Genomic DNA, 288,358 nt, shown 5'->3' with positions numbered 1-288,358 from the left:
CCCACTCTCCTTCTGTTGCTACTGATAGCTCCCACTCTCCTGAACATGCACTTTCACGCAAATGCTGTTCCCTCTGCTTGGCATGTCCTTTCCCTCACTCCACTGCTCCTCCTGGAAAAAACCTACATCCCTCAGAATTCAGCTCCAATGTACATCATTTATGACACCTACCTAATTTCCCCAGATTCCAGGTCATTCACCATTGGTGCCCATGACATTACTACATTCCTCAACTACAGCCCCCATTGGACCATGGGTATTTATGTGTGTCTCAGCCCCTCCTGCTAGATAGGGAGGTGCTCCAAAGCTGCCTGGAACCAGATTGGAGTCTCCTTTGAATTCTCAATATCCCTAGTCTTGGATACAATAAATTGCTGGTTTCCTTATTTGTAAGTTGTGGATGAAAATAATAGTTGCTACCTTATGACATTAGAAAAATTAAATGAAGTAATTTATATAATATTCATGCAGATAATAATAATGAAGATGGTGATGATAAGAAAGAAGAATAATTCGCATCCATTTGGTGATTTCTAGGTGCCAGACACTGTCCTGAACTCTTTACATAGATGACAGTCAGCCAAATACACAAATTAATCCATATAAAGTGATTATGCATGCATGTGTTTGTGTGTGTGTTTACATATTACAAACATCATATAGATAGCATATGTATAACATATACTCCATACTATGCCTGGCATTTAGTGGAAACTCTGGTTTTTCCTTTCCTCCCTCATCTTTCCCTCCTCCCTCATTAGCCCTCCACACTCACCACCCTCCAGGGTTAGGGTAGGAGAAAGGTACATATGGAAGGGGTCACTGTTTCATTGTTCCTGGTACAGGCTGTTTAGCAGAAGAGAGCGAAGGTCTTGTTGCTGCCTTTGGACTTGTCTAAGTTTGTCTCCCCATTCAAGCTATTATTTCTTTGAGGACAGGGCCTAAGCTATATCCCTGCCTTTGGCCCCCATAAGTACCAGCATAGTGGTAAGCATCAGGCAGGCCCTAAGTAAAGTCTTAGGCTGTGCTCAGCTTCAGAGGTCCTAGTTTTCAGCAATTGCTGAAGCAGGTCTTGGATTCACAACTGACAGGTTCTCAGAAGCACAGAGAGCAGTAGCCAGAGCCACCCAGTAGCAGCCCTTTTTGGCAGTGCTCTGCTGGGGCAGGGCATCAGGCTAGGAGGTTGAGGACCTGCAACCCAGATTCGGCTCTGCCATCCACCAGCTGGGTGACCCTATGCAAATCTGTCTGCTTGCCCGGACTTCAGGGTACTCACCTGTAACATGCTGCCCCACAGGACTGTCTGAAGATGCATGGCATGAGAGCTGTGAAAATTCTTTGCCAAAAAGCTGAATAGAAGTGAAGTGTTACTAATTTCAAGGGCTGCGGCTTCACTCAGAGGGAAACGCTCAGGAAATGATGGTGGAGGGGGAGAGCAGGGGCTTGTGTAGCGAGGACATATGGGGGCCTATATTTGTTGTCCTCATGCTTACAGCATTAGTGATTAAAGCTGGTGCTGCCTGTGGAACACTCTGTCCTTTGGGATCCTCAGGGACAGGAGAGGTTTCAGAGCAACAAAGCTAAAGCCAGCACACAATACAGTGAAAAATAGAGTGATAGCAATGAGGAGCCACGCACACAGGTTCATACGCATGCATTCACACTCCTGACAGCCCCCAATGCTGCCGTGCAATAACAGCTGGAGCTAATTAGACAGACAGACAGCTCCTTCTCCAGCTCTTTTTCTTGAAACTGTCAGCCCCCCTCCCCTCACCGGAGCCCTTGGGAATTGCCTGAGCTGTTAGAAGGGGTGTTGCTGGCGCCAAAGTTAAGTGCCTAGAAAGAACATGGAGAGGGAGCAGGGGTGTAGGAAGCTGCCATAACATTCCCCTCTTGTGGGGGTGGGTAGAGAGGAGAGGATGAAGGGGGAGAGCTGGCTGGGATACAGATGCAGCTTTGTGTTAACAGATGTACTTTCCTGGCAAGAGCGGGCCCAGGAGCTCAGTCCTTCCCTTCTCCTTCATCTGAATCCATCCTGGGATCCCCTCTTAACCCTTCTCCCTCTTAAATCCCCAACTTCCTCTTCAAACTCTATTATTTGGCATAAAGCTCAATACATGTTGAAGGAATGGATAAATTAATGAATACATGACCCCCTCCTCAAACCCATACCACTCCCAAGCCCTGTTACCACCTCATAGACCATGATAAGTGCATAGGCATTTTCCTCTGCTTTCCTTTTATATGCTCCCTTTGAACAGTTTCAACTCTCACCTTTATGCTCCTCACTCCCATATCTCTCTTTCTAGCTCAGACCTCACCAGCTGCCTAAACATTCCTTGGACTCCTCAAATCCAACACACCTGATGTCTCCAGGGATTTTTTAGCAGGGAGCCCAGGGGGTAGAAAGGAAAGAACTTTCTGTATGCCTCCCAGCAGGACAGGGGCATGAACATATTAGCACAATCACTGGAACAAAATTCTAATCCCAGGGCCTCTTTTCACACCAGGATACCAATGTCCTTCTCTTCACCCTCTTAATCTTCAACCCTTACCCATAGGAAAGCCAAATTGAGAATCTTGGTTGCTAACTGCCCAATCCAGGCTTCTAAAATTGGAACCAAGCAAGTTGTTTCAGCAAAGAGAAGTCCTTGAAAAGGAACCAGTATGTTCTAGGGCAGTGATGGCGAACCTTTTGAGCTCGGTGTGTCAGCATTTTGAAAAACCCTAACTTAACTCTGGTGTCGTGTCACATATAGAAATTTTTTGATATTTGCAACCATAGTAAAACAAAGATTTATATTTTTGATATTTATTTTATATATTTAAATGCCATTTAACAAAGAAAAATCAACCCAAAATATGAGTTCGCATGTCACCTCTGACACGCATGTCATAGGTTCACCATCACTGTGCTAGGGAGTTATTTTTTCTCCAACACTCTCCCTCCCAACCCCACTGTGAGTGCTTTACAATTCTGGTACTCCTAACTCTCACCATTCCTTACCCAGTATACATACACACAGACCTCTCCTCATTCTCAACTCCATTCCTCTTTATTGTGGAACCCTGTCTCCAGCCTCACCTCAAACCTCCAGGTAAACATTGAACCAAGATTGGTGGAAACTTGGGATTTCATTCCATCAGAGAAGTGCCAGAGATAAGACCCAGACCCAGATCCAGACCCAGACTGTTTACTGAGAGTCTACACTCAAATTCTTTCCTGGCTTTGGCAAGAATATGAACAAAGAAAGTCCTCCTTTCCTCTAGGTCCTCCTAGATTTGGAAAGCAGTCAAAGGACAGGTAACAAACACAGCAGCCTTTGGTTCCTGACAGCCTCAGGACCTATGAAAGAAGTTTCTTCCTTCCTATTCCCAGGGGCTTCTGAGTACCATTTACCAGGACAAACATAAGGTGTGATTATACCCAAATGTGTTATGGCCACATCTAGGCATTTTCAGATTTTAAAGCAAACTGAAAGCTTTAACACCAATTTCAGTATGACACAAAAAGTGTGAAGCAATTTATTTAAAGTACTTGTGGTTAATTTAAAAACATTTGTTTGTTCATTCACCAAATATATATTAAGCATTTCAAAGAGCTGTAATCCATGGTTCCTGCCTTCAAACTGCTCATATTCTAGTTGGTGGGGGGAACCCCACATATGAGTGTTAACTGACAATATAAGACCATGCCAAGTCCCTTCTCATGCCTGGTGTGGCCTGTGTGGCAGTTGCAGTCCCTTAGACAGTAATTAAATTTTCCACTGTATTGCTACTGCCATTGCTGTTGTTATCTTCTCCAGTATAGAATGGTTGTTACATGTATCTCTAGGGTGCCAGCATTCATAGCCAAGTTCTGTCATTCACTAGCTATGTGACTCAGCCTGTCTGAGCCTAATGCCTGCTCTGTAAAATGAGACAATGATAGTGTCTACCTCACAGTTATAGTGAAAATTAAATGGGTTAAAACACATGGTACACTTAGAATGATACCAGGTGCATGATAAGTGCTCAATAATGTTATTAATTTTATTTTTCTGAAGCAACTACTATCCTTTGTTATCACCAGAGGGTACAATTTGTATTGGGCTTCCAAAATAAACTTGTAGATGCTTAGTTCATCTATCCAATCAATACATGCATATTGAGCATCTACAAGTTTCTTAGCTAAACTTGGGTCATATAGACAAATAAGACATGGTTCAAGTCTTTGAAACTAAACAATTCAAAGTAGTTGTGGGTTAATAGTGCCCTAAAGCACCTGGAATGAGCCAACACAAATCCTCCCTGAGGAACACACCTTCCATCCGGTTTTCATTGGATTACCACCATTAAAGTCTGGTTGAACATTAACTCATAATCCAAAATTACAAAGCATACAATAAAGCTAGAAACAAAAATAGAAATAATCAGACACTGCAATTATATGATATAAAATATTTTTAAAGTTTTAAGTGTATTAAGAAAGGAGATTTTTAAAACATTAGCAAAGAACAAGATGCTAGAGAAAATCATTATAAAAGGTATTATCTTTTCATAGATGGCAAAGCTAGAACTCAGAGAAGGAAGTGACTCCTTCATTGTTACACCACTCAAAATGAGAGACTCGAGTCAGATTCTCTGTGTCTGGTCTTCTTTTGGCAGACTCGGTTTCTGGGGCTGTGGCAATTTTTCTCTGAGTCAGTCAATGAATGAGATGAGCACAAAGTACTGTACTAGGTCTGTAGAAACTACCAAGATGACCACAATAGAGTCACTGCCATCAAGTAGATTAAAATTTAGTAGAGAGACATGACTACAAACAGAAAAATAACTATTGATACAGGCTCTGTGGTAGAAACCACTGTGATCTGGAATGGTATTAGTACTCATTAGCATCACTTGGAGGACTTCTTAAACAAAAATTGGGGGAGCACCCCTAGAGTTTCTGATTCAGTAGGCCTCCAATAAGTACCTAATCTAACAGACTTTTCAGAGATGCTGTTGCTGCTGGTCCCAGACCCACACCTTGAGGGCCTCTGGTCTCAGGTATTGTGAAGTCAGTTATACTTACTATGTGCCTGGTATCACTTAAGTGGAGGTAGAGTGTGAAGTGATCTGATTTACATCTTAGAAAGATCACTCAGGCCACTTTGGGGAGAAGTGTGGGGGGGGGAGTAAAGAGATGAGGAAACAGGAAGCTATCAAAGGAATCAAAGCAAGAGAAGACTTAGGAGAGTCCTAAACTAAAGCAATAGCAGGAGGAATGGAGAAAATGGGTCAAATTTGAGGAACACTTAGGAAGTAAACTTGGCAGGGCTTAGTAACTGGCTGAATGCAGGGCTGAGAAATAAAGATGTGGGAAAGACAACCCTGGGCTTTTTGCTATGGGCAATTGGTGACTCCTGGTTGTACTGAGCATGCTATTTACTATAATCAAAGTGTAATATGTTGCCACACTTGGAGTGTGAGCTTGGGGTGGGGACATTCCTTTCTTCAAATTTCATAGCAATAGTCCCAGGGAATTCAACAGGCACCCCTCAATGTCCACTCAATTTCTACTTTCAGCACCATGAGTCCTCACCTCAATGCTAATCTACTTGGGATTCTCTTCAAAGTACCTGGAAAAGAAAAGGAAGACTGTGATCACCCTGACTTGATAACTAGTCACCGGAGCCCAGGTACAAGGGTTGCCCCTCTGCTATTTCCCCAGATGTGTTTATTTCATTTATTCGTCATTTTAATATCTCTAGGGCTACTGCCTAGAGGATTTTTGAAATATTCACAGAGGCCATGTTACACATACAGGTAAGGAATTCATAACCTACTCTTATATAACCAGGAAAACAAATGCAGTTTAAAGGGCAGCCTGAAAAGACATTTATTCTGCATGGATTTAAAATGTGTAAAAATGAGCAATTTTCCAGTACATTATCAGTCGTGACTATTGTAAGTCTCCTCCGTGGGCAAATAGACTGCCAGCAATCAGCAGGGCTAGCAGGACTAGGGATAATTGTCCATTAGGGAATAGATAACTTTTGTACCGTGAGAGGGTTCGACAGGATACAAACATAATAGATGGAAGAAGAGTTAGCTAATGGGATAGGAGTTGCAGCTCCATTTCTGGTAGTAACCATTCTCTGGATGACTCAATAATTAATCAAAGACACATTCTCAGTTGAAACTGTTTTCTCCCCAGTGCACAACCCCCACTTTTGGTTAAATTTAATAGCATCATTAAAAACTGCTGTTCAAGAAACTCAAATTACTTTGCCCCAGAAGAAATCATGTCACATTAAAGACTGCTTTTGTGAGCTGATGGTCAGGAGCGATGTAGGGGGTGTACCTGTGTTTAAATGTTGAACATTTGAATCCTCAATGCCTACCACAGGGGCTGACACATACAGTGCAGTGCACTCAACAAATGTTTGTTAAAGAAAAGGAAAATGAATTAATACATTTGTCCATCCATTCATCTGTTTATTCCTTCAACAGAAATTCATTAAATATAGGAATTAACTCTGGCCTGGGAACCAGATGCTTCAGGCTTCAAATTGCAGTTCTAATCAGCAGTATGCACTTGGGGAAGTTACTTAGCTTCTCTGATCCTGATGCCTCCTGTGTAAAATGGGGAAACAACAGCATTTGCTCTCATAGGGCTGTGTGAGGGCTAAATGAGTTAGTGTATGTAACTGTTTAATACAGGGCTTACCCCATACTAAGTGCTCTCTAAAGGGCAACTGTAATTATTATCATTGTTGAATATATCCAGATAGCCCTTGCTCTAATAACTAAGTCCATAGAAGAAGCACGGAATCTCTTAAAAAATTATAAGTCTCTTGGCCAAAGCTGATATTCATTAAAGTGTTTATTTATGGTTCCCAGCCCAGAGCCCTATTGCCCTAAGCCTGCCATTCCTGGCCTGGTACCTACTTGTGGCAGGTCAGGCTGTCTTTAGGTATGTTATGCTCTCTAGAGAAGCTTGAGAAATTTCAGAGCAAGAAGGTGAAAGAAGAAGCTAAGGGCTGGCAGGGCTACAATTAAGCATCAACATGCAAACTTGTTGCACTCCCCCACCCCCATCTTCGTTAACTCCCTTGGATGTCTTTCTGTGCTGTTGTATAGCTCTTCCTGGCAACATTTCTACCTAATAATTGATATTTCTAATGTTTATCCTCCTTGGTTCAGTGGAATAAGATTGTTCTTGATTTTAATTTTAATTTTAAGGCAACATAGTGGGAAACATGTGACTTATGTTCAGTCAGGAGATAAGGGAGGGCTCATACAAATTAGTGGCTATAAGAGGATTCTAGAGCTAGAAACAACTGGCTATTGACGAGCTATGTGACCTAAGGCACATTACCTATTGTCTCTGAGCCTCTTCTGTAGAAAAGGGAAAGGGAGAATAATAGTTGTCAAGACTAAGTGGAAACCATCAAGTGCGATGTCTATAGCACAGTGAGTGTTAAATAAATGGTGTAAAGTACCTACCAGTACTGAAAAAAATGCAGTACTATATAAATACTAATAGTGCTAGTGACAGTAGCAGCAGTAGCAGCAATAGTAATAGTACCTGCATTAGTCCCCCCTCATCCACAGGGAGTACATTTCAATATCCCCAGTGGATGTCTGAAACCATGAATAGCACCAAAGCCTATATATACATACATATATATATACACACACACTGTGTTTTTTTCCTATACATACATACATGCTGCAGCTTCTCTTTGGCATATCCAAACTGCCAGCACCACTATTCTTGCACATTGGGGCCACTATTAAGTTAAAAAATGGTTACTTGAACACAAACCCAGCAATACCACAACAGTCAATTTGATTACCCAGAGGGCTACTAAGTGACTAAGGGGTGAGTAGTGTACAGGGATGGGAAAAAGTACATTTATAGTTGTGAGTACATGAAACACAGAATTTATACTTCTATTATTATTTATTAACTAGAGGCCTGATGCATGAAATTCGTGCATGGGTAGGGTCCCTAGGCCTGGTCAGCAATCAGGGCTAATCTTTGGGATGACCTGTGGGGCAATCAGGGGGCCCCTGCTGGCACCCGCCTTGACTGGCCTGGCGCCGCCTGCTCGCCAGCCCAGCCTCCTGTTGCCGCTGCCAGTCGCCTCCCTCTGCGGAGTGACCGGTGGGGCAATCGAGGGGGGGGGCGGGCACTGGCACCCACCTTGGCTGGCCTGGGACCTGCGGGCTGGGGGAAGCTCCTGCATTGAGCGTCTGCCCCCCTGGTGGTCAGTGCACATCATAGTGACCAGTCATTCCACCAGTCGTTCTGCCGTTTGGTCGATTTGCATATTAGTCTTTTATTGTATAGGATTATTGTATTATTTTCCATAAGAACAACTGTAAACTTACTTTTGCCCCATCCTGTATACAGCGTGGAGATGCTGGACTGAGGATTGATTCATGTCCCGGGAAGCACAGAGTGGGACTGTGCAAGATTTCATCACGCTACTCAGAACTGCGTGCAATTTAATACTTATGAATTGTTTATTTCTGGAATTTTTCATTTAATATTTTGAGGCCCTGGTTTACTGCAAGTAACTGAAACTGTGGAAAGCAAAACTGGATAAGGGGGCACTACTGTTCTAGCAAAAAGTAGAGTACGAAAATTTCCCTAAGGATTAATTTTGTTCTTAAAGACTGTGAGGGCCCAAAGTAAGCTATGTGGAGGAAGTAGAGTGTAGATGAATTAGATAAGCCTGGATTTGAGTCACAGCTCTCATATATTGATTGTGTGATTTGCATTAAGCTCCCTGAGCCTCAGTCTCCTCATACATAAAATTAAGAAAATGTTAGTACCTGTCTCACAGCTTTGTGGTGAGGATGAAATAAGATATGGTATGTTAAGCACACCATAGCACAGTACCTCACACATAATAAAGACTCAAAAAAGCTATTTTATGAATTAATAAATTGATATCATCAATAAAATGGCACGAAAGATGCTATGGACACCCTTTAGCACCTGCATGAGATTTCAAGAAAGAAGAGATAACTCCCAATAAGAGTTAGTTAAACTGTCTCTTACCATGTAATATCTAGTGTTGGAAACTAGAAAATTAATATTATCTGAAACCACTTTCAGTAAATGCATAGAAAGAAGCCACTGTTTCATAGCACAACCAAATAGTTGCTAGAGCTGAGAGAATCCTTCAGAATGTGATTAAATGTTGAAGAGGACAAGTCATATGGAATAATCAATCATGTCACCTCCTCCCAAATACAGGGTGTCCCAAAAAAATGTATACACACTTTGAATAACTATAAAGGCAGTGCTTATTAAAATACATTTCATTTTCAAAATGTAATAGAATCTACAGACAAAATGTATATACATTTTTGGGGACACCCTGTAGATCAGGGGTGGAGAGCCTTTTTTCTGCCAAGGTCCATTTGGATATTCACATCATTCACGGACCATACAAAATTATCAACATAAAAATTAGCCTGCTATATTTGTAAAATATTTAATTAACTCACCCCTAATGTCTTGGTAGGGCCAGACCAAATGATTTTGTGGGCCTTATATGGCCCACGGGCCAGATGTTCCCCACCCTGCTGTAGAAAGAAGCAAATGCACCAATAACCAATAAATCCAAAACAGAAAATCCAAGTCAAAACAGTTGAGAACTGATCATGGTGGTGACCTCACTGGACTGACCCTTGGCTCTTGGCCCTGACCCTGCTGGAAAATCTGCTGTCACAATGTCACCACATGTCCTCTCTCCTCTATATGAGTGGAGAGGAGACCAAACATGATGAGGTGAGATCTTCTCCCAGCCTAAAATGCAAAAACTGCCTTTTTTCCTCTTTCTGCTGCCCCCCCACACACACATACATACACACACACTCCTGGCCCCATTCTTGTTTGGACATGCACTGAAAATAGCATTCAGGATTCCTGCATTCTCTGACTCTTTTTTAGTGTTTGGATTGGCTGCTCGCCAAAGCAATTGAAGAACATTTTCAAAGAGCAGCTGAGTTTGGAGAAGATCTCTTATCTTCTCCAACATTTTAATTCCCTGCAAATTAAAGTAATCAGAGACCCCCTTGGAAAGAGCACATATGTGCTCTGAGGGCTTCCAAATTAAAATCCCTGTAAGACACCCAATAAGGTGGTTATTTTCAAGGGAACAGTACCCAGGTGTGGTAGCTGCTTTTAAGAAATTTGAGAAGTGGCACACAGGTTACATTTCTGATGTGAAAACCACTTTGTTCCTTGTAAGAAACTGTTTGATGTGTGGCATTACAGTCATGGGTGTAAAACATCTGGTTTTAACCAGAATGGGTGATTTGTTCACAATTAGGGAGGGCAAGTTAATATGGCTTTGCCTCCTGGTCTTGTATCTGGCCTAGACATGCAAATTCCTATCTATAAACTTTTTCTTCCCTGCCAGAATTCAATAGGTTAATGTCAGCAACTGGCAGAGGTCTACCTGTAGTTACAGAGAGCCACGTGGCAACAGGTAAGGACAACAGAGACTACCAGAGAAGGGAGTCCAGCTTGTCTGGGGGGCAGGTGATCTGGCTTGCCAGTCAGGGGAGGAAACAGGCCCTGGTCCAGGGCCAATATTGGAGGTGCAGAGAACAGAACCAGAAGAAACCTGGACAGGGAAAAGGAGACAACTACTACCATTTGGTAAGCACTTACTCTCTGCCAGACACTGTGCCAGGTCTGGATATGTTCTCTCATTTGGTCCCAGCAAGTTCCCCACATTACAGAAAAGGAACTGCAGCCATAAGGAAAAGACAGATCAAAAGCAGGAACCTGGAACAGCACAAATATCAAAGCACCCAGAAGGTAAAGGAGTTGGAATCAGTTGTCAAGAAAAATTCAGGAACCTGAGTTCTTTATAGTCATGGTAATTGGAGTTAGGAGATTTGCATCTAAACCACTCAACCTCTTTAGCTGACTTCCCTCATTGGGTCAGCTCTACCTGTCATACCTCGAGGTAGCTGGTAAAGGCTGCTTTGGCAGCGTCTGGAACCAGAAGAGGGATGGACAGGTGTCTGCAATAGATTCCTTAGAAGCTACATTAATGGCCATCCTCTATAATAAAAAGCTAATATGCAAATCAACTGAACAGCTGAACGGTCAGTTGCTATGATGCGCACTGACCACCAGGGGGCAGACGCTCAATGCAGGAGCTGCCCCCTGGTGGTCAGTGCGTTCCCACAGGGGGAGCACTGCTCAGTCAGAAGCCACCTCCATGGCAGCGCTAAGGACCCCTGGGGGGATGTCCAACTGCTGGCTTAGGTATGCTCCCCGTTGGACATCCCCTGAGGGGTCCCAGACTGCGAGAGGGTGCAGGCTGGGCTGAGGGGACGCCCCTCCACCGTGCATGAATGTCATGCACCGGGCCTCTAGTATACCATAAGACTCCAGTAAGCATGCTAAGTGGGAGAAGAGGATCAATGAGTTACAATTGAAAAACTGACGCATGAATTTGAGTTCTGCTTATACTTCTGTAATCAATGCCAATCATTTACTTGTTTGGAACTAAGATTTTCTGCCATCATTAATACCCGTTGAAAATGCAAACATGCTTAAATCTCATTAGTAAAGACCCATGCTTAAACATACTGGCAACTGCAATCAAAGCTCTAGTACTACTGAAACTAACACACAATAGAAGTCACAACAGAACTCTTATTCATAAATTGTCTAGTCTTCCCCCACAGACAACATTAGCCCTCATTTGTTCTTAAGTCCAGACTTTCCTTGGCTCCAATCAGCAATTAGTGAACAAATGTCAGTGTATTACAGCATCCTACCACTAGAGAGCACAACTCCCACACGCATGACAAGCAAGCATCTCTCACCTTCAGAGTTAGACCCTGCTTGGTCCTTTGAAGGGTTAGAAAACATTTCAAAGATGACATACATCAGACTTACACTGACTGTGAAACGAAGTCAGAGTTTGGATGAGAACCTGAAACAATGACAACACAGTTGCATTCCCAGCTGTGTCAAATGACCAGCATATCATGATTGCCTTTCCATGCAAATGTTAATGACATAATCCTAACAGGCTTGAAGCTCTGTCACTGGTATAATAAAACCATGACCCAATTATTTTGAAGGGCTGAAGCAGCAGATGTGATGAGTATGTTGTGCAGAACACTGTGTGTGATGGATGGGGCACAGTAGGGCAGCAAACTGTGTGCCGAGGATTTGAAACCTGCCTCCCAAGCCAAAACTCCTGCCATTCATCTGGTGGGGTGGGGGATGGGGAATAAAACCATTCAGTATGAAAGTTCCCACTTGTTCTTATGATGGAGGCCATTTGGGAAAATGTGGCGCAGCACTGATTGAAGCAAATTCTGTTTAAAAAACCAGCCGGTTTGTGGGTATTTGTTTATTTATAACTCCCCCTTCCTCCTACTCCATGCCCTGCCTTGTTCTGCAAAGGATTTAAGATGAGACTTGAACACCGAAAGTTTGTTTAAGTCCTAAACAGGTCCAGCTACTTTTTAGATTGATGATAAAATGAAACCCTTCAAATCAAGTGCCTTGCTCTATAGACACTGATTGGGCTATCCCAGTATCTTGTAACTCGTAGTGAGAGGGACCTCTTGCACCAAAACACCCTTGTCTCCAGTGCTACATTTTAATATAAACCATGGAAATAAACAAGAGCCCATAAGCCTAAAACCTGAAAAAACAAAAGAACATGTATTCACTCACTCCCACACGCAGTCATTCACTCAACAATTATCAATTGGTGCCTATTCTGGAACAAGCTCTATTATAGGCACAGGGAAAACAAAAATGAAGGCCCAGCCTTTGCACTTAAGAAACTCCTGATCTAATGGGAAGGGAGATGAGTACAAGCCCCATCTACTGCAGCATGGTTAGTGCTGCAGTAGAAGTATGCACAGGGGCTACAGGAGAGCATGGAGGCTGCAGGGGGGCAGAGATGATTTTGTTCACGGACTCAGATTCTGATTGTCGTGGTTCACTTTTGGTTCTGCCTCACACTAGCTATGTGACCTTGGGCACTTTGCTTAACATCTCAGAGCCTCAATCCTCTCATCTGTAAAATGGAGCTGGGTTGAATTGATGTCATTGGCTTATTATGAGGATTAAATGAGATAATCTGTGTAGAACATTTAGAACAGTTCTTGGCATGCAGTAAGCGCCCAGTAAGAAGTCAGCTTTTTATCTTTTCTATCCCTTTTGTTTGATTTTCGCAAGACTCTGTGTCTGGTGATGAGACTCCAAGGACGGGCTTCTAAAACAGAACTGCTTTCAACAAACTCCTCCCTTTAGCCTGATTTTTTTTCATTGGAATGACACAATTCTGTCATGAATTTTCCCCCAGCAACCATATGTCTGGCAAGAACCTCAGGGAGAAAATATTTCCCAGATGGTTTTGTTTATGTCAGCCTACTATGTGCCAAGCGCCCCTCTAGATGAGAGGGACACATTGCCAAGCAATAAAGACAAGGTCCCTGTCCTCTTGGAGTTTACATTCCAGTGGGAGAGACAGATGAAAACAGACAAATATAAACAGACATAATTACCCAGAGAGGTAAGTGTGATTAGGAAAGTATTGCCACTCTGGCCATTATTGCTCATTGGTTAGAACATTGGTCTTTGAATCAAAGGGTAATGGGTTCAATTCCTGGTCAATGGTATGTACCTGGGTTTTGGGTTTGTTCCCCAACCCCAGTCTGGACATACAGGAGGCAACTAATCAATGTGGGTCTCTCACATCGATGTTTCTCTCCCTCCCTCCTTTACTCTCTCTAAAAAAATCAAGGGGAAAAAATATCCTCAGGTGAGGATTAACAACAAAAAGTATTGCCAATAAAAGCAGAGAACTACCTGTAGGTGGTCAGAGAAGGCTTTTCTCAGGAGGTAACATTTAAGATGAGACTGAAAGATTAAGGAAAAAGCCTCCTGTGTCAAAAGCAACAGCCATAGGAATCCAGGCAGAAGGAACAGCAGGCATAAAGGCCCTGGGGCAAGGAAAGACTTTAGGAATGTTTCAGAAATCAAAAGAACAGCGTGGCTGAGACATATACCCCTAGTAGGGAGGTAAAGCAGGCAGGATTATTATATGCGTTTTGAAGATGAGAAAATGGAAAGCCAAGGGAGATTAATGGACTTACCCAAAATGCCTTGCACATAGTAGGTTCTCCATATGTTGTAGAATTCTGTCTGTAGGGCGGGGCTGAGGCCCTCTGCCTTCTGAATTCGGACTGAGGTTTCCCACCACAACTAGGGATCTGCTACCCAGGAAGACTGAAACATACAGTTTTTTTGTTGTTGGTGGTGAGTCATACGCAGCACGCATTAGAGTGTGGGGTCCAGTGGCCCCACCTGCTGCCTGATTGTAAGGGGCGGGGGTAGGCTCAGGCTGTGGCTGAAGCTTTTTAGCATGTTTATGATGAGCTGAAAGCACTCACTGCTTAATTTAAAATACTGCTCACACATACACATACAATTCAGCAGCTGGGGGAGCTGCCAGCAATTGAAGCTAAGTGTAGAAAATTGGAGGATCAGAAATATCAGGTACCTGGCCTTGTTTTCCCGCTCCCACACGCTGTATCTGACCCCATACAGTCCCATCTTTTCTATTAAACTTCCAAAGATGAATACATGAATGGGGGCAGCAGTAGTTGGGGAAACGGAGGCCTCTGCAGAACCCTTCGTGCCAGCCACATTAGTAGTTCTACCTGGTCTTAAGCTTGCCTGCCTTCCTCTCCATCCAAGCCTATTAAAATAGCCCTCAAAGCCCAAACCCACTCTCCTGGCGAATCCTCCCTTTGCAACCCGTCCCAAATGCCCCACCCCACCCACCCCCCATACTCGTGTTCCTGGATAGCTGACAGTTAGGAAAACTCATTTGGCTCAGATCACAAACTGTCTGGGCTGGCTGCTGCTTTTTTTGGTGTGTGTATCTTGTCTCCCCAACCACACGGGGGCCCTCAACACACACTGGAGGAACTGAGTTGCTTACTTTTGTATTCCCCACAGCTCACAGCACAGAAGTCTCTACACAGTGAGGGTTCCATGCGCATTTGCTCATGGGTTGCATGATAGAATCATTTGAAAAGCTTTTGGGTGGAGTACCTGCTCTTCATTGAAAAACAAGAACTTCTCTGACTGACTTATTTCACTTAGCATAATGCTCTCCAGCTCCATCCATGCTGTTGCAAATGGTAGGAGTTCCTTCCTTTTTACAGCAGCATAGTATTCCATCGTGTAGATGTGCCAAAGTTTTTTAATCCACTGAACAACATAAACCGATGAACAAAAATAGATCTAGAGACAGAGAAGCATCGGTCAGATGCTCAAACCTCAGAGGGAAGGCAGGGGAGGGTTGGGCCAAGGGGGAGAGATCAACCAATGGAGTTTATGCATGCAGATTAAGCATAACCAATGGACACAGACACCAGGGGGTGAGGGCATGAGTGGGGGGATGCGGGGACAATGGGGGGGGTGGGTAAGGACACATTTGTCATACCTTAATCAATAAAGGAAAAAAATTTAAAAAAGAAAAGAAAAACAAGAATTTCAACTTGAGAAAAATGTGAAAGCCCTCCAGTATATCCAGTTTCCTTCCCATTGCTCTTCTACATCCAGGGCACCCTGTCCACAAACTGGATGAACCTGTAGTCTCCACCAAAATGCCTCACAATGTATTATTCCTTGGCTGATAATATCCCTTCTGACTCGTGATCCTTTCTCCCAACTCTTCCTAGCAAAATACCAACTCACCCTTCAAGATCAAATCCAAATGCCGTCTCTGCCATGAAACCATCCAAGACACAATTCATTGCCTTGTCTCTGAACTTTCATGGTACCCTGTGTCTACTTCTTTCATGCTATAGGCTGATGAGATGGAATAACATGGGTTCAAAGCCAAACTCCATTACTTGCTAAGGCAACCTCAGTTTTCTATTCTGGAAAAGGGAATAACAACGTGCCTCAATGGAATACTGGAAGTTTCCAAAGAAATAATATCTGCATCCCACTCAACACAAGACTTGGCCTAAGGGTCTCAGTAAATGTTACCTGTCATCATTATCTCTGGGCAGCAGGATGAAGTAATGGTTAAGAATGTGGGCTTGGGAACTAGACACACCTAGGTTCTAGGTTCCAGGCCTGGTTCCGTCATGTCCTGACTTTGTGACCTTGGGCCAGTCATCTCCTCTCTGAGGCCCAGTTTCCTCATGTGTAAAATGAAGTAATATTAGTTTCACTGCCCCCATCCCAAAATCTGTTGGGAAGGTTCAAAGACATAAAGTATGAAAGGTAAACCACCTACCACAGAGCTCATTGCATAAAAATTGCTCACTCAGGTCTATGTATCCCTACCACCTATAAAACTCCTTTAAGGGCATAGACAACATTTTACTTATCTTTGCAGCTCTCCCTGTCTAGCCTAGCCCAGAACCTCTGCAGCTGGCAGGCCCACAATAAATCATTGTTGAATTGAATTGAAAACCCAAACCAGATGTGCCTCCTCCCCTGTCAAGTGAAGCTTTCAAGCTGGTGGGTTGAGCCTGCTGCTCCTTCAACTCCCCCTCCCTTTAAGCTAAGAGGCCACCATTGTCTCCTGGGCTCTGGGGAATGAGACAGGATGGTAGGGAGGCATAGGAATTTGGGAGGAATAGAAGGGACAAGTTGGGTAAGGAAGAACACTCAGTCTGCTCTTAATGACTCCTAGCAAACTGCCTTTCAAGGGTGCTATCCTGAAGTCTCTGTTGAATGAAAAAAGGTGGCTTTGATTCCTGAAGTGATGTGCCAAAAGCCTCTCACCCATCCAGTGCTCAGCTACAGAGGAAACCCTCCTTTTCCTAAAACATCAAAAATGGGAGTAAATAAAGGTGTCGGGAGAAAGTGCCCTTCTCCTTTAGCAGAGAGGGTAAAACTGAAGTTCAGAGATGTTCAGCTCCAAAATCATGAGGCAGGGTTTCAAACCAGAGTTCAGCTGGCACCACAAAAAGTTCTAACCACTGAGCACCCTGCCTCTAGGTTAGTCTTGCTACAGAGGAACAGAGGTATGTATATATACCCCCATCTCTTTGAGACAACTGGAAGTAGAAAACAAGGCTTCAATGGGGAAAAATACTCCAATAAGTACAAATCAGTTTTAAAACTACAAAAAGAAGCCCATGTCTTCTCATGTTTCTGAGCCAGACCGGCGTAGACAGAGCACGGGGAGTAAAGTGCTGTCCAGCACAGGGTCAAACTTAAGTCATACATCAGAACATGGCTGTCTGGACTGTAACTCTGGCTCTGTCACATGCTAGTCTGCTTGACTCCAAGCAAGTGACTTAACCTGCCTGTGCCTCTGTTTTATCATCTATCACAAGGTGCCATTAATAATACCTCCTCACATGGTTACCTATGAGAATTAAATGGCCTAATATTTGTAAAGCACTGACCATGCTAAACATTATATGACTGTTTGTTAAGTATAAATAATTACCTACCTCTGTCCCTCTGTAGCAAGACTAGCCTAGAGGCAGGGGTTCAGTGGTTAGAGCTAGCTGAACGAAGTCCAGCCTCATGATTTCAGAGCTGAATCTATCTGAACCTCAATCTTATCACCTCTAACATGGGGATTCTAACAGTCTCTACTCCAAAGGCTATTTCAAGTTTTATATGAGATAGATAGATCCAAAGTCCTGAGCTTAGTGCTTAACAGAGCAGTGAGTAAGCAGCCATTAAAGGCAGGGGTACTCATCATCTGAATCTTGGAGAGTGCTGCTTCCCATTTTTTGACTCTTCTGGGTTAACACATGATACGTAGTTTTGGAAATCCTCCCACAATGAAGAAACAATTTCATCATTTTGCCAATGAAATTCCTAAACATCTTATTCGAGAGTCAGAAGAGGGAAACATTTCTGATCATTTCTAAACCACAAAAGTATGGATTATCAGCTTCCCCACTAAGCAAACTTGACCCCCAAAGCTGAAGACATCACTTTGAAGGATAAAATTGAAGGAATGACTATTTCACTGCAAACAAAACCCATCTTTGTTTGCTACCCAGTTGTTGTTGTTGGGGTGTGTGTGTGTGTGTGTGTGTGTGTGTGTGTGTGTGTGTTTTGTTGTGGTTGTTTCTTTTGGGGGGGGGATACCTCAAACTAGGAGCTTGGGAAATTCTTGAAAGTTCTCATTTTATTCCAGCAAATCCAATCGAATTGGCAAGACTCCAGGCCATGTGAATCTGTGTCAGAATGAGTTGCCTCTGCCCACCACACTTCACACAGCACCCAGAACCCAGCAGAGTGCACTGGGCACCAATACTCATCGGTTATCGATTCCTCCATGGGAGCCCCAGATTCCATTTCCACAATGTCTGCTACATTGCCAGTACACTCAGAAAGCAGCACTAAAGAGCATTTTGAAAACAGGGAGAAAAAGCATCCATCAACTCACCACTCTAACAAAACTCTTAATTTTGTGTGGATAGTTCTCTTTCAGTCTTTATCCACGTGCAGACATATTTTTACAGCATGAGTCATAGGGGAAAACTGCAGTGGCTTCAGCCAAGAACCAGATACCATACAGCTCATGTCACTAAACTTTCCAAGTAAGGGCCTTTTCTTCCTTCATTCACTCCATTCATTGTCAGTCAGCCATTCAACAAACACGGATATAACCAGGCTTTGGTGCTATTCCCTAGGGAGTACAGAGATGGAGGTGACTAAATCACAGTCCCCAACCTCAAGCAGCTCCCAGTTTAATCGAGGAAACAGGAAACTCAGCAGGAAATTATAGCACATTGTGATCAATGCATAAATGCTGGGAAAGCACAAAAGAGAAAATATTAAAGGTGGATGGGGGTCAGGGGATGCAGAGATCAGGCAGAACTATACATAGGCATGAAGTTAGAGGAAAGCAAGGTGTCATCAGGTAGTCAAAAATAGTTCAGAATGGCTGGATCATAGGCAGACGGCAGTGAACACAGTGAGAAAGGAAGAAGAGGGCCAGTTGTTAAGATTAAAGGTTACAGTTTCATTCTGAAGATTGCAGGAGAGCTTCAGGTGAATTTTAAGCAGGGTAGTAGCACAATACATTTAAGTAAGATTGCCCCAGTAGCAGATTGGAGGGTAAATGGGAGGACATGGGTAACAGAGGGACCATTTTGCAGGCTGTCACAGTAATCTATCAAGATAAAGAGGGTCTAAACAAACGAAATGGCTTCTTCACCTACATGCTGTGTCACCTTAGTAGGTAACTTAACATCTCTGTGCCTTAGTCTCTTCTGTACAGCAAGAATAACAATAGCACCTCCCCGCAGAGCTGTTGGGAAGTTTAGATGAGATATTGCATGTAAAGCACCTGGCACCATGGACGGTGCCCAGAAGACACTGAAGACATGTCTTGTGGGCAGCGGGGGTGGGGAAGGAGTCAAGCAAAAAAGAAAAGAAAAAAGAAAGAGAACTCATGGACATGGACAACAGTGTGGTGATTGTGGTGGAAAGGGGGTTGGAGGTGGACAAGAGCATAGAGAGAATGAACACTGATGGAAAAAAATAAAATTCAAAAAGACATGTCATTTCCCCTTCCCCTCATTCTCTTTTCTTCCACCTCACCCTTCCTTAAAAGCTGGCACAGTATGGAACATGGAAGTGGCCGAGGCAGGATTCTAAACCAGACAATCTGACTCCAGAGGGCAGTGGAGAAACTTAAAAAGTGCTGTTGTCAGGACAGTTACTTAGCAGTATTGTTTAGCCGAGTCTAGGACCCAGCTGAGTTTGGAAACTATGACTTTCAAGTGGGACTAATCAACAAAGTGATGGGATTTTCTCCAGCAGTGTTCCTCCATCTGGGTATAAGCACAGAGGAGGAGGCTGTTAGTTAAATTTATCCAGGCTTGGGTTTTTGCCTAGCGGATTGTCAGAAAGACACAGGGCAAGGAAGTTGAGAAGATAGACAAGGTCCTGAAGTCTACATTATAGGATTTAGGCAAACAGATCTGGCTTCAAATCTCATCTGTCCTGGACTAGCTGTTGGACTTTGGGTAAGTCACTCAACCTCTCTGAGCCTCAGTTCCCCCATTAAAGAAAAAAAAAAGACAATAGTATCTGTCTTACAAAGTTATGGTGAGAATTACATGAGATTATTGAAATGATGCCTGGCACATACATAGCCATTGCTAATTTTATCATCACCATCATTTTCAAGAATGGAGAGGGAAGGAAGGTGGAAGGGGCTGACAAAGTGGGAAAATGAAGGGAGATCAAGAGCCTAGAGATCCTCCTGAGGTAGAAAGATGAGCTTTGAGGTCAGCGGGCAGAATGTGGATAGTGGAGGGTTCTGAGAGCAGTTTTAACCAGTGATGAAGCATGGTATGGCTAGAATGGGGGTGTGTCCTGCACATGGATCATGGATGTCGAACTCACCCAGAATGATGTCAGGACTTGGGGTGAAGACAGTGAGCCAGATGTCGAACTCTTCGTTGAATGGTTGAGGGGGGTGGTTTGACCAGGAAGGGGTGGTTAAAAAGAAGGGTCGATGATGAGTGCAGAGAAGAGGGTGCTGTAGCCAGATGGCATGAGAAGGAGGAGCTCTTGGCTGAAGGCGGAGAAGTAACAGTCTGGAAGCAAACAAGGAAAGCTAGAGCACAGACCCCACCTCCCAGTCCTAGAGTGCCTGTGGTGTGGAGTGTGCGCAGAGTCCACTAGGGGGCCCTGCAAGCAAAGCCGTGAGCTCCTCCTGTGGAGACTCAGGTTTCAGCGTTTCCAGGCGTGGAGGAAGAGAACCTTATTCTGTGAAGTTTATTTTCAGTGCAACAGGAATTGTTTCCTTTAAGGGGAAGGGGGCGACCAAAGGGTACAGAGAAGAGTGGGAGAGGGCACTAGTAGGGAGACGAGCCAGGGGTGACTGGGGAATGGGAGCACAGAGCAAAATGAAGATGGTAAGGGAGAGAACAGATGACGGTCAGAGAGACTCACGTTTGGGCTGTAGCCAAGGACTGGGGGATGTGAGACTTGGGAGGATTAACTGTCCTCAGATTTCCAAATGGAGCTTTTTTCCCTTTACATCTTTTGTTTATTATAAAAGTAACATATGCTTGTTTCAAACAATTCTAATCATTACTGAAGTGAATAATCTGCCTCCCTCATCCTGTTCCCCAGAGATAACCACTGTTAAATGTCTGTGCTTCCAGAATTTTTCCTATGTGTAACACATAATATCCTTAACAAAAATCAGATCCTACTGTACTAATTCTCCTGAAACTTGCTTTTAGCACAATACTATATTGGAAACATAATTGCATATCAGTATATAGACATCTAGCCTGGCATCGTCTTTGTCATTATTCTATGTAGTAGTAGTAACAGTAGTAGGAATAGTGATGAGTGGCAATTATTGAATATTCTGCACCAGGTACTTCCTAAGTACTTCATATTTCATATGGATTATCTTGTTTACTCTACATAACTTTATGAGGAAGGTGTTGTTATTTTCCCATTTTACAGATGAGAAAATTGAGGCACAGAAGTGTTTAGAAACTTGGGCAAGCACACACAGGTCCCAATGGCAGTCTAACATCAGAGTCCAAATTATTGATTATTAGCACAGTGAAGCTCACTCTGTCACTATTTAGATGTACTATATTCCTCCACTGAAGTCATTTGGGTTATTTCTATATTTTTTTTTTGCTCTTTACAATAATGAGCATCCTTATATATGAAGCATTTCAAAATAATAAACTCTAAAAGAAGACTTTTTTGGTCAAATGATTTTTTCAAGTTGCTTTTCAAAAGCTGTGCTAATTTATTCTTTTTGGGGGGCGTGGGGGGACTGTGCTAATTTAGACATGCATCAAAGGTGAATATGTGTGCCTAATTCACCACATCCTGACAAACACTGGGTTTTAGTAACCTTTTATATTTTTGCCAATCTGCGAGGTGAATGATGACACTTCAGTCAGCTCAATGCTGTTTTAATCTGCATTTTTATTAATTACTCAGGTTGTGAACCTTTTTATATGGCATAAGCTCTTTGTGTCTCCTCTGAGAGTTCCCTGTTAATTGTTTAAAAAATGTTTTTATTGATATTTTAGAGAGAGAGGAAGGGAGAGGGATAGAGTAGAAACATTGATGAAAAAGAAACATCATCGATCTGCTGCCTCTTGCAAACCTCCTACTGGGGATCAAGCCCTAAACCCGGGCATATGCCCTGACTGGGAATTGAACTGCAACCTCTTGGTTCTTAGATCAACACTTGAAGGCCGGTCCCTGTTCATTTTGCTTTGACGATTTTTCCAGTGCATTGCTCATCATGGTCTCATTGATCTAGAGAAGCCCATGCATTCATTCCTTCAACAACTATTTATTGAGCACCTACTGTGTGCCAAATACTACCTTAAGGCCAGGCATACAGTGGTGAATAAGCAAAGCCTCTTCTCTCATGAAGCTGACATATAAGTACATATAGGAAACAGATAATATGCAAATAACTGAATAATGTAATTGTAGATCATGGTGAGTACTATAAAGAAAATAATGGAGCTCTTAAAATATAAACATTTTAACGATTGCCTGCCTTCTATGTTGTGACTTTATCCTTGTTTGTCCTTTGTCTTTCAATTTTGCATGCTATCTTTTGCCATACTGAAGTTCTTCAATTTTTGCAGTCAAATCTGTAATTCTTTTTCTCTGCAACTCTTGGGGATTTTTTCTTGTTTTGCAAAGACTTCTTATTTCAATATTTATGAAATATTCTCCTATGCTTTCTTCCCATTTTTAATAGTTTCTCTTTTTAAAATATAAATCTCTGACCAAGCTTAAATATATTTTGGAATAGGAAGTAAAAGAGTCGGCTTTAGTTTACCTGATGGCAGGCCAGTCGACACAGTGAATGGCACCATGTATTAAATGGTATGCCCTTTTCCCCAGGGATGATGAAGTAAGGCCCACAGAAAGAAAGCTTTTCTCAGGGTCATGTAGCAAATTAGTAGTGGCAGAACTGAGCAGAAATATAAGGTCCCAGAGGTTGTTGACTCCACAGCAGCAACACACAACTGAGCTTGCCATGGCTCATCCTCTGATGCACTTGAGGCGCCCACCCTGACCTGCGCCAGGATTCACTGTCTGTGGCCAGGGAACATTCCCTTTTCAATAATCCCCCTAACCTCTTGCTCAGAAATAGAAGTACAGTGACCCGTGGTAGCTCTGCTCCTTATAAACAGGCAAACACCTGCTGATTTCTTCTGAGATACTTTGCATTGAGGCAGTTCTGGCTACAGAGTACTGGGGGGAGGGGACAGACAGATTTGCCATTTAGGAACCAAAATAGGAATTGTCTATTCTAAATAAAGAAATCTAGTGTTGTTTTCATTCAATTGATGATGGAGCAGCTGCTGTCCCAGAAGCCTTCCAAAGGGGCTGCTTTGAATTATGCCAAAGTGATAAGGTAGTGGTTTGAAACCTTCGGGAACTTGTACTGACTGTCCAGGTAGAAGAGGCCAAGAATCCAAAAGGTTATCTTGAAAGGATAAGTGTTTACAGAGCCTCCATTGCAGCTTGGCCAAATATTCCTTTTCATTTGGTGTTTCCTATACAGGCTTTCCCTTCTCACTCCACATTTCCCTTGGCTGTGGACATTTTTTTCCCTCTCATACACACACACACACACACACACACACACACACACACACACGACAGGCAGGTGGGAATGTATCTCTCCAGGGAAAAAGAAAAGCAAAGTAGTGGGTGTTGAAGTCACTCATGCTACTTGAGGTGACATTTTTTAAAGCTCATGTTTCCCTCAGTTACTAGGAGGTTTCCAAGTGCTCTAACAAAATAGGTGGATAATTGCCTTCATTATTTTACACGGCTTTGTCCATGAATAGACACGGCCAAACATACGGATGAGTTCGTGTCCTCCTAACCTTGACGGATATTTTGTTCCTTCTCTCCTAAACCCTGCAGTAAATTTACTGCTTGTAATAAGGTAAAACAACCCTTTGACATCCCATCTGTCCCTTACCTACAGGCAAAGTGGGTAGCCAGCTTCTGTGGTGAGATTTAAGGTCCTTCTTCCCATGCCAAGGATCTCACCAATCAGTCACAATGTCAGATATTCCCACAACCAATACAGTGGAGAGAAACATGAATTCCAGCCCCAACTCTGCCATGACTTGTGTGACCTGGGGCACGTCATTGCCCCTCTCTGGGACAAGTCACTGCCTGTCTCTGGGACTCAGCTAGCTTCCAGTAAAATGAGGTCAGTCTGTGTGAATTCCATATCCAGGCTTCTTGTCAAAATCACTCATGTTATTTATTTAAATGAATATTCCAAGCCACAATTCAGACCTACTGAATCAGATTGTCAGAGAGTTAGAAGCCGCTATATTTGCATTTCAACAAGACTCCCAGAGATTCCACTGTGCAGACAGGTTTGGGATCTAGTGAACCAGGTGACCTCAGGGTCACTTCCACCTCTGGCATTAGGTGGTTTGATACCTCCCTCAAGGTTTCTTTATTTTATCTCTAAAAGAAGTGCTTCTTTTCACTCCCACCCCACCCTCATGCAAAGGGGAAGCCCATTCTCTCATCAGGAGCCATGAAGGCTTTAGCCATTCATTTGTCAAATATTGAGCAGTCACCTCTGGGCACAGGACCCGGAAGTAAGGAGTATACTCATTATTGATAGGAAGGGAGATACAATAGTGAAAAACAACAGCAGCAACAATGGGAAAATGGGGAACTGCATCTAAAGGCCAAGACAGCCTGAGACCCTACTGGACATGGAAGGCATTGACATACTGTAGAGATAGCACCTAAGGCTTATTTTCCCTGGGGTCATCTATGCCTCAGCCAACGTAATACAATTTAAAAAGGTACAGCCAAGTTGGGAAACAGCCTTCCTTTTAGATGGTGAGGTCTTATGACTCCTGAGGTTGATACCATCAAGTGAGGACATGAACACATTTCTCTCTGCCACTGGGACCATCTGATTTCAGTCCCTTGCCCAAGCATAACTTAAGACAAGATTCCTATAAGAAGCACTGGGCCTCAACATCAGAACACTCTAGCTTTGGGGAAATCTTTGAACTAGGGCCCTTTTCTCAAAACTTGCATCCTGCCCTCTTTCAGCAATTAAGAGCCCCCATCTCCTGCCAGTTTTATCCCCTCACTCTGCTGACCCAGATCCATGACTCTCTGTCTCTGTGCTTAAGTACACATTCATTATTCACTCACCCGCTATTTTCTAAGCACCCACTCTGACCTAGCACTGGGTTAAATAGGCCAAATGGAAGCAAAACAGACATGGTTCTGGCCTCCAGGAAGCCAACAGGCTAGCAAAGAAGTTTACATTATCAGAATTAACACCTCTTCATTTATAATAAATCTTTTTTTGTTGTACTCCTTTACTATCCTGAAATGAAATTCATAGATACTATAACCTGCCTACACATATAAATTTAAAAAGATCCATGAATGCCCGGCCACATAAAGAGGAAATGAAAGTAATCCATAGTAAACTACTGTATATTTAAATATGTAAATGCTCACACAGGACAACATGGAAAGAGTAATTGAAGTAGGGAGAGGCAAGATCATGATGACTGCAACAGCTACAAATACAAACTGATAAAGGGGTGTTGCATTGACGACTCTAATTCCAAGAGTAATGTCACAACTGTTAAAATGATTTTCTGAAATGGTGAAAGACTCTGGGTAAACCTCAAAACAATATCCTGTCTTTTTACATAATACATAGTTTCATTAAAACTGTGGGGTTGCGGAAAGCAAACCCCTTTGTGTGTATATGTAAAATATGTACAGTATAAGTTTAGATAATTATAAATGCGGTTTTGCCTGGCTGGTGAGGCTCAGTGATTGAGCATGACCTATGAACCAGGAGGTCATGGTTCGATTCGTGGTTGGGCACATGCGGGTTTCAGGCTCAATGCCCGACCAGGAAGTATGCAGGAAGCAGCTGATCAATGATTCTCTCTCATCTTTGATGTTTCTATCTCTCTTTCTCCCTCTCCCTTCCTCTCTGAATTCAATAAAAATATATAATAAAAATAAATGGGATTTTCACCTCCATGGAACATTTGAAAATCAGGTGGGATGCTGGACTAGTCTTCATTTTGCAGGACTGTCCTGAGCATTGCAGGACATCTAGCATCCCCCATTTCCAGTCCACCAAGCAACCTCACAAATTTTCTAAAAGTCCCCTAGGGGGTAGTATTGCCTCAGTTGCAAGCCACTGGTCTAGTCTTTCAGTTCCCTCAGGACTGGGGCTTCCTCTAGTTCTACCCTTCATTCCTGCCCTGGAATGGAGTCCCATCCTTGCTACAGTCTCCAATAAAAATCATAGTCCCAACTCCGCTTGATCAGTTAGTTCAGTTAGGTTAGGTAGGACTGCTGCTTCCACTGAATCCAACTACTTGTTTAGATTTCAACCTGTTGTTGCCACACTGTAGGAGCCACCACTGAACTCAGTCCCTGAAGCTAAGTGTCCTACCCCATTCTAAGGGTGCCGTTACTTGCAGATACCAGCCTTTGCACTTTGCACCCCAGCCTCCATCCAGCCCCCACAAAATAGCCAGGTTGGAACTTGGCTCTCAGATCCATGTAACATTTTGCCCTCCATTAGATTCCCTTAGAATATTGAAAGAGGAAAGAATTCGTTCCTGCAAATAAGAAGACAAAGAGAGTAAGCCACCCTCGGGGCTTTCTTCTAATAGCCTTTAAACAGCTTTTTTCTTAACATCACATATAGGACCCCAAACCATTTGAGAAGCCAGCCCGGTTCCCCATAAAGCACTGTAGATAAGAGTATGAGCTCTGGAATCAGACAAACCTGAATTGAAGTCCAGGATCTTCCTCATACTGCTGAGGGACTTTAAGAGTTTCACTTAGAGTCTCCAATCTGTAGTTTACTCATTTAGAAAAATGGTTATAATAATAGTACCTACCTCCATAGTGTCCTTCAAAGGATGAAATGAATACTTGTAAGATGCTTAGCAGAGTGCCTGGCACATAGCAATCCCTCAGAAAATGATAGTATTGTTGCTATTCTGAGAATCACATGGTGTGCTGTGAAAACTGGCTTCAGCTAACTTTCTTATCCCATTCTGCATGTTTCTACTTTATCTTTTAAACAAGTTAGAAGTTTTTGTGAGACTGACCAGTGTGGGTCGGCATCCCGGGTTGAAGTTCCATCTGATGAGAAATACCAAGCTGATAAAATGTTAAGGACTCTATTCACCCAGCCAAAAAGAATGTATTTTTTTTCTATCCTGTCTTATTCTACAAAGAAAATCTGATATGTAGTAACTGAGCAGACCAGGATTGGGAAGCAGAATTAACTAGGAAGTATACTTAAATATGGCACAGCTTTCTTAGAAAATTCAAGAATTGTCTGAAAAGGTGTCTGGTGAAGTTGGCTGCATGGTTAATCACATCAAGAAATGTCTGTACCATGTCAGAGCTTTTGGGGGGGGGGGGGAAGGAAAAAGCACAATCAATCATCCAGGTGCCAAAGAGAGCATTTAGCTCCTATGCAGAGGGGATATTTAAAAAGTCATTTCCATGTAAGCAGCTAGACTAAAGCAACAGACATCTTGAAGATTCTAACCTGTCTGTTCAGTATTAAGAAAGGATCTTGAACAACCCAGAAACCACTTAAGGGACTGTCCAAACATTCATTAGTCAGTCAATATTTATTGAGTGCCTACTGTATGTGTGGCAGTATGTAGGTTATAGAAAGCAGAGGAGTATAAAATCAGTCTAGAACTTTCTCTTAAAGAACTTGTTATCCAATTGGGGAGTGAAGGTGGGGTGAGGAGAAAAACAACTCCCTAGACAAAGCAATAGAAAACCCTTCATGTAGGACTTTCAGAGTAAACAAACATCATTTTAGTTGCTATAATTATAGTCTCACAAAATCAAGCAGACCAGATATTCTGCTATTTAGTTTAAAAAATACAGTTGAGCTTATTAAGGTTGCTGTTTGACTTTACAAGAACTTACAAAGAGTGTTTCAGGACCAGTTTTTGTTGTTGGGTAGATCTGGATGTAAGTTCTAGCTCTGTCATTTTCTAGCTGTGTGACCCTGCCCAGGTTGCCTAACCTCTCTGAGCCAGTTTCTTCCTATAGAAATTGAAGGTAATAACAGTACCTTCTTTGAAGGATTGTTGTGAGGATCAAAAGAGATATATTAAGTGAAGGACTCAGCATAGAGCCTACCACATAGTTAATGTTCCTGAAAAATGTAGCTTACTAAATCATTAAAAGAGAAAAAAATTACTAGCATTGGCCAAAGACATCGATAATCTCTGAAAGAAATTTCCAACCTCTCTTACTAGCAATGACAAGTTCTATTCCTTGGAGCACTAGCATTCTCTGAGAAGAGCTGGCCAGACTTGGTAAGATGGTGAGGTAAAGACTGTGTTTATTCCTACAGCAGAACCTGCTCCCCCCAGGTTAATCTGGCTTTCATGCTGCCACCTATGCACCCAGAAGGGGCTCCTTCTACCATTGAGGCCCCTTTCTGGGATCTCTTGGTCATCCAATTTCAATAATCCTCTTTTTACAACCTTCCTTTGCAATTTGGCATCCTACATCTCCTTCCCTGTGGTACAAAATACAAGAAATGTTAGAGAAAAATTGTAATGTGACCTTTTCACAAGAATGACCAGTATGTAAAAACCCAACAACACCTCTTAGAAAATGTGTGTACACAAAACCCCACAAAAGGATCTGACTCATGCTTGGGAGAAACGACAGGCACACTTGAATAGATTTTTCTAATTTAACTGGCAAAAATGTATCTCTGAATCTCTGTCACAATACGTATAGTTTCCACCCCAAAAGGAAACATCGGGTTTTTATGAGAAATCATTATGGCAGTTACAACAGAATGTGGATGACAGAATTTGCTTCTGAAAATGCTACCATGTGTATTTTGTTGTTTCCTGGTTATTAATACAATACATTTTGCCTCTGAGTCAAATGTTTTTACTTATGCCCAGAAAAATCGTGAGTTACAGGAAGTCTAACAGGCTTAATTAGTGAGGAGTTTTAACTTAATCCAATGGTTTTTACAATAATCCAGACTAAGTCAGGTTCACTCCCCACATTTAATAAGTGGTCAGAAATGGCCTTTAACAACCTTGTTAGAGAAAAGGCACACGATGAGCATAAACAAGGCTGGTTCTCCTGAGGTAAAAATGACAGGCTGAGGTCACTAATTATCCACAGTGCTTTCTGTACGCAGTTTTCTATTACATGTGTTACCTGTTGCTTTCAACTTTCTGTAATTACAGTTTTGTATGGTCAGATAACGTTGTTTCCCCTTCATTTTACCAACCAGTGCACTCGGGAAAACGTCACCCCTGGCCTATTGAATTTGCTCTGTGAGTGTATTTTAAAAGGCAAAGCTTCTTAGCCCAGCCAAATGAAACTGATTGGAAAAGCTCACCATAGAAACGAAAGGCCTATTATGTGTAATAGCTGAGCTCTTTGCAGCCCGATCCTAAGCACTCGGTCACAATTTTGGAATGAAAGAACCTGTAAAGGCTTCAGAAGACAGCAATGAAGATGACTAAAAAGTATTTGAAAGAGGATCTAGAAGAAAACGTTAAAGGTATCCTATATAATAAAGAGGTAATATACAAATTGACCCTCACTCCATCACACTGTCACAAAATTGCTGCACCCACAGTAGAGGCAAGGTTCCCATAACACAAGATGGCTGTGCCCACAGTAGGGGTGGGGTTCCCGTAAGGAGCCATAACGAGCAATCAGCAGGGACCTGGGGCTGCGCCCCCCGCCTATGGGGCTTGATGGGGAACCTCAGGCCACGCCCCCTGCCCAGTGGGGCTTGACAGAGGACATCAGGCTGCAACCTCCACTCGGCGCTGGGCCAGGGGACCTGAGGCTGTGCCCCCTGCCCAGAATCAGGCTGGGGGACCTAAGACTGAACCCCCCACCCAGCAGGGCTTGACGGGGGACCTGAGGCTGTGTCTCCCACCCAGCGGTGCTTGACAGGGATTTGAGGCCGCCCTCCCCCACCTGGCAGGGCTTGATGGGGGTGGGGCCAGCCGGGTCTGGATCTAGCTCAATGGGGGTGAGGCTGGCTGGGTCTGGGTTTCACATGATTTTGAGGTACATGTGGGTGCGCAGGGACTTGACTCTGGGTCCCGTGGTGCACCCCAGACTCTGACAGGAGGAAGATTTTCATATACATTTTACTAATTTTTTTCATCTCTGACACTTCTATTATAGAAAAAGGGCAAATAGCAATATTAAAATATTTCCTCTAATTAATTGCTTTTTAATGTGCATGAATTTCATGCATCAGGCCACTAGTTAGGAGTATAAGGATGATTTAGCCCCCAGAGGAAAAAATAAATAAAGGAGGCTGGCTAGCTCTTCTTCCTCACTATTGATGACAGAATAAATTAATGGCAGCATGAGGCACTTTAGGTTAGATGTAAGAAAGAACTTTATAACAAATCGCTTAAATGCTAAAGACCATTCATTCTTCATTCCTAAAACATGGGTAGCATCCCTACCACATGATGGAATGTGTATTATGCACTGGAGAAGTTCACTGGTTAATGAGATACACCAAACAAATCATTACAAGACATCAGGATGCATTCTATAATAGAGAAATTGAGAATGCTTGGGAATTTAATTTTTTTTATTTTTAAGAGGAAGGGAGAGGGATAGAGAGTTAGAAACATTGGTGAGAGAAAAACATCGATCAGCTGCCCCCTGAACACCCCCTACTGGGTATGTGCCCGCAACCAAGGTACATGCCCTTGACCGGAATCGAACCTGGGACCCTTCAGTCCACAGACCGACGCTCTATCCACTGAGCCAAACCGGTTAGGGCAATGCTTGGGAATTTTAAAAGGCGATGGGGTACATATAGCATAATATTGTATATCATCTCCAGTGGGGTCTGAGGCAGTATCCAGTAATCAAGTACATTGATCTTGCTGGAGCAAAAACACATGAATATTCACACAGGCTGTGTTAAACACTGTAAATAATTTCATGCCAATTTGATTTTTGCTGCCAAATGAGTGTTAATAAACTTACAAAAGGCTCTCAGTTTTCAGAGATTTTTGGATTTTGGAATGATAGATATGGGACAATGGATCTGTGTAAGGGAATTCTGGCCCAGCACTAGGACTTGGGAATGACAGGGGACTTCTGGCCACAGGCAGTGCATGTGTCTCTAATATTTTCATGTGTCCCAACTCTGCTGTCTCTGTACCATAGACAAGTTTTGAGGAAGGTGTGTGTGTGTGTGTGTGTGTGTGTGTGTGTGTGTGTGTGTGTGTAAAGTGTGTAAAGCAAGGGGAACCTCCTCATTGCTTCTAAGGTCAAGCCCACTTTCGGGACCTATAAAGTGGACTCTGGCAATGCATCTCAGAGGAATTAACCAAATGGTCAATAAATGGTTTTTACTATTGTTGTAAAGATTTCACATATTTGGCAGCATGATCCCTATGAATACTCCCACAAATTTGCAAAATAAGCATACTCATGTGAGGTTTGCAAAGTGGGGTGGAATTACTGTGTAGGGTCCCATCTCTGGCCTTCCTTTTAAAACTGTTCTGTGAAGAGCAGCCATCCTGCTCCCTCTCTCTCACCTACTCCAGTGGATGGCAGAGCTTGGCAAGGGATAAAGAAAGCTGAACCAGCCCTAACCAGTTTGGCTCAGTGGATAGAGCGTCGGCCTGCAGACTGAAGGGTCCCAGGTTCGATTCCGGTCAAGGGCATGTACCTTGGTTGCGGGCACATCCCCAGTAGGGGACGTGCAGGAGGCGGCTGATTGATGTTTCTCTCTCATCAATGTTTCTCTCTCATCGATGTTTCTAACTCTCTATCCCTCTCCCTTCTTCTCTGTAAAAAATCAATAAAACATATTTTTAAAAATAAAAAAGAAGAAAGAAAGCTGAACCACCTACAAGGAGGGGCACCTGAGTGCCTAGCTATCTGGATTGGAGGAATGCCCAATTACCCTCAACCAGCCAAGAAGCTTCACTGAGAGCCTAACCTCCCTTGAGGGGGGTCACCCAGTGAACCCTGCCACACAACTTCAGAAGTTTTTTGCTTCCTGTAAAAAGGGGGCAATCTTTGAGCTTGTTCTCCTTCTGTTCACAATCAGAAAAAGGAGACACCCTTCAGGGCCCATGTTCTGCTATCAGCCACCTGCAAACATCACCTACATCTAAAGCTCAAAAAAATGAAAGCCCTCTTTTCAGCTTTAACACCCCCCCACCACCACCACCAAAGCATGTCCTCTGCACTAGTCCTCCTCTCTGACCTCCGAGACTCCAAGTCCACATTATTTCAGGATGAGCTCAGCCTACAACCACTCCCTTCAAGGCCTGGCTTCCCAACCTTGGTGATTCCAAAGCACACATCTGTTGCAACACACAGGGCCCACCCTAGGCAAAATGTAGTTGGGGCCACAACCTGCAGTCCCAGGATTTTCCACAACCCCATGTCCCACCCTGCTTTCAAGCCTTCTTCTTCCTGGGGAGTCAGTTCCCTGTAAACCTTCAGTCTCCACTCCACAACAGATATGCTCAGATAAAAGAAGATGCTCTCAGACATACTAGTAAATAATAACCCTGCCTTCCCGTGACATCCCTGCCAGACCCTTGCAATTGGACTCACAAAATCATGCATTGATGACAGTTTGTGGTATCACTCATAGGCATAAAGGAGATACCTGGGGGCAGGGGAGCCTTCTCAGTACCCATCAGATTATGATGTGGGGCCACCAAGTCAGTCCTCACCTTCCTTATGTAAGATGGACTGTGGCAACACTCCTCAGAGGAATGAGCTCTGTTTTCTGAATTCAAATCAGGTAGTGCACGTGGATGTCAGGAGAGACTATCTGAAATTAGGATTTATCTGGAAAATCTGAGATGTTGTTTTGCAAAAGCTGAGGGTACTGGGAAAGGATGAGGAGATTTTGAAAAAAGAGACCTATTGGTGAGAAGGAAGGAGAAATGAGGAAAGAAATAGTGGTGGAAGAGAAACCCGGATGGCAAGGGGAGGGGTTGAGCCAGAGAACTAGTAAAAACCAGACTTAAGAAAATAACATTTGGAGTGTTTATTTTGTACTGGACACTGTAGCTGTGCCATCTCATGGTATCCTTATGACTTCCATAGAAGATGAGAACTATTATTAGATCCATTTAACTATTATTAGATCCATTTTCTGAGGCTCACTGAGGTTAAGTAATTTATGACAAGTCACACAATCAGTGAATGATGGAACTGGGATTCAAACACCTGTTGGTCTGACTCCAAAGCCCTCAGCCATCTGAGGATGAAGCTAGGCACCTTATGATTGAAGATGTAGCCTCCCTGGTGTATGTTGGTAGAAGCCCCCAGACAACACATCCCTCTCATCATACACACAAGCACCCACAGGGACCATCTGCTCCTGGGTTAATGATTGAGTTAAAGGAAAGCACCATTAAAATGTAAATATGTGTTTTGGAGGTGAGCACAGCACAGAAGTCAGGAGGGAAAGCCTGCCGTGTTTCAAGGTCATAGAGGAGTTGGGAAGGATGGGGCACCCAGAAGAATGGGTGGCCTGTATGAGCCATAGCAGGGATGGCAGTGGGTATAACTATAACAATAAGTCCTGAGATACACTGGGAATCTGAAACATGGGAGACAAACTTGATTTACATCACCGTTTTACACAGAGCTGTCCATGCCCTCGGTACACACAAATGAAGGGAGAAACATATGGTACAGGCATTGGAGACCAACAGCCTAGGTTCAAATCCTGGCTTTGCAACCTCCAAACTATATAATTTTGGGCAAATAACTGTTACAGATGGACATAAGACCATTTACTTCATACATGAGATTGTTTGTGTCAAATGTTCATCACAATGCCTGGTACTTAGTAGAAACTCATTAAATATTAAATCACACCACCTCTTGGCAGAAAAGGGAAGGCAACTTTAAATATATTTTTTATTAATTTCAGAGAGGAAGAATCATTGATTGGCTGAAGGGAGGCCAAATTTAAAAGCCCTGGAAATAGACTCTGAGCATAAGTAAGGACTAGGACATTCATTGATTTATTCAAAACATAAGCCCTGAATTCCTCATTTATTCCCTAGAAAGTCAGACATAAATAACCCAGTCCTGTTCTCAAAGAACTCACACTCTAGTGGGCACAGGTCCAACACACTACTGCCATACAACTAAATAAGTCATATTATATAGGAGGGCTAGAGAGGCACTTGAAGGCAGTGAGAAAGTTCACAGAGAAGATATTGGAGATAGAACTTCAAGAATAAGTGGCAAGCATTAAGCCAACAAGGAAAGAAAATGTATTCCAGGTAAAGGGAATAGCATATGTTAAGGAACACAACATGTCAAGTTTAGGTGGAACAAAAATGGTGAGAATTGGTGAGATTACACCAAGAAGGGGTAGGGTATTATTAAGATGACTAGAGGCCTGTTGCATGAAAAGATTGGTGCAATAGGCCTTCTCTTCCCCTGGCTGCCGGCACCGGTTTTCCTCCGGCACCCGAAACCCAGGCCTTCGCTCTGGCCGGAGGCGCCTTCAAGCTTCTCGTGGCTCCGGTGGCCAGAGCCACCTTCAGTCTTCACTCCCCCGCTTTTCACCTACGTATTTTAATTAACCGTCATCTTTGTTGGTGTTAATTTGCATATCTTGCTGATTAGTCAGTGGGAGGCGTAGTGAAAACATGGTCAATTTCAATCTTTGTCAATTATTAGATAGGATATTCACAAAGTATGATAACCAGTGCAGCATGGACACTAAACACTAAGGACTCAGTGGTCATAAACAATAAGTAAGGCCACATTGGGTCCACTAAGAAAGGAATTTCCCCAGCAGCCAGGGGAAGAGAAGGCCTATTCCCATATTTAGAATAGTTTTGGTAACTGAAGTGAATATAGGTATATAATTAATACATTTGTTATTACCAAGGCTCCTATGCTATTGAACATTTAGCTTGATATAACAGTAATATCTGACACACAAGATATTAGTACATATCCAGTGGCATATAATACTATTTTTTACAGAAGCAATTTTATGAATTGCACCCATATCAGTACATAAGATATTTTTTTACTGTCCTGCCCAAACTTCAGTATCTATTCAGTAGATTGACAGGGTAGAAAATTATAGTCTCTTTATAGGTTTCCTAAGCACACAGACCACAGCCACACACATAATATGTTCCTAATCAATGTTGAATTTCTGTAATGAAGTCAGTCAAATTGAATGTTTTCCCTTTAAAATTCTATCCCTGTCAATTTCTTTAAAATGTTTTATCTAAAAATTCTAATTAACTCACCTCTTTCCCTTATCCAATTCATTACCTTTGCTAATAATGTCAGATATTCTTAGGTTAGAGAAGGAACATTTTTCAATTATCTTGGAATTCCATAGAGCTCCCTCTTAGTTAATTACCTTCTGATTTATCTCTGACTCATCTATGTTCATCCCACACTTCAGTCTTAGGCTAGCATGGATTTTATTGTCTGGCCTGTTGTTTTTCTGAGCCTCTCAAGTGAGAGAATCAGTAATTCAGACTAGCCACACAATGAGGTTATATTAATCATTTATTTGTAAGTGAACCAGGTCACCTTTCACATCAGCTCTCCTCACATGTCAATTTTTAACACATCTAACATGAATCAGTCCAATGAAATCAGCTCAATCTAGGTAAGAAACTGCAAACAAATCATTTTTAGAAAATCAGTGTAAGAACAAAAATAATTTTTCCTCCACACAGTTTACTCCTAACCAAATCAATAGGACAAGGGCCATCTCTGCCTGGTGCAGGCTGTGAGGGAAAATTCAACATCCTATTTGTAAGAAATGAGAGGTCCAGTTTAGGCCTTGGAACCAGATCAGCCTCTGTTTACATTCCAGCTTCACCACCTGTTTGCTGTGGGCTTTCAGGGAAGTTATTTTTAACTTCAATCTAGGTAATTTGGGGATAAACATACCTACCTTGCAGGGTTGTTGTGAGGATTAAAGGTAAATTATGGAAAGTGGAAGTGCTAAGCACGGTGCCTGGCAGTGAGCAGACACTCATTAAGTGGTAGTTATTCTTACTGTTACTATGAGTTCATTATAAAGCAGGAAGAATATGAGACCATGAGTGAGGAGGCCAGGTTCTGTTCTTAACTGTACCACTATTGGGCCAAAGACATTCTCCCCTTTCTGGACCTCAGTTACACTGTAAAATGAGCGTGATTTGCTGAGGGACAGGTAATGTTTCACATGGGTTACACCATTCTCTTCTTTGACATCCACAACAGGCATCAATAATCAGGACTCTTTCCTGATGAGCAAACATGTGGACTTCGAATCTTTCTCACCACTGGGTCCCAAATAGCCTCCACTGCTCAATTAAAGTTGGCAAATTAAATTAATCTTATTTGCCTTCTCTGATTAAATGGCCTCAGATGTACATTTCAGTGTAAAAATTCTATGGCTCTGTGGAAGAAAAGCTCTCTGATGATATTTGCAAGCCAACTACAAGTTGTAGTGAAGTATTTTAGATTCAGAGAGTGACTTCCCACCTAAATAGATGGAAACAAATAATTCAACCTATTGGTGTAACACAATAAGACCAGCCTGGATTTGTGTCTGTTTCTTCTGCTGAGTCTTAGCTCTGTGACTTCGGGCAACTCACTAAACTTCTCTGAGCCTGTTTTCTCATTTGTAAAAATGGACCTAATACGGTTGCATAGGATGTTAACATCAGGGGAAACCGGGTGAATACATAGAAGAAACCCTGTGCTGTTTTTATAATTGTTCTGTAAATCTAAAATTATTCCAAAACAAAAAAAAAAGTTTATTTTGACAAAGTGATCAGAAGGGCTACTACCTTGAGGGGCTGTGAAGATTAAATGAGATAAGGTGTGGAAAAGCATGGAGTTGGTGTTTTTCTTTTTTGCCCTCACAGGTATCTTCCTTCACCTACACATTCAAACTAGGTATGTTTTCTGAACATGATGCCAGCAGGTTCACCTGCCTGATGGCACTGCAGTTCAGAACCTTGATACCAAGCTCATGCCCTTCAGGCAAGAAAGTTTGTTTTACACTGTCCTGGGTGCCGATAGATGCATCACACATTGCCAGAAAGCAAATTGGCCCTTCTATTTTTGTTGGATTCTGAATGTATATGTGTGAGGGGGCAGGGGAGCATGCAAGAGAAGGTAAAATAAGAGAACTGGGTAAGAACTGGGTAGAATCTGTACAAGGCTTGCAGGTGGATAGTTAAAGATGCAGATAGATTCATGCTCCACCCCACCCTTATACTTAAAACTCTTTGTCTCGTCAGCTTTGGGTGAAAGCACTGTTTCGAGATAGACCCTGGTATATTCCAATAAGTTAGTGGAGGGGAGGGACAGAGGAGTATTCAGTCATGAGGTCCATGCTGGTCCCAGCCCTGTTTGCCTCCAAATTCATTCCTTTCTTTTCCCTTCTCTGCTCTATATTGCAGTAGGAGGGAAACGGAAAAAGCAGGGAGATAATTTGACCCTTGCAGGCTCAGAGGTTCCTAGACTTTGAATGGAAAGCACTGATAGGCCATTGGAAAAAGGAAGGAAGAGAAAACCCAAGGCATTTATTTCCCTATCTCTCTGCCTCTTGTGATATCCCCACCAGTGACTGTGTCTCTTGTGGCTCCAGCAGTGCTGACCAGGTTTACTGTGGCTCCAGTTTCCATCAAATGACCCAACCCCTAGGTTCTAGCATAGGTACATAGGAGCTCCCTGCCATGGCTAATCTCTGGATAGCCTCATTGTCCTCAGCTTGGCATTAAAGCTCATTCATCAATTCCCCACACTGGATTCTTTCTTCCTTAAATATTCAGTGGTTTCTGTTGTCCCAGTTGGACCAGACTGATCCACCCTCCACTAGTCAACAGCAAGGATTCCATCTTCCCACTAGCCAGTTTTCATTTTGGAAAGCAAGGATCTGAGAGACCTGGGAAATCTGAGTGTGGGGTTAGAAGAGTGAAAGATGTCTGGGGAATTAGATGGAGTTCAAACTCAGGAGAGCCCAGGAGCCTAAGAAGTATCTGAAACTAAAAAAGAGCAAGAACAGAAAAGCGGTGGAACTAGTTGTTGCTTCTGGACTTGCCCTGTCCTAGACTGTTCTGTGGGTGTTCTTGGAGTCTTTTGCACTGGCAGAGAGACTGTTTAAGCCTAGAAAGAGAGGAGAGATGAGCCTCTCCCACCCCTCACCCCCAAGTGGGCTCCAGGAACATGGGAAGAAGAGGAGAAAAGCTCCAGGATATGGCTGGCCTGCCTGTGGGTGGTAACTGTATTCTAATTAGATGGAGAAAAAAACCCAGGAATCACACTGATTCCATTGATAGGCCATGATCAAACTGTCCCCAGGAAAAGATTTGTTGAGGCAAGTACTTCAACAGCAACAGAAATCACACAGGACTGTCCCAAGGCAAGGAGTCCCTTCACTTATTTTCCTTGCAAACTGTGTTTAAGGATGTATAGGCCCAGCCATAGTGCTGGAGTCTCATTCATCAGCCAGTAATTGACTATGTTGCCTTGTGAAACAGGAAGAGGGAAGTCTGACCCCCTGCTTACCTCAAAGGACACATTGTGAGTTACCGATATACATCAAACTATAATTTCAGCTCAGAGGAGGTACAAGAACAGATGTCTGAGAAATACTTTCTACTGGGGGTTGGGAAAGAAAGCAGAGTGGAGGAAGTATTTTGTAGTGGTCAACAGCATGGTTTTAAAGAAATTGTTACTTTGGTGAAGGGCAATGATAATATTGTCTTTGAACATAAAAATATCACTAATTTTTTTAGGTGCATACTGCAGTTTGTAGAAGTAAATGATATAGTGCCTAGAATTTCCTTCAAAATATTAAGGCAAAGAAGAAAAGAAATGATAAAAGAACAAGGAGATGAATAAAGCTAACATGAAAAATCTTGATAGCTATTGAATCTGGGTTATAGGTACATAGGGAGTCATTATACTTATTCTACTTTCATGTATGTTCAAAATTTTGCATAATAAATATTTTAAAGCATGCATTTTAGAGCCAGGCCTAGATTCAACCCCATTCATTCAGGCAACAAATACATATGGAGTAATAGTGGCTGTTGGGTCCTGCATTTTGACTCAGCAGTGATGGGCAGACGGACACAAAATAGACCAGTCAGGATTACTAAATGTAGAAAATGCACTTAGATATTAGTGCCAGAACAAATTACAAAGGTCCACTTCTTCTGTCTATACTCTTTCTAATCTACCCATGTTCTTTCTAAAGCAACTATCTGCTTGAAAGGCCAGAGTGCTCTCTGATAAGTTCTCCATGTTCTCTGGAGGCAGGAACCACTCCAACCTAGGACACTGGAGTTCTCTTTTTGTGGCCTCTGCTGATGTAGCCAGTGGATAGGCAATTAGGAAACCCTCCACAGCAAGGACCACTGTACTCCAGTGTGGGCTGCTTTCTTGTGCCCTGAGCATCCCAGATAGGACCACCCAATCCTCATTTCCAGATTCCTGAGCCTCCTTAAGCCACTCTGGAGTCACAGGAAAATTGCCCTCTCCCTCCCTCACCTGTTTATCTCCCTCAAACCTGTGCAGGATTGTGTAATGAAAATTGGGTGAGAAACAAGAAGTCTCAGAATTGACTTGTGCTTGAATTCTGGCTCCACCGACTTACTACCAGTGTGACCCTGAGCAAGTCATCTCCCATGCTCTGAGCTTCCATTTCCTTATCTGTCAAATCATGACAACACAACACCTTCCTAACAGACTGGTATGAAGGTTCATGAGGAGATGCATGCAAAGTGCTTACACAGTGCTAGGTAAAAGGTAAACCCTCCCAAACCTGGGCACTGCCATTACTGAGTGAGAAGAGAGGGAAGAGTACATCCTCTGCCCTGGTGGAAGGGGTAGACAGAAGTTCAGATTTCTCTGAGTCACAGCCTGATAATCCAGCACACAGGGCTCCTGTTTAACATGAGCCCTGAGGCAAAAGACACAATGCATCTCCCCACTAGGCTGGGGAAAACAAAGAGGCCCCAAATGAAATGGAGACTCTCTGACCCTGGGGCACCGCAGGATTTTAGAGGAAACCCAGTTCTGAACTCACACCAAAGGTTTCAGGCTAATTCCAACCAAACACCCCTGAAGCCACCCACACACATTTCCCACTCTTCAGTCCAAATGCTTTGCCTAAATTCCAGCAGTTTTCTAGAAGTTTCCTTTGAATTGAGTAGGTTCTTTGGTCCTGCATTGTTCTAGATCCCAGCCACTAGTTTAGGATCTTGGAATATGAGCCTGAGAGTAGGAGCTGGGGTGGTGGGCTCGCACCAGCTGAATGGATCACACTCAGCCCTCAGCTTCTGTGTATATGCTGACTGGACTTACAAAGGGATGGCCTGCTCTCCCTGAAGTCCAAGTAAAATGTCACAAAAGAAACCTTGTGGTACAGTTTACAGATTCCATTTTCCAGGTGAAGGAACAGAAACTAGGAGAGGTTGAGTGGATCATCCACCATGTCCAATGCACACACCAGAGCTGTCAAGGGACTGCAGATCTCCTCATCCTCCCACCAGCATTCTTGCTCCTGGCTATCTGCTGTATTTAAGTGTAGCTTTGTAGGAAGCAGCTCTCAGGCCAGGGTAGGCTGTGGTGAGGGAAGATGAGGAGAGAAGAGGGATGACTTGACCATGGTTTGATTGTTTGTTTGTTTTTAAAAAACACATGTTGAAAATGCTTAAGTATAAGATATTAAAAATAGTGGCAGAGTAGGAGGATGCTGCATGAACATGCTCCCAGGAACAAGCTGAAATTACAACTGAAATATGGAAAGGCTTCCTGAATAATCAACAGAAAACTCACAGGAGAGAACCCTGATACCCAAGGACCAAAGGTGGAGACTGCATAGAGACTGGTAGGAGGGTCAGAAGCACGAAAGGGCTGGCTGGACATCCACAGATGGCAACTGAAGTCCCAGAGAGATAGCTCAGCTGTGGGGGTGGGGTGTTACTGAGAACTCTGGGGTCTAATCCCCAAGCTGGGCTCCCCAGTAGAGAGCATCAAACTGAGGAAAGTACCCACATAACATCTAGCTGTGAAAATTAGTGGGGTGCTGTCTGCCAGAGAGTGGCAGCTGAAAGCTCGGGCACCCTCTTAAAGGGCCAATGCACAAAAATTCCCTGTGGAGCCACCCACCTTGTGCTCTGGCAGAAGAAGGATAAAGTGGACTGGAGCTATGAGAACAGAGCCCAGGACTGGGGACTCAGGGGATAGAGCTCAGAAGGCAGACACACCAAGTTTCCTGGGCTGAGTCATTCCCTCACACAGTGGAGGACATCTTTCCCACATAGACATCTGCCTTGCCTCAGGGGAAGACAGTCGACAAACCCTATTGGAAAACACCTTGCCCTGAGGCCTCTTAAGAGATTAAAAGTAACAATTAGCTTCCAGGCAGAAGCAACTGCCCCATCCTGTTGAAAAAACGCTCTCCACACCTGAGGATGATTGCCTGGGGGCAATTCAAGTTGGGATCCTATTAGTCTGTAGATAGAGGCAGTCTCTGGAGGCTTTGAGTCTTTGCCTGATCCAATTAGTCAGAAACAGCCATTACCACAATCCTGCACTAGAGATTGAGAGGTGTAGAGGATCTACCTAATACATAGTCACAAACCCAAACAGAAAACCAAAATGAGGAAACAAAGAAACAACCCCCAAATGAAAGAACTAGAGGATTCTCCAGAAGAAGAGATAAATGAAGCAGAGATAAGAAATTTATCTGAAACAGAGTTCAGAGTAATGATGTTAAAAATGCTCAACAGTATGAAAAAAAGATATAGTAACTATGAAAAAAAGAACAGTCTGAGATAAAGAATGACATAACACAAATAAAGAATATGTTGAATGGAATACACGGCAGATTAGGAGAAGCTGAGGATCAAATCAGTGAATTAGAAGACAGAGTTGAAAATATCGCACAATTAGAGAACCAAAAAGAAAAACAATTAAAAACAGGAGGACAGCTTAAGGGAGCTGTGGGACAATGTGAAATGTAACAATATTAGAATAGTTAGTGTGCCTGAAGAGACAGAAAGGGAGAAAGGAATAGAGAAGATGTTTGAAGAAATAATGGCAGAAAACTTCCCAAACCTAGTAAAGCATCGGTTCTCAACCTGTAGGTCACGACCCCTTTGGGGGTCAAATGACCTTTTCACAGGGGTCGCCTAAGACCATCGGAAAACACATATATAATTACATATTGTTTACAGTAACAAAGTTACAGTTATGAAGTAGCAACCAAAATAATTTTATGGTTGGGGGTCACCACAACATAAGGAAGTGTATTAAAGGGTTGCAGCTTTATGAAGGTTGAGAACCACTGTAGTAAAGGAAAAAGTCACACAAGTTCAGGAGGCACAGAGAATTCCAAACAAGAAGAACCCAAACAGACCCAAGTCCAGACACATCATAATTAAAATGCCAAAAATTAAAGACAAAGAGAGAATCTTAAAGGCAGCAAGAGAAAAGAAAACTGTTACCTACAAAGGACTTCCCATAAGGCTGACACCTGATTTCTCATCAGAAACTCTACAGAACAAAAGGGAATGGCATGAAGTACTCAAGGTAATGGAAAGCAAGGATCTGAGAGCAAGATTAGTATATCCAGCAAAGCTATCATTCAGAATAGATGGTCAAATAAAGAGCTGCCCAGACAAAATCAAGGCTAAAGGAGTTCATCACCACCAAGCCAGCATTACAAGAAATGCTAAAGGAATTGCTGTAAGGCAGTGGTCGGCAAACTGCTGCTCGGCAAACCATGGCTCATGAGCTGCATGCGGCTCATTGGCCCCTTGAGTGTGGCTCTTCCACAAAATACTGGCTCTTCCACAAAATACCTACTTCTGCGCATGGGCCACGAAATTTCAATCGCACTTTACGTGCACCCCCGCACATAGTATTTTGTGGAAGAGCCACACTCAAGGGGCCAAAGAGCCACATGTGGCTTGCGAGCCTCAGTTTGCCGACCACGGCTGTAAGGGATTGCTGAGAAAAAGAAACAGAGAGAGAAACCTAGCCATACAGAATTAAAATGGCTATAAATAAGGACCTCTCAATAATTATCCGAAATGTAAATGGATTAAATGCTCCAATCAAAAGGTGTAGGGTAGCTGAATGGATACAAAAACATGACCCAATTATATGCTGTCTACAAGAGACCCACCTCAAAACAAAAGACACACACAGGATGAAAGTGAAGGGATGGAAAAAAATTTTCCATGCAAATGGAAAAGAAAAAAAAGCTGGAGTAGCAATACTCATATTCAACAAAATAGACTTTAAAAGTTTCATGCTAAGTGAAATAAGCCAGTTGGAGAAAGATAAATATCATATGATCTCAGTCATTTGTGGACTATAATGAACAACATAAACTGGTGAACAAAAATAAAGCCAGAGGGGGGGAAAATATTCTAGAATACAAGTAATGGAAGTAATTCTGTTATTTGCAGATCTTTAATATTTTCTACAACTTTTGTGATATCATACTATGTTTGTATAATTTTGGTAATATTATTATACTTAAAATCTTTTTATTCTTGAAATATTAATGTTTATTGCATGTAATATTATTATATGTAAGATCATTTTTTAATAATTGGTGTTTATTGCATGTAACATTATTATATTAAAAATAAATAAATAAATTATGTATATTATTCATTATAAGCCACAGATATCCGGTTCACAAAAGCATCCTCAAAACTAGCATGGCACAATACATATCAGTATGTATTGCTTCCTAAAATAATGTCTACACACTTTGTATGATGAATTTGACTCTTTGTAAACCTGTGAAATTAGTATAATGAAAAATATATTTTCTTTGAAAATCATTGTTCACAAATAAAACTACTTTAATAATGAAAGGAAAACAAACACATGTTGAGGGTTTTATTTAACTCATTTATGAGGAAATTAGTAAGATATCACAGGGGTGCAAAGGATAATTTAAAATAGCATGCTTTTGTAGTCAGTTAAGGAATGCTAATATGAATTTCCAAATGGATATAACGTAAGGAAAAAAAAGTCCTATGTTTACAACAATAATCAATAGTATTCCAACAGACATCAGGCCTATACAATCCCTTGAGCCTCCAGAGTTACAATGAAAGGATATCCAGTGATTTATTTGCTCATTTCATAATTTTCTAGAATTTTCCCTACACTTGGAAACTACAGACACAGAGGTTCTTGGCCTGGCAGAGGAAACTTAAGAAGCATGCGAGGAGTGACAATCGTAGGAGTAAGGGAGGGAGGGGGTTGAAGCCTGGTTTCTGCTCTTCCTAGTGGTGTGGCCTTGGGCAGGGTCATTTATCACACTGGACTTCAGACTCCTCATCTGTACAATTGAAATAAGGAATGGTAGTATCCATCTTATATGTTCCTTACGGGAATCAAGAATGAATATAATGCACCTACTAGTTGGTCAATAATCAAAATAGCCAACATTGAAAGGGGGCCTGCTCTATGCCAGGCACTGGGATAAGCAATTTGCATGCCTTAATTCATTTATTCTTCACATAAACTATGAGCTAAGTACTGTTATTAGCCCCTTTTATAGGTGAAAAAAGTGAGGTTCATGGATATCACCTGGTCCAAAATGGCCCCACTAATTAGTGGTGGTACTAGTGTTTTAACCCAGGCAGTGGATTTCACAGCCAGAGCTAGGTTCTCCACTGCTTTCCTATTTTCATGGGAGAGGTGGTCTCAGGTCAGAGGCAGTCCCAGGAATAGAGGGGCAATGTGCAAATGGTGCAACTGCAGTCTTAATCTAGGAAGCAAGTTTCCCACAAACACATACCTCATAAAGAAGTTTCAGAGGGGAGACCAAGGCCTAGGTTTTTTAAAGATTTTTTTCAATATATTTTATTGATTTCAGAGAGGAAGGGAGAGAGATAGAAACATCAATAATAAGAGAGAATCATTGATTGTCTGCATCCTGCAGGTCCCATGTTGGGGATAGAGCCTGCAACCTGGGCATGTGCCCCTGACCTGAATCAAACCCGGGACCCTTCAGTCCACAGGCTGACACTCTATCCACTGAGCCAAACAAGCTAGGGCCTTTGCATGTGTTATAAAAGTTTCCAGCCTCATGCTTCCTATTCTACCCACAACTCCTAACCCAACTCATACACTCACACTCACATACACACATACCATCAAACACTTTGATTGATGACGTCCTCAGTGCTTCCCAGACATTTTTATTTCATGGAATACATAGAAAAAGGCCCTTGATTCCCCAGCTCCCCTTCCAGCCCCTCTGAGGGTTAAAGTGATGATCAATAGCTTGGTATGTCAAGTGAGTCAATTTGCTGTAATTCATAAGTACCTTCAACACTGAGTGGCCAGCTTATTATTACCGGCCAGATTATTATGACCACCCCATCAGTACTTCATTGACACTTCCAAAAATACTGAATATTGAAAACTTCTTAAGCAAATACTCTCAAGGTTTTATTATTATTATTATTTGCATAACTAATTCACTTCATTGTACTGATGGGTTGGTCATAATAATCTGGCCACTCGGTGTATATACTTCAGGCACAATTATCTGAGTATAAGCTACAGACCAAACACAGACTAAAAAAAATTTGGAAAATTGAACACTTAAATCTTTCACTATGTTTTGGGCTTTGAACCCCATTTATTCCAATTATGTTTGAAGCTGATAGATGAATAATTGCCTGATATTTAATGTAAGGCCATGCATTTTTAAAACTATTATTTTAAATGTCTAATAATTATGAATTCATTTGTCATTCTTTCCTACAAGCATGTATCATCATAAACTTATCTGTTATTCATGAGTATGTGAAAAATACTCCCATAGGAATTTTATCTTAATTCGGTATTATCGGTCTTCTCAGTGAAACATTATATGTTTGCCCTTCTGAACAGAAAGTTCATTAATATTTGTTCATTGAATGAGAACTATATAATTTTTTTTGGATTTTTTAGTCTTTGACAAAATCATGCTTAAAAACTAGCCGTGTCTGCATGATTCTAAAAGATATAGATGAATAAAAAAGGAGGTGATATTGTTCAATGACTAGGCTGTTTGGTCCTTGCACTACTTGTCAACATCTGTGTGTTTGGTGTGAGAGGGTTAACAGTATATATTTTTCACCCGTGTATTATGGCTTTGTGTATATAGATAGCTTCTCACTGAAAAACTTGGATGCCTCTTTTTTGAGGGAATATATGGAAGCAGTGAGAAGTTAAAAAAGGAAAGGGTAGGACGAAGGGAAAATTGTGGCAGAAGACATTCCTAAAATGGTTCTAGCACTGCCATGGAGTTGTAGCCCAAACAAAAGAATTTGCAATTTTCTGGTGGGAATACAGACTGGTGCAGCTACTGTGGAGAACAGTATGGAGTTTCCTCAAAAAACTAAAAATGGAACTCCCATTTGACCCAGTGATCCCACTTCTAGGAATATACCCCAAGAAACTAGAAACACCAATCAGAACGGATATGTGTACCCCTATGTTCATAGAAGCACAATTTACAATAGCTAAGATTTGTAAATAGCCTAAGTGCTCATCAGCAGAAGAGTGGATTAAAAAACTGTGGTACATCTACACATGGAATACTACACTGCAGTAAAAAAGAAGTTCTTACCATTTGCAACAGCATGGATGGAACTGGAGAGCATTGTGCTAAGTGAAATAAGTCAGTCAGGTAAAGATAAATATCACATGATCTCACTCATTTATGGAATATAATGAACAACATAAACTGATGAACAATAAAAAGATCCAGAGACAGAGAATCATAGATCAGAACGTCAAAACTCAGAGGGAAGAAAGGGGAGGGTGGGGGTAACGGGAAGAGATCAACCAAAGGAATTGTATGCATGCATATAAGCCTAACCAATGGACACAGACAACAGGGAGGTGAGGGCATGGGGGGGGGGCGGGTAAGGACACATATGTAATACCTTAATCAATAAAGAATTAAAAGTCAATTAAAAAATAAGTGTAGGGCAAATAAACCTATTTTTTTCTTGTTCTCTGAAAAAAAAGAATTTGTAAGTTTCATACATCAAAGGAGAACAGAGAGGCTGTAATGATGATGTAGAAAATTGTGGTTACCATGAAAAACACATCTGAAGGTGAGGATAAATTATCAATATTATACTACTTATCAGAAAAATCCCTGAGCCTGATGGTTGGGGAAATAATGACCTGCCCATGAATTCAGGAGTCCACTGTCCATGTGGCAGTCACATGTAATCTTAATACACTATTCAATTGTAGTTACAAATTGAGCTAGTGGACATTCAGAGCTTCAGTGTGAATGTGCAAAAAACCAGACAAGAGGATTTCATTTAATAAAAGCAAACCCAGAAAAGCTCAGTAGAAACACTAAAAAGCAGCACAGAAGATCAGAGTTTGCAGAATACACTTAAAAACTGCAGATCAATAGAAAGTAATTTAAAACTGTAGAAGAGAATAGGCAAAGAGAAAGAGCTTTACAATGATTCTCTCCACTTCCAACTCCAGAGAGAACCAGTCTCATTCTGAAGTTCGGATTACTCTGAATAACCATGTTCTAGTTGACAAAAGAAGTGGAGAGAAGAGAGTGGCAGCCAGCTGCTGTTCACCACTGAGGTTGGCTCAAGAAATAAACAACTTTTAACAGTCATGGGAAAGAGGCATACTGCACAGAGTATACAAGGGCGACTCAGGAAGCTTTTTTTTCTTGAAAGACCTTATGGTCAAAAATCTAGATGAAAAATGAATTTCACCTTCTTGACTTGACTGATAAGGTTGTTTGCCTGAATTAACCAGCTACTTGGCTACAATAACCACACAATTTAGTCAATTCAACTCAACCCCTCCCAAAGCTAGGCATGATCCAAGAACTCAACAGAGCCATCTGTATTGTACTGAGTGATATAGCATGTGGGATTTCTATTTAGCTTTGTGCTTTTGGGGTCTGTAGCTGTGAAGAGTCCCCTAAGATCCTTTGAGCATGTTCAGTTCACCTCGCTTCAAGACATACAGGAGGAGATCCGATTTCAAGATAAAAGGTTAAGAAGCTACTTCTAGCCCTGGCCAGTGTGGCTCAGTTGATTGAGTGCCATCCCATGTACCAAAAGTCACTAGTTTGATGCCCAGTAAGGGCACATGCCTGGGTTGTGGGATCGATCCCCAGTAGGTGGTGTGCAGGAGGCAGCCAATAAATATTTCTCTCTCTTTCTAAAATCAATAAAAAATATATTTGTTTTTTTGAAAAGAAGCTACTTCTGAGTTTTTGCTTCTCAAATATTTTAGTAAAAAGCCTTGCTAATGTTCTCATCGTCACTCTGATATGCAATCAAATAGGTAATAAGAGTTATTAGAATATATATTTTTCCATGTCATTAAATATTAATTCCACTTTGAATTTAAAAAATAAGACAGCCCAGCCAGTATGGCTCAGTGGTTTAGCATCAACCTATGAACCAAGAGATCACAGTTCAATTCTCGGTCAGGGCACATGCCAAGGCTGCAGGCTCCATCCCCAGTGTGGGGTGTGCAGGAGGCAGGCAATCAATGATTCTCATCATTGATGTTTCTCTCTCTCTCTCCCTCTCTCTTCCTCTCAGAAATCAATAAAAATATTTTTTTAAAAGACAGAAAGTTTATTTCACTTAGCTTAATACTCCAGGTGCACTCATACTATCACAAAAAGTTAAGATTTTTTCCCCTTTTTATGGCTGAGTAATATTCCATTGTATAAATATACTACAGCTTTTTTATTCCCCTCATCTACTGATGGGCACTTGGGCTGCTTCGAAATCTTGGCAATTGTAAATAATGCTGCAATGAACATAGAGGTGGGGGGTTGTGGAGCTGAGTGAAAAGGGTAAAGGGATTAAGCAGGAAAAAAAACCCTCATAAATACAGGCTACACTATGGTGATTACCAGAGGGAAAGGTGAGGGCGGGGAGAGGTAGACAAATGTAAAGGGGGAAAGAGGGTAGTGAACACAAAACAATATACAGATGATGTATTATAGAATTGTACAGTTGAATCCTATATAATTTTATTAACCAATATAATCCCAACAAATTAATTAAAATATTTTTAAAGAACAGAAAGTTTATAAATACTTTATTTTTAAACTAGAATTGACCCTTGTATATATTTTTAAAAGATTTCATATGGATCATATAGGGATGCTATGTTGCATATATTTGTGTACCTTATAGAAATTCAGCCAGTATTAATTGAATTTTAAATCCTACCAACTACTTTTCTTTGTTTTTCCATTTTGAGGTTATTCTTTTTTTTCTTTTTCTTTATTGATTAAAGTATTACATATGTGTCCTTATCACCCCATTGACCCTTCCCCTATGCCCCCATTCATGCCTTCACCCCCCTGGTGTCTGTGTCCATTGGTTAGGCTTATATGCATGCATACAAGTCCTTTGGTTGATCTCTCCCCCTTACCCCTACCCTCCCCTACCTTCCCTCTGAGGTTTGACGGTCTGATCGATGCTTCTCTGTCTGTGGATCTGCTTTTGTTCATCAGTTTATGTTGTTCATTATAATCCACAAATGGGTGAGATCATGTGATATTTATCTTTCTCTGACTGGCTTATTTTTCAAATGATTGTTTAATGTGGGTATGTATTTTATCTATATAGCAATGTAGCTATGTTGTGGCATCCTGCCACATACAGTTTACAATGTTTCCACATTGGGTCAAGTTTGCATTTTGTCCAAGTGAAAATAAAACAACTAATGATTAATTGGGGAACAGATACTTTCAGTGCTCTGTGGTAAACAAAGCTGACTCAGTGTCCTTGGTAAAACAAAACTTCTTCTGAGAGCCAGGAATAGAATAAACATAGGATATGTCTATTCTTCTCAGCCTATTCTTTCTAGCTGGAATCATGGTTTGCAATCTTCCTCCCTCCCTCCCTTCCTTCCTTCCTTCCTTCCTTCCTTCCTTCCTTCCTTCCTTCCTTCCTTCTTTCCTTCCTTCCTTCTTTCCATCAAACTGTCATCATAATGCTTCTCACCTTTCTGGCTTTGAAAATTGAATAGTCCTGAGGGTATAGTAAATTCAAGATTTTAAAAAAGTGTGTGTGTGTGTGTGTGTGTGTGTGTGTGTGTGTGTGTGTGTGTGTTGACTGGGGCTACTAGCTGCCGCCATCTGCAAGGGAATGATAAATTTCAGCCACGCCCATCTTCATAGGAGCAAGTCAATTTGTGGCAGAGCAAAGTGACAAAAACAGGACAAAAGCCCAGACCTTTGACTCCTACTCCAGTGCTATTTCCTTTGTTACCAGTAGCCTCACTCACTGGTAAAATGTTTTTGCATTTTGATGTAAACCAATGAATGTTTTTCAAGCTATATTCTATAGAAAACTAGCCAGACATTAATAAAGGATCCTTAGTCAACTAAGTCTGAGAAATGCTGCATATTCTATCTTCCTTTGGAAATTTGCAGTGCACACTAGCATTTTAAAGGCAATAAGAAGACTTGCAGTAAAAAGAACCTTGTTTAATTTTATTTAACTCAAAAATTTCCAACCTTCTTTGAATATGGATCTTTTTTATCCCATTGCATGCCTATTAACATGTTGTAGGGTTCCATAGTGTATAATTTGTGAAACACTCATAAAATAAATCAGGAACATGTGGATTAAAGTTTACTTACTATGCTTTGGACACTGCTTAAGAAAATACCACTGGGCACTGGAATCCAGCCCTTATGGTTTCTTTGCCACATCATACTCTCCCCACTCATATATCACATTCATTTCCCATGGTCTTTGTTTGGTCTGTTAGCTAACTGTTGCTCAGATCTCTCTAATTAGCTACTCTCTTGAGAAAACTGCCTTGTTAATCAAAGGCAATAATTCTTAAAGTGTGGTCCCTGGATCAGTGAGTGGCATCAGCATTGCTTAAGAACTTGTCAGAAATGCAAATTCATGGGCCCCACTCACTTCAAACCTACTGAATCAGAAACTCTGGATCAAGGCACAGCAATCTGTATTTTTAAAATTTTCCACTGAATTCTGATGCACCCTCAGAGTTGAGAAACACTGATCTTCCTAAGGCAAGGCTTTAAACGACTTTTGCTACATCTGCTATTATTTCATCTTTCCTCTTATCAGTCAGAAAACAGCCAAGATAAAGAAAGTTACATCTCAGGGACATGTGCCTACATAATAACCCCCTCCCTGCCCTTCCCCTAGATCAAAAGATCAAAAGACTATTCCTTTGGCAAACAAATTACTCATTCCCTCCTTTTGATGGGATGAAAAGCTTTTTGTGAAATATGTAAAGATGATCCTTTAGCCACCCTATGCACAACAAGCAGCTTGCGCCACCAAGTCACTGTAAAGCTAAAACTTCCTTCTGTTTTAAAATCATCTTGGATTTTATTAACTAAAACTATAATGCTATACAATGAATTGTTCTCAATGAGAATACATTTGTAGGAGTGCATTTTGGGCACTTTCTGGTAAGCAAAACTTCAAAGAAAATATTGGGAAAAGTTTTTAGGTTGGTAAAATCTACAATATATAGTTTTGAAAACATAGCTTTCTCTTTTTTACAAATTTAATCTTCATTTTATTTTTATACTTTATTTTTTTAATTTTTCAATTACAGATTACATTCAATATTTTCTGTATTAGTTTTATATGCACAGCAAAGTGGTTAGAAAATCATGTATTTTAGAGTGGTCCACCTGATGTTTCAAGTACCTACCTGGCCCCATACATAGCTATCATGATATTATTAACTATATTTCCCATGCCATAATCTACATATCTATGACCATTCTATAACTACCAATTTGTACTGCTTAATCCCTTCACCTTTTCACCCAACCCTTTAACCTCCTTCTCTCTGACAGCTGTCAGTCTAAAAGCCTGTTTCTAAAAGCTTGTATCTAAAAGCCTATTTCTATTTTGTTTGTTTGTTTTGTTCTTTAGATGCCACATATAAGTAAAATCATGATATTTGTCTTTCTCTGTCTGGCTTATTTCACTTAGTATAATACCCTCTAGGTCCATCCAGGTTCACAAAAGTTAAGATTTCATTCTTTTTTATGACCAAGTAGTATTCCATTGTATATATATACCACAGTTTTTTTTATCCACTCATCTACTGATAGGCACTTGGGCTGCTTCGAAATCTTGGCAATTGTAAATAATGCTGCAATGAACATAGGGGTGAAATATTCTTTTGAATTAGTGTTTTGGTTTTCTTCAGATATATTACCAGAAATGGAATTGCTGGTTCATAAGGGAGTTCCTTTTTGAATTTTTTGAGGAATTTCCACACAGTTTTCCATAGTGTTTGCACCAATCTGCATTCCCACCAACAGTGGTTGTTTGTTGATTGATGATAGACATTCTGACATGTGTGAGGTGGTATTCCATTGTGGCTTTAATTTGCATTTCTCTAATGATTAGTGATATTGAGCAACTTTTCATGTCTATTGGCCATCCTTATGTCTTCTTTAGAGAAGTGTCTATTCAGGTCTTCTGCCCACTTTTTAATTGGGTTGTTTTTCTGGTATTAAGCTGCCTGAGTTCTTCATAAATTTTGGATATTAACCCCTTATCATGTGTATCATTGGTGAATATGTCCCATTCAGTGAGTTGTCTTTTAGTTTTGTTGATGGTTCCCTTTGCTGTACAACAACATTTTAGTTTGATGTAGTCCCATTTATTTTTTTTTCTTTTGTTTCCCTTGCCCAAGGAGATATAGCAGAAAAAAAAAACATTGCTAAGAGAAATGTCCAAGATTCTACTGCCTATGTTTTCTTCTAGGGTTTTTATGGTTTTGAGTATTATATTTAAATCTTTAATCTATTTTGAGTTTGTATATGGTGTAAGAATGTGGTCTAGTTTCCTTTTTTTTGCATGCTTATCCAATTTTCACAGCACCAGTTATTGAAGGGACTGTCTTTACCCCATTGTATGTTCTTGCCTCCTTTGTCTAATATCGATCGATCACAAAGGTGTGGGTTTATTTCTGGGCTCTCCATTCTGTTCTATTGATCTATATGTCTGTTTTTATACTGGTATCATGCTGTTTTAATTACAATGGCCTTGTAGTATAGTTTGATATCAGGTATAAAGCTGAAACCTCTTTAAAGGTACCAGATATATTTGTCTCTGAACAATAAGCACATTTTAACAAACCCAGGTTTTGAAGGAAGTTTAGACAGTGAGTTCTTCACGATCCTATTAATAAATAAGCCTACAAATATCTACTAAGTGCCCATTAAATGCAAAGCACTGTGCTCCATGGGCCCCTTGCACTCTGGAATGTTACAATGTAGTTTGAGTGAGACAACTATCATATCAAAAACTGTTCAACATCAAGTAGTGACCAGAAAGTGCCAGTAAAATGCTACTGTAAGCAGGGGTGCAATCAGCCATGGTCCTCGTGAGTACATGCTTCAACCCAGGGTTGCCAGGTTTTCTGATTTATCTATGGAAACAGAAATACATAGTTTATGTGAAATTTACCCGTTATAATTTTTGCAGCTAATTCTAATCTCTTTTTTCTGTTGTTGGGCCAAACAAAATGTGTCTGTGAGCCAGATGTGGCCTATCATATTGCTAATTGGTAACCTCAGGACTAAACAGAGGCCATAAGTCTTCCTAAAGAAGGTGGAACTGTGGGGATTTTTGCTGAGGTTGAAATGAAATGGTATTATCAGTTTAATCATTAAGTTGTCTAACTTCAAACAGAGTCAATATTTTTTATTTTCTCCCCAAGTCTTTGTTTAGTGTTACACAGGCATAGCTGCAGTCAATTATAGGCCACTTAGATCCCTCCTCCGTAAAGCTTTCCCTGACCACCCCAGTCCCAAGTGCTTTCACCATCCTTTGAGTTCCTATAGCAATTATTTTCCATGCAATTTATTTGGCAATTAATCACACAGTGCCTTGTGGCATCTTTTCCATTGTGGCCTTGAACTGCTATTTAAACATGTTATAATTATTTAAACTCCCAAATGTTTGCATCTTCTCTTCCCTCTAAATTAGTAAGCTCTTTGAGAATAGAGTCCAGATCTTATTTCTTACAGTGCCTGGCACAGAGTAGAAGATTAATCTGTTTTGAATTTAATTTCAAAGGAGAGTGGTAGAGAAGGGTAGTGTACATAAGGGTAACTTTTTTAGATCTCATCCTCTCCAACATAGTCTGAGCCCTTTATCATATGTGAGTTTGAAAAATTCTATTTGATAACAATAGCTTCAAGAAAGTGAAAAAATAATACAGAATGAGAAAAAAATCTGCAGACATATATGTGACAAGGGACTTGTATTCAGAATATATAAAGAACTAATACAGCTCAATAATAAAAAGAAAACCTAATTTTAAAATGGACAAAGTATTTTTTTCACAATGAATAAAATTTTTTAAACTATTTTTGTTGCACATAACTATGATAGTGTAATTAACAAAAATCCTAAAAGCATAGATAATGGGCAAAGTATTTAAACAGACATTTCCCCAAAGAAGACATAAGTATGGCCAACAAGCACATGAAAAGTGCTCAACATCATTAACCGCCAGGGAACTGTGAATCAAAATACCCATTTCATACCCTCTAGGATGGCTATAACAAAAAACACAGATAATGCCCAGATAAAGACCTGGAGACATTAGAATTCTCATTCCCACCAATGGTGGGAATGTAAAATCATGTGGCTGCTGTGGAAAACAGTTTGGCAGTTCCTCAAACCATGAAACATGGAGTTATCATATGATTTAGCAATTTCACTCATAGGTATATACCCAAGAGAATTTAAAACATATGTTCACACAAGAACTTGTAAATGAATGTTCGTAGCATGTTATTCATAATAGCCAAAAGGTGAAAAACAACCCAAATGTCAATTAACTGATTAATATATAAACAAAATGTGGTATATCCAGTCTATAGAATATTATTCAGCATTAAAAAGGAATAAAGCGCTGATACATACTACAACATGGATGAATCTTGAAAAAATTTATGCTAAGGGAGAGAAGATAGTCACAAAAGACCACCTATTGTATGAATCCATTTATATAAAATGTTCAGAAGAGGGAAATCTACAGAAAGTTGTTACTTGGGGCTTAGGAAGAGAGGCAGGATTGAGAAAGCTGCTAATGGGTGCAGGGTTCCTTTATGGGGTGATAAAAATGTTACAAAATTAGATTGTGGTGATGGCTGCACAACTATGTGGCTATATTAAAAACCACTAAACTTTACGCTTTAAATGGTTAAATTTTCACTTTAAATGGATAAATTTTGTGGTAATGATACATGAATTATGTCTCAATAAAGTTGTTAAAATAATAATAGCTAATATTTATATAGCACCTACTACGTGACACTTTTCTAAGTGTTCTGATGTATCAACTCATTTAATGCTCACAAAACCCCTAGGAGGAAGGTACTTTTATTGCTCCTGTTTGACCAATGGAGAAATGGCATTACACAAACATTAAGTGATTAGCCCAAGGTTTCACAGCAGTAAGTGGTGGAGGTGGGCTTCTAGTCCAGGCCATCTGCATCTAGACCAGTGATGGCGAACCTATAACACGCGTGTTAGAGGTGACACGCGAACTCATTTTTTTGGTTGATTTTCTTTGTTAAATGGCATTTAAATATATAAAATAAATATCAAAAATATAAGTCTTTGTTTTACTATGGTTGCAAATATCAAAAAATGTCTATATGTGACACGGCACCAGAGTTAAGTTAGGGTTTTTCAAAATGCTGACACGCCAAGCTCAAAAGGTTCGCCATCACTGATCTAGAGTGTTATAGTTACCAATGCAGTGCTATATTGAACGTAAATAGTCAGTGACCACCATTTCTCAGTAATTCTTTTGGAGCTATGATGGAGAGTCTGCACAGACTTGTCCTACACTAGAAGTGAGTGTAGGGAAAGTTAATCTACACTAATAAAAGAGAAAAATGGTAATTGGCGTACAGCAATACCTTTTTCATTGGCTAATCAGGGCTATATGCAAATTAACTGCCAACTAAGATTGGCAGTTAACTGCCAACAAGATGGCGGCTAATTTGCATATGTAGGCACAATGCAGGGAGGCAAAAGGGAAAGCAGGAAGAAGCCCCCTGCCACTGACAGTGATCGGAAACCCAGGGGGGAGCTAAGAGCTGGGGGGCAGGGCAAAGGTGGCCCTGGGGCCGCCTTTGCCCTGCCCCCCAGCCATGATCGGAGAATCAGGCGCCTTTGCCACCCTGGCCAGTGATAGCAGGAAGTAGGGGTGGAGCCAGCGATGGGAGCTGGGCATGGTAGAAGCTGGCAGTCCCAGGAGCTAGGGGTCCCTTGCCTGGGCCTAAAGCGAAGCCCACGATCGCGGCGCCCCCCCGCTGCCACTGCAGGTCCCCGTTTCCCGGGCCGGACGCCTAGGCCAGAGGCGTTAGGCCTGGGCAGGGGCGGAGCCTGCAACTGCGGGGAGCTGGGGGTCCCCTGCCCCGGCCTGACACCTCTGCCGGAGGCCTCAGGCCTGGTCAAGGGGCCGATCCGGTGATTGGTGACTGGAGGGTGATGAGGGTCAACTCCTCTGGCCGAGGCATCAGGCCTGGGTGGGGGGCAGAGCCAGGGATTGGGGGGATATGATGGTCCCCTTGCCCAGGCCTGAAGCCTGGGTCAGAGGCGTCAGGCTTGGGTGGGGGGTGGAGCAAGCGATCAGAGGGAGATGGGGGTCCCCTGCCCAGGCATGATTCCTGGGCCAGAGGCCTCAGGCCTGGGCGGGGGCCAGAGCCAGTGATCGGGGGGAGATGGGGGTCCCCTGTCCAAGCCTGACACCTCTGGCGGAGGCGTCAGGTCTGGGCAAGGGGCCGATCAGGCGATCGGAGGGTGATGGGGGTCAACGCCTGAGGGCTCCCAGTATGTGAGAGGGGGCAGGCTGGGCTGAGGGACACTCTCCCCCGCCCCACACCCAGTGCACGAATTTCGTGCACCAGGCCCCTAGTGAGCAAATAAAATGTAAAAGGCTACAGAAGAGCAAAAGGAATGGATTTATAGACATTCTGGCTTCATAGTAATTTTGCAACTCTTTCTTCTATACCACAAGAAGAGTATGCACACTGTACCTAGCATGTGTCTGATGTGGGATGAGTGGTGTAGGGTAATCCTTAAAGAAAGGATTTTACAGTGGCTCAGCTGGCCATGTCTGTTGCTTTCTGGAGGATGGTACTCCAGTTCAGAGTGAACTATGAAATAGAATGGAAATTACTCACATTTTCCTCTTGATTCCTAAGAGTAAATAGAGTTATCCTATCTGCCTGGATCCCCTAGATACCCAAGTTTTGCAAGATAGTTAGGTTCATTCACTTGACTGTAAGTATTTATTAAGCTAAAAGCAAGGAGATACAAAGTTGATAACACCAACCATTTAGTATATGTTGACCCTGTGCTATGCTTTTCATGTATTGATTTATTTAATTCTTAAAGCATCCTTATGTGGTAGGTACAATTATTATAATCCCCATTTTACCAGAAAGTGAGGCTCAGGGAGATTGAGATCATACAACAACTAAGAAGAGAATCAAGATTCAAATCCAAGTCTTTCAGATTCTAGTGCTTTTCCCTCTAAAGATAGTGCCTCCAGCAAATGTTTAATGTGCCTATACTTATACAAGGTACTATAGGGGAAAAGGTAATACAAGTGTCCTATCCTCAAAACACTTGTAAACCAGTTGGGGGGACAAGATGTAAACATAGTAAATGTTAAATAATGCTATAATAATAATACAATCATAATATAATAATACAGGTAGATATACATAAGTATACTGTATATAGTAACAACATCAGAAGAGATGATGATGTGTACTATTTATTAACATTTGCAATTTGACAGTCCCTGTTCTAAAAGCTTTACAACTATTACCTCATTTATTCCACTTTATAGGTGAGGAAACTGAGGCAGAAGGAAGTGAAGTAATTGGCCCAACACCATATACCTCATAAGTAGCAGTCAGGACTCAAATACAGGCACTATGCCTCCAGATATATCCTAGTTATTACATTGTATTTTCATGAGAAATATAGTACTTTAATAATAAGGATATTTAAAAAATGCTATGGAAATCCAAAGGAGAAGGCTATTAATTCTAGCTGAGGTGGTCAGGAGAAGTTTCCCACAGCATGTGATCATTGTGTAGCGTCTTAAAGGAGAGTAGGAATTTATTGGCAAGATAAGAGGAATAAGGGTGTTCTGAGCAGGGGGAACAGTATGTGTACACATTTCTGTAAAGGCTTAGTTTATCTGAGGAATGTTGAAAATTTCAGTATGACTGGAGTCTAGAGTATGTTGGGATTAAGAAAAAGTAGGGAGAAGTGGTGAAATTTGAAGATGAAACTGGAGGGGTAGCCTGTGCAATCAGAGAGTGAGGGGACTTAGTCACAGTAGAAGAATTCATAAAAATGAGCTCAAACATGTCTACTGTGACATTCTCCCCCTTTTTATTTACCCCTGATTTTTAAAAAGCGTCCCTTTTTTCTCTAAGTTTTGGTAATGCGTTTTGCTGAGCAAGGATAAGAGTTCTTGGGAGGAGAGGGTTTGAAGGGTGTTCTCTTTGGAAAGGAGATGGGCCATGGTGTGAAGGATGATTGTAATGACATTTCCTGGAAAGAAGAGTCTCATCTATTTAATTGAGAGGGAGACAGATACCCTTCTCCAATCTACCACTAGGTTGAGTGCAAGCATAAGTTACTAAACACCCACTCAGCCCCTATATACATATAGACACTGGGAAGAGGGATAGTCCTGAAATCAAGAGAAAGAAGCTACTACTTGGCTTGTTACAAGAGTTTCTCATTCTAGACAAAGCTCCTCCCTCATTAGTCCCTTCATCCATGTGTCTAGGGGAATTCTTTGGCTGGGTCTTTTGTAACTCCACTCTGAAAAACTAAGGGAATTGTACTGTGTCCTATAGGCAATGGACCACCATAAAGGTTTATAAGCAGGGAGGTATTAGGATACTCAGTCTTGAGGCAGATTGAAGTCTGAACTAAATGAAAGAAGAGACTAACTAGAAACAGGAAGTCTGGTCCAGGTGAGAGAGTGTATAGAAATTAACACAGTGGCCCTGTTAGTGGGTGTCAGGAGAAGGGCCTTGATTCAGAAGATCCTTCTGAGGTAGATTCATAGCAACTTGGTGACCAAAATGAATAGAGAGAAATACAGAGAGGGAAAGGGGACTCTTGGAGATAGCCAGCTAATTTGACAAATGAATTACCAGTAGGAAGATTGTTTACAACACGTACTTTTATTGTGGCCTTCTAATGCTAGTGAGTTTGGCTTGGTTTGCTAACGGGGTTGATACACCAAAACCAGCTATGAGTTATACCCTTCCTCCATATTTTTTTTCCTCATTTAGCCTAGCACTCAACTTCATGGTTCTCCCCTACCCCCTTGGTAGTTTATTTCTGCCCTTATAACAAAAGGAATCAAAAAGTCTGAAGGTGCTACTTCCATAACCCTCATCTATGTCCCCCAGATCCTGGCAACCTTTGTTTCTTCTTGTTGATGGTGGTGCTTTCATTGCTGTTTCTTTTTTTTACAATTGAGAAACTATTTACTCATACTCTGTTTAATAAATTCATCATGGACCACTGTGTTCTTTCTTCCTAGATTTGTACATAATTATCTTGCATTTGTCTGTGTGGTTTGTTTCTTCTTTCTATGGTAGGGGTCCTCAAACTACGGCCTGCGGGCCACATGCAAATACAAATATGGTATTTGTTCCCGTTTTGTTTTTTTACTTCAAAGTAAGATATGTGCAGTGTGCATAGGAATTTGTTCATAGTTTCTTTTAAAACTATAGTCCGGCCCTCCAACGGTCTGAGGGACAGTGAACTGGCCCCCTGTTTTAAAAATTTAAGGACCCCTGCTCTATAGCCTTCTGAATTTTCACTGCAGTATTTAAAAACAAAGAGAAAATTCTGACCAAAGCATAGGTTTGGAGTGTGAATAAATAATTCTTAGCAAAGATTTTTTTGAAAATACTATCAATAACTTAGAGTAACCATGAATTCAAACCTGAATGAGATTAATCCTGTTTCTAATATAATTTTGCAACCTTAATTCTTACTATTATCCTAAATGTAGCTACACTTTCCCACAACCTACACATGTGCCTCCACAGGGAATTGAACCGTGACCTTCTGGTTCATGGGTCGACACTCAACCAGAGGGGCCTCATTCCCATCTTTTGAAATGCCAATTGTTCCTTTGTGCTTGGAAGACCTGATGATGATAAAGAATCAAACCTGGCTTTTAAATTCAGATTTTCTACTTATTGATTGAGTGATCTTGGGCAAGTCATTTTCCCTCACTGAAACTCAAGTTCCACATCTGTAAATGTAGATCATAGTAGTCTATTTTCAGAGTTGGAGTGAGGGATAAATTATATGACATATGTGGAAACATCTGCCACATATGTGCCCATACATAGTAGATGCTCAATGAATAAAAAATACTTTTGCTTCCTCATTTACCACTACTTTCCTCATCCCTCAACAGTATGTTTGTGTGCATAAATGTGCACATGTATGTGTGTGAGAAAGAATATATGTATATGTGTGCGTGTGTGTGTGTGTGTGTGTGTTGTCGGGGGCATTTATTTAAACAAATATATTTCAGAGGGAGTTCAGAAAACAAGACTTGTTTTAAAAATAGTTAACATCAGATGCCAGGGATGTTGAGTCACTCTAAGGCCCTGAGTGCACCCAGAGTAGAAAATGAAGATTGTGAGGGCCAGGATAGGCTTCAGTGTTCTCTAGTTCTAAAGTTACAACTTGTCACTGAGGGAAAGTGTAGGGTCTCTTGAATTGAGGGTGGCAGCCTGACAGAAGTCTTCTGTGGCTTACAATTTTAAAGAACACCTGAAAACAGATCCATTTTTATCCCTCGTGGAGAATTAACAACAGATGAAAATCAGAATCTCACTAAACTATTTACTAAGAGTGTAGGTCATGTAAAGACTCTCCCAAAAAGTTACCATAGTAAGGGAGAGCAATCAAGAATGGAACAATGGCCCTACCTGGTTTGGCTCAGTGAGTAGAGCATTGGCCTGTGCACTGAAGGGTCCCTCCCTGGTTTGATTCCAGCCAAGGGCACATGCCTTGGTTGCAGGCTCAATCCCCAGTATGGGGCATGCAGGGGGCAGCCAATCAATGATTCTCTCCCATCAATGATGTTTCTATTTCTCTCTCCCTCTCCCTTCCTCTCTGAAATCAATCAATAAAAAAAAAATAGGGGGAGAAACCAAGATGGTGGCATAGGAGCAATTTCAGGTTGTCTCACACAACCACTTCAAAACTACAACTAAAAGACAAAATGGACATCATCCAGAACCACAGGAAGGCTGGCTGAGTGGAAATTCTACAACTAGAAGGAAAGAGAAAAGCACACTGAGACTCAGAGGAGGTGTGGAAGTAAAGTGCAGAGGTATGAAGGCGCACGCGGAAAGGGCTGGCAACTGAGGACACAGTTGTCTTTTTCAATCGAGAGGGAGATGGACGCTCCTGACTGCTCTGAACTCCAGTTACGGGTGAGTCTATGGGGACCCAGACTCATACAGGGAGAAAATGGACTGTCTGACATCAGTTGGAACTCGAGGGCGGCTTTCTTTCAGAGGTGCTTGCAGCAATTACCTCGGGGACACTGAGACCCAGGGCCTCTTAGAGCAGGGCTGAGGATCAGCCATAGCTGTTTGCTCCGCCCTGTTAATTCCCTGAGACCCCACCCCACTCAAGCTGTGTGCAGAGGCTTTTGCATATGAATGGCCTGGCCCTTTGCAATCTAAAATTACCTAACAAACTGAAGCTGGGTCAGAGAGACCCAGAATATCCAAAAGAAGGCCCAAGGCCCCACAGAAGCTTGCATTGTTTCACAGCTGGGCCTCATCTGGGCACCTCCAAACCCCAAACCAAGAAGAGGAATCTGCAGATCTCTCCATAACTCCTGCTGTGTAGTCTCAGGCAGAGGCTAAATTAGCACCTCTTTAGAGATCCAAGTGCCAGTGTACCCAGTGGTCAGAGTGGGACCATCCAGATTACAACTCCTCAGATCCATAAGGGACACAGGGGGCAAACTCAGTGAGCACCAAAGCCCCACTGAAGCAAGTCTTGCCCCATAAGGGTATCTCCAGCACAGAAGTTCTCCCACTGTAGACATAGCTGATTCTCACAGCCAATTGGCCTGGAGGTCAATTCCTCCCAGTGATACCAACAATAATCAAGGCTTAACTACCACAAGACTGTGCACAAAGCCCACAAAGGGGTGCACCAAGAGTGTCTACCTCAGGTAACTGGGGAGGCTGAGACACTGGGCCCTATAGGATACCTAGCACAGAAAGCCACTCTATCAACACAGGGAAGCAGCCAAAATGCAGAGACAAAGAAACAGGTCACAAATGACAGAAATGGAGGAAAGCAAACTACTGGATATAGAGTTTAAAACCACGGTTATAAGGTTTTTCAAGAATTTTCTAGAAACCTCCAATAAATTTAGCGAGATCCTCAATAAATCTAGTGAGACTCTCGAGGATATGGAAAAAGACCAACTAGAAATTAAGCATACACTGACTGAAATGAAGAATATTATACAGTGATCCAACAGCAGACTAGAGGATCACAAGTATCAAGTCAAAGATTTGAAATATGAAGAGGCAAAAAGCACCCAACCGGAAAAGCAAAAAGAAAAAAGAATCCAAAAATATGAAGATAATGTAAGGAGCCTCTGGGACAACCTCAAGCGTACCAACATCCGGATTATGGGGGTGCCAGAAGAAGAGAGAGATCAAGATATTGAAAACCTGTTTGAAGAAATAATGACAGAAAACTTCTCCTACCTGGTATAAGAAATAGACTTACAAGTCCAGGAAGCACAGAGAACCCCAAACAAAAGGAATCCAAAGAGGACCACACGGAGACACATCATAATTAAAATGCCAAGAGCAAAAAACAAAGAAAGAATATTAAAAGCAGCAAGAGAAAAACAGTTAGTTACCTACAAGGGAGTATCCATAGGACTGTCAGCTGACTTAACAGAAACTATGCAGGCCAGAAGGGAGTGGCAACCAAGCAAACCACATATTCAAAGTGATGAATAGCAAGAACCTACAATCAAGATTACTTTACCCAGAAAAGCTATCATTCAGAATTGAAGGTCAGATAAAGAGCTTCACAGATAAGAAAAAGCTAAAGGAGTTCATCACCACCAAACCAGTATTATATGAAATGCTGAAAGGTATTCTTTAAGAAGAGGAAGAAGAAAAAGGTAAAGATAAAAATTATGGACAACAAATACATATCTATCAACAAGTGAATCTAAAAATCAAGTGAATAAAAAATCTGATGAACAGAATAAACTGGTGAATATAATAGAATGAGGGGCATAGAAAAGGAGTAGACTGACAATTCTCGGGGGGAAAAGGGTGTGGGGGGTAAGAGACTGGACAAAAATTGTACACCTATGGATGAGACAGTGGGAGGGGCAAGGGCAGAGGGTGGGGTGGGAAACGGGTGGAGGGGAGCTATGTGGGGAAAAAGAGGAACATCTGCAATAATCTGAACAATAAAGATTTAATTTAAATATATATATATATATATATATATATATATATAAATTAAAAATAAATAAATAAATAAATAGAAAGAATGGAACAATGGAGAGCAATTCAAAGGTGCAGTGAAAAGGGGATGATACAAAATATCATGAAAGAGCAAAACTGTTGTTAAAGAGAAAATCAGGAGGGACCTCAAAACAACATGTGAATAGTGAGCACAGTGATAGGAATGGAGAGCCAAATTGAGCAAGGCATATGGTAAAAAAGCTGTGCTTGCTGTTAGGAGAGATCTACCCTTCACTAGACTAGCAGAGCCAGCAGTGGGGGACAGCAGCTGCCATTTCAATGTCTCTCAGGACTACTTACATGTGTCTTCCCAGAGAATGATTCACAGAAGGGAACTGGATAGCTCCCAGGGCACACCCAATTGACAGTTGATTGGCAGTTGTCGACATAATCATACCCACAATAGAGTCCTCATAAGTAGTTACTATTAATGGAAGTGGAATTGCCTGAGGAACTATAATTGCTCTAATCAGTACTACTATTCCATTCAATAAATTCAACATAATATTGAGCCACCTGGTATTTATTGTGTGCTGTGCTGGCTCATACAGGATCATTCATTTATTGAGCACCTGCTGTGTGTTAAGCACTGTTGTGGGCTCTGGGGATCTAGCAGTGATCAAAACACAAAAAATCCTGCCCTCTTGGAGTTTACATACTAATGATATCAAAGAAGATGAAAGCAAACTAACTGACACTGAGCAGTCTCTTACATATCAGGTACTTCACATACATAATCACATTTAATCCATACAACAACCTATGAGAGAGGTTATTGTCACCATTTTACAGAAGAGGAAACTAAGGCTCTGAAACAAATTAAAAACCAGACCAACATTATACAGCGAGGTGGTGGCAGAAATGACATATGAAGCCATACATTCGTGTCTGTCTCATTCCAAAATCCATGGATCTCTCTTCCAAAGGAAAATATTTTGACCTTCCACAGACCCTTACAGTTAATTTCATCACTCCCAAGATTTCACTTTGGAAGATTGTTGCCTAATGCCCAAGGGCCACTCATAAATGCCAGAATTACTCAAAGCTCAATGGGTCAGAGTTAGACCTTGGGGATGTAAAGATGATAAGATATAACCTTTACCCCCCTTTTTAAAAATTTAATTCTCTTTTTCCAACAGTTTTTTAAATAGGCTTTTATTTATTTTAGAGAGAAAGGGGGAGGGAGAGGGAAACAGAGAGAGAAACATCAATGTGAGAGGGAAGCGTGGATTGGCTGCCTCCTGCACAACCCCCACTGCGGATAAATCCAGCAACCCGGGCATGTGTTTCAACCAGGAATCCATCCAGTGACCTTTTGGTGCATGGGACAATGCTCAACCAAGCAAGCCACACCGGCCAGGGTTACCCTTAACTTCTTTACTGAGTAAGTAGAGAGGCAGTCTAGCAGAGTGCTTAAGAGTCCAGGTGCTGGGGAAAGACTCAACAACTTCAAATCCCAGATCTGCTTCTGCTTCTGCTATACTACCTGCATAACCTTGGGCAAGTTACTTAATTTCTCTATGCCTTAGTTTTTCCACCTGCAAAAATGGGGATAATAGCACTTGCCTCAGAGGACCTGAATAAATACTTCTCCAAGGAAGACATACAGATGGTAAGTAGACATATGAAAAGATGCTCAACATCACTAATCACCAGACAAATGCACATTAAACCACAATGAAATATTACCCCACACCTGTCAGTATGGCTATCATAAATAAGTCAACAAACAACAAGTGTTGATGAGGATGTAGAGAAAAGGGGCCCCTCATGCACTGCTAGTGGGAATGCAGATTGGTAGAGTCATTGTGGAAAGTAATATGGAGTTACCTCAAAAAATTAAAAGTGGAACTGCCTTATGACCTAGCGATTCTACCTCTGGGAATTCATCCAAAGAAACTGAGAACACTAAAGAATATGTGCACCTCTATATTTATTGCAGTGTTATTTACAATAGCCAAGATTTGGAAGCAGCCTAAGTGTCCATCAGTAGATGAAGGGATAAAAAAAAAAAAAAAGCTGTGGTACATGGAATAATACTCAGCCATAAAAAGGAGGAAATCTTACCATTTGCAACAGCATAGATGGACCTAGAGGGTATTATGCTAAGTGAAATAAGAGAAAAACAAATACCATGTGATTTCACGTACATGTGGAACCTAAAGAGCAAACTAAACAAACGAATTAAAAACAGACTCATAGTTACAGAAAACAGACTGATGATGGTTGCCAGAGGGAAGGTAGTTTGGGGTACTGGGTGAAAAAAGTGAAGGGATTGACCAATGTGGATTGGTAGTTATAAAATAGTCATAGGGATGTAAAGTGCAGCATAGGGAATATGGTCAATAAGATTGAAATAATTATGTACAGTGCCAGGTGGGTACTTGAAATAACAGGGATTGGTTTATAAAGTATATGACTGTCTAACCACTATGCTGTACACCTGAAACTAATACAAAAATAATATTGACTATAAACTGTGATGGAAAAAATTTTCAAAGGAAAATTGTGGGGATAAAATAGTACTTGCCTCATGTGGGGGGGGGGCGGTGGGAAGGATTGTGGGGATTGAGGAAGATAACAGCAAACACTTATATGCTGTTTATGTGCCAAGCACTCTTGTAAGCTCTTATCATATACACTGCACCCTCTCACAATCCAGACCGCTGGCTCCTAACCACTCTCCTGTCTGCCTACCTCATCACCCCTAAGCACCTCTACTTGCCTACCTGATCACCCCTAACCACTCGCTTGCTTGCCTGATTACCCCTAACTGCTTGCCTTGCCTGCCTGATCGCCCCTAACTGCTCACCTGCCTGCCTGATTCCCCCCTAACCACTTGCCTGCCTGCCTGATCACCCCTACCCACCTCTGCTGCCTGCTTCACCACCCCTAATCGCTCACCTGCCTGCCTGATCACCCCTAACCACTCTGCCTGCCTGCCTGATTGCCCCTAACTGCTCACCTGCCTGCCTTATCATCCCTACCCACCTCTGCCTCAGCCCCTGCTATGGCGGCTTCATCCAGAAGGACATCTAAATGACATCTGGAAGGTCGTTCTGCTGCCTGGTCTAATTAGCATATTATGCTTTTATTATTATAGACTAGAAGCCCAACGCGAGAAATCTTGCGGCCTCACTGTGCTCCCTGCCCCGCCCACCTATGCTGGTCTTTGGTCGTTACAATATTAGGGTCACTGGGTTTTTATAATATGGATTTGTTCTTTCATGTGGAACAGCAGTTCTCAAAGTGTGGCTCAGGAACCCCTGGAGATCTGGGAGGTCGAAACTATTTTCAGAGAAATACTAAGGCCTATTTTACTTTTTTCACTTTCATACCCTCATAAGTGTATGGTAGAGTTTGGGGAGGGGGCGCTGCATGATGTCTGATATTGCAACAGATTAAATGCAGAAGCAGATGTGAAAATCCCACTATTTTCTATTAATCTAGATAGTTAAAAGATCTGCAAAATTGGCAAACAATGCTATTCTTATTACTTTTTGGGGGTTTGCAAAATATAGCTATTTCTCATTTTAAAAATGTTATTTATATTAACATGTGATAGGTTTAATATTGTTATTTTAATAAATTGATAAATAAATGTAGTTTTTAAATTTCTCAATTTTAATTTCTAATGAGGTAAATATTGGCCAATAAGCAAAATAAATACTCTTTGGAGTCCTCAATCACTTTTAAGCATGTAAATATCCTGAGAACCTGTGACATACCTAATACCTCAAATGCACTTAGCAGAGTGTTTGGCCCATAGTAAGCACTCAATAAATGTTAAGTAATGATTATTATTACACATATAGGCATAATAGGAACCAATGGTGAGTGCCTTAAAAGAAGTGCTAAAAGGTAAGGAAATTCACAGGAAAGAAAGCGCACATCCAACTGGAAAATCCTGGAAAGGCTTCATGAAATGGGTAGCATTTGATATGGGCACTGAGGAATGAATAGAATGATGAACGAAGAACCCTGTGGAGGGGAATTGATGCCGGGTGGAAGAAACACTGAAGCAGAAAGCATAGGGTATGCTCTGGAAGTGGTCAAGTTTGGCTGAAGTTATGTGCAGGAGAGTAATGGGAGAGAATGCTGGAAAGTAAGATCAGTGAAGACTTAGTAGGATGAAATTTAGGGAAATTACTGGAAGCTAGGTTTAGGATTAGTTGGAGACAGAGAGGCTGGATATGGAGCAATTTATTAGTAGGTTATAGCAACAGTGCAGGAGATAGGAGATAAAGAACTGAGCTAGGATAATGGCAGAGGGGATGGAGGAGGGAGAGAGATGTGAAACAACATAAACATCTATTAAATAAGTAATCATTCAGTGAACTTCCATGACCTATTCTGTTTGTCTCTCCAACATTAATGACTCCCACCCAGAAAGATTAGTCATGATGGAGATATTTCATATTTATGGCCCCAAAGTTGTGCCACATTGTGGGCAAAGAAATTAGGCAGAATAAGTATGTAGGATTTCAAAATGAATGTCCACAAGAAAATTAGGGCCCTGAAGAAAAGGACAAAAGTGGAGAGGTATTGAAGGTGAGGATAGATGTTAAAATCCAGACTCCCTGTACCAATCAAAATGTGTGCAGGTACATGGCTTATGCAATCTAGTGGAAAGAGAAGTTATGAGATGAGCTGAAGGCCAAACGAAAATTATTATTTCAAACAAAAGCAAAAGAAATGTTCTGCTGTCCTGAGTAAGAAATGCTGTGCAGTACATAGACATAGGGGGAGGAGGGGTTAGTATATGGTAGTTCCAGCCTTTTGACCAGTTAATAAATGGTTTGGTTCGGGTGTTTTGTTTTGTTTTGTTTTGCTTTGTCTTTTAAGCCAAGCTATTCAGTGATTTACTGCAATGTTCCCCTAGTTCTCATACCATTCTTTCTGTACTGCGTAAAGGACAATGAAGTTCCTGGGAAACTGTTGGCATCTGTGCTCTGCTCTGCAGGCTGTATTACAGAATTGTGAAGAGGTAGGAAAGGGGTCTTGCTGACAAAGAGAAAGAGGTTAAGGTTCTTGTTATTTCAAGTGACTAATGCATATAGCTTTGCCAGGCAGGAGTGAATTTTATTCTTAGTTCTGATCCCGTGAAAAATCAGCGTAGGTAAATCATTCTCCTGGCAGGATTTCAAGACTGGATTTAAACAGTTCTCTTCTGTGAGCAAGTGTCTTCAGGGCTAGAAGAAAACCTTGTGAGTTCCATTCTTCTTGAATGTTCATTATCATTCTTGAAGGTTATCATCAACCTTCTTGAAGATTCCTATCATTATCATTATATTCACTGTCTACTAACGGCTCCACTTCACCTTCACCCATATCCCACCACCAGCATCGTGCTGTGATTCAGAAGACTAGAGTGGGAAGGGGTTTCTGTGTCCCTAGATGGGTCTGGGAGACTTTTCTACTGGGCTATTAAGTGTTTCAGGAGAAGCAAATGACCAAATGCCATACCTTCCCCACCCCAATAACAGAAAGAAAACAATGGCTAACATTTACTGAGGGCTCACAAAGTGCCAGATGCACTTGATGTGAAACATATCACTGAAACCACACCACAACTCTGCAAGGCAGAAACAATTATCATATTGTAGATGGGAGAACAGTCTCAAAGGGGTTTAAGTGACTTGTTCAAAGGCACACACTGACTAGCTAGTAAATGACAGTTAGGATTTGAACCCATATCTCTCTGACTCTCCATTATGCCTCACTACTATTAATATTTTCTTTTTTTTTCCTTATGAGTGCTTGTGATGCCTCACAGGGCAAAGCATGTTTTTGGTAACCCAGATGATCATAGCACCATGGATCTCCATGAGTCACCTGTAGAATTCTCCCTCATCTGAAGGACCTCATGAGTCACCTCAGGAAGCTACTCTAACCCATTGGGCAAATAGAATCTTGGATTAAGGTAATCTTGTCCAGTGCCTCAGTTCATATCAACTCCTCTCTCTAACATCCCTTTCTAGAGGCCAGCTAGCTTGTGCTAAAACATTTCCAGTCAGGGCTGGCTTGATGTGTTTACAATTTTATTTTGCACTAGGCTCTGCAAAGTATGTAGTGATCCTGCTCATTATCTCAGGAGGCAGGACATTCCATACTGCTCTGTCTCTGAGCAAAGGCATCCTTATGGTGTGAAGAAATCTGTTTATCTCCAATATCTTCCCACTGGCTCAGATACAGACTTCAGAAAAAAATTTCTAGCTCTGCAAATTCCTTACATGGCTGTAAGCAAGTCATTTAAATTCTTTGAACCTCAGTTTCCCCACCTCTAAAATAAGAATGCTATCACATTTTTGCAGGCTTTTTTTAAAAGAAAAGATGGAACATAGCACAGCATCTGTAGTCAATGAATGTTAACTGTAATTAACATTATTATTACCCTTAAAATGAACACATTGAGTGCAAATGACAAAATATGGTACAGAATACAGATCTTGCTGTGTCCCTTAAATAAATTTGGTAAATAATTTGAAGTATTATATATTTTCACTAGCCATCTTACTTTCCATACTAAGAAAACTTGATATCATTAGCCTGCTTATTTCACTTTTAAAATACTGAAACAAGCCTTCTAATTTAATTTGAAAAATACTTCTCAGTGGTAGCTGCAGTATTTTACCATAGGATTGCTTAGTGTTTTAATTCCACGTAATATTTTCACATCTCATTTGAATCTCACAATAACTCTGAGGCAGGCAAGGCAGGCATTGGAGCAGTGGTTCTCAACCTTCCTAATGCCACGATCCTTTAATACAGTTCCTCATGTTGTGGTGATCCCCAATTTCATTGTTACAAATTGAACATAATTAAAGCATAGTGATTAATCACAAAAACAATATGTAATTATATATGTGTTTTCTTCAAATTAAAAAGCTTCTACACAGCAAAAGAAACCATCAACAAAACAACAAGAAAACCCACTGCGTGGGAAAACATATTTGCCAATGTCATATCTGATAAGGGCCTAATCTCCAAAATTTATAGGGAACTCATACAACTTAACAAAAGGAAGATGAACAATCCAATAAAAAAATGAGCAAAGGACCTAAATAGACACCTTTCAAAAGAGGACATTCAGAAAACCAAGAGACATATGAAAACATGCTCAAAGTCACTAATCATCCGAGAGATGCAAATCAAAACAACAATGAGGTATCATCTCACACCTGTCAGACTGGCTATCATCAACAAATCAACAAACAACAAGTGCTGGAAAGGATGTGGAGAAAAAGGAACACTCGTGCACTGCTGGTGGGAATGCAGACTGGCGCAGCCACTATGGAAGACAGTATGGAGTTTCCTCAAAAAACTAAAAATGGAACTCCCATTTGACCCTGTGATCCCACTTCTTGGAATATATCCCAAGAAACCAGAAACACCAATCAGAAAGGATATATGCACCCCTATGTTCATAGCGGCACAATACACCATAGCTAAGATCTGGAAACAGCCTAAGTGCCCATCAGTAGATGAATGGATTAGAAAACTGTGGTACATCTACACAATGGAATACTATGCTGCTGTAAAAAAGAAGGAACTCTTACCATTTGCAACGGCATGGATGGAACTGGAGAGCATTATGCTAAGTGAAATAAGCCAGTCAATGAAGGAAAAATACCACATGATCTCACTCATTCATGGATAACAGAGACCATTATAAACTTTTGAACAATAATAGATACAGAGGCAGAGCTGCCTCAAACAGATTGTCAAACTGCAGCGGGAAGGCCGGGGAGGGTTGGGGGGCAGGAGGGAGGGGGGCAAGAGATCAACAGAAGGACTTGTATGCATGCATATAAGCATAACCAATGGACATAAGATACTGGGGGGTAGGGGAGGCCAGGGGATTGTCAAGGGCGGCGGGGGGTGGGGGGGGAAGGACACATATGTAATACCCTTTGTAATACTTTAAGCAAAAATAATAATAATAATAAAATAACAACTTTATTAAGATATAAAAAAAATTATATGGGTTTTCCGATGGTCTTAGGGGACCCCTGTGAATGGGTCGTTCGACCCCCAAAGGAGTCGCGACCCACAGGTTGAGAACCGCTGCATTAGAGCATTTAGTCATTCATTCATCTATTCAACCACTATTTACTGAGGCTCTACTATTTACTGCTGAATCCTATACTAGGAGCTAGGCATACCATGGTGAACAAAGTAGACCTAGTTACATCCTTTTAGAGTTTATATTCTAGCATATTTGAAGATGAGAAAACTAGTCTCAGTGTTTCTGCAATCTACACAAGGTCACATGGTTAATAGGAGGTATATCCAGAACTAGAACTAAGGATTTGGGGTTTTGTTTGTTTGTTTGTTTTGGTTTTGTTTTGTTTAATTTTTATTTTATTGTTTAAAGTATTGCACACTAGAGGCCTGGTGTACGGATTTGTGCACCGGCGGGGTCCCTCAGCCTGGCCTGCAGGGATCAGGCTGAAACTGGCTCTCCAACATCCCCTGAGGAGTTCTGGATTGTGAGAGGGTGCAGGTCAGGCTGAGGGACTGCATCGGTGCACGACAGGGGCCGGGGAGGGACTGCAGGAGGGTTCCAGGGCGTGTCTGGCCCATCTCCCCCAGTCCTGATAGACCAGACCCCAGCAGCAAGCTAGCTTACCAGTAGGAGCATCTTCCCCCTGGTGGTCAGTGTGTGTCATAGCAACTGGTCAAACAATTGAATGGTCAGACTCAGCATATTAGGCTTTTATTATATAGGATAGTATTACATATGTCTCCTTTTTCTCCCATTGACCTCTCCCCGGCCACCCTCACCCCCTGGCACATGCCCTCATCCCCCTAGTGTCTGTGTCCATTGGTTATGCTTATATGCATGCATACAAGTTTTTTGTTTATCTCTTACCCCCAACCCCACCCCTCCCCTGTCTTCCCACTGAATTTTGAGTTTGTTCAATGCTTCTTTGTCTCTGTATCTATTTTTGTTCATCAGTTTATAATGTTCATTATATTCCACAAATGAGTGAGATCATGTGATATTTACCTTTCTCTGACTGGATTATTTCGCTTTAGAACTAAGGTTTTTTAATGCTTATTCCAGTGTGCATTGCCTATTCCATTCTGTCTCTTGTTCCCCTGCATCCTTTGCCTTTCTTTCTTATACTTCCCCCCAAGCTCTAAAGCATCTTGAGTTTGCTATTAGACTACTCTTCCTAAACACCACTTTTAGTCTTGCCATTTCAATTTCCTTATACATGGTTCACACTAGTCAGACAGTTCAACATTAGGTCATCCCAGTGTCTCTGTGCTGTTTGCTGAACTTGACTACTTGTCTGGATAACATGTACACTAACTCAGAAGCAGGAGGACTAGGGACCTGCATTACTTCACTCCATCTCCCAGCTCCTTCCTGGGTTAGTTGACCTCTCTTTGGCTGGCCAGATAATGTAATCTCCTCTTTCAAAGGCTGAAGTGGCTCCCAGTTAACCATGTATGGTATCAAATCCCAACACTGCCTGCTTTTATAAACCCTCCATAATCTGGTCCCACCATGCTTTTGAACTTTATCTCTTTAATTCCCCACCCTTCACAGATACACCCCAAGCTCATTTACTAACCTATGACCTGTTCGTACATTTCATCACTCTTGTTACCTCCATCCTACAAACCTAGAAGCTCTCCTTTATTCCCTCCATCTAAAATAAATCCTAATCAGCCTAAGTACTATTTCCTTTATGGAACCTTCTTTAATGTTCTAGCTGTCAGTGATCTTGCCAATATCTGAGTAGTCCTGCATCTGAGTTTTAAAAATTAATTGCCCAAGTACACCTCATTTCACAGCCCTTCATTTGAAAAAGTCCTGGGATTTTAATCGGACTCATGCTTAATAGTAATGATGCAGTTTCAAATATATAAATAGATACTTGGTGTATGCAATCTCAGCCTGTACCAAAAGAAACATCATGCCGAAATTGAGAGAAATAATTCCTCTACTGGACTCATTAATTCACCCACTCATTCATTTAAAACACATTAATTTCTTTTCAATGTACATATCCTTTGTCTCAGAAATTCCACTTTTAGGATGCTACAGAAATACTTTGTAGCATTACTTGCCTTTAGTAAATTTTAAGATGTTTTCCTTTATCTTTGATGCCCTGAAGTTTCACCATGATGCATCTAGGAGTTATCAATTTGTCTTAATTTATTTTGCTTGAGACTAGATACAGGATTTCATATGTTTTATTAGTTCTGGAAAATTTTCAGCCATTTCTCTTCGAATATTACCTCTTTCCATTGTTCACTTTCTATTAGATGTATGTGAAGTTTTTTATTCTGTCATCCATATCTTCTAATTATTCTTTCATAATTAGCATTTTATAGCATTGTGCTATGTTCTATGATTATCTCAGCTCTATTTATCTTATGAATTCTCCCTTCACTCATGCCTTATTTGTAGTTTAACCAGTCAGTAGGCATTTTAATATATCCATGTGGCTAGAACTAAGGTCTTCCAAAGCTCATCACTTAATTTCTATTATTCATTTCTAGGATTATTCATATATATAAAGAAAAATGTATCTTTATTGTTGAAAGTATTACAGATGTCCCCTGTTTTTACCCCCATTGAACCCCTCTGCACTGCTCCTGTCCCATCCCCAGACCTTCCCCACACTATTATCTGTCAATGGGCTATGAATATATGCATATAAGTAATTGGTTAATCTCTTCTCCCTCTCCTCCCCCTTCTGAAATACGTCAGTCTGTTCCATGTATCTATGCCTCTGGATCTATTTTGTTCATCAGTTTATTTTGTTCATTAGATTCCACATATGAGTGAGATCATATGATACTTATCTTTCTCTGACTGGCTTATTTCGCTTAGCATAATACTCTCCAGGTCCATCCATGCTTTTGTAAATGGTGAGAGTTATTACTTTTTTACAGCTGTGTAGTATTCCATTGTGTAAATGGACCACAGCTTTTTTAATCCACTCATCTGCTGATGGGCACTTGAGCTGTTTCCAAATCTTAGCTATTGCAAATTGTACTGCTATGAACATACAGGTGTATATATTCTTTCAGATTGGTGTTTCAGGATTCTTAGGATATATTCCTAGAAGTGGGATCTCTGAGTCAAATGGCAGTTCCATTTTTAATTTTTTGAGGAAATTCCATACTGTTTTCCATTGAAGAGACTGTCTTTACTCTTTGTATGCTCTTACCTCCTTTGTAAAATATTAATTAAGCATAATGGCTTGAGTCTATTTCTGGGGTCTCTGTCTTGTTCCATTGAGCTATATGCCTGTTCTTGGACCAGGGTTTTCTACATACAATATCATGCTGTTTTGATAACAGTGGCTTTGTAGTATAGCTTGATATATGGTATTGTGATCTCTCCAACTTTGCTCTTCTTCCTCAAGATAGCAGCAGCTCTTCAGGATCTTGTTCAGTTGCATGTAAGTTTTTGGAGTATTTGTTCTAGATTTGTGAAATATGCCATTAGTATTTTAACAGGGATTGCACAGAACCTGTAGATTGCTTTGGGTATATGGACATTTTAATGATATTAATTCAACTAATCCATGAACACAATATTCTCCCATTTGTTTATATTTTCTTCTATTTCTTTTTTCAACATTCTGTAGTTTTCTCAGAACAAGTCTTTTGCTCCTTTGGTTAAGATTATTACCAGACATTTTTTGTTGTTGCAGTGGTAAATGGGATTGCTTTTTTAGTTTCTCTTTCTGAGAGTTCATTATTGGCACATAAAAATGCCTTTGATTTCTAGGTGTTAATTTTGTATCCTGCTACATTGTTCAACTCATTTTTAAAATTTATTTTAGAGAGGGGAAGACAGAGGGAGGGTTAGATAGAAACATCAATGATGAGAGAGAGAATCATTGATCGGCTGCCTTCTGCATGCCCCACACTGGGATGGAGCCAACAACCCGGGCATGTGTTCTGACCGGGAATTGAACTGTGACATCCTGGTTCATAGGTCGACGTTCAACCACTGAACCATGCCGGCTGGGCTAGTAGTTCTTTAATGGAGTCTTTAGGGTTTTCTACATACAATATCATGTTATCTACAAATAATTACAGCTTTAAGTCTTGCTTTCCAATTTAGATGTCTTTTATATTTTTCTCCTTGTCTGATCACTGTGTCTAGGACTTCTAGTACTATCCTATCTAATAAAAGAGAAACATGGTAATTAGTGTACAACCACTACCCTTCCCATTGGCTAGTCAGGGCGATATGCAAATTAACTGCCAACCAAGATGGCGGCAGGCAGCCAGGCAGCTTGAAACTAACATGAGGCTTGCTTGCTTCAGTGACGGAGGAAACCAACGTTCCCCGCCTGCCTTGCCGGCCTCTGAGCCTGCAGTTTGAAACATTGTAACAGATATAGAAGCTAAACAAAACCCCAGAAACCTGCTTTCAGCGAGCCGGGATCTCAGAGCTCGAGTTATACATTGTTTCAATTATAGAACACAAACAAACCAGATACCTGCTTTCAGCAGCAGAGGCCTCAGAGCTGGAGCCAGAGCTAAAGCTGGCCCAGAATTTTAAAAAAAGGAAAAAAAGAGCAGTTGGGAGCTTCAGTCACCCGCCAGCCTGAAAACAGCCCTCAGCCCCTCACCCAGACTGGCCAGGCACCCCAGTGGGGACCCCCACCCTGAAGGGTGTGTGACCAGCTGCAAACAGCCATCATCCCCTCATCCAGGCTGGCCAGGCACCCCAGTGGGGACCCCTACCCTGATCCAGGACGCCCTTCAGGGCAAACCAGCCAGCCCCACCCATGCACCAGGCCTCTATCCTATATAGTAAAAGGGTAATATGCCTCCAAGCACCGGAATCAGCGGAGCCGAGATGCCTCCCAGCACCGGGATCAGTGTGACAGGGGCAGCGCCCAAACCCCCTGATCGCCCTGCGGCTCTGTGTGTGACAGGGAAGGCACCCCAACCTCCTGATCAGCCCTGCTCTGTGCCTGATACGGGGGAGCTCCCCAACCCCCTGATTGCCCTGGAGCTCTGTGTGTGACAGGGTGCGGTGCCCCAACCCCCCCCCCCCACGGGCCCTGCTCTGTGTGTGATGGGGTAGAGCCATAACCTCCCCATGGCCCTGCCCTGAGTGTGACAGTGGCGGCACCCCAACCCCCTGATCCGCCCTGCTCTGTGTGTGACAGGGGGCAGTGCCCCAACTCCCTTATCGGCCCTACTCTGTGCGTGACAGGGGGGAACTCCCCAACCCCCTGATGGGTCCTGCTCTGTGTGTGACAGGGGGGAGCTCCCCAACCCCCTGATGGGCCCTGCTCTGTGTGTGACAGGGGGAAGCTCCCCAACCCCTTGATCGACCCTGCTCTGTGCGTGTCAGGGTAAGGAACCCCAACCCCCCTGATGGGCCCTGCTCTGTGCGTGACAGGGGGCAGCGCCCCAACCCCCTGATTGGCCCTGCTCTGTGCATGACAGGGGGTGGCGCAGCAACCTCCCCATTGACCCTGCCTTGAGTGTGACAGGTAGCGGTGCCCCAACCCCCCAATCGGCCCTACCCTGAGCATGACTGAGGGTGGCATCGCAACCTCCCAATCCGCCCTGCTCTGTGCGTGACAGGGGGCGGTGCCCCAACTCCCAAATCGGACCTGCTCTGAGCCTGACCAGGGGCTGCACCTAAGGATTGGGCCTGCCCTCTGCCACCTGGGAGCAGGCCTAAGCCAGCAGGGTGTTATCTCTCAAGGGGTCCCAGACTGTGAGAGGGCACAGGCCGGGCTGAGGGCCCCCCCCTTCCCCCCGAGTGCACAAATTTTTGTGCACCGGGCCTCTAGTCCTATATAATAAAAGGCTAATATGCAAATTGACCAAATGGTCACTATGACACACGCTGGCCACTAGGGGGCAGACGCTGAATGCAGGAGCTGCTTCCTGATGGTTAGTGCACTCCTACAGGGCCTCTAGTGTTGAATAAAGTGGTGAAAGCAGACAACCCTGTCTTGTTCCTGTTCTTATGGGAAATGGTTTTACTTTTTGCCCATTAACCCCTAGAGTGCTGGGGAGCGCGATTGCATTCCTCCTGCAGTGTCTCTATTAGATACTAGTAGTTCACTCTTTATTGAGAGATGGCACCTAAGTGCAGAAAACAAATGAAGTAAAGGTTTCCTTAAGTTTTTGAATATTTAACTTCATTTACTTGCGATTCATAATTTTTTCCCTAAACTGCTGTAAAATCAGCAAAAATGCCTTGGCAATTTTAGCATTATTCCTAGGATATTGGTTGGCACTCAAAGGGTTAAGTATGATGTTGGCTGTAGGTTTGTCATATATGGCCTTTATTATGTTGTTGTATGATCCCTCTATTCCCACTTTGCTGAGAGTTTTTATCAAAAAAGGGTGTTGGATTTTGTCAAATGCTTTTTATATATCAATTGATATGATCATGTGATTATTTTCTTCTAATCTGTTTATGTGATGTATCCTATTTATTGATCTGTGAATATTGAACCAGCCTTGCATCCCTGAAATAAATCCTGCTTGGTCATGGTGTATGATCTTTTTCATGTATTGCTGGATCTGATTTGATAATATTTTATTGAGGATTTTAGCATCTATGTTCATCAAGGATATTGCCCTGTAATTCTCTTTCTTTATAATGTCTTTAACGGGTTTTATATTAGGACTAGAGGCTCAGTGCATGTAATTCATGCATGGGTAGGGTCCTTAGTGGCTGCCGGCTGCCAGCCGGGGCCTCCCTCCCCCAGCTGCCTGCAGCGGGGCTAGCCACGGAGAGGGGCCATGGGTGGTTGGCTGGCTGGCCCTGCCCCCTGCTCGAACTCCAAGTCAAGGGGACAATTTGCACTTTCAGCTTTTATTATATACTAGAGGTCTGATGCACAAAAATTTGTGCACTGGACGAGGGCGGGTGGTCCCTCAGCCCAGCTTGCCCCCTATCACATACTGGGAGCCCTCTGGGGATGTCCTACTCCCTGCTCCCTGCTCCCCTTGGGGAGTGGGCCTAAGCCACAGTCTGGCCTCCCTTTTTGGGAGGCGACTGGGCTGGTGAGGGGAAGGCACCAGCCCCATCACCCCACTGCTGCAGCCACTGCCAGTCACCACAGCCAGCAAGGTGTTTTCATCAACATGGACTCCAGTCCCTTCACCATGAAAAAACGACAACTTTCTTTAGGCATTTTCAAGATGTGTCTTTCATAGGATATGAAATTTCGTCATTATATTTTTATCCTCACCTGAGGATATGTTTCCATTGATTTTTAGAGAATGTGGAAGAGAAAGTGAAAGACAGAGAGAAACATCAAAGTGAGAGGAACACTGATTGATTGCCACCTGCATGAGCCCTGACCTGGGCTCAGGCCAGGGAGGAGCCTGCAACCTAGGTACATGCCCTTAGTTAGAATTGAACCCAGACCCAGCAGTGGGCAGGCCAAGGCATTATCCACTGAGCCAAAGTGGCTAGGACAGGATATGACATTTCTTAACCCTCCAGCAGCGGACCTTCCTTTTTTTCTCCAGGAGTGTGGTAAAAAACCCAAGATCACCTATTTGGATTCTTATTACCCAAGTTACTAAGAATATTACCAGTGGCATACAGGGAGCTAAGCCAATGAGCGGTCAGAAAAGGTGTTTCCTCTGTAGTTCACACCAATTGCTGGCTTGGCCCCTGCCCAGGCCTAACGCCTCTGGCCGAGTCATTAGACCTGGGCAGGGGACCTCCTGCTCCCTCAATCATTGGCTCAGCCCCTGCTCCCCATGATCGCTGGCTCTGCCCCTCTCCCCACCATCACCATCCCTCCCTGCTCCCCGCAATCGCTGGCTCCACCCCTGCACAGGCCTAAGGCCTCTAGCCAAGGCCTTAGGCCTGGGCAGGGGACCCCCAGCTCCCACCATCGCTGGCTCCGCCCCTGCTACCCCCAATTGCTGGAACCGCCCCTGCCCAGACCTAACACCTCTGGCCAAGGAGTTAGGCCTGGGCAGGGGACCCCCAGCTCCCTATGATCACTGACTCCGCCCCTGCTCAGGATGGCTGGCTCCACCCATGCCCAGGCCTAAATCCTCTGGCCAAGGCATTAGGCCTGGGCAGACGACCCCCAGCTCCCGGCGATCTCCCGCTCGGACCCTGCCTAGGCCTAATGCCTCTGACCAAGGGAGGCATTAGGCCTGGGCAGGGGACCCCCAGCTGCCCACGATCGCTGACTCCACCCCTGCTCCCTGCAGTGGCTGGTCCCACCCCTGCCCAGGCCTAATGCCTCTGGCCAAGGTGTAAGGCCTGGGCAGGGGACCCCCAGCTCCCTATGATCACCAACTCCGCCCCTGCTCAGGATGGCTGGCTCCACCCATGACCAGGCCTAAAGCCTCTGGCCAAGGCATTAGACCTGGGCAGGGGACCCCTAGCTTCCCATGATCGCTGACTCCGCCCCTGCTCCCCTCGATTGCCAGCTCCGCACCTGCCCAGGCCTAATGCCTCTGACCAAGGCGTTAGGCCTGGGCAAGGGACCCCCAGCTCCCCACGATCTCCTGCTCTGCCCCTGCCTAGGCCTAATGCCTCTGGTGGAAGCATTAGGCATGGACAGCGGACCCCTAGCTCCCCACATCGCTGACTCCGCCCGTGCTCCCAGCGATGGCTGGTTCCGCCCCTGCCCCCCCAATGCCTCTGGCCAAGGTGTTAGGCCTGGGCAGGGGACCCCCAGCTGCCCACGATCGCTGACTCCACCCCTGCTCCCGTGATTGCTGGCTCCGCACCTGCCCAGGCTTAATGCCTCTGACCAAGGTGTTAGGCCTGGGCAGGGGACTCCCAGCCCCCCGCGATCTCCTGCTCTGCCCCTGCCTAGGCCTAATGCCTCCGACATAAGCATTAGGCCTGGGCAGGGGACCCCCAGCTCCCATTACCGGCTCCGGCCCTGCTTCCCACAATCACTGGCCAGGGGCGGGCAAAGGCACCCACTTCTCAGATCACAGGGCATGCCTTTGCCCTGCCCCCTGGCTCTTGACTGCCTCCTCGGTTTCCGATCACCAGCAGCGGCAGACGGCTTCTTCCGTCCTTCCCCTTTCGCCTCCCAGCATTGTGCCTATGCATGCAAATTAACCGCCATCTCTGCCAAGACTATTTCTCCTAGTAGGACCACATTTTCTCCTCTGACCATCTCTGTTGGCGGTTAACCACCATCTTAGTTGGCAGTTAATTTGCATATTGCTCTGATTAGCCAATGGGAAGGGTAGCAAAGTTACGGTTAATTACCATGTTTGTCTATTATTAGATAGGATGATAATCCTGGCCTCATAAGAAGATTTTGGAAGTGTTCCCTCCTCTTGGATTTTTTTGAATAGTTTGAGGAGGATAGATGTTAGTTCTTCTTTGAAGATTTGGTAAAACTCCCCTGTGAAGCCATCTGGACCAGGGCTTTTGTTTGGTAGGAATTTTTTTATTAGTGCTTCCATTTTATGGGTTGTTCATCAGCCTATTCAGTTTTTCTGCTTCTTCCTGATTCAGTTTTGCAAGATTGTATTTTTCTAGGAATTTTTCCATTTTGTCCAGGTTGTCCAACTTGTTGGCATATAGTTGTTCATAGTATTTTCTTAAAATCCTTTGTATTTCCATGGTGTCAGTTGTTACTTCACCTCTTTCATTTCTGATTTTATTTGGATCCTCTCTCTTTGTTTCTTGATGAATCTGGCTAAAGGTTCATCAATCTGGTTTATCTTTTCAAAGAACCAGCTCTAGGTTTCATTGCTCTTTGTATTTTTTTTGTCTCTATGTCATTTATTTCTGCTCTGATCTTTATTATTTCCTTCCTTATACTTACTCTAGGCTTCTTATTGTTTTCTTTCTAATTCTTTAAGTTATAGGGTTAGAGAGTTTTTAAAATTTATTAGAAATAGCTCTCTCTCTCTCTCTCTCTCTCTCTCTCTCAATCTCTCTTGCTTCACGCATTCTCTTCCATTTAAAAATCTCTTTAAATATACAATATTTTAAAGTCTGTTCAGAATTCTGTGTATTTTTTAAATAAATCTTTATTGTTCAGTTTATTACAGTTATTCCTTTTTTCCCCACATAGCTCCCCTCCACCTGTTTCCCACCCCACCCCATACCCTTACCCCCCACATTGTCCTCATCCATAGGTGTACGATTTTTGTCCAGTCTCTTCCCACACCCCCCTCACCCCCTTCCCCCTGAGAATTGTCAGTCCACTTCCTTTCTATGCCCCTGATTCTATTCTATTCACCAGTTTATTCTGTTCATCAGATTTTTTATTCACTTGATTTTTAGATTCACTTGTTGATAGATATGCATTTGTTGTCACTTTGTTGTTCATAATTTTTATCTTTACCTTTTTCTTCTTCCTCTTCTTAAAGAATACCCTTCATCATTTCATATAATACTGGTTTGGCAGTGATGAACTCCTTTAGCTTTTTCTTATCTGTGAAGCTCTTTATCTGACCTTCAATTCCAAATGATAGCTTTGCTGGGTAGACTAATCTTGGTTGTAGGTTCTTGCTATTCATCACTTTGAATATTTTTTGCCACTCCCTTCTGGCCTCCATAGTTTCTGTTAAGAAGTCAGCTGACAGTCATATGGGTACTCCCTTGTAGGTAACTAACTGTTCCATTTTTCTCTTGCTACTTTTAAGATTCTTTCTTTGTCTTTTGCTCTTGGCATTTTAATTATGATGTGTCTTGGTGTGGTCCTCTTTGGATTCCTTTTGTTTGGGGTTCTCTGCCCTTCCTGGACTTGAAAGTCTATTTCTTTCACCAGGTAGGGGAAGTTTTCTGTCATTATTTCTTCAAACAGGTTTTCAATATCTTGATCTCTCTCTTCTTCAGGTACCCCCATAATTCATATGTTGGTACGCTTGAAGTTGTCCCCAAGGCTCCTTAGATTATCTTCATATTTTTGTATTCTTTTTTCCTGTTGCTTTTCCAGTTGGGTGTTTTTTGCTTCTTTGTGTTTCAAATCTTTGACTTGATTCTTGTGATCCTCTAGTCTGCTGTTGGATCTCTGTATCTTATTTTTTTATTTCAGTCAGTGTATGTTTAATTTCTGATTGGTCCTTTTTCATATCCTTGAGGGTCTCACTAAATTTCTCAGAGGTTTCTAGAAGATTCTTGAGTAACATTATAACCGTGGTTTTGAACTCTATATCCAGTAGTTTGCTTTCCTCCATTTCTGTCATTTGTGACTTGTTTTATTGTCTCCACATTTTGTACTGCTTCCCTGTGTTGATAGAGTAGCTTTGTGTGCTAGGTGTCCTATAGGGCCCAGTGGCTCAGCCTCCCTAATTACCTGAGGTGGACACTCTTAGTGCACACCTTTTTGGGATGTGTGCACAGTCTTGTTGTAGTTAAGCCTTGATTGTTGTTGGTATCACTGGGAGGAATTGACCTCCAAGCCAATTGGCTATAAGGACAAGTTGTGTCAATAATGGAAGAACTTCTGTGCTGGAGACTTCCTTATGGGGCAGGACTTGCTTCATTGGGGCTTTTGCGCTCATTGAATATGCCCCCTGAGTGTGTCTCTTACGGATGTGAAGAGTTGCAATCTTGATGGTCACACTCTGACCACTGGGTACACTGGCTCTTGGATCTCCAAGGGGGTGCAAAGTCAGCCACTGCTTGAGGCCACCCAGCAGGAGCTACAGAGAGATCTGCAGATTCCTCTCTTTGTTTGGGGTTTGGAGGTGCCCAGATGAGGCGAGGCTGTGAAGCAATGCAGGCTGCTGACGAGTTTTAGGCCTTCTTTTGGAAGCTCTGGGGTTCTCTGACCCAGCTACAGTTTGACAGGTTTTTAGGCAGAGAAAAGCCAAGCCATTCATATGCAAAAGCCTCTGTGCACAGCTTGGGTAGGGTTGTAAATTGGGTAGGGTTGTAAATTGTGTGGGGTGTGGTCTCGGAATCACCAGGGTGGGGCAAACCGCAATGGCTGCCAGTCTGTTCTGCCTCCGAGAGGTCCTGGGGTCTGTGTCCCACGGCCCTGTGCAGAAACAATGAATGCTGCAAGCACCTCTGCAAGAAAGCCACCCTCACGTTCAGGCCTGATGCCAGACAGTCCAGTTTCTCTCCATATGAGTCTGGGTCCCCAAATTCTCACCCGGAACTAGAGTTCAGAGCAGTCAGGAGCTTGTATCTCCTTCCCCATTAAAAAAGACAACAGCATATCCAGGTGCTAGCCCTGTTCACGGGCACCTTCATACCTGCACACTTCTTCACCTCTGCACCTCCTACCAAACTCAATGCGCTTTTCTCTTTCCTTATAGTTGTAGAATTTCCACTCAGCCAGCCTTCCCATGGTTCTGGATGATATTCATTTTGTCTTTTAGTTGTAGTTTTAATGTGGTTGTGCGCGGCAGCAAGTTCAGGTGTTTACCTATGCCACCATCTTGGTTCTCCTGTATATTTCTATGCTGTGAGAATTTGACTCTAAGTTGTAGAGATGGCCCCATTGGCAGTTTTTATGTGCCCTACCAGAGTTCTATGGTGATCCAAGTTCTGGACCAGTTTTTAGGTTCAGTTATCAGCTCAGAGTTTCTGAACTATGTGGGTACTATAAATTTGAGCATTATACCAGTGTGTAGCTCACTTTTAGATTTTAAACTTCTTATTGGTGAGTTCACATCTACCTAATCCTAGAGAAGATGGCCTATAACTTCTTTTTAGAGATGCAGTATAGATAGCATAATAGTTGAGAGCATGGACACAGGAGTCAGATGTCTAGGTCTGAATCTTATATTTGTCACTTCCTAGCAATGTGATCTTAAGTAAGTTACTTAAACACTTTATTCCTTATTTGTAAAATGGGGGTTATAATAGTAACTAGTTTATAAGGTTTTGTGAATATTAAATAAATTAATATATGCAAAGTGTGTAGAACAGTACCTGGCATATTGTAAGTATTAAATAAGATTTTTTATTATTATTTCCTTGGTTCTTTGGCAAATCTAGTTTCAATTAATATATGAGGCAATTTTCTTCTACTTGTTATGTGCAGAAAGCACAATTTTAAATCAATTCCAAGCCCTTTAAATGACTCAAATCTCAGCCTCTAAAGTACATACCTGGTCCCATTTGCCCATGACTTTTGAAACTACAATTGGTGCTCATTGCTGTGATTTTGAATTTCCTTTTTGTTTCTGTAATCTGAAGGTTTTCCTTTATTTTTTTAAGTTAATTTTTTTTCAATTAAAGTTTACATTCAATATTATTTGGTATCAGTTTAAGGTGTATAGCATAGTGGTTAGACAATCATATATGTTACAGTGTTCCCCCTAATATTTACAGTACCCATCTGGCACCATAGACAGTTAGTACAATAATTTTCCTTTCTTGCTTCTTGAATTCAGTTTTATATTTTTTTGAGTTAAATTTTATCCAAAGTCTTTGTGTTGTGATTTGTTTTGCTTAAATGACGTAGGTGTCCAATAAATAAATTATGGTGCATTTTTCAAATAGAGATGCTCCCAAATTACAATGGCTTGATGTAAATTTTTTTCACTTCAAAATGGTTTGAGAGGTATTCTGGATTCCAAATTGGCAGCGGTGTAAGTGAAAGTAACACTGACACTCTCCCAAGATCAAACTGGAAATATAACTAAAATACAAAAACACTACCCTGAAAAATCAACTGAAGACTAGCTGTAGAGAACCCTGATAACCAAGTATGAAAAGTGGAGACTACATAAAGACCTGTGGGAAGTGTGGAAACGTGCAAAGTCTGGTCGGGCTCCCACAGACCGCAGCTGAAGTTCCGGAGAGATATCTCAGCTGTGGGGGATTGCCACTGAGAATTCTGGGGTCTAATTGCCAATCTGGGCTCCCCACCTCAGAGCACCAGAAATGAGAAAGGTACTCACATAATATTTGGCTGTGAAAAGCAGCAGGGTTTCTTTCTGCCAGCAAGAGATGGCTGGAAATGCAGGCACTCATTTAAAGGGTCAAAGTTTCATGTGCAGCCACTCATTTTGGGCTCCAGCAGAGGGAAGACAGGGTGGACTTGAGCTGTATGAGAAAAACCTAGGTTTTGGGGCTCTGGGTTAGAGCTCAGAGGGCACCCCGTCTCCTATCCTGAATCATTCCCTCACACTGCTGAGGACATATTTATCTGGCAGTGGAACTTTGCTATCTAGGGGATTATTGCCTGTGGAGAAGGGAGTTGACAGACCCTGTTGGAAGAACTCTGCCACACCCTGTGGTCGATAGCCTGAGGCTAATAAAGACTTAATATTAATTCAACTTCAGTCAGAGATGGGTCTCTGGAGGCTTTGAGTCTTTGCCTGATCTCCTTCTGGGCCCTGGGCTAGGAAATGCAGACCCCGGTGCACATTGTAGTCCTTTCCAAAGACACTCAGCTCCAGCAGAGGGAGCCACAGGATGGTGAGTGCTAATATCTCTAAACAGGGTACTCAGGGAAACACTGTATTCCTTAGTTGTAAAATAAGTGTTATAGTGTACTAACAAACAACTTCTGACATTGTTCTGCACTAGAAAATGTCAGATGTAGCAGATCTATAGGCACAAACCTGAACAGACAGACAAAATGGGGAGACAAAAAAAAAAAAGCCTGAAATGACAGAACAAGAGAATTCTCCAGAAGAAGAGTTAAATGAAATAGAGATAAGAAATTTATCAGACATAGATATCAGAATAATGATGGCAAAGATGCTCAAAAGCATGAGAAAAGATATACTAACTATAAAGAATGACATAGCACTAATAAAGAATACAATGGAAGGGATACACAGCTGATAAGGGAAATCTGAGGACTGGATCAGTGAATTAGAAGACAAGGTAGAAAAAAATCAGTCAATCAGAGAATAATCAAAAAACACACAATTCAAAAACAGGAAGACAGCTTAAGGGAACTGTGGGACAACATAAAACAATAATATTAACATAATAAATGTACCAGGAGGGGGAAAAAATGAGCTAGGTTTAGATAATGTGTTTGAAGAAATAATGGCAGAAAACTTCCCTAACCTGGTGAATGAAAAATTCACACAAGTTCAGGAGGCACAGAGAGTCCCAAACAAGAAGAACCCAAAAAGGCCCACACCCAGGCACATCATAATTAAAATGCCAAAAATTAAAGACAAAAAGAGAATCTTAAAGGCAGCAAGAGAAACGCAAATTGTTACCTACAAAGGAGCTCCCATAATGCTGTCATCTGATTTCTCATCAGAAACTCTACAGGAAAGAAGGGAATACATTAAATACTCAAGGTAATGGAAATCAAGGATCTGAAACCAAGATTACTATATCCAGCAAGGCTGTCATTCAAAATAGATGGTGAAATAAAGAACTTCCCAGACAGAAAAGGTTAACCCACCAAACCAGCACTGCAAGAAATGCTAAAGGGACTGTTGTAATAAGAAGAAATAGAGAAAGAGAGAGAAACATAGGCATAAAGGTATAAAATGGCAATAAATAAGTACCTATCAATAATAACCTTAAATGTAAATAGATGAAATGCTCCAATCAAATGACATGGGGTAGCTGAATGGATACAAAAACATGATCCAGGCCTGACTGGTTTGGCTCAGTGGATAGAGCGTCAGCCTGCAGACTGAAGGGTCCCAGGTTTGATTCCAGTCAAGGGCATGTATCTTGGTTGCAGGCACATCCCCAGTAGGGGATGTGCAGGAGGCAGCTGATCGATGTTTCTCTCTCATCAATGTTTCTAACTCTCTATCCCTCTCCCTTCCTCTCTGTAAAAAGTCAATAAAATATTTTTTTAAAAGAAAACATGATCCAAATATATGCTTGTCCACAAGAGATGCATATCAGAACAAAAGACTGACACAGAATGAGAGTGAAGGGATGGAAAAAATTTTCCATGCAAATGAAAAAAAAAAGGCTGGTATATCAATACTCATATCTGACAAGATAGACTTCAAAATGAAGGCAATCACAGGACATAATAAAGGTCACTACATAATATAAAGGGATCGATCCAACAAGAGGATATAACCCTGGTAAATATATATGCACCTAATATAGGAGCACCTATTATATAAAAAACTTCCAGAGGACTTTAAGGGAGAGATTGACAGCAATACAGCCATAATAGGGGACTTTAACACCTGCTAATTTCACTGGATAGATCTTCCAGACAAAAAAATTAACAGTGAAACCATGACTCTAAATGACACATTGGATCAGATAGATTAGATGGACATTTATAGAACACTAGAGACCCAGTGCACAAATTTGTGCATGGGTGGGGTCCAGCTGGCCCACCCTGATCAGGATGGGGGGGCCAATCATGGCCAGGCGAGGTGGGGGTAGGGGCTGTGGGAGGTTGGCCACCAGCCCTGCCTCTGATCAGGGGGAAGGGGAGGTGGATCAGTGCCAGGTCAGCCAGAGGGGTGGCCGCAGGAGTTTGGCTGGCCAGCTCCACCCCCATTGGGCCAGTTGGTCGGCCACAGTGCGCATCATAGTGACCGGTCATTCCAGTTGTTCTGATCATTCTGGTCATTCCAGTTGCTTGGCTTTTATATATATAGATTTCTCCCCAAAGCTGCAGAATATACATTCTTCTCAAGCGCACATAGGTCATTCTCAAAGATAGACCACATTTTAGGACATAAAACAAGTCTCAATAAGTTCAAGAAGACTGAAATTACATCAATCATCTTCTAAGATCACAATAGAATGAAATTAGAAATCAACTAAAATAAAAATACCCAAAAACATTAAAATACATGGAGGCGAAATAGCATGTTATTAAACAATGAATGGGTTGCCAATGATATCAAGAAATAAATTTTAAAAATGTATGGAAACAAATGAAAATGAACACACAACAATGCAAAATCTCTGGGACACAGCAAAAGTAGTCCTGAGAGGGAAGTTCATAGCACAACAAGCCTATCTCAAAAAAACAAGAAAAATTAATAATAAACGATTTAACCCTAAAACTTAAAGAGTTAGAAAGGGAACAACAAGAAAAGCCCAGAGGAAGTAGAACAAAGAAAATAATAAAGATTAGAGCAGGAATAAATGACATAGAGACTAAAACAATAACACAAAAAATTAATGAAACCAAGAGCTGGTTCTTCGAAAAGATAATCAAGATTGACGAACCATTAGCCAGACTCATCCTATCTAATAAAGAGGAAATATGCTAATTGACCCTCACACCGTCACAAAGATGGTGGTGCCCACAGCCAATAAGGTGGGAATATGCTAATTGACTGTCACAACCTCAAAGATGGCGGCACCCACAGCCACAAGATGGCTGGTAGGGGAGGGTAGTTGTGGGTGATCAGGCCAGCAGGGGAGGCAGTTAGAGGAGACTGGGCTAGCAGGGGAGGGCAGTTGGGGACAACTGGGCCAACAGGGGAGGGTAGTTGGAGGTAATCAGTCCAGCAGGGGAGCAGTTAAGCATCGATCAGGCTGGCAGGGGAGTGGTTAGGGGTTGATCAGGCTGGCAGGCAGAAGCAGTTAGGTGCAATCAGGCAGGCAGGCAGGTGAGAGGTTGGGAGCCAGCAGTCCCAGATTGTGAAAGGGATGTCCGACTGCTGGTCATCCCCTGAAGGGGTCCCAGATTGGAGAGGGTGCAGGCTGGGCTGAGGGACACCCACCAGTGCACAAATTTTATGCACCAAGCCTCTAGTCAAGTAATAAAGAGGACAAAAATAAATAAAATCAGAAACAAAAGCAGAGAAGTAACAACTGACACCACAGAAATCAGAAATACAAAGGATTAAGAAATTACTGTGAACAACTATATGACAACTACCCAGATAATGTGGATGAAATGGACAAATTTCTAGAAAATTACAATCTTCTAAACTGAATCAGGAAGAAGCAGAAAACCTGAATAGGCCACAGATAATTGATGAAATTGAAGCAGTAATAATAATTTAAAAAAAAACTCCCAGCAAATAAAAGCCCTGGTCAAGATGGCTTCACAGAGGAGTTTTACCAAATATTCAAAGAAGAGCTAACACCTATACTTCTCATACTATTCTAAAATATCCTAGAGTAAGGAATATTTCCAAACTCTTTTTATGACTCCAGCATTACCCAAATTCCAAAACAAGATAGTGACACTACAAAGAGAGAGAATTACAGGCTAATATCCCTGATGAACATAGATCCTAACATCCTTAACAAAGTATTAGCAAATTAGGTCCAGCAATATATTAATAAGATCATACACTATGATCAAGTAGGAATTATTCCAGGAATGCAAGGCTGATATAGTATTCACAAATCAATAAATGTGATATATAATATAAATAAATTGAAAGACAACAATCACATGATCACATCATATTCAATGGGTGAAAACTAAAACCATTTCCCCTAAGAATAGGAACGAGACATGGATGTCTGCTTTTACCACTCTTATTCAACACTAGAGGCCTGATGCATGAAATTCATGCACAGTGGGGAGATCCCTCAGCCTGGCCTGCACCCTCTCCAATCCGGGACCAGTCAGGGGATGTCCAACTGCTGGTTTTCACCCCTGTGGGATCAGGACTAAATTGGCAGTTGGACATCCCTCCCACAATCTGGGACTGCTGGGTCCTAACCACTCACCTTCCTGATTGCCCCTAATTGCCTCTGCCTGCCTGCCTGATCACCCCTAACCGCCTCTGCCTGCCTGCTTGATTGCCCCTAACTGTTCCCCTGCATGCTGCCCTGATTGCCCCTAACCTCTCTGCCTGCCTGCCTGAACACCTCTAACTGCTCCCCTGCCTGCCCTCCCCTGTCTGCTGGCCTGATCGCCCCTAACTGTACTCCCCTGCCTATTGGCCTGGTTGCCCCTAATTTCCCTCCCCTGCTGGCCTGATCACGCTCCTAACTGCCTCTGCCTCAGCCCCCACCACCATGGCTTTGTCAGGAAGGACGTCCAGAAGAATGTCCGGAAGATGTCTGGTCTAATTAGCATGTTACCTTTTTTTTTTAGTATAGATAGTACTGGAAGCCTAGCTTCACTGATCAGATAAGAAGAAAATATAAAATGCATCCAAATTGGAAAGGAAGAAGTAAAACCCTCCTTATTCACAGATGACATGATATTGTACATAGAAAACCAGAAAGACTGCACCAAAAAACTACTAGATTTAATAAATGAATTCAGAAACTTAGCAGGATACAAAATTAACACCCAAAAATCCATAGCATTTTTATATACCAAAAGTGAACTCTCAGAAAGAGAAACAAAAATAAAAACAATCCCATTTATCATTGCAATAAAAAAAGTAAGATATTTAGGAATAAATTTAACAAAGGAGGTTAAAAACCTGTACTCCCAAAACTACAGGATGTTGAAAAAAGAGATAGAGTAAGATATAAACAAGTGGAAGAGTATACCATGTTCATGAATTGTAGAACCAACATCATTAAAATGCCCATATTACCCAAAGCAATCTACAGATTCAATGCAATACCTATAAACATACCAACAGAATATTTACAGATCTAAAACAAATACTGCAAAAATATATATGGAACCAAAAAAGACCCTGAATAGCCACAGCAATCTTGAGAAAGAAGAAAAAAGTTGGAGGGATCACAACACCAGATATCAAGTTATACTACAAAGCCACTGTAATCAGAACAGCCTGGTAATGGCACAAGAACAGGCATATAGATCAGTGGAACAGACAGAGACCCCAGAAATCAACCCAAGCCATTGCACTCAATTAATATTTGACAAAGAAGGCAAGAGCATACAATGGAATCAAGACAGTCTCTTAATAAATGGCACTGGGAAAATTGGACAGATACATGAAAAAATGAAACTAGACCGCCAACTTACATTATACACAAGAATAAACTCAAAATGGAAAAAAGACCTAAATGTAAGTCGTGAAACCATAAAAATCCTAGAAGAAACCATAGGTTCAAAATCTCAGACATCTCACAGAGCAATATGTTTATAGATACATCTCCTAGAGCAAAGGAAACTAAGGAGAAACTAAACAAATGGGACTACATCAAAATAAAAAGCTTCTGCACAGCAAAAGAAACCATCAACAATATGAAAAGGTGGCCCTCTGTATGGGATAACATATTGGGCATTGATACATCTGATAAAAGGTTAGTATCCAAAATATATAAGGAACTCATACAACTTCATAAAGGGAAGACAAACAATCCAATTTAAAAAGGGGCAAAGGACCTAAATAGACACTTCTCCAAAGTGGACACACAAAAGGCCAAGGGACATATGAAAAATGCTCAGTCACTGATCATCAGAGAGATGCAAACTAAAATGACAATGAGGTATCATCTCACACCTGTCAGAATGGCTACCATCAACAAATCAACAAATGACAAGTGCTGATGAGGATGTGGAGAAAAGGGAACCGTAGTACACTGCTGGTGGGAATGCAGACTGGTACAACCATTATGGAAAGCAGTATGGAGTTTTCTTTTAAAAATTCAATATGAGCTTCCATTTGACCCAGTGATCCCACTTCTAGGAATATATCCTAAGATTCCCAAATCACCAATCAGAAAAAATATATGCATCCCTATGTTCATAGCAGTGCAATTTACAATAGCTAAGATTTGCAAACAGCCTAAGTGCCCATCAGTAGATAAGTGAATAAAAAAGTTGTTGTACATTTACACCATGGAATATTATAGAGCAGTAAGAAAGAAGGATCTCTCTTACCCTTTGAGATAGCATGGAGGGACTTGGAGTGTATTATGCTAAGCAAAATAAGCCAGTCAGAAAAAAGACATATTTCACATGATTTCACTCATATGTGGAATCTAATGAGCAATATAAACTGATAAACAAAATAGATCCAGAGACTTAGAAGCATGGAATAGAGTGCAGAATCTCAGATGGAAGGCGGAGGAGGGTGGATGGTTGGGAAGGGATCAACCTTGTATGCATATATGCATAACTCATTGACACAGACAATAGGGTGGCGAAGGCCTGGGATGGGGGCAGGAGTGGGCTACAAGAGGTCAATGGGCATATAAGGGGACATATGTAATACTTTCAATAATAAAGATTTTAAAAATAAATAAATAAACACAGGGTGCTGTAAGAAATGTTCTCAAGGAAGTGGGAAGACAGCTAACTTTCTCAGAGGGAAAGGCACTCTGAGAAGCCTCACAGAGTTGCTGGGACTTGAACAGAAGTTTTACCAAGTAGACAAGAGAGGGAAGGGCATGGTAACAGTCAAAGTTCCAGTAGGAACACAATGGCACACTCACACAGGGAACATGAGGAGTTTAATGAGGGACTGTTTAAAAACAGTGTGATCAGTTTTAAGGAAACCCAACAAAGGATGGTGAAGCACCCCGGGGAGCCTTTATAACCTTTAGACCTGAAGGGCCAAGTTACCAGAACCCTAAGGCAGCAGTTACCAGAATCCAGAGAGAGTAGGTGTAGGTGTTGAACATCACTGCCAAAAATGTATGTGGCCTGCAGTATATCCTTCGAGAAGGACTCAACCAAACTGCTGACACTACACAGAGAAGAAGCCAGAAGAATAAATATCCAGAATTTAATCTGCTTTTGATCTCCAATCCTTTGCTAGTGCCTCCCATTGGCCATACCCAATAAGAATCCAAAGGACAAGGAAGGTAGTTAATATAGTCCATAAAATGATCAGCCTCTGGGGATACAGAAAGAATGGAGAAGGGTGAAAAGTGGATTTGCAGGGAGTCTACAGGAACTCCCTGTACATTCCTCTCAATTTTTCTGTAAATCTAAAACTTCTCTAAAAATAAAGTCTATTTTTAAAAAAGTCGATCTCGATAGGAAAATAGCAAATATTCCACATAAGTGTTTTATGCAGAGAGAGTGACTTGGGTAAAGGAATAAGAGCAGGAAATTATAAGGGGTATGTGAGAAGTAGAGAATAGTTTAATGTGACTAAATTGTTGGGTTTATGGGGAGGACAAAGGTGAGGTGATAGAGTGTGGAAGATGTGAAAGGAGTATTGATAAACTGTATGAGTACCAAAATTTTAAGATTTTCAAGCTGCCAGCTCATGGTACAAAATTGATCTGCAAATGTCTTTTGTCTTGAGTTTGAATGTGAATATCTTTAGGCAACTAAGTGGACTACACAGGTCCCACCACTTGCCATTGTCTCCAACCTGGTCTACTTCAATTTTTTTATTGTCTACTTGCTCCTGAAGATATTTCAGGGGAAAGCCCGTATTAGAGCATGTCCAGGGGGAGAGCAAAGCATATGGGTTTAGAAACTATGTCAAATTCAGAGTTAAGGGAACTAATCCAGTAAGCCTTTGAAAAGAGATGACTTAGAAGGACTCAATGGTTTTCTTCAAGCCAACCAAAAGCTAACATAGAGAAGAGGGAATAGATTCACTTTGTGTTGTTCTTTCATTCATTTGACAAATATTTGCTGTATCTCCTCTGTGTACCAGGTTCTAACAAAACTGCTCTAAATAGCAGAATTAGGACTAAGGGTTATAAGTTTCAGGAAGGCAAATTTAGACTCATAATAGTGATTTTGAACTGTTTTGGTCCTCAGGCCCCTTTTAATCTGATAAAAGATAAGGGCCCTTGCTGCTGGAAGATGCACCTATACACATGCACAGAAATATCCACATGGAGTTTGGGTAGAGTCATAGTCCTGTATAACCCATACATGGAATCCAGGCTAAGAATCCCTGAGAACATAACTGCCATGAAATGGCTAACTATGCAGCCATAAAAGAGAATGACAGACATCAAGTGAGAAAAAAAGAGAGGTATAAAATATTTTTAAAAAATGATTATACACACAGATATGTATGTATAATGTATAGGCTACCTTTAGAAAAATACACAATAAACTAGTAAATGTGATTGCTTCAAGGAAGGGAACTTGGTGTCTGGGGGCAGAGGGAAAGTTTAGCTTTTATTTGAGAGAAATTAGATGCCTTGGTCTAGTTTTAGCAGAGGAGTGGCGTGATCTGACTTATGTTTCTAAAGGATTTGTGCAAAAATTTTAGTAAAAATAAAGGGTGACTTAGAATACGGTGGTAGCCCATGGACACAGACAATAAAGATAACATTTTTTAAAAAAAAGAATAGGGTGGTAGCAGGAGGAGGTGGTGGAATATATTTTTCTCTAATTGCCTTTTGAACATTTGGTATTTTGTATCATATATATCTAATTATTATGCAAAAAAATATTAGGTATCAGAAAAGGACCCTTAGCAAATATCTTTATAGGAATTAAATAGCTCCAATTATGGAGCATTTTGCTTCAGACTGTATGTAGCTTCCTGGAAGGCCCTATGCAAACACTAAATACATCACCAGGAATGTATTGAGGACTCCTGCACTTTTAGCAGGTTGCTTTAGATGATGAAGGTGATCTCTCCCACCTGAAGATGCCAGGAGTCTAAGAACACTTAGACTCATTGCATTTATAGTCATTCTTTATTTATTTAGAATGACTATACTTGAAAGATACTTATTGAGCACATATTATCTGTCAGGCTCTGTGTTAGGCACTGGGGATATAACAATGACAAAACAAAACCTCTGACCTCCTGAAGCTTACATTCTAGTGTGGAAATAAACAATGAACAAGTGAGAAAATATTAATATATCAGAGAATGAGAAGTGTTATGGAGAAAAACAACCTGGAAGCATGCAGAGAGTTGCAATTTTAAATAAGGTGGTTAAGGAAATATCACTGGTAAGATGTCATTACACAGAGATCCGAAGGAAGCAAGTGAGTAAGCCTGTCAGGAGAAAGAACATTCCAGTCAGAGGGAACAGCAAAGCCCCATTGGGAGCTATCTTGGCGTCTTTGAGAAATAGCAAGAAAGCCATTTGGCCAGAGCTGAGTAATCAAGGGGAAGAGTAAGAGTTGAGGTCAGAGAGTAGACAGTGAAGTAGGAGAACCAAGAATGTGTGGTGACCTAGAAGCCAAGTGAAAAAAGTATTTTAAGGAGGGAGTGATCAACTGTGTCAAATGCCACTATTAGGTCAAATAAAATGAAACATAAAAGTGAGCATAATATTTAACTGAGAAGATATTGTTGACCTTGACATGAACCATTTTGGTGGAGTGATGAGGGCAAAAGCCTAGTTGGAGAGAATTCAAGAGAGAATGGGAGGAGAGAAATTGGAGCTAATAAGGAGAGACAACCCTAGAATGTTTGCTCTGAGGAGAAAGAGAAATGGGACTATAACTCAGGTGAAGAGAACAGTTTGGGTTTTGCTTAACATTGGCGATGTTAGTATAGTGGGAGAAAAATTACTGATGTCACAGAGAGGAAGAAATGACTAGAGAGGTTACCTTGATTAAGCCAAAAGGAACAGGATCTAGTATACAGGCGAAAGGGTTTTCAGTGGAATTACACAGTTCGTTCATAGTGACAAGAGGAAAGGCAGGGTATGTGGATACAGATACAAGTAGGTTTGTAAATACAGTGGAGGGAGTCTGCACTTGTTCTCTTCTGACTGCTTCTATTCTCTCAGTGAAATAGGATGCAAAGTCAGCAGTTGAAAAGGAGTGTTGGAACTTTGAGGAGAGGGAAGATCTAAAACAGCCTTCCAGGAGAGCTTGAAAATAACTGGATGAAGGAAACATAGTGAAATTGAAGGGTAACACTAAGGCCCACTTGAGGTTAGTGGCCTTGAATCTAAGGTGAAACTAGTCAGCATACTGGGACAGGTTTGGAATAGACAGAGTAAGATTTAATCAAGATTAGATGTCTGTCACTCAAAAATGATGAGGGCAGAAAGGGGCAAAGGAGGCTAGGGTATATTCAATAGAGTGAAGATAATGATGGGAATAGAATCTAAGCTGTACGAAAAAGAAAGTGAGGACACATGGGGGCTGAGGGACAGTACTCTACAGTTAAGCACATAGTTTTTCTTGTGTTACTTTTGTCACATAAGGGCTAAAATATGTTTGTTCCTATTAGCAGGTAGGAGGGCACCAGTGACCTTGGAGCAGTGTTCTCATAATTGTATTCGTCAGAACCACTAGCCCATCACCACCATCCCTGTGAGTGAAGTCACAAAACTTAGAAAACCCTGTGTCCCCCATCCCTCTCTTGGAGATTTGCTTGCCTGTTAACATATTAAGGACTCTGAACATTCTTACAGTTGGGAAACCACATTTGACTAATACAGTGGTTTACAACTTGGCTTGTTCATGAGGTTTTTGTGTAATATTATCAACGTCCATCCTCAGGGACTAATACTTCCTGGAACATACTTTGAGAAATAGTAATTTAGGAAGCATTCTGGGGATTGAAAGGTGAGTTTTAAGCCAAAACCTCACTGTAACCTTCTCCAAGACAGGGTGCATGGCAGGAACCCACGCCCTCCCCAGACCATCTCACTGTGCTGCAGCTGAGCCAGCCTTTGGAGACTTGGGTTCTGTCCAGCTCCCCTACAGCCAAAAAAAACCCCCAATATTGTCAATATAGAAATACAGCTGATTCCCTAGTTTTCATTCAGCAGCAGCTCTCTGATGTTATATCTTCAATTATTCAAGAGATATTACTGTGAAAATGCACTGGAAGCAAATGAAAGTCTGTTGCCACCAGAAGTTGCCACCAGTAGTTTATTAACTACTTCCTTGAGTCAAGCACTGTGCTGGGCATTTCACATATATTTTCTCGCTATTTCACAACAATATGATGAGAAAGCATTCAGTATTTAAAAAAAAAAAAACAAACAGGAAAATTACAGGTAACCAGTCTTCTTCAAAAACTTGTTGCCTGGAAGAAGGTAAATAGGCTTATATTGTAACAAGCAATGTGTCTGTCACAAACAGATTTGAAGCCCTAGGAACATTCAGAATGTTGGAGCGGAAAGAAAACTTAGAGATCAAATTAAGATATTAGGGAGAGGTTATTGCATTCTCCTCAAAAGTTATTACATAAATTGTCTCAAGAGAGAGGGATTAAGAAATCTTGCCATAACTGCTTATAAGCCATATAAAATGATATTGTCACATGAACTAAAATCTACAAATCACGCTGTAAGAATGCAATATTGTAATTGGTTATTGGCTAGAACTGCAAATGAACATTTGGAGTTTAATCTGTATTTCAATGTTGAAGAAGCCTGATTTTACCAGAATGCAGTGGTTCTCAAACCTGACTATATATCAGAATTATTTCAGGTTTGTTTTAAAACTCACTTAGACCCCATCTTTAGAAATAGTAATTTAGGAAGCATGGTGTAACAGCCAGGAAATTGGCATTTTTAACAAGCTCCCTGGTGGCACTCAGTGGTCCACTGCTATGGGTGGTGGTCCACAGACTAACCACAATGTGAGAAACACATCCTTAAGAATATTCTCTTCCTAATACACTGTGAGCAGGCCAATGTCGACTAGTTAGGTGGGGCAGTTGCCCTGCAAAAAGGCCAGTTTAGAGACATTGGAAGTCTCTACTGTTTCTGGATCCCCATTTTTCTACAAAATCTCATCAGTGTGATAATGAACTCTTAGAGACACCTCCTTTTCTGTGACTTGATGATGGGGACTTTAGATTTCTCACCTCCAGAACTGTGAGAGTAGGTACTCAGAGGAATCTTTTTGAAATATAACATTGAGGTGGAAACAAAATTGTTCCTGTAAGCTCTTAAGTAAGTAGAAATTATTCTGTACACCCAGATGTTTGTGGCATTTCATTATGTTGTGATCACTTGAATAGTAAAGAAATAGGCATGGCTTGTAGACTATGGGATGTCTGTACCCTGAAGAGATCTTGTTCCTTAGCCAAGATCCAGTACTCAGTTTCACAGGTTTCAAAACTAAATGTTGTCAGTTTTAACCAGGTTGTGATTAGGCTCTGGGAGACAAATTTCATACAATTTAAACTCATAAGGCAATGCTTTAGAAACCAAAATGTCAATTTATTAGTTCATCTTCATAATTAACTACAAAGCAAACTTATGTCAATAAGTGCATCTTCTTCCCAATAGGAAATCTACTTAGGAAACTAAATGAAGACAGAAGGCTGTATGGTGGAAGGAGCCTGGTTTAGTAAAAAGAGCCAGAATTTTGGAGTCTGATAGATCTAGATTGGAATCCCAGCTAGGCTACTTGTAATGGGTTGAATACTGTTCTACCAAAAGATATGTCCACTAGAACTACAGAATAAATCACCTAAATTGAAATTAGGGTCTTCACAGGGATAATTAAGGTAAAGATCTCTATATGAGATTGTCCTGTATTAGGGTGAGCTCTAAATTCAATGGTGTATGTCCTTATAAGAGACAGAGAAGCTCAGTATGGCTCGAGGTTGAGTGTCAACCCATGAGCCAAGAGGTCAGGGTTCAATTCCCGGTCAGAGCATATGACCAAGTTGTGGGCTCAATCGCCAGTTTGGGGCATGCAGGAGGCAGACAATCAATGATTCTCTCTCATCATTGAGGTTTACCTCTCTCCCTTTCCCTTCCTCTCTCCAAAATCAATAAAAAATATTTTTTAAAAGAGAGGCAGAGAAGACTCAGACGTAGGGGAAAAGGCCATGTGAAAACAGAGGTGAGTTTGGAGTGACGTAGCCATAAGCCAAGCAAAGTCTGTTGCCACCAGAAGCTAAGAGAAGGCAAGGAACTGAATGCTCCCTAGAGCCTTCAGAGGGAGCATGGCCCTACCAACATCTTTATTTCAGATTTCTGGCCTCCAGAACTGTAAGAGAATACATTTCTATTGTTTAAAGCCACCAAGTTTGTGGTAATTTTAAAAAATATATATTTTTATTGATTCCAGAGAGGAAAGGAGAGGAAGAGAGAGATAGAAACATCAAAGATGAGAGAGAATCATTGATCAGCTGCCTCATGCACACCCCCTACTGGGAATTGAGCCCACAACCCGTGTATGTGCCCTCATGGGGAATTGAAACCATGACTTCCTGGTTCATAGGTTGCTGCTCAACCACTGAGTAACACCGCCTGGGCTAAAGTTGTTTGGGTTTTTTAATCCTCACCCAAGGATATTTTTCCATTGATTTTTAGAGAGAGTAGAAGGAAGGAAGGAAGAGGGGGGAGAGAGAGAGTGAGAGAGAGAGAGGTGAGAGAGACACATCAATTGGTTGTCTCCCACCTGCACCTTGACCAGGGCCAGAGATTGAGCTTACATCTGAGGTACATGCCCTTGACCAGGAATTAAACCTATAATCCTTTGGTTGGCAGGCCGACACTCTAATCACTGAGCAAAACCAGCCAGGGCAGTGTGTGGTACTTTTTATGGCAGCCATAGGAAACTAATGCCATTCATTTCATTTTATGGGCTTGGATATGCCACACAACCTCTCAGAGCCTCAATTCCTCCATCTAAAAATGGGTTTAATAATAGATCCCTGTGAGAACATAGGATTTGTGTGAGTATTAAAAAAGATAATTTATGTAAAGTGCTTGACTCAGAGCAGGTGTTTGTTATATGGTGGCTGCTGTTACTGGTGAGTGTAAAGGTTAGCAGAGCATGTGGGATGGCCTGAAAAGGTGGAGTCATATAGTTTATACCGCCTGATGCAACCATCAATCTCCCTATCAGAAAGAATAAATATATCAGCAGGTTAGGGTGGGCATGGAATGAGAAAAACAACTTCTCTTTCTAATAATTTCTACTTATGTTTCTATAATGACCGAAAGCTTGCTTACACATATCACTATATTGTGAATCCCTTCCTAGTTCTGATGAACTTTCCCAGCCATTGGATTTACATGACTACAGTAGAGTTTTCCACTGGTGACATATTAGAGCATCACTTCTTAGTGACATATAGGGAAATCCCTTATCTCATTAGTAAACACTTTTGTGTGTGTGTGTGTGTACAGCCAATTCCATTTCTACAGTGAGCAACTTTCATGTCAGTTTAAGTCCCTAAAGGTAGCATTTTTATATCCTATAGGTTGACCGGAACTCTGGAGTTGAGGGCCCTCTGCTCTTTCACTCTGTAGCCTTCTGTCTCCATTTGCCAGAACCCTTTGAATTTATAGAGCAGGGTTTTTTGTAAACAGAAAATTCTTTATTTTCTGCATCTGATAGCCTCCACTCCCACCTACACAGCCCCAACCAGTGTTACCTCTGGAAGGCCAGGGAGATTGTGTCCTATTATTCTATGTAGGTACTTCCTAGTGCACAAAACTGGTAAGGTGGGAAAAACCATGACTAAATCTTGTCCCTGGAGTCAGGCAAACCTGGGTTCAAACCCTAGTTCTCTTTTTTGTTAGCTGTAGGGCCTTGAGAAAATCACTTCAGCTTTTGTAACCTCAGCTCCCTCATCTGTAAAATAATGACAATAACAGTACCTACCTCCTGGATGTTTTATAAGAACTACATGAATAAATATATATAAAGCCCTAAGCACAATAGCACATATATAGTAAATGCTTGGTAAATGTTAGCAATGTGTCAAGAACTGTATGGAATAGTGAATGAGTGAGTGGGCATTTTCAACAGGAAGGCATATAACACCAGGAAACCATTAGTGCCTATAAGAGACCCAGGGAAGGATAACTGAATAGTCAGTAAGAGCTGGTGAATACTTCATTTTTCATATCTCTTACCATGTGATTCCTACTGTTGGGAGTACTTGAAAGCTGAAGTTTATCAGAGCACACCATTCATATAAAATGCATGGAAGGAAAATAACATTTCATATCATAACAGTAACAGTTGCTCAACTCCAGAAAGTACTTCAAAATATGATAAAGTGTTTTAAAGTATAGAGTTGTCAAAGAAGATATTGCTAGCAATTGCTTTAAATTAATTAAAAATACTGATTTTCTGGTTTAATGCAGAGTTTTTGAATTATTATTGTTATTAGAGAGTGTCTGAGTAGGAGGACAAATGACAACATTAAAGGAAGTCAAATGAAATTTCACTCATCAAGAGAGTTGCACAGGCAATGAAAGTAACTTTTACATCATGTGACACACTTTAGGCAATAGTGTAGGGATGATGGGGTAAGGGAGGGAGGAGAATTAACACACTGCAAACCTAGCCAAAATCAGCTATTGCTCAAGGTTCTGCACCATCAATGGCTGTGTTATAGTTCTCCTGATCCTTCACTCCTCTAGTCCTCCATTGATTCATCCCTTCAACAAAAATATATTAGATACCTACTATGTGCCAGGCACCGGTCTGGGTGTTAGAAACATAGCAGTCAACAAAAATTCTAGCCGTCCTGGAACTTACAATCTAGTAGGGATCATGGCTCACAGGTAAAATCTGCCCTCTCACCTGTTTTGGTAAATACGGTTATATTGGAACACAGCCATACTCATTATTTTATGTATCATTGGTGAATGCTTTTGTGTAACAACAATGGAGTTGAATAGTTGTGTCAGAAACTGAGATTTGAGTAGTTATGTCAGAAATTATCTGGCCCACAAAGCCTAAAATGTTTACTAACTAGCACTTACAGAAAAAGATTGCCAGCCCCCATTCTGGCAGGAGACATACAATTAAAAGTAGATAATATATAATGCCAAATAGTGTTCAAAGAACTAACAAAATAAGAGAGGGAAGGCAGGTGAGGAAGGGGGAGGAGGAACATACAACTTTAAACATGGCAGCCAGAGCAGATCTCTCGAATAGGGGGCATTTGATTCAACACTTGAAGGAGGTGAGTAAATTATTTTTATATTTGAGTTGTATACAGCATTGTGGGTCATTTAAAAAGATTTACTATTACTATGTGTGAGACTGGAAGTCATTGGAGGAGTTTTGAGCAGAGGAGTGACATGATCTGACTTTCATGTTAATAAGATTAGTCTGGACTTCAAATCAATAAGGGAATAATAGACTTGAGTGAGAATGGTAAGGACATAAGCAAGGAGAATAGCTGGAAGGCTAGTGCAATATACCAGGAGATAGGTCATTGTGATTTAAACCAGATGATAAGAAGTAGTCAGATTGGCCGGCCAGCATGGCTCATGGTTGAGTGTCAACCCATGAACCAGGAGATCATGATTTTGATACCTGGTTAGGGCACATGCCCAAGGTTTCAGGCTTGATCCCCAAGGTGGCATGCAGGAGGCAGCCAATCAATGATTCTCTCTTATCATCAATATTTCTATCTTTCCTCCCTTCTCTCCCTCTCCCTTCCTTTCTGAAATCAATAAAAATATCTTTTTTAAAAAATTAGTCAGATTATAGGTATATTTCAAACTAGATTTGCTAATAGACTAAATGTAGAATGTGAGAGAAAGAATATTCAAGGATGATTCCAAGGTCTTCTGTCTAAGCAACTGAAAGAACAAAGTTACCATTTAGTGAGATAGCAAAGACTGTTAGAAGCAGGTTTGACCAGTGGCACAGGCTTTAGTGGGGGTTTGTGCTGGAGTAGTGAATTAACAGTTCAGTTTTGGATGTGTTGTTAGAGAGGAGGGGGTTAAGGGACTCAGTTAAAAGGGTGAAAGGACTGCAAAGTACATATTGCTAGTTACAGAATAGTCATGGGGACGTAAAATACAGCATATAAATATAGTCAATAATATTGCAACAACTATGCATGGTGCCAGCTGTGTACTGAAAATAGCAGGGGGAACACTTCGTAAAGCATATGATTGTCTAACCACTAAGCTGTACTGGTACCAAGTACTATTGAATGTAAACTGCAATTGGAAAAAATTTTTAATATATAAATAAATAAAAATATTAAGATGCTTATTAGGTGTGTAAGTTGATATGTCAAGCTGGCAGTTAGATATAAAAGTATGGAGAGGCCCAGGCTGGAGATACACATTTGGAAGTCATCATAGATAGTATTTGAAGCCATGAGAATGGAAGCATACCAAGAAGATAGAGAACAGAAGAGATCTAAGTTTTCAAATCTTCCTCTACCTCTCAACTCCAGATTCAGTCCATGACAATAGCCTATCAATTCTTCCTTTATAATACAGCTCAATACAACATTTTATATCCAGTCACCCTGCTACAATCCTAGTCCAGGATCTCTTCTGTCTCAGATGGCTTTTTGCAATAGCTTCCCAACTGGTTTCCTTGCCTCTAAATGTCAACTTGAAACATCATCTCATCTGTCCCTCCTCTCCAAAAATTCTCTCGACTTCTCCTGGGCTCCCCATCTTAAATAATGGCACCCCATTCATACCTATTTGTTCAAGTTTGAAATATGAAAATCATCCTTATCTCCTTCATCTCTCCTGTATTCTGCATGCAATCCATTACCCAACCCCGTCATGTATACCTCCAAATTATAACTCAATTCTGCCCACTATAGTCCAAGATGCCACCATCTCTCACATGAAGAATTGTAGGAGCCTCCTAACTTGTCCTTCCTTCCAATCCACCCTTCATGCTGATATCAGTGGGATCTTTATAAAACAACTAGCAGCCCAGTGCACGAATTCATGCATGTTGAGAGGAACTGTCGGCCACAAGTCTGTGGTTGCCACAGGGGCAGGTCTTGGCCCATCCTCTGGCCCCTCCACCGTGGCCCCCAGTCCCCTGTCTGCCAGCAGCCCTGCTCCCGCCGTCACTCTCACATGCTGATGGTGCTGGCCCCGCTCACACCCACTGATGGCGCAGAGCAATTGGGGCTGGCACCAGCAGCGGATGTGAGCAGGGCTGGCACCATCAGTGGGTATGAGTGGCAGCTGCTGCCCCAATCGCCTCTCAGGAGCAGAGGGAGCTAGAGAAACCCTGAGGGGCTATCAGGGCCAGCAGCTGCTGCTCGCACCCACTAATGGCACTGAGCAATTGGGGCCAGCGCCGGACGCCAGCAGCAGGTGCTAGTGGTGGCTCTGGCATCAGCAGTGGGTGCAAGCAGGGCTGTTGCCAGCAGCAGGTGCGAGAGGCAGCTGCTGGCCCCAATCGCCCCTTAGGAGCAGGGGGAGGTGGAGAAGCCCTGAGGGGCGATTGGGGCCGGCAGCCACTGCTTACACTGGCTGATGGCACCAAGCGATCAGGGCTGGCACCAGGTGCCAGCAGCAGGTACAAGCAGTGGCTCCAGCTGCGGCAGCAGGTGTGAGCGGGGCTGGCGCCGGCAGCAGGTGCCAGCACCTGGCAGGACCACGGTGCGCAGGAGCAAAGAACTTTCAGTAACCACCAGAGGCTTGCCCTGATGACAGCAACCAGGTGCCCCTCCTTGGTCTGGCGCCCCCGCTCACCTGCCCCACCATCCCACCATGGCTGATGCCCGCCACATTCCGCGTGCGCCCCCTGGTGGTCAGGACATGTCATAGCGACCAGTTCAGTTATTTGGTTGTTCTGCCATTTGGTCTACTTGCATATCAGGGTATTATATATATATAGCTACTATGTGGACTTTGCCTACCTATTTTGTAGTTCCACAGAATAAGATTCAAAGCTTTTCATTATTTAGCCATAACTTTTCTCTCTATTGGTAGCTACCTTGGTTCTTTGGGAAATTTACTCAATTTCAGTCCTGTGATCTTGTCAATGGTGTTTAGATCCACCATCACCACAGTGTACCCCAGTACCTTACTGCAAACTTTCCTAAGGGTATTACAAGTATCTAAGGCTATGAACCCTGAGCCAAAGACAGTGCAGTTGAAACTCCTACGTCATTTGCCTCTGGGCTGAAGCTGCTTCCTCTGTTCACCCCAATGTGCTTTTCTCTGTGTGCCATGATATGATAATGGTTGGGAAGCACGGACTTACTGCACACAATTCCCAAAGCCTGGGAAGTGCTGCCCCATCCTCTTCTCTAACTTCTAAGTGCCCTTCCATGCCAAGGTCAACAACTGCCTTCTTAATAAAGCTGTCTTTGATGCTGCATACTCAGCCTCAAAATTCCTGTGTGACCTAAATAGACCTCTCTTTTGCCACTTGGTATTTGTAACTCTGTGTTATTCAGCTTTTTATAATGACACCTTATCTCAGTTGTGTTTTCAGCTCCTTAAAAGCAAGGATTTCTGTACCTACCTTCCTTCCCACACACTGCCTTATCATATACTAGGCATGTAATAAATTGTTATAATATGAATGGATGGAAAAATTGATAAGTGAATGTATGAATGGATCTGTAAAGTCCATCAAATAGTATAATGGAAAAGACCACTGAATTAAGAGTAAGGGAACCTGGATTCTAGTCCACTTTGCCACTAGATGATTGTATGAGACATTAGGCAAGTTGCTTGCCTTGGTTCCTTCATTCTCAAAATAAGAACAATACTTTCCATCCTCACTTCCAAGTTGAGATGGGATAATTCATGGAAAAATATTTGGCAGTTGAAAAGAGCATGTTGTTCATGAGTAATGCCAAAGGTGGAATTGTGAAAGATGAAGAAGGAAATTGTGAAGCAAACTGCAGAAAGTTGTGGGTGGAGGAAAAGACAATAATGGGGCAGGGGAAATTTGCAGGCAATGTAGACTTGCCCAGGAGTAATTGAAAATGAATGGCAAGTACAAGATACAGAAAAATAAAGGCTCTTTGTTGAGAGGCAATATAACATAGCCATTAGATACAGACTGCCTAGGTTCAAAGCCTGATTCTGGCACTTACCAGTTGTGTTACCTGGGACAAGTTACTTAGCATCTCTGAACTTTAGTTTACTCATCCATCATATGGGAATAATAATAGAACCTATTTCCAGGGACTTGTTGTGAGACTCAGATGAGTTAATGTTTGTAAAATGCTTAGAGGAGTATTGACCAATGCCTTGCATATAGAGCATGGCAGAAGGGTGTGTTAGATAAAGCAATGGCCTTGCTTCTCCTTGCCAAGCAGTACTTCAACACCCATAGCTGGGACATCCTCATGGGGCCTGGAAGCAGGGCCCACAGAAGCTTAGAGTTGTTCCCCAATGGGCATGTCTGCTTTCTGGGTTTCAGCACCCAGTCTTCTAAGCCTCGTCTGTTCCACTGTTTATAGGACCTGGAAACTTTTACTAGGTTTCCAACCTACAAAGTTTCTTCCCCATTCTTCAGCCTTTTTCAAAGCCCAATAAAATTTATTGTAAGGACAGGCTGGAATAAATTCCATGAGCTCCCAAAAGCAAATAGAGTCCGAAGAGCCTAATCTTTAAGAAAAAGGGCATTGCAAAAAGATAATGTGGTTTTGAATCAGAGCTCTGCAAATGACCAACTGGATCACCTTGGATAAATCAACCTCACTGAGCCTCAGTTTGCTCATCTGTCAAATGAGGCCTCACAGGTGGTTGTCAGGATCAAATGAGAAGATGGACATGAAGCATTCAGTACAGGGACTTCTACATAGTAAGCTCTTTAAAAAGTATTGACTCATAACCAATGGACATAAGACACTGGGGGGTAGGGGAGGCCACGGGATTGTCAAGGGTGGGGGGAAAAAGGAGACATATGTAATACCCTTTGTAATACTTTAAGCAATAAAACTAAAAAAATATATAAATAAATAATAAAATAAAAAAGTATTGACTCATAATAACTCCTAGAAGTATGGGTCTCAAATTTCCCAGCTCTAGAATGTAATTTAATAACACTATAGCTCCTATATATTATTGCTTTGCTATCCCAATTTGCCCCTTCCGAACTAAGACAGTGCAAAAAAATAATTTTGGTGCCAAATTGAGAAAACTCTCTCTGCATTTTATACTTCATTTGAGGTTTATGTCCAGTTCAAAAGAATTATGGAGGAAGAAACAGAAACTCTAAGTATGCCACATATTTCAACATGTCTGCAAATGCCTCAAATATAGTGGGGTACTCTCAGCCTAAGGTGGACATCAAAATTACCAATTTTAAATTTTGTTAAATATATTATTCTTGTAAAATGACAAATAATATATTTTTAAATGCTAATACTTTGATCTACCCTAGAAACAATTCTATTGAAACAAATCTCCAGTGGGGAGAGAAGTGGCCAGGCAAGTATGCTTTGCAAAAATTATCCAAGTGTCCCTGGTCTGTTTGGCTCAGGTTGTTGGATCATCGTTCCATGCACCGAAAGTTTGCTGGTTCAATTCCGGTCAGAGCAAATATCTAGGTTGTAGGCTTGATCCCCTGTGGGGGTGCATATTGGAGGCAATCAATTGATGGTTCTCTCATACATTTATATTTCTCTCTGTGTGTCTCTCTTCTCTCCCTTTCTCTCTCTAAAAATCAATAAAACATATCTTCAGGTGAGGATGAAAAAAAAAAGTTATCCATGTCACTCAGTCTGGTAAGCATCTCTGCTCAGAGAGAAGGACTAGAAAGTGAGTTTGGGGGAAGAGGTCTGGGCCTCTCTTTGAGAAAAAAAAAAATCCAAGCTGGGCAGGTATAACCATTCTTCCTCCCACACAAAGTGCATGTGTAGAAACATAGTCTGTACCCACTAGGAGAGAGCTTAGTGTGTTCTCCTCCATGCATTAATCACAGAGGACTTACCTCTTATACAAGCATCATCCTTGACACACCAATTAGAGAACTGTGCTCAGTGAGATTACAAGGTTTGTCCCATGCTCTCAAAATGCAACTATATTTCATGACTGGACTAATATATGTCATGTGTAAAGATTAAATACTATTTAATGTCTAAAACAAGGAACAATTATTACCAAATAATTCAATTAGTTTTTGTTTATACATCTGTTCCCAAATATAATTGTTTGCTTGCAAAAACTGTTTGGCCTTGATTATGATCATTAATGAGCGTGCTTGCATTTCAAATCAAGGAATCAATCTCCCAAATGGCTTTAACCAAATAAAATGTTAGTTTTCAAAACAAAAGGGTAAAACAAAAATATAAATATAAGAAAAAATCTATGAACTTCTTATGTTTTATTCCCTGACATATATGTATATCAACTTAGTACATTATGATTTTCAGTTTGAAATATTGTTCATTTTTTAAATGGACTTTATGCCCTAGCCAGTTTTGCTCAGTGGATAGAGCATCGGCCTGTATACTGAAGGGTCCCAGGTTCAATTACGGTCAAGGGCACATATCTTGGTTGCAGCTTGACCCTGGCCCTGGTTGGGGCGTGTGTGGAAAGCAGCCAATCGGTGTGTCTCTCTCACATTGATGTCTCTCTCTGTCTCTCCCCATCCCTTCCACTCTCTCTAAAAGTCAATAGGAAAATATTCTCTGGTGAGGAATAACATAACAAATAACAAATAAATGGACTTTATATTTTAGAACAGATTTAGTTCATGATCTTATATATTTTATATCAACTATTTTATATAATACATTTATATATTCTTTTTAATATTAATATGTAAATGTATAACATATTTTATATAAATGAATATATAATATATTATGTATGTATATATACATGTTATATATAAATATCTATAATTTATTTTATAATAATTTAAGAATATATAGCCGAACCGGTTTGGCTCAGTGGATAGAGCGTCGGCCTGCGGACTCAAGGATCCCAGGTTCGATTCTGGTCAGGGGCATGTGCCTTGGTTGCGGGCATGTCCCCAGTGGGGGGCGTGCAGGAGGCAGCTGATCGATCTTTCTCATCGATGTTTCTAACTCTCTATCCCTCTCCCTTCTTCTCTGTAAAAAATCAATAAAATATATTTAAAAAAAAGAATACATAAATATATGTGTTAGGTGCACTGACGTAAATTTCAATTTCACCCATTTAATATCTGAACATTTTAAAATAAATTTTCATTTAAATCTTTCAAAAATAAATAGAATATAATATTTCATATATGTACATGTGACCTATACTGACAGATCTATTATTAATATATAAATGGTCGGTTCTCATTTTTCTAGTAGCAAAATTTTAACTCCTACCATTTGCAACAGCATGGATGGAGCTGGAGAGCATTATGCTAAGCAAAATAAGTCAGTCAGAGAAAGATAAATATCACATGATCCCACTCATTTGTGGATTATAATGAGCAACATACTAATGAATTACAGACAAAGAAAGAAAGACTTTTGCAAAATAATATTTCAGGAAGAAATACTAAATTAATGGAGCTATTGGCTTCAGTATTTCAATACAAGGATGCAAAATTAATAATGCAATTAGGCATACATACTGAAAAATCAGGTAAAATTGATTCCAATTTTATTCCAAACGCTTGCTAAATATATGGCCTTAGGCAAGTTACTTCATTTCTCTGAGGTTCAATGTTAGAAATAAGGCAAACCCCCAAAATCAGGGGTCCTGGCAAAACCCAAGGCAGACAGCAAGGCAAATATCTTTACTTTGCTGAAGGGTGTGCATGCATATGGTCTGGGAGCGTATGCACACTGAGTGGGTGGTCTGCTCAGACTTTTATGGTTGCTGAACATCATCTGTCCCTCACTCTTGATTGGAAGAGCTTAGGCTCACACTCTTGCCCGAGTGGCTAATTTAAAGAAAGGGGTTGACTTTTGCCATTTCAAAATGGCTGCCCTCAGGGAAGCTGCAAGTCACAGGACCCAAAATGGTAGCTGCCTAAACTCCCTTCTTTGACAGAAAAGATTACCATCTAATTCTCACATTCAATTTGCTTATCTAGCAAAATATAGATAATAATACCACCTATGTTTTAGTCTTTATGGGAAGATTAAGTAATACATGTAACATTTTTAAAACACTGTGTGGCACATGGTAGGTGTTTAATGAATGTTATGAGATTTTGTTATAATTTCTACAAGAACGACACCTTCAGTTTCTTTCCCATCTTCTTCTCTGTTGGATTTCCAGTACCTAACATAGTGAGTGCTCCATAAATATTTGTTGGGCGAATTGATTTATTTGACAGATATCCAAAGGTGTAGTGGAGCAGTTTATTGATTTTGCCTCTGCTTCTAATCACACTTGACAGCTACACAAGTAACTCAAGGTGAATTTTAATAAGAACTTTATTGAGATATAATTCCCCAATTTAAAGTATACAATAAAATAGTTTTAGTACATTCAGAGTTGTGCAACCATCACAATAATCAATTTTAGAACATTATCTTCACTCCAAAAGGAAATTCCATACCTATTAATAGTCACTCCCCATTCACTTACAAACCTCCCCCACCCACCCAGCCATAGGGTACCACCAATCTACTTTCTGCCTTAATGTATTTGCCTATCTTGGAAATTTCTTATAAATAGACTCATAGAACAAGTGGTCCTTTGTGACTGTTTTCTCTCATTTAGCATAATGATTTCAAGTTTCATGAGTGTTGTAGCATGTATCAGCACTGCATTCATTTTCATGGCTGAATAACATTTAATTGTATGGATATAGCACATTTTGTTTATTCATTCATCAGCTGATGGACATTGGGGTTGTTTCCACTTTTGGAGTATTACAAATAATGCTGTTGTAAACAATCACATATAAGTTTTTATGTGAAAATATGTTTTCATTTATCCTGGGTATATACCTAGGAGTGGAATTGTGAGTCATATGATAATTTTATGTTTAAATTTTTGAGGAAATGCCAGGCTATTTTCCTGCTGTCTTAACAGCAGCTGTACCATTTTATATCCCACCAGCAGTGTATGAGTGTTTCAATATTTCCACATCCTTGATAACCCTTGTTATCTGTCTTTTTCATTATAGCCATCAGTGTGAAGTGGTATGTCATTGTGGTTTTGATTTGCATTTTCCTAATAACTAATTATATTGACCATCTTTTTGTGTTCTTATTGGCTGTTTGTATATCTTCTTTATAGAAATGTACATTCAGATTTTTGTCTTGCTCATTTTTTTAAAATATATTTTATTGATTTTTTACAGAGAGGAAGGGAGAGAGATAGAAAGTTAGAAACATTGATGAGAGAGACAAATAGATCAGCTGCCTCCTGCACATCTCCCACTGGGGATGTGCCCGCAACCAAGGTACATGCCCTTGACTGGAATCGAACCTGGGACCTTTCAGTCCGCAGGCCGACGCTCTATCCACTGAGCCAAACCGGTTTTGGCGCCTTGCTCATTTTTAAATGGGTTATTTGTCTTTTTATTATTGGGTAGTAAGAATTCTTTATATATTCTAGATACAAGTCCCTTATCAGACATATGGTTTGAAAGCATTTTCTCTTATCCAATTCTATTGCCTATTCATTTCTTTGATTCACAAAAGTTTTTCATTTTGACCCACTCAACTTACCAATTTTTTCTTTGGTTGTTTATGCTTTTCACATCACATTTAAGAAATATTGCTTAAATCAAGGCCATGAAGATTTACACCTATATTTCCTTTAAAGAGTTCTATGGATTATCTATTACAGTTGGGTCTTTGATCTATTTTGAGTTAATTTTGTATATAGTGTAAGGTAAGGGTCCAAACTCATTCTTTTACATGTGGATTTCCAATGTCTGAACACTATTTGTTGAAAATACCCTTCCTTCTTCATTGAAATGCCTTGACACCCTTGTTGAAAATCAATCAAATCCAAATGTAAGGGTTTATTCCTGCTCTCTCAATTATATCCCATTGATGTATATGTCTACCTTATGCCCATACTCCATTGGTTGCTGTAGCTTGGTATTAAGTTTTGAAATTGGGAAGTGTGCATCCTTCGACTATGTTTTGTTTGTTTGTTTGTTTGTTTGTTGTTTTTTAATATTAGTTTGGCTATTCTGGGTCCCTTGCATTTCCATATAAATTTTAGGCTCATCATTAAATTTCTGCAAAGAAGCCAGCTGGGATTTTATTGACTCTATAGATTAGTTAGGGTATTATTTCTACCTTAACAATATTTTCTCCTGAGTCATGAAGATGGGATTTCTTTCCATTTCATTTCATTCAACAATGTTTTGTAGTTTTCAGTGCACAAATCTTGTACAGTCTTGGATTAAATTTATACCCTAACCATTTCTTCTTTTTTTTTTTCAGTGTTAATCCTCACCTGAGGATATTTTTTCCATTGATTTTTAGAGAGAGTGGAAGGGAGGGGAAGAGACAGAGAGAGAGAGAAACATGGATGTGAGAGAGACGCGTTGATTGGTTGCCTCCCGCAAGTCCCAACAGTGGCCAGGTATCGAGCCTGCAACGGAGGTACATGCCCCTGACCTGAATTGAACCCGCGACCCTTCAGTCCACAGCTGACACTCTATCCACTAAACAAAACAAGCTGGGGCACCATTTATTATTTTTTATGCTATTGAAATCAATAGAATTGTTTTCTTCATTTCATTTTCACATTTCATTTTCACTGCTAGTACTGAAACACAACTATATTTTGTGTATTTGTCCTGCAACTTTGCTGAAGTCTTCTATTAGCTTTAATGGTTATTCTGTGAATTCTTTGGGGTTTTCTATGTATAACATCAAGCCATCTGCAAATATAGTTTTACTTCTTCCTTTCCAACCCTGATAGCGTATATTTTTGTTTGTTTTGTTTGTTGGTTGGTTGGTTTGTTTTCTTGCCCAATTTCCCTGGTGAGAACTTCTGGTACAATGTTGAATAGAAGTTATGAGAGAAGACATCCTTGTTTTGTTCCTTATCTAAGGGGGAAAGCTTTCAGTCTTCATCATTAAATATGATGTTATCTGTGGGGTTTTGTAGATGCCTTCTATCAGATTGAGGAATAAAGTGAAATTTATTTGAGACTGGAAGACTGCCACCAATGATAGACATCCCAGACGCAGTTGTATTTTCTCTTTTCTGTTATATACTTCTTCTGCTTCATATTCTCCAAACAAAAGAGAATGCCTGAAGAGGCAGATTTATAAGTTATTTTGGGTTTCAAACTGGAAGCATTTCACTTCAGCAGGAAATACAGCCCACTAAGAATTGTACAGATACTTAAAAATTAATGTGAAAACGTAAGACAATAAGCTTTCTTTGAGCCATGACTTTATTTGGTTTGCGGTTTGGGTTTTGATGATACATTTCATTTTTTTCTTGGTGGGAGAATGGGAGAATAGGAATGTGGGGAGAGTGTAGAGGATTATCTTATACATGATGCCTAGAGAAACAGAGGCATGAATGACAAGACTGACTGGGTTCAAATATTTGCTCTGCCACTTACACATTTTTCAAGTTATGTAATCTCCATGTACCACAGTTTCTTCATTTGAAAAATGGGGATGATGAAAATAATAATGAATATAATAGCAATAATAATAATACCTACCTTATAGGGCTGTTGTGAGGAATAAATGAAATTTATATATATATATATATATATATATATATATATATATATATATATATATAATAGTTCCTAGCACTAAAGTAAGCTCTATTTATGTGCTTGCAATTAAGCAGTGGTAACCAGTGCCAAAACATAGGTTCAAGAGCCACATAGATCCAAGTTGAAATCCTTGCTCAAGTGCTTTTACTAGCTGTGTGGCTTCTAACAGATTACTTCATCTCTCTGAGCCTTAGGTTTTGCATTCCAAATAGGAAACAGCCACTCAAATTATTACTAGCTTTTGAATTTTTGTTTTTCCTGACAGTTTCTAATATTGAGAAACTAAAAGACAAAGAAGACTCAAATGGATAAAAATCAGTAAATTCAACAAAGACCTTGGGAAGCTTAAAAGACCTTACAGGATTATTAGAAGCAACAAATTAGATAATTGAAGGTTAATGAGGTCCTATCTCAGAACTTCTGCTCATTTAATAGTTCAGGCCTGAGGCTACGAGAAAAATCTCATTGGAGGTTTTATTTTACTAAAAAAATATTTCTAAAATTATAAAAGTAATATGTGCTTATAAAAAATTAAAATTTACAAAAGCATGTAGTGAAAAGTAAATATCTCTTTTTATACCCATTCCTCTACCCATTTCAATTCTCTTCCAAGAGATAACTATAACAACAGTTCAGTCCAGACCTTCACCTATGTATATAAATACATATGAATATATACATAAGAACACATATAGACATATATATTTCTACATAAATTATACCTTACTATACATATTATGTGACTTTCTAATTTTACTCAACAGTATGTCTTTGACACCTTTCTATTTGAGTACATAAAGACTTACCACATTCTTCTTAATGGCTGTTCAGTAATCCATTGGATGGATATGTCAGTGGCTTACTTTTGAAAATCTTCAATCATTGTTCTCAGGATAGCATCATGAGTCTCCAATTGCAGTGTACTTCTTTCTTAAATCCTGTATTTAACAATATAGCATGCAAATATGTAGTTTAAGGCAACTTCATAGTTTGCATGGATAGGAGTTTTTTGTTGAATTCTCAGTTGTGTAGATAGAATGGAAAGCTAAACTTTCATGTAGAACAGAATTTATTTAGATAGGTCAAAAAGAAAAACAAGTTACTCAAATTATTACTAGTTTTTGAATTTTTGTTTTTCATGACGGTTTCTAATATTGAGAAACTAAAAAAAAAAAAAGACTGGAATGGATAAAAATCAGTAAATTCAACAAAGACCTTGGGAAGCTTAATAAATACAAAAGTAACTGTTGGTCTGGTGGGTAAAATACTGAAGTAATTATAATAATTAATCTTTTGGACTGAGAAATTATTATAATAATTACTCTTTGGGATAAGAAACTAGCCCAAATAATTGAGAAATGCCAAAAATGATAGCCATGTATTAAAAATGATTGCATTTATATAAATAAATCCATGAAGGAAAGCTAAAATTAATGCTTCCATAATAAATAAATATATTGTGTTAATTTCCAACAGTCCCAAAATGTCTATGTGCTACTGATGGCAATTTCAGAATTCTGGGCAAGCATACACAAAGTTCAAAAGTGTCATAATACTGAAGCAATGTGGTTATATGAGTAGAAATGTGTATGGATGGAATAATGGAAATGTCACTCACTGTAATATCTGAACAGGAGGTTGCAATCAAAGAAATTAGCAATTAGAAAGTACAGGGCCCTAACTCCCACAGAATTTTTGGTTCAAGGAGCTCTGACAGCACACAAACCTGTTGTAAGATACTTTGTGAGAAAGCTTTGTCAGTGGTGATGCCTGCTTTAATGACATCTGGAAACAGTTGTTTTTCTCAAAAAAAAAAACACAGCAATACTTCTAAGCCTGCCAAATGCAGATAATAAGGTGCTTACCTATCATTAACAAAATTATACTTTCCTTATTGACAGAAAAGATCTTTTCACATTGTGAGAAGATTACGTACATTGCAGAACTAGTGAAAAGCTATTGAAAAATATCATATGGATGGCTGCAAAGCAGTGATTTCCATCCCTAAATATGCCACTGTCTAGAGTGTCTTCAAATATACTGAGGATTATTATGAGCTTTTGAAAAATTCCCAAAACAAAATTAAATACACAGCACATTAATTTAAAATATTATGCCATACAGCATTTTTAGGAAAAGGGAGAGATGGCATAAAATCAAGCTAACAATAACAGTGTGTTATAAATTCCCACAAATTTGGGTGACAATGATAGAAAGATTAGTACATTATATAGATTCAGTGATAGTTTTTATGAATTCAGAAAATTGTACTGAGACTCACCATTCTAAACAGTTATAGTCAAGTGTATAAGTTTTCTATGTGCTTTTAAAGTGGCCCCTCACATAAATAATAATCTATGAATTCTGTCTCCAACTTTTGGTTAGTTTTTCTACTTGGGTTTCCTAGATGCTTAAAAATATATTCCGATGCCAGTAACAAAAAATCATTTATTCATTGAAAAAAATATTTATTGAGAGCATGCTATATGCCAGGCACTAATATACTCATGGCCAGATTGAAAGTTTTTATCAGCCATGTATAGGAGTGCCTGTTTTTCTGGGCCTTTCTAATAACATGTTCTAAAATATTTTTAGCCTCATAGAGGCCCACACCAAGACACATCATAGTTAAACTGCTAAAGGTTAAAGGCAAAGAGAAAATCTTAACAGCAGTAACAGAAAAGCAGTTTGTTACCTACAAAGGATCTCCCATAAGAATGTTAGCTGTTTCTCAACAGACATGTTGCAGGCCAAAAGGAATTGACACAAAACATTCAAAGTGGTGCAAAGCAAGAATTTGTAATCAGATTATTCTACCCAGCACAGCTATCATTTAGAATTGAAGGATAAAGAACTTCCCAGACAAGAAAAAAATTAAAGTTCATCACCACCAAACCAGTACCACAAGAAATGTCAGTTAAAGGGTCTAGTCTAAGGAAAAAAAAAACAAAACACAACATCAAAATATGAATAATAAAATGGCAATAAATACATGGTGAGACAAAAGTAGGTTTACAGTTGTATGTGAAGCACAGAGTTTATTCTTGTATTATTATTTATTAATTACTGCATTATTTTCCACACAAACAGCTATGTACCTACTTTTGCCCCACTCTGTATATACCAATGAAAAATTACTTTAAATACAACTGGATTAAATGCTCCAATCACAAAATACAGATGGCTGAATGGATAAGAAATGAAGACCCATACATATGCTGTCCACTGTCCACAAGAGATCAACAGCATGAAAGCACAGGAATGAAAAATATACTTTTTATGTAAATGGAAACAAATTAAAAAATCTGGTAGCAATACTTTTGCCAGACAAAATAGACTTTAAAACGAAGGCTATAGCAAGAGATAAAGAAGGACCAAGCAATTCCAATTCTGGGTATTTATCCAAAAAAACCCAAAACACTAAATTGAAACAACATCTGCATCCATATGTTTTTTGCAGCATTATTTATAAATAGAGGCCTGTTGCACCAGATTCATGCATGAGTAAGGTCCTAGGCCTGTCCAGTGATCAGGGCCAATCTGTGGGGCAACGGTGGGGTGATTGGGGGGGGCCCCCTCTGGCACCCTCCTTGGCTGGTCTGGGGCCTGTGGGCTGGGGGCAGCTCCTGCATTGAGTGTCTGCCCTCTGGTGGTCAGTGTGCATCTAGCAACCAGTCATCCCAGTGGTCGTTCCACCATTTGGTCAATTTGCATATTAGGCTTTTATTATATAGGATTGCCAATATATGGAAGCAACTTAACTGTTTATAGATGAATAGATAAAAAAGAAGTGGTGCACATATACAATGGAATATGATTCAGCCATTAAAAAAAAAGAATGAAATCTTGCCATCTGCAACAACATGAATGGACCTAGAGGATATTATGCTAAATGAAATAAGTCAGCCATATGATTTTACTTTATATGTGGAAACACCAAAAAAATGAAAAAAAAAAACATATAAGAACAAAAACAGACATAAATACAGAGAACATTTTGATGGTTGTAGATGGGAGGGGTATTGGGGAAATGGGTGAAAAAGGTGAAGGGATTAAAATGTACAAATTGGTAGTTATGGAATAGTCAAGGGGATATAAAGCTCAGCACAAGGAATATATATATATGAAAGCCTAAGTGACTGGACGAACAAACGACTGACTGACAAGTTGCTATGATGTGCACTGACAACCAGGGGGCAGATGCTCAATGCAGGAGCTGCCCCCTGGTGGTCAGTGTGCTCCCACCACCAACTTTCCATGGTCCCTCCCCTTGGCCAGCCATCCCTAATCGGCCCCAATCAGGACTGAGTGAGATGGCCCCAATCAGCCCTGATCGCCGGCCAGGCTGAGGGACACCACCCATGCACAAATTTGTGCACCGGGCCTCTAGTATAGTCAGTAATATTGTAATAACTATGTATATATTAGATGGGTGCTAGATTTCTCAGGGTAATCAATTTGTAATTTATATAAATGTCTAATAAATGTGTTGTACACCTGAAACTAATATGTCAACTGTATTTGAAAAATAAAAATTATTTTAATAAAGAATATATCTTTAGCACTATCATCATATTAGTGAAAATAGTATATTATTGTAGTTTATCATTTCTTTAAATATTAGTGAGATTGGATACTTTTTCATATGCTTATTGATCATATGACCATTTTTAGTTCTCTTTTGAATACGCTGCTCATATCTTTTGTATGCTTTTCTACTGGTCTTTTTAATACTGATTTATAAAGGCTCCTTACATATTGCTGTAACATCTATCTGACATTAGTATCTTTAAGTAGGAACTTCTAGAAACAGCCAAATTTTCTCAGTAACTATTAGAGTTGAAGTCAGCTAATGTTGTCAAATACTTTTTAAAGGTCTACTGGTATGAGTATCCTGGAATCATTCTGATGCTATTCTCCTGTTTCTGCATTAAATCTAATTTTGTGTACACTAAAGCAAGTTATACCATAGCCAAACAGATTCTAGGAGCATCCCACAAGCAATATTGTTCGGTAGTAAACAGAGAAAAAAAAATGGACTATAATCTTGTTAGCATTTTAAAACAAAACCTAACAAAAAAACTAAAATATGTTACTGTAGTCACCATCATCTACTTCCTCATTATTCTTTAAGTTGGTATTAACAGTAGAATCTTTGGAATATTTCAGCACATTTTTAGTACTGCATATGTTTAGAAAGGACTTTGATGGCATCTATTATCCTGCTTTAAAAAACCTCAGCAGCCATACATAATCAGGTACTGGGGATATGTGGATTTGAGAGTAATACCGACCTTTTCACCAGAAATAGAAGAAGCTGATTTGAGGCAATACCAGTGCTGCTCAGTAACTTGAGCCATCATCCTGGATAGTAGGTACATATTGAAATTTCCATAGAATTCTTTTAACTCTGATTCAGAGCCAACAAATATTTGCTGAGTACTTAATAGGTGCCAAGTATTTTTATATACAAGTTTTCCTCTAATCTTCACCACTGATCTATTATATTGGTGCTAGAGGCCCAGTGCAAGAAATTCGTGCATGGGAGGGTGGGCTGTGTGTCCCTCAGCCCAGCCTGCACCCTCTCCAATCTGGGACCCCTCTCACAATCCAGGACTGCTGGCTCCCAACCACTCGCCTGCCTGCCTGCCTGCCTGATCACCCCTAACTGCCCTCCCCTGCCAGCCTGGCCCCCCAAACTGCCCTCCCTTGCAGGCCTGGTCCCCCCAAACTGCCCTCCCCTACAGGCCTGGTCCCCACCAACTGCCCTCCCCTGCAGGTCTGGTCCCCCCAACCGCCCTCCCCTGAAGGTCTAGTCCCTCCCAACTGCCCTCCCCTGCAGGCCTGGTCCCCCCCCAACTGCCCTCCCCTGCAGGCCTAGTCCCCCACAACTGCCCTCCCCTGTAGGTGTCTATTTAGATCCTTTGCTCATTTTTTTATTGGATTGTTCATCTTACTTTTCTTAAGTTGTATGAGTTCCCTATAAATTTTGGAGATTAGGCCCTTATCAGATATGACATTGGCAAATACGTTTTCCCACACAGTGGGCTTTCTTGTTGTTTTGTTGATTGTTTCTTTTGCTGTGCAGAAGCTTTTTATTTTGATGGCCCTCCCCTGCAGGCCATTTTGTGGTGGCCATCTTGTGTCCACATGGGGTCGGCCATCTTTGATCACATGGGGGCGGCCATCGTTGTGTTGGAGTGATGGTAAATTTGCATATTACCTCTTTATTAGATAGCATTTCCATTTTCTTATGAGGAAATTGTAACTCAGAGAGGTTACGTGATTTGTTCATAGTCATACTAGTAGCTACTACGTGGCAGAGATGGGACTTGATGCCAGATTTTCCAACTCTAAATCTAGGGGTCTTTTGACTGTGACATAATTGCCCTCCTCAGCAAGTCTTAATGAAAACTGTGAATACCCCAGGAGGGCTTTATATTCTCGTGTATCTTCAATATTTTTAAATATTTGCTCAACATTTACTTAATGAAGGTAGGAAGAGACTGCGTTTTTATTAATAAAAATAACTTTTTTCACCATGTTCAAAATAAAGAATTTACAACAAAGCCTATCATAGTAACAGCTACTACAGTATTTATTGAGAACTTACCATTTGTCAGGCACTGTGCTAACCACTTTACATGCATTATCTCATTTATTTTTTTTTATTTATTTTAGTTTTATTGCTTAAAGTATTACAAAGGGTATTACATATGTTTCCTTTTTTCCCCCTCCCTTGACAATCCCCTGGCCTCCCCTACCCCCCAGTGTCTTATGTCCATTGGTTATGCTTATATGCATGCATATAAATCCTTCGGTTGATCTCTTACCAACCCCCTTTCTGCCCCCCTCCCCTCCCCGGCTTTCCCACTGCTGTTTGACAGTCTGTTTGAGGCAGCTTTGCCTCTGTATCTATTTTTGTTCATAAGTTTATAATGGTCTTTATTATCCATGAATGAGTGAGATCATGTGGTATTTTTCCTTCATTGACTGGTTTATTTCACTTAGCATAATGCTCTCCAGTTCCATCCATGCCGTTCCAAATGGTAAGAGTTCCTTCCTTTTTAGAGCAGCATAGTATTCCATCATGTAGATGTACCACAGTATTCTAATCCATTCATCTACTGATGGGCACTTAGGCTGTTTCCAGATCTTAGCTATGGTGAATTGTGCTGCTATGAACATAGGAGTGCATATATCCTTTCTGATTGGTGTTTCTGGTTTCCTGGGATATATTCCTAGCAGTGGGATCACAGGATCAAATGGGAGTTCCATTTTTAGTTTTTTGAGGAAGCTCCATACTGTCTTCCATAGTGGCTGTACCAGTCTGCATTCCCACCAGCAGTGCACAAGTGTTCCTTTTTCTCCACATCCTCTCCAGCACTTGTCGTTTGTTGATTTGTTGATGATAGCCAGTCTGACAGGTGTGAGATGGTACCTCATTGTTGTTTTGATTTGCATCTCTCAGATGACTAGTGACTTTGAGCATGTTTTCATGTCTCCTGGCTTTCTGAATGTCCTCTTTTGAAAGGTGTCTATTTAGGTCCTTTGCCCATTTTTTGATTGGATTGTTTATCTTCCTTTTGTTAAGTTGTATGAGTTCCCTATAAATTTTGGAGATTAGGCCCTTATCAGATATGACATTGGCAAATATGTTTTCCCACACAGTGGGTTTTCTTGTTGTTTTGTTGATTGTTTCTTTTGCTGTGCAGAAGCTTTTGATTTGATGTAGTACCATTTGTTCACTTTCTCTTTAGTTTCAAGTGCCCTAGGAGCTGTATCAGTGAAGAAATTGCTTCGGCATATGTCTGAGATTTTGCTGCCTTTGGATTCTTCTAGAATTTTTATGGTTTCCCGACATACATTTAAGTCCTTTATCCATTTTGAGTTTATTTTTGTGTATGGTGTAAGTTGGTGGTCTAGTTTCATTTTCTTGCATGTATCTGTCCAATTTTCCCAACACCATTTACTGAAGAGACTATCTTGACTCCATTGCATGTTCTTGCCTCCTTTGACAAATATTAATTGAGCATATTGGTTTGGGCCACATTATCTCATTTAATACTAGGAGTTTGGCATCATCATCATCGTCGTCGTCATCATCACATCTCTGTTTAATATATGGGGACCAAACAGATTAAGTTACTTAGGCAAGATCACACAGTAAGTGGTAGAGCCAGGATTTAAGCTCAGGCAGGCTGAAACCTTAGCCTGTAAGCTTAACCACTATGTTTTATTGCCTTCAACTATAGCAAAATTCCTATATTGGCATTTTAACCTACTAATTTCTTACTTTCATTTATTTTCATTTTTGTCACCCAAAACTGAATAAAATGGAAGTAATTTACAAGAATATAATTATGAAGTCACATTTAAAAGATTTTAGATTTTCCCATTGTTTTTTTGTTTGTTTGTTTGTTTATTTGTTTTTGTTTTTGTGTGGTTTTTTTTTTTTTTTGGTATTTCTTGATAACAAACCATATCCTACTCTTCTGTAGTTCTTGTTTTGTCTTTAGTTCCCTTTTGCAACTTTTCAAACCAGACAACTTTCATGGAGTAGTATTAGAGGATTTAAAATTTAGATAAGAGTATAAACTCCTCATTCCTGGTAAATAGCACTGTGGCATGTACTATTTTGTTTCACAATCTCAGCTGATTGTCGAGAGTCACTTTAAGCAACTCCAAGTTTGTTGATTCCACAGTTGGTGGCACACCCTATAACTTGCACGTGTTCTTCACAAAAATGCAATGGCTGACACCAGTGAGGACTGATTTATTTTTGCTTTTAATTTTTTATTCAAGGGCCCGCGCCTCTTTAGCAAGAGAAGGGACCAATTTCCATCTTAACAATTGCTTTGGGAAGCACTGGCAGAAACCCAAATTAGTCGACACCATGTTTATAATTAATCCCAGGGATTTCTTAACACCCATTGTAAATTGGCACCCCAGGCTCTTGCCTGGCTGTCCCATTGCTTAATCTTCCATCTCACAAATCTGTGGAGGCATCAATGACTCTAATGCATTTTTCTCAATGTAATGCAGAACTCAGGAGTTGATCAAGAAGGAGAGTATAGTTTTGATATATCCATATTGATTCAAACATGAAGTAATAATTTTCTATGAGTTTTGGCTGACACTAGAGGGCATATAGATCCCAGAGCAAAAGCCATTTGGTGGGTTTCCTCAACCTGCTATCTGTAAACAAGTAGAATCTGATTATAATGAATGTGAGAGGGCAGCTGTACCCTATAGGTTGAATACTGATGTTGACAGTTGTGTAATGACAATGCTGTTTCATTACAAGACATTTCAAATGTATAATTATACTGTAGTTTGGATAATTTAGAAAAAACAACTGATTGTGAGCAATGCCAGGCCATCTACAATCTGAACTTCACCTTTGCATTATTAAAGCAAAACCTTCAAACAGAACTGGAAATTAAGGTCACACCTGGTGAAAGGATTTCTCATCCCTGGGTTCTGGTTTGTCCACTCATTGTGTGTACTTCTGTGGAAAACTGAAAACTTTATTGACTAAGTACTTCTGAGTTCAAGATCAGGCTTCTTCCCCCACCTCACCCCACCCTGGCCTGCCAATTCTTCATGGGCACAAGTCTGCTTTGGGTCTTATAAAATGTCTCTGACTAGGATTGAGGGTTTCAAATCAAGTGTGGGGAGGGGAGGCAATTTTATGTTCTGATGCCTAAAAAAACAAAGCCTCCTTAAAAGGCAGAAGAGAAATGCACAGTGATCACATTTTGGAATTTCAAACAGGAAAACATAGTCTGAAAATGGAACAAAATATTTGAAATCAGGACTGCCCCAGAAAACTTGTATAATCATAGCTATTATGTATTTTGAGCACTTATTATGTGCCAGGCACTGGGAAAAGTTCTTCCCATGTATCTTATCTCATTTCATCCTTTCAACAACCCTAAGAAGTAGGCTCTAGAATCCACACCTCTGAAGATGAGGAATCTAAGGCATAGTAAGGGTTAGACTACTTGTTTGAGATCATATAGCAATTACATGGCAGAGCTAAGATTCAAATTAAGTTCTGATTAACTCTGAAGGCCTTTTTCTTAACCACCAAAGGGCCCTGCCATTCTCATAGATATTTAGGCTTTAAATAATTTTTTTCCAGAAGGGATTCAAAGGTAGGAGCCAAATCAGTTTTTCCATCTTTGTATGACCTGCACAATTTTTGCCATATCCAAAGACAACATGAATTACAGACAGGGTGTTCAGGCCTGCTCTCTCATTCCCTGGGGGTGAAGGTGGCAGCCTTCTTCACCTTCACCTCATCCCAATAGGGTCTTGGCCAGCCAAGTTGGTCTCAGAAAGCCAAGTGCTATGGTTCTAACTACTTTAACCTCCTCCTAAACAATAATAATTATAAAACAATGGGTTGGATGTTAGTTGTATTTTAAAATGCACACCAAAATAAATAATGTTCATTGGCAATCACCTACAATTATCTTGTACACCACCAGGGGGACATATACCACATATATGAAAGCACTCATCTGGATGATCTGTAAAGGACCTCTAACACTTAACCTCTAAAAATAGTTTTGAAAGATTGAGATGGGATTGAGCAGCATGTCAACTTGCCAATCTTTGCTTCCTTTCCTCTCTTGCAGTCTCCAGTCTCTGCTTAACTGTCCTCCATTTTCTGAGAGATTTTTCACAGCTTTTCAGAAGAAACTGGGCACTTCAAAGAGAACTAGCAGCAGCTATTTCCACAATTACTGATCTTCAAACTCTAGCTCAGGTGTCACATCCTTAGAGAAACTTTCTCTGACCATCCAATTTACAGTAACCTATAATGTTACCTTGTCTTATTTTTCTCTCAGCACTTATCACTATTGGAAATCACCTTGTCTGTGTTTGTTTTGTTTGTTGTTGTTTTTTTCTTTTTACTTATATACTACCAATCTCTCTACTACATCACAAGCTCCAGATCCCTGGCATTTGGCATAATGCCTAGCATGTAGTTAAGTGTTCAAGGAGTATTTGTCAAATAAATGCACATGATAAACCTAGGATTCTAAAGTAGGGTTGTGGAGTTAATGAAACAGAGGCAGAATAAGGAAAGCAGAAATTTGGGTGATGTATTTTATCCAACAAGGTAAAGTGGGCAATGACCTGGGAAGGTATAAAACTGTCATCGCTCATTCTTTCTTGAGTACTTACTGTGTTCAGGGCATTGTACTAAGCTCACCCTTGTGGATTGGCTACTATTGAGTTCTGGGGCCTATGTCGTTGGTAATCTCAAGTTGCATTCATATAACTCATGTTTATTGAGTGACTCGTATATGCCAAGCACTACTCTATTCTGGGATACAGCAATAAGCAGCATGAAGTTCCAGTCCTCTATCTAGTAAGGATCAAATCAGTATCAGTCACACATCATTATATCATTCTTTTTCCCAGATAGTATTTCCTAATGATCCCTTACCTTTCTAGAAAAATCAGATCTTTACTCTCAAGGTGATCCTAGAATTATATGCCCTCCCTCTATTGTATTTATAACAACTACCATCCATTTATTGAGTATGCATTATGTGTCAGACACGGTGTTGAATGAAGGCTTTAATGCATTATATTATAGAATCTTTTCAATAACCCCACGAAGAAGGAATTATTAACTTCATTTTACATAGAAGGAAACTGAGGCTCACTGAGATTGAATGACTTGTCCAATGTCATGTAGTTATTATGTGGTAGAGAGCATTCAAAGCTAGGCAGGGTGCCCCTCCCCCCCTGGAGTTGTATAATGCAATGACTCTCTAGAGTCACTGTCCTTAACCATAAGTGTGTAATGGTGCTTCTTATATTATACACAGCCTCCCTTGACTTAGGAAATTTAGTCACTCTCAAGGTATGGGGTTTGCCTGAAGAGCTGGCAATGAGGTAGGTAGAAATGTTTCAATATTTGCCTGTGTGGTCCAGAGCATAAGGCACCAGTGCATATATGTTATGCAGTAGTTACTATGGTTCATTACACCCTAAGAATAACACTGACTCTCAGTAAAGATCAAATTATTGAAGATATAGTTCAAGATAAAAATAGTGTGTGTGTGTGTGTTTGTGTGTGTGTGTCTATAGATATATATATTAAAAGCATAATATGCAACTCAACTGAACGGCGGAACAACTGGTCGCTATGGCACGCACTGACCATCAGGGGGCAGATGCTCAACGCAGGAGCTGCCTGCCCCCTGGTGGTCAGTGCACTTCCACAGGGAGAGTGCTGCTCAGCCAGAAGCCCAGCTCACGGCTGAAGAGCGCAGTGGCGGTGGCGGGAGCTTCTCCCACCTCTGCTGCAGGTGGGTGGTAAGGAGTGAGGGGTCCAGGACTACAAGAGACCCAGACTGCAAGAGGGATGTCTGACTGCTGGCTTAGGCCCAGGGATCGGGCCTAAGCAGGCAAGCGGACATCCCCGGAGGGGTCCTGGACTGCAAGAGGGCACAGGCCAGGCTGAGGGCCTCTGTCCCCAGCGCACAAATCATGTGCACTGGGCCTCTAATATAATGTATGTATATATATATATATATATATATATATATATATATCATTCCTTTTAAAATGATTGAACACAGAGCAATTAAAGAAAACCTGTGGAAAACCGCCAGTGCATTTGTGGAGAGAATATTAAAACCATACCTCAATTTAGGCAACTCAAATTAAGATAATAAATATATTCATGCTATTAGTTTTATCATAATATATCCTTTAGGTTCAATATAGAACTAAAAGCTCTAAAGTATTTTTTTTTCACACTGATTCTACATTTTACTGAAATATATTCATTTGATTAATGTCTTTTCAAAGCAATTTTTCTTACCTTACTTCTTCTTGGTCTCATAAAAACCTTGCAAGGTAGAGGAGAAAAGAGATTATCTTTGTTTTATAAAAGTATAAATTAAAGGTACAAAGTGGACATGTAAGTTACTAAGGACACAAATTAGAATTGAAGCAGTGAAATTTGGTTCACACCACCAAGGTGCAAAAATGACACTACTTTTATATTTCTACAATAAATGAAAACTGCTCTGAGCCTTCTAAGTTTCTATCTGGCTAAAAATATAATCCACTTGTGGTTTTAACTTTTTAATTTTTTTAGAATATATTTTTATTGATTTTAGAGAAAGAGAGGAAGAGAGAAATATCCACCAGCTGCCTCCTGCAAGCCCCCTACTGTAGACTGAGCCCAAAACACAGGCATGTGCCCTGACCATGGATTGAACTGGTAATCTCTCAATGAATGGGATGATGCTCAACCAACTGAGCCACACAGGCCAGGGCTCATTCATGGTTTTTAGAGGCCATCCCTTGGCCAAGGTTTTTGATAGCACTAGCAAATCATAAATAAACCAGAACTTTTAGGGCAGGCTCTCTGCCTTTTGTCCATACTGATATGTTTATCATGTAAATGTTCAAGGCCCCTTGTAGATAGATGTGTCAACTGCTTCTGGGCCACTTTTGGACATTGGTGGGGGTGTCTTTAGGAGCCTCATGGCCTAAATCCAGACTCTTTTAAGTGTACCATGCAGCCATTCTCCTTTGAGAACTTGCCTCTTCTTTGGGGCTCTAAAAGGGAATAAAGGTAGTTTTGCTGCTGAAGGAATCTACCATTGCTTCCATCTCCTTTCTAGTCTTGGTCCTCTAGAACTTCTATGTCAGATAGCTTCTGCCATCTCTACTCAAAAGTTCTCACCTCCTAACCTGTTGGACAAGCCAGCATAATTTCCCCTCAATGCACCTCGGCTTTTGAAACCAAACACTCTGGATTCAGGTGATCTTCTAGGTGCCTGGCAACTTCTTCCTTTGATCTTGCAAAACAAAAGCTCCCAAGACAGGAAACAAAAAGACTTGGCTATCTATGTTGTGATTTGAAGGGAAGGGGGAAACCCTACGACAGCAAAATCAAATTATTAAAAAACAATATCTCAATGAGTAATTTTGCCACAAACTTTATTACAACTCTTTTCTTTTTTCTATTTTAAATTAAATGTATTGGGGTGATATTGGTCAACATGACCATATAGGTTTCAGGTGTGGGTTTCTATGTTACAAGATCTATATATTGCATCATGTGCTCACTACCCAAAGTCAAATCTTCTTCTATCACTATATATTAGAACACCCTTCTCCTCCCACCCCCTCTTCCCTCTAGCAATCACCACACTGCTGTTTGTGTTCACCATACAATGCTTATTGGTATGTTTTTTTGTTTTGTTTTGTTTTAATATATTTTATTTATTTTTTACAGAGAGGAAAGGAGAGGGATAGAGAGTTAGAAACATCGATGAGAGAGAAACATCGATGAGCTGCCTCCTGCACACTCCCTACTGGGGATGTGCCTGCAACCAAGGTACATGCCCTTGACTGGAATCGAACCTGGGACCCTTCAGTCTGCAGGCCAATGCTCTATCCACTGAGCCAAACCAGTTAGGGCTGGTAGGTTTTTTTTCAAAAAAAAATTTAGGCATGCTATTTGTAAGTCAGCACTAACCGTGTATCTACATTTTTGCAGTTGATTTCAACTTGGCACATTTATTGAAGGCACACAATGCTCCTACTACTATACTATGTATTATATAGCTTATATAAGAAGAAAATTTATCATCTTTGTCTTTGAAATGTAAGAAAATGAATCCACATATGGTCTTTGACAATCTGTTCATGGTAACTTTTTTTTTCTTTCAGAGAGGAAGGAAGAGGGAGAGAGAGAGATAGAAACATCAATGATAACAGAGAATCATTGATGGGCTGCCTCCTGCACGCCCCACACTGGGGATCAAGCCCGCAATCAGGCATGTGCCATGACCAAAAATCAAACCATGACCTCCTCGTTCATGAGTCAATGCTCAACCACTGAGCCACGCCAGCCGGGCTGTTGATGGTAACTTTTATATCCCACTACCAAAGGGGCTAGAATAGAAACTAGGTTGAGGAAGAGAATAGACTTATAATATCAGGGTGACATGATAGAGGAGGCACTATTTAATTAATGACACAAAGAATGAGTTGGAGTTTACTAGAAAAAAAATGGGGAGGAAAATTCCAGAAAGAAATAGCAGCATGGACAAAGAAGGGAATAAATTCTTAAACATACAAATAGGAAAGTGAAAGGACATAACATGCTCAAAAAAAAAACTGTCAATAATTTCACTGGTATACAAAGTCTATTTGGGATACTGGTGAAGCTAGGGAGCTAGTCTAAAGTGTGATTGAAAATGTTTATATGCAATGTTAAAGAGTTTTGTATTTTTCTTAAAAGCAATGAAAAACTAACCAAAGGTTCAAGTAGGGGACTGATAAAATCAGAACAGCATTGTATGAATGCTCCTTCTGACCAAGGTACCAAAGATGGACTGGAGCAGGGTGAGATTGGATACAGCGAAAGTAACCAGTGAAAGTTGATGAAATAAGGCAATGGAAGTGGGAGTGGATTTAAGATAATATTGATGGACTAAATATAAAAGGTGAGAGATAAATAAGAGTTAAAAATTCCTCCCAGGCCTTGGTAATCCGGTAGATGGAGATTATTTTAACCAAAATATGGAATACACAAGAGGGTCAAGGTTGTGTATAATGAGTTATGCTTTAAATATGTTGAATTTCAGGTCTATTTGGGATTACTTTGGTGACACTAAGTAATGAGCCAATTGAAAAGTCATCCTGCATCTTGGTTAGTGAAGTCAGGGTTTGAGTTAGAGATTTGGTATTCATCAGAATACAGGTGTTGAATAGACTTATGGTAATGACTGTAGAGCAAAATAATAGGGGCTTGTGGGACAGGTAGCTAAAGTAAGAGAAGACCCCAATAGAGATTGAGCAAAGCAGCAACCAGATGAAGCCTGGAGGAGAAAGATGTCCTAGAAGACATAGAAGAAGAAAGGTTCTGGAAGGTAGTGGTGGTGTTGTATAATAAATGCAGGGTAGAGGTCAGATAGTACAAGGACTAAAAGGGCCACCATGAATTGGGCAATTTGTATATGAGTTTTGCTGAAGTAGTAATAGGAGCATAAGCCAGATCATTGTGGTTTGAGGGTTGAGAGGAGATCAGGGAGAGGGAAACAGTATATAAGGTTTATTCTGTCAAGAAGGCTGGCAATAAATGGAAAGTGAGAAATAAGATGGCAGCACAGTAGGCAAAGTTAAAAGACATATTGTTTAGTGTGGGAGAATGCTTATGCGGAATGAAAGTAGAGCTCTGAGAGAGGAGAGGGCTAATGCATGGAGCTGAGTCTCGAATAAGTCAGGGGTGGATGAGTTTTAGTCCAATGCTTCTCAAGTTATCTGTGATGAAGAATCAGCTTATAAAATTTCCAATCTGTCACAGATTGGTACTTCTACAGAATGTAATAAAAATTACTAGAAAAAAATCAGTGAAACAAATATATTCAAAATATAACCCCCCTTTTCATTATTAGATCCAATAAACATACAATTACTTTACCAAATAGCTATAAAAGTTTCTAATCTTACTCTCTTTCATTGTTTATGTTGTGGATCAGTATCAGTTTGAGGATTGGAAGGGTTCCACTACCATACTTGGGGTAACACTATTCTAGAGGACAGGACATGGAAAGAGGAAGGAAGGAAGGAAGGAAGGAAGGAAGGAAGGAAGGAAGGAAGGAAGGAAGAAACGATGGAAAAATAGAGACAACATTTAGGAGTGGTATGAAGGAGAGTTGAGGGAATACCCACCTAAAAATCATTTTTTGTGTGCAATGAAGTAGGAAGCCTGACCTGAAGTGAATAAAGGATGCCGGGAATGGGGTGGGAAGATTAAAGGAGCGTTATAATGGGTTGAAACAGCTGCTGTGGGAAATGAGAAATGGAAATGAATAAAGATGAATAAAAGTTGTAAAACAATAGAGAGAAGGGCCAGCTGGTGCTGGAAATCATAAATTTGTTATGGAGTTCAATTTTATTATTTTTTCCCTAGCAGTTTTGCAGCCTCAGAACATGGGTGGAGAAACATATAGTGGGGTTCTGGTAATACGGTCAATTAGGAGTGCAAACAGACTCTTCCATGGAAAACAACTAAAAATGTTGGATAAAATGCAACAAACAACTTCTTTAAAGTATCAAAGAGCTAGAAAGGTAGTAAGGATTTATGAGCCCAGATCTAAGTGAAGGCAGATTGATGAAGTTACTTCTTTGAGAACATTTGCTGAACTTAATTTAAACTTCAGGAAATGAGCTATAAGCGATGTGAAAACAAAGTCAAGGGCCCACTCAAGATGGTGAGTCTAATAAGGTTCCTCCCCAGATAAACCTGGAATGACAAGGAAAGTCATCAGTGTGCCAGCAAATGAGAAATAACCCTCTACACACACACACACACACACACACACACACACACACTAAGATGATGGTACTGAGTGGAGGAGGTGGCATCTGCCTGAGAAGTTGTAAATGCAACCTTGTCTAATAATAATTTGTAGCTTAAATTCACATTACCAGGTGCTCCAAAATACCTCAAGCTTTGAATTTAGTTTAAAGTAGAGCCAGAATGGTAGCATCACTAGTCACCAGTCAGAATGCAAATGTTCTCTGCAATAACCCACCATCATTCTAAACCTCAAAATATCTCCACAAACAAATTTTCAAAGAAATAAGGAGATCTAATTAAAAATCACTAAGCACACAGCAAAACAAGGCACTATATGTAAGACAAATAGGAAGTTCAAATGAGATAGCTTTTAATACAAATATATAAGTAACCATACTTAAATAAAAATGGACTAAGTGCTTGTATTAAAATATAGTCAGACTCAATTGTAAAACTCTAACCATATGCCATTTCAATAGCCACATTTAAAACATAAAGTACAGAAAGACTGACAGTAAAATAATGAAAAAAGACATTTTACACAAATACTAACCAAAAGAAAGCTAGTACTACTATATTAGTATCAGACAAAATAGATTTTGAGGAAAAAAAGCACTACTAAAGATATAGAAGGTCTTTTCTTTTTTATAAAAATACAAACCCCCAGCAGGATTGTTAGATTTGCATGAATAGCCTTAGGAGAAATAGACAAGTCCATATCATAATGAGATATTTTAACATACCTTTCCTCATAATTGATAGAACAAATAGATAAAAAACACAATACATATTGACAAGATTTGAACAACACAGCAAAATTGATTTAATACTGTATAGAACACTGAACCCAATAATCGAAGAATACATATTCTTTTCAAGCCCACATAGAGCAATCATCAAAAATGGTTTAAGTAACTGATATGATAATATATTAAGTTGTAGAGCAAAGGATTAAAATAATACAAATGGCATTCTAAGATCACATCGCAATTAAGCTAGAAATCAACAAGATGATAACTAGAAAAACCACATATACTTTAAAATTTAAAAACATACCTTAAAAAACATGGGTCAAAAAAGAAATCATATTGGAAATTATACAATATTTTGAACTGAATTAAAATGATAATACTACATATAAAACTTGTGGGGTGCAACTAAAGCACTATGTAGAGGGAAAGCTATAGCCTGAAATATTTGAAAAGAAATAAAGGATGAAAATGAAAGAGTTCGGTATCTATCTTAAGAATCTGAAAAAGAACAACAAAATAAACCCAAAGAAAATAGAAGGAAAGAAAACATGATGAAGTTGATTCAGGATGAAAGGTTGGCAGAACAGGGGTGGTCAAAGCTAATAGGTATAAGTGGATTGAGGAAGCTAGTAAAAGTGTGGTCAAAATGATTTATAATGGGGATCAAGCTGAAAGGGGGTGCAGTAGAGGGAGGGTGAGGAGGAGATGTCAGGAAGATTGGAAAATAGTAATGGTTCTATGGACATGAGGTCACAAAGATATGAGATCACAAAACAATTTACATAGAAGTAAGGTAGTAAGAGTGGGATAGATAGTAGTTTTTGATTAGCATGAAATTTTAATGTTAAAAATTTTATATGTGAAATAGTTCTAAATGAAGAAAATATTTGGCGTGTGTTCATATAAGGGAGTTGCTGAAATGTGTGACCATGTAAGTGGGTTGCTAAAATGGATTGCTTAATTATATATCTTTTAAAATATATTTGTATTGATTTCACAAAGGAAGGGAGAGGGAGAGAGAGATAGAAACATCATGGTGAGAGAGAATCATTGATAGGCTGCCTCCTGCATGCCCCACACTGGGGATCAAGTCCACAACCCGGGCATGTGCTCTGACTGGGAATCAAATTATAACCTTCTGGTTCATAGTTCAACACTCTTTTTTAAAAATTTTATTTTTTCCTTTATTGATTAAGGTATTACAAATGTGTCCTTATCCCCCCATTGTACCCCATCCCCCCACTCATGCCCTCATCTCCCAGGGTCTGTATCCAGTGCTTATGCTTATATGCATGCATACAAGTCCTTTAGTTGATCTTTCCCCCTTAGCCCCACCCTCCCCTGCCTTCCCTCTGAGGTTTGAGCATCTGATCAATGCTTCTCTGTCTCTAGATCTATTTTTTTCCATCGGTTTATGTTGTTGATTATAATCCACAAATGAGTAGATCATGTGATATTTATCTTTCTCTGAGTGACTTATTTCACTTAGCATAATGCTCTCCAACTCCATCCATGCTGTTGCAAATGGTAGGAGTTCCTTCCTTTTTACAGCAGCATAGTATTCCATTGTGTAGATGTGCCAAAGTTTTTTAATCCACTCACCTGCTGATGGGCACTTAGGCTGATTCCAAATCTTAGCTATTATAAATTGTGCTGCTATGAACATAGGGGTGCATATATCCTTTCTGATTTGTGTTTCTGGTTTCTTGGGATATGTTTCTAGTAGTGGGATCACTGGATCAAATGGAAGTGGCATTTTTAGTTTTTTGAGGAAACTCCATGTTTTTCTCCACAGTGGTTGTACCAGTCTGCATTCCCACCAGCAGTGCACGAGGGTTCCTTTTTCTCCACATCCTTGCCACCATTTGTCATTTGTTGATTTGTTGATGATAGCCATACTGACAGGTGTGAGATGGTACCTCATTGTTGTTTTGATTTGCATCTCTCAGATGATTAGTGACTTTGAGCATGTTTTCATATGTCTCTTGGCCTTCCTTATGTCCTCTTTCGAAAGTATCTATTGAGATCCTTTGCCCACTTTTTGATTGGGTTGTTTGTTCTCCTTTTGTTAAGTTGTATGAGTTCCCCGTAAATGTTGGAGATTAAACCCTTATCGGAGATACCATTGGCAAATATGTTCTCTCATGCAGTGGGTTTTCTTGTTGTTTTGTTGGTTTCTTTTGCTGTGCAGAAGCTTTTTATTTTGATGTGGTCCCATTTGTTTATTTTCCCTTTAGTTTCCATTGCCCTAGGAGTAGTATCGGTGAAGAAATTGCTTCAGCATTTGTGTGAGATTTTGCTGCCTTTGGATTCCTCTAATATTTTTATGGTTTCCTGTCTTATATTTAAGTCCTTTATCCATTTTGAGTTTATTTTTGTGTATGGTGTAAGTTGATGGTCTAGTTTCATTTTTTTGCATGTTTCTGACCAAATTTCTCAGCACTGTTTATTGAAGAGACTGTCTTGACTCCATTGTATGTTCTTACCTCCTTTGTAAATATTAATTAAGCATAGTGGTTTGGGTCAAGCCATGCCAGTGGGGCTTTATAAGTCTTTCTATTACTTTGCACTTGGTAAAACCTTACGGCAAGCATGTCAAGCAAGGAAGACCTACTCTTGCATGAATTTTGTGCATCGGGCCTCTAGTTATTAATAATGAACTACAACATTCACTAATGACTTATTACTATAATCGCGTTGCATTTATTTCCCTTATGCACTTTAGGCGCAGGTGCACCATTTCTATCCACTAATACTAGCAGCAAATATTTTAGCAGCCAATTGCCACATCATTAATCTTGTACAGACTTGTTTGGTGTGTGCAACAGGAATTATTTTGCTTTTGTAGAACAAGAAAAACAGGTTTATTTGCATTACATTTACTAATGTGTGCAGTTATTCAGTGTCTGGTAAGTTAATGTTTAAGAAAAATATCAATTTTTATTAAAATGTTCTATTATTTTATGTTAACAATGACATTTATTTCAGCCCTTTGTATTCAGCATGTCTCTATGGAAATAAACCTACGCTTCTATGAAAATTGAAGCTTTTGTTTTTTTGCCACCCACATGAACTTAAACCTTGTTTATTTGGCCCACGTTAGCCTTTGCGTTTTACATGCTTGCCTGACAGGATAGGAAACGCCTTACTTATCCCTACATCCCTATTATGGGGCCAGGAACACAGTGGATGCTTGACAAATGCTTGTCTACCTTAATATAGGCACTATGCTAAGCATGGTACACACATTATTTAATCTTTACAATAATTTTATGAGGTTCATACTAATATGTTATTCAAAGATAAGGAAATTGAGGTTAAGTAACTTGTTTGAAGTTGCACAATGAATGAATAGCTGCTGTGCTCAAGGTCTGAGAGAAAGGTTTGCTACAGCCTCAAACAAAATATGTACAAAGAAACTGCAAAGTCTTATTGTGATTCTGGTGAGCAAACTTTTGCTAAAGGAGTAAAAACATCACATCAAAATTCTACTGAAATCCCAAGGCTGGTTTATAAAATGCACATCCTTCCTCTTTGCCCCACAACTGTCTACTTCTCTCACCCCTTTATTCTTTTTATTTATGCTTCTTTTTAAAATATTTTAATAAAAATGATTTTAAGTATAATAATGTTACATGCAATTAAATTAATATTCAAGAAAAAAGATTTTAAATATATTACCAAAACTGTACTAACAGAGTATAATATCACAAAAATTATAGGAAATATTAAAAATCTGCAAATAACAGGATTACTTCTATTATATTCTAAAATATCGTTTTTCTCTGGCTCTATTTTGGTTCATCAGTTTATGTTGTTCCTTATAGTCCACAAATGAGTGAGATCATGTGATATTTATCTTTCTCTGACTGGCTTATTTCACTTATCATAATGCTCTCCAGGTCCATCCATGTTGTTGCAAATGGTAAAAGTTTCTTCTTTTTTACAGCAGTGTAGTATTTCATTGTATAGATGTACAACAGTTTTTTAATCCACTTATCTGCTGATGGACACTTAAGCTGTTTCCAAATCTTAGCTATGGTGAATTGTGCTGCTATGAACATAGGGGTGCATATATCCTTTCTGATTGATATTTCTGATTTCTTGGTATATATTCCTAGAAGTGGGATTACTGGGTCAAATGGGAGCTCCATTTTTAATTTTTTGAGGAAACTCCATACTGTTTTCCACAGTGGTTCTACCAGTCTGAATTCCCAACAACAGTGCAAGAGAGTTCCATTTTCTCCACATTCTCGCCAGCACTTGTTGTTGGTTGAGCTGTTGATGATAGTCATTCTGACAGATGTGAGATGGCAGCTCATTGTCAGTTTGATTTGCGTCTCTCAGATGATTAGTGACTTTGAGCATGTTTTCATATGTGTCTTGGCCTTCTGTAGGTCCTCTTTTGAAATGTGTCTATTGAGGTCCTTTGCCCAATTTTTTATTGGATTGTTTATCTTCCTTTTGTTAAGTTGTATAAGTTCCCTGGTAAATTTTGGAGATTAGGCCCTTATCAGAGATAACTTTGGCAAAAATGTTCTCCCATGCAGTGGGCTTTCTTGTTGTTTTGTTGTTGGTTTCTTTTGCTGTGCAGAAGCTTTTTATTTTGATGTAGTCCCATTTGTTTATTTTCTCCTTAGTTTCAAAGAACCAGCTCTTAGTTTCATTGATTTTTTTGTACTGTTTTTCTGGCCTCTATGTCATTTATTTATGCTCTAATCTTTATTATTATTTCCTCCATTCTACTTCCTCTGGGATTTTCTTCTTGTTCTCTTTCTAATTCTTTGAGTTGTGTGGTTAACTCGTTTATTATTAATTTTTCTTCTTGTTTTTTTTTTAATTTTATTTTTCAGGAAAGCCTGTAGTGCCATGAACTTCCCTCTTAAGACTGCTTTTGCTGTATCCAAAAGATTCTGGGTTGTTGTGTGCTCATTTTCATTTATTTCCAGGAAATTTTTTATTTCTTTCTTGATCTCATTGGTAACCCATTGATTGTTTAATAACATGCTATTTTGCTTCCATGTGTTTGAATGTTTTGGGGTGTTTTTATCATAGCTGATTTCTAATTTCACTCCTTTGTGATGTGAGAAGATACTTGATATGATTTCTGTCTTCTTGAACTTGTAGAAACTTTAGTGTCCTAACCTGTGGTCTATCTTTGAGAATGACCCATGTGCACTTCAGAAGAATGTATATTCTGCAGCTTTGGGGTAAAATGTTCTATAAATGTAAGTTAAATCCATCTGATTCAGTGTGTCATTTAGAGTCTCTGTTTCCTTATTAATTTTTTTGTCTGGAGGATCTATTCAGTGAAATCAGTGAGGTGTTAAAGTCCCTAATTATGACTCTATTGCTGTCACTCTTTCCCTTAAAGTCCTCCAAGATATATATATATATATATATATATATATATATATATATATATATCCTTTATTGGGTGCATATAAGTTTACCAGGTTTATATCCTCTTGTTGGATCAATCCCTTTAGTGTTACGTAGTGACCTTTATTGTCTCTTGTGATGGCCTTCATTTTGAAGTCTATTTTGTTAGATATGAGTATTGCTACCCCAGATTTTTTTTGTTTCCATTTCCAGGAAAAATTTTTTCCTTCCCTTCACTCTCATCCTGTGTGAGTCTTTTGTTCTCAGGTGCATCTCTTGTAGATAGTACATATTTGAGTCATCTTGTTGTATCCATTAATATACCCTACGTCATTTGATTGGAGCATTTCATCCATTTACATTTAAGGGTATTATTGATAGGGACTTATTTATTGCCATTTTAAGCCTTTATGCCTGTGTTCCTATCTCTCTCTCTCTCTATTTTTTATTATTATTACAGCGGTCCCTTTAGCATTTCTTGTAGTGCTGGTTTGGTGGTGTTAAACTCCTTTAGCCTTTTTTTTTCTGGGAAGTTCTTTATTTCACCATCTATTTTTGAATGACAGCTTTGCTGGATATAGTAATCTTGGTTTCAGATCTTTGCTTTTCATTACCTTGAATACTTCATGCCATTCTCTTCTGGCCTGTAGAGTTTCTGATGGGACATCAGATGACAGCCTTATGGTTACCTCCTTTGTAGGTAACAAATTGCTTTTCTCTTGCTGCCTTTAAGATTTTCTGTCTGTAATTTTTGGCATTTTAATTATGATGTGTCTGGGTGTGGGCCTGTTTGGGTTCTTCTTGTTTGGGGCTCTCTGTACCTCCTGAACATGTGTGACTTTTTCCTTCACCAGGTTAGGAAAGTTTTCTGCCATTATTTCTTCAAACACATCTAAACCTTGCTCACTATTTCCCCCTCCTGGCACACCTATTATGCGAATATTGCTATGTTTCCTGTTGTCCCACAGCTCCCTTAAGCTGTCTTCCTGTTTTTTGATTGTTTGCTCTTTTTGGTTTCTGATTTTTTCTGCCATCTTCTAATTCACTGATCTAATCCTAGGTTTCTCTTTATCTGCTGTGTATTCCTTCACTGTGTTCTTTATTAGTGCTATGCCATTTTTCATAGTTCCTATATCTTTTCTCATGCTTTTGAGCATCTTTGCCATCTTTATTCTGAATGCTATGTCTGATAAACTTCTTATCTCCATTTCATTTAGCTCTTCTTCTGGAGAATTCTCTTGTTTTTCATTTCAGGCTTTTTTTGTCTCCGCATTTTGGCTATGTGCTTGGGCTTATGTCTGTGTATTAAGTAGATCTGCTATGACTACCAATCTCAATGTCAGAAGCTGTTTGTGACTTTCCATGAGTACTCTGTTTGGAGCTATCAGCACTCAACACCTTGTAGCTCCCTCTGCTGGGGCTAGTTGCCAAGATGTGCATCAGGGTCTGCTTTTCCTAGTCCTAGGCTCAGAAGATCAGGCAAAGACTCAAAACCTACAGAGATCCTCCTCTGCCTGCAGTTTAATTGTCATCAGCCTTGATTAGTCTCAGGTTATTGACCACAGGGTGTGGCAAGTGGTCTTCTCATAGGCTGGGTCAACTCTCTTTCCCCAGGCAAAAACTGCCTGGATAGAAAACACCAGCAGGAAAAAGACCTCTTCCACAGTGTGAGGGAATGGCTCAACACAGGGAACTGGGGAGGCTGTCCTCCAAACTCCAACCCCAAAGCCCCCAACCCTGGACTCTCCTCACACGTCTTCAGTCCACTTTGCCCTCCCTCTGTGGGTGTCCCAGCTGAGTAACTGCATATGAAATTTTGTACACTGGCCCTTTAAGCGGGTACCTGCATTTCCTGCCATCTCTTGCTGGCAGACAGAAACCCTGCTGCTTTTCACAGCCAGATGTTATGTGGGCACCTTTCTCAGTTCTGGTGTTCTGTGCTGGGGAGCCCAGCTTGGGGGTTAGACACCAGAGTTCTCAGTGGGAACCCCCAATAGCTGAGATATCCCTCTGGGACTTCAGCTGGTGTCTGTTGGAACCGAGGTAGCCCTTTTGTGAGTTCACACTTCCTATTCATCTCTGTGAGGTCACCACTTTCCATTCTTGGTTATCAGGGTTCTTTCCAGTTACTCCTTAGTTGATTTTTCATGGTGGTTCTTCTGTATTTTAGTTGTATTCACAGTTTGGTCCTGGGAGAGTGTCAGTGTACCTTCCAGTTACTCTGCTGCCATTTTGGAATCTCAATTCTCATACTACTAATAATTACAACTACTTACAATAGCTCTAGAAACTACTCATAATGAATGAAAAGCCCTTATTTGACCCAATATTCTTCTTTGGCTATCTCCTCATTTCTCTGTTCCTCTTGGGAGCCAAATGTTTCAGCAGAATTGTCTGTCTAACCCAGTGGTTAGCAAACTGTGGCTCGGCAAACCGCGGCTCATGAGCCACATGCAGTTACTTAAACCAGAAATCTAGGCATCATACTTAATTCCTTTCTTTCCCTCACCTCAACAACATATCTATAAGTAAGTCTTATTTACTCTATCTCTAAAGTTTATGTAGAATGTCTCCCTTCAGTTCAGCATGACTGCTACTACATAGATCCAGGCCTATCCGAGATTATAAAAGTTTCCTGACTGGTCTGACTGAATCCTTCAATGGCTTCCCATTTTGGCTCTTTGCATAAAAGCCAGATTCTTTATTTTGGGATGTGTGAGCCACTCTCGGTCTGCAACAAGTAAATAGAAAAGTTGAACAATACTATATAACAACTAAACCTAACATACATCTATAGAGCATCCCACCCAATAACCATAGAATACATAATCTTCTCAAGTGCATGTGGAACATTCTCCAGGACAGACTGTATGCTAAGCCAAAAAAAATTAGCCTTAAAACATTTAAAATTCTTGAAATCATATAAGGTATATTCTCTCTCAGAAGGAAATGAAAGTAAAAATAAATAACAGAATAATATTTGGGAAAATCACAAATATGTGGAAAATAAACAAAACACTTATAAATAACTGATGGGTCAAAGAAAAAAATCACAAGATAAATTAGAAAATATTTGAAATGAATGAAAGCAAAACTGCAACATACCAAACTTATGGGATGCAGCTAAAGCAGTGTTTGGTGAGAAATTTTATAGCTGTTATAACTGTATTAAAAAAGAATTATCTCAAACCAATACCCTAACTTTCCACCTTAAAAAAACTAGAAGGGCAAACAAAAACCAAGGAAAACATAGGAAATTAAGTAATAAAGATTACAGCAGAAATAAATGAAATGGAAAATAGAAAAACAATAGATAAAATTAATGAAACAAAAGTTGGTTCTTTGTAAAAAATTTCAAAATTGGCTGTTCCGTAAGTTAGACTGGCCAAGAAAAAAAGAGAAAACTCAAATTACTAAAATCAAAAGTATAAAGGGTTAAGGGGGACAAATGTATGGTGATGGAAGATGATTACACTTTGGGTAGTGTCACACAATGCAATATACAGATAATGTATCATAGAAATGTACACTTGAAACCTACATGATCTTATTAACCAATGTTACTCCAATAAATTTAATTTAAAAAAATGAAAGAGGGAATATTATTATAGAATTTACAGAAATGAAAATTAGAAAAGAATATTATAAACAATTATATGCCAACAAATTAGATAATCTAGTTGATATGGACAAATTCCTATAAACACACAATCTACAAAAACTGACTCAAAATAATGCAAATCATAACACATATAACAAGTAACAAGATTGTCAGTAATTTTTTAAAAATCTCCCAATAAAGAAAAGCCCAGGATTAGATGGCTTCACTGGTGAACTCTATGACACTTTTAAAGAATAATTAATTCCCATTTTTTCTCAAACTTGTAGTCCCAACTCATTATCCTGAAACCAAAACCAGACAAAAAAAAAAAAACAACAACAAAAAACACACAAAAAAAAACATGCCCTAACCGGTTTGGCTCAGTGGATAGAGCATCGGCCTGCAGACTGAAGGGTCCCAGGTTCGATTCCGGTCAAGGGCATGTACCTTAGTTGCGGACACATTCCCAGTAGGAAGTGTGCAGGAGGCAGCTGATCGATGTTTCTCTCTCATCGATGTTTCTAACTATCCCTCTCTCTTCCTCTGTGTAAAAAATCAATAAAATATGTTAAACACACACACACACACGAAAACTTAAAACAATATTTCTTATGAATATAGATATAAACATTCTCAACAAAATGCTAGCTGATTGACCTATCAACATTTTTAAAAAAATTTGCAACATGACCAAATGGGATTCATCCCAGGACTGAATGGAAGGTGGTTTAACAACCAAAATTTAATTAATGTAATATACCACATCAAGAGCATAAAAGTAAAAAACCCCACATGAACCTTTCATCAGACACAGAAAAAGCTTTTGACAAAAATCTAACCTTTCATAGAAAAAAGCCACTTACCAAACTAGAAATAGAACAGAACTTCCTCAACCTAATAAAGGGTATCTATGAAAAACCCATAGCTAACATCATACTTAATGAGGAAAGACTAAAAGCTTCCTCCTGAGATCCGGAACAAGACAGGGATATCTGCTGTCACCAATTTTACTCAACATCATACTGGAGGTTTTAGCCAAAACAATTAGACAACAAAAAGAAATAAAGGGTTTCCAGATTAAAAAGGAAGAAGTAAAATATATATATACTAGTGGCCCAGTGCACAAAATTTGCACGGGGGGGGGGGGTTGTCCCTCAGTCCGGCCTGCACCCTCTCCAATCTGAGACTCCTCGAAGGATGTCCTACTGCCAGTTTACAGGGATCAGGCCTAAACCGGCAGTCGGACATCCCTCTCACAATCTGGGACTGCTGGCTCCTAACCACTCACCTGCCTGACTGCCTGCCTGATTTCCCCTAACCACTCTGCCTGCCAGCTTGCTCACCCCCAACTGCCCCCCGCCGCTGGCCTGCTTGCTCCCAAATGCCCCCCACCAGCCTGATCACCCCCAACTGCCCCCCGTGCCAGTGTGCTCGGCCCCAACTGCCCCCCCTGCTGGCCTGCTTGCTCCCACCTTCCTTCCCCACTGTCCTGCTCGCCCCCAACTGCCCCCCTGCTGACTCCAAATTGCCCCCACCCCCGCTGTCCTGATCACCTCCAACTTACCCTCACTGATGGCCTGCTTGCCCCCAACTGGCCCCCTTGCTGGTCTGCTTACCCCCAACGGTCCCGCCCCCCATCAGCCTGATCATCCACAACTGCTCTCCCCTCTTGGCCTCTAACCGCCTCTACCTCAGCCCCACCACCATGACTTTGTCCAGAAGAATGTCTGGAAGGTCTCCTGGAAGGTCTCCCAGTCTAATTAGCATATTACCCTTTTATTAGTATAGATAGAGGCCTGGTACATGGGTGGGGGCTGGCTGGTTTGCCCTGAAGGGTGTCCCGGATCAGGGTGGGGGTCCTGCTGGGGTGCCTGGCCAGCCTGGGTGAGGGGCTGAGGGCCATTTTTCAGGCTGGCCACACCCCCTTCAGGGTGGGGGTCCCCACTGGGGTGCCTGGCCAACCTGGATGAGGGGCTGATGGCTGTTTTCAGGCTGACCAAGCCCCCCAGCGGGGACTCTGACCCCATGGGGGTGTGACCAACCTGGGTGAGGGGCTGAGGGCCATTTGCAGGCTGGCCATGCCCCCTGGCGACCCAAGCTCCCAGGCCAGGGCGAGCTGGAAGCAGGTATTTGGGATTTATTTATCTTCTATAATTGAAACTTTGTAGCCTTGAGCGGAGCCCAGGGCCTGCCAGGGCAGGCGGGAAGCTTGGCTTCCTTCATCGCCAGGGGCAAAACAAGCCTCCTGCTCGCTCCTGCTCCATGGCCACCACCATCTTAGTTGGGTTAATTTGCATACTTGCTCCTGATTGGCTGATGGGTGTAGTGGAGTGGCAGAGTGATGGTTAATTTGCATGTTTCTCTTTTATTAGTGTAGATATTTGCAGATGACATAATATTATACAGTATTCCTTCCTTATCTGCTGGGGATACATTCCAAGACAATCCAACTATCAGTGGATGCCTGAAAACATTGATAGTTTCATAGTGTATATAGCAGTGATGGCGAACCTGTGACACGCGTGTCAGAGGTGAAACGTGAACTCATTTACTCATTTTTTTGGTTGATTTTTCTTTGTTAAATGGCATTTAAATATATAAAATAAATATCAAAAATATAAATCTTTGTTTTACTATTGTTGCAAATATCAAAAAATTTCTATATGTGACACAGTACCAGAGTTAAGCTAGGGTTTTTCAAAATGCTGACACGCCAAGCTCAAAAGGTTTGCCATCACTGGTATATAGGGTCCTCTGTACACTATGTTTTTTCCTATACATGCTACCTTTTCACTTACAGGAAACACTTTATGGATTTTCTTAGGCATATCAGAGGTGCTAGCATTACTACTCTTGTTTTGTGGACATTTTTTAAAAAATATATTTTTATTAATTTCAGAAAGGAAGGGAGAGGGAGAGCTAGAACATCAACCATGAGAATCATTGATCAGCTGCCTCCTGCATGCCCCCTATTGGGGATAGAGCCTGCAACTTGGGCATGTGCTCTTGACCAGAATGAAACCCAGGACCCTTCAGTACACAAACCAATGCTCTATCCACCGAGCCAAACCTGCTAGGGCTTTTATGGACATTTTAAAGTAAAATAAGGGTTACTTGAATACAAGCACTGTGATACAGCAGCCAATCTGATAATCTAGACAAACACTAAGTGACCAATGGGTGGGTACCATCTACAGCATTGATACTCTGAACAAAGGGATATACCAGGTGGGACAGAGCAGGACGGTGCAATATTTCACCATGCAACTCAGAATGGCACACAATTTAAAACCTTGAATTGTTTCTTTCTGTAATTTTCCAATTTAATATTTTTGATCCACAGTTGGCCACTGGTAACTGAAACTTCAGAAAGTGAAAAACGGATAAGGAGGGTGGGCTATTTTATATAGAAAATACTAAGCAATCCAATTAAAAAAAAATGATTAGAACTAACAAACAAGTTCAGCCAGGTTACAGGATAGAAGAACAATATATAAAAATCAGTTGTTTCTATACAATGAAAAACCCAAAAACTGAAAATAATAATTCCATCTACAATAGCATCAAAGGAATAAATACTTAGAAATAAATTTAATGAAACTAGTGCAAAATTATACTCTGAAAACTACAAAACATTATTGAAAGAAATTAAAATAGACCTTAATGATTGGAGAGAAATCCCATGCTCATGGATCGGAAGATCATATTGTTATGATGTTAATACTCCTCAAATTGATCTACATTCAATGCAACCTCAATCAAAATCACAGCTGGCTGCTTTGGAGAAATTTACAAGATTACTCTGAAATAATATGGAAATGCAAGGGTCCCAAAATAGCTAAAAAAATACCTTTAAAAAGAAGAACCAATTTAGAGGACTCACAATTCCCAGTTTCAAAAATCACAACAAAGCTATAGTAATGGAGACAATGTGGTGCTGGCACAAGGATACACTATAGATCAATGGCATAGAATTGAGGGTCCATATATAAGCCCTAAAAATTTATTTTTTATTGGTTTTTTGAAAAGAGTGGCAAGACATTTCAATGAGGAAAGAAGTCTTCAACAAATGTTGCTGGGATGACTGGATATCCACATGGAAAATAATGAATTTGGACCCTTTCCTCACACTATGTGCAAAAAATAACACATAATGGAACTCAAAAGGAAGCATAGGTGTAACTCTTTATGACCTTGTATTTGGCAATTGATTCTTAGATATAATACCCAAAGTTTGAACAACAAAAGAAAAAATGATAAATGGGACTATATTGAAATTAAATTATTTTTGCTTCAAAGGATATTATTAAGAAAGTAAAAAGGCAACCCACAGAATGAAATAAAATATTTGAAAATAATATGTCTGATATGGGACTAGCATCCAGAATATAAATTCCTTTGATCCAATAAGACAAATAATTCAATTTTAAAATAGGCAAAGGATTTGAATAAACATTTCTCCAAAAAAGGTATATGAGTGGCTGATAAGCACATGAAAAGATGTTCAACATTGTTAGTCATTAGTGAAATGTAAATCAAAACTGGAAAATACCACTTCATACCCACTAGGATGGCTACAATACTTTTTTTAAAGATAAAAATATGTGTTGGCAAAGATGCAAAAGAATTGGAATCTTCATGCACTGCAGATGGCATTTTAAAATAATGCAGCCCAGCCAGTGTGGCTAAGTGGTTGAGCAACAACCTATGAACCAGGAGGTCACAGTTAGATTCCCAGTCAGGGCACATGCCTGGCTTGTGGGCTTGATGCTCAGTAGGGGGCATGCAGGAGGCAGCTGATCGAGAATTCTTTCTCATCAATGATGTTTCTATCTCTCTCCCTCTCCTTTCCTCTCTGAAATCAATAAAAATGTATTTAATAAAAATAAAATAATGCAGCCAGTTGGGAAACAATCTAGCATTTCCTCAAAAGGTTAAATATGGAGTTATCATATAACTCAGAAATCCCACCAAGAGAAACTAAAATGTACATCCATTAAAAATACTTGTACACAATATTCATTGCAGCACTGTTCATGATAATCAAAAGGTGGAAACAACTCAAATGTCAATCAATTAATGAATGGATAAACAAAATGTAGTATCATCTATCTATCTATCTATCTATCTATCTATCTATCTATCTATCTGGCTAATAAGCTAAGTGTATGTCTGACCGGTTGCTATGATGCACACTGACCACCAGGGGGCAGACGCTCAATGCAGGAGCTGCCGAGCCAGTGTGACTTGGCAGTGGAGGTTCTCAGGTGACACATCACGAAACCAGAGAGGAGGGAGCCTTATTTCTCATCGGGCCACGTGATTCCACCTTCGGCCATGGGTTATGTTGTTGCTGCGGTACTGTCAGCTCTGAATCTGGTTTACACTTGAGTTTGTGTTCCACACCCTGTATGACAGCAACTTTGCAGAGTGCCCTCTTGCACCCCGGACCCCTTGGGGGATGTCAGAGAGCCAGCTTCAGTCTGATCCCTGCAGGCCAGGCCAAGGGACCCTACCTGCTGTAGGGACCCCACTCACTCTGCAGACGCCCTTTGAGCCACAGTGCCACCCCAGGTGCGGCTGGCCAGGGAGGGACCTCGAAAGGTTGGCTCCAGGGTGTGTCCGGCCCATCTCACCCAATCCCGCCCCACCGGCCACCTTCTAATTAATTTCTTTTCAATGTGCATGAATCCGTGCACTGAGTCACTAGTATTCATATAATGCAGTGGTTCTCAACCTTGGCTGCACATTAGAATCACCTGGGAATCTTTTTAAAATCCTGATTTCTGGGCCTCATCCTCCGGCAATTCTGTTTCTTTGTTATGGGGTGGGGCCACAACATTAGTAACAAAGAAACAGAATTGCTGGAGGATGAGGCCCAGAAATCAGGATTTTAAAAAGATTCCCAGGTGATTCTAATGTGCAGCCAAGGTTGAGAACCACTGATGTAATGGAATATTATTCAGCCATAAAAAGAATGAAGAACTTATATATGCTACATCATGCAGAGATCTTGCAAACATTATGCTAAATGAAATACGGCAGACACAAAAGAACACATATGATTTTGTTTATTTGAAATGTCCAGAATACGCAAATCTATAGAAACAAAAAGTAGATTATTAGTTGCCACAGGCTGAAGTGAAGGTGGGGGATGAAAAGTGACTGCTAATGACTATGGGTCTTCTTTTTGGGGTCATGAAAGTGTTCCAAAATTATGTTGGTGGTTGCGCAACTCTGAATATACTAAAACCCATTGAATAGAAACATTTATGTAGGTGGGCTGTATGCTTTGTGAATTATCTATACTAATAATAGAGGAATATACAAATTATCCGGGTCACCGTCAAAGTAACAATAACAACCAAACAGTAGGCTGGCAGGCTGTGTGGGGTGACCAGGCTGACAGGGGGGTTAGTGAGGGACAACCAAACAACTGTACAGCAGGCTGCATGGGACAACCAGGCCAGCAGGGGGGTTAGTGAGGGATGACCAAACGACTGAACAGCAGGCTGCATGGGGTGACCAGGCCAGTGGGGGTTGGCTGTTGGGGGTGACCAGGCCAACAGGGGGGCAGTTGGGGGTGACCAGGCTGGTGGGGGGACAGTTGAGGGTGACCAGGCAGGCAGGCAAGTGAGAAGTTAGGAGCCAGCTGTCCCAGATTGTGAGAAGGGTGTCCGACTGCCGGTTTAGGCCTGATCCCCCGAGCAATCCCAGATAGGAGAGGGTGCAGGCTGGGCTGAGGGGACCCCCCCCCCTCCAATGCACGAATTTCATGCATCGGGCCTCTAGTATCACAATAAAATGAAGAAACAGAATTTTTATGGAATCATAAAGTAGGGTGTAGCACGAGAAAATTTAAGTCCAAGTGGCAAGGAAATCCAGAAATCCCTTTGAGGAACCTGTGGAGGATGCAGACAGAAGGCAGCTAACGATTAAAAGGCAGCAAATCTGCCAGGCAGTTGCTGCGGCATGGGATGAATATTTCCAAAGTCAAGGGCTGAATGAAGGATATGGCTGAAGGCTATAGGGTTAGAGGGCCACTAGGAGCTGGACAGTAAGTAGGGAGAGACATCTGAACTTTTTGACATAATCTTTGCACATAGCCACAATGAGACAATGAGCCATACATTTTGGATATATAAGCAGTGGGTAGAGTGAGGCAAAATGAGATAGACTTAAACTAGGATCTAGCAGAGGTTATAGGGTTCACTTACTGCCATAAATGAGTTTAAACTTTAGATTGAATACAGGTCTCCCCACTTTTGAAAGTTCACATTAAGCCACTGTGCTTTTACGAAAGACCTACATTAGTACCTACTTTTACTAACAGAAAGAAATCTGAAGAGGATTTTCACTTTTACAAAAAAAGTCAAATGCGATAATAGAGTTCAGCGTTTGTTTTGGAACAGCCATTATGGAGGCAGGGCACACCCCAAACGGCCAGAATGGTACTGCCCAGCTCTACACTTTGGGAACTACACTCAGCTTTTTAGCATCAATCTATCATAAATTTGAACTGTGTCTGTGAGCATTTGTATTTTATCTCAATTTATTCTGTGCATCCGTTAGCAAGCTACATGCCCTAAGCCTTAGGACCTAAGGTATCAGAAAAACCTAAGAGAGCTCATAAGGGTGTTATGCTTAGTGTAGAACTGAATGTGGGTCAAACAGAAGTTCCATTTTTAATTTTTTTAGGAAACTCCATACTGTTTTCCACAGTGGCTGCACCAATCTGCATTCCTACCAGCAGTGAACTAGTGTTTCCTTTTCTCCACATCCTCGCCAGCACTTTTCTGTTGAATTTTTGATGATAGCTGTTCTGACAGGTGTGAGGTGATATCTCATTGTGGTTTTAATTTGCATTTCTCTGATGATTAGTGACTGAGCATTTTTTCACGTGTCTCTTGGCCATTTGTATATGTTCTTTGGAGAAATGTCTATTCAGGTCTTCTGACCATTTTTTAAATTGGGTTGTCTTCTTTTTGTTGAGTTGTATGAGTACTTTATAGATTTTGGATATTGACCCCTTTTCAGATGTAACATTGGCAAATATGTTCTCCCATTCAGTTGGTTCCCTTTTAAATTTGATGGTGGTTTCTTTTGCTGTGCAGAAGCTTTTTATTTTGATGTAGTCCCATTTTTTTTATTCTCTTCTTAGTTTTCTCTGCCTTAGGAGACATATTGCTATGTGAGATGTCTGAGATTTTACTGCCTGTTTTTTTCTAAGATTTTTATGGTTTCATGTCTTACATTTAAGTCTTTTATCCACTTTGAATTTATTATTGTGTGTGGTGTAAATTGGTGGTCTAATTTCATCTTTTTGCATGTATCTGTCCAGTTTTCCCAGCACCATTTGTTGAAGAGACTGTCTTTACTCCATTGTATGTTCTTGCCCCCTTTTTCAAATATTAATTGACCATAATGGTGTGGGTCAATTTCTGGGGACTCTGTTCTGATCCATTGGTCTATATTCCTGTTCTTGTGCCAGTAATAGGCTGGAAACAGTATGGATTTTCCTCAAAAAATTAAAAATGAAACTTCCATCTGACCCAGCGATCCCACTTCTGGGAATATATCCTAAAAACCCCAACACACCAATCAGAAAGTATATATACACCCCGATGTTCATAGCAGCGTTATTTACAATAGCTAAGATTTGGAAACAGCCCAAGTGCCCATCAGTAGATGAGTGGATAGGAAAGCTGTGGGACATTTACATTATGGAATACTATGCAGCTGTAAAAAAGAGGGATCTCTTACCCTTTGGGACAGCATGGATGGACCTGGAAAATATTATGCTAAGTGGAATAAGCCAAACTGAGAAAGACAAATACAACATGATCTCACTTATTTGGGGAATCTAATGAACAAAAGGAATTAACCAACAAAATAAAACCTGAAGCAGGGAGGCATGGAACCAATTGACATACCTTGATGTGGGGTTGGAGGGACCAGAAGAAATTAATCAAAGAACTTATATACTTATATGCATAACTCATGGACACGGGCATTAGGTTGGTGAAGCCCTAGGGGGTGTGTACAGCCTGGGAGAAGGAGGAAAAAGGGGATAAAATGGGAGATATTTGCAATACTATCCAAAAATAAAAAAATATATTTTAAAAAAAGAACTGAACATGGTTCTGCTAGTAGCAAAGTAGTCTCTTTTAGTCAGCATGCAGTAATGCATAAAGTGAAGTCTATTGCTTGAGTGGATTGATGGGTGTAGAAAGCATCATGTATATTTATTGCATCATTCTTTTTTTGTTAACACTGAACAAATATATGTTAGTGTTATTTTGACTTTTATGTTTTATTTGGTATGATTTGGTACAATATTTTTTGGATCTGGGAATGCTCAAAAACTTTTCCATATAATTTAATAGTAATTACTTTGCTTTTCACAACTTATGCTTACAAAAGTTTTCATAGAAATGCTCTAGTTCGGATAATGGGGAAAACCTGTATTTGCACAAGAGACTTTTAATTCAGAACACATTTTAAAATTTTAATTGACAATGTTAATCTTCACTCTGTCCAACCTGTCTCTCCAGGCAACTGGAACACGTGCTCCAGAACACGATATGCTATAGAAAAAGAACTATAGGTTTATAATTACACTAGAGGCCGGTGCATGAAAATTCATGCACTGGAGGGGGCGTCCCTCAGCCTGGCCTTCCCCTCTCACAGTCCGGGAGCCCTCAGGGGCGGGAAGCGACCCGGCGATCAGGGGAAGGCGATGCCCCCATCACACCTCTGCTGCTGTCACTGCTGGCAGTGCAAGCCTCAGCTGGCCCTGGTTACCTGCACCTCAGGACGGCCCTGGGCTGCTGGGCAGCCATCATCTGAGGCTTGCCTGTGCCTTGAGCTGGCCCTGGGCAGCTGGGAAGCTGACAGCTGAGGCTTGCCTGTGCCTTGGGCTGGCCCTGGGCAGCTGGGGTCTGAGGGGACTGGGGGACTCCGGAGGCAGGCACCACCATCTTGTGGCTGTGGGCGCCGCCATCTTTGAGCGTGGGGCAGTCAATTAGCATATTCCCTCCTTATTGGCTGTGGGCGCCGCCATCTTTGTGATGGTTTGAGGGTCAATTAGCATATTCCCTCTTTATTAGATAGGATTTGAAGGAGAGGAACATTATAATATAGACATTTTCACACCACATTACATGCAGAGGATAGTAGATGAAGTCTTAAAGGAAAAGATAAATAAGAAAAATAGTCAAGTAATTATTCTCCAAACTGTAGTAGACACCTTCAGGTTTTGTTTGCTCACAATTCCTCTAACTGCCCAAAATAATATTCATTTTATATCCTCCCTAAAAAAATTTCCTTTCCAAACCACAACTAGCAGCTTTATTAATTCTTCCACATACAGCATAGATATTAGCATGACTAAGTCTCATTGAGTTTATATAACGTTGACTCAAGGAAATAGGTAGTAAAAGATATTCAATTAGTTTGCTCTCCAATTGACAGAATATATAAATGAAACAACTAGAAAACAGTCCATAGTATATGATGGTACTTTACTTATTAATGTGTTTATTAGATAAAGAAAGGATTCAGGTGGGAAGGATCTGTTTTTTAATCAGGAAAAGAAAAGCTTATTTGTCAATTTGAATTGAAAAGAAGATAAAGACTTTCAGTATTTATTCTCATATTCATGCAAATGATAAAGGCAACTGATGGCCACCTCCACCACCACAACCATGTGTTATATGTGTACAAAGTTAGATCAAAGTGAGAGCTAATAATATTATATTGTGCAGTTGTTCAAGGATGACAGTTGAGAAAGTTTAATGACAGAGGATAAAAATAACACTGTTTGGGCATAAATGGAAGTTTCTTTTCATTGAACTGTGTGAACATTCCTCATGTCACCCACACCCCCAGGAACCTAAAAAAAAATAATTTTTCAATATTAACAGTGTTCTGCACCTTATCAAAATACATTTTTCTGAAATGAAAAAATATTGTAAACATGAGAAGAAATTGAGGTAATGATAAAACAACCAGTAACTATTAGATTTAATTCCATTTCTAGTTTTACCACCTAGCAACTTGTCTGTATAACTTTTGTTCAAGTTGCTTTTCACAGTTTTAAACAAAGCATTTGACAAAAGTTAGTTCATAGCAATTTAGAGGCAGAAGCAGAAATGCTTACAGTTCAAATGTGCTCTGTTGACAAAGAGACTATGGCCTATTTAGTTGTTTTTTTTTTATTTATTTAAAGGAAATGTGGAATCTTTAGCTCCCAGCTTGACAGTCAGTTACAAAAAGCAGAAGGCACCTTAACGTTTCCTCGGGAGAGTATTATCAATGCACTCCAGTATCAGTAGCGGGTAGAAACACATGTGCTCTACCATACTTGGACCCTTACACTTCAAGTAGAAAGAATCTTGAGCAAGACCAATTTTCCTCTCCAGTGTACATTTTGTGTTGATGTAAAAAAACAAACACATTTTCACAGAATTGGATTTGTGCATTTCATTGTTGTTTGAATGAATATATTTATTTCTATGCTGTGACTTTGCAAGAAAACAAAGCCAGGAGAGGCATTTCCTCAAAGGCTAAAAGAAGGCATTACCACCACCACCAGTACATGCCAGGGCATTTGCAAAGCATCTTGAGGCACAAAATTAGTATGGGAGATGAGCCAGACCTAGAAGAAGTTAACACAGAGGAAAAGCTTGGAGTGTTCACCGTTCCTCCCTAGCCCACTTTAGCCAGCCAAAACAACAAAATACTTCAGATAGTAACTCCTAGTGATCAGGTAATGATTTATTTTCTGCAATGTCCATGTTTGGGTCTATTTCCTATATGATTGTAAGGTTTGGAATTAGATTTTAAAATCCTTGAGGGGAAAAGCTGTTTTTGTAATTCAGCTGGGATGTCCTTGTTTTAGGGTTTCCCATTGCATCAGTCCCTTAGCCTGGTATGATAGCCATAATAGTGCTTTGTCTTTTAGATAAAATGCAGAACTAAGGACATGACTACTGGTGCTTATTAAAGATTCCTTGCTATTTTCACAAGAGTAAGGGTGTTAGACTCCTGTCTACTGGCCAAATTCTAAATTGGGAGATTACATTCTACTTTCCTAAATTCCCCTAGCAGAAGCAGCCATCTAAGCCATATCACTTTGCTTCCTGTAGTAGTATACTGTAGTGTTATGTCATTAGATGGCATTGATTTTCTACCCTAAAATTGTTTACTAATACTTCTTAGTGGAGTGGTGAGTAAATTGGTACTTATTGTCTGTTATTGTATTCAACCTAGTTTCAAACAAATTAAAAGGTAGGCTCTGATAAAGTATAAAATAAAAACAACACACCCTAATAGTGTACCAGTTGCTGTGGAACATTTTTATTTTTGAGTTAAATATGAATTTCAGTTTGTTTGTTTATATTTATCTTTTGGAGCATTTTAAAAAACCATTCTGCTTTCTCTTCTGCAACATAGACAAAAAATAATAACTGTTTTTTACTCCACTTGGGGTTGACAATGAATTGTTATTTTCCTCAAAGAGGATAGTTCTAACAGTGATGATGAGATTAGAGAGGATGAGATCACATATCAGAAACAGTTAACCCATCTCTTTTGTCTTTAGGTTGTATGTAACCATTCCAGGCAGTTGATCTATTTCATAAAATCTTTTTAAAATGAGTTTCTTAATCTTTCTTAGAAACATACTTTAGTATTTCTAAATATTTCCATAAAAACCAAGTTATTTTTGTTTAACCTCTGTTCCCCCCACTGTAGTTTAATGTCACCATCTTCTATCCATCACGACTACCTTTGCTGTCCTATAATGAGAAGCAGTTTGCACAATGGCATGGGTTTTGGAATCAGACATGCTTGTATTCAAATCCTGGCTCTGTCACTTCCTAGGTGTGTGATGTTGGACAAGTTGCTTCTAAGGTTCAATTTTCTCATCTGTAAATGAGCAACCTCAAAGGAGGGTTACTGTGAACATCAAGTGAGGTAATATGTTGTAAGTGTTTCCCTCCACGTCCTGCGTGGTTCAGGGTTCCGGTCTGGAAGAGGAGCCGCACAACAAATGAAAAAGAAAAGACACGAGATAATTTGGGAATATTGGGGGACCAGGCGAGCAAGTCCAACTCAAGAGGAAGGACTTCCACTGTGCTCAGGCCTCACCAAGCTTTTTATAGTGAGCGGTAAACAAGGTAGTGGTTACCAAAGTTACACTTTTCTTGTGAGTTTCACTTGTTTACACCATGGTTATACTTCCTGCACTTCCTCAGCCCATTAGCTTCCCAGATAAGACCTAGGGAGTGTTATAAGGTCAAGCCTAATTATGCTAAGAGGACTGTGCCCTCTAAGCTGGGCTTGTTTGTGACTTTGCCCACAGGTCAGTCCGAGGCTTAACCCTATATCGGCTCCCCACAGTAATATATTATTTTGAAGGGCTAGGGGGTAAAACGAGGCATGCTACTTGACACCCCCAAAATGCTCAATAAATAGTAGCTATTTATCTAATTATGTACCGAGATATGACTTAATTAATAAACTCTTTGTGAGTGGGAGGCATACTTCCTGGATGTCAACATAAATACAGTGTTGTGAACATAGTATGGCACAAAGGCTCAATATTTATTGAATGAATAAACTTTTTTTCCCTAAGTGGAGTGAGTAGCTCTTAGCTGTTTTCAAGATTCCACACTTTTAGTTCAAAAGCAACTGAATCAATCAGTTATATGATGTCTCCAAATATACAGATACCTCATTTGTCTAGGTGTTTTAGCGTGGTGTACAGATGATGAAATGACTTATACTTTCTGTTTCTATCAGATTCATTTCTATGAATTTTAACATTTGATTGTCTTAGGTGCTCAGAATGGGACCTACTTAATTATATGACTCTTCATCCATTCAAGCATTCTTTGAGAAATTTAAAAAATTAATAGTAGTGAATACTATGTAATAATATTCCTGAACAAAATCTTTCAACTTGTGACTCATTATAGTACTTTCCCTATTTACCTGTAAGGTCTGTGCTGACCAAAGACATATTTCTCTTGGTTTGTTTCAAAGACACACACACACACACACACACACACACACACACACACACATCCATAACCCACCACCGCAGGCTCCAGAGCACAGTTAGCATCTTTGAACAAGTGATGTGTTGGTTAGGACTTTACTTTTTGCTTCTAAACATTTTCATGGGGCAAGTAGATAGTTGGGGAAGGAGTAGTGGATATATTCAATTGGGCTTGCATATTTGTCCACAGGGAAAGGACACAGTATTGCTCTTTTACCATACTTTTGGAAAACGCCCCGTGCATCCTTAGATTCCTATCAAATCGACAGCAGTGTGGCCATTTCCCCGATGCTTTGTGCCTACTTTACCAGTATAGGAGCGGCCTCAGGTGTGGAGCTCTGAGCACCTGCTTGCTCACACTCCAGTAGTTCAGCAACCAGCGTATTTGAGGCCGATGGCTCAGGTTCCAAGTAACTCGGCTCAGTATCACTAACACCATGTGCAGCTCTGGCCATCGAGCTGTGCTTTGGGACTTGGATACTTACTTCGGACTTTCTTCTCCCCCCGCTGCCTCCCGCCCCCCAACTAGTTTCCCTTCCCTCCTTCCTAGGTAGTGCCCACCTCTGCCCTTCGCTTCCACTCTCCGTTTTCTCCTGGTGGTTTCCTTCTCCCCTTCCACAGGGCTTCCCGTCTTTTATCCTCCGCGAGCCACTGACTCGAGGCTGCGGCTCGGCTGAGGCGCGAGGCAGGCGGGACAGGCGCGAAGGGCAGAGCCGCGAAAGGGGGCGCGCGCCCAGGCGGAGGCTGTGGTGCGCACGAGGCCGCCGCGTGGCCGGGCCGCCCGGCCGGCAGCGGCGCGCGCCTCTCGCGAACTCCAGGCGCGCCCCCGGCGACCAGGCCGCAGCGTGCTCGCCCCCGCCGCCAGCTCGCCTCACTTATGGGTCGGAAGCGCTGCGTGGGGGAGACTGTTCCAAGATGGCGGCGGGTTGCTGCGGGGTGAAGAAGCAGAAACTGTCCAGTTCGCCCCCCTCTGGCTCGGGTGGCGGTGGTGGCGCCTCCTCCTTCCACTGCAGCGGAGAGAGCCAGTGTCGAGCTGGGGAGCTGGGACTAGGAGGCGCCGGTACGCGGCTCAACGGGCTGGGAGGTCTCACTGGGGGAGGTAGCGGCAGCGGCTGTACCCTCTCTCCCCCCCAGGGCTGCGGAGGCGGCGGCGGGGGGATTTCCCTGTCGCCACCTCCGAGCTGCGGAGTGGGGACCCTACTTTCCACCCCAGCTGCCGCCACCTCTTCCTCGCCCTCCTCGTCGTCCGCCGCCTCGTCCTCATCGCCCAGCTCCCGGAAGATGGTGGTGTCAGCGGAGATGTGCTGCTTCTGCTTCGATGTACTCTACTGTCACCTGTACGGATACCAGCAGCCCCGGACTCCCCGGTTCACCAACGAGCCCTAGTGAGTACCTGTCCTCCGCCGCCCTCTCCCTTGCGCCCGGGATGGGGCTCATAGTTGAGGTAAAGTAAGAGGCATGAGCCTGCCTCCCAGCCGGCGGCTGCTCCTGTCCCCTCTCGCTACCCCGGTCCCCGGATCCAGTAGACCTAAGTCAGGGCACCCCGCGCTTTCTGCCCTCCAAAGCAAGCACCCCACACTTGGAGCAGGGTGCTGCTGCAAGAGACAGCTCATTGGCTCCCAGAGGTGTTCGATTTCTTTTTGCAATAACTTCGAGGAGTTTTGACCCTTCTCTCTTTCGCCACCCCGCTCCCCATCGCCTGGGATTTGGAGATCTGGATTACTCAAGGTGTTGACCTCTCCTCACTTTGGTTTCCATTACCTCCCCCACCCCCGTAAAAGTCCCGCCAGTATTCCCGCCTTGCACAAGGAGAGTTTCTAGCCCGTTGAAGGGTGAAAAAATAGCAACTATCCAACTTCTTTTCTGTTAGTGATGGAACTTAGCACCGGAGCTTATGAGGTTCCCATATTTTCATTTGGGTTTCCTTGTGTCCTGGGGAGGGAGGAGGTTTTTAAAAATCACATTTTCTCTTACTACCTATTTTTATCCGAACAAACCCATTAAAATGTGTTTCGAAGCACACCGCCAGCTCTCTCACATTTGAGGAGTGAGACTTTTTTTTTTCATTCCACCGTCTGAGTAATATAGCTCATTCAAAGAGAGCTGTCCCTATAGAGCTGCTGTCAGTTTGTACATTGAGCGTACATTCGCTTTTGTGCCGATTTCACTTTTAAGAAATCTATGTTAGACTTGAGGATTTGAGAAATAGGTAATCCCAACAGTGTGTAGGAATTTTTATGGTTTCCTTTGGTTTTGTACTTTTAGTTATTTTACCGTTTAAGTGTGTGGTTGAAATTGTTTAAAATAGCTCTATTACAGCTAAAAGCCAGGTTGCTTCTGATCCGTGTCCATTTGGATGTGTGGGAGATGGGGCATATGGTTTTTTTTTAAATGTGTAAACTGATTGTAACCTGACTTTTTGAGTTAAATGCTAGACAGAATGTAAAGCCCAAGGAAGGGCAGAACAACAAAGAGGGAGATTGTTTTTATTATGAGTATTTAACATCAACAAGAAAAATAATAGAGAAAATTTTCAGATAAATTTATACTGAAAAGTATCAACCCTTTTGCTAGCTAAGTTAAGTGCCCCTTGTCCCCATATAAATACCTGAATGGATATTTTTTTATAACTTCTTTTTTTTTCACTTTGTGAGATTAGGGGGATTATACTGCTACTGAATAAGTACAAACACTTATGCCTAGACTAAAAATATTAACTTAATATGTAAAGTGGAAATTACAATAAAGTGTCCTGGAAATTGTAATTTTGTATTGTTTGTTTTCTTTGACTTTGATATTTTAAATGTATTTAAATTTGTATGATTCCTCTGTGGTCTGTGCATTTTCTTTCAGACTTTGTTCATCTTTGGGCATTGGTTCATGATAAATGCATGAAATGGCATCCAGACTGACACTGTCAAATAAATATCTTTATAAATTTCATAGTTTTTATTCTAGGAACTTAAGTCCTAAAGGCACACACCTTTACTTAGCCAATTTGTTTTTTTGGTTAAGAAGTAAAATTCATTTTGAAAAGACTGCCATGTAAAAACAAAATGATGAAATATTTATTAGTGTGACTCACTTATTTGTGACTCTTCTGCCTTCTCTTGGATGTCTATGATGTATTAGAGCCAGTCCTGGGATGATACATAGGTTGGCTCTGCAAAGTCATGGGACTGCAAAAATTCACTTGTTTAGTTACATGAGTTTGGCAAAGGCTGTTTTACTATTCATGCTCCATTGCTCCAAAGCATATGAGAATACACTTTCAGGAGGTGCTATTTTCACACATTTTAAAGTGAGTTTGGGTTAACTGAATGACTAGAACACAGATTTTAAAAGTAAAGAGAGCTTGACCAGTTCATATGGAAAATGCTTTAGAAAATTTAACAGTGGCCACTTTGAACATGTACTGAGGTGTTGTTTCTCTTCTAATACCCCATCCACTGGATTTCTTTTTCATGGAAATAAACATAAAAATATGACACACTTTCAATTTCTGTGGATATGTTGAAATGATAGTGGAAGAATAATAGCTATTATCACTTAGCTGTCCATGAATGTGTCGTGTATTCTACAGAACAACTAAGTTAGAAAAGACATTGAACATGACCAAGGGGAGAATGAAAGTTCACTTAAGTGGAAAGAGGATTGCATCTTCTTTTCATTTATTTTAAACTCACTTTTTGAAATGTACTGCGTAAAATTCAGGAAAATTGCTTAAAAGCAGTGTTTGATTATGGGAGTGAAATAGCTATAATCACTTGACAGTCAGTACTTTAGTAACTACCACACATTTTATTTCTGTTTTACATATGGGGGCAAAAGTAGGTTTACAGTTGTTTGTATGGAAAATACTATAATAATTAATAAGTAATACAAGAATAAACTCTGTTTTTCGTGTACTCATGACTGTACACCTACTTTTGTCCCACCCTGTATTTAACAGCGTTGTGTACTTATTAGTATGACTTTGTGCTGGGGGCCATAAGACATAAATGGACATATTGCTTTTTTTCTCCTCAGAGTTATTAGTATCATATCATGAGCAGTGGTGTTTCAGATCCTGTCTCTGTCCACCAGAAGACCTGCTTTCAACAGTTTGAGATTCTCATGTGTAAAAGCACACCTTTCCATCCCTTCCCAGGACCTTTCTGTGAAAAATCTGTAACTGGTGAAATCTGCCTTTTATAGGTTTAAAAGTCCTAGATTCATCAGTTATTTGTCCACTCTGAAAGGTTATTAGAAATTTCCAATGTTTGGGGATTGGGGTGGGGGAATGTCAGTATATGAACAGGCTGTATGGTTACAAATTCCTTACTATGGCTGCTGTTTCTTGGAGCACCTACCTCACTGCAGAGAGCCAACAGTAGTTAGAGCTTGGGAGGACAGTGGAAACTTGTTTAATGGAAGACAGGTAACATTTGTGCATTACTAAATCCTTCATTTCAGTTGTACAGTTGTAACAGGCACATTTTTTTCAAGCCATGATAAAAACATGTCTTGAGGTGCATTTAACTATTAAAAGTCAAGCTCTTGGATTTATATGTGGGAGCCTAGTTAGCCATGTTATAGGAAACCATTTGCTACTATAAAGGGATCCACTGTGCCAGGTGTTGAGCCAGTTAGACTTCAGAGCAGTAGTTCTCAACCTTGGCTACACTTCGAATCACTGGGGAATTTTGTTTTTTTAAGCTTGATTTTTTAAATATATATTTTATATGTTTTTTTTAAATTGATTTCAGAGAGGAAGGGAGATAGAGAGAGAAACATCAATGATGAGAGAATAATTGATCGCCTGCCTCCTGCATGCCCCCTACTGTGGATCAAGCCTGCAACCCAGGCATGTGCCCTTGACCAGAATTGAACCTGAGACCCTTTGGTCCGCAGGCCATCGCTCTATCCACTGAGCCAAACCAGGTAGTGATGGCGTGTCAGCATTTTGAAAAACCCTAACTTAACTCTGGTGCCGTGTCACATATAGACATTTTTTGATATTTGCAACCATAGTAAAACAAAGACTTATATTTTTGATATTTATTTTATATATTTAAATGCCATGTAACAAAGAAAAATCAACCAAAAAAATGAGTTCGCGTGTCACCTCTGACACGCGTGTCATAGGTTCGCCATCACTGACTAGGGCATCACTGGGTAATTCTTTAAAATGTGGATACCTGGGTCCCAACCCCAGAGATTCTGGTTTAATTGAACTTAGATGGGGCCTGGGCATCAGGATTATACTAGTAAAAGCTCCCCAGCTGATTTTAATATGTAGCTGAACTGGAATACTGGTTTTATTCGAATAAGCCTTTCTGCTGAGATTCAGATTAATTTGGTCTGGGGTGGTGCCTGGGGACCCATATTTTATGAGCACGCTGGGTAATTTTGTTAAACAGCCGGTTTGGGAAACACTTGCAGTGTGGTCTGCAGAAGACATCAACTGGGAACTTGTTGGAAATGGAGGCTCTCAGGCCCCACCTCAGACCTGCTGAGTTAGAATCTGCATTTTAACAAGCTCCCCAGGTGATTCTTAGGCACATTAAAGTTTGAGGAGGAGTGGTTCTCTAACATACATCATAATCTCCTGTAGTGCTTGTTAAAACACAAATTGCTGGGCCCCATTCCCAGAGTTTCTGATTCAGTTGGTCTGGGGTGGGGCAGTGAATTTACATTTCTAACTAGTTCCCTGGTGATACTGCTGCTACAGCTCCCAGGACCACATGTTAAGCCCCTCTGGGTTAGGGAGTAGGGAGGACCTGAATACTACTTGAGCCATGAGAAGGGAATGGTAATCTTCACTGCCATTTTCCAGTATGAAACTTCCTGCTTCCATGTCACTATCCTTTATCATGTTCGTTCTAATTTAGCACTGGTCATATTGAACGCTGCCTTGATCATAACAAGAATCTGGGGTTCTTGGGATGTTTTGCTGAGGGGGAAGACTGACTTGGAAACCTGTAGGTAGTATGATTTTATATTTTTCCAGATATTGTTAAATGTGAGGGGCACATTTTAGGAGTTAAAAACAGCACAAATATGATATCTTACAGTGAGTTGTATTGATTTTAATAAGTAAAGTCCCCTTCTGTCTCCATAAAAATGCTTTGATGATTAGCTTACTAAATAACATGTTTTTTAAGATTTTGAAAGCTTTACTTACACTTATGCATGCTGGATTGTATTTAAAGAATTTACCCTATTGACAAAGAAATATAAAAGGGTCCTGCAAAGGCACTGGGATTGTTCAGTCTTATATATTTAATGCTGTGTTGCATGTCATGTTCCATGAAATTTTAATCTTCTTACCACCATTGAAGTTAATGCAATACTACATTTTGTATAGACCATAGCACATAAAAGATACTTTACTATTAAACATCAGTAAGTGTGGTTTTCCATTACAATTAATACAATGCCTTTTTTTTTTTTTTTTTTTTTTTTTTTTACAAATCTCCTGGCCATGCAGGTGTTTAGAGACTTTGATCAGGATTTTGGACAGTTAACTCTTTTTTATCTTGGTACAGTAGTCAAATTACTGCTTTTCAGTGTGCTTGGTAGGAATTACATTGTGTTAGGGAGGTGAGGCAGGCACTTCGTTTCACCAAAACAGTAACAATCCTATTGCACATTAGTAAAAAAAAAAATAAATGATAAGGCAGCTCAGGTCAAAGTGATATTAAATCATCGTTTTAAACACAAGCTATTATTTTTGTACGATGTCTTTTTTATGAAAACTGATCATAATAGCTGGAAGGTGTATCTGTCTATTGCAGATGATGCTACTAGGCTATACAGATTTCCTTATCCATGCTAGCAAAATGGTCATGTCTACTTTTAATTTAAAAAAAATACATTTTCTGAAAAATTGAGCATTTTTGAAGGTATGGGTTGTTTTCCAACACTGTTGATTCCATTAGAAGGCAATCTGTTGTCCTATCTTACTGATAAGAAAGCAGGCATGCTCCCTCCCCCTGCCCAGTTGTCATTAGTGCTGTAAAAAGGATCAGCGACTGGGATGAAAGGATGTAGAAATATAAATTACAAGTTATTTTTATATCCGTGAATAAAGGTATATGTAGGGCCAGGTATATTTAGTTAAACAGAAAAACTTGATGCTTATTTTACCTTTTCTCCCATATGGCCAAAGGGAGTAATAACCTAGCTCATAATTTTCTTGTTTATGAATTGTGTTTTTGCTGTGTTCAAGTCCTAATTAGTGAGTGGCAACTAAGAAAGAATCTCTGCTGGGATCTCTTAAGTCCAATAGAAAGAAAGACTACGACTGAGAAAGTGAAAAATGCCCTGTTAGCCCATGCATGAGTTGTTTATCACAAACACATACTAACATTCACATTGTTTTCTTTAAAAACTGTACATTTTTGAAATTGTATTTGTGTAAAACACTATCAGTTATTACTGTAATGGATTATAATTTTGAAGTCAGTTGTGCTTCCCATTTATAGACCATTTTACTTTTTGAGAATGTGTATGTGTGAAACACTAAAACTTGTGCAATGAGATTAGTATGAGTTCCTTATTTCAATGGGCATTATTCTGTTCTCTAGATGTCACATGTGCTTGCCTGTTTTAAAGCAGTACAATCACCAGGGCTTTTACAATTTAAATTTTCTTAAATGGCCTTTTTTCCTCGAACTCATGTAATAATGTCTTTTTTTGATACTGTTCTGAATCAATTAAGCTAAATAAGTGAGGACCAACAGTAAAAGCCTGAGGCTGCCAAGAATGGACTTTCAATGTGTAAGCTGTCTTTCCACACAGTAACTGGGCAGTTGCTCACAGGACAGTGGAGACAGTGTGGGAAGCCATTGGTTGTGTAGATGGGAAGAGTAGATTCCCAACAGTAAACTTATTTAGAGTTGAGCTTCTGAAGTTAGTGTTGCTAAGAGCAAAATGGAGCCACAAGCTTATGCAGTAAAAAGAAAAGAGTCCAAAGGAAGAAATATGATGTAATAGTATAGTTGGTTGGGTGGAGCATAATTTATGTTGAGTCCAACTCTTAAGTGGCATCTTTTTTTATCAAGTGTGGGTGTATTTTCTACAGCCCTCAATGTACCATACTTTCAAACTTGCTCAACCTTAAAAATGTTAGTGTTGAATAGCTGAGTGGAAATTATATGTCACTGGGAAAAAAAGCTATCTTTGTTTTTTTTGTTTTTTTGTTTTTTTGTTCTTAGCATATACATTATGTTGAATTCCATGGTTGGACACCAGAGAAATAGAAAAACTAGTTATACCCTCACAGAGCTGACAGTGTTGCTCAAGATATGATACAAATATCAAAGTCACTTAAAATGCTTACAACACAATATATAATAATTATAGATTAGTTTAATACATGAAAAATATTGTACATAACCATGCTAGTGACCTTGAATAAAGGAGTGGTCAGGAAGAAGGCTTTTGAGAGGATAACTTTTGAGCCAAGGTTTTAAATGGCAAGGTACAAAAATTATTGGTGAAGAGTCTATATACCACTAGATCTTGAAGTCTTACTTGGTTGCTCTCAAACCAGTTGCTGTCACTACCACACCCCTTGCCACAGTAATTGGGGATTCCCAGCAGCTGTCTTTAGTCAGCAACTTGCACTGTCAGCATTCCCCATACCACTCCCCTTGCTAAGCTCATAAAACTTCAAGGAAATTAAAGTAGCCTTTTGTCTTTGGAACATTTTGGAAAAGCTGGATAAGAGCTATCCGATAAGATTATAGGTTTTTTTTTGTATTAATAAGAGAACAGCATTTGTAGAAGAGTTTTTTAGAATGTAAGATGAATTGAAAGAAGAGTCTCAAGGTAGAGATTTGCTAGGCTTAAATTTATGAGGGCAGTAGGAAAACTGTCATTGAAAAAAATGGGGAAGCCAACCCAGGGGCAGAATTGTGAATATAGGAATGTTATGAAATTAAGAAGTGGAAAAAGTTATCAGCATATGTAGGAACTTGCACTGAAGGGCCAGGTTTTGTGTAGGAATGGAAAGATTGCAGCTCACCTGTTTTTGGCTTCCATCATTACCTTTTCTTTTCTTTTCTTTTCTTTTTTTTTTTTTGGCTCTGTGCCTAGCTATTCTTGTGTTCAGAAAAAGTTTGTTCAACAGCTCTGTTGGAATGGCTATGAAATTTGATCACAAGTGTAAGAACCTCCCCTTTCTCTTCACCTATTCCCAACTGTGTCTAATTTGAAAGGAGAGGAGATATGTTGGATGAAGTATAAAGATAGCTGAGATAGCTTTTGGATGAGGACCTGAAATTAGGTGATTACATATGAGTAAAGAGGCTTTGCAGAAAAAAAAATCTGCCAAATTCCCATTGCTAGGGGAAGCGAAAGGGGGAGAGGCTTTGGACATAATTCATAGTTTATAAGCCTGAGGAGCCAAGAGGATGACGGTGCCATTAAAAAAGATGGAGGACAGATGGGGAGGAGAAATAGCAAGAAACAAATAGTTGGTCAAGTGAAATCAGATTTCTTAATATATGTATTCCAGGTGTTGGAAATTATCAATATTACTTCTTTTTTCAATTAGCAGAACCATAGAGCAGTGACAGTGTTATTGTGCTGAGTTAGTGGGTCTCGGGATCGCTCCAGCCTCCTTCCTACCTCCCCAGTTGTGACTTTGAGCCACTCAAATGGGTGGAGATCAATGATACATTTTAGCTTTGTATTGCTAATAAAGACACCTGACAGAATGTAGGCTTTCCCTAGTGTAGGTTTATACATCTTCTCAGTCTTCAGGCTTATCAATTTGTAAAGCAGTCAGCATTTCTTATATTTCCTTATGTGTGTATCATAGCACAGCCTTCAGAAAAATAGAGCCTCGCGGAGGACCATCTCAGGAATTTGTAGTTTCAGATCTTGGATTAAAGGATATTTATGAAAGATTGGAAGTACTGTCTGGTAGTAGATTCTAGGTCCCATGTCCTCAAGCCTAGAAAGGAAAGAATCAAGCTGGTTCTGTTTTGCAGCTTTGCTCAACAATGAAGGAAGGATGTTATCAATGTAAAGGATCAGCCATATTGCTTTATGATCTTTGCAATCTTCAGTGGATGGGCAAATATGAAAAGTTCTGTTGAGTCCAGGCCTACTAATATTAGCTTTTAAAATAAGGTCTGTGATAGTGTTGATGATTCTCGCCTTTCCCCTATCTCTTTCATTTTACAGATAATCCACACTGTGACCCAAAGCCACATGCAGTGCTGGGAGATTACAGTTGACTGTATTATACAATATCCTGCCAGAAGATGCTGACCAGATTTGTAGTAATGGAAAATAATGAGATTGACCTGACAGTCTATATAGCTTGCCTTGCCATTCCATGTACTTTCTGTAAGCATATGGCATGCAATTCTAGTAACATATCTTATCTTGAGATCTTGGATTGCTGCAAGGTGGTAGTCCCAGATTCTGTGCTTTGCTTCAGGCATTAGTGGACCTTTGAGTCATTCTCATAGAATGGAATCTATGAAAAACTGATCTTGTTGCTGTCAGCCTAGAGTTCCCATTGTGTCAGCCTCAAAGAAATCCTCATGTGCTAGTCATATCAGTGTGCTTCTTCTCTGTGACTTTAATATTCCTTATGTAGCCTAACAACCACACAGTTGGGTATATGCGGTTTGGGGTGCAAATAGATTATTAGCTGGTGAAACTTGGACCTCAGTATATACATCATTGTAGTAAGACAAATACTCTGTATCCTGATTTTGAACAACGGTGAGGTAAGTGTTTAGAAAGATGATGGGTGCTTTTTTTACATCCTTTTTAAAATATGGTAAGTGGAAGATGGTGTTGGTGATTTATTCACTAGCGAAGAATCTTATGAAGTCTTCTGGCCTTTTTTTTTTTTACATGTTGGAGTATTGCTCTTAGTGCATTTCATGAAGTTCCTCATAGTTAAATCAACCAACCAAACAAATAAAAGCTTGTTTTGCTTATTTCCCATTGCAAACAAAAAACTTGTCCCTACATTGTCCAGGTACTTGAATTTGTGGAATAGCACTTTGATATTAGGAGTAGATTCCCTGCAGTCATTGGTTAAAATTTTTTTGTTCAGTTCATGGATCTATGTACCCCACACTCTTGTCAGTTCAAAAAACCCTCACAAGAACAAATGGGAACGATACCACTTCTATTTCTCTGACACTAATAAGGTGATATATGGTTTGTGGTATACTTCACTTTATAAACTCCTCTAACCACTGTCATGTTTGGCAAGTTGTTTTCCAGAAATCTGCTCTTCCACACTGAATTCATTATCTCTGTGGAGAAACAGTCACACATGGATGGAGGCAGGAATAGAGGGCATGTGGGAATCAAGGAGGGAGAAAAATGACATTATAGTCCAGTGAGGTGAATCCAGGATTCAGGGCAGAAAAAGGAAACTGAGTGCATGGTCTGGAGTAGGAGTGCATATTTTACATTATACAAACCTAGATGTTCCTCCTTTAGAACCAATGGCCATGGCACTCTTGTTAAAAATATATTCCTATCAGAAACAGATGCATAGCATTAAATTGAATAATATAAAAGCACTCGCATATAGGTCCCTTGAGGACTTCCAAGAGACCACATTGAAAATCATTCCTAGAGTGATAAATGTAGCCACACTCTGGTCATTAGCCTTTAAAATTTTTTTTCTTGACTTGTCTATGAGCATAGTTATAAATCCTGAGGTAATCAGATGTATCTTATTTTTAGGCCTGTGTATTTAGGTATTCATAACCTCTACTTAGATGTATGAACTTTCTTTTACATAGCTTGTTTACAGTTATTCTCCATAACAAAGATTATGGAACAGATAATATTAAATGATAGACCCAGCTATAGTTTTTCATTGCAGAATGCAGTCATAAGAATGCATCCCGTTGCTCGTATGCACCTTTCTGTACTTTGTCACCAGTGTTAATTAATAAGTCAATCTGATTTGCAAATTACATTGTCACGGATAACTGGAGTATCAGCTATTTTTAGTTAATCAGTTTTTCTTTAATCATATAGATCAGCAATTTTCAACCAGTGTGCCACAAGATGCATGTGCTACAAGAAGTTTTAAAACATGCAATACCATCCTAACTGGTTTGGCTCAGTGGATAGAGCATCAGCTTGTGGACTGAAGGGTCCCAGGTTTGATTCCGGTCAAGGGCATGTACCTTGGTTGCGGGCACATCCCCAGTAGGGAGTGTGCAAGAGGCAGCTGATCGATGTTTCTCTTTCGTCGATGTTTCTAACTCTCTATCCCTCTCCCTTCCTCTCTGTACAAAAATCAATAAAATATATTAAAAAAAACATGCAATACCTGACTACTTAGTCAGGGGCACTGACCTCTTTTCTCTTAGATTGTCAAATACAAAAATGACAATAGCCAACACAATAGCCGTCCAGTGTGAGTGAATCAAAATACCTATTTTTAGAGACAGACTCATAGATAGAGAACAGGCAGACAGCTCTGGTGGAGGGGTTGAATGAAAAAGAACCAAAAAAAAAAAAGAGAGAGAACTCATGGAAATGGACAACAGTGCTGATTGCAGGGGTGGAGGTAGGAGAGGGCATAGAGGGGAATAAATGATGGTGGGGGAAAAATTATACCTATTTTTTTTTGCCTGAACAGCAAAAAATATATTTTTTGGTGTGCCACAGAATTTTAGTAATTAGCTTATGTGTGCCATGAGATAAAAATAGCTGATATAGATGTATGTTTCTTTTAGCAAGTTTATTTATTTACTTACTGTGGTAAAAAAAAAATAACATGAGATCTACCTTCTTAACAAATTTTTAAGTGTTTAATACAGTACCGTTAACTGTAAACACCATGTTTAGCTTGTTTTATAAAGGTACATAATAGTGGCACTACCTAAAGCAACTATTTTGTCATAGAAATTTTGAGAATCTTTTAAAATTTATCCTTACAAACATGTATTATTATCATTATTATTATTATTATTATTATTATTATTATTATTTGTGTGTGTGCCCACCACCCAAAGTCAAATTGTCTTCTGGAAGATCATTCACAAACATGTATTAGAGATGCACAAAGCCTAATTACAGTAGAACTTTAAGGTTTATTTATTTTTTTAGGCTTTGAATTATTTATTTTTCCAAACTTATCGAAAATTATGCATAGACTAGATTAAAAACATAAAGTCAGAAGTATCCATTTTTTAAAAAAATGTTTCAAACTTGTAGCATCTCAATATTTGACCTGGCAGTTACCATTTCCTTAAAATACCTGTATTTGAAAAGAACTTGATTTTCTAGATTACCTTTTAGGTTGTCATTCTCATCCTCTGTTCTTTAGAGCTTTCTAATAAATTTTCTAATAATATAAGGAAATGTCTTTGATAGGTAGAAACTTTGCCCTGTTCACCCACTTTTAAAGGGAGAAGGAGGACATTAAAGGAGAACATTAATTTTGACAGTTAAGCCTGATACCTGATATTTCTGAGGAAATGTGTTTTCTAGAGAGGTGAAAAATTGGAAGACACCTTTCCTTATGGGATATTTTAACTAAAGCCTTTAATTCCATATGTGTATATATAAACCACTTTAGTTAAGTAATTCTCGAAATCACTTCTTATAGTGTACACACCTCTAATGAAAAGCTCACATCTAAATGTGGTAGTAACATTTGTGAAATATTAGATATGATCAAGTCATGAGTCTTGAAAGTTATTTGTCCTGTTGTGTACACAACCACTGTGAGGTTCTTTTTTAAATATATATTTTATTGGTTTTTTACAGAGAGGAAGGGAGAGGGATAGAGAGTTACAAACATCCATGAGAGAGAAACATTGATCAGCTGCCTCTTGCACACCCCCTCCTGGGGATGTGCCCGCAACCAAGGTACATGCCCTTGACCGGAATCGAACCCACGACCCTTCAGTCCATAGGCCGATGCTCTATCCACTGAGCCAAACCGGTTAGGGCACTGTGAGGTTCTTTATCATTAGCAGAGCTGTAGACATATTATCACTGAATTTTAATGTATTAATTTGGATTTTGGAGCAGTTTCTAGCTTCCATTTAGAGAGGATGGTTTTGCAATTCTGAAGAGGAAAGTAGAATTTCCACCATGATTATCCCTTTGCTTATTGGCATTTAAAAATGAATATTCGTTCAAGCTTCAAGACTTATTTGCCAGCGTTATCCTAAGACAGTGTGTTTTTCATAAATACCTATCTCTTATTCTAAGCTAGTACTGCTCTTCATAATATGGTCAATTTTAATATTTCAGTTCAACAAGTAATATAGCTGTTGTGGGTGGAACATTGTGCTAGGCTACTTTTTGGGTATGTGTGAAATGTCTATAAAACAGGAATAAGCCATGCTGCCTGCCCTTAGAAAGCTTGCACTCATTGAGGAGATCAGATTCATGAAACAAATAATGAGATCATACATGATTTAATATCAAAATGAGTGATGGAGACAATGAGGTCTATAACTGTTTGGACAAAGACTAATGTGGGCTGGAGTTATACATGAGGACTCCATAGACAAAATAGGATTCGGGCTGGGTACACCTTTCATAGATGAATAAAGCATTCTAAACAGGAAACAACGGAAAGACACAGAGGCCAAAAGGAGCATTATACAGTAGTCAGTGGGTACCAATCAAAGGTAGATTGGCCGGGGGTGGGAGGATCGTAGCAAGAAAGGGCACCTGTCAGGAGACTGTTGCTAGAATTCAGGCATTGGGAAATGAAGGCCTGCCAGGTGACAATTTTAAACTATTAATGGCCTGTGAATTGCTTTTTTCTTGGTAAAGTTTCTCTTTTATCCTGTTAATTATGCCTCAGCAGCTCCTTTAATGTCATGAATGTCATGAAGCCTGGACAAGAAATAACACAAGCAGGAGTCTGTTGTGTAGACAAAGTGCTTTCATTCATCAATAGATATTCAGCATAAGTCAGTTAGATTAACATTGGTTACATCACCCTTTGCTTGAGTGTCTTCTTATACTCGGTATTCTTTTTTCTTCTTCTAAACTTCAGTGTATATAACATGAATTTTGAAAAGTTGAGTAGCTACAAAGATTACGTAATTTAAAAATGAAACTACCCTAATTGCTATAGAATAAATAAATGGCTTCAAACCACTTTTCTCCCCAAATTAATTAAAAAATTTTACTTCAATGTTGCAAATGTAACCCACATAAGGTGGGTACTGGGAATTACAATGATTATAGGAGGATTGAGTATTAATTATTGAATAATATCATTTATTAAATTAGCTTAGACATAGATTAGTCTAATAAGTATATTCCTTATAGTTCTTAACATGCCCTATTCAATAATGCTACAGCTCTAAGACAGTGGTCGGCAAACTGCGGCTCATGAGCCACATGCAGCTCTTTGGCCCCTTGAGTGTGGCTCTTCCACAAAATACCATGTGTGGGCGCGCATGTACAGTGCGATTGAAACTTCGTGGCCCATGCGCAGAAGTCAGTATTTTGTGGGAGAGCCACACTCAAGGGGCCAAAGAGCCGCATGTGGCTCGCGAACCTCAGTTTGCCAACCACTGCTCTAAGATACAAACTATAGTAGCAAAATCCTTAAACAAAATTTTAAAAACTTTCCTGAATTACAATGGAACTGCATATTTTTATGTTGAAAAACAATTACCCTTTGAAGAAAAAATTCTCAGCCTTTTGTTGATGCATTGTGTGTTTACCACCCAAAATCAAATCTCCTTCTGTCACCATATATTTGATCCCCTTTACCCTTTACCACCCTCCACTCCCCTTCCCTCTGGTAACCACCATAGTGTTGTCTGTGACTGTGAGTTTTTGTTTGTTTTTCTTGTTTGTTCACTTGTTGCTTTCAGTTTTATATCCCACATATGAGTGAAGTAATATGGTTTTTAATTTTTTCTGGCTTATTTCTCTTAGCATGATATTCTCAGGGTCCATCCATGTTGTCGTAAATGGCAGTATTTCATCTTTCCTTGTGGCTGAGTAGTATGCCATTGCATATATGTAACAAATCTTCTTTGTCCAATCATCTACTGAAGGGCACTTCAGTTGTTTCCCTGTCTTCCATGAGCAATGCTGCAATGAACATAGGGGTGCATCTGTCTTTGCAGATATATGTTTTCAAATTTGGGGAACTCCCATACTGTTTTCCATAGTGGCTGTACCAGTTTACATTCCCATCAGCAGTGAATGAGAGTTCCTTTGTGATCACTAAATTTTATTTTAATAACTCTTCTTTTTTTACTCTCCAGAATATGTTTCAGAATATGAGGAAATTATTTCCCAATTATGAGACCAATCTCTGACAAGTTCTAGCCACATAATCACGAAAGTTGTGCCAGTATACTCAGGAAGTAAAAAGCAACACTAGCACAATGCTTATTAACAGTGTAGTCTGTTTTTGTTTATGAATAAATGAACTCTCCCTCATATCAGAGCCTTGAATTATGAATAATATGTACTTTGAATTATATATTACAACAGTGATGTGAAGAAATGCCAGATGTTAAAAGACAATGGTAGTAATAAAATATTTTTGAATCAAAGTTTTTGAAGAAGTATAATGTGTTAGTTAAATGTATAATACAGTACAGTTAACTGTAAACACCATGATTGTAGACCCCTACCCCATAATTGGGTAGGAGGCCAAATGGAATCCAGTGGTTCTTAGGACAGGCCACACTAAGGTCCCTGATCACTCTCAATATCCTTAAGATTTTTATGAACAAAGGTGAATGCCCTCACTAGAATAAGGAGAGACAATTTTGCTTAAACCTGATTGAACAGTTTAGAGGCCCATTTCATTTTCACAGGCTTCAAACAATAGCCTTGTTAAATAGGCAATGGCCTCTATAGTGTGGAGCACAATCAAGTAAGGGAAAAAAAGTCAGTGGTTTTTCCGGTTTGGCTGTGGCAAGAGAACAAGCAAATCCCATTTTAAAGTGAAAAAATGGGTGTGGGTCCAAAGGGTCCTGGTTCCCTTCTTCATTGGGCTGCTGTTCTTAGAACCTTTGCTGTGTTTATTTCAGTTCAGTCTAGAGAAATTCAGGTCAGTTTTTACAGAAGAGGAGAGGTTTAATCTTGAAGCTTCCTTTCACTTTCATGAAGATTATAATTATTCACCATTCTATAGTAAACATTCATTAACTCTTTACTCACTTAACTAATTTGCACCCTCAGCAGGGCCACCTTCTCTTTCCTGTCCTCAAAATTGTTATATTGATTTGAATACTTTTGACTCCCAATCTTTCCCACTCCAAAATTGAAGTATAAATCTAGGAATATGCTTCTCTTACTCTTTCTGAACATAATTTCTCGCTGGAGCTTTGACATTTTTGAGAGCAGCAGTCTTGGATATCCGAAGGCTTGGTAATAGAATTGCATTATAGAATTTTTACCACTTATTTTTTAGCAGTGTTTACCCACTTTGCATTATCTAGAAAGTTATTTACTGGTTCTGCTAGTGTTCCAGTTTGGGGAGCGGATGGAGTGATGGGGGCTGAGAGGTTATAAATTTATGACTTCCAGATTTTTTTCAAACAATGGGTTTGAATATCTACAGGAATGTACAAACACTGTTTAACTGGCCTGATTTTGAATTCAGGGCAGTGCTAGATCACAAAGGTTTCTAAAAGTTTTTCAAAGCAGGTTTTTAAGCAGAGATTAAGTGAGGTATTCCATTGTGCTCCTTCTTGTGCCTTACCTGGAATTGGGTATCTTTTCCTCCATGTGTATAACAGACACCAGAAGTTACTTGGTGGATTTATTTGATAATGTTTGTTATTTGGGGACTGACCTGGCTATATGTAGCTGTATGGAGGAGGGTAAGAACATGTTTTTATGGTACTCAAGGAGGTATGGCATAAGCTTTAATCACCTGCTTATCTTTTACTCTATGATTCCATTCCTATAGGGGATTGGAATGTTTGGAAGGCCATTTGGTAATATTTATTTATTCTTTTTCTACTGTTTTGTTTTAAACTATAGGTTCCTATCTGTTTAAATAAATGCTCCTTTCTTTCCTAATATTTCTATAGTCAGAAGTTTTTAATCTGTTGCCCTAGAATCAATTTTAGGGGTTCAGCAAGCACACTGAATATCTACATTTGGTGAACAACAGGAATACTTTATTTGTTTTTATGGAAATTCTTGATGTGTCTACTTTCACATTAATATAATTTAGATGAAGAAAAACAGATTTAAAGAAACCTGACCCAAGAGATTATAAATTATCCTGAAAGCACAAATAATAATTTAGCATGTAATTTCCATCATAAAATGTTTTATGGCAGACTTGTTTATGTCATAGATCTGAGTCAAAGCTGAATTAAACACATTAGTCTTTAACTTATCCAAAATTAATATCATCTGGCTAAGAACCAACACTGCTTTACGACTCTTATATCATTTCCTTATATTAATCACCAGCAGTAGAAATCTGCTTTATTGGGGGGAGGCATTTTTTAAAACAATTTGTCACTTCCTGAGTGCTTGTTTAGTTTACAATGCAAAGAAAACATCTGAGCATAGTTGATGATAAGGATAGACTTACTAAGTTAGCAACCTATTCACATATATTAGCCTTTACACAAGATTCAAATTCTTCACATTAATGTCTCAGCAAAATGAAAAATTGTTTAATCCTTAATTTAATGGTTACTCATAAATTCCTAAAATTGCAGATTTTAAGTCCATGAATTCTAAAGATACATAGTAGTGAAAACTTACCATGGTATATACTTTATTGTATGCTCATGCTTGTTTTTAAAAATATGTATGGAATATAACATTGAAACTCTGAATGAATAATAGTATAAATATCACTGAGACTACTATTGTTATTTTGAGTGATGTCCTCTATATTAAGGATCTGCTTAATTTGGTTTTCTCAGAAAAGATCTTAATGACTTTGTAATCACTTTTATAGTGTTTTTACAATTAAGTCAGTGATTCTCAACATTTTTGCAACATAACTCTGTGCCCTACAGTATAACCTCCAAATTCAGGGAATTCTAGGTGCTACTTTAAGAGGGGCAGGGCAGTTATATGGAAAGCATTGCGTATTCATTCTCCACCCCCCCTCCACCTTTTTCCCTCTCACCTACTCACACAAAGGTATAAGCATGTTTATTTCATATCATGCCTGTGACTTAAACTCATTCAGGACTCCCCAGAGCTCTCCAAATGAATAACCACTTATAATATGTTTGACATCTCCTAAATTAGTATTAGAATAATGTCAAAATTTTTCATAATTTGTATTTTGGTTTGGCAGCATTATAATGAATGATTAATTGTGTGTGATAAAATAGTAACTGTTCTATTGAAATGTTCTTACTTTGATGTTCATGATTCGTTATTAAAATCAAGACTTAGAGCTTATAATCACCATCTTTCTCATTTCATCTAAGAAATACATTGAAACTTTTCCTTGGTAACCTTTCATCTGTTATTACTCTAGGCATCGAGCAAGATGCTATGCCTTCAGTCCCACCACAACTCATGTTCTTGTATTTAAAATTAAATTTTCTGAATCTTTTTAAAAGAGGTATATTTTTAAAATACTTGAAATGCGGCCAAATGTTAACAATAAATGCTTTTTTTATTGAATCTGTTATCAGAAAACACATTCATTTCCTTGTAGTTATCATAAGTACAATGGATTGTAAATGTAGGCTTGATCATATTTTCTCTTTTCTAATTTCATGAATACTTCAGCCTACCAATTTATGTGTAGATATCACCAGGGATTCCACATATTATTTTTTTTTGGTATTTTTACTGAGCAATTTTAAGAACTGAAGTTTGCAGTTCTTTTAGAAGACACCAATTCCAGAATGATTTTCAAACCAAAGTGGGAATTTCCAGAATATTGGAGTAATCACAACAGAAAATCTATTCCTCTGTAAAAGCAACATGAACACTGGCAAACATTTGCAAAACCAACTTTTTTAGAGTTCTGGAAATTAATCAAAGACTTCCAACAACCTGGAGAGCATTTATGTATTAAAAATAGCTAATTTTTGGTAAGAACAGTGAACTTTGTTGTGTTTTAACTTGCCTCAGTCCTATCTCCTGTTCCACAAGGAAACCAGCAACCTTGCTCCCACAGTAGTTATGAGAAGCAGCAGCCACTAGAGGGGTCAGGCTTCCCAAATATCCCTATCTCCTGAGAATTCTCACTATTTGGCCTGCCTGGCAGCTCCACCCCATTCACAAGGCTTGTATTTATTTGACCTGGTTTATTCTTGCTCAGTGGAAGAGCCTTATCCTCGGGGCATTTGTTCAAAACAACCAGGGGCAATTGTTTGACATTGTACCTGCCTGAGGTAGTGATACAGATACCAGGAGAGTCAAAGAAGAGGCTGACCAAAAAACTTAAAAGGAGGATATGGGGATGAGATAAGGGGTTTTAAAAAGCTCCAAGATATTCCTGGGTATCTAGAAGACCCCACACTGATGCAGAGTTGTGTGCATGACCAGGAAAGACCTGAGAAGGCCCTACTCGCTCACCTCTGGCTGACCTTGAGAACCTATGGAAGCAGGAAATGAAGACTAAAGCAGTATTATAAACTGCTGGAGAATATAAGGCATGCCCTAGCACACCTAGGTTACCTCAGCAAAGGGTGAAAGATCTGTTGGTTAAAGACTTTTTCCAAAATTTCTATCCAATCATTAGCTGACCCCTAAGCTAACAGCAGAGACTTCAAGTGGCCACACATGACAGGGAATAGTCCAGGAATTAGTCCAGGGCAGTCACTAAACAAACAGCAACAGCTACAACAAACCGAGAGAAGGGATCTGATTTCCAAACTTGTTATATAATACTGTTTAAAATGTCTATTTTCAGCAGAAAAATACAATCAAAGAAATATGTAAGTATGGCACGTATACAAGTAAATACGCAGTCAATAGAAACTGTCCCCGAGGAAGCCCATATATTGCGCTTACCAGATAAAACTTTAAGTAAGCTATTATAAATAAATAAAAGGAAATTCTGCTTAAAGAATTAAAGAAAAGCATGTGAAGGAAAGTATGTGAATGCCTCACCAAATAAAGAATATCAATAAAGAGATAGAAATTACTTTTTAAAACAAATTGAAAATCTGGCGTTTAAAACTTAGCTGAAATTGGTATTAATTTGAACTAATTTTTTGAAGGTCAATATGCTAATTATTTCCAGGGCAGTCATTAAGAAAATGACTCAAACTAGAATAAAGAATTGGTAGGTAGCTTTAGAAATCTCAGTGCTTTGACATGCAGGTTAGATTCTGGGAGTGAGAGTATAGATTATTTTCAAAGTTAAGTTTTATATGACAGTTTCTATCATATACTGTAAACAGGTACAAGTACATTGTCTACATAGAATATTTTGTGCTCTTTCTATATCAACCTTAATAAAATGCTACAAAACCATCATAATCATCATAATCATCATAATCATCAATTCTCAGAACATCCTTATGTACTAAGAATTTGATCAATTCCAGTTTTTAACATGATAAAATTATACCAAAGATAATTTAAGTCTTGCCTGTTTCTTCTTAGTATGATTTCTAACACTATGATAATTTCAATTTTCAAGCTGTTTATAACACATATCTCCTCATTTCTAAAAGAGCTTAATGGCACATATTTATTTTTTATATTAAAATTAACACATTTAATAATTTTATGACATACCTCAAGGAACTGAAGACAGTTAAAAATCTCTCTCTGAGCTTGTTTTCCTCTCTTCCAGAACTAATTTCAAGAGACCACAGTCTGATATACAGTATCTGTCACAAAATGTGTATATCTATTACGCAGAAAGTTGTTTTTAGCTCAGGTGGAGTCCCTCAAGAGACTGGAAAAATATTTGTTTCTGAAATAAGTGTGACACATCAATAAAAGATGAATCATTTTTATAGAAATTTCTGAATTTTAGAAGTGAGTTATCTGTCACCATGCAGATTAAATGCATCCTTGAGAGAGTTAACTTAAAGAAATATTTCTTAAGAATTTACTATGTCCAAGGCACTGTGGGAGATTCAGAGATAGGTAATATGTGGTTCCTGCCATTGTCATGGCTTACTGTTAAGGACAAGTGTGAAGTGTTGTTGTAATATGATGAAAAAAGATTACCTTTTATATGAATACTTACTTTAAAAATAAGAAAGAAGGATTATAATGGAGGTTTAATATGACCTAACTCTTTGGAACTTACATAACTTTACCAAATTAAGTACAGAATAGGTTAACGAAGTTCTAGATAATAAATCCCATTATAACTTGTATTATAATATTGGTGATTTGACTTGCTTTCAGTTGTGTTTATTTGAGGAAGAAGTACTATGGCAAACAAAATGATTAAAAGCTCTGAACAGTTTTGAATGGATCTTGAACTGGCTGCAAGTAGCATAGGAGTGCACTGCTTTTGGGGGATGGCTCTCGGGATCAGGGATGTCCAGCAGACAAAGCAGGATTCCGTGTAAGTAGGAAACTATTGAACTGGTACTCTCAGAAGGGACTGCCATCTTTCTCTCTCTCTAGGGATCTTGGTCTCCCTATTTAACATTTGTTCAGCAATTTTGTAGTACTAGTTCAACTTAGAAACAAACTGTACATGGTTGAGGAAGGATGCACTTCTAATCCTATATAATAAAAGCCTAATATGCTGTGTCCGGTCGACTGGTTGGCCATTCAACCAACCAAAGTGTAATATGCTAATGATATGCTAAGGCCGCTCAACCACTCGCTATATTGTGCACTGACCACCAGGGGGCAGACAGTCAACCAGTTACTATGACATTCACTGACCACCAGCGGGCAGATGCTCTGACTGGTAGATTAGCTTGCTTCTGGGGTCAGACCTATCCGGACTGAACACAATAGGCCGGACATGCCCTGGAGCCCTCTTGCAGTCCCTCCCCTGCCGGCCAACCTCCCATGTCCCTCCTCGGCCCCGATCATGCACTGGTGGAGTCCCTCGGCCTGGCCTGCACCCTCTTGCAATCTGGGACCCCTCAGAGGATGTCGGAGAGCCGGTTTCGACCAGGTCCCGCAGGCCAGGCCCCTGGGACCCCATTGGTGCACGAATTCATGCATCAGATCTCTAGTCTTATCTAATAAAGAGGGAATATGCAAATTGACCATCACACCGTAATGGTCAAGATGGATACGCCCACAGTAGAGGCAGGTATTCCGTAACACAAGATGGCTGTGCCCACAGCGGAGGCAGGGATTCTGTAACACAAGATGGCTGTGTCCACCGCAGAGGCCGGGGTTCTGTAACACAAGATGGATGCGCCCACAGTGGAGGCAGGGATTCTGTAATGAACCTTAACAAGCAATCAGCAGGGACCTGAGGCTGTGTGGCGCTGGGCCAGGGTAGGGGACCTGAGGCTGTGCCCCCTGCCTGGTGGGGCTTGACAGGGGACCTCAGGCCATGACCCCTGCCCTGGTGCCAGGCCGAGGGACCTCAGGCCATGACCCCTGCCCCGGAGGCAGGCTGAGGGACCTCAGGCCGTGTCCCCCACCCAGCAGGGCTTGATGGGGGACCTCAGGCTGCGCCCCCCACCTGGCAGGGCTTGACAGGGGACCTCAGGCCATGCTTCCCACCCCAGCGCCAGGTTGGAGGACCTCAGGCTGCACCCCCTGCCTGTCAGAGCTTGACAGGACCTCAGGCTGTACCCCCCCCCCCACTTGCAGGACTTGACGGAGAACCTCAAGGTGCACCCCTTGCCCCAACCCAGGCTGGTGGATCTCAGGCCGCGCACCCCGCCCCGGGCCGGGGGACCTGAGGCTGCGCCCCCCGCCTGGTGGGGCTTGACGGGGCACCTCAGGCTGTGCCCCCCGCCCCGGCACCAGGCCAGACGACCTGAGGCTGCGCCTCCCCACCCAATGGGGCTTGACGGGGGTGGGGCCGGCCGGGTCTGGGTCCCGCGCAATTTCAAGGCACACGTGGGTGGGCAGTGACTTGACTCTGGTTCCTGTGGCACACCCCAGACTCTGACAGGAGGAAGATTTTCATATACATTTTACTAATTTTCTTTCATCTCTGACACTTCTATTATAGAGATAGGGCTAATAGCAATATTAAAATATTTCCTCTAATTAATTCCCTTTTAATGTGCATGGATTTCGTATACCGGGCCACTAGTATATAAATAAAGAAGGTGCTGGTTTCACCTCCATGAAGTCAGAACAAGGGATGAGGCTTGTTAATTATAATAGCATGATTTCTTTCTGGAATATATACTTGTAAGAGTCTTTTATTTGCCCTCACAACAAACCTCATAGTATTTTAAACAAATTAGTTCCATTATAAATTAAATTATATTTTAAAAGTTTAGTTTTTAATTCATGAAATGTTAATTAAATGAATTGACTTCAAAGATGATTGACCTTGATAGTGGTTACTTTGGGAAAAATGAGGTAGGTAAGGCTTTCCTGCCCTTAAGAAGTTTATACTGTAGGAAGAGAGCTAAGTTATGCACTGAGATAACTACAGTGGGGCCTTGACTTACGAGTGTCCCGACTAACGAGTTTTTCGAAATACGAGCCGTCTCTCGGCCGATTTTTTGCTTTGAGTTCCGAGCTAAAATTCGGGTTATGAGCCAGCTTCAGATACCCCACCGCTAGTTGGCACAGCGAATGTCACAGTGAACGCCACAACATCAGCCCAGCATCACGTGTCTCACTCGTTCACTGTTGATTTGACATATGAGTAATTTGAGTTATGAGCTCCATCACGGAACGAATTAAACTCGTAAGTCAAGGCCCCACTGTCATGCAAATAAGTGCCTTACAGAGGGACAAATAAAACCTATAGAAGTTATTGAATGATGAGCATGGATGGGAGATTTTAGCTAAGATGACTGAAGAATTCATCAGACATACAGATATTAAAATAAAAAGGAAATGTATAAATCACCCATATTTCCCAAAAAAATCTTGCCTTCATTAGAATAAGCTTTCATCTATCTAGGGATAGACATTTGTTGACCTGGAACAACTTATGCTAATAAGAAGTTAAGTTTTAAAACATTGTTCCAGGGGTAGAATCAGTGGTAAAGAATTATTCTGGTTCTGGATTTTAAGAGTAGTTTGAAAGGAAGAGCCAAGATAAGTCAAGAAAATTGATGTCCCTTAATATGCCAGATATTGTGCCCAGTACAGCTAATGTTATGGTCCCTTGCTTTTGAGTAGCTAGATCACAGCCTAGCAAGAGAACCCAGAATGATGGATCAGTGAAAGAACCTATCTTTAAATCACATCCCATAATCCCTGGGCCTTCTAAATTGGGTGAAGGGGAATACACCAGATGGTATGGATACTTTAAAACCTTCTTGCAGGATCTGCCCTTGAAATTAACTGTTTTTGAAGAGGTAGTATGTGCTCCCAGTATGAAATTTAAACATCGTAAGAGGACAATAGATGTAGTTAGATCTCCTTCACACCCCTATCCCAGATATTCAGTTCCCCTCCCAGAAGCAACTATTGCTGCCACCAGTTTCTTGTGTATCTTTACAGAGATAGTCTATACATATACTAGCATTTGTGTAAACAAACATTCCCTTTTGTTTTGCACAAAGAGTAGTGAGTGTCCTATACATGCTTTTCTACACCTTTTTGCAGCTAAGAGTCAATCTTGGAGATACTTCTACATCAGCACACCTAGAAATGCCTAGTTCTTCTACTTTTTCTTTTAACTTTTTATTTTGAAATCTTCATAGTTTCACAAGATGTTGCAAAAAAATAGTACAGAGAGATCCTGTATACCCATTTCCCAGCTTCCTTCACTGGTGATATCTTACATAGCTGTAGTGTATAATCAGTACTGAAATCTGATTGCCATAATATGATTAACTAGACTACGGTGCTTGTTTCTTTTTAATGCCTGCAAGATAGATATTCCTGTGTATGGATGTACCATGATTTACTTATCTTGTCCTTTATTAATGCACATTTAGATTCTAGCATTGCTGGTATAGGAAATATAGGAGACAATAAATATCTCAGAATCCCTACTAGCACATATATACTAGTAGACTTTGTGTTAATTAGAATAGTAGACTGTGTGAATTAGAAAAAAAAAAGTGTTCTCTCTGGGCACCCTAGATAGGTACATGGCTTGGAAAACAGATTGCAACCTGGATAACTGCATTTAGCACCTCTGCATGTATATCTTTTTGCACATAGGTGTGAATAGGATAATGGAGTGTAATTTAAAATCTGCAGCATGATAGCAGTGCTCCAATTTGAAATGTTGAATCTTTCTCCTTTCAGACTTGGCATGTCTTCCCACTCGTGACCCAATCTGTAACCCTCTTCACCCCTTCCCAATACCTCAGTCATTGAACATTTTCTTTGTATACATGTCTATCACCCACTTTGAATGGTAAGCTCCTTTGATAACAGAGACCTTGTGTCTGATCTTTGTATCCTTCCCTTTCCCTCCTCACTCTACTATTACCTACTAGATAGAACATTGTTTTGTATAAAAGTGTTGAGTACATTTCTGTTTAAAGTTTTTAAAGGAAGTTAAGAGCAGTGAATTTTTAAATCTGTCTCTCAATACTTCAAAAGGTGTCATGAAATTTTTAAACCAAAATTGTTTTTAACTAAAATACCCACACATACAACATTTGTAGGAAAGAAAAGGAATGTATTATGAAGTCAGCAAGATAATAATGGGGTACTGCAATTTCAAAAACATTAAGCATTATAGTATTGAAAGAAAGAAATTAGAGTAGCTGAACTTGTGAAATTGTAAGGTTATTAAGTTTTGGTTCCACTGAATATTAAAAAATGGGAATAATAATAATCCTTCATAAGGGTGTTTTAAGAACTCATAATGTGTACAAAAGAAATCTACACTGTTACAGATAAAAGAAAGCATTTTAAAGCTCTACTCACAAAGAACCTAAAGTATTTTATATGTATTATGGGCATATGCTTAGTAAGTACAATTCTGAGAAGTTGCATAAATCTTGTGCCCTAAAAGTAATTTCATCAGGTCTTAATTTTATATGCCAGTGATTTAGGATGAAAATTATCCATTTTATCAGTGGCCTTTTCATTACTGTTAAGCACCAGAAATGTTTTATGAAATTTTAATGACATTAAATATTCCATTAAAACTTGTATCATTGGAACCATATACAGTACATGTCAGTATTTCTATAAACACACAATGAAGCATAGAAATGCATTGCTTCTTTACTGTATCTTCTATTGTTTAGACTTTATATTAGCAATGTAATTGAATAAAACGAATAGATTAACCCTACAAACTAATTGGCATAAATCTTACACAAGTGACAAGTTAAAATAGATAATAGTAACTGTAGAATAGCTTGATTCTGAAGATTAAGGCCAATATTAGATAGTTAATGCTTGCTTGTGTATAATATTTAAGGAGGTAAGGGATAGGGAAATTGTGCCAAATAAAACGGTGGAGGGAAATCTCTTAAGATGTCCACAGTGAGTTATCAAATGAGACCCTATTTTGCCAGCAGCACATATATATTCATTAAAGGGAGTGATTTTTACTGGAAGAGAATTGAAGAAAACATTAGTTTTCCTTGATTATTTTCTGTTAATAATTTTTGTAACCAAATTAACAGACTACTGTGGGTTCATTATGAGATAAAGCATTGTTATAAAGAGGCTCTGTTATCCTGATGTTAACTATAAGGGGTTTTTACCTGTATTCCAGGAAATAAAACAAGTTGGATTGATTCCACTAGGTTTTCTTTTTCATCTTTAGTACTAAAATCAGATTGTATGCAACTTTGAATCCTGGTTCTATAAATTCTTGGCTATACTAAGTAAATTATAGTATGTCTTTTAGTACAATTATACGAATGCTGTAACATGCAGGATCCTTTTCTTGAATGGTTTTATGATTTAACTGGAGGCCCGATACATGAAATTCATGCAAGGGACTTGGCCCTCGTAGCCCTGGCTGCCTCATGGCCCCGCCCACTGGTCTTTCCGATTTCCCATCTAATTAGCATATTATCTCTTTATTATATAGGATTTCCTCCTGAACTTGGCTGTATAGGTTTTCATTCAGCTAGTGTTGAAGATTACTGTCAACTACTACTCGAGTACCATCTATGTACTTGACAGTTTCCTACAGATTAATAGGAGTTTAAAGAATTAGTTTGGTGTGCCTAGCTGCTGTGGCTCAGTTGGTTGAGCGTCGTCCCATGCACTGAAAGGTCATCAGTTTGATTCCCAGTCAGGGCACATGCCCAGGTTACAGGTTTGATCCCTGGTTGGGGCAAATATAGGAGGCAATTGATCAATGTTGCTCTCTCACATTGATGTTTCTCTCTGTCTCTCCCTCTCACTTCCTCTATCTCTAATATCAATAAAAACATATTTAAAGAAAGAATAGTTTGGTGTAGCAAGCTTTCTTACAGGGATAAAGACGATGGCCATATTTACTTTGTAACTGTGTTTATGCACACTACACATTTCATGTTTATCTCAGTCTGTAAACTTCCAGTATATATAGAATAATTAACTAACTTGCTCTTCCACTGGCCATACATAAGTAATCCATCTTTTCTACTTAACAATAAGCAGGTGGGTATATCTGTGGCTATGAGGTATGTTTCAATTTTTAATATAAATTGACATAATTAAAATTCACATATATATCTAATCACCTCTTATTATCCCTAATAATAATAATGCAAATGGTGCAAAGTAGTACTTTGCTTGTCTCGTTTTCTTGACTCTTTTCCTCATCCTGTGGGCTCTCTGTCTCTTTTCTATTTTGCTCCAGTGCCTTCACTTGAAGTGGCCACACCCCAACTCAGTAACTGAAAGGGGGAAAATAGTCACAGGTGGATAATGGGGAGTTGGGTATTTATGGTTATGCATGAGAATGTAGTAGACATAATACTCATGTTGAAGTTAATGAACTTAATTTATTGGCTGAAAAATTCATGGAAGATTTTGAATTATGTTTGAAATCATAAAGATTTTGGTTTGGGAGGATCAATTAGGATCATAAATAGTTGACTGAGTAGTTTTTGTTAGAAAAGTATCAGGAAATGAGAATATCTGAGAAATCTTGAATCAGGAGAGGGAAGAATGGAAAGGCTTAAAATTAAAGCATCTGTTCATTCATTTTGACTTGATTTTTTGACCTATTGGGAAATATTGGTGTAGGAGTTATATGGTTGAATCAGAGTAAGAGATTGGTCACATTTAAAACAGAGTCATTGTTGAAGAGAACATTGAAATAGTTTAGCCCAAAGAGGACGCTGGTCTACATAAGAATTAGCTGTGAAGTTAGGTTTGAGAGGAAAGAATAGGTACAAATAATAGCACAGGAAAGAAATGGTAGAGTTTAGCATTTTACTGAATAATGTGGGTGATGATCTAGAGGTTCATGTTAGACTCTCACACTATTCATCCAAAAAGAATGGGTTTGCCATGACCCAGTGGATTTTGGAGAGCTCTGTCAGCCATACACTGACAAAGCCCTGCAGAATAAGTTCTGTATTTTTGCCTCCAAGGTATACTTTTGAGGTCTCTGTTTGTTTGTTTTTTCAAATCCAGAGAATATGCAATCTGACACATGAAATTCTGGTAGAGCTTGTGGGAAGAAATCAAAAGCTGTGAACTTGTGTGATATACATCCTGCTGTGTATTTTATACACTTTCTTCTCCTCCCTGTTTCTCCACCAAATCAAAACTTCTATAAGGGTATATATGTGGGTGGGTGGGTGTATGAGTGGGTATTGTGCTGAGAGAGAATTCTCCACAACTATCAAAGCCTTTGCCATCTAAAATGTCCAAAAGCAATGGTGCCCTTAGGGCTCTTTGACCAGGAGCTTTCTAGCTTCCTTCCTTCATTTTATTCTATCTTCGATTTATACTATCTGGTGGCTCCAAGCCACAGACCTTGAGCTAGTCATGGTCCTCTCCTTTTTTGCTTTCCTTAACTCCCACATTAAGTGGCCTTCCTCTGTGCCCCATAACTCCTCATTTGTAGCTATTTTCTTATCATTTTCTGCTTTATATGAAATTCTATTTGTATGTTTCTCTCCTTCACTTACTAAACTAGAAGCTACAAATGAGTAGGGATGGTCTTTTTCATTTCCAATCCCTAGTGTATATCATATAGTAGTAAAGGTGCTTCATAATTGTTTGTTGTACTAAATTGACCCTATCCATTACAGTTTAGCTTTTCATCTTATTTATACTTGTTGGATGGCCCTGTACAATCTCTAACCCATTCTTCTATTAAGAAAAATCTAGGAGAAGGAAAACCTGTTTCTTTGTAGTCTTTCTTAATCCATACAACTGTATGCCCTGAATAGCTAGTTCTGACTCATCTCCAGATAACAGACATTCCTCCAAGGGCTTGGTATTCCCAGCTCTAACCCATACTGCACAGTGCCATGTAGACCAGTAATGTGGGAGATTGAAGTGCAATGCATGGTTGAGGTAAAGAATTCTGAACAGCAATATACACACTAATTTCTTCTCTGGAATGAGGACAGCCAGGAAACCAGGGAGCCCTTGGTTACCTAAGGAGGTGTGAAGTGCTCCAGATTCAAATTAGATCAAGTCACGCTAATTACTGTCACTCTGGCAGGCCCTGTGGTTGTATGTGTTCTCTCCAACTACAACAATAATGTGGCCTTTCTTTTCTTGAGTTGGAGAGGAAACCAGAATGATTTTAAAGTTTTTATTCAACTAGGTCTGGAGGCATAACAATTTCTCTGAAGTGGATGATCCTCTGATTCAGCAACGCCTCCTCAATCTCAGTCACATTAGATGACTGCACCAGTTAGTGTGTCACTGCATTTTGACTTTTATTTGGAAAGTGCATCCCTGGGAGGAAAATTGACACAACAGTAAGAGCTGCATTATTTTTCATCCACCTCTTTTGACATCCTACTCTTAAATTCTAATAGATAGAATTCTTGTATCTTTCTTTTTTTATTGATTTCAGAGAGGAAGGGAGAGGGAGAGAGAGATAGAAACAAATGATGAGAGAGAATCATTGGTTGGCTGCCTCCTGCACCCCCAATGGGGGAATCAAGCTGGCATCCTGGGCATGTGCTCTGTCCAGGAATCGAACTGTGACCTCCTGGTTCATAGGTTGACACTCAACCTCTGAGCCATGCCAGTCAGGCTCTTCTGTCTTTCTTAAACCTGCTACTTTCACCAGAAAGAGAAATTATTCAAACTCACCTAGTTTTTACTAACTTGATAGCAGTAGTTTCATAACTGACAGATTCAGTGGCATTAACCAGCCCCATTTTTATAACTAGTGCTTATAAAATTCTGCTTAGCTGTCCATTTGATCTCAAGAATATTAAGTCATGCCCTACTAGTGGTCGGCAAACTCATTAGTCAACAGAGCCAAATATCAACAGTACAATGATTGAAATTTCTTTTGAGAGCCAAATTTTTTAAATTTAAACTATATAGGTAGCTACATTGTTATTAACTTAATTAGGGTACTCCTAAGGCTTAGGAAGAGTCACACTCAAGGGGCCAAAGAGCTGCATGTGGCTCGCGAGCTGCAGTTCGCTGACCACGGCCCTAACTGGTTTGGCTCAGTGGATAGAGCATCAGCCTGCAGACTCAAGGGTCCTAGGTTCGATTCTGGTCAAGGGCATGTACCTTGGTTGCAGGCACATCCCCAGTAGGGGGTGTGCAGGAGGCAGCTGATCGATGTTTCTCTCTCATCGATGTTCCTAACTCTCTATCCCACTCCCTTCCTCTCTGTAAAAAATCAATAAAATATATTTTTTAAAAAGAATATTCAGTCATGAACATGATTTAGTATTGAAGGACCTTGTGTCCCTCCTTACCATCAAAGGCAATCAAATAGTCCAAAATGACGCTTGAACTGGTATTACAAGACAGTAGTAGCTAATCTAGGATACTCAGGGTAAGCCTAATGATCTTTTGTTAAGAGCTCTAGATTTTGGCCACTGCATTTATAAAGCCAGAAGGAACTGGTGGAATGAATAGAAAGAGATGACCCTAAGTAACTTTTCATACATGCTCTAAATTTTTAGGAGTCATGTGCCCATCCAGCCTGCATCATACAGGGTGAGTCATAACCAGAGCCTGTATGAGGTTATTGTGAAATTCTATGCAGTTCTCATGCTGGTGTTGGGTTCTTTTAAAAATAGACCATTTCCAGACAGTAACCATATATTTAGGATTTCCCAGGACAGACCTGATTTCAGTTTGTCCCATTGTGTCCATAAGTATACTCATATTCATCAGACTGTGCCAATTTTTGGTTTGGAAAATATAGATACCAGACATATAAAGACTTCTGTCTTGTAAACAGAGAAGAGGCCATCATAGCATAGCCTTGTTCTTTCAACCTTGCCATTCTCACTGCCAGCAATTCTCAATAATTCCAGCAACCTCTATGTTCCCATCTTGTTTCCTCTCCTTAATTTAACCCTTCATGGGTTAACTTCTTTTCTTTGACATCTCTTTGCTTCAGAGGCCAGCAAATGGTGTACCCTTATATGCTCACAAAGCTACTTGTATCCTAGCATTTGGGTGATACCCTTTTGAAAGTTAGCATACTTTCTTTCTTCTCATGGCTTCTTGGAGGTTGAAAACTGTTCCTGTGAGCTACTCATCTTCACATGTCTCCAAAACAAATTTAATGAGAAGCAGCACCACCACTACCATTTGTTGTTAACCATGTACTAGAACTTGGGTTATTTTTAAAAATCTCATTTAATCCTTACAACCTGTGAATTTTGGTACTATTCCCTTCTCATAGATAAGGAAGCATGCTTAGAAAGATTAAATACATTGTTCAAGATCTCTACTTAGTAGACTCCATTTGGAAATCTTTGCTACATTCCAGATAAGGTATTAGTTGTGTGCATACCAAACTCAGAATTGTGGATAACCTGACCTATCATTCCAAACCATTATTAGAAAAGAACCTTAATCTTTATACTTCCTGCCACCAGGAAATGTATGTTTTTGTACTCTTGATAGGTGAATTTTTACATATCCTGTTATTTACCAGTGGTCCTCAAACTTCTGCATGTATGGAACTCACCTTGAGATCTTGTTAAAACACAGATTGCTGGCCCTACTCCCAGAGTTTCTGATTCAGTAGCTCTGGGGTGGGCCTGAATTTGAATTTCCAACAAGTACCCAGGTGACCCCAATGTTGCTGGTACAGGGACCACACTCTTGAGAACCATTGTTATTGACTAATTGTTTTCTATTCAACAAGTTATTATTCAGCAGTTAACTGTGTTTTAGGCACTCTGCTAAGCATTGGGGATATAATAGTGAAATGGGCAGACAGGTTTTTGTTCTCATAAAGCTTATAGTTTAGTGGGGGAAATAGAGGCATAAACTAATTTTATTTGGGATAAGTAAACATAGATCAACATTGAGAATAACTGAGTTGCTATTCTCTACTTTAGATAGGTTGAGAGAAAGTCTCTTTGAGAAGCTACTATTTAGTCTAAGACTTAAAGGATGTGAAGAGAGTATTAAGACTTTGAGGGTTGGCTTTTCTCATTTCCAATCTCTGTTGCCATCACTGGTGATGACTGCTTTGGGAAAACTCCATGAATTTTCATGCTGACCTCTGGGCAACTTATTCCTTGGCACTTTCTGTGGCCTTGGCCAAGCTTGATTGCATACTTTCTCTATGACTATTTCCCTCCTCTCCACCTCAACCTCCCCCCACCCAATATAGATACAGGGTTCAGAGGAATTTGAAGGGTAGGCTAATTTTGTCTTCTGACTCTACCTGGGCCACATTCCTTGGTATCTGATGGCTTGAGAAGAACATAGACCAAGGATTAGGCCTGTGAGCCTGCCATTAATGGCCACTGCCTTCACCTTATAACTATCAGTGACATTTTAAGATTCTGTCTTCTTGACAGCTGGCAAATTTTTCCAGAAAGGGGTGGCAGTAAAGGAATCCACATGACTCCATAGCTACCTTGATATTGGGTTTCTTTAAAGAAGATTCCCAGATTCTTGCAGTCTAAGGATATTTTCTGCTTTCCAAAAGTCTATTAGAGCAACACAAAAGCAAACGTTGCTTGTAGTTGTGTTGACCAGACCTGGAAAAATTCTAGACATTTGACAGTGACGTTATTCCCAGCTGTACTTATCTGTTGCCCTCAGATTTTGAGCTCTGAACTTTGATGACTTACTCTTTTTTGCTCTGGATCTGCCCTGACATGATTTAATTGGCTTTTCTTTGGAACCCTCCTGCCTCTAGAACCATTTCCTTGATATCCAGTTTTATTCTGTTTTGATTAAACATTTTCTCTGTTGTTCTGTTCCTGGAGAGATTAAAGGGACTCTTACCAGGTATTTATCTGGGTGTTTCCAGGAAGAGCATTTCTTCTGGCCTAGCTATACTTTTTTTGGGATGACTGGCTTCTTTAGTCACCTCGCTATAAAGTCCCAAACCAGAGGATATTTATCAGATTGGGAATACTAAAAATTAACTTTTCTCCTTGCCAAGGGTATCCTGGGTTTACTTAAGAAAATTTTAAAATAGTTGTCCAGTGAATACTTAATGGTTATGTCTCTTCTACCTACCTACACTTAGGGGGCCAGAGTTAACTACTTTACCTAGATTAAGAATCACCTTTTCCCTGTGAATTCAGAATTTTCTTACTGGGTATAGAGTGAACCAGTGTTTTTTAAAACCATATATCAACCACAAAAATGGCTGAAATAACACCAAAAAAGAAATGGTATGCAAGCTCACTCATATCTGGAGATGATAAATCTTTTCTGTGGCTTTGGAGTTAGATAACCTTATTGATAATGTCAGGTCTGCTCTATACAAGCAGTGTCTAAGGCTTAAGTAAAGCAACCTCTTAGCCTCGGTTTTCTCATCTGTAATAACCCTTTTTTAATAATGTTGCTATGAAGAGTAAAATGCATGTGAAAGCACCTAATTGTACTTGACTCATATTATGTTCTTATTGAATATTAACTCTCATTTTCCTACTTAATGTTCTTAAAGTCCTGAACCATTTGATTGAGCAAGGCACCCATTACACCAGAATCTTACATTTCCCTAGATAATGGAATTCTTTCAAGAACCACCTGTGTTGTAATACTTATTATAACAAATTATCATACTAAATTATAATACCCAGAGTATTCTACTTCTCCCAGGTATCCAAGGAAGGAAATCAACAATTATTGAGGGGCTACTTAAAGTAGAGGTCTTATTGGCCAAAAATGATGATATTAATAATTACACCTTTATTGATATGGCATTATAATTGGCAGTTTCCAGGACCTTTTAAATGACTATTGTCCTTGGATCCCTGTAGCAGTCCATCAAGCAGACAGTGCACTTGTCCCCATCTTGCATATCCATGTCTGAAGATGAAGGGAATTAGATGACTCCTTCATGGTCTTCTAATAAATGGTAGAGTTGAGCCTTGGGCCTGTATCTTTGGATGCCCCATCCCTATTTCTATTCCCGTGCCACCCTATTTCAGGACTTTTATCCTACTATACTGCATTGATTTGAACTCTGAGGTTCTGGTACATGATTTACCCAATCACTAGAATTCTAAGAATAAAACATTTCTCATGTTTCCCCCTGATTTTTATTCCCATTTTATCTCCCTAGAAGATATCTCTCAAGTTTAAGAGTTTCAAACTCTACCTAGGGGCCTGAAAAAGCTGTTTATGCCTTTGATATAAATTCTGTGTGCCACAGTTAGATGCCCACAATCATTTAAAAATGGTATTTCTTGGGCCTACTAGACCCACAACAAAATTCTCTTTTTGTGTGATTATCATTAGATCTTTAGATTAAATTATTTCATTTATTCAAAAACATATTTAGCACTTGCTGTGTTCCAGAGACTAGTGATGCAGCCATGCCAAAGACAGATTTTTTTTTGAAACTTACAATCTGGTGATTAGACAATAAACAAATGGGTAGTGATATGTGCTGTGAATAACAAATAAAACACTTTAAAAATTTTGCCCAAGCCATCAAAGTACTAAAATTGCAATAGCTACCAGTGACCCCTCATAGACTCTCTAGGAGAGTTAGTTATTGGGAACATGTTCCTCGGGAAAGAAACATTGTCTCTCACAGCCCTTAGCAGTTCCTACCTTCCTTTCCATTCTTTGGACTAAGACCTTGCTTTCTTGTATGGTTGTGAGCAACGCTTTTAGAGTTAGATTGTAAGGATGTGGCCAAGCACTTAAACTCAAACTGGGGAGGAAGGCTTTTATGTATAAAACACCTTTAGAGAAACCATCTCACAACTACTTTAAAGTTGTGTTTATCCTTTATCCTTGAAATGTAATGTCTTGTCTTATAGTCTTATGTGAAGAACATTGAAGATAGATGGATTTTAAAGTATCAATTCAAGTATGCTAGTTAAGAAAACAATATATAATAGCCTCCTCAGATGCTTCTTGTTTTGTGGCGAAGACTGTAGAATAAGTTATTTTTACATAAGTGTTTTAAAAGTTCTGAAGAACAAGGAGTCTGCAAGTTGGAAATAAGCCATTCGTACCATGAGGCAAATATACTTGAGTTTAATTTTTAAACTATAACTGCCGTTTGACCTTAAATTAAGACAGTTTGTTTCCATTGTGGTGTTTTACTGGTTTAACAATAAGAACATTTAAAGCAGCTGACAGCAATTAAAATGATTTATAAATGATGGTGTAAATAAATATTCTTGAAGTTTTAACTCAATAGAGTCCATTTTTTTTGTTGTAGTGGCACTGTCTTTATGGAAAACGATTTAGAAAAACTCATCAAGAGTTTTAAAAAATGTTCATACACTTTGATCTGATAATTATGTGTTTAAAGTCCCTTAGAAAATAAATCTGAGATCTGGATAGATTTTAGTGCGCAGAGATGTTCCCCACAATTTTAAAAGAAGAAATCATTCCCCAAATCATGATACACCCATATGATGAAATAATCATGGAGCCATTAAAATATTTTTAACGAATTTTATGCAATTCAGTTGAAAAATAAACTCTACAAAACCATATAGTATGATCTTGACTATGTGAAAATATTTCCATAGAAAAAGACTGTCAGGAAACATTGTAAATTTTCATTTTCTTTGGGTTGTGAGATTATGTGTGATTTTTATTTCTTTCTATTTTTCTGTATTTTATAAAAATTGTTTACAGTGAACATGTATTATATTTATAGTGAATAAAAATGTTATATAACTGTTTTGATCCTTTCTTTCAATGGGATTCTTTTTATTAATACCCAATCCTTTTATATTATTATATAACATTTTTTCCAGATTTTTATCTTTAGAGCTTTTCTTCTTTCTAGTGAAGTATTATGTTCTTAACCTTCTGTTTATTTCAATTTTTATGATATAGAGTGTCAATTTTATTTATGCTAGTTCTGATTTCCAGGTGTTCTTTAAAGCCAATAATTCAATTCCACATTGGAATACTATTTTTCAAGTGGTTTATATGAAACACACACATTCACAATATGTAGTAAAGAGAGTTAGCTCTGGAGCCACACTTAGTAGTTTTATGACAACTGACAAGTTAACTGCCCTTTCTGATTCTCAGTTTCCCTGTTTGTAAAATGGGGGATAATAATAGTATCTACTTCATAGGGTTGTAGTAGAAATTTAAAAGAATTATTACACGTAGCCCTGGCCAATATGGCTCAGTTGGTTGAGTGTTGTCCCTGCACCGGAAGGTTGCCTGTTCAATTCCTATTCAGGGCACATGCCCAGGTTGCAGGTTTGGTCCCCAGTCAGGGTGCATACGGAAAGGAACTGATGGATGTTTCTTTCTCACATAGGTGTCTCTCTCTCTCTCTCTCTCTTTCTCTCTCCCTTCCTCTCTCCCCCCGCCCCTTCCTTTCTCTCTAAAATAAAAACATATTTTTAAAAAGAATTGTTACATGTAAACACTTGAAAAAAGCCTGGCACATAGTAAATATAAATATACCATGAAAGTTAGCTATTTTTAGTAGTGTATATTCACATATATACACAAACATATACATATTGTTATGATCATTTGCAAAGTGCTTTTATATGTCTTTCATTCTTTTATACCATTGTAATTTAAAAATGATTATTTTTGTCTTATTTGCAGGTAGAGTTAGTTTTTCGTTTGTGCTTTAAAATTATTTTAAAGAGTTTTCATATTTCAGCAGTAGAAACCTTATTGATTGGTTTTCCAATCATACTTCCTTTTTCCATTTTTGGAATTGATGATCATTCATGTGGGCCAGATGGATGAAGACTGGCTTTGTTCTAGGTGTAAATGAACTTCTATTTACATGGCTGATATATTAATTACCAGTTATTCTAATCTGTTAAATTGTTTAACTTATTAAAGTACCACCTCAGTAGAGAAAGGGGGAGATGGGCTGGTAAATTTGAATGTACCCCAAAGTGATAAAACTACATTTGTTTCATTTTAAACTTTATAATACAGACTTTTCTAATTCAAACTGATCTTTGCAGACAGATTTGGGGTAAAAATAGAGAGCTACCATTTAGTGAATCATTTATTGGGTTAGATACTTACATATAGTATTATGTAATTTTGTAGTCTATCTGAGAAGTAAATTATAAGTAAAACAATTATTTTGTAATTTTGTTGTCTTACATTACAAAATGAGAAATGCATTCCTATAGGAAACAATTTGGATTTAACTTTTCCATTGCTCAGTTTCATTTCTTTAAGAAGAGGTACTTTTGTAGTATGTTTACATTGACAGAATGAGGAAAGATGCTGGGCACGTTTGATAGCATGAAGCTGGTCACTGAAAGACTCTTCAAATAAAAAGATTTTTCATCAATATGGCAGTATTCAACTGAGACATATAGAATCCCAATATCTGCATCTTCACCTGGAAACTTGGTTAGTATGTAATGCCAAGAAGGGGTGGAAGAAGTAGCCTGGTAGGGAATTACATTTCCCCCCTTTTTTGTGTGCATTTCAGATCTAGAAATAGAGACAGTTCTAGTTTAAATTGGTTTTTTTGTGTGTGTGTCTGTGGGGTTTATCTAAAAAGCAAAGGCTTGAGTTGTTCTTGTTGATTTTAAAGAAGAGGACTAGGTGAATTCTAGGGGAAACAGCTTTCAGGGATGAGCATATTCAATAGCTCAGGTGGCAGATTTTACTTTCTTATTGTATTGATGTGATGAAGCTGAGTAGGTCACCCTCACTTCCAGACCCTATTACCTTTAGCTAATTTGTAGTCTGCCTTGTACCTAGGAGTTCAGCTGGAGGCTTTGTAAATCAGAACATTTAAATATACAGAGGAAGTAGTTGTACTGATGTTTGTTGGTTAGGCTGCTTTGTTCTTTTTTATCTTCCCAGGGAGTTTGGTCTTTTTGTTTATCTTCCGTTTCATTTGTTCACAAAGTTACAGGCTTTGAAGTAGGCAGTTTTATAGGCCTACCTAAAGAGAAGTGTAAAGCAATTATCCTTCTCATTTCACTATCTGATTTATCTCAGTTTCTCAGCCAAACTCAGCCAGTGTCATTCATGGTTTTTGTCTTTTTTCTCATTCGTTCTGCACTTGCTTGCTTACTGCTATCCTCATTTTCTGGGGAAGCATATATTGTTTTGTGCCTCCTAGATTAGAGGTTGACTCAATCTCTGCCTCCCAAATTAGAGGCTGACTCAATTTACTTTATGAACATTGAACTATAATGGTGTTGTCTTGATGTGTTAGTGGGAAGTTTTAAAAAAAATTTGATATGATAATATAATAGTGCATATCATAGTATTTTTTTTAATTTCTCCCATCATAAAGTAACGGCATATGTGGTTGAGTTAATGTGGAGTTCCTGTCCTTAGTCAACTGCCTATCTATAGATATGACACTGTGATTACAAGACTTGGGCTATTGAGAATATGATAAACTCAGTGTTACCTAGTATAGTAGTGAGGTAAATTGCTATGCCATAAGAGTACTTACATTGAAATGGTCATAGTTGGAAAATAGCCCTTTAAAAATAGCAAAAACAAAGGCACACTTACATCAGATATCATTCAAGATTGTTAACTTCCTCAAGACTTTTAGCTGTTGTAAATTAAGTTTGTTCAGATTGCATTCACTTTAAAAAAAATTGAATGGAGGGAGAATAAGAGGAGTGAGCTATTTTTGGCATGGACTTAAAGAAAGAAATATCAGTGTGACTGGTAACTGACACTTTTGTCAAGATCAGTTCTTACCTGACTGCTTTCATTTTTTAATTTCATTATTTTGGATTTTAGAGTTCTTGATTTGATATTTTTAAGTGACATCTCTAACCTTTTGGTTATGAGCAATACGTTGCCCCTGAAATTGGTTAAGTCACTTTATATTCTTCTGAGAGTTTACTACCTGTCAAAGCTGAAGAGATCTCTGTGCCTTTTGTTTTCTGCTTCCTGCACCATTTTACTGCTTGCTGTAGTCTTCTATTTGTGGTGGGTTTTTTTTTCACATTTAACATCTGAAACCTACCAGAGTTTGACCCTTAAATTAACTCAGTATTAAGAGGCTTTGAGACTTCCACTTTGGTCCATTAGAGAGTAACTGGTATAAAACTTGTTTCCTTCTGCCTCACATACCTTATAAACAAATAGGAACTGGAAAAAATACATGAAACAAGTGTTTTCAGGTATTGGGCAACAGGTAGCACAGGACTGTGATCCATGAGAAAAGGGGAACCAACAAAGTGAGCCCTATACTCGCCTGGCCTTTTTCCTGCAACCAGTGTCTGGACCAGGGGTGGGCAAACTTTTTGACTCAAGGGCCACAATGGGTTCTTAAACTGGACCAGAGGGCCGGAACAAAAGCATGAATGGAGTGTTTGTGTGAACTAATATAAATTCAAAGTAAACATCATTACATAAAAGGGTACGGTCTTTTTTTTTTTTTTTTTTTTTTTAGTTTTATTCATTTCAAACGGCCAGTGGGCCGTAGTTTGCCCACGGCTGGTCTGGACCATAGAATTGTAAAAGGGAACCCAAGCAGAGCCTGCAGTCTTGTTGAATTGATGAGACAGAGATAGGAGCCCAGGGAGGCCTATGTAATAGGAATTTGTACAGCAACATACTGGAGGGGGAAGCTACTCAGAGAAATAGTTCCACAAATCTGCATAAATGTCCCCTTTATCTTCCACTTAATATAAATCTGTGCATGTGTTGAAAGAAACACATGAGGCTGTGCAGAAAACAATTACTCAGGTGCTATAAGTTGAAAACTTACCAAAAGTCATACAGACTGAGAGACATTTGAGTTCCTACAGCAAAAGTGGAAAGATATTGCTGAACACCCAGGGTATGTAGTAGAGATCCCAGAAGCATCATACCTTAGTAATAGGGGTAATGTAGCCCTAGAGTAAAGGGTACTCTGAATCCAATCTAACAAAACTTATAAACCAAGTGTTGAAAAATAATTATCCACAAATAATTTAGATGCATGACAAAACAAACTTCACTCTGAAGGAAGACAGTAAAATCAAAGCAATCAAGAATATAATGATTATAGTATCTGACATCCCAAAATTACTAAAAATTCCTAGGAGTACTGACATGTGATTCATAACCAGGAGGAAGTCATTCAATAGAAACAAAATCAGAAATGATGGTTATAGAATTAGCCCAGCCAGCATGGCTCAGTGGTTGAGCATCACCTATGAACCAGGAAGTCACGGTTCCATTCCCAGTCAGGGCACATTCCTGGGTTTTGGGCTCGATCCCCAGTCAGGGGTGTGCAGGAGGCAGCCGATCCATGATTCTCTCTCATCATTGATGTTTCTATCTCTCCCTCTCCCTTCCTCTGTGAAATCAATAAAAATACGTTAAAAAAAAGACTTTAGCAGGCAAAGACTTTTAAACAGCTATGAAAATATGTTAACAATTGAAAGTAACACATGAATATAATGAGGAAAAATTGAAGACATATAAAGAACCAATTAGAACTTCTGGAGCTGAAAAGTATAGAATATGAAATGAGAAATTCACTGGATGAGATTAATAGCAGATTAGACTACAGAAGAAAAGATCAATGAATTTGAAGATACAACAATAGAAATTATCCAATCTGCAAAAGAGAATGGGAAAATCCTGAAGATAAGAGAGAGAACTGTGGGACAGTATCAAGCAGACTAACATACATGTAATTGGAGTTCCAAAAGGAAAGGAGAGAGGAATAGACTGAAAAATAGTTTAAGAAATAATGACTGAAATTTTCCAATTATGATGAAAACTATAAACACATAGAAGCTCAATGAACTCTTAATTGGGATAACCACAAAAGAAAACCACACCATGACTATTATCAAATTGCTGAAAACCAATAGTAGAGGGGACATCTAAAAAGAAGCTAGAGAAAAAAACACACATATTAATACAGAAGAACACAGATTTAAAAAATCATAGGTCTCATGAGAAAAAAAAATGTGAGCAAGAAGACAATGGAATGAGATCTTTGAAGAGCCAAAAGAAAAAATAAAAACTCAAATCCTATCTCCAATGACAATATCTTTAAAAAATTAAAGCAAAAAGAAATGAAGGTGAAATACATTTTCTTTCAGACAAACAAAAACTGAAAGAATTGTCACCAGCAGACCTATACTACAGGAAATATTAAAGGAAGTTTTTCAGGCTGAAGGAAAACGACACCAGACGGAAACTTGGATCTCTACAATGTAATGAAGAGTTCCAGATAAGTGCAGTAAGTATGGGGTAAATATAACAAACTTTGTTTCTCATTTAAAATGTTCTTTTAAAATTAAGTGATTGTTTAAAACAAAATTAATAATCTATCATGGAATGTATATAAGGTATGACAATAGCCCCAAGGGATGGAAGGAGTGAAATGGATGTATGCTGCTAAGATTCCTATGTTGTATATATAGTGATGTGATATTACTTGAAGGTAGATTGGAGTAAGTTAAAGACTCATCATAATACAACCTGGAACAACTGCCAAAAGAGGCACAACTACAATATCAAATATAAACATGGTAGACAATCATATCAAAATTACATTGAATGTAAGTAGCCTAAATACTCCAATTAAAAGGCTGCATAAAAATGCAAGACCCAACTATGTACTGACTCTAAGAAACCCATTTTAAGAATAAAGACATATCTCGGCGGGTATGCCTTGGTGGTTGAGTGTTGATCTATGAACGGTCACGATTCAATTCCCAGTCCCAGCACATGCCTGGGTTGTGGGCTCGATCCCCACTGTGGGACATGCAGGAGGCAAAAGATCAATGATTCTGTCTCATCATTGATCTTTCTATCTCTCTACCTCTCCCTTCCACTCTGAAATCAATAAAAATACATTTTAAAAAAAGAACAGAGACACAGGTTAAAAATAAAAAGATGGGGAAAGGTATATCATACAAAACTATAAGAAAGCTAGAGTGACTATGTTAATTAAACAAATTAGACTGCAGGACAAACAGTATTATGAGGACAAAGGGGATGTTTCATAATGGCAAAATGGTCAATTCATCAAGAAGACAAAAATCCTAAATGTCTGCTCCTTGTAGAGGCTCAAAATACATGTTTTAAAAAAGCAGATACAACTGAAATGATACAGAAAACCATAATTTGAGTTGTATACTTCAACACTCTTTAATTCAGTAATTGATAGAACAAGTAGACAAAAAAAAAATCACTGAGTAGATAGAAAACCTGACGAACACTACCAATCAACTACACCTACTTGACATTTTTAAAGCACTGGACTTGAAACTACTGGGATACATCTTTGTTTTTCAAATTGACATGGTACATTCACTAGGATAGACCACATTCTGAGCCATAAAACAAGCCTTAGTATATTCAGAAGAATTGAAGTTATACAAAGTATGTTCTCTGATTAAAATGGAATTAAATTAGAAATCAATAAAAAGACACCTGGAAAATTCACAAATATTAGTAAATTATATAATGTACCTCTAAATGGATCATGGGTCAAAGAAGTAAATGTAAGGGAAATTTAAAAAATATTTTGAACTGAATAATAATGAAAACACTGGAATTTGTGGGATATATCTAACAGTGCTTAGAGGGAAATTTATAGCTTTAAAATAAGATCTAAGATCAATAATCTAAGATTCCACATTAAGAAATAAGAAAATGAAGAGCAGATTAACCCTGAATAAGATGAATAAAATATTAGAAGAGTAGAAATCAATAAAATAGAAAAGTAACAATAAAGAAAAATCAATTAAATCAATAGCTCCTTGAAAAGATAAGCAGAATTGATAAACCTATAGGTAGACTGATAAAGATAAAAAAGAGATATAAGATACAAATTAACATAAATTACCAATATCAGGAAGGAAAGAGGGCATTTCTATAGATCCTACAGGTATGAAAAGGATAATAAGGGAATATTGTGAATAACTTTATACCAACAAATTCTACAATTTAGAGAAATTGGGAAGTATTCCTTAAAAGACACAAATTACCAAAACAGACTCAGGAAGAACTAGAAAATCTGAATAACCTTATATCTATTAAGGAAGTAAAAATTATAATTAATGACTTTAATGGTGAATTCTATAAAATAAACCAAACTTGTAGAAACACAGGAGGATAAAATCCTTCTCAACTTATTGCATGAGGCTGGCATCACTGTAAATACCAAAAGCTAACAAAGATATTACAGGAAAAGAAAACCAAGACCAATACTCCTTATATACATACATACAAAGATTCTTCACCAAATATTAATAAATAATTGAACCTCACAGTATACACAAAAAAAGTAACTCATGTTATAAACCTAAATGTAAAAGCTAAATTTAAAAATCTTCTGGAAGAGAACAGGAGAAAATCTTCATTACCTTTGGATAAAGATTTCTTCTATTAGACACAAAAACATGAACCAGAAAAGAAAAATTGATAAAAGTAAACATCAAATTTTAAAATGTCTGCTCTTCAAAAGATACCATTAAGAAAATGAAAAGGCTGCCCTAGCTGGTTTGGCTCAGTTGATAGAGGGTTGGCTTGAGAACTGAAAGGTCCTGGGTTCGATTTCAGTCACGGGCACATGCGTGGGTTGCAGCTCAATCCCCAGTAGGGGGCGTGCAGGAGGCAGCTGATCAATGATTCTCATTGATGTTTCTAACTCTCTCTCCCTCTTCCTTCCTCTCTGAAGTCAATAAAAATATATATTTAAGAAGAGAAAAAAAATGAAAAGGCAAACCACAGACTAGGAAAATATATTAGCAGTACATATATGTAATAAGATTGGTATCCAGGATATATTTTTTTAAAACCCACAACTCAATAGAAGACCATTTAAAAATGAGGTCCAGAGACATGGAAGCAAAGAACAGAGTGTGGAATCTCAGAGGGAAGGCGGGGTGGGGGTGGGGCAGACAGGGTGGTGAAAGACTGGGGCAGGGGGTGGGGATGGGCTGGAGGGGGCCAATGGGGGGAAAAGGAGACATATGTAATACTTTCAACAATAAAGATTAAAAATAAATAAATAAAAATGAGTCACTGGGTTGAATAAGCACCTCCTAAAAGAAGATATATGAGTGAATGTTAAAAGTTGAAGAGTTGCAAAAAAAACAAACAAAAGAGTTGAAGAGTTGCTCTAGCCGGTTTTGCTCAGTGGGTAGAGGGTCTGCCTGTGGACTGAAGGGTCCCAGGTTAGATTCTAGTCAAGGGCACATGCCAGATAGAAACATATCCTTGTTTCTATCTCTCTCTCCCTTCCTTGCTGAAATCAATAAAATAATATTTTTAAAAAGAGTTGAAGAGTTGCTCAATATCCTTAATTATCAGAGAGCTGCAAATTAAAACCACAGTGAGATATCCCTACACATTAGCTTCAATTTTCAAAAAGAGAGAAGACCAAGTGTTGGTGAGGATGTGGACAGCTGGCATACTCATACAATGCTGGTAGGAATGTAATTGGTACTGCCACTGGAAATTGATATGGCTAATTGGAAGTTTGGAAATTTCTTGTAAAGTTAAATATACACCTACTCATAACTCAGCAATACTCTTTGCAGGTAGTTACCTAACAAGAATGAAAACTTATGTTCACACAAAAACGTAAATGCAGATATTATCCTAGCAATTTTATTTATAGAAGCCCCAAACTGGAAGCAGTCCTACTATCCATCAATGAATGCGTGTATAAATAAATTTTGGTATATCCAATCAGTGTAATACTACTCAACAATAAAAAGGAACAAACAACATGGATAACTAGAAAAGGCTTTATTCTAAATGAAAGAAGATATACACAAAAACTACATATTGGATGATTTCATTTACATGAAATTTTAGGAAAAGCAAAATAACAGTGACCAAAAGCACGTTAGTGTTCACCAGGTTCCAGGAGTGTGTGGGGGGGGGGGGGGAGGGTAGCGGGGAGGAAGGGGGGGAAATTGCAAAGAGGCATGAGGAAACTCTGTGGTTTAGGTTATGTTTGTGTACATTTGTGAAAATTCATTGAATTTTACACTTAAATAGGTGCTTTTATTACAGCAATAATACTTTAATAAAGTTGATTTTTTTAAAGAAACATTTTAGAGATGAGGATGTCAATTCCATGTAAAAAAAAAAAAAAGCCTCAATCTCTCAGATATTTAATAGTAGAGAGAGGTTCTTGAGAGATTGAACTGTTTTCTGAAAGTAAAAGGAGGGGGGAAGCAAAGGCAGCATAAGCAGCTCTGATACAAAATAAGCTCTCACTTTAGCACTTTGTCCCTAGATCCCACCTTTCTTCTTTCCCTTAAAATAAGGGGCTTGCTGAATTCCTGCTACAAAGCTGAGTCTATCCAGCTCCTTTCTCCCAAATGAGCAAGTAATCCAGTACAAGACTTTAAAATCAAAACAGTTACCTTCCTAAACCCAGAAAACATGTGAAAAACAAATATATCAAAGTTTTATTGCTGGTCTTACTTATTAAGCTGGCACATTACATTGGGTCTCCTTGGAATAGGAAACACGATAAAAATCTAGAATGAAGAAGCTGGATAACTGTCCAGTTCTTTTTATATTAGTATTTAACTCAGTCAACATATTTTTTGGTAATTGAGATGGTAGAAGATAGGTAATTAGGTGGGAAAGTAAGTTATAGGTACCAAACCAAGCCAAGCCAAGCCAAACCAAAACAAAAAAAAAACACACCATTACTTGTCTTCATTATTTTGTTTAAAGTGTTACGAATTCCCCCCCCCCATCATTCAGCATGCAAATTGTCAAATGGAAGTCTCAAAACACTGTTCCATAAAAATTTTAATGGCATAAAAAAAAAGATTTAACTATATTCAACAATATTCATTCTAAAACTCCTGGATCTAGTCATACTAGTCTCTTAGTTTTGCTTATATTGACTTTAGAAATCTTAAGACTAGCAGAAGGTCATCTGTTTTTGCCTGGTCTGTTTTACATATAAAAATAATTCTTTTCATAATAAAGCCTGAGTCTCAAACCTTAGTTCTTTGAAGAAATTGTTTCAGAATAGGAATTTCAAATAGAAATTATTTCATTTTGGAAATCTATAGCAATTTGTCATTTAAAATTTAATGGAGTTACATTTTCAGATAATAAAGATTTGTGGTTTGTTCCTATTATAAGAAGAAACACACAGCTATTTCATCCTTACAATGCTACCATATGTTAAACTTAATACCCACTGCAGTGTCAACTAAGAAGAGAAAATATGTGCAAATATGGTATTTTTTCCAATGCAGGTAGTTTTTTCCATTTAATTTGGGGCTATAAAAAAACAAATTAATAAGACAGACTATTGCAATATGTCAAGTCTGAGACTGAATTTTTTCAGCTTACTGAAAATTGTTGATTTGGTCTTGCTAACAGGAAGAAATGATTCTTTCAGCTCAAAAATTGGCAGAATCAAGCTAATCTTTTAAAGTGTGCTTGTGATTTGGCTGGTTGTATGTTGGTGGTGATTATCCTTGATTTACAAGGCACACACATACTTTCAACATTTCCAGTCATATGTAAGTCTTTAGACTGCCTCTCTTCCTCTGGCATTTGCCAGTTAAATTAGCATTATGAAAACAGGGAAAATAAAAACATAATGCTGTTATGATAGAATTTCTGGGAATACCAGGTAGAGGAAATTACTGAAAGATTGGTAATTCCTGATTCACACTTTCAGATACTTGTGGTTTTCTATACTAAACTATGCTGTCTGTGTCTCCTTATTTTCCTGAGCTCCATGGGATACAGCCTAATTACAAAGGTTGGAGGGAAAGTGTGGTATGGGCTATAATGGTGATTTAGTGTATTTTCCTTCTCTTCAGTAAAGGATTAGTGTGGCTGAGAAAGTACAAAATGCTTTAGAATCTTACCCCCATTTACCCCTTTCTATTCCTCTCCTTTCAGGGCTTTCTATCAATTTGAATTTCAAATTATCTGTAAGAGTTAAGCCTTATTCATTCATTAATCATTTATTCATTCGAAAGTCTCATTAAGTAATATGAATTACTTAAATAATCAGATGGTAAATGGAAATTTTGATGGAAATTTGTAGATATTCCTAAAACACCTGAGTTTGATGAAGGCTGGCTAAACAATATAAAAAAATGAAGCAAGAAGGTTGAGAGGGCGTCAGAACAGGTGCTGGGAAGCCATCAAAAATAAACTGGCAGATTTTGTTAAGAGCGTTTAATGGGAATAGTGTAGACCAAGCATGTCAAATTTGGTATAAACATTTGTCAGTTGGGTCTAGTGTTTCTAGCTTATTCAGCATTTCCAGTTTGCCCTGGTATATTCTCAGCTAGTCTCTCTGAGGAGGAGGATATGTGTGTTTATGCCTACCTGCATGGTACTGTGAAGTATTCATGTGATTTTCCTATTCTCTGATATGCTACACACAATTTTCCCCCTGTACTGGGTGGAAAATTAAATCGGTTGTAAGAAAATTTGAAGAATCAGCCAAGTTCTAACACTAACCAGCTTGGTGCCTCTGCATTTACTCTCCCTGGGTCACTATTTGGTTTTTGACTGTAAAATGAAGAAGAAACAGGAATTCTTCAAAGTTCTTTTAAGTAATAACTTTAGATACACTATTATATAAACTTTCAACTATGTGCTAACATTTTTGTTAGGGATTTGCTGTGGACTCGATTGTGTCCCCACAAGATTCATACATTGAAATCTAACCCCAACTGTGACTGTATTTGGAGATAGGGCCTATAATGAGGTAATTAAGGCTAAATGAGGTCATAAGAGTGGGGCCCTTATCCCATAGAATTAGTGTCCTTATAAGAAGAGACATTAGATAGCTCATGTGCATGATCATTGGCTCTTTCTGAGTGCTTGGAGGAAAGGCTATATCAGGACAAAGCAGTCATCTATCCAAGAAGAGAACCCTCACCAGAAATGGAACCCTGCTGGAACCTTGATCTTGGACTTTCCAGCCTGAAAACTGTGCAAAAATAAATGTCTGCTGTTTTAAGCCACCTAGTCTATTGTATTTTGTTATGGCACCCCAAGCAGACTAATACAGGATTTAACCATATTGAGTATATATTTATGAATTGAATCTGTAGTTTATATAATTTGTAAATAATATACATAACTTTGTGTTGGAATAAGAAGTGAAAGGTTTTCACCAGGTGATGAAAGGAAAACTCCACCATTTCTATTTTTCTCTGAGTTGGACATTATGAGTAATTCAGTTGGATTTTTGAACTAAGTAGCAGAAGAACCTGAACATAGTTGAGAAGCAATTATTATTTGTAGGCAGAAGGAAAGAACCAAGTTAGAGGGCTTCTCTCTTTACCCATATCCACCTACAATATTAATAATCTTGTTGAATACATATGTTATAGTAATTAGTATTACATTGGTAGGGATTGATATCTTTGTTAATGTTACCACCTACAGACTTCATTCTAAATTATCTAATTCTAATGAAGAGCAAACTGTCAGAGTGGGGGCTTACAAATGTCTAAGGCTGCTATTTCTTTTTAACCTCTGTTTTTGCCATGGTATGGCTGGGGAAATAGGATTTAGGATAAAATATTGTTAAGTAAATGCACCTGTTTCATAGTTGTTCCCCTCTCCTACTAACATATTTCTAACCTGGTCTAGCCTGCATCAATAGGACAGTCTTAAAGAGGGGCACAGGAAGTGGCGTGCAACTTGGACTGTGGAATATTCTGCCCAGGATACATTGCTTTTCTGTGCTCATTCTGATTTCATGCAACTACATTTCCCTGAGAGCTACTACTATTGACCTGATGGTATTGGCTGCCAGTTGGCAGGGAGGATTCACTAAGGTAGTTACTAAGTGTTCCTGTCTACTGACTGGGAAAAAATGGAGAGAGTTTCTCCCAAGGTTTCTTAAAACATAGTGGTATAAAATGTTCAGAAGTAGGAAAATTCCTTAAAAAGCAATGTCTGCTTACCCTTAGATAAACATTTCCATTAATATTTCATTTCATTTTAAGCTCTTTTCTATTTTGTAGTATTTTTTTCAATGTATATAGGTGACCTTAAACCATATGGTAAAAGTATTTTCCAGAAATATTCCATTTCTGTCCTACCATGAACTATTTTCCTTATATCCTTGTCCTTGAGCAGCTTCTCTCAACAGGCTTAAATCTCTTTTTCTACTTTGCCTATTTTTTCCCTCTATGTGTTGGGAAAAGTAAAACTTTTTTGTTGCTATTTTTAGATAATAGTGAATGTCCCTGTAGTCATTGCCCTGTACAAAGCAGTTATCACTATCAAGATATAATCTTTTGTGCTCCTTTACTGGTATGTTTATTCTGTTTCAGTCTACTTTAAAATCATCAACTTCCCAATTTTCTCCCATTAAATATCGCTTTTAGGTATTTTGTGTGTTTTTTTTAATTCCTTATATGTATTCTTTATAAAAGGTATTAGATGAGCCTTTGCAAATGAGGAATTAGAGTCCCAGGTTTTGAAGGAATAGTTTTATTCTGTCTACTAAAAGTCTGATTTCTTCCATCTTTAGGCATCTGCCATAAACACAGTGAGGTTGTCAAGTAGAAATCCTTCACATCTTTGACACAGATAGTTCCCCACAATACCAGAGTGAATGTTGGTAAGGAACTGGGGGAGTACAGACAATTCTGCATTGGCTTTGCCTCTTGTAAGAGCTCTTTAGAACACATATTCAATAGTGACTGAAATGTATGGAATGTTATATCTGGAAGAGACCACAGTGTTGTGCACTTCTACATCTTCATGTTCTTAGTTATTATGGAGTGCCTTTTTTCCCAGACTGCCTAGCAAAATGCAGCTTATCCTCTAGAGCCCTACCTCCTGATTACATCATCCCTTCATCAGTGAAAGCATCCTATATAATAAAAGGCTAATATGCAAATTGTCCCTACCGGCGGGAGTTTGACCAACCGGGAGTTAGATGTGTGCTGACCACCAGGGGGCGGTGTGGAACATGGCGGGCATCGGTGATGCAGCACTGGCAGGAGGCAGCAGTGAAGGCAATGCCAGCTCTGATGGGCCCCGACAAGAGCGGGACCTCGGCAGGGTGGTGGAGCAGATGAGCAGGCAGTGCCAGGCCAAGGCAGGTGTGAAGGGAGGCCCCAGCTGGCAGCCGGGCGAAGGGAGGCTCTGGCCAGTGGTGGCGGCACGCAGCTGGGGGAAGGGAGACCTCGACTGGCAGCCGCTAGGGACCCTACCTGTGCACAAATTTCATGCACTGGGCCTCTATTGGCATTATAAGAAACTGTATAAATCCCCCTACTATGTGTTTGAATGTCCTCCAACATATTTCATAACATATTTTTTAATCTGTCTTTTCTATTTATCCTATGAATTTTGAATGTTTTCTTGAGTAGAGAGTATTATATATATTTTAGTGGGATAAATAAGAAAATTGAAAGTACTTTTAAAAGACTTTTATTTCTTGTGTTTCTGATAGGAAATGAATTCACTTGCACTTTTAGATTTCTCTCTCAAGTCACTAAGAGAATATGCCCCTTAGTTCTGTGTTATTGAGAAGCCATCATGGTATTTTAAAGACATGTTATATCTAGTACAGTGTGGTTCACTTTGTTCAGGGTCTGCCAAGGGACATGGCTTGTGTAGAGATATTTTGCATAGGTGTTGTTGAGGATCGATATCTTACTGTCCATATAATGGTCGTTGACATTGACTCCTTCAAATTAGAAAGTAAAAAATGAAGAGGTGAAATTCATATTTAGAGATAACGTGTGAATTTTAGGATACTAATATTTGTGAGAAAATAATTCTAATTCCAGTCTTTCTGATCTAATATTAGTCAAGAGAAAATTTCCAATGGGAGCATTAGAATCTTGTCTCAAATTATAAGATATTCAGTACACATGATGTAGAAAACAGAAAACCTGGAATTTACATTTTGCTTTTTATTTTAGTATCTTTACTGTGGTTCATTCAGCACTTGAATACTAATATCGACCACAGATTGGCCCTGTACTTTAGTCATCTTTTTCAGTGCCTCTGGTTATTTGGCTCCAGGAAGAAGGTAATTCTTAGTACTGCTCCTTGGTTTGTATACTGTTTATTTGGGAACCTGTCTGCTGACCCACTATAGGCTAATTTAAAGAAAGAATGTGTTCTCTGACTCAACAGCATATTATCACAAATACATGACATATGGTATGTTCCCCTAAAATTTAAATTTTAGAAAGTTGAAATCTATTATGTGATACTAACAATACTTTTAATACTCATATTAACACGAGCCATCCCCAACTATAGATGTTTATTATTTTACAAAATGTCCTAATGTGTGTAAATTAATTTATTTCATAAAACATATAAAGTTGCTTCTGATGAAAATCATTGCTTTTAGACTTAACCAATAAGTGAGGCTGTCAGTGGTTTGCTATAGAATCCAAACACTTACTGTATTAAACTTCATTTAAAACTATATTACTTTCTTGATGCCATTATATTACAGTTTATACTTTGGTAGTTGATGCTTGAGAGATTGTACTTATTGGCAATAATTTTATCTAAAATTTAAAATAAATTTTCTGTCCATATAATGGTTGAAGAATTACTTTGTTAATAATGTTTGCTGTTGTCCTTCATCTCTGATCCCTACTCATTTTTATAAGCCAAGCTAAAGATGATCAAGCGCGATGAAAGTTTCTTCTATCCCAGTAGCTTAATTTATAGCAGTTTACTATGAACATGTCTGCCTTCTGTACTGGCTCTTAGAGAACAACAACTATGTTTTAGGCAGCTTTGTATTTCCTGTAGCACCTTTTACAGCGCTTTGTCCCGATATGTTTAGTTAAGTATTTATTGAAATTGGTGATTTACCCCCAGATATTTTAAACTAGATTTATGAATGAATCAGTAATTTGAGGTTTAAATGAGGAATCGGGCAGTCAGTTATGATGGCATTTTGGAAATGATGGTTAAGGTCCTATAGTCAGGATTGTCTAAGTTGGAGTTCCTACTTTATGTATGAACTGTGAGACTGCCTCATACCTAAAATAGAAATGTTAGTAATAGCACTAGCCTCTTAGAGGTGTTGATGAGGCTAACAGATAATTTGTTTAAAACGTTGATTGTGCTGCCTAACATAGGGTATGCTCAATACATTGTAGCTGTAATTATTGCCAAATGCAGTCCTATTGGGTTGTCACAGCCCCTTGAGGTCCTGTCATTTGGTCTTTATATCTCAGGCATCTAACTTTGCATATAGTAAATGCTCAATAAATTCTTAAGTTGAATTGATTGATTTACCCTGTTTTTATCTTCCATTACAGCCCACTGTTTGTAACATGGAAGATTGGTCGAGACAAAAGATTGCGTGGATGCATAGGTACTTTTTCTGCCATGAATTTGCATTCAGGACTCAGGGAGTACACACTTACCAGGTGAAGATCAATTTTTGTTACCTCTGTTCCTACATTAAAAAAACACACACTTACAAAACTTGAACCTGATTATTTAATTCATTTTCCTTTACTGAATTGTCAATATTCTTGACTCTTTTCATGTTCAGTATTTTTCTTCGACCATTTGCCATATCTCTGGTAAAATGTTGATATATATTATCATCATATAAAATACTGTGATTACATGTATTCTGCCATAGATGTTTTAAAGTGTTTCTTTTCTTTTAATACCAGATTATTTTTTTCATTTGAAAATCAATGACCAAATGTCCATAGGTTACCAAAATGTATTATTTCCACAATTTTAGTCATTGTGTCTTCTCTGTTAGACTTTTAAAAAAGTATTGATGTCTGTTTCATCTTGCACATTTTGTTATACTTTTATGTATTTTTAAATGGAACCAGTAAGCTAGGGAGAAAATGATGCCACAGCCTGGCAGCATAATCATTCACATTCACACTTTACCCAGAATTAATTGCAGCTTACTTATTTTGTTTCATCTAACACAAAGACAAAATAATGAATGCCTCATTACAGTTTTTAGGACTTGGTTCTTAATTTTTGAACTCACAAAAAGCTATCTAGCATGCCATCTGATTTTTTTTTCATTTCAAGTTTTGATTTTTAGCAAATTGTGCTTCAAAATTATTTCAAAAGAAGAAAATTCCTTAAATAATAAGCTATTAGTAAAGGAATTTCCTGTTTTATTCAAATTTCAGAGTGATTATCTAATACAATTTCTATAGTTGTAATATGTACAAGTGTTCGTCCAACAAGAAATTGTTCTCTCCTGACTATTGGTACTTGGGGCAAATTGCTTAACCTCCAGTAGATAAAGTAGTAATTACTGTATGTATTTTGTTCTGTGTACAAAATAGGGATGTTAGAGAGATGTTAGGGGAATGAAGTAATAATCAATCACTACTTTGCTTCAGGATTAAGGTTGTGGAACATTCATTATTAATTGTAGAATCACATAAATGCAGTTCATAACACCAGTTAATAAGATGCTGGTAACTGAGTTTAGTATTCTTTTATTTGAAGGTGGAGCTCAGTGCTACAGGATTTTCTTAGCTTACAATGAAGCCCAGAAAAAAAAATCAAAGACTTGGAGCAGGGGTCCTCAAACTACGGCCCGCGGGCCACATGCAAATACAAATATTGTATTTGTTCCCGTTTTGTTTTTTTACTTCAAAATAAGATATGTGCAGTGTGCATAGGAATTTGTTCATAGTTTTTTTTTTTTTAAACTATAGTCCGGCCCTCCAACGGTCTGAGGGACAGTGAACTGGCCCCCTGTTTAAAAAGTTTGAGGACCCCTGAGGAAGGTCACATTCATTCTTAGATTTTCACAGGTATTAGAAACTTGGTGTTTGGACTTGATTAAATAACAGACAGGCAGTAAAGGGATCAAAACACATATTCTGGAAATAAGTACAAATTGCTAAAGATAGTATAAATGCAGGTCTAGGCTTGTTAGTTTTTCCCCCTGATGTGAAATACTATGAACTAATTTTTTAAAATTTATTTTTTATTGAATTTATTGGCAGAATTGAGTTGGAGACTTTAGCAGATTCTGCCAGTGACTACGTCTTTGGGACAGGTGCATATGAAATTACACTTTTAATAGTTATTCAAGGCAATTTATTATGCATTTCCTAATATAATTTGTTATGAGGAACACTGACTGGTTCCTTGGTATTGCCTAAAGAAAAGGATTCTATGACTAAATATATTTTGGAAGCACTGGCTAAACAAATTTAAATAGATCTGCTCACTGCAGGACTTCGCAGAACCTTTTATGTTCACAGTATTGTTCATCTCTGAGAGAGAGAGAGACAGAGAGAGAGAGAGAGAGAGAAGCACTTCCCAGACTTCACCTTTTTTTTTTTTTTTTTTTTTTTTTTTTTTTTTTTTTTTTACTATTGAACCCTTTTGTCCTTCACTCCAGTATCTTATGCCATTAGTGTTCTAAGGAATATATTTTCAGATACATTCATTCTGTTTTAAATTTTTTCTTTTTCTTTGTGGTTGGAGAGTCTACGTTGATGTATGGAAACCCTATGTACTTTCTAATGAATTGTGCCAGAAATCCCAGTATCAAATATTATACTTTATAAATTTTTATTAGTTGTAACTGTAGTAGCAGTTTGGTTTTGTTTAAAGAAAATGTGCCCCTTTTTTGCCTTAATTGATAAGAAAGGATGAAAATATCCAACTTTTCTGGACTTATGGATCTGTCTCCAAGGGTAATTACCAGATGAATTACAGTATATATATTTTTATAATAATGTGATTTTGAATTAATTGTTCAAATAGTTGAACTTGGAAATTTCCTACATTTGTATATCTGATTACCCTCATTGAAGTCTGTCTCTTCCTGTTTACTTTTTGACTTTTTCCTCATGTTTTTATTACAACTTCTTGAAAATGTATATATCATAGTAGAGATATGTGTGTTTGTGTGTGTGTGTACACATATACATACCCGGTCTTCTCATTTTTGTTTTGCTTAATTTCGTTTGCTTAATATGACAACAAGAAGTTATTTAGAAGAGATGAACAAAAGAAAACAAGTCTTATAATATGCAGTTGCTCCTTTTTTCATTTCAGAATCAAAATTGTGGCATCATTTTAAAAGTTGCAGTATAATATCTTTCAGTCCAATAGGGCACTAATTACTTCCACATGCTGTTGCTGTTGTTACTGTTGTTATTATTATTATTATTGTTAATAGCTTCCACTTATTAAGAACCTTACTAAATGTCAGATACTGCAAAGGAGCTTTATATGCATGTTCCTCACAACAACTCTTAGCTTGAATATATTGAATTTATTGGGTTGACATAGGTTAATAAAATTGCATAGGTTCCAAGGGTACACCCCAAATCAAGTCTCCTTCCATCACCATTTATTCCCCTTTACCTGCTTCTACCTCCCCCCTCCCTTTCCTTTCCTTCTGGAAACTAAGATGTATAGAATTTAAATAATTTAACCCTTTACACATACAGCAAGTATTAAGTGGTAGAACCAGGATTCAAATCAGGCCATCTCACTGGAAAGTTCAAGCTCTTAACTGCTACATTTAAGATGAGACAACATAAATTTTTCTGAGAATATATGTTTTGCAGCTTCATCATGAAAAAAAATAAACTGGAAAGCAGATTACTATAAATGGCATAAATCGTGGATCAATAATTCTTTAAAAATTCTAGTTAAGAGTTAATATTGAAATTTTGTCATATTTTTGATTTCAGGAAATCCATAGATGGGATGATAAAAAGTATGTAACTCGGGTTTGTATAGACTAGTCAGAAGAAAATTCACTTGGATTAATATTAGAAAAGGATAATGCTTATTATAAAAGCATACTATTATATAGTATGAAATTGTGTTCTTTGGCTACATGTAAATTATGGACTAGACTCCAAGAAAAATACTGTTTTTCTTAACACAATAATTGGTGATTCTTGTAGTCTATTCTTCCAATCTTAAAAACCCATAAATCATAAAATTTATAAACGGAATAAAATGAACTTGGGGCTGGGGATAAAAAGGAAGGAGAAAGCAAAACAAAAAATAAACAATGAAATTAAAGCCTCCCAGGTACAGGTATCTTTTAAAAAATCTGTTTTTTACTATCTTCAACTGTGATTAGACTGTTGTTCACTTTTCAGAATATTACTCAGCTGTAACCTTTTTTTATTAAGTTATTACATATGTGCCCTTATCCCCACATTACATCCCATCCCCCCCACTCATGCCCTCACACCCCTGTTGTCTGTGTCCATTGGTTGGGCCTATATGCTTGCATATAAGTCCTTTGGTTGATCTCTCACCCTTACCCCCCACCCTCCCCTACCTTCCCTCTAAGGTTTGACAGTCTGATCGATGCTTCTCTGTCTCTGGATCTGTTTTTGTTTATCGGTTTATGTTGTTCATTATATTCCATAAATGAGTGAGATCATGTGTTATTTATCTCTGACTGGCTTATTTCACTTAGCGTAATGCTCTCCAGTTCCATCCATGCTGTTGCAAATGGTAGGTGTTCCTTCCTTTTTATCGCAGCATAGTATTCCATTGTGTTGATGTACCACAGTTTTTTAATCCACTCATCTACTGATGGGCATTTAGGCTGTTTCCAAATCTTAGCTATGGTGAATTGTGCTGTTGTGAACATGGGGGTGCATATATCCTTTCTAATTGGTGTTTCTAGTTTCTTGGGATATATTCCTAGAAGTGGAATTACTGGGTCAAATGGGAGTTCCATTTTTAGTTTTTTGAGGAAACTCCATATTGTTCTCCACAGAGGCTGCAGGAGTCTGCATTCCCACCAGCAGTACACGAGGGTTCCTTTTTCTACACATCCTCACCAGCACTTGTCGTTTATTGATTTGTTGATGATAGCCATTCTGACAGGTGTGAGATGGTATCACATTGTCGTTTTGATTTGCATCTCTCAGATGATTAGTGACTTTGAACATGTTTTCATATGTCTTTTGGCCTTTCTTCTGTCCTCTTTCAAAAAGTATCTTTTTAGGTCCGTTTCCCATTTTTTAAAAAAATATATTTTATTGTTTTTTTACAGAGAGGAAGGGAGAGAGATAGAGAGTTAGAAACATCGATGAGAGAGAAACATCGATCAGCTGCCTCCTGCACATCCCCTACTGGGGATGTGCCCGCAACCCAGGTACATGCCCTTGACCGGAATCGAACCTGGGACCTTTCAGCCCGCAGGCCGACGCTCTATCCACTGAGCCAAACCGGTTTTGGCGTGTTTCCCATTTTTTGATTGGGTTGTTTATCTTCCTTTTGTTAAGTTGTATGAGTTCCCTGTAAATGTTGGAGATTAAACCTTTATCGGTGATAACATTTGCAAATATGTTCTCCCATGCAGTGGGCTTTCTTGTTTTGTTGATGGTTTCCTTTGTCAGCTGTAACCTTTTTTTGTATAATGTATACATAACATAAAATTTACCATTCTAACCAATTTTAATTGTATAGTTCTATGGGCTTAAGTTCATTTGATGTGCATCATCACCACCATTCATCTCTAGAACTTTTTCATCTTCCTCAACTGAAATTCTATATCCACTAAACATTAACTCCCCATTTCCCCCTCCCCCATCTCTGACAACTTTCATTCTACTTTTTGTCTCTATGACTACAACTCTTCTAGGTACCTTATATACAATATTTGTCCTTTTGTAACTGGCTTATTTCATTTAGCATAATGTCTTCAAGTTTCATCCATGTTGTAGAATGTGTTAGAATTTCCTTTCCTTTTAAAGCTGAATAATATTCCATTGAATATATCTACCATATTTTGTTGATCCATTCATCCATCTATGGACACTTGAGTGGCTTCCAATTTTTGGCTATTGCAAACAGTGCTGCTATGAACACAGGTGTACAAATACTTGTTTGAGTACTTTCTTCAGATATTTTTATTATAACACTACAGGGTTTAAGAGTTTGGAATTGATGCAGGAATAGACAAATAGATCAATAAACTAATTTTGGAATTACAGAAAAGCTGCAAAAATGGTACAAAGAATTCCCTTATATCTGCTACCCAATTACCCCTAATATTACCATCTTATGGTTGATTTTTAAAAGCAACTTTAAACATTACATATGAAATTGTTTCTATTTTGTTTTAATTTGTGATGGGTTTTTTCCCCCTATTAACTATGACCTTGGAAACTTTTCCTTGGTCTACTAATCAATTATCAGTTGTATTTTCTCCTTTGCAAATGTTTTTTATTGTTTGAAGTATTACATATGTCTCCTTTTCCCCCCATGGACCCCTCCCCGACCACTCCCACTCCCCAGGACAAGCCTCCCACCACACCAGTGTCTGTGTCTATTTGTTATGCTAATATGCATGCATACAAGTCCTTTGGTTGATCTCTTACCCGTCCCCTTGACAAGTACCCTTTTTTTTCTTTTAAAAAGTTAACCATTTTATAGAAGACAATGATCTAGTTTGTTTGTGGTCCCTTAATCCCTGAAACCTAAATATAAAAAAAATGAACAGGTACTTTTAAAATAAAATGCCTCTCCTAGATTAAGTTTTTATTTATAAACATACTGTTTTAAAATTAAATCATTTATCATAGTCAAGGTATATATTCTCTTGGTTGAAATTTTTATTTTAGAATGAAGTAAAACTATATAAATAGGCTGAGGATTTCCTCCCCATTGTAAAAATGCATAGTTTCTGCAGAAAAACTTCGTAAAAAGATTTATAACATGGAACTATTAAATAGGCTATTCTTTCCTTGTCCTTGGAGACTGTGTTAAAGCAGGAAAGACTATAGCAAATAAGAAGCAGGATGGAGGACTAAGAATTATTGATAGAAGTTTATCCATGGTGACAAATTAAAGTCCATAACTAACTGTTAGTGGTCAAAACTTCAAAGTAGAAATATTCTTTGTCCTGGTTGAAGAAGAATAATTCCTAGAATTTACCAAGCTATTTGCATTTATGGCTTTTCATGTTAGAAAACAGAGGCAGTTTATTTCCTCCCTTTGAGTACTTAGATTATATACTTTCATAGATAAGACTAGAGGCCCGGTGCACGGATTCGTGCACCAGTGGGGTCCCTCAGCCTGGCCTGCGGGTATCAGGCTGAAACCAGCTCTATGACATCCCCCGATGGGTCCCGGATTGCGAGAGGGTGCAGGCCAGGCCAAGGGACCCCACCGGTGCACGATTGGGCCTGGGGTGGGACCATGGAAGGGCTCCAGGGTGTGTCCGGCCCATCTCGCCCAGTCCCAATCAGCCAGACCCCAGCAGCAAGCTGACCTACTGGTTGGAGCGTCTGCCCCCCTGGTGGTCAGTGCGCATCATAGTGAGCAGTTGGACACTTAGCATATTGGGCTTTTATTATGTAGGATAATTAAAACTCATACAGATGAAGACAAACATCACAGTCAAAGAATATTCCTTAAAATTGTTGGCCAATAAATTGCCCACCAAAGTGTAGGTTTATTTCTTTGTGAAAACTCAAGTTGGTAGTAATTTTTCAAGAATGAAAATCATATATAAGTTATTAGTAGATGGGTTCTTATTTTGTAAAAGGAATGTGGATTCTAAGTGATTATAATACATACTAGAGACCCGGTGCACGACATTTGTGCACTGTGTGTGTGTGTGTGTGGGGGGGGAAATCCCTCAGCCTGGCCTGTGCCCTCTTGCAGTCTGGGACCCCTCAGGGGATGTCCGACTGCTGGGTTAGGCCTGCTCCACCCAGCCCTAAGCCAGCAGGCAGACATCAACCGAGGGGTCCTTAGCGTTGCTGTGGAGGTGGGAGACGCTCTCACCTCTGCTGCTATGCTCGCTAGCCATGAGCCCGGCTTCTGGTTGAGCAGCACTCCCTCTGTGTGAGTGCACTGACCACCAGGGGGCAGCTCCTACGTTGAGCATCTGTCCCCTGGTGGTCAGTGTGTGTCATAGTGACCAGTCATTCCACTGTTTGGTCGATTTGCATATTAGGGTTTTATTATATAGGATAAGTAATTAATAAATATGTTCTTATTTCATAAAAGAGAAGTGTGGTCTGTCCTCAAACTTAAAAGATTGTCTTTCTTCTAGTTTACTTTGTTGTACTTGGAGCTCTTCACAGTGAAATAATTATGCAGGTGTGGGAGGTGTCTGGAGCTTGATTCTGAACTGTGCTACTTTGTTGTTGAACTGCTTAATTCTGAAAAAAGAGCAATGGAAGTTTGTTCCTTTCTAGGGAAGAGTGTGACCACATAAAAAGTGATATGTTTTGTTTTGGAGTTTTGTTTTGTGTGAGAGGTGTGTGTGTGTGTGTGTGTGTGTGTGTGAGAGAGAGAGAGAGAGAGAGAGAGAGAGAGAGAGAGAGAGAGAGATTGCATGTTACAGCTGTTCATTTACTATTAGTCTTCTTGAGGTAGTAGAAATAGCTAACAGATATATTTTAGTACTTTTAAAGGTCTTGGCTAGATTGGGTATTTCTGGGTGATTACAAATTTGTTGTAATATTTTGATTTTATGTTTTGCTTTTATATTTTGGTGTTTTAATCTGTCACTTTTCTAAAGCACTATGAGTTTAAAACCATTGTAAACAGCATTATATTTCCCCCTTAGGGTAGACTATTTTGTGATCATTATTATTCTTTACTAGAGGCCTGGTGCACGACATTCATGCATGGGGTGGAGCAGGGTCCCTCAGCCCGGTCTGCACCCTCTCACAGTCTGGGACCCCTTGGGGGATGTCCACCTGCTGGCTTAGGCCCACTCCCTTAGTGCTGATCACCAGCTGTGAGCCCGGCTTCTGGCTGAGTAGCGCTCCCCCTGTGGGAGTGCACTGACCACCAAGGGGCAGCTCCTGTGTTGAGCATCTTCCCCCTGGTGGTTAGTGTGCATCATAGCGAATGGTCATTCCACTGTTCCGTCGATTTGCATATTAGGGTTTTATTACATAGGATTATTTTAGGTAACTAAACTTGGCTCATTGTGAAAATGCCCCCCCCACCAAATTTAATATCAGTTCTTACAGTAGCATCACCCATATTGATTTTTCTTATGAAAAGAAAAGCTGTACATGAGTCACTTCTGACTGTACACTATTGTCATGGAAGCTCATTCTGGAAATGTTAAGGTCAGATTATTTTTGGCAAGTATCTGTGACAAGACTCCTGGCTAAAATATGCTTTTTGAAGAAATAAATTAGCTGTATCAAAAGCTCTATGCAAATTAATTAGCTTAGTTTACAGTCTCCATGTTGTTGCCTTTTTATAAAAGGCAAGATGGTCTGCTTACTAAAACTTATACCTAACTTGTTAGCTGCAGTGTATAAATTACCAACAGGGAAACTGTCAGATTTTATAAGCTTTTAATTTAAGGTATAGCTTGGAACTTAGATTGGTATATACCCTTCACTCAAAAGTATCCATAGGATAGGATAGGACAATTAAATATAATCTGTGGAACTCTAGAATTTTCATTTTAGCTGCTAGTTTAATGCACTCCTTCATTATCTGTGGTTGAGCTAATGTGAAGAGATGTGGCCAAAAAATAGCCAGCAGGATGTGGAAAGAGTGACTAAAGAGTAAGAACCATTCCCAGTATGGGTAATAGCTCCTGAGTTATAAAGAATGATCTGATTCATATAGCACCGAGTGCCATAGGAATTAAATGTAGTGAATACATCAAATTCTAATTCCTTATCACATGTTTCAGATATTCAGAGTCTCCAGTTGAAGTCCCTATGCTGCTTTGATCAAGCGCTACAGGCACAATGCCTTTGGGTAGAAAAGCAGAAAAGGCCATTTGTAAAAAAGTGAAGGTATATTAGAAGCTGAAAATGGGCTTTTGCTCTTGGTTCATAAGGAGAGGGTAAACCAAGAGAAATTGACCCCATTCTTACATCTGACTAAACTTTATCACTTTTCTCATAGAAGGCTGCAATTTCCTCCTTTAATCATGTTTAAACATTCATTCTGCATATTTCATCTAAATTTTGCCTTAGGAATTTATAACATAGTAGGAGAGAGATGAAGTTATATAAATAATTGTAATCCTAAAAAAATAAAATAAAAATAAATTAAAAAATAAAGATAAAAAAATTCAAAACATACAAATAAAAAAGAAAATAATAATTATAATTCTAGGTAGGAAGTGATTTTTTTGCAAAAGAGGCAGAGGAAGTGATGATACTGGATGAACAGATACTCTACATCTGTAGTAAGAGCAGAAATATATACAAAGCAATTTATGAAATTATTTTAGTCTATCCATAGTTCACTTTGAGTAAAAGCAAAATACTCTGTAACTTTTTGGCTTGTTTTTATCCTATATGGACAAAAAAGTCCAAAATTATTAGCATATTTATAAATTTTATTATCAAAGTGACCATATACAAAGTGTTGACTATTTTGAGAGATTGCTAACAAATATTTGAAGAGGAAAATGAATTTGCTGTGAAAAAAAATAAAAACCTCAGACATAGAGTACACTTAAAAGATTGTACACACACACACACACACACACACACATACATGCACACACACTTCCCCAAAGAGCAGCTAGACCAGTTAGATAATAGCTCTGATGTTTGGCAAATGCAGAAAAATAAAAGTTAATAGTTTAGATTTCGCTTTCCTATTGTTCCATTAAAGTGAATTTTATATTTTGTTTCAGTGCAGTAAACTAATATGTACCCTTTTTCCTGAGGATCATTGCTTGAGATGCTTTTCATTTTTTTCAGAGGAAAGACTGAAGTGGTGAAAATAAATTTCAATACAAATATTAAATGAAATCATTATTATATTAGATGTGGTCTAAAATCATACTGTAGGCATTTAATGGTACATTTACTTTTGTCTGAGCATTTACATGTAAGTGTCTAAAGTATTTGAGTCATTAGGATCTGAAAGAATAAGAGGACAGATTTGTGTCTTAATATTCTAGAAGAATATTTAAACCAATGAATGCTCAAGCTAATTATTCCTATTTAAAATATTATGCAAATAATATGCTCGTAACCACTTTTAAAGGACAATGTTGCTAGTAATTTGAGTACTTTAAAATAAGTTAATGTTGAAGTTTTGTGCAACAATTTAATATTACATGTTTAGTTACTTTATGAGCATGAGAAAATACTTTTAAAAGATTTCCTTAAAAGGCAAAGAAAAAAAAAACCCCTTCTCCATGATCTTTGCTCTTCCTCAAACTTCATACTACCTCAAATGTGAACATTCAAAGTAGAACATTGGAAAAATTTCCATTTCATTATAGTTAAAAATTTAGTGTTCTTTAAAGGTTAAACACTTATTGTTGTTAGCCCTTGCATTATAAATGTATCTTAGAAACAACTTCGATTTTTTTTACATTCTCCCTTCACATTTTAAATAAAGAGCAAGCATTCACTATAAAAGGCTTTTCTTGAAGAGCTACATTATCTGAGCTGTTTCTTAAGAAAAAGAATTGAAAAATCCATACTTATATAACAAATAAAATAGAAATGGACAAATGGTAACTTTTAAAAAAGTTCTATTGCAGTAAGAATTTTATAGGTGCTAAGAAATTTTAAAGATGAAAATGGTGTCTAATATATTCTATTGAGAATGAAGCTCTAATTATTAATATCAAGTGTGCATTATTGGTAGTTTAAAACTTAAATGTGAAGAAAAGACATTAGATTCATAAAATATAAATTTCCAGTTAGTCTAATGTTCAGAAAATTTTTCAATTTTACTTCAGCTCAGAGAAGTATCCTGTAACATTGAAACTATAGGTTTCATCATTCAAACTAGATTAGCATGTTCTTGTCTAATATTTTTAACCCTCATTTAAAAAAAAACTATGTTTTTATTGATTTTAGAGAAAGAAGAAGGGAGAGGGAGAGGGGGAGAGAGAGAAACAATTGATGTGGATAGAAACATCAATCAGTTGTGTCTTACACACACTCCAGCCTGGGATCGAACCCACAAACCTGGCTGTAGCCTGACTGGGTATGAACTGGCAACCTTTCGGTGTGCAGGATGACACTCAACCAACTGAGCCACACTGACCAGGGCCCTCATTTTTTAATTTATATATTGAAATACCAACTTTTGTGCCCTTGCTAGCGGTGAAAGAGAAGATTTAGAAAGCTATAAAATAAATACTTCAGAAGCATTAATTAAAGGGATTGCCCAGAACTCAACTTCTTGTTCCTATACCCAGTTATTTTCATATGTTCCATAAAGCTGATTTAAAAGGTTCTAGCTGTATTTATTTATTTAGTTAGTTAGTTAGTTATTCTTTACTTTTATTGTTGACACTATTACAGATATCCTCCATTCCACCCCTACTTTGCCCACCTCCACCAAGCCCCAGTCCCCTCAATTAATATTTGACAAAGGAGGCAAGAGCATACAATGGGGTAAAGACGGTATCTTCAATAAATGGTGTTGGAAAAATTGGACAGGTACATCCAAAACAACGATACTAGACCACCAACTTACACCATACACCAGAATAAATTAAAAATGGATAAAATACTTAAATGTAAGTCATGAAACCATAAAAATTCTAGAGTAAACCATAGGCAGCAAAATCTCAGATATTTCTTGTAGCAATATTTTTGCCGATACACCTCATAGGGCAAGGGAAACAAATGAAAAAATAAACAAGTGGGACTACATCAAACAAAAAAGCTTATACACAGCAAAAGAAGCCATCAACAAAATTAAAAGGGGGCCCACTGGTGGGAGAACATATTTGGCAATGATACATCTGATAAGGGGTTAATTTCCAAAACACGTAAAGAACATATACAACTCAACACCAGGAAGACAAACAACCCAATTTAAAAAAATGGCTAAAGGTTCCAACTATTGCTACTTCAATGAGGACGGGAGAAAAGAGAATCTCTCTTAAATTCCTCAGGCTGCTTTAAACCTAAGGCATTCCTAAGGCAACCTTCTGTTGCTCCCTGGCTAAGGGGTCTGAAGAAGTCCGCTAAGCCTTTGAAATGTATGTTGCATATGAAGAACAGCAAATAACTACACACTGCTGTTTATACTATGCTGCTAATGAGGTCATGGGTCCGGTGCCCATTTGGGCCAGTTTGCTTTGTTTTGCTCAGTATCACAGACCTCACCCTAAACGCTAGATAGCTGATTACAAGGAGGCTCATACAAGAGCATGTGGATGATTCAGTATCATACCCAAATCTTCAGCATCATCTCAGCATATGAAACATGCTGCATTCAGAGTACCCAAAACTTAGCAAACTTACGAATAGTTAATAATTCCAATAATAATTGCTTTGAATCCAAAAGAAAAAAATGAAAATATTTTAAAATGTTAAATTACTTTCAAAAGTCCTTTAAAGACAGCCAGCATGTTAATGGGTGGTGGGGAAGCTCTCTGGAGTGGCAGTGGAACTGAGAACATAGGTTGGGTTTCAACAGGCCTGAAATTGCTGTGAACAAAGGGAGATTGCTGGTTAGATACCTGGCCTCAGAGGAGAAATGTTTATTAGTTCCCCTTTCCTGAGTTTCCACCTCTCATTAGGAGTTGTGGTTAAGAATGGGAGTCATTTCAGATAATAGAGGATTTTAGCTGTAGTGACTCATAAGTACTTAAGTGATGAAAGGATGATTATGTTAAACTCACAAGTTTCTAAAATGCCATTGCACTTTTTAAGGCAGAGTACATTTTTAAATGCATTTTAAAGCTATCATGAATAGTTATTGAGATGCTCCTGTGTCTCATGTGTTAGCTCACTAAGGTGTGTGTCTGTTGTCTAAGTATATGCACCCTCCCATACTATTGCATCTTCCTCTTCATACATAGCTTTTATTGTTGCTCAGAGTAGCACACTTACCCCATTAGCCAAAATGGACACAAACACACCTACTGGCATGACTAGACTCCTCTCAGTTATTGTTAATCCTTATACTTGAGAGAAGAATCCCCCCTCCGTGTCTACCCATCTTGCCTAGAGTAAAAACCAAAGTTATTCCAAAACCTATATTTCACACAGAGAGTGAAGCCAATATTCTACAATGCCATCATTCTCTGTCTGGCTCTGCCTTTCCCTCCACCTCCTAGTTCCATCCTTGTTAAGAAGCACAGCATATGAGGCCTTAACCTCACACTCCAGCCATGCACAATTATTCACTACTTCCCAAATATAGTCTTTGTGTGTCTCTGGCTTTGAACGTATCTTTTCTCTGACAACCATGCCTTTCTCCATTTCCACCCAGTCAACTCCTTCCTACTCATCCTTCAAGACTCAGCTTGCTCATTACTTCCTCCATGACATTTCATTGATGGAGCCCAGCAAAACTGGTCAGTTTCTGTGTTCTCACAACACTTTGTCCAGGCCTCTATTATAACACTTAACACACTGGATTGTAGTGATTAACTTTACATGTTTGTCTCTCCCTTTTGAAATTGCCCTCAGCAGTAGTTTACCAAGCCACATCAAAGCAAATAAACAGAAACCGGTCTCACCTCTTTCTGGTAACTTTACTTGATCCTGACAACCATTTTCTACTCTCTTCTATTTCTGTCTACTTCTGTTAGCTTAGGTTTGTCACCTTTTTTTTGCTGCCAGTGAACTTGAGCCTGTAGAAAGTTGCCAATGATGATTGGTAGTGAGAGTATTTTAAGGCCATTTGGAGTCAGACTGAGTCAGGGGACAGGATCCTTATCCTAAAATCTTTAGAAAGTAAATTAGCATAAGGTTGAACTCTACTTAGAAGGGCTATAAGTGACTGAAGAAGAACAATGTAAATTGATGCTTGCCATGAGACCATAGAGCTGGAAGGGATCCTTAGAAGTCATCTAACCCCTTTCAGATACTCTAGTCTTTTGTATACTCTCCCAAGAAATGGGAGAGAAATTTCTATCTCAACCTCTCCACTGACTTGGAACTGACTACCAGTTAAGGAGCCATTTCTTTTCAAACACCTCTAAACACATTGCCACAACTCCATTTACCATATAGCTTTAGTTGAAATGCCAGAGTCAAAGATTGCCTGTATTTAACCTTTTATTTTTTATAGAAAGCCACAGTAACCAGCTGTGATTTAACTTACCTAACTCTGCGTAATGTCTGAGTCTTTAGAAGATTAGGAGTGGTAAAATACACAGCTTTACAACTGATGCCCATCAACTCATCCTAAACAATTTTAACTGGTTATTATTGAAACCTTTAAAGCTGCTGCCACCACATCTTATCTCACTGCCTACATTAAAGTTATGGAATTGGCTGGTCCAGAGAGTCCATAGATTTTGAGCTATAACTGGTACTAGATATTTTAGTAACCTCCAAAAATTTATTATACAGAGCTATAACTAGAGTTAGAACACAGGTCTTCTCACATTGCCTGGGATTGTCACTGCAGTTTTCACAATAGAAGGAATCCATAAGTGTGTTTAAATTTATTCATTAGTTTTATGTTAAGAAGCACATAGTTTCAAGGCACCCAGTAATAAAATTATCATTTTGCAGTATAAAGTCTCTCAAGTTATCTGCCTTGTATTAAGTTTTGGACATATTTCCATAAGATGAAGAATACCCTTAGAACTATGCAACAAAAACTATAAGAGTAACAGAATATCAATATTAGAGATACACACACACACACACACACACAGTTTGTTTTTATGTTAGATTTACCCTTTTTTAAAATATGCCCCCAACATACTACTAGTTACATTTCCTAATCATAATAATAACATGCTTTGTATGTGCTGGACTTGTCCAAATATTTTATACTAGAGGCCCAGTGCACGAAATTTGTGCACTCAGGGGGGTGGAGCAGTCCCTCAGCCCGGCCTGCACCCTCTCACAGTCCAAGAGCCCTTGGGGGATGTCTGACTGACAGCTTATGTCTGCTCCCTGCAGTCAGACGTTCTTAGCGCTGCTGTGGAGGCAAGAGAGGATCCCACCACCGCCGCTGCGCTCACCAGCTGCACGCTGACCAACAGGGGGCAGCTTCTGCATTAAGCATCTTCCCCCTTGTGGTCTGTGTGTGTCATAGCGACCAGTCGTTCTGCCATTCGGTTGATTTGCATATTAGCCTTTTATTATATAGGATGTTACCTCATTTAATTTTTTTAACAACTATGTGAAGTTGAAGGCATTTCACTTATATTACAATCAGGAAAAAACAGGGCTTAGAGAGGTTAAGTAACTTACTGAATAACAATTAATACATGACAGCACCTGAATTTGAACCTGATTTTGTCTGATTCCAAAGTCTGTGTTCTCAACCACTATGTATACTCCTCTCCTCTGGTAACATCACCCCCTTTCCTCCACTGAAAACTTCTCATAGCTATATGTCCTAGCTCAACTGATATCCCCTGGTCTCAGTGCATAAGAAAAACAACCAACCAACTAACCATTGAATAACTTTTCATTTGGGTCTTCAGTTTCCTAGCTATTCCAAAATGTCTCTTACCCCCACTGCCCTGTTAATTCCAGTCTTACTCAACTTCTGGGTTCTCTTTCCTTTTAGAATCCTGCAACACACTGTCTCCCTCATGTACCTTTTTTCTTCACAACTGTCCTCTCAGTCTCATTTGATGTTCTGAACTCTCATGGTCCTGTTAGAATTGATAATTTTCTCAGGAATACATGCACCCTAAGCTTTGATACTGTGTGTGTGTGTGTGTGTGTGTGTGTGTAACATTTGCATTTAACACCAGCGAATTTACATGGAATACTAGTTCAGCCTTTAGGTTTCTGTCTAGGCATAACCCTCTGAAATCTACTACAGTAGTCCCCTCTCCCCCAAATCCACAGTTTTGCTTTCGGCAGTTTCAGTTACCCATAGTCAACCACAGTCTGAAAATATTAAATGGAAAATTCCAGAAATAAACAATTCATAAGTCTTAAATTGCATGCAGTTCTGAGTAGCATAATGAAATCTCGTGTAGTCCCATTCCTTCCACCTGGAATGTGAATCATCCCTTTGTCCAGCATCTCCCCTTGTATACGCTGCCCATCTATTAGTCACTGAGTAGCCATCTAAGTTAATCAGATCTACTTCGTGGTATGGCAGTGCTTGTGTTCAGGTAACCTCGATTTTACTTAATAATGGCCCCAAAGCACAAGAGTAGTAATGTTGGCAGTTCCGATATGCCAAAGAGAAGTCACAAAGTGCTTTCTTTAAGTGAAAGAGTATGTATATATAGGGAAAAAACAAACTATGTATAGGATTTGGTACTATCCACTGGGCATCTTGTAACATATTCCTCATGGATAAGGCGGAACTGCTGTGACTTTTGGGTAGCTTAGAGAAGGCTTCACCATAAAGAGACTGTAGATAAAAGCCCTGTTCTTCTCTACAATTAGTAGAAAAGGAGACAACTTTAGGGAGTAAGAAGTTATTCTGATTCTCAGGAACTATAATTAAGGAAACAAATTTCAAATTTCCAAGTAATTTAAAACAAATTTATTGCTTTAGTTTACATTTTTACAATTTGTGAAGTTCTTTGGGGCAACTTATCAGAAAACAAGAAGCATCTATATAAATGAAAGACAGATATATCCATGGCTGACATTTATCTCATTGACATTTTTTAAAAAGGAATTTCAGGAAGGAATTGTATGTGTTTGAACATGGACTATGTCCATTTTATCATATTTAGATTTCTTACAATTGTAGGGTTTTGAAAAAATAATAAAATTAGTCAGATTGTGTTTCTTACTGCAAGCTGGGATTTGGGGATCTGAGTATTTGAAAAACAGGCAAGATTTTTAATTTTTATATTAATTTTTAAAAATATTTTTTATTGATTTCAGAGAGGGAGAGAGAGATAGAAACATTGGCGATGAACGAGAATCATTGATTGGCTGCCTCCTGCATGATCCACACTGGGGATCAAGCCCGCAACCCAGGCATGTTCCCTGACCAGGAATCGAACCGTGACCTCCTGGTTCATAGGTTGACACTCAACCACTGAGCCATACCAGCCAGGCAAGGCAAGATTTTTAAATGTATTTTTAATTTTATACAAGTCTTTTAAGGCTGCATTACTTAATATATATAATTTTTAGAGAAAAGAAGAGAGAAACATCAATGAGAGAGAGGCATCAATCAGCTGCCTCCTGCTAGCCCCCTATTGGGGATGGAGCTGCAACCTGGGCAGATGCCCTGACCTGGAATTGAACTGGCAACCTTTTGATACTTGGGATGAAGCCCAGTCAACTGAGCCACACTGGCCAGGGCTGCATTATCTTTTTCTTTTTTTTAATTTTGAAGCAAACAGTAATGAAAACTTAAAAACCAAAGGCATGCAAACATGTTTTTGCCCCTGATCTGTTTGAAAACTATTCTTTGTCTGAAATAAATATTACATTATTGCAAGTCTGTTTTCAGGATAGGTATTTTAAAATTTGACAGGAAAATTACCTTTCAAATTTTTATGCATATACTGCTTGTGAATTATTATAGCATTATTAGCAATGTTGATTGTCCATGTCACATGTTTCTTAACAGGATTTCAAATAATTTTGCCAGTGTAAATTTGTCATTTTACATATACAATCCCACATACTAGAGATTCATTGTGGCAACCTGGCAAATTAATGATGCAGTGGAAGAAAACCAGCAAATGGCTGGAAATGCTAGCCCAGAAATTAGTAACATTTTTAGCCTTTGGGATGTGAGTGAGGCTAAACAATGCACTTAAAATGACATTTGCAGGCTTACATCATAGGCCAAAGAAGTGGGAAGAGAGGGTAATGGAGCCTGGTAGAGCAGAAAGTCTGCCAAATAATTGAATGTCAGATTTGATTGTTGTTGTTCTGTCTTTTGCCTAAGGTGTATCTCATTTTAAGAAAACCTTCCAAAAAGAAAATTGAATATGTTCAAAGCAAATAAACCAGTAAATGCTCATGGCCCTATAGTTTCACATTACAGATTTCTCTGTTTCCCAAAGGATTCACCCAGGATTTCCCCATACACCCACAGTTACTGCTTCTTCCTTTGTGTGCTCATTGCACACTTCCTGGTACCTGTTACAGCACTTGCTTTGTCTTGCCTGCAGTGTACTCAGTTTTGCATGACTACTGTCTTCCCTACTTAGAGTGGTAGCCCCTTGAGGACTTAAGCTAAAATTGTCACTTCTTTGCATCTCTTAAGTAGCTGTGGTGGATTAGGCATAGATAAAAATAAATGTTTGAATTAGAGTGAGTTCCTATAGTATGTTTTTTAGTGTACAGGTAAGGCAATTAAAGAAACTACCAGGAGCCAGAACCCATGCAAGGGACCTGAGAAAGGAAGATTAAAGTATCCCTGAAAAATGTAAATAATAGGAAAATAATTTGCAAAAGCAATATTTACTTTCATTGTTAGGAACCTAGACATAACCTAAGATGAGACATATCTGTATTTTGTTTTCTATTTATAATTTTAGTTCAAATAATTTTTTACTCATTATTTGCTTTATAATTATCAGTTGTCGTAATAAAGAATGGTAACACTTAAATCTTATAGGAGATTTTATGTAGATAAAATATTTAGATATTCTAGTTGCGGCTGTTAAGTTTTACTATTATAAAAATGAAGCAATTGAAATAAATTTTAAAATGTGCTCCCGTAGAAAAACCTATATATACTTATGTTACAAATGAGATGTGTGAGAAACAAAATAGCCTGAAGAAATGAGGGTGATATTTAACAGCCTATATATTACCTGTAGCACACAATTACAGCTTAGAAGCATTTTGTGCCACAAGGCTGCTTATTAGAATTGTGTCATGAGGGCTATTTTATTCACAGTGGCACTTGTCTCCAAGTCTTTTTTAAATCCTCATAAGGGAGAGATGGCCATTTCTGTGAATGGTCCTGGTCTTAAAAACATTGGGTGAGTGGGTGATGGTTTGTCAGAAATGATGTTTCTGTAATGGCCAAACATCTTGGGGGGACCAAAGTTTCAGGTGAGCAATCGATCACAGGGCATATCTTCATATGCCATTTATTAATATCTAGTTAATTATGCTTGATTCTGTTAATGGATGAGACCATGTAAAGAGGTTGTGTTTACATAGAAATAAAACTTGAATTCAACAAGCAAAACACTACCTCACCCTTTTCCCCAAGAAAGATTAGGGCCAGGGATTGCGACATGTTGATCATTTTATTTAGCAAGGTCAAAAAACTCCTTTTGAGAGATAACAGCTTTCAAGGGCTCCTGTCTACAATTACCAACTGTAGGAATATTCGCTCTGGAATGGATCCCACTCTATTCTGGGCCCAATTTTCCTTGTCATTTCCCCTGTAACAAATACTATGCAAAATTGTGTAACAAATAAATGGTTTGGAGATTACATAGAATGCTCAATATAATAAATTTCAGTTGCAGTGGAAAGAGGTCCTTTTGATATGTATTTGATAGGAATGTGTTAATTTCAACAAAACATCTGGTATAAAAAAGTTGCGAATGCAGGACAATTGAGGGGGTTACAGAAGGAGAAGGGATTTACTGTGCTTACAATTGCCAGTAGTCGGGCCACTTTGAAGTTGTGATTTTGTCAGACTTGGAAATTTAGTGGGAACCAATCTACTCAGCCCTTCCATGAGAAGATCCAAATCCAGCTGCAGCAGGAGCAGTTACTGATTGAGAATGGAGGCTCTATGCAGTGCCTCCTAGCTAATTTTCATCAATATGTTTAATATTGCCCTTTTTATGTTCTGGAGGGGAAAAGATTGCCTTTGTGTTTTATTGGTTGAAATTGTACAGCTGAATCTACTGTAAAAAAATCTTTCTTCATTAGCATTATTTTACTACAGATTTCAGTGTTCTTGACATTATTATTTTCTTAATAAAGTAATTCAAACTTAGAATAGTCACTGTAGTTTCAAAGCTTGATTGAAAGATGCATTCAGTATTTTCTTTAAATAAGCAGCAATTATAATAACACAGCTGTCATTAAAGATAGAATTTATTTTAAATCTTAACAGTCTTGCTTCTTAATTATGTCAGGCTGAAATAAGGCTTATGTAGTTCAGTCCCACATTTACTCTGAGCAAGGTACTGCACTAGATACTGTGGAGCTACAAAGATGAACAATACATAACATCTACCCTCAATGAGCTTATAGTCTTGTAAGAGAGTAACATGTACACAAAAGAACTATAAAGAATGTAATAAGTAATACATTAGCTATATAAACAACACTATTGGAAGTGAGAGAAATTAGCTCTTGTTGGATAGACTGGGAAAGGTTTTACAGGAAAACTGGCATTGCAGCTAAACCTCTGAGGGCACTTAAGACTCACAACATTCAAAAGTGAGGATATGGAGAACATTTGCATTGTGTGTCCAAAAACTTCCTGAGCCAAATGCAAAGAAAAAGAACAACAGTATATGTTGTTTGAGGGAGAACAGTAAGTAACCCTGTGTGTGACTTGAGTTCTAGTGAGAACAGTGCGAGATAAAATGATAGACAAGGACAGGGTTATTTTAAAGGCATTGAATTGCCATTGAAAGATTTTAAGCAGAGTAAAAAGGTCATCAGGGATGGCTCTGGCTGCTTATATATAGGATGGAATGGAAAGGATAGAGATGAGAGACAGACCAGTTCGGAAGCTAATTTTAAATTCCAAATGAGATATGCTACAGGCCTGAATTAGATTAGTAGCAGGAAGGATATAAGAAGATATATAACAGAGACATCGTAGTAATAGAACAAGATGAGACTATATGTGGGGAGTAAGGTAAAGGGAAGAGTTGAGGATGGTTCCAAAGGGTCCTTCTTACATGATGGAGAGATGAAAAAATTTAAAATGATAAGCAACACAGTAGAAGTACATGTTGACACTTTGCTTGTAACAGAGTCATTTTTTAAAAATATATTTTGTTGATTTTTACAGAGAGGAAGGGAGAGAAATAGAGAGTTAGAAACATCGATGAGAGAGAAACATCAATCAGCTGCCTCCTGTACACCCCCTACTGGGGATGTGCCCGCAACCAAGGTACATGCCCTTGACCGGAATCGAACCGGGGACCATTCAGTCCACAGGCCGACGCTCTATCCACTGAGCCAAACTGGTCAAGGAATAACAGAGTCATTTTTAATGTCAAAGTAATTTTACTTCAATCTTAGGGTACTTTTTTTCTGATTTTGAATATTGGAGATTTTTATAAATTAAGAATTTTATTTTTAAAAAGTGTGTCCTTTTAAGATATGGTATTGAGAGTCGAGTATACTATCTAATGCAGTGGTTCTCAACCTTCCTAATGCCGCAACCCTTTAATACAGTCCCCCGTGTTGTGGTGACCCCCAGTTTCATTGTTACAAATTGAACATAATTAAAGCATAGTGATTAATCACAAAACAATATGTAATTATATATGTGTTTCCCGATGGTCTTAGGTGACCCCTGTGAAAGGGTCATTCGACCCCCAAAAGGGTCGCGACCCACAGGTTGAGAACCGCTGATCTAATGTGTTGTTATATTAGTATTATTTAATATATCATTTTATATAAAAGTATAATAAAGAAAACAGAGGAATGGGACCCTTGATATCATTATTTTCTTTTAGCCCGTGCCACAAAGCAAAGCTTAGAAAATAAAAGATAAATTTATAGACTGCCTCTTGTTTGAAGAAGCATTGATGTGTAGCATTTGTTAAAGTACACTGAACCCTCAAAATTCCTCTTTCTAACCAAATACACATTTTGTGGATGAGACATCTATAAAGAAATAAATGTTTATAAACACTGGGCAGTTGTTATGGAATTTAAATATCTGTACTTACAACCTAAGAATGTCTTGGTTTCAAGACTGAATAAAGATAGATTCCAGACTTCTTGAGAGGTAAACAGCACATCAGTTGATTTAACAATGGAAACTGACTGAATTTTGTATTATGATAAAAGTCAGCATCTTCTCTTCCATTTATTTTGGGTAATCTTTTTTTCCTTTGGGGAACTTCCCAGATGTTTTGTGAATATGATTCCAATTTACAAGAGTTGTTTTTATATTGTAGCTGAGTGATGTCCTAACTCTGAAACTCTTAGACTGATATAATTCTAGACAAGGGGTCTTCTGAAATGTGTGCAGGAGTGCCCCGTGACACTTAGGCTCCTTGGACTTGTTTAGATTCTCAAAGCTGCTTGTGGGGGCAGTTTCCTGAAGTTAAAGAATCTAGCTCCTAGTGCAGTAATTTCCATTAAAAAAAAGAATAAACATTTCAAGGTATCAGCTGGGGTCTAGATTTTGAGCAACCTTCATATAATGCAGTAAAAATAAACAGCTAGCACCACAAGATAATTTACTAGTAGGTGTTTCCTTAGGTACAGCTGTCATATTTTCTGGAAGGAAGAGAAGCCCTGAAATTCAGTGGAAAAGACAGGATGGTTGCTGCTGTACACATTGCCAAAAGAATCATTTTCAAAAAAAGATTGTAAACATTTAATAATGTGTTGTAATAGTCTAGCATTAAGTAATGAAAACACTTTAGATAAGTGTCTAATTTGTATTATGACCACATTTCTTAATATTTATTTAGAAAATTAATAGTCACCACACTTAGTTATAGATTATGCCTTTTATGATCTCCCATAGAAAACTACCTCCAAACCAGAAAAACTGAGCTGCCTCACTCTGCCTAGAAGTGGGTCTGTGGCCTGTGTTTACTGACTACCTTAAATATATGCCCAAACCAGGCATAATTTAAAAAGAAAAATTCTCATTTATAAGGAGTCACAAGCTTATGGTGCTCAGTTGTAGATGATTTTTGCACTGTGGACCCTCTTGTCCCTCTCATTTAACACTGATGATACATCTCTGTGATGACACAGGTGATTGACCCAGTAGATAAAGACACATGTTTTAAAACAGACTACAGACTTTCTTGCTCAAAACCTTTCTGAAGAATTTTTCCCTCACAGAATGTACTGGCTAGCATTTCACTTTCATTGGAACATTGACCTATGACTATTTTATTCAGTATTCTTATGGGATACCTATTAATTTTAGTGTCCCAAATTTCTTAGGCAAACACATTTGCTGCTTCTGGTATTTTCAATGTTTCTTTAGAAACTAGAAATCTCTGAGCCATTTTTTTTTATCTTATTGCTCTGATTTACAATTCTGCATATGAAAAGAGGAAGTGTTATCACCTCAAACCAAGTAAAGTCAGTAGAGTACCCATCAATGTTGTGCCAGTATTGTGTGGTTTGTACTTAAGGGAAACCTGTATGAATCTAGGAGCTTAAAATATAATTAGAGCGGTTAGACAGATCTGTGTGACCAGGTAACTAGGTCTCTGAGGCCATGATCCATGCTCCAAGAAGGAATGGATGTGGGAAGCTGGAAGATCCCCCTGTGCTAGTAAAGTGAGAGACAGTATGTAGGTATGAGGAGTAACAACCTCCAGAAATGCTTCCTTTGGACAGTGATGCTACTTTTTCATTTGATAATTGATTCATAATGACTGCTTATTTTGTATTTAATGTATAGGTTCCCCAAGGACTTTGTTGCTTTGTCTTTTGTTTGTTCTAGTGTGTAAGTCTAACCTCAGGGATACAAGTTTTTTGTATCCCCCTCCTCCCCCTAGTTTACAGCTAAATGTAACCTAAGGTATGAAAAGTTTGTAACTTCTTTAGGTCAGACAGTAAATAAGTGATTGTGTTGTATTTCTGATTCAGTTATTAGTGACCTACCATTAGACTTGCACTTAAAGGTCCTTGAGTACCTAGCAACACCATAGTGGAAATAAAAGCTCCCAAATTAAAAATAATTGCACAACCCCTATGTTCATAGCAGCACAATTTACAATAGCTAAGATTTGGAAATAGCCTAAGTGCCCATCAGCAGATGAGTGGATTAAAAAACTGTGGTATATCTACATAATGGAATACTACACTGCTGTAAAAAAGAAGGAACTTTTACCATTTGCAACAGCATGGATGGAACTGGAGAGCATTATGCTAAGCAAAATAAGCCAGGCAGAGAAAGAGAAATAACACACAATCTCATTCATATGTGGGATATAATGATCAATATAATATGATGAACAAAAATAGATCCAGCCCTAGCCAGTTTGGCTCAGTGGATAGAGTGTCAGCCTGTGGACTGAAGGGTCCCAGGTTCGATTCCAGTCAAGGGCACATGCTGGGGTTGTGGCTTGATCCCCAGTAGGGGGCGTGCAGGAGGCAGCCAATCAATGATTCTCATCATTGATGTTTCAATCTCCCTCTCCTACTCTGAAATCAATAAAAATATGTTAAAAAAAATAGATCCAGAGACAAATGGCAAGGGATGGGGGGGTTAGAGAGCAACCAAAGGACTTGTATGTATGCATATTAGCATAACCAATGGACACTGACACTAGGGCAGTGGGGGCTTGCCTGGTGTGGGAATGGCTGCGGGGGGGGGGGTGTCAATTGGGGAAAAAGGAGACATGTAAAACTTTAGACAATAAAAATAATAATAATTGCACATAAATAAATAAATATAATTGCAGGAAGTCCATTATTATTAACAATTAATGAAATATTTATTTAAAAAATAATTTTGCTTGTTTTACTGACACAGATCATTCAAAATGGGCTAACAGAGTATTGTCAAGTAGTTTTCCAGAGCCCTGCTTTGTCATATACACATAAATTTGTAATTATGATTTTACAGGGCATGTAGATGGTTAATCCTGGAGTCCTGAAAACAGTTTCTCTTTCAGCAACTCCTGTATTTCTCTTACAACCTTAATTACAAAGTTGATTTGCTCAATGTAGCAGTCAGCCTAGCTCTGTTTAAATTAACACACATTTTGAATTAGTGGCGCTCAAATTAATGATGTTTTATTCTGTTACAAAGAGTGAGTTTTCCATCACTGGTAATTATTTCCATGAAAGTTAAATCCACAAAAAAATATTCTCTCAGTTTCCTTACTGTTATTTACCAAAGTCCAAGAAGTAGCTTTTAGTTACATGGGGAGGAGAGAGGACATGGCAGTAGCAAAGGAAAATGAGGTGTTATAACCAGGTCTCTCAGATTTGTGGAGGAGGTTCTGAGCAGCATTCTAAACCAATATTCCTTGTAAAAGGCAAACCAGACCTGGGAATCTTAAAGTATAATGTGATTGAGAGAATGTTTGCTGGTATACACTAATGCTTTAACCCCTATCAATGTGGTAAGTTTTAAGAACCTCTTAATTGACAAACATGCCGATACCCCTTGAGAAGTGCACCAGAGGTCCATTCCTCTTTCCCAAAGTTAGCCCTTCTTCCACTAAATCATTCTCAGTGCTTTAGAGAGTTGATTTTTCAACAAGCTCCCTTTCCCTCTTGGAATATTACTCACCTGCAGTCCCACAGAGAACCGGAAGAGTGGGCAGAGGATTTTTTGAAAGGATTTTTTATTTGTGAACTGATGTCTGATTTCCTTTAGATCCATGTTCATTTAGAGAGACTGTTATCTGGTGCTTCTTTTTGCTGTGCCTGCCTTTGCTGACTTGTGATTCATCCACTTCATAAGATTTTCCTTTATAAAAAGGTGTGAAAGGCATAAAAATAGACTAGTATTATGGGTCCCTATGTGTTTTAAACTACAACAAAATAGTAGTAATAATCACCCCACAAACATTGAACTCCTCCAGGATGCAAAGCATCTATGTTTTCCTCAGGGGAAAAAGCCTTTGAAATCAAAGCAGCTCTGTAACTCTATCATGGAAGTAGATTATTATCTATTTATAGCAGTCTATGAGTTGTAGTTAGAAAAATGATGTGAAATTGTGTTGTACTATAAATGCACAGTAAGTAATCTAGCTAAAAACCAAAAAGACCATTTACACCATCTAAATGAATAGTATTAATACATATTAAGCAGGGGAAAACATACTTTGGTGGACAGTTTTTATGTGATGAATAAAAGGATATTTAGAGTGTAGGGGATTGTTGAGTGTTTAATAAAGTATAATCAGTAGGACCACTTAATGTTTATTATATTGCCAATAAATGTTTATTAAATATGTGATTATCCTCCTATATTATTTCTTTTACTTATTAAAAATTTACTCACTAGCTACTGAATGTTAGGCACTGGGCATACAGTGTTGAGCAAAAATGAGCACAGTCCCCATACTCATGGAGCTTATGCTCTAATAAAGTTATATATATATATATATATATATATATATATATATATATGGCACACACATGGGTATGGATAGTCAAAATGTAGTTTTTAATTTATGTTTTTATAGGGTTTTGCTTAATCTGGTAGATTTTCTACAAATAGGCCAGTATCCATAAGTTTAAAAGTAGTACGGCCTTGTGAATTTAGGTGTATTTCTCTCTTTTTTTACATCTTTAAAATGTGACTTAGTTTATGAGATTTGTAATTATTATTAGGTGCTCTAAGTTGCTGCTCATATAAATGCCAGTCATATTGTGGCAGTATAGTGAAACTTCTATGAAGCAAGCTATTGCACAGGACTGCAATTGAACATACTAGGCCACTGTATGTATACTTGTGCTTGGCACATAGCAGGCACTCAATAAATATTTGCTAAATTAATTCACATTCATAGACATTCTCTTCCATCAGTAATCAGTAGGACTGCCACTTATTCACACTTATTCACGGCAGGTTTTCCTGCTGTTGGGGATAGCGATGTCACATGACTAATTTAAATTGCATGGCTTTTATCCATTGCATTTTTTCCATCCCCAAATGATGCTGTTTCCTTTTAGTATCTATTGTGTGTGTGTGTGTGTGTGTGTGTGTTTTTAAATATGTACTGTAGTACAGATTCAGCAATTGTCATTATTTCAGCAGCATATATAGTGAAGCTTTTCCAACATATTTTATTAGCTGATGTGCTTGTCTCATGTAAACAAAACCCAAGTAGAACCTTTTCAATGGGATAATTAAGTAATTTTTAATGGTAACAGAACGGAAAACTATACAAGTAAAATTTTTCTTTGCCTTTTAAAATTAGGTTTATCAAGCTATAAGCAAAATGAGAGATGAATTTAAATACCCCTTTCTGTTTGATCAGGTTCACTTTAACATATTTGTTGAAAGGAATAAAGTAAAATATGTTCCAAGAGATTGGAAGGTAGGTTGGGTTCAAGTTGAGAGCTTTAGCAGTACATCAAGAACAATATAGTTCTCCCATGCTGAATCTCCACACGACATTGTGCTATTTACTTGGAAATGGACATTAAGGTTACTTTGCCCTGACCAGCTTATAGTTTAACATATTTAAACACACAGTGGGAACTACAGTGGCATTTACAATAGGGACAGGTTCTCTCATTCTTAGAGCTTGATAAAAGGGAACTAAATACTCTTATTTTTAAAATGCATAACTTTTCTGTTGAATAATCCTCCTATGAAGCTCAACAGTTGGAGAGAAATGATCGGACAGAATGGATAGACTGCAAAGGTAAGGAGAGTAAGGAAAAGCACAATGAAGAGAGAGCCACACCTACTAGGAGTGTGTAAGAATAAAGTGAGATGAGGGGCCAGTGGGTTAGAAATGGCAAGAAGGCCATAGTGAAGACTGCATTTGCCACCCTCGGTGTGTTGGTGCTCCCCCACCCTTATCTGCTCAGTTTCTACATTCTGTGTGGTTTTGGCATGCTGCCAAGTGCCAGGTGCCTGATAATGTTGAGTTATTCTTGGAAGCTCACTGCTTTATTGTGCTAGTTGTTCCCTGGAGCCTCCGACATAATTCTCTTCTTTTTTCCTTGAACATCAGTTGTGGGTGTTATTGGATTAGGACAGAGTTGGGAGTTGGTCAACAAATATGTGTAAGATTAATGGAAAGATTAGTCTAGTCACTGGGGGGAGGGGAAGTCAGAAGATGCAACATATAGTTCCAACTCCACTACTCAGTAGCTGCATGACTTTGGACACATCATTTTCCTCTCTAGTTCCCCCAAATGTCAAATGAAGGGTGTGGACTAGACGATCTCTAAGTTATTGTAGCTGTGACATTTGGTGACTCTATGACTTCAGGGCCTTATTCTTGGAGGACAACTGTTATGATTTATAATATAATGTAGCATTAGCTTTGCTACTTTATGGAGCTGTTTTGAGGGTCGCCTAGGAAGAATTATGTGAAGACCCTTTGGAAACTTTATGAAGAATCATAAAATGAAAACAATGTGAGTGATTTGAAAGAAAAAATTTCCCCAAAGATATGACATAGTAATAAAAATTGAAATAGTTCTGTTTAAATGAATGTAAGACAAGTTATAGAGGCCTTAAAACACAAGTCGTTTATGCTTCACTGCAGGAAAATATGTGATTGCAAAGTATAAAAGCAAGGAACTGACTCAATAACCATTGCCTGGTTAAGCAGCTAGGCTGCTGGGGGCAGTGAGGCACTCAATTTTTTTTTTTCTAACTGGCCTTCTGCTTTTCAAGGTTGCCTTAAAAACCCTAGAAAGAAACAGGGAGTAGGTCATGTACCATTCTCTGTCACCAACACCCATCCACTCCCCAAAGGCTGAAATAGAACTTAAAACCAGTACAGAAGGGAATGGGTCATCCTGACACAATGGTGGAGCATAACAACATGTGATGGCCTTGCACAATTATCCTTGTCCAGTGGAGGCAGCAGCTGTAGGCCTTTGTCTTAGTGTTTTCATCTCTTCCCACACCCACATTCTTTCCTTTCATCTCCTTGTGACATTTTACTATTCATGCTTCCTCACCTAACTAGAGTAGAAGGAGGAAAACATCCAGCAGGTTAGGGAGGAAAAGAAGAGAAGGAAATTAAAAGTGAAAAAAATGTCAGTGAGGCAATAGAGATGGCTGGATGCCTCTTTCTCTCTTTCTCAGCATGACAAAGTGGATAAGTTTACTTTGCACCTCATCTTTAAGACTGACTTAACTCTTTAGCTTTATTACCTTTAGTTCCCTATCAGTGACATCTGAGGAAATTATAGGCAGTCCACACAATAAGAACCAACATGCTAGCTCTCAGCAGACCGGTACCATCTAGGACTGGCAGTAGTTTTAGAAAAGACAGTAAATCAGTGGGTAAGACAGAATCACCCTAACATGGCACATAAATTAGAGTGACAACATATGTTTTGCAATTTACAGAGTTTTAATTTATAGATTTGATTACCGTGGAAAGAGGGACAGGGGGAAAAAAGGCATGACGCTTGTGGTGAGTATGAGAGAGCTTATTCATTCAAGTTGGAAAAGTAAAGTTAAAAATCAGAAACAGGCCCACCAGCCTAGCTATATCCAAAACTAGTACTTTGGTAACGCTATTATGACTTCCAGCAGATTAAATTTCAAATTGTGGAAAGGCTTCAGAATAAAGGAAGGCTTAGTATCCCACTAATAGGGCTTATTAAATTTAGATAAAACAGATGTTTTCCAATGGCAGCAGCTCTGAATCACCAAGATCAAAATGGAGAAAGAAGAGAACAAAAACTAGCTAATACTTTCACTAAAGAAGTACTGTTTAATCTCAGATTCAGAAACTGCTCACACTTATACCTAAAGCATTCAGTTAAACCCCAGGAAAAGAGGCTTTAATTGGGAGAAAATTCCTTAAATCTGATTAAATGTGTATACATTATGTTGATTTACTAACATTCTAGAAACAGTACTGTGAAAAGAGCCAGGCAACCCAGCGTTCATACCTGTTTATATGACCGTTGTCAAGTTGTTTAATCTCATTGAACTCAGTCAACCTCAATGTCTTCAAAATGTGATTGTTTTGAAGACTCAACAAGAGAATACATGTAGAGCACCTGACTCACAGTAGGTGCTCAACCGGTATTGGCTCTTATATTTAGAGCTGCTTTTGCTCATAGTGGCATGTCTCCTAGGATTTAGAAGCTGTAGATTAGCAGTCTCCAAAGAGGGGTATAACCAGATGATCCATTGTGGGGTGAGAAGAAAATATTAGACATTCTATTTGTGATCTTTTAATCTAAAATATAAAAAAGTACTTGTACTCCACTAATAGTTAATGTATGGATTGGCCCTGGTGCTATCATTTGGTCTATAACAGAGAGACATTGTCACATAGTCCTGAGGAAAGCATAAGATCCCTTATTTGATGGGAGTAGATAGTGGCACAATCCTTTCATTTACTTTCAGAAAATTGCAGAAAAGTATTTCAGTTTACATGCGCATGGTTAAATAGATTCATAGTTCTTAGTATTATCTTCAACCTGTGGTTTCTTTGCAGGAATCTTCTTAAGCCACTTGTACATTACTCGTAGCTAGCTAAAGCTAGATAAACGAGCCCAAGCAGGATACACAAGTGGCTTAAGAAAATTCCTGCAAAGGAACAATGGATTGATGATAATAGTACTAATCCAAGCACAAGGCAAGGATGAGAAAATGATGGAGCTAGCTGACACTTCGAGTTACCTCGTAACCTGGTTGGCCAAGTTGCAAAGTAAAAATGAAAGTAATCTAATCAGACCTCAAAAGATGTCAGCCCCCAAATACGAGAAATTATCAAGAACATTTGAAATATGTATTTTTACCTGCTGTCTTTAAGAAAAAGCTTATTCTAAGTATATATTCTGCTTTGGTTATATTAACTAGTTTATAAGTAAATATACAAGTTGGGAATATGTGCTCAAACTTTTTCTTGCTAAGAATGCTCAGTAAAAACAGTTTGGAGACCACTGGTTTAGATAAGCAAAGCACAGAACCTCTCAGCTCTTATTCTTTGCTGCTTATAGAGTTTTGTTTTGCTAAATATTGTGCTGTTTAGCATAACCAGTAGGATATAGAATAATGTATCTAAATCCATTGAAGACAAATTGAACATAATTCATGGAACTATATTTCTGGGTAAATATTTCTTGTATGGAAGTAAAAGACCAATCCTTGCGCTAGAGATTTTTAAAAATCTAGTTCAGGAAAACCAAGAAAGAATAACAAAGCAACATATGAATGCAAAATTGTGGAACTTCTTGATAAAGAGGCATCTTAATTGATGTAGTAGATATGTTACTAGAAAAAATGTATTCATTTCATTTCTGTAAAATTTTCCTACAACTCTGGATCACTTGGTAACTAGTAAACCAGCAGCAATGAGTGTAAAACAGATCCTTCCAGAAAAGAAGTTAATCTTGTCTGACCACTCCTTCTCAGCATTCCTATCGAATGTAAATTTAATAAGTCTTTTTTTATGTATCCATGTATTATTTTGTAATATACTATTTTTATATGCTCCATGACTCTTCACGTAATAAAAGGCATAGAACAGGTGCCTAATAAATATTTTGAAAATTAAAGAAAATGAAATGAAGGCTTCTCAGAAAAACAAACATACAAACAAAACCAGAACCTGGGAAGGTAGCCATTATCCCCTGGGATGGCCACATTTAATTCCTAGAGAAGACAGTTTGTTTAGATCCTCCCATCTCAAGTTTGAAGGGTTAAAGATTATAGTCCTGGGGCTCCCTTCCTTCCACCAGAGCCATGATATGGTGGCTGCCCTGTGAGCATCAACTTTATAAATATGCTGATGATCAAAGTTATTTTCTAACCACTGCTTATTAAGCACCTAGTGTATGCAAGACACTTATACAGGCGCTGATATTTTATTTATTTGTTATAGTAACTCTGAGAGGTAGGCACTATGTTATTCCCATGTTATAGATGAGGTAATGGAAGCTGGCATAGGTTAAGAGACTTATGCAGATGTCACACAGCTGGTATGCAATAAAGCCAGGATCCAAATGCAGGTATGTCTGACTCAGAATGCAAACTCTTGACTATTCTACTGTGCTATGTTCTTTAAGACTGTGAAATAGTGTTCATGTATTAATGAGGACTTCAATTTTGCATTTTTAGGAGCTACAGTTACTTCCCTGGCAGTAAGTCACAGGGAACTGTTGTCATACTTTGGAGACATGCTTTTAATGGCCCTGGGGAAATGATACTTGGTTAGGGTTGTAGAGGTTTCTAAATTGTAAGAGAAAAGTCAATAAAATTTACGTTCAACTTTACTTGAGAGGTAGTTCAGTTTTATAGTGTCCTAACTCAGATAACACAAGAATGAAATCCCTAGAAACTTTGAAAGTCTATGTCAGATTACTTTTGTGTTACATTCTCTTGAAAGTAGAGACAATCTCACATTTTCAAGTTTCCCAAGATTAAAATTGTCAGTGGTCATACCGTAATCTGTTTTCCAGACACACAGATTTTTTTTTTGTCAAGACCATTGAGAGCACTGTTCTAATACTGGATAGTAATGAATGACCCAAAGTCATATTGAATCTTAAAGATGAACCTGAGTCATGAAGAAACAATTAAATGATGTTCATTATACTTAGGTAGAATATATTTTAAAAGATTTTCATCAGAAAAATGATGTAAACAAAACACTCTTTCTAGACATCTATTTCTAGAACCAGGATAAAGTCAATCCAGAAACTCTGAAAGGAGAGCGCTATGTGGACATTATACGGAGGGAAATGAGGAGTACCTTCCATACACACTAAACATTTAGCCGTCTGTTTTTCTATGTCTCTCCCCCTCACACCCCCTCCCCCCCAGTTTTAGTTCTGCTCCACCGAATCAAATTCACAACTTGTTCCCCTAATTTCGAGGTGAGGAACTTGTGGCTAGGAGGCAGATTCTTGACAATATTGCTCTGGTCATCACAGCATGCAGCCTAGAGAGTATTTCTCCCTCCTGGTGGGCACCTGTGGCTATCCCAGAGAATAGAGGCTTTTAAGAATTCTAGATTAGAGCAATTCAGGAACTTTAAGTCAATCAGTAGGTGATAACACTCTAAAGCCTAAGTAAATCCTATAGAATAGGAGCTACATAATATTTATGGAAACCTACAGGATGAATCGCACGAAGTCTCCCTTTCCCTGTTACCATTCCACGCCTCCTTGCTTGCTTTCTCTCTTTGTCCCTTTTGTGTGTATTTATTTACTTTCTCTACCTCCCACTTCTTTTCCTGCTTCTTGTTTTCTCTTCCTCTCCAACTTTATTTCTTTCTATATATTTTCTTTTTCTCCTTTCTACTTTCTCTTAATTTTTTCTTCCATTCTCCATTAATCACCCATCATATCACATTAATATATATAATTATATATTATATATATTTAAATTAATAACTGTTAATGTTCATTGAACAGTAAACGGGTTGTATTATTCTAAAGGGAAAAATATCTCCCTATTAAATAACATTTTACATATGGCTTAAAGATGGGAAATTTCCTTTTGTGTCACAGCCCTCACCAAAATAAGGTTCCTTTGCCCTTTCCTTAACCATAATCGTGTCTTTTGTCACTCCTCTCTACCCTTAGGTTTGATGAATAGTCACTTTTTTATGTTTTGTTTTATGCCTGTTATTTTCTTTAATAGTGGGGAAGCGAAAATTGCTACTTAATATGAAAGAAAGTTTATGGATAATTCTAGTACTCTAAAGTTTCTGGAGTTCACACATGCCACATGTGCACTCTGTTCCAGTAGCTCTGATGAGGAATGGCAGAATATCTAAATGATTGAAACCCCTCATGAAAAACTGTGTGTTTTTTCAGACTAATGTATGCTTGATTTGCTTTTCTTCACCTATCCAAACAGGGATTTTTAATTTTGATTTTAATTACTTCCTTGTCCTGAAAAATGATTGCCTGTAATATGGAGCCTTTCTCAGTTTGGTAACTTTCCACTGGGTAACTGATTAAGGTCCTTAGTGTTTTAGAAATCGAAGGAATGAATGAATGAGTGAGGGAATGGCTAGCTAGCTAGATTCATTTAAATCTTTTCTGTTGTATGCTATATTGTTTATGATGAGCCTTGTAATATCTAAGGTTTTGTCTCTTTTCAGCTGTGTTTTTTTCTCTCACAGTTTCTAGGCACTGTCACAAACACTTTGATTCTTTCATAGCCAAACTCTTAATTCCTTTTTTAAAAATGTTCGTTTTCATTAAAGTGCTATTTAACATTAGATATTAACTTTGACAGATGTTAAGACTGCTTCTCAATTAGGAGAAATATATTCTTGGGAAGGTGCCAATTTGAATTGAATATATTTGAATTTGGTATGCGAATTAAATTGTTGTTTAAACCTACCCATCCATCATATGGGTGATGAAGCAGCCAGCTGGTTTTCTATATAAGCGGTTTTTATTTTTTTCCATAGCAATATTCAAACATTAGAAATTGGCTTCCTATTGTAGCAAAGAGAACTTTGTATGAATTTACTACAGGATTTCATTATTTGTCAGTTCCTTAGACTGCCTAGAATTTAAATTGGCAGACTCTACTTTGGTATAAAATGCTTTCCATGGACAGCATTAATATTTTAAAATACTTTTTTTGCTCCTGCATATTTCTAGTAGACAGGAAGTCTGGCTCTATTTACCCTTTGGCTACTAATGAATGCTATTAAATTGTTATTTATCTTTTTTAGGCAGAGGCATTGCAGGTATGAGATCAAAATTGCCAAATAAGGCAAGCATTTAATTTTAATATTTTAAAAAATTTATAATCTATTCAAAGGTGGAAACTAAAGTATAGATACTAGAATAGAAAGAATTTTAGACTTCAGTCAAAAGTTGTATCCCCACCTGTGTCACTAACTAGCTAGGTCACCTTGAATAATCCACTATCCAACTCTGGACTGCATGGCCTCTCTAAAGGCTCACCCTCCACACTGCATGTTCTATATACAAGAGAGCGGGGCTGAGGGAAACTGAATCTTGTTTATTAGCTATCCACATCAGCCTAGCAGCTCTGAGGTCAGTTTCCACCTGCATTTTTCATCTTTTTCATAATCCTTTAAATCCTTGCTAGGCTTTCATTGCTAGTTTCTTTCCCTAGGAATTTGCATTTAGAGATGTTGAGGGCTTCCTACCTTTTGGAATTTTCCTATGCCCATGAGTTTAATGAAGTTACTTAGAGTTGATGAAAAATATAAGAATTAAAAGTCTTGTTCTGGTGTCTCTATAAAGGCAGAGTGTTTCCATCATGACTAATGTACCTTCACTATTTCAGAGTTTTGAATTGAATACTTTTGAGTCTTGGTATGGCGAGGCATGATTGTCAGTTTCTCTTATTAGCCATGTTGCATTCTCCCATCTACTCCTTGTTCTGAACATTCTTTTTTTTTTAAGTCCAGAATGATTGAGCAACCAGGAAATATTGCTGGCCCGATTCTCAGTTAGATTTTAGAAAATGTCCTTAATTTGAAATAGTTTTAATTGCACTGAACTATCATTTACCTTTTGTTGGTTTGATACAAAATAAAGTCAACAAAATGTTAACTTGCCTTAGAGTGTTGAGAAATTAACTGTATGGCATGTGTATTTTAATGGAAAGCTAGAGCTAGATACAAAAAAAACCCTCTTCATTAAAGGAGGCCTAGCACTATAATTAAAAAGGCAGACCATAACTAGTATTGGCGAGGATGTGGGGACATTGAAAAGAATCCTTATACATGGCTGGTAGGAACATACAGTGGTACAGCCACTGTGGGAAACAGTTTGGTAGCTCCTGAAAAAGTTAAACATGAAATTACCATATGACCTAGCAATTCCACTCCTATGTATCTGCCCAAGAGAAATGAAAACATATGTCCACACAAAAAGTAAAAAATGGTTATTCATAGCAGCATTATTCATAACAGCCCCCAAGTGGAAACAAGCCAAATTTCCATCAGCAGATAAGTGGATAACAAAATGTGATTTATACAGATAATTGAATATTATTAGGCAGTAAAAAGGATGAAGTACTGATATGTGTTACAACATGAGTGAAACTGCAAAAACATTATGCTGTGTGAAAAAATTCAGATGAACAAAGGCCACATATTGTATGATTCTGCTCATATGAAATGTCTAGAATAGAGAAATCCATAAAAACAGAAAGTAGATTAATGGGTTCTGACAGCTGGGGGGGAGAGGAGAATGTGGAATGACTGCTAATTGGTATGGGCTTTCTTTTGGGTGTAATGAAAATGTTTTAAAATTGGATAATGGTGACAATTGTACAACTCTGTGAATATACTAGAAACCATTGAATTGTGTACATTAAAGGGGTGAATTTTATGATATGTGAATTATATCTCAATAAAGCTGTTATATATTAAAATATTAGTGGCTATATTACTATAATTACTTGAAATTATGAAAGTGTATTTCAGTTGCATTTTTGCCAGGGACTGGGAGTAAGGGGGAATGGGGAGTTAGTATTTAATGGCCATCATGTTTCTGTTGGGCAAGATGAAAAAAATTCTTGGGATGGACAGTGGTGAGTGTTGCTCAACAGTGTGAATGTTCTTAATCTCACAGAACTGTACACTTAAATATGATTAATAATGTAAATGTTATGTTCTATATTTTACCACAATAAAAAAGCAATAACCCTAAAATATACATTTTATATCATTCTAATGTGCAAGCCTTTTTTTAAGCAGGAAAATTGAAAGTGTGATTTGCCTTTTGGTCTTTTTGCATGGGATTCTTCTAGTTTGTTTTAGAGCTTCTTTCCAGTGTGTGTATATGCTTTAGTGAGGAAAAGGTCGAATTTATACAGACATACCAGTATGTCTTTATCTTGGCTTTGAATGAGAACTTTAAAATACTTTTTAAAACTTTATTTGCCAATTGGAAAATAAAAGAAGCCAGACCATAGGAAATTTATGTTGTTAAATTATAAAATAGTGAAATGCCATACTAAGAGTATGGATTCTCATAGATTTCTTGCTTTTCTTGGTTAATCTTGACTCCTTGACTGGGAAAAAAAAACATACTTATTTTATATAGGGCACCTCTAATCTTTCTATGAGCATTTCCTTCTCTATAGAAGGATAGAATGACCACCAAAATGTATTTGAAAATACAAACATTGGTATGTATTTGTACAATACAGTGGGTGAGTTTCAGAATGTGAAGGAAGGGATTGAAAAATGGAAAAAAATATCCAGCAACAAGGAAGTCACTTAAAAAGGAATTAAATTATTTCTAAAGGCCACAGGACTTTGTTATGACCCAAACAGTTTGTACACTCTAAATTTGTAACCTATAAGAATTTATCTATGAAAACATGCTTAAGACTAGCTGCTATATAAGACGTTTGAGGATCAATGGCTCCAACGGAAGCAGTACCATTTAATATAGTATGCAGTCAGTGGTATGTTTGTTTGTCTTGACCAGGAAGTGGTTTCTTTTAAAAGTACAAGGAACTCACAGCACCTGGTGTGTGTGTGTGTGTGTGTGTGTGTGTGTGTGTGTGTGTGTGTGAGTGTGTCTATGTGCCTGTATTTTCTGTCTTTTCTGTTATTACAGGAAGAATTATGATCTTCCCACATTTTTGTCCTTTATAGTGGTTGTTCTCTAGAGTTTGGCATTGTGGTATACTACCTTTGATTGCAGGACCCAATCAGAGTTGATGTACTCAGAAATCCATTGATGTGATTAATGGTCTCCTAATCATACTTTTATTTCCTAGATTAGACTTATTTCCTGTAGTTTCATAATTTTTGAGTCATATATTGAATTGTTCTTTATAGGGGGCCTGAAATCCTTGTGAGTAGTTTTAGTCTGAAATTTGCATGATTCTTTTCATTTTCTTTTGCTTGAAGAAAATGAAATTTTGATCATTTTTTTGAACTCTGAATGCTATAACTGGCCAACCTAGTATGAACTTTTTTTATAACATGAAATGCATATATTTTTTTTCCACCAGCACTAGATCCAGAAGTCTCCCCACAAGTTTCCACTAGTCTGGTTTTTATTCTCAAAAGTAAAATAAAACATTCTCAGATTCTACAAGTAACAAGAAAGTGCACCAGGAAATGACAGTACAGGAAATGTGACTGAGCATTCACTCTTCTTAAAAAATATATTTTAGATTGATTTCAGAGAGAAAGGGAGAGGGGAAAAAGGGATAGAAACATCAATGATGAGAGAGAAACACTGATCAGCTGCCTCCTGCACTGCCCCACACTTGGGATCAAGCCTGCAACCTGGGCATGTACCCTGACTGGGAATTGAACCATGATCTACTGGTTCACAGGTTGATGTTCAACCACTGAGCCACTCCAGCTGGGTGAGCATTCACTCTTTACAATTGAATTGGTCACAGGATTGGCTAGTAAACACAATCTATTGAATGAAAAAAATGACAACTAAAATCTTTGGGGCCTTTAAATGTATTTGAAGATTATGGGCACCTTAAGGATTTTTTTATCTCTTACCTTTTTCAAATGATGATATGCACTTGAAATTAGGAACATTCATATTTAGCGATTGCTTTAATATTTGCTTTGTTTTCAACAGTGCCCTTAAAGATAGCCGATTTCCCCCAATGACAAGGGATGAACTGCCACGGCTCTTCTGCTCAGTGTCTCTGCTCACTAACTTTGAAGATGTTTGTGATTATTTGGACTGGGAGGTAAGACTATAGAAAAATTTTAAAGAGAAATGAAGGTAACTTGTGAGTGATTTTTTAAAATTAGGCCCAGAAAATAACTCTTTCAGCCTATTCTTTATTATTGGGAAGTTAGAGAGTAACATGGATAAATAGACCTCAGAGCTGATCAATGAGGAATTTTTTTAAGGCAAAGTACTATGTGTTGTTTTAATACAAAATTGAATTTGCTCTTCAATTTTATCCTATTATTTCACCAGATAACTTCATAAAAGCTGTTAATAAATAGTAGGAAAGACTGATTAGAATTTATTCCTCCTCTTACAACCTGGTACACTTTGATATAACTGCCACCAAGTAGTTAATTGGTCAGAGGATACATCGAAGAATCAAGGAGCAAAAGAGTTAGGATAACACACTACTTGGGGGAAATGTACCAGCTTGTGGATAATGACAGGGTGTTAATTAATTAGTTAAATTATGCCAATTCATTCTTGGCCACCTTAATTTATGCACTTAAACACACAAATAATATTAAGGTTATAATATCTCTGTGCATTGCCATTATCGGAGTAGTCTCTATTGATCTTATTTTTATTCTTTAATATGTGGGGTTGGAGTTCTTAAGGAAGTTCAAAGGTTGTCACCATGATTTGCTTTGGTGGTTGGGAAGAGATAGTTAAGTGTCTGTCTATGAAATTTTATACACAGACATGCTCATATTATTGAATGCCTACTGTGTTTAGAGCACTGGGCTATATGTAAAAAAGTACTAAAATTTGGTCCACACTATAAAGCATCTTCTAGTCTAATAGGAGAGAAAAGAAATATACACAAAGCACAAAGAAATAAGTGAATAAAAATAAGAATAAACAATCTATAAAAATAAAACATTGGGAATTTGGTGATACACATAGCATTCTCTTACACACACACATAAATGATATGATTGTATTATTATGATATAGCATGTTTTAATTCTACTGCCTTTTTAGAATGCCTATCCCCCATATAACTGAGATATTTTGCCTTGTGGACAGATCACTGTCTTGATAGTTAATTGGATTTGAGTTTTATTTTTTGCTTTGCCCTGATTCCTAGTGAGACTTTGGACAACTTCCTTCACTGCCATTCAGTTTTTCCACAAACAAAATAAGACATTTATAAAGTTCATAAATCTTCATTTGAGTAAACTTCTATGATATAAATTATTGCTGTTATGTCACAGCTATTTTAAAAATTCTGCAGAGAGTAGGGTGAAAGAGTTCCTTCTGGGTTTTGCTGTAGCTTTTATGAGCAATATCAGAATATGAAAGCATCTTAAGTTTTTTTGTAAAGGAAAAAATAAAAGTAATTGATAGTATTGATCCTCGCAAAGTTGGAATGTATAAAGCCTTTTATGTAATTAAACATTCATAATTGATTGTTCACTATAAATTTATAGTTCCTATTTGAAACTTTCTTAAAGAGAAGTCTACCAATATTATAGAAATATTCTACAGTACTTTACTTTTTTTAAATCCTATTCTGATTTTTTAATGGATTTTTAGAGAGAAAGGGGGAGAGAGAGAAATATTGATGTGAGAGAAACATTGATTGGTTGCTTCCTATATGCACCCTGACCAGGGATAGAATCCACAACCTAGGTACGTGCCCTGACATGGAATTGAACCCACAACCTTTTGTTGTACAGGGACAATGCTCCAGCCAACTAATCCACCTGGCCAGGGCTCTGCATTGCTTTATTTTTAATAAACCCAAATCATATCCCTTAATTACAGTTTGGGTGGTTCGTGTACTGTTTTAAGGCTACTCCTTCTCTAACAAATTTTTCTTTCTGCTTTCTGAATTTCAAGGTGCTATGTTGTGGTGAGGGTGGGAATAATAACGGGGAAAGCCTGATATCTAGGGGATGACTGAGCTATAAAACACTTTTACCCTTAATTGCAGCCACCGAGTTGGAAGTATAGTAGTTCAGGTGTGTGTGTGTGTGCACGTGCACGGGCGTGCATGTGTGTGCATGTGCATGAATGTATATTGCATAAATGTGTGTGCATGTGTTTGTGGGGAAGGAACAATGGGAGAATCCAACAGTTGTTAAATAGGTATGGGTGAACACAGAGTCCACCATCATCTTCTTTAGCCCACTTTAAGCATTGTCTACAGCTAAAATTATCCTTGATATTATTGGGTTTTTATGTTCATGAGATGTTATCAGCTTTACTTTGGGAGGGTGAGAGTTTAAGCACTTAAAATTGGTATGGTATACTCTTTCAGGCTGTATTTATCCTCTCTGGTCACTATCTGCCAGTTAAGATTCTATATATTGCTTCTACTTAGTGTTATAAAGACTTAAGTATTGGTGTCTATTTAGTGATGCTTTCCTGTTAAAGTATCAACAAAATATACAAACATATATTTAGTACTTTAGATATGTAAGCATTTGAAAGTGAATTAGGTACTGCTAGAATGGCTTTGCTAAAAGGAAAAGTATGTACTTTTCGGTTCTTAAAGTGTTTTAGCATAAGAGAAATTTGTTCCCAAAGAGTAAGGGTGAAAATTACTGTGATTTGGAGTTAAAAAAAACAAAAAACCAAAAACAACTGTACCATGGTCAGTGATTGGTAATGGAATGGTATTATTTTGGGATGATATTATAAGGGTTATCATTAATAATTCTAAAAAAGCATTGCTACTTTATACACAGAATGGTCGAGTTGAATTAAAGGTATTTTTTAACAAAGTATATGTCAATAAAATTCTACTCCTAGGTATATACCCAAAAGAAATGAACACAGAATCTTGGAACAAAAACTTGTACTTGAATGTTCATAGCAGCAGTATTCACAAAAGCCAAAAGGTGGAAACAACCCAATCTTTATCAACAGATTAAGGGATAAACAAAATGTGGTATATCAATACAATTTAATATTATTCAGCCATAAAAAGAAATGAGGTACTGATACATGCTACAGTGTGAGTGAACCTTGAAAACATTATGCTAAGTGAAGGAAGCCAGACACAAAAGGCCACATACTGTATTATTATATTTTTATGAAATATCCAGAATGGGAAAATCCATAGAGATCAATTACATATTAGTGGTTACCAGGAGATGAGGGAAGGGGTGAATGGGAAATGCTGCTTAATGGATACAGGGTTTCCATTTGGGGTGATGACAAAGTTCTGGAACTGGATAGTTGTGATGGTTGTACAATGTTGTGTATATACTTGATGCCACTGAATTGTATACTTTAAAATTATTAAAACTGAAATTTTATTTTATATGTAGTTTACCACAATAAAAAGGCAGGTATGCAAATGCATAGACATTTAAAGCCATATTCCATAATACTATAGTAATTTTAATTTATTGAAGAAAACATAAAATAAAAAAATAGAAAAAATGCAAGCCATTCATAATTACACCATTCTGAGATTTCCACTCTTAACATTTTGGAATATTTCTTTTTTTAAATATATTTTATTGAATTTTTTTATAGAGAGGAAGGGAGAGGGATAGAGAGTTAGAAACATCGATTTGAGAGAAACATCGATCAGCTGCCTCCTGCACATCTCCTACTGGGGATGTGCCCGCAACTGAGGTACATGCCCTTGACCAGAATGGAACCCGGGACCCTTCAGTCCACAGGCCGACAGACGCTCTATCCCCTGAGCCAAACCGGTTAGGACTGGAATATTTCTTTCAATTATTTTTCCGTGTCTTTGTATCTATAAATCTGCATATTTGTTTATGTAACTGAGATTATATTGAATATACAATCTATTAAAAAGAGAATTATGAGGAAGTCTTTGTTTATGGTTTATCTTTGTATATAAGTTAGTTATTTATATAGCAAATTTCCTTTATGAGGAAATTGTCTACATTATGAAAGTACACATTTCATTTTGAGAAATTTCACACTGTCAAATAGCTACAACTTTTCTTCTAAGAATGAAATATTGTGTTCATCGTAAGTATCTAATTTTAACCTGAAATGCAAAGTGCTATATATGAGTATGCCAAAGGGAGAAACAGGAGACAATTACAGAATTTTGATAGAGAATTTTAAGTCAAAGATCAGTAATGAGTATGTTTCACATAAGCAGAAGCCTCTAACATGGGGCTTTTCTGGTGGAAGTACAGTTTGAAAGTTGACCTCCTCTGGTGAATTGTAATTCACCAGAATTCCTGATTAAAGGGAGGAAAATGCCCAGATCAAAGCAGAGCGAGGGCAAAGTCTAAAAGTCCCAAAGCATAGTGGTAGGTAACTTCGATAAGACAGACATCCCTGTGGTCATAAAGATGAGGGATGTGACCAGTGGTAATAGCCACCTAATTTTCAAATGATCAGCAAACAAGTGAACTGCCACAGGGTTGGCTGTCTGTTATCTTACTCTCTTCTTCATGCAAGGTTTTAAAACCAGCCTATTTTGGAACTCTCTTTTGGTAATATGTCTCTAATATCACAATGGCACTTAGTAGGAAAGTAGGGCTTATATCAGACATTGCTTTAGAGGCTAGAATGCTTGTATTTGATAATATATGATAAATGGTTTTACAAGTGGATGTAATTAATTTCAAGTCAATGTTGAATTGGCAGAATGATCAGTAATGCCTCCATATGTTATATTTCTTCAAAATAGTAATTAACGCATTTAAAATGAGTGTTTACAGGTAGTTTCTCAAGGAGCCTGGGTAGTCATTAGACAACAGCAAAACTATCCACAAAAGGATTTAAAGACAAATTGGAATAGTGGCCCCACCCTTCTGAGAATGGCTGATTATTGATAGCATCATGATCTCTTTAATTGCCCTGGTAGATATGAGAAGGATGAAAAGTGAATGATTTGGAGGAAAAAAAAACATTAACCGATAAATTGAAATGTCTACCTGTGAGGCTAAAATGGTTGTCAAATGAGGAAAATTGCTCCCCTAGGGAGAAATCTGAAGTGATATGCCTTGTGTTTGAACATAAAAATTTATTAGCATTGTTCTGTGTTCTTCAATTGACAGCTTTTCTTAATTCTGAATGACAAGATGATTGACAGAAACAAAGAAAAGCTCATGAAGCATGCTGGAGTCCTCTAACATGATATGTAGCCTAGAACTTGTATAGTTACACTCTTTGGGAGCCATGTTTCTTAATTTTAAAGATCCAGAAGGATATAAAGCCAATGATACCACAGTAGTTGGAGTTTAACTTGAGGGGTGATTCTAGGTGTGTTATCTTGTAACTGTTCATTTTCAAGATGATATAAGTGAATAAGCTTTTTGTTTGTATAGCAAGTATCCTACCAGTGGTCTTCTGGGAGCTCCTATAGCAATTTGCTGACAGAAGATAAAGTATTTTCTAAACTATAGTGAGCCATCTTTTATTTCAGTGTTTAGAAACATGATCATTTTGAAGGCATGAGAAATGGTTTATATATTCTGAAGTAGACCAATAGATTATATTTCAATAGATTAATAAAATTTTTAAAAACCATGGGGCACTTTCTGATGTCATATATATATATATATATATATATATATATATATATATATATATATATATATATATCACTTGGGCAAAACATTGTGGTCCTAAAACAGACCATTCCTTTTTAACACTCAACACTTACATGGCATCAACCCATGCTGGGTGGGGCTGACCAGCATGATTCTTGTGTGATGTCAAATCTGTCCCTGAATTTTAGAGCTAGGACCCAATCCCCTAGTCTTGCTCTGCCCCTAAAGGACCAAAGCATCTGTTGTTGTACGTGAGCTTGTTGGAGTCCTGGTACTGAGAGAGCTGCACTTCACTTTAAAAACAACATCAAAACACACCTCTTGAGCGATCACAGCTCCATTTCTGACGTATTTACTTGCAGCTAATAATAGCATGCTTTTTGTAACAACCTTCATGAGAGTAAACAGATGAAATGAATAAATTGGCTGCCATTATTATCTCTCATACATTTTAGAAGTGCATGTTCAGCTTTTCATCCTCTTTCCCTTAAAGATTTACATTTTCTAGCTCCTCTTAATGTACCACTGAAAACAAAGTTCCCATTCACATACAGATGGTTAGCATGACTCACTAAGTCATTAAGTGAAATGACTTCTAATTGTATATGTTCTGTCCACCCCCTTACTTATTTTCTCCAACTATGATATACACCATGTTTTGCTTCTCTTCTAACTTAAGATTCCTGCCTTTAAAATATACTTATCTATTTCCTAGATATATGCAGCCTATATCTATATGAAGCCTGTATATATATATGTGTGTGTATATATATATATATATATATATATATATATATATAATGTCTAGATAGATATAGATGCATGAAGCCTATATCTATATGAAGCTTATAGAGATGTCTATATATATATATATATACATATATATGAAGCCTATATACACACACACACGTATACACCTATATATATAGATCTATGTACATACACATACATATAGATCTATATATAGGTTATAACTATATGTATATATAGGTTATATATAGTTTATATACACATCTAGATATATAGGCTTCATATATACATATGCATCTATAATAATAAAAGCATAATATGCTAATTAGACAGGGCAGCCAAATGACCTTCCAGATGTCCTTCTGGACATCCTTCCGGAAGACCTTCTGGATGAAGTTGGGGCTGCAAGGGCCGAGCCCCTTGCATGAATTTCGTGCATCAGGCCTCTAGTGTGTGTGTATATGTGTGTGTGTGTGTGTGTGTGTGTGTGTATCTAATCTAATAATAGACAAACATGGTAATTGACCATGCCTCCGCTATGCTTCCCATTGGCTAATCAGCAGGATATGCAAATTAACCCAACCAAGATGGCGGCCGGCAGTCACACAGCTGAAGCGAGCAGGAGGCTTGCTTGCTCCAGTGATGGAGGAAGCCAAGCTTCCTCCCTGCTGTGGCTGGGCTCTGAGCTCCACTCTATAAGCAACAAAGTTGCAATTATAGAAGCTAAACAAACCCAAGATACCTGCTTTCAGCAGGCTGTGGCCTTGGAGCTGGAGTGGCAACAAAGTTTCAATTATAGAAGGTAAATAAACCCCAGAATAAAAAGAAAAAAGAAAAAAAGGAGAGGCTGGGAGTTTCAGTCGCCGGCTTGGCCAGCCTGAAAACAGCCATCAGCCCCTCATCCAGACTGGCCAGGCACCCCAGTGGGGACCCCCACCCTAAAGGGGGTGCGGGCAGCCTGAAAATAGCCTTTAGCCCCTCATCCAGACTGGCCAGGCACTCCAGTGGGGACCCCCACCCTGAAGGGGGTTCGGGCAGCCTGAAAACAGCCATCAGTCCCTCATCCAGACTGGCCAGGCACCCCAGTGGGGACCCCCACCCTAAAGGGGGTGTGGGCAGCCTGAAAATAGCCATCAGCCCCTCATCCAGGCTGGCCAGGCACCCCAGTGGGGACCCCCACCCTGAAGGGGGTGTGACCAGCTGTGCAAACAGCCATCAGCCCCTCACCCAGGCTGGCCAGGCACCCAAGTAGGACCTCCACCCTGATCCAGGACACCCTTCAGGGCAAACCAGCTGGCCCCCACCCGTGCACCAGGCCTCTATCCTATATAGTAAAAGGGTAATATGCAAACTGACCCTAACAGCAGAAAGACTGGGAATGACTGGTCACTATGACACACACTGACCACCAGGGGGCAGACACTCAATGCAGGAGCTGCCCTCTGGTGGTCAGTGAGCTCCCAAATGGAGGAGCTCTGCTCAGCCACAAGCCAGGCTGATGGCTGCCAGTACAGCGGTGGTGGTGGGAGCCTCTCCTGCCTCCTCAGCAGCACTAAGGATGTCTGACTGCAGCTTAGGTCTGCTCCCCACTGGCAAGTGGACATCCCCTGAGGGGTGCCGGGCTGCCGGAGGGATGTCTGATTGCCAGCTTAGGCCCAATCCCCCAAGGAGCAGGCCTAAGCCAGCAGGTGGTCATCCCCCGAGGGGTCCCAGACTGCGAGAGGGCACAGACCAAGCTGAGGGACCCGCGCCCCCCCCCCAGTGCACAAATTTTTGTGCACTGGGCCTCTAATATATATATATATATATATGCTTCATATATCTAGGAAAATGTTTTTTAATATTTTCTTAGGGACCTGAGATTTTTATATACGATGTTACTATCCTTAAGATAATTTAGTCTTTGTCCTGATGCTCTACTCTAAATGTTTTTCAAGTGCTGTGAAACATTGGGAAAGGAATGCTTCACGCTTCCTGGCACCTAGAAAGAATTTGCTGTGAATCAACAAGTCAATGTATCAGAAGCCTAGGGAGGAAGTAACCGGAACAAAGTAAAGTAACTTCTAGAAGGTGATTTAATGCATAAAAATTTCCATTAGGTGTTGGTACTCTTAGTGAAATTAGCTGTGGTCCATTCTTATACCTCTCCCAGTTGCTTCCTGCTTTCTCCCATTGTTTTTTGGTGGGGGAACATTTTCCTGCTTTCCCCAAATCCACAAACTTTTCCAGCCCTTTCCTTAGTAGTCACATTCTAGTGTATTCTTTCCTGTACTGTGTGTGTGTGTGTGTGTGTGTGTCCCCAGCACTTAATAAAAAAGAGTCCTGTGTTTGGGGAGTAAGGAGACTCGAGTTCTTTTTCTGACTGCCACTACCCAGTTTGGTAACCTTTCTGGGTCTCTGTTTCCTGACAAGAAAGCTGGAAAAGTTGAACTAGATAATACCTAAGGCCTTTCGATGCTGACAGAGTGTGATGCTGTGAATCACCTTTTTAAAATGGCGTCTGTTTCATTTTACTTACAGAGAATGAATCATCACTAGCCATTTAGAAGTCATAGGAGGTCCTTAACTTTTAAAATAGCCATTGGTAACTTAAATGTAGGCAACAAAAATAAAAAAAATAACGTCTAATTTTTGAAATTGCACATTTTAGATTTCTTTTTCATAAAAGAATTTCCTTTAGGAAGAAAACTATTCTAAATCATAAATGCCTCTATTTTATTACTGTATCATCCCCTGTTTTAAGGAAACATTATGTGTATAATCTATATTAAGCAAATATATTTAGATAATGATTACTCATTTTACAAATAGATATTTTGCTTTGCAGAGGGACTCACTATAGGGTGTCTTTATTGTCTTCCTCATGACTTTAACTCATTTACATAAATTCAACTCATAATTTTTAGGAACAAATCTATTTTATAGACTGACTAAAACCATATTGAGTCAGATATTCAATGTATAGTTCTAACCTTTATAAAATTTTTCTTAGTTTTTTATCAGGCAAACAATATTATTTTATACTAGACTAGAGACCCAGTGCACGAAATTCATGCACGGGTGGGGGGGGAGGGTCCCTCAGCCCAGCCTGTACCCTCTCGTAATTCGGGACCCCTCGGGGGATGTCCGACTGCTGGTTTAGGGTTAAAACCAGCAGTCTGACATCCCTCTTATAATCTTGGACCGCTGGTTCCTAACTGCCTCTGCCTGCCTGATCAGCCCTAACCGCTTGCCTGCCTGTCTGATCACCCCTAACTGCTCACCTGCCTGCTGATCGCCCCTAACCGCCTCTGCCTTGGCCCCCGCCGCTGTGGCTTCATCCAGAAGGACATCCGGAAGGTCATTCGGCTTTCGGTCTAATTAGCATATTATGCTTTTATTATTATAGATGCCCAGTGCACAAAATTTGTGCATGGGGGCGGGGGTCCCTCAGCCCGACCTGCACCCTCTCCAATCTGGGAGCCCTCGGATTGGGCCTAAACTGGCAGTTGGATATCCCTTTCGCAATCCGGGACCTCTGCCTCCTAACCGCTCACCTGCCTCCCTGCCCTAACCACTCTGCCTTCCTGCCTGATCCCCCTAACTGCCCTCCCCTGCCTGCCTGGTCACTCCTAAGAGCCCTCCCCTGCTAATCTTATCCCCTTCACACACAATTGTATTTGACTTCCTTACTGGCTTCTCCCTGTCACACAATTTTTCTCTCTCCTTTATGTAACACTTTTTTCCTACTGACTCAACATTTATAAACTTTTCTTTCCTCCATATTTTCTACTTCTGTTCCATCATCCTTCTTCCCATATTTCTCCTACCCTCCCCACGTTCCTTCTTTCCTCTATCTTTACCCCTGCCCTCCCTCCCCTTTTCCTTCCTACCCACCTTAATTTTTTTCTTCACTTTTCCCCTCAGACCTGCTTTGCTCCCTCTCTCATTTCTTCCTTCTTCCCATTCTCCTTTTAAGCTCTACTGGCTCCCCTTTAAAACTTTTCTTTTTTTTATATTTCTTTATTGATTTCAGAGAGGAAAGAAGAGGGAGAGAGAGATAGAAACATTAATGATGAGAGAGAACCATTGATTGGCTGCTTCTTGCACTCCCCCTACTGGGGACCTAGCCCGCAACCAGGCATGTACCCTTGGCTGGAATCGAACCAGGACCCTTCAGTCTGCAGGCCAATGCTCTCTCCACTGAGCTAAACCATATAGGGCTAAAACTTTTCTTCCCTCCCTCTTTCTCTCTCATCCACATTCTTCTCTAGTTACTTCCACTGTTTTAATATCTATCTACCTGCCTAATTATTCACTATCATTGATCTTTTTTCTTTTCTGATTCCTACTTTTAAAATCTGTCCCCAGGACACAACTATACTTGATTTTCATTATAGCTCCTACAGTTCACTCACATATCCTCTTTCCTTCTTTAACTCTGCTCTCTACTGACTCCTTTATAAAGTTCTTCCCTCCCTCCTTCCCTTCTTAAAGCTTCCATTGGTGGGGGGGAGGGGATGCTAACCTGCTGCCCAGGGCTCAGCCCCAGCCAGGTGTTTGCCATCCCCCCTTTCCTAGCCTCCCCGCCACTGTCCTGCTCCCATTCCCCGCCTTGGACGCCTGGCCCAGAGAGGGTGGCCGAGACCCGGGCACTGCTGCCGTGAAGCAGGAGCGCCTCCACCCAGAAGGCCTCGGACCGTCCTCCACTCCATCCTGAGCCCATGGGCGCCTCCCCACCAACAGCCACCACTGCCCTCCTCCTGCTTTGGGGTGGGATTCCACGCTCTGCGCTGCCTGCACTCCGCCCCTCGCTGGGCGCACCTGCTCCACGCCCCCCCCCATGGTTGCCACCCCCTTCCACATGCAGTTTCCTTCCCTTTTACGTTCCTGCATCTTTTTCTTGTTCCCTTTCTGTATTTCTGTTTCTCCTCTCGGCCTGTCTGCATGCAGGCCTGCCTTCCTCTCCCTCTCCTTTCTTATCCCATCCTATTGTATCCTATCCTACCCTGGGCCTTTCAGCTGCCTGAGCAGAGGGCAGGGATGTGGCCTGATGATCTGGTCATGAAGTGATGCTGTAATGGACAAATTTGCATATTCCTCTATTCGATTAGATTAAATTAGATTAGAAGCCCAGTGCATGAATTTGTGCACAGATGGGGGGAGGGGACATGGGAGATTGGCCAGCTGGCCCCACCCCCGATGGGGGGGTAGTTGGGGGTGGGCCAGCAGGGGGGAGGGGCTGTGGGAGGTTGGCTGGCAGGCCCCACCCCTATTGGGCCAGTTGGCCAGCCGCAGTACGCATCATAGCGACTGGTTGTTCTCGTCGCTTGGCTTTTATATATATAGATTAGGTACATTTGCCAAGAGGTGTTTTTTCCCCCAGCCTTTGAAAAGCGAACTAATTCACATCTCTAGATTTTAAGAAAGTTTTCTAACTTTAGTTTCCTTGTCTGTAAATTCACTCCCTTCCTCATTCCCTTAAAAAAAACTGGATGGGGGTAGGAATGCATTTTTCTAACTTTTGATTAAAAGCAGGCTTTTTTATTTTAAGGTCACCTGTGTTGCCTGAACTTTCCTTGGAAAGCTTCAGGATGTTCCATTTTTAAGTAATGCACATTATAATTAATCATTACAGAGAATTGGTATGTTCCCCCTCCCCCCCTTAATTGCACTCTTGAGCTGTCACTGGTTCTCTGTAAAATCATAATGTAAGGACAGTTTATTTCATTGCAAATGATATAAACATGTTTAGTTTCATAGCTTTTCAAAGCACTTCATAATTAACCATGCTTTATTTAAAATCTTAACTAATTCCTTAAAAGTTCATGGGGGTGATTATCACTAGTTCAGGTATTTTAGAGCTGTGCATCTGCTATTGGTTAAAATAAATGTTATCCAGATCATTGTTTAGTGGCCTTTGTGAAATAAATTGGCAGGCTTGTGTTCCTGACAGATAAGATGTCTAAATCTCCTACATGAATCAAAATTGGCACTAATTGGTACTTTGGTAAGCTCTGAAAAAGTTAAGAATTGGTCCATGGAGACTGAACTAATTTCCAAGCTAAAAGTGACTAATTTGAAAGGGTTTTAGAGAAGGGCAACGTGTATGTATTTTGGTCAATGAGAGCTTTGCTGTTGTTTTTCACAAATTAAGCAACAGAAAAAAATAATCTCATGTGAGGTAGATGAAACATTTTTTATAGTAAGATATATTAAAAGGTTACTTATGCCCAAGTGATGGAATTGCAATCAATTATACTTTTAATTCATTTTTCTAGTATTTTAAATTCATTTTTATATATTTTTTTCTGTTTCTAAAAGTGTCTCACTTAAAGGAGATTTGAAATCAAGGACAGCTACAAGAACTGGTCAGACTATGGACAAAAACTTCCTAACATTATATATATAGTCCTTCATGGTATCTCAGTTCCTTCAGGAGATTAGTTTTTAAGTCACTAAAGCAAGAGTTGTCTCTAGATGGTACCAAGATTCCAGGTCATTTTTATTTTCTCCTTTCTACTCTTCTAAAGGGATTTGGGATAATATGCCTGTACTATTTTTATTAAAAAAAATAGTCCATGTTTGTAATTATTAAGGTTTGCAAAAGTAAAAATTACTGAGTAAAAAGCACACAATTGCAGCAACATTGTTTTTTAAATTTATTATATGGTCAGAATCTGAAGTGTTCTTTGTTAATAATTGTTAATGTTAAGTGTTAATTGTTAATCAGATGGACAGCTTCAAAACATCAGACTTGCCCTCGCTGGTTTGGCTCAGTGGATAGAGCAGTGGCCTGCGGACTAAAGGGTCCCAGGTTCAATTCTAGTTAAGGGCACATGCCCGGATTGTGTGCTAGATCCCCAGTGTGGGGCGTGCAGGAGGCAGCCAATCAGTGATTCTCTCTCATCATTGATGTTTTTAACTCTCTCTCCTTCTCCCTTCCTCTCTGTAATAAAATAAAAATAAATAAATAAAACATCAGACTTACTTCTGAAATTCGTGGGCGGATTCAAATGATGCAAAATCATAACTCTGGCAGATCTGGCCAATATGTAGTCTACATTTTTTTGGTAGTATCAGGATTGGGAAAAGTGATTCATTAGAATCTACACAAACTGTCATCAGCGTATATGATAAAAATCTTAATTTTTCTTGCCCAAATCAGAATTATTCAGGAGGATAAACTTGGAGTAGGCCCAAGTTTGGAATATTTTCCTCCTCGATGTTGAATTTGCTTTCATTGGTAAAAAGAGGTTTCAATGTCTTCAGAAGACCAAGCTGGGGGTAGGGCAGAGGTACTATGGGGCTGAGTGAAAGAGTGGGCCATGCTGTGTTGTAGTTTTTGTGCTTTTAGGAGAATTGCCACATGGCTCTTTCCTCCTAAGAATATAAGAAATGTCAGACTCTGGGTCAGACCCATGGACTGTTCAGTGCAGTGATTTTTTTCTGTCTAGTACCATGGGCTGTTTTATGAAAGAGCATGATGTCTTCTGTGACACCAGCCTCTAAATGGGGGGCGGGGGGTGGTCAAACATCCTGAGCTCTTCTCCTTAAGAACAGAGCCCTTTCATTCAATTCAATGGAACAGGCGTATTGGACCTGACAAGTCAGCCTTATGTGAATGACCAGTGACTGCTTTGTTAATTGCAAAGCATATTTTGCCAAATGATATAATCAACAGAGACATGCCAAACAGCTTTTGATCCTTTAACCTCCTGGTATTTTTCTTTTTTAAAAAATTTCTTTATTGATTAAGGTATTACATATGTGATTTTATCCCCCCATAAGCCTAACCAATGGACACAGACAACATTTTATTCAAGGTGAACTCACTGGAAATCAGTGGATTGAGCTATGGCCGTATTGTTACAGAAAAACCCAATATTTGGTTCTGAAAATGGGGAAGAGTGGAACTAACTGTAGCATTTGCTGACACATGATGAAACTGAGGACGTAAATTGGGTTTATTGGCCAGGATATGATCAGGGGCAGATTTAGCTTTGAGGGTCAGGATTGTGGAGGTAAATTATAGAATCAAATGGTCCAAGGTTTAGGTGGAGCCTACTCAACTTAGCTAGAGCACATTTTATACTCATCGATGCTTTTAGATAGATGATTCTTTTTCATATTTCAGTGTATCCAGATTAGGGTCCCAAGTAAAAGTGAGATCCTTGTGTAGTGCTGCTAGTAGATTATAGGACTAATACTTGCCTTATAGACAGACTAGGGTATAATAAACTTTAACTATATAATTGTGAGGAGCATAATATGGACCATGTATTATAATAGTGTGGGATGATGGCAGTTTTTTTTTTTTAAATGCTCCTATGTTGAGAATTACTGCATTAGAGTATAGTAGTTTTAAATGAAGCCACATTTCTAACAAGGGACCAGATAACAAGAAAAACGAAATCTGCAGTCTAGAACAGCCGTGGGCAAACTACGGCCCACGGGCCGTATCCGGCCCGTTTGAAATGAATAAAACTAAAAAAAAAAAAGACCGTACCCTTTTATGTAATGATGTTTAATTTGAATTTATATTAGTTCACACAAACACTCCATCCATGCTTTTGTTCTGGCCCTCCGGTCCAGTTTAAGAACCCATTGTGGCCCTCGAGTCAAAAAGTTTGCCCACCCCTGGTCTAGAAGCTTCATTTTAGCCATTATTTATCATCTCTTCTACCAAACCTTTTATTAAGTAGCAAAGTTGATTAATTTGCATGTATCTCTTTTTTGTGCCCACATGCTCTGATACAGGAGTGAACAAATAGAAAAATAGACAAGAGAAGAAAGAGGATGGGGCTGAGGCCAGGTGCAGTTGGGGATGCATAGTCCCCAAACTGAATAATCAACCCCAGAATAATCAAGATATGTTTTAGGGCCATAGCATTAATCTTAATATTTAATCATTCTGGGTGATGTTAAAAACAAAAGATTGTATAATACTATTAATAAAAATCATTTGCTATGAAATGATTTAGAATAAATATGGCTTTCTTTTTAGCATGAAATGTGAATCTATTGAACTGGTCTTAATGTTCCCTCAGCACACATAGATACAGCTCTGTTTAATTCCATATCCTCTTAACTATAAGTACTACATTTAATTTACTACCATTCTAGTTGATTTATAGCTTTGCTTAGCAAAAGCACAGTCTTGATTAAATGGATATTATCACAGCTGATGGACCTTGAAAGCATTTTTTCCTCAGACCTTCTAATAATTTGATGACCTGCCTACTCCGATAAGGCTAGATTTGTTAAGTCTCCAGTTTTTGCCCACCTGGCTGTCCTTGGGGCAATGGTAATTAGGGGTATGTTTGATGATGTCGTTTTCCCATACCAATAACTCCTTATCCATCCTGAGAAATGGAAAGTTACTGTAATAGAGTTTTAGAGAAAGTTTGCTTCAGGGAATCCCAATTCCCTAGTTAGCTGATCTCTTATGTAGCTCAGAATTACAACTATAGCCTTTGTCTCTTGGGATGAGGCTGGGCTGAAGGATCCTCCAATCTGTCTAAGGGAAGATTCAATTATTATACATAAGGGTTATATTTTGGAGTTGCAGCTGTGACAGATGCCTCCCTCAAAAAGTACAGAATTAGTTTCGTGCTCATTTCAGTGGAGATGACTTAATTTGCAAAGCCAGTGATTTCCACAGGTTGGCCAGATTTGGTCATTCTCCACAGCAGGCTATTTTCCACTCTCCTGTTATGATTGCGCAGTATGACTATTTGGTGGCATCTGTGGTCCTAAGAGTAAGGAAAATGCTGTTGCTCAATAGGTGACAAAAAAAGCTTTCATGGGCAGAGCAATGGCGGCGCTCCAGTGCAGGGGTCAAGGCTTGTTAGCTGCGTTCCTGGCTCCCCCTAGGACGAAGCTTATGCCTCCCATCCAGGCCCCAGGGACCCTGGGGACAGGCCAGCGGCTGTGAGGAATGGAGGAAACAAAATCCTGAAGGAACTAGATGAGTATTATGAGAAGTTTAAACGGGAGATGGATAGCAACCGGAAGAGGAGAGTGTTGCACTGCATTCAGAGAGCCCTGATCCAGAGCCAGGAGCCGGGCAACCAACGAGAAGATCCAGATTGTGAGGCAGATGGGGGAGCTGGTGGAGAACAGGACCAGGCAGGTGGACAGTCATGTGGAACTCTTTGAGGCACACCAACAGGTCAATGACACCACTGGCCATAGTGGCAAAGCTGGCCAGGATAAGTGCAAGAACAAGACAATCACACAGCGAGAAAAGCCAAATAATAAGAGGTCTCGGAGACAGCGCAACAATGAAAATCGGGAGAATGCAGCCAATAATCACAACCATGATGCGATCACCTCAGGAACGCCTAAGGAGAAGAAAGCAAAGGCCTCCAAGAAGAAGAAACACTCCAAGGCCAAAGCAGAGAAGGAAGCATCCCCTGCAGACCTGCAGACCTTGCCATTGACCCGAATGAGCTCACCTACTGTCTGTGCAATCAGGTCTCCTATGGAGAAATGACCGGCTGTGGCAATGACGAGTGCCCCATCGAGTGGTTCCACTTCTCCTGTGTAGGACTGAATCATAAACCAAAGGGCAAGTGGTCCTGTCCCAGATGTCGAGGGGAGAATGAGTAAACAATGGACAAAGCCCTTGAGAAATCCAAAAAGGAGAGGGCTTAATAACAGGTAGTTGGTGGACCTTGCTGAACAGGGAGGAGAACTAAGCCAGTGTATTTATTACATTGCCACATTTGATGAGGTACAAAGACTGTACATTGTATATTTTTAAAGAATGTTAGAAAAGGAGCCAATCCTTTTGTAGGGATAGCAGTGATTCTTTGCTTTTTGTTTTCGTTGGTACACATGTGTAACAAGAAAGTGGTCTGTGGATCAACTTTTTAGAAACTACAAATATAGGTTTGAATTAAACACTCAAGTGAGTCTCAGACTGATTGTTTCTTTTTTGCTGGGAAATTGACTTGGAAGCAACCTAATACATTAAATGTAGAAAGAAAAGATTCATTTAGCTACTGTTGTATTTTAACAAAAAATAATGTTATTATTTCATGAACAAATTTTTTAAAAATTAGCCAAGTTGCTAAATCTTCTTGCTATAATAATGTATGTCCATATAACAATTCAATAAAAAAGATGTCGCCCTAACAGTGGATAAAGCGTCGGCCTGCAGACTGAAAGGTCCCAGGTTCGATTCCAGTCAATGACATGTACCTTGGTTGCAGGCACATCCCCAATAGGGTGTGTGCAAGAGGCAGCTGATCAATGTTTCTCTCTCATCGATGTTTCTAACTCTCTATCCCTCTCCCTTCCTCTCTATAAAAAAATCAATAAAATATATTTTTAAAAAAAGATTTCAAGTTTGAAGATTATTTTATGAAAAGGTAAATTGTTAAATTTTACATGACATTTTGTATTCTGTCATGTTACCCCAAATGGCCAGATTTAAACGATTGGGTACATTTTTTATTACGCCAAGCAGAAATGGTCTAGTCATGGAATTTCAAAATCATGCTTTTGCTGCTTCACATCCTACTGTAGCATATTTAATTTATATAGGGTGTATAAATGTACATTTCCAAGTGAACTTGCATTTGCTGTATTATAATCAGAAGTGCAGCCAGATGCCATTGTGAAATGAAGGTGTGTTTCCTGCTATGTGCAGGAGAGCTGTATAAAAGTGACATCAAGAAATAAATGAAACTTAGCTAGTTCCTCTAGTAGTATATTTAATTTTTATCCTAAAAATTGGTACACCAGCAGTTTAGACAAAGCCTTAAGCAAAATTTTGTATTGTTGTTCTCACTTAATAATGAAGTAGAAGTTACATTATTGCCAACAAATAAATGTCAAAAGAGTATATATTAAGACCAGGGGTTGGAAAAGTATTGCCCACAGGCCAAATGTAGACCTCCACCCGTTTTTGTATGGTCTGTGAGCCAAGAACAATCTTTACATTGTTAAATGGTTAAAAAAATCAAAATAATTATATTTTGTGACACATGAAAATTATATGAAATTAAAATTTTAGTGGCCATAAATAAAATTTTATCGGCACACAGCCATGCTCATTCACTTAAAAAAAGCTATTACGTTTTTATTCTGTTTAGAGCATTCTCACCATTTTCCTGATTCCATTGAAAAAATGAGTCACTCTGGTTTGGGCTTTATATCTTCGCAGAATATATTTTTGACCTATAAAATAAGTTATTTCTCACAAAGGCTTTACTTGAAAATCATCATACTTACAGTTCAATTTACAGAAGCTTTCAGTTCAGAATTATATGAACACAGAAAAGAATTTAAAATTGTAAATGTGGTACTAATTCAAAATGGGAGAACTTTGATATTTGTTTCATATCAAATTTGATGTTGGGGCGTTCACAAAAAAAAAAAGTAAATCAATTTTATTTGTGAATAAATCAAATTTTATTTTGGTCAACATGTCTTTCCAGTTTGTTCTTAACCAGGTAATATTCACATATCGTACAATTGGTCTTAGTAACTCTTTTAGTTAACTTATTTGGCTTTAAAATATCTGAAATGTTTGTTGAAGACCACAGAATGTACTCCTATAAAGAAAGGGTTTGTGTTTATAAATCACCTTGAATTTGCCTAAATCACTTATTTTTTCAATGCATGCCTATAATTTGTCAGAGCTTGACTGATTTTTAGAGATTATCTAGTTAATGTAGAATAAAAATTTCTAGGGAGTTTTCTTTTTTCAACCTATACTGCTGAAACATGAAACCTCCTGAAATTCAGATAAACTTTGCAGGGACTCCCTCCCGCCCCCCCGCCCCCCGCCCCATTCCCACCCTATGCCAGTTAAACACCACTGACTTAGTCTAACACTCTCATCCCACAGGTAGGGAAATATTCTTTCTCTCACAGTTTTTATTACAAACCTTAGTAAGCACCAAAATTCTTTTTAAATTTTAACATGACAGATTTTTATAAATTGAGTTGGAGATGTAAAATTCACTTCAGTGAATGATGGGAGCATAAATTATTTATGCTGTATATATTTTTAAAAATAAATTATGAAGGATGTGATATTAGTAAAGGGAAAAATCTCATAGTCACTGACCAGAAAGTCAGTATACAGAACCTGTTGCCAATTTGTGATTGTCCCAGTACTGTGTCAGGCACTGGGGAGATTCATAGATGTCCTTTATCCTGGAAATGCCTAAGCACTCATATTTCTCCTCAGCTGTCCGCAGTCATTTCCCACAGGGCATGGAGGCCTGATTGTGTTAGTTTTTAAACAGCTGCCCTGATTACATTTTCAGTAAAAGGGGATTCATAAGAATACTGATAATAAATAGATAGAAGAAATAGCCACAGAGATAGGCTTGAATAAAAAAAAACAACAACATAAGCTGCTCAGAAGATTTGACAGACTCTAATGGATGAGTGGATAAAGACCTGGGGGAAAATGAAATAGATTTTCCAGAGGACCATTTTATTCCCTGGAAAATTGGAAATTTTCAGACTAAGAGTGGAAGAAGCAAAAGGAGTTTTTATGGATCCCTTTTCCTCTTCTAGAGCTTCACATCCATGCGTACAGAAAGAGTTAAGGTCTATGATTTCAGTCATCTGCTCTGCAAAGAAGCCTCTTCCCTGGGTAAAATGTTTTACCTGGCCTTACATCTTCCCTCTAGTACCTTGGACAACCTCACACTCCACTTGTGGACCATTGATCTAAAGCAACTATAGATTTGGGAGAACAGAATGGAATTGTTAAGCTTTTAAAATTTCATTTTTATTATCAATGTTTAAAAACATACTTTTTATTATCTTTAGCTCTATATACACTGTTCTATGTAAAATACATGGGGAAAGGACAAATTCCTTTTCATTGGATGCTAATCCAAGAAAAAATACATTACTTTTAAAACACATTAGCAAGTAATTACCCACACTGACTTAGAATACTATCTTTTTTAGGGCATCACCTAAAGTTTGTTTCACATAAAAATGTTATAGTAGTCTCTGGGTTAGTGTAAAAGAAATTGCAAAAATGCCTTGCCCTGAGTGATTAGAAATCTTTATTGCTCTTAAGTTTAGCAAAAATATGTGAAGGCAGTGATACAGATGGGCCAAGCGAGGGTTTGCCACTGGCCCACTTTAAACCATAATACATTTTTTAAAGTAAAAATATATGTCATGATTGATGATCTAGGATCTGGTTGTTAGTTTTTTTCAGTCTGATCTGTGTTGCTTATCTACATGTAATTTAAGGTTATGTATGTCTTATTCTACACACGGCCCCAGAATGGTTGTTCTGCTTCCAAACAGAATAGCACAGCCTGGCACATGCTGGGCACACACAAGTAAATGTTTTCTGTTTCATGGCTATTATAATGCCTTTCAAACCCAAAGTCCGTACTTGAATTATAACTGTCTAGTCTCTTTAAGTCTGGTTCCAAACAGAAGAGCGTAGTCCAGTTTGTGGTGGGCACATACAGATCAGTGTTTTCAGTCTCCATAGCTATCATAATGCTTTTCAAACCCAAAGTCAGTACTTTTGGAAAGAGAAAACCGATATGCCCTTCCAAAACCAAGGGGGAAAGCAAGAACTGCATTCTCTTAAAAGTAAAATTTTAACTTTTTCTTTCTGTTTCTATGAAAAAGACTGTACTAATAAAACTGCCAATTTCTTTCAGGTGGGTGTACATGGCATTAGAATAGAATTCATCAATGAAAAAGGATCAAAACGCACCGCCACCTACCTACCGGAGGTTGCAAAGGAGCAAGGTCATTGTTGTACTTTATTTCATATGATCTCGTGAAGAATTTAAACAAATACACAAATTGAAATACAATATCTGACCTTGCAGTTATGTCTGATAATTGATCAATGTCAAATTATAAGAAACTTCTGTCACAGCCACTGCAATGTCTGTATGAAATCGGTTAATTACACAGAAGTTGAATCTCTGCACTGAAGTTCGATAGCAAAAACACACCAACGTATACTTTTAAAAAACCAAAGATTTGTAAAAGCTGGGTGTTATTTTAGGCATCAGTTTGCTATAAATTTTAAGAGCCATTTTCCCATATCCCATTGTGCTACAGCCTTGTGTGGTCTAAACAACCCTTTGGTGTGACAGTCAGCCACACAGTTCATTGTCAGTATCAAACATTTCATTCTTAGGTGGTTGTCATTACACATTCTGCTCCTGTTAAGATTGCAGGTTAGGAGCATTGAGAATACATGAAGTGGTGTTTTATATACCTGGTCTTCATTTCCAAGTCAACAGACGTTTCTCTATTTTGCAGATAAAACACAAACCTTTATGAACCACCACTGTAACACAAAATAACTTTCACTCTGTAGTATTTTGTCCTTTCTAGCCACTACTAAATTCTAGTTTCATGTTAGTTGAAATGAATATATCTTCTTCACTTTATGGAGCTTCTTGTCTCATCAGAAACTATTTGTAATTTGATTTTCCTGTGTTTAGCTTATAAATATGTGAGATACATAACAGCAAAACTTAATGTAATTCAACTCCCAACAAGAGAGTTAGTCTTTAAGGCAGCTATCTGAGTATTTGTTAAGTTGCTTTCAAAAATGTCTTAATCATGTAGTTCCATTGACTTTATAAAGCATTCATAAAAGATAGAGGGCCTCAGATATTAATATACTATTCTATGTCAGAACCAACAAAAATGCCCTTGAATATTGCACCCAAATACACTTGGTTGATGATAGAAGTTACCTTTAGAAACAGCAATCACCATGAGTAAGTGTAGGAGTCCTAAATGCTACTGAGGAGGCACAGTGACATTTAGGCTCTTCCCTCCCTTTTAAAGATGTTACTGTTAGAAGAGAATACAATGCTTGTGGTTTGTTACTGAGACATGATTTGAGGAGTTTCTGCTAGCCTCCTTGCCTTCCAATGTGGGTGAGATAAAGAAGCCATTGTTGTTAGCCATCTTGGATAGTTAGAACTTAAGGTGTGTGGTGGTGAACCTGCTTTTCTACAGGATGAAATCTTAGCTCTTCTATGTGATTTTTAGGACCAAAGGAGTTGATGGCATTTGGTGAAAGTGATAATTGACCTCTCTAGAAAGTCATTTTGTATTTAACCAAATGTGCTTTTTACATGTACTTGACTATATTTTATCTGGTCTACTCTCCACAGGATGGGACCATATTCAGACCATAGACTCCTTACTGAGGAAAGGAGGGTACAAAGCTCCGATTACTAATGAATTCAGGAAAACCATAAAACTTACCAGGTACAGAAGGCATTTTCTAGTGCAAAGATACCCAGTACATTTTGATGCATGCATATGCCTGTAATCCTTTGATTTCTTTGGTCTCTCTAACTGTACCTGCTTCTCTTTTCTGAAACAGAGTGGAAATGAATGGCAGGGCCATACTGAGGATGGATACAATGGAACTATGCTTGGCAGTAAAGCCTGTAAAATGTATGAGCCCATCCTTCCCATCTTTAGCTCTATGTGATCACTCTGGCTTTATACGAGCAAATCCTCTGGGCCTTTAGACTACATTATTGAAGAAAGTTACCTGAATTAGTTGTTGGCTAGCTTTTGACATGGCTTAGCAGAACCCCAGGATTCTGATAAGCAGTCCTCAAATTTGAATTAAACTTAGAATTTTGGCGGTGATAGAAGTAGAAGTCTCCCATGAAAGCTTGCTGAAAAATACAATTAAGCAAGACTCACAAATGCTAAATAAACTTCTGCATGGGATAATAGGCATACTTATTTTAAAAGGAAAATATCAATATTTTAGGAAAACGGTCTCCATTTATTTTAATTCCATAAAACCACATTGAATGCTTATGGTCTAAAATGGCCTCTTCTTAGCTCTGGGGAGTTACAACTTTGAAAATGCTTCTATCTCTGCTCTCTCTGAGTTCATAGTCTAATTGAAAGGCATGTATAAAGACGATTATTAATTAATATAAGGCAAAATGTGATAGATGATGTGAGATTATAAAGTAGGGAAATAGGAATTCCAGGAGGGGTTGGGATTACACATTTCAAACAGGAGGTAGATTTGAAGCTGGACTTTAAAAATAGAATATTTGCTAGAGAGTGGGGGAGAAAAGGGATTAGCTAAAGGGAGCTTTGTGAATTACCGCACGTAGGTGGCTTAGTCCAGAGCAAGTTCTGAGGAATGTTCAATAGTCCAATTTAGCTGGTCTTTCAGTGTATACATAGAAGGTGGTCATTAGAGGGAAAATATGGCAAATAAGGTAGGTTGGGTCAGAACATGGAGCCTTAAGTTCCATACTAAGAAGTTTAGACCCGATTCCATAGGCAATTGGTAGCCATCGAAAGGTTTTAAACAGATGGATTTGGGAAGGTGTAAGATTAGAATTGGAAGCAAGAAAAGTAGTTAGAAGATATTACTATTATCTAAGAATCTCTGGAAACAATCCAAATGGAGTGAAATGGGAGCCTTAACAAGAGCTGTGACAGTCAGATGGGAAGAAAGGAAGGAACACGTAATAAAATATTGAGGAAAAATGAAAGGACTTAGTCATCTTTCAGAAGGAGAAAAGAAGAACAAATCAAGGCTTTACTGTAGATAAAAGGGACCAAGATAATCCCTTCAACCAAGAGAGGAACCACAGAAGGAGAGTCACATTGATGCATTGATTCTGGATTTCATGTGCTTCCTGGGATATCTGTATATTAATGACTAGTAGGTTCTGAATGTACATGTGTAGAGCTCATGGACAGATACTGTGATTGGGGATCATCTGTAAAAAGGATGTAGTTGAAACTATGAGGATAGGGTTCATCGAGCAGGGACAGAGCATAGGGTCAAAAGGACTAAAGGTAGAAATGTAGGAAAATCCTACAAGGCAGGAGTAGGTTGAGTAGTCATAAGGAGCAGCCTGAATGGCAGGGGGAGAACCAGGGGAGTGTGGATTTGTAGAACCCATGGCACAAGAGAAATTCAAAATGGAAATGCTGAGCAGTAACATAATGGGGATGTCAAACAAGAGGAAGAGTGGCCTTCTGAAAGAGCAGTCTCTGTGGAAACCAAGATGCACTGAGCTAAGGGGTAGTGTGAGATGAGAAAGTACACATTAATTGCTCTTCAGAAGTGTGGCAATGAAAAAGCTAGAGATGAGGGAAAAGAGGGTTTGGGATACCAGGATTAAGCAAAGCTTTTTGTTGTTACTGTTTTTACTTAGTGGCAAAATCTGAGTAGATGTGTGGACAGAGGGAAAAGAATGGTAAAGGAGGGAGCAAGGATGATCCCAGAAAAAAAAAATTAATCCAAGTGAGTTGCATACATGATGGTAATAGGTTGCCTTTCCTCTGTTCCTTCCTGTTAGCAAATTGTGGATCAGAGGGCAGTACAATTTGTAGAACAATTTAAACAAGGAGTAGTAGAGTGGAAAGAGCACTGGACTCAGATTCTGGATTCCTGGGTTCTGATCTCAGCTTTGCTACTTATTAGCTGTGTGACACGGGGCAAGTCACCGCTCCTCTCTGGGTCTGTTTCCTGGCCTGTAAAATTATCTCCAAGGTCCCTCCTAGCTCTGATACTGTCATGTCACCTATTTCCGGATGTTAACTTTGTCTCTTCCCTGAATTTCTTTCAGGTACCGTAGTGAAAAGATGACCCTGAGCTATGCTGAATACCTTGCTCATCGGCAGCATCATCATTTCCAAAATGGCATTGGGCATCCCCTTCCACCATACAACCATTATTCCTGACACTGAGCCGCACAACCAGTCACTGGGCCTCTCTGCAGACCTCTTCCCAGGAGACCCTGCCCCTTCTTGGTCTAGCTATCTCTTTTACTGTACCATTTTATGATGATAGTTTCCGTTGCCATGGTGAACCTTCAGCATAGTCAATTAAGATCATCATGGTAACGGGTAGGAAAATGGTATTTGTTAAGAAGATCCTGTTTTATTATTTTAGGTCATTGATTTTTTTTTTTTTGCAGCATATATCATTTGGAAAGGGATTTCTTTCCTCACAATATTATATAGAATTCTGCTTTGCTATGTCAATCAGATTTCTATCTTTCTGTCTATCTTGCTTTCCTTTCCTATCTTCTTTCCTTCATTCTTTCTTGCTTCTCTTCCTTCCTCCCTTTTTTCTTCTTTTGACTGTGGATGGAAGAAATTGTACAATTCTTAAGGATTTTGTTTAGTTTTTTCTTTAGTTTTCCTCAGTAATATAGATTATTTTTCATAGCTGAGTTTGGGAGTAATTCATATGAAATTCAGGTATTTGTGTATTATTCTTGAATTTGTCTAAAATTAATTTTGCTATGGAGCTTAGTATGTGGGTCTCCACTCCTTAAGTATATGTTTTTCCCATGGTTAAAATATATGAACTTTAGTTCTAGTATAGAGCATTTGAAGGTCCGTGATAGGGCTTGTCACAGAGAGTGAGAAATCATTTATGCCTATTGTGTTGGTTATCATAGGAGAGACTGCTTCATCACTTTATAGAACCAACTTACAAACTAAAACACTGTTTTAAGAAAGTACAAGCTACCTTTCAAATATGCTATAGAATAATTGTGAAAAGCAGCGAATATCAGGAAGAGAGCAGATACAGAATTTAGTGCCTTTGAGAAGAATATAATTAAGTGGAATTAAGAGGGGGGTAGAAAAAAGGCAATTTAGAGAAATATTCTTGTAAAATTTTATTGTTTCTATGTTGTAAAACAACAGATTAGACAAATTCTTTACTCTTAAATATTTTTTTAAGCTGAAATAATTATTTTGAGCAAGTAACCAAAAAGAAACATGTGTCTATTATGTATTAATTTAAATTTGTGAGGTTTACGTTTCAATAAGTCATGATTGGCCAGAGACAATTTTAGCTACCATTTAAAGAAATGGTAAAGATAATCTAGTGAAACAAAAGTTCATATATGCCATGATTTCAGACATTTGTAATGGGGACAATACTGGAGTTTTAGATATACTACAAAATAGCTTGAATCTCTTTCTGCACTACATACTTTTGATAGAAACACATTTGCTATGTTGATGTTATGTTACAGCTGTAAAAATGGAGTTGGCATTTAGAAGCAATGTAGTTGTTAGAGCGAGATCATTTGCAAGGCTTCTCTTCCCACGATACATACAAAGAGAATTCCTAATGTCAATAGGAGGTCCGTGTGTATATCCCCAGGAAAAAATGACAGAGGATTTTGGAGAAAGATTACCTTCATTTTTATGGTAGAAACTCTGTGTGTGTGTTTGTGTTTGTGTTTGTGTGTGTGTGTGTGTGTGTGTGTGTGTTAATATTTTTTTAAAATAGGAAACCAATAAATCAAGTGATGAATTTAAGTATGGTGCAGAATATATAGTTTAAAATATGGGATGTCACTGAATATCAAATGGTATAGCTTATACATATAGTTGCTGTGACAAGTGACAATTGCTAGTTCTGAATTCAAAAACCCTTTTCTAGTTTGTGAGATAATTGGCTAAATTCATTGTGGCAAATCAAACTTTTAGTTTTTGATGAGAGTTCTTAGAAGTTTGTTGGTATTCCTTCATCCATAGCATCCATTGTTGAAACAACCATTTTCAGTTGCGATGCCTTAACTAAGAAGCCAATTGTTGGCCTGAAATGCAATCTCGGTAGCCAGTTCCATTGAACCTAGAGATTTAGTCAGACAACACTAGCTGTTGGGTTTTAGAATGGGATTTTGAGTCCTTTCATTTCTACTTGGGAGCATTTTGGAGCAGATTAGTCTTTCAGTATAAAAACAAGTGGCTACCTGATGGAAACTTTTTCTTGCCCTTATAGGGAAACTGAGCACAAGCTGAATGATATTGTCTGCTGCAAAAAAGTAAATAAAACAAACTGAGGAGAGACAAAAGAGACCAATATTGATCCATCTTATCCATCATCTCATCAGTTCAACAGGCTCCTCATCCTGATTGAGCTCATGGTTAGAAGTTTTTTCTAAAGAAAAGATCTATACATACATATTTGTATGTATACATTTACTCATACATACATACATATGTGTGTTTATGTATTTAACGGTGCTAATCAATCTTGAGCAGGTCACGTGACTGGTCATGCGGACTCTAAAATCATATCAGATTTTTTAAATTTCTTGATATATGCAGATGTTATACAGATTTTCTTACCAGTGTAATAATGTTATACTGAAGAAATAACCATCCTGCAGGCTTCAGAGGACTCGGTCAGCAATATTTCCCACCATGGCTTGGGGGAAAAGGATAGTTTTGTCTCCTTTTGTATTCAAATTAATGCACAGTGCAGTTTTGTCTCAAGACTTTGTTGTGTAAAGGGTGTTCTACAAACTGTAATGGCGTGCTTCAAAGAAACAAATGCTAGACCCTTTCACCTTTGTCGTATATAACACAATGTTAAATATGTGGTTTGAATTAACTTTGAACATGTTGAAATATGTAGCATGTGTTTTTAACTCTGACAAAGATTCTAATTGCACAGGTTGTGTTCTTAGCCAGTTGTGGTTTATTTGTTCAGAAACACAAATGTGAATTGCACTCATCACCAGTATATTGTATAAATTCAGTGATCTTTAAACAGCTCAGACATAATACTTGAACTTCATTTGAGTAGCACAAAGTTTACATAGACCCCCTTTTAAATGTTAATTAGTTCCATTTATGTTTTCCATTTTCAAATGCAACTGGGTATTTTTCCTCTTGGAAAATAGTACGCATTTTACTTTGGTATGTAGCGAAAGGCTTCCATTTCTGGAAGGATTTTCTTGTCCTTAAACAAGGTCAGCCAGGTACCAGATTCTAAAAGAACAATGTCTCCCCCCTCATTAAGTGGCCTTCTGACTGCACGAGAATGTGCTACTACCCTTTCTAGTCTCCCTACCATAGAGGTTGGTGTGATTGATGGAGGAAGTGCAAGGCTAGTTCTTCCCCCCACCCCACTTAAAGAATTGTAAGACTTTCAGTCCCATGCATTCAGTCCCAATACCCAGCACACCAGAAGTTTGTGTACTGGCCTCTTTTCATGTCTTCAAATGTGCAGGAAATTTGAAACTGTCATCTGGAATAGGTTCCATCTCTTATGTGTGTTAGATCAAACCAAAGAAGCCCCCAGCCATGCCCAAATGCTGCTCCAAAAGCCTGCCTTCCAGTCCTTACAAAAACCTTGCAGGATTAAATGTGTTAACTTTTTTATTTTTGTACAGTTTCTAAGTGATTTTTGCTAGTGATATTAAATTGAATTAAGTTTATTTGGGGGTGTGAGAACCTCCTCCATTTAAATAAACTGGTGACTTTCCTTTTATTTTTTAAAAACGGAAACCTGTTGTGTGCCTCTCGATTTAAGGGTTTCTGATTACATTATTCTTAAGACCAGCATTGATCCTTTATATACAAAGATACGTTTTCCTTGTTTTTTATTACTGTTTCAGAAGAAAATAAACCTTTTATTTTGCTCTGGACCCAGTAACTGCGCTGGTACATAGACGCACTGAGAAAACACTTTTGTAACCACCTCTGACTGTTTTTGTATATCAAAGTTGATTACTTTTGAAATATTTGGATCTAGTTTCTAAGTTATTTTAGTGTTTTATATGTTCCCCGAAATCACTTTGAATCGGTCACCAGCATAATGAGTTTTTGGTGATGTCATAGTGAGACTTGTAATGAGCAAAAGCTACCTGGTGTAGCTTGTCTTTTCCTTCTTTCTTAGGAACCTGTTTTTGATTACAGTAAGACATCAGAGATTACCTGAAATCCCTTCAAGTATAACTAGATCCTCCTTCCTTCCACATTTAATTGCTTAGTAGTTTGAAGAAACTATTGGAAATGGGCATTTTATATGACATGTTTGGCTTTAAAATATAAAAGAGCAAAATAAAATGAGAAGGTTTATGTGGGTCTGTAAGGTATGGCTGTGGAAAGATATTGTAGTAGTTTTGACACTATTGTTATTACCTTTAAACTCATTTACCCAATAAAATGTTAAACTGAGTTACCATTTGTTGTCTCTTTCTTTAACCTGCCTCATTGGATATTGGTCTCGTGGGTACTTCTTACTAAAACACTCCCAGTGGAAGACTGAAATAATATACTTTGGAACTGGCATTGATTTATTTCCAAACTAGCACTTGGAATACCTCATCTGCCTTCAGCTGTTCCCTACCATATCATTTGCCTTTTTCATCTTGCCTAGTCCTGAACCCTGGCTTGGTGAGATAGTCTAGCCTTTACTGGATGGTCTATGCTGCTCACGGATCTGAGACAAGCATCCAACTTGAATTTCTGGGACGGCTTAGCTATGCTTAAACCCACTCCAAATTTCTTCCAAATCAGTGTTTCCCCTTTGTAAACTGGTTCAGTGCCATTCAGTGAAACCATCTGACGAGGTGGGAAGCCTTTCTTTTGCCATCAAGGCTTTGCCATTTTCTCACTACAGGTCAGAAAATCTGAAAATACCCAAAATATGGCCACTCAGAGCTGGTACACATTCATACACACAATAGGCATACTACAGAGTTAAACTCATTATCTGTTACTTTTCCATTTCCAGAGTGGGATGAGATTAACTCTATTCACAACTTGGGCTTGGGAAACGTCAACATATGGCAGGGCAACTGGTGCTCCTGACTTTCAAGGGCCAGAGAAGAGTCTGCAGCAAGAACAGAATCTCTTGCTGGGCTACCACTATCAGCTGTTGCCTTTTCTCTCTCTGGAAAGGCTACCAAGGACATTGTTGAAATACTTTTGCCTTTTCTAAATCATTTGCTGTCTCAGTTTCATCATGAATATTTCAGGATTAATTGCTAGTGAATATATGCAGGGCAATTTTCTGTTACATTGCCCCAATGCCCCGTTTCCTATGTGAATTTGATGACACATGGGAATTTTATGACACGTGCTCATGTCAATCATAGTAACTAAAACCAGCCATCTCAGATTCTAGAGTACGATTGTGGTTTGAATAGTGCTCCATTAAGGCCGCCATCTGCTCAAAGTTTACCCAGTTTCATCATTCATGTTTAATGGTACATGGGATTTTAAAAATGATTTAGACAATATTAATAGGTTCAGGTAGAATGAAGTAATTTAATGAGTCCACAGCATTCATTTTTATAGCATTAGTGGTTAACTCAATGGTCTGAACAGATTTCAACTTCAGTAATCACACTGTACCTATCTAAATTCTTCCCAGAGTTTCAGCATTTCCTCTTTAGATTTCATGCCCCACTAGGCACCTTTTAAATAGCTCACTGCTTCAGAGAACAAGCAGGGCTGTGAGGGGTGAGACGGTGGCTCTCTATTGATGGAAAATACTACCATATCCAAAAGGTGCTATCAGTGTGAGCTGGGGAAAGTATGCTGTGAGGATATCACACCTGGATTCAGAGCTACCCGTCAGGAGAATCAGTGACTGACAGCCCATTCAGAAAATGGCTTTTCCCACCCTGTGCATCTCTGACTGCATGAGCTGAGACAGGTGTTGATTTCAGCTAAGTAAGCTCTGATGGCTTCCCACCTGTTTGCCCAGGTTTTTCACTTGCAGGGGGAATAATTTAGTGGGAGGATACAACTGAAGCAGGCCTTGGGCATACTACTTTGTCCACTACATTAAAAAGCCTTCCGTGATCCTGTGGCCCATGGTTCAATCTCCTGTTCCAAACCCCAAGCCTGTTGAAAGAAATCTTTCAAGAATCAGAGGAAACTGCCTTGAGTCATAAGCACTGTTTGAAGCCAGCTGATCTCCTCCCAAGAACTTAATTACTAGTATAACTGTGTTTAAATGACTTTTAATATATTATGTTCATAGTGTATTGACTGTGCATCTTAAATTGTATAAATGGACTGACCCAGAGGGCTGGTGGGGGGCATGCAATTGCTGATTTCCATCATGACAGATGATCGCATTAGTTTGAGAAAGGTTAGATGTAGGATGCACTAAGTCTGGAGCACACACTGGGCAGTTGGACAGTGGCTGCATTACATGCCTCTGTGCTCACTGCCTGCCCTGGAGTCCTTGAGCCCATGCTCCCATTTTAAAAAGTCTCAGGCAAGTCACAAGGGGTCTGGTAATCTGTTCAGCCTTTAGTCTCCCTCCATGGTGAAAGAACCTCTTTGCTTTTTTAATCAAAATCTTAGCTGGCCTTTCAATATGTTAAAAATATTAGATTAAATGCAGTATCTCATTGTTATAAAGTGCAAACATAACAATCCTATATAATAATGCAGTAATATGCAAATTGACCATCATGTCCTCACAAGGTAGCTGTCTATGATCAGGCCAGCAGGGGGGTTAGTGAGAGACAACCAAACGACTGAAAATGCAGGCTGCATGGGTGACCAGGCTGGCAGGGGGGCAGTTGGGGGCAACCAGTCAGCAGGGTGGGCAGTAAGAGGCGACCAAGCTGGCATGGGGGGAAGTTTGGGGTTACCAGGCCAGCAGGGGGGGCAGTTGGGGGTAATTAGGCTGGAAGGGGTGGGCAGCGAGGGGCAATCAGGCAGGCAGGCAGGTGAGTGATTAGGAGCCAACAGTCCAGGATTGTGAGAGGGATGTCCGACTGCCGGTTTAGGCCCGGGCCTAAACTGGCAGTTGGACATCCCCCGAGGGGTCCTGGATTGGAGAGGGTGCAGGCTGAGCTGAGGGGACCCCCCCGCCAGCACGAATTTCATGCACTTGGCCTCTTGTTATTTATAAAGTTAATGAGAATGATGACACTATTTTAATGACTATAAAAATTACAATTGGGGATAATTGATGACAATTGCAGTTATAGTCTCCACTTATTTCTGTACTAGAGGCCCGGTGCACAGATTCCTGTACCGGTGGGGTCCCTCGACCTGGTCTCTGCCCTCTCGCAATCCGGGGGATGTCAGAGAGCTGGTTTCAGCCCAATTTCTGCAGGCCAGGCCAAAGGACTCCACCAGTGCATGAATCCGTGCACCAGGCCTCTAGAATGCATATAAGATCTTTGGTTAATCTCTTCCCACCCTCTCCCCTTCCCTCTGAGATTCTTCAGTCTGTTCCATGTTTCTATGCCTGTGCGTTGAGTGTCTGCTCCCTGGTGGTCATTGTGTGTCATAGCTACCAGATGGTCAGCCAGTCACTTAGGCTTTTATATAGAGAGATCCTGTTTTGGCTATACAACAGCAAGAAGGTCCTGATTTGCAGAGAAGAGGTGATACTTCACTTGTGTTGTTTTATGAGAGTGGGTACATATGTATAGGGCCTAAACTGTAAAATTCTGGTGCATTCAACCTCCCGAGAGAGACCTGAGAAGGCCTACAAAAAGTTCAGGCAAGAGAAGCATTCTTCCTGAGATTTCAACAGAAATAAGTCAATCCAAAGGCTCTGCTAATCCATTGATGCTTTTCAATTGCTATTCAGAATGTAACACATGAGGTGTTTCTGTTAGGTGTTTTTTCGTTTTTTTAATACAGTTTATAGATAGTATACATTTAAACCACACACTTCTTTGAATCAAATGTTTATGGAAACTTGGATCAGTTCCAACAGAATGCCAGGTCCCACAGGACAATTGGAAAACCACTACTAGAGCCACCACATGCCTAGTTATTTTGAGAGTCTTTAGCAAGCCATCATTTCATCTTTTCCATTTTGGCCTTTTCCTCCCAAATGTCAGGCTCAACACGATCCATCAATATTTATTGAGTGCCTGTACCCCCAGAGGCATGGCACTGTGCTTGGTTACAAAATGACTATAGTATAATTTTGTAACACAGATTAACAGTCTACTCTGAGCTAAGCATTGTGAGGGGCATACAAGTTAGGTCTAATTGGGGAAAGTCATTCACACTAGGGCCCAGGCAACATCAGCCTGGATTTACAGGTTATCCCTACATGGCTCCCACTTCAGAGTGACATTAGAGCAGGGTTGTACTGCCCCTGTTGGGAGTGGCATTTCTTTGGCCCTCCACCATGTCGGCAGCAAAACCCACCCCGAATTGGGCATGGTCATAACTTGGTGAGTGGAGGAAGAGATTGTTTCTGTTCCTAAAATGTGGCTGTCTTGCTCCCTATCTAGGGGAATGTGCAAGGTGTTTGGGAGAGAAATTATGTGATTGTATAAGCAACATATTTATGTATATGCATAATGGCATTTGGTGGCTGAAAGCTGTGTTTCTTACTACAAAACTGCCCTCTAAAGGGCATCAGGCCCTTCCCATGTCCGGGAGAGAGAGAAGAGCACAGGTGGATACTAGGCACATTGCTCTAAGAAGCTGCCTTGAGGCCTGAGGAAAAGAAAATTTATAGCATGTCTATTGGTTGAAAAATTATCCCATGGCAGGGAGGGGATCCATTTATGGGGTAGGGGGAGGAAAGAATAGTAGGGGTATACCATCTAAAGAGGGGAATCAGAGTAACTTTCTGAATCACCTGCTACCTAAGAAAGGGCAGGAAGGCTATATTAAAGTTGGTATTGTAAAACAGGAAACACATCTAGCACACAATAGAATGTTTAAATCACATATTTTGACCGACGGGAAGCTGCTGAGAGTTGTAACTATTGCCTGAACACAAGGCAGATTTGAAATGAGTTGCTATAGTCCCTTTTCATCAAACTAGCATTTCCATCTAAATGGTATTCTGGATTGATCCAAGGTTACTGTATGTGTCAACATATGTAATTGGATTCATGTGTATCAGCATGGGAGATAGAGTTGGCCAGACAGCTGGATGGGGCAGTCATATTCCCCACTCCTACATAATCCTGGCAGAGTACAAAGGGTATGTTGGACTGGAAAGTGTGGGAAACCCCCATCTTTTTTGAAGGACAGTACCAGTGTGAGTAATGCAAACATTTCCCTAAACTTTCTCTACTTCAAACATTCAAATGAATTCCAGGAACTCTGCATGGACACATTGCCACCCTGCTGGCATAGGCCTCAGCAATGGCCCCTTTCCCACAATTGTGGTCTGGGACAGTGGTGGGTGTCCATAGTGACCTCTGTATATGAAACCATGCCCCTTGGTGACTTGGTTCTTGTTTATCTGGCCTAGCATATGTGGTCCGTTGTACTCATGAATGATGGAATTTAAAAGGGGAACAAGGTGTTAATCTGGTTATTCAAACAGGATGTGATTGTTCCTGAGTAGATGGGAATAATCGCCCCTTACTACCCCACTTGGGTTTGTACCATTTCAGAAGAATCTCTGGCCTTTAGGAAGGTCAAATAGAAATTGCTAATAGTCAGCCCTTGGCTGGGAAAGGGCAGGCAACACCCTTTAGGCTAGGGAAGGTTATAAAGTGAGTTCTGCAAGCGGGGTGCACAGGGCACTTAAAACTTAAAAAGAAATTCCTTTCTTTCCACCTCCTTTTTTTGACATTTTCTTTTATTGAGGTGAAATTCACATAACATACAATTAACCACTTTAAAGCATACAATTCAGTGGTATTGGGTGTGTTCACAGTGTTGTACAACCACCAGTTCTCTCTAGTTTTAAAACTTTTTCATCACTCCATAAAAACACCCTATCCCATTAAGAGGCTGCTCCCCATTCCTCCCTTGCCCATCCCCTAAGTAACCTCTAATATTTCCATCTTCCTGCATTTGCTTAAGCTGGATATATCATACAATTGGAGTCATATAATGAGTGATCTTTTGCCACTGGCTTCTTTCACCCAAGTTGTAGCATGTTTATTTCATTCCTTTTTATGGCTGAATAATATTTCATCATATGTATATACCACAATTTGTTTATCCATTCATCCATTGATGAACTTTGGGCTTTTTCAAACATTTGGTTCTTATGAATAATGCTACATAAACATTTTTGTCTGTTTGTGCGGATATATGTTTCCATTTTCTTGGATGGAATTGCTGAGTCATATAGTAATTCTGTTTAGTTTTTTAAGGAACCATCAAATTGTTTCCATAGGGCCTGCATGCACCATTTTACATTCCCACCAAGTAATGGATGAAGTTTCCAATTTCTCCACATCCTCACCAATACTTGTTATTATCTGTCTTTTCGGTTATAGTCATCCTAGTGGGTGTGAAATACAATCTCATTGGGGTTTTAAACTGCATTTCTTTAATCACCAGTGATGTTGAAAATCTTATGTGTTTATTGATCTTTTGGAAAAAATGTCTATTCAGGTCCCTTGCCAAGTTTTGTGTTGGGTTCCTTGTCTTTCTGTTGTTGAATTGTAAGATTTTAAAAAATATATTCAAGATATTAAATTCTTATCAGGTAAATGATTTGAAAATATTTTTTCCATTCTATAGTTAGCCTTTTTCACATCCTTGATAACGTCCTGTAATGAACAAAAATTTTAAATTTTTGTGGTCCAATTTATCTATTTTTTCTTTTGTTGCTCTTGTTTTAGGTGTCAAATCTGAGAATCCATTGCCATGCTCTGGGTCATAAATATTTACCCCTATGTTTTCTTTGAATAGTTTTAGCCCTTATATTTTTGTTATTGATCAATTTTGAGTTAATTTTTGTGTGGTACGAGGTTGGAGTCCAATTTGATTTTTTTTAATGTAGCTATTCATTTGTTCCAATATCATTTGTTGAAAAGACTGTTCTTTCTGCCACTGAATGGTCTTGGTACCCTGGTTGAAAATCAATTCACCACAGAGATTTGGGTTTATTTCTAGACTTTCAATTCTATTTCATTGATCTATATGTCTATCCTGATTACTCTAGTTTGTAGTATGCTTTGAAATTGGAAGTGTGTCTTCCTGCCTTGCTTTTCTTTCTCACTATTGTTTAGGCTATTCAAGGATACTTGAGATTCCTTATAAATTTGAAAACATCATAGACTGCGCTTACAAAAATCTAGGTAGTGTAGCCTACTATACACGGAGGTTATATTGTATATCACCGATATATATGCAATTCATCACTGACTGAAACATCCATCATTATGCAGCACATTGGCATATTAACAATATTATGTCTTACAATCCATGAGCAGGAGCTGCCTTTCCATTTATTTAAGTCTAATTTCTTTCAGAAATATTTTGTAATTTTCAATGTATAAGCTTTCTTAACTCCTAGGCCAAATTTATTCTTTTGGATGCTATTCTAAATAGAATTGTTTTCTTAACTTCCTCTTCATTTTGTCCATTACTGGCATATAGAAACACAACTAATTTTTTGTTGACCTTATAACCTGAAACTTTATTTATTTATTAGCTCTAGTAGTTTTTTTGTGTGTGTGTGCATTCAATAGCATTAGTTTTTTGTGTGTGCATTTAATGTTAATACCATTCACTATATATAGATGTGTGTTGGCAAAAGTAGGTTTATATTTGTTCATATGGAAAATAATACAATAATTAATAAATAATAGTACAAGAATAAACTATATTTTTCATACTCACAACTGTAAAATCTACTTTTGGCACCCCCAATAAAATCATCTATAAATACAGTTTTACTTTTTCCTAATTTGGATACCCTTGATTTCTTTCTTTTGCTTAATTGCTCTAGCTAGGACTTCCAATGTTGAATAGCAGAGGTGAAAGCAGATATTCTTATATTGTTTCTGGTCTCAAGAGGAAAACTTATAGTCTTTCACCAATTAGTATGATGTTAGCTGTGGGCTTTACATATATGTCCTTTATCACGTTAAGGAACTTGCTTTCTATTCCTAGCTTGCTAAGGGTGTTGATGTTTGTCAAATGCTTTTTCTGTGTCTATTGAAAAGATCATTTCCTCCTGTGTTCTATTAATGTGGTGTACTGCATTAGTTGATTATCTTGTTGAGTCACCCTTATATTTCTGGGATAAATCCCACTTGATCATGGTGTATAATTCTTTTAATGTGCTGTTGGATTCAGTTTGCTGATATTTTGTTGAAGATTTTTGTGTCTGTACTCATAAAGGATACTGGTCAGTAGTTTTTTTTTCTTGTATCTTTGGCTTTGGTATCAAGGTAATGTTGGCCTTATAGAATGTGTTAGGAAGTGTCCCTTCCTCTTCTATTTTTGGAGGAATTTGAATAGGAGTAGTGTTAAATCTCTACATGTTTGGCAGAATTAACCAATGGACCCTGTTAGCTGGGAAGTTTTGTGCATGTGTGGGTGTGGAGAGAGAGGGGGAGAGAGAGAGAGAGAGAGAGAGAGAGAGAGAGAGAGAGAGAGAGAGAGAGAGAGAGAGAGAGAGAAGGAGAGAGAGAGAGAGGGGGAGAGAGAGAGAAAAACATGGATGTGAGACACATGGACTGGTAGCCTCCACATGTACCCTGACTGGGGCCAAGGATTGAACCTACAACCCTGGTGCGTGCCCTTGACCAGGAATCGGTGTGTGGGGCGATGTTCTAATCACTGAGCATCACTGGCCAGGGCAATTGGGAGGTTTTTGATTACTGATTCAAACTCAGATTTTCTATTTTCTAGAGTCAGTTTTGGTAATTTCTGTGTTTCAAGGGACTTGTCCATTTCAAGACTTATCTAATTTGTTGGCACACAACTGCTTATAATATTCTCTTATAATCTTTTGAATTTTTGTAAGATTGGTCATAACATCCCTGATTTCATTTTTAATTTTAGTTATTTGTGTCTTTTTTCTTGAAGTCTAAAGATCTTTCAATTTTGTTGATCTTTTTAAAGAACCAATTATTTGTTTAATTGATTTTATTTTTTTCCCTATTTCATTTATCTCTGCTCTAATCTTTATTGTTTCCTTCCTTCTGTTGGCTTTAGGTTTAGTTTGCTCTTCTTTTTTTAGTTCTTCAGTACATAAAGTTAGGGTGTTGATTTCAGAGCTTCCTTTTTTAATGCAGATGCTTACAGTTACAAATTTAACTCTGAGCGCTGCTTTCACCATATCTCATAAGTTTTGGTATATTGTATTTTCATTTTCACTGATCTCAAAGCATGTTACAGTTTTTCCTAGTGCTTTTTTCTTTAACCCAATGGTTGTTTAAGAGTATGTTATTTAATTTCCTCATATTCATTTTTTAATTTTTCCTTCTCTTATTGATTTCTAGCTGCATTCCATTTGTTCAGAGAAGATACTTTGATTCAAATCTTTTAAAACTTATTAAAAAAATAAAATAAAAACAGCTTTATTGAAGTAGAAAAGAATAAAAAAATAATAAAAAATACATAAAACTTATTGAGAATTGTTTTATGGTCTAACATATTGTCTATCCTGGAGAATGTTCCATGTACACTTGAGGAGAATGTGTGCTCTGCTCTTGTTGGGTAGAATATTCTGTATATGTCTTTTAGGTCTAATTAGTTGATAGCATTGTCTTCTATTCTTTATGGATCTATTGTCTGAGTGTTCTATCCATTATTTAAAGTGGGATATAAAAGTCTCCACCTATTATGGTAGAACTATCTATTTCTTCTTTCAGTTCCATTAATGTTTCCTTCATATCTTTTAGAGCTGTTATTTGGTATGTATATGTTTATAATTGTTATATCTTCTTGATAAATCAATCATTTTATCAATAAAATGCCCTTTTCTATCTTCTTTATCAATTTTTTTCACTTAAAATCTATTTGCGTGGTATTATTTAGCCATCTTAGTTCTTTTGGTTACTACTCTTCCCATTCTTTCACTTTTATTTTATTTATATCTTTGCATCTAAATTGAGTCTCTTGTAAACAGGATGTAGTTAAATCATGCCTTTTTAAAACCCATGTTGCCAATATCTGTCTTTTTTAAAAGTGTCAATTTTTTTCTTTTATAATCCTCACCTAAAGACACGTTTTCACTGATTTTTAGAGAGAGAGGAAGAGAGAGAGAGAGAAATAGAATGATCAATGATGAGAGAGAAACATCGATTGGCTGCCTCTGGGGATCAAACCCACAACCTAGGTATGTGCCCTCACTGGGAATAGAATCCACAACCTTTTGGTGTACAGGATGATGTTCCAACAAACTGAGCTATCCGGCTGGGTTCCAATATCTGTCTTCTAATTGTTGGGTGTAATCTATTTACATTTAAAGTGATTACTTATAATGAAAGCTTTTTTCTGCTATTGTGATATTTATTTTCTACATGTCATATCTTTTTTGTTCCACAATTCCTCTAATAATGCATTCTTTGTGTTTTTTGCATTTTTTCTAATGCACCATTTTGATTCAGTCTTCATTTCCTTTTTCTGTATGTTTTATTTATTTTCTTAATGGTTACCATGGGGATTGTAATTAACATCCCAAATTTATAACAACCTAGTTTGATCACTTTGGGTTTTTTTTTCTTTCTCTTCCTTTTAAATAAATGGAATCTATTTCTTCCATTACAGTAAACTGTAATTTTAGAACAATTTTATGCTCATGGCAAAGTTGAGCAAAAAGTACAGTTTACATATACTCCCCGATCCCTGCCTCTCCCCAAACAGCCTCCGCTACTATCAACATCCCACACCAGACTGGTACATTTGTTGCAATCAGTCAACCTCCATTGATACATCATTATCATCCAAAGTTCATGGTTTACATTAGAGTTCACTCTTGATATTGTATAGTCTAAGGGTTTTGAGAAATGCACAATGAAATGCATTCATCATAATATACAGAGCAGTTTCACTGCCCTAAATATCCATCTGTGCTTCATCTAATCATCCTTCCCTCCCCACCAGCCTTGGAAACCACTGATCTTAATCACCCCTTTTTAATGAATTATAATAGACAACATTTTGTGAGCGCACATGTGCGCTAAGGACCATGTGATACACTTTTCAACAGCTTTATGAATTTCCCATTTTATAGAATAAGAATCGAGTTCAAAGAGGCTGTCAGTTATCAAAGGTCACCAGTCAGAACGCAAACCAAGTTTTTCAGGCTCCAGAGACTGAGTTTTTAATACTTCACTCTAGTGTCTTGATAGGATGAGGATAATGGTGACAGTGATGGTAGCAGTGGTGATGGTAATGGCAGTAATAGTGACATCTAACACTTATGTAAACAATTCTTATAATGTGCCAACCACTGTGATAAGTGCTTTATGTATTCAGTCCTCACACCAGTTCTATGAAACAGGTACTATTATTATTGCTGTTTTATAGATGAGCAAACTGAGGCTCAGAGATGTTAAATAATAATCTGCTTTAAGTGCACAGAATCTACTTAATGGAGGCTAGTTACTACACTGAAGACTTCATTGTGACCATCCATTATCTCTTTGTAGGGCTGGAGATGGTAAAGATATAGGACAAGGTGTTTCCCTGTAAACCGATTAGTTGGTTGACTCTTTTTTTTTAATCCTTCCCAAGGATATGCTTTTATTGATTTTAGAGAGAGAAGGGAGGGAGAGAGAGAGAGAGAAACATGGATATGAGAGAAACATCTATCAGTCATTTCCAATACCCAGCCCAACCAGGAAATCAAACCTGCAAGCTAGGCATCGGCCCTGACTGGGAATTGAACCTCCAACCTTTTGGTGCATGGGACAGTGCTCCAACCAAGTGAGCCACCCAGCCAGGGCTAGTTGGTTTGACTCCTGAAGTTCAAAATCCAGAGACTTAAACTTGTTATTTGACTCTTTCTTACATAAGGGCACATGAGGTCTGGTAGCATGGCTCTCAAGGGCAGTAGACTCTGTCCTTGGCTGTCCAACCTTAGTTACTATCTTTTTTGTCACAGGAGGACTGCCTGCCCCCAGGCTTCTGGGTACACAACTAGGGCTCAGAAATAGCCCCATAATTGGCCTCATCAGCTTTTATGGAGGCTACTGCAGGAGGGGC

The 288,358-nt window shown here is 39.1% G+C and overlaps 1 protein-coding gene and 1 pseudogene across 2 annotated transcripts; both read left to right on the top strand.

Moving 5' to 3' along the window:
- Positions 1-155,680: 155,680 nt before the first annotated feature.
- Positions 155,681-272,547, top strand: AMMECR1 (AMMECR nuclear protein 1). Its single transcript, XM_081115374.1, has 6 exons — positions 155,681-156,188; positions 208,521-208,631; positions 247,386-247,500; positions 268,381-268,471; positions 269,866-269,962; positions 272,314-272,547. Exons 1-6 carry the CDS (start codon positions 155,719-155,721, stop codon positions 272,426-272,428), a joined length of 999 nt encoding a protein of 332 aa, XP_080971500.1. The 5' UTR covers positions 155,681-155,718; the 3' UTR covers positions 272,429-272,547.
- LOC308536082 (inhibitor of growth protein 1-like) lies at positions 257,663-264,376 on the top strand (annotated as a pseudogene). Its single transcript has one exon. The product of its transcript is annotated as an inhibitor of growth protein 1-like (transcript).
- Positions 272,548-288,358: the final 15,811 nt, after the last annotated feature.

This window comes from Myotis nattereri, assembly GCF_964212035.1.
Source record: "Myotis nattereri genome assembly, chromosome: X".
Classification (NCBI taxonomy): domain Eukaryota; kingdom Metazoa; phylum Chordata; class Mammalia; order Chiroptera; family Vespertilionidae; genus Myotis; species Myotis nattereri.
This window is presented reverse-complemented; position numbering and strand designations above follow the sequence as displayed.

What these genes read in the sequence shown, in the direction of transcription:
- AMMECR1 (XM_081115374.1), top strand. Translation starts at nt 155,719, where the DNA reads ATGGCGGCGGGTTGCTGCGGGGTGAAGAAGCAGAAACTGTCCAGTTCG. An exon ending in CGGTTCACCAACGAGCCCTA is followed by an intron (nt 156,189 to 208,520) that starts GTGAGTACCTGT and finishes CTTCCATTACAG; the next exon opens with CCCACTGTTTGTAACATGGA. An exon ending in AGGGAGTACACACTTACCAG is followed by an intron (nt 208,632 to 247,385) that starts GTGAAGATCAAT and finishes TGTTTTCAACAG; the next exon opens with TGCCCTTAAAGATAGCCGAT.